The sequence below is a fragment of the Tachypleus tridentatus genome, chromosome 1 (genome assembly GCF_004210375.1).
Source record: "Tachypleus tridentatus isolate NWPU-2018 chromosome 1, ASM421037v1, whole genome shotgun sequence".
Lineage (NCBI taxonomy): Eukaryota > Metazoa > Arthropoda > Merostomata > Xiphosura > Limulidae > Tachypleus > Tachypleus tridentatus.
In genome coordinates this window covers 154,372,895-154,661,252 of record NC_134825.1, presented here as the reverse complement: position 1 = coordinate 154,661,252, position 288,358 = coordinate 154,372,895, and the positions used below count along the sequence as shown (strand labels likewise).

Below are 288,358 nucleotides of genomic sequence, written 5' to 3'. Positions count from 1 at the left end.
CGTAATCCGAGGATCGCGGGTTCGAATCCTGTCACACAACAAATGCTCGCCTTTTCAGCTGTGGGGATGTTATAATTTGACAGTGAATCCCACTGTCCGTTACTAAGAGAGTAGCCCAAGAGTTGGCGACGGATGGTGATGACTATCTGCTTTCCCTCTAGTTTTACACTGCTAAATTAGGGACGAATAGCGCAAATAGCCCTCGTGTAGCTTTGCGAGAAATTCCAAAACAAACAGAAGGCACCCAAAAGTTTGTTGGAATTGTTAGAGATAGTAACTGTTCACGTCTACCTGTATATCCCTAAAAAGATATGTGGTTTTACACATCTCAAATAATATATATAGAACTTTTATATCATTTGTTTGAGTTTCACTGTGGGAAAACGAATATATATTTTTTTAATTACATGCAATATCAAGATAACCATATCAGCTGATGACGTGCGATACCATGAGAGTTAAGAAGGGACTCCTGATGAAATTAACAGTTTCGGAGTTATGTTTAACTCCTTAAGGATAGGTTTAACTTTCAAATACGGTATAAATATGGCTTCCTGGCCTTTATTAAAACAAATATAGTCGTATCAATATTCTGCGAAACTAGTTTCATTCTATGGCGTAGACATATTCTTTGGTTGTGGATAACTGGATGTAAGACATAGCAATTGATCCGGTCTGTTTGAAGGTGTAAACGTACAGGTGGGCTTTGTATTTCTTGTTCTTAAAATGTTAAAACGCTAATGTTACAGCAATAACTGTTAATTATACCGTTCGCAAGTTATTGTAAATTATTAGCTAAGTTGCTGATAACGTATTTAATGGCTACGATATTAATTTTTCTCTTTTGAAGTAGGAGTGCACTGTAGACCTACGTTTACACAGTTGTCGATACCGTTGGCGCTCCTCAACGACCGAGCCACGCATATTACATTATCCACTGTAAAAGCTGACACAGGTTTCCAGATGACGGTTATAGGTGTGGTGTTTTCAACATGGACTGTGATTGAGATATCTCAAAGTTTCCCCGCACGCACGCAGAAGGGTCAAGCCCAAGAAACCCTATAATTATAGATGTTATTTAGGGTCACTACCCTGGGCATGGCACGTAATGAATGTAAAAATTTAAGCTAATCACGAAAACTTGCACTCATCGGCAAGCATGCCTACAACTTGCACGTTCTTGAACTGTAGGAAGCTCGTAAAAATGGGAGGGGGTCTCCCCCAGGAAGAGAAATCTTGTTTGTAATGTCTCCTATGATTAACTTGTCAAGATGGTTCTAGTAATGAACGCCTTGCTGGAAGGCCTTTGAAGTATATATATGTATATATATATATTTTTTTTTTTTTTTTTTGGAGCTGGCTGATCTAATATTCATATATTTCTTTCTCAAATGTGGGTAGGGAATATAAACTCTCCACCTTATTTTGCTTTTCTAGGCGTTCAAACTCACAAAGAGAAGATTTCAGATTTCTGTAATTCGCTGCTTAACCTGAATTTTTTTGCACCATAATTTAAAAGGTTCACATGCAGGCTATATACGTGTACATATTAAATACTTAAAATAATCATATTTTAAGACTGTAAAACGTTTGTTGTCTGTACGCATGAGTTCGTTTAACGTCCCAGTTTGGTTCAATGCATCCACCTCAAATTCAGCTTAGACTTTTAATATTTAACACCCAATGGCTCAGTGGTATATCTGCGGACTTATGCAACGCTACAACTCGGGTTTCGATACCCGCGGTGAGTACAACACAGATATCTCATTGTGAAGTTTGGTGCTTAACTACAAACAAACACTCAAGAAAATGCTGTACAACAAACACCTAGTCAGTCATCTAATACTGTTTGTTCTTATACGTTCAAGAAAGCGTTAGAGGAAGCCAGGTTTTGTTTGGCGAATAAAACTCGCACAGTCATAAATTTTTATCACAGTCTCGTATCGTTCTACTAACTTTAGCACTGAGTGAGTTCTCGGTAACAATTCTCTAAAATGTCACTAAATGTAAGACAAAACGTCATCAGTTTTGTAACATCTTTCTGCGCATGACACTAAACATGATCGTTTCCAACAGCCTTGTTACATCTTACTACATATTTAATTAAAAGATATTGTTCAATACATAGTGCTGCCATCTTTTCGACAATATTTCTAGTAACCTTGGTATTGAATGAAGACAGGTGTGTGAATGTATTTTTATAACAAAGCCACATTGGACTATCTGCTGAGTCCACCGATGGGAATCGAAACCCTGAGTTTAGCGTTGTAAGTTCGTAGACTTACCGCTGTACTAGCGAGAGACTGAATAAAGTTAGATTTTAGCAAATATAATAATGACTCCTCATGGCATTCCCAAGATCTAGTTATCCTGTATAATACCGTATTCATTTATTAATTGTGTGTTTTGACTTCAGAAACAATAAAGAGGAGAATTTTAGCTTTTTTGACTGAGTTTACCTCACCTATAACGGATAGAAAATCACTTCTATATCTGTGCTGTTAATATGTTTAAATCTGTTTATAAGCATAATAAATATGACAGCGATTCCCTTACAAGAGCTGTATCAATACGTCAGATTACAAGAGCTGTATCAATACGTCAGATTACAAGAGCTGTATCAATACGTCAGATTACAAGAGCTGTATCAATACGTCAGATTACAAGAGCTGTATCAATACGTCAGATTACAAGAGCTGTATCAATACGTCAGATTACAAGAGCTGTATCAATACGTCAGATTACAAGAGCTGTATCAATACGTCAGATTACAAGAGCTGTATCAATACGTCAGATTTGGTCACAAGTTTAGTCAAAGCCTTTTTTTCACTTTGCTAAAGCGCTGACGTGACTCTAAATTCCAAATAACACAGAATAGATAATTTATTCGGTTACGATTAAGATATTGTACAAAAATCTCATGTAAAATCAAAATACCATTATAAATCGCATGTACTATGTTTACGTCACATCACAAAATGTATACATAGAAAGTGGTATTCCTGAAAATTTATTTTGTTAAGACTGATTAAGAACGAACTGAAATTCGTATTTAGTTCCTGTTAGAGTTACAACAAGGAAGTGAGAACGAACTTTAAACCTTTCATTTTTCTTACATCCAAAACTTAAATCGTCACTTTCTTAATAAAGCCTTAAAGAATGTCGATTTTTAAAGTAACTAAATCAACCAGGTTAGATAAATAATCTTTCAATTTACTGTTTGTTTTTATTTGTTGTTTTTAATTTCGCGCAAAGCTACATGAGGGCTATCTGCGCTAGCCGTCCCTAATTTAGCAGTATAAGACAAGAGGGAAGGCAGCTAGTCATCACCACCCACCGCCAACTCTTGGGCTACTCTTTTAACAACGAATAGTGGAATTGGCCGTCACATTATATCGCCCCACGGCTAAAAGTGTGAGCATGTTTGGTGTGACGAGGATTCGAACCCGCGACCCTCGAATTATGAGTGGAGTACCTTAACCACCTGGTAGGTCGCTCAGCAAATTGAATAAATGTATATTATAAGGTGTATATAGAAAATAGTAAATTTCAAGTCACATCAATTAATAGCATTATACAACAGAAACAAAACGTCAGAAGTCAATTCTACTTTAATCGTGATGATCTGCGTAAAATCTGAGATAAGAGCAAAATTAAAACATTAAGCTAAAATAAATGAAGCAGTAGATTATCTGTATATAGTTCCTCACTGGTACAGCGGTAGATCTACAGAGTTACAATACTAAAAACACAAACACACACAGCTATAGATAACCATAAAGTTATAGGAAACAGTGACAGCAAGTCTGAACTTAAATTGGAAACTAGTCCTAGAGCTTTCGATAAATTTAGGTATTATAATCAAAACATTAACTTATGGTAATATGTTTATATTTTTGAGTTGAGTCCATAATTTCTTTAAATTTTTAGTTTTGTGTTTGTGCCAAAGTTTATAAGTATCCTCTAAATTAAGGTTAACTCTCAGACTTATGAATCCGTTAAAATCACCTCCAACTCGCCAAAGGTGAGTTTATGGATTTATTATGTTCAAATTCGGGGTTTGATTCCCGCAGTCGAAAGATCACAGAAAGGTCATTATGTAACTTTATTCAGAAAAAAGAAAACCGTTAAAATCACATTATCTCTACTACAATGATGTGTGTGTTATTGAAAGACTCTAACTAGGGATTTATCCATCAACTAATTTGAGTGAAATTCGAAACATAATGTAGCATACGATGAGACATGACGATTACAACTTGCAGTTTGTAAACAGGATATAAATTGCCCGAGTTGTAACGGGCCACAACGGTACCAGAAACTCCATAATTAATGACAGTATTTACTGTTGTGTACCCGACTGGTCAGCTAACTACTTCAGCACTCTTTTTTTTTTTTTCCTGTCGTTGCATATGTTTCTCTGACCAGAGTCCAACAACCTTCACCAGATAGCTAGCTCCAAGCATCGCTGACCGTGACTAGAACTTTGCTGCTACTTGGCATAGCATCATCAATCACCATTATTCCCTCGATTGCATGCATGTGCTCGATTCTGAAATGTTTGACTTGTAACTTGTACAGTCACTGTGAATGGAACGGCAATAGACTTTTTGACATTTCTTACTGAGACAAACCCGTCTGAAGATACTGCGGTAACAGTCAAAAAATAAGATTGGGTCTGACAAAGACGGTAGTGACAATAGTAATGGCTTTCCGCAAGATCGGAGAATCTAAAACACGTTCTCCAACCTCAAACAGGCAATGAAGAAAGGTCGCATAATATGATTAGAAAATCAAAATCGTATAATTATACCGTTCCTGGTAAGGTGATGCAATTACATCGAAACCCTGCTTTCCTTTGGTTGTTCATGAAATGTGTTATCGGTCACATCGAAACCATGCTTTCCTTTAGTTGTTCATGAAATGCGTTATCAGTTACATCGAAACCCTGCTTTTCTCTGGTTGTTCATAAAATGCGTTATCAGTTACATCGAAACCCTGCTATTCTCTGGTTGTTCATAAAATGCGTTGTCAGTTACATCAAAACCCTGCTTTCCTTTGGTTATTCATAAAATGCGTTATCAGTTACATCGAAATCCTGCTTTCCTCTGGTTGTTCATAAAATGCATTGTCAGTTACATCAAAACCCTGCTTTCCTTTGGTTATTCATAAAATGCGTTATCAGTTACATCGAAATCCTGCTTTCCTCTGGTTGTTCATAAAATGCGTTATGAGTTACATTAAAACACTGTTTTCCTTTGGTTGTTCATATATGATATATAAACTGAATTTTTGGATACAGTGGATTCCCAAGATTCCAACTGTTTCTTTGTTCGTTTAAAGATAACCACAAAACTACACAATGGAACTGACTATCTGTGCTCTGCCCATCACGGGTATCAAAATCCAGTTTTTAGCATTGTAAATCGCGAACATACCGCTGTGCCACTGAAGAGTGTTTACAATTGTAGAAGTAACTTCGCAATCTATAATCCAAAAATTTAGTTAATAAAATGGTGTAAGCCTTTTACGTGAAAAGATAAAAGTATATGGTTTTCTTCAATATGTCTCCCGTTAGCACAATGATACGTAATGGGGGACGTTTACAAATGCAGAAGATACTTCGCAATTTCTAATCCAAAAATTTCTTTAATAAAATGGTGTAAACCTTTTACATAAAAAGATACAAGTATATGGTTTTCTTAAATATATCACCCGTTAGCACAACGTGTCGTCTGCGGACTTACAATTTTAAAATCCAGGGTTCGGTTCCACTTGTTGGACACAACAGTTAGCCCGATGTATATTTGCTGTAAAAACAAATGAATATACTCTGGTACATCATTTTTATATCAAATTAAATTGTTGTCATGTGTAATAATACAAGGAAAATAAAACGTATTAAGTAACAAACCAGTGATATTAACAAGAGTTTTGCCTAATCTTATTCTGATCTACTTTAATTGGCCCGGAATAGCCAAGCGTGTTAAGGCGTTCGACTCGTAATCCGAGGGTCGCGGGTTCGAATCCCGGTGGCACCAAACATGCTCGCCCTATCAGACGTGGCGGCGTTATAATGTGACAGTCAATCCAACTATTCGTTGGTAAAAGAGTAGCCCAAGAGTTGGTGGTGGGTGGTGATGACTAGCTGCCTTTCCTCTAGTCTTACACTAGTAAATTAGGGACGGCTAGCGCAGATAGCCCTCGAGAAGCTTTGCGCGAAATTAAAAAAAAAACAACTCTACTTTAGTCGCGCGTCTCAGTATTCTAAGAAAACAAAATGGATCAGTTAAATGAAGGTAGTCCTCGTGCTTCAGTTTCTTCTGAGATTTTGTACGTTTCTCATGTTAGTAAAATGCAAAAAAAAGCTCAATTTATTTATTATTCAGGAAATATTCCAGCTCATTATTTTTTAAATTATCCCTGCATGGCCAGATGGTTAAGACGCTCGAATCATAATCTGAGGGTCGCGAGTTTGAATCCCCGTCATACCAAACATACTCGCCCTTTCATCCATGGGGGCGTTATAATGTAACGGTCAATCCCACTATTCATTGGTAAAAGAGTAACTCAAGAGTTGGCGGTGGGTGGTGATGACTAGCTGCCTTCCCTGTAGCCTTACACTGCTAAATTAGGTATAGCTAGCGCAGCTAGTGTAGTTTTGAGTGAAGTTCAAAAGAACAAAACAAACTTTATTTGTTAAATTATCCCTAACGTTTTCGTAAACACTATAAATGTTTTTTTTCCGCCTTCTCGAGCGCTTTATTTTTATTTACTGTGTTCTGTTCACATATATCTGTAAGTTTACGGACGTACTACACAAATACTCAGGGTTCGATTCCTCAGAGAGCCCATTGTGTTCATTCGCACTAATAATGAAAAAAAAACGACATATATTCCTTCCAGAATCAATTGTTCAAAACCATTGTTTATAATATACTGTTACCAATAGCTTTCATGTTATTTTTGTATACAGCTTATATACTAGATTACTTTTTATACGTTTTATTTTAATAATCTGGAGAAAAGATTCTTACGTCACGAAACCGATCGCCAATAGCGCGATAGCTCATTAATATACATCGAATAAGGGTCGATTACGTGCCTGGCAGGGCAATGTTGTTAAGGCGCTCGAATCATAATCTGAGGGTCGCGGGTTCGCATCTCCGTCGCACCAAACATGCTCGCCCTTCCAGCCGTGGGGGGTTATAATGTACGGTCAATCCCATTATTCGTTGGTATAAGAGTAACCTAAGAGTTGGCGGTGGGTCGTGATAACTACCTGCCTTTCCTCTAATCTTACACTACTAAATTAGGGACGGCTAGCACAGATAGCCCTTGAGTAGCTTTGCGCGAAATTCAGAAAACAAACAAAACGAACACGATTAATAACTAACAAAGAAAGTTTATGAAAACGAATTAGAATTTTCATCACTTATGGAAAGATGTCTTCATAAAACTTTTAATTTTAAAGGGCTGTAATTTTTTAAAGAGTGAGAAAAATCGAGCATTTGTTTGAATTTCGGGCAAAACTACACGATGGCTATCTGCAATAGCTGTTTCTAATCTAGCACCCACTCTCTACTCTTGGGCTACTCTTTTACCAACGAATGGTGGAATTGACCGTCACATTATAACAACCCCACGGTTGAAAGGGCGAGCATATTTAATGTGACGAGGATTTGAACCCTTGACCCTCAGATTACGAGTCACATGCTTTGCCCCACCTGACCATGCCGGACCGTTATTGATTCTATCTGCTCTACCTAAGGCAGCTTCGAACCTAAGAACTGGAGGTGCCGAGTATAAAAAAGAAAAAAAGGAAAATACGGTCGCAAACACTATCAAGCTATTCTATAAAATTTAAGAAATATGCTTAAAAATTTTGGTCTACGTCCTCGCCAAGAATGTGGCACAAAAACGCCACTGTTATTAGAGACGATAAAGATCTGGCGTGACATAGTAGTTGTGTTGGTCTGCGGTTCGCAAGGTCCAAGGTTCTGACGCGTCTAAACGCACTTCACATTTTCAGCTGTCAGTGCGTTGTGATAATGGTTGTTTACCTCATTATTCGGTCCAAGGAGCTAGATAAACTCCTTTCTGGCTGTGAATACAACTGATTAATTGGCTTCCCTCCGATTAGTAGTAGAAAATTAGAAATAGCTATGACTAAACTCCAGGTGGTTGGATCTGACCTTGTTGTTTAGCCCATATGTCGAATGAGATAACGTTCAGGTTGAAAATACTAGATACCCTATCACGCACATATAATAAGCGAATTAATGTTTCAGATTTATAAGCCCACATTAATGTATATACGTGCACACAAAAATTGAATTTATCTCGTAACTCTGTTCCTGTCCAAGTTAGGCAGGCAATCATGAGTCGTAGTCACCAAACGTACTCTTTCGGGTTCGTCCAACCGTCAAGTGGACAAACTCCAAATTAACGAACAAAGATAAACATGAACAAACTGAGACAAAACTTTGTTAGGATTGGATGCAATTAACACAAAGGAAATCATAGGATTTGAGACAAAATCATACCATTTCTCGAAGGAAATGTTAAAACCATGAGAAACAGAAAAAAAACAAACAGAGACACGCCTCTGAAGTGGAAATGACGGCTACTAACACCGTGACGTCAACTCATATAAGGCACACTTCATCAGTTCAATTAATCCCTAATTTGCAATTATTATGGGGTATAAAGTCTTATAAACTGAGAATCATTTCATACGCATAGGATCTCTTGAGAAGAAATATTAAAGTAAAAATACTTTCGTTAAGAGTATTAAAACCCAAATTAAAATTCCGACCTTCCTACGTGCGAATAGTTTCACAACTTAATCTTTATTAGTAGATTACCTCTTCTTTTTTCTTACTATTTAGTTTGTGTGATATTACACTTAAGTTAATAAACTGAAGCATTAATTTAAATCTAACGAAGGGTTCTAAGAAGAAAACAGAATATATCGTTAGGCTTCCCTGTGTTAATGGGATTATCTTATGAGATAACAATTTTCGTATCAGTAAATTTTTTCCTCATATTCTTCATTAATGATCTAGGCATGAATTTCAGCATAAACATTATGAAATCTGGACAGTGTAAAAACTGGAAATTATAATGTTAAGATGCTGGTAACGTTCTATTCTTTAACTTAATATAAGTTGACAATTTTAAAAGATTACAAAAATCAAGAAATGTTCTTCATTATCATTAGTATATAGGGTTCATTTCTTTGCTTCAGAATTTCGCGTAAAACTTACATAAACAAGGACTGTATACGCGTAATCTTCACTAATTCTGAAAAAAAAAAGAAATTTGAAATACTTGAATAGACGGTTTTATTTGGATATGTTTCGTTGCTTTTAAGTGCAAAGCTACACCTTAAATCATCTGTGCTCTACCCATCGCATTTATATAAATCCGATTTCTATCATTACAACCCATCATGCATATCCTAAGCCACTGGGGGCAAGAACAAATGGAAGGCAAATAATCAACAGCATCCAGCGACACCTTTTGGGTTATTGTTGTCTGGCCGTATAATGAAACTTTACCTTTAATGTTATAGAACGTCTGTGGCCCTAAAATGAGGAACACATTTTTTTTCGGAATTATAAACCATGAATCCTCTGGTTTACTGCCCGGGTTCACTAACCACCAGACCACACCACACCCGGATCCTCAACTTTGTTCGTTTCATAACTTTTATTTGACAGTACACTATTGATCCATGTATTTCTTGCAAGTAGTCGAATCTTATTTTTATACCAGTTTTAACAGAGCTTCTTTCCAAAACTAGATATTAGGCTTTCATTTTTACATAGGAGTCATGCTCTAATTTTTATAGAATAGTGTATTTTAATTTTAGTTACGAGCTTCTACTACGAAAAAAAGAATTTCACTTCTTAAAAGAAAAGGCTTTAAAATCTCGTATCTTATTGTAAAAGTTTTACAGCTTTACAGGAAAAGTCTGATCTTTAAAACTTCCTGTCTTATTGTAAAAGTATTACAGCTTTACAGGAAAGTCTGATCTTTAAAACATCGTATCTCATTGTAAAAGTATTACAGCTTTATAGGAAAGTCTGATCTTTAAAATCTCGTATATCATTGTAAAAGTATTACAGCTTTACAGGAAAGTCTGATTTTAAAATCTCGTATCTTATTGTAAAAGTTTTACAGCTTTACAGGAAAAGTCTGATCTTTAAAACTTCCTGTCTTATTGTAAACATATTACAGCTTTACAGAAAAAGTCTAATCTTTAAAACATCTTATCTTATTGTAAAAGTGTTACAAATTTACAGGAAAAAGTTTGATTACTTCCATATTTGCCTGCTTGTTCCTATGCCTCAAGAGACTCGAGACCTAATAAGCGCTTAGGAAAGGAAGTTAACAAGCTAGCCATGATAATAAATACTGACAGAACTGAGACAGGAGAGAACAAGCCGTGTCAAGATAAACGGCTTTATTAACGCACGGATGCACTTATGCAACTCTTGCTGGAGTACTTTAAACCTTTTGTCTCTGATCTATGTGTCGGAAGAGGCGACTCCAAACATGCAACCTCTTAAATTCTTGCATATTTATAAAAGTGGTGGAATTTCTCTAAAACATTTTACTAATTTTATGCGCAGATTACACAAGAAAGCTTATTCTAAGACCTCAGTTGTCAGTTTTTTATCACCCACTTCCTAATCTCACTACAGCATTGCGATATATGTTAAATAGTGTAACCTTTTTTTTTAAATTACGTTCACAGTTTTTACTTTCAACGTTTCTGTATGAATTAGAATAGGTTAATTATCCACTTCATCTTGAAAGTTATATGTAAAAACTATATTCAGTATAATCTTTAATATTAACACTAGACGTACATTTTTAATCTCGAAATTATTGAAATATCAATTACATATAAGCGATACATGTATATATATATAGAAAGAGAGAGAAAGCTATAATTTATTGGATATGAAGTCATCTGGTAATGTAAGTTAGGTTTGTTTTAACCGTCACATTATAACGCCCCCACTGCTGAAATGGCTAGCATGTTTGATATGGTAATGTAAGTTACTTAAATAATTAAGCCTGTTATGGCCATATGGGTTAAGGCGTTCGGCACGTAATCTGAGGGTCGCGGGTTCGAATCCCTGTCTCACCAAACATGCTCGCCCTTTCAGCCGTGGGTGCGTTATTATGTGAAGATCAATCCCACTATTCGTTGGTAAAAGCGTAGCCATGAGTTGGCAGTGGGTGATGATGACCAGCTGCCTTCCCTCTAGCCTTACACTGATAAATTAGGGACGGCTAGCGCAGATAGCCCTCGTGTAGCTTTGCGTGAAATTCCAAAACAAATACACAAAAACTTAACTAATTACTTAAAGTGGAGTCTTCAAATTGGGTTGCTTACTTTAAAAAAGTCAAGGCTATGTTTATTTAATGTGTTTTGTTGTCAATAACAATAATGAAATGTATCTAACAGCGTGCTTTTCCGAAAGAAACTTCCTTGTGCTAATTTGTTACTCAAACGTGCAAAGCTAGAGCAAACGATTTTTTTTATGAAGTAAAGAGAAAAGAAAAATCAATGAGTCGTTCAGATTAGTTCTCCTTCAAACTAACGTTATTTAAGCTGAGTCGTTGTAAAAACAATCGTTGTAGAGTTGTAGATTTTTCAGAAATATCCCACGTATTCTTGTTTTGCGAGCAGTATATGGCCCACAAAATTTGAAGTAGGGGAATAATGGTTGTTGACAAGAACGGTAAAACATTTCAAAATAGAAACAATCTTCCAGAGATTTGGTCCAGATATGCTGCTCCAGCTCTTCGTCCACCTCCAGAGAAACCTTGTCTTAGATTCCATTCTCTTGGGATAACTTTCCTCAGATACAGAGCTCGCTTTTCGCTCTGTTGGGTCCCTCGTGCCTGACCATCGAGCACCAGAGCATTACAGTATTCTTTCAGGACGGATTACACCCTCCACGAAGCCGGGCATTCTCGGAGAAGAAAAACGATTTTATTGTCATTTCTTTCTCGGCTACTGAAAACACTTTAGAAAATAGGGAGAGCACTGAAAACAAAGTAAAACTTATATATATAACCTCGTGTGCGATTGTTGATTCGTTTTTATTTTTTGCATTCAATGCTCCAATCGTGGATCGACGTTTACGACAAACGTTTGAAACAGCAGAAATATTCGCCAAACACATAACCTTAATCGAAGAGAATAATAATGATATAGAAATAAAATGATAGATTTTTTTAAACTTTTCCTCAATGAATAATAATTTGCAGTCCTTGTTATTGTTGATAAGTTGTATATAACACATGACTGACGTAAGGAGAATTAATACTATGTAGGCTATCAATTCATAAGCCACAAAATTTCACCCCAAACTCAAATAATAATACAATAAAAAATGAGAACGTTTGTCTGTTCATTGGCCCAGACTTGAACAAATGGCTCTTCCATCCACAGCGATCCAACTATGAATTTTGACATCATAATTCCTCAGCCTTACAACTCGGTTGAATTGAAGAAAGACAAGTTACTTAAGTCCTCATATTAAATCCAATATAGTATTAAGCTCGTCACAACCAAATCAGTACACGGGTAAATACCTTTAAATTTTGTTTAAATAAGTTGTAACTAATTCCAAATTAAGATATTAATCTCAAGTTATATAAATACGTAGCAGAAGACGTTTAGTGAAGGCCTCACAGTGTTTTTTTATGTGTTTTCTTATAGCTGAGTTCACCGAGGCTACTCGAACCCAAGATTTTAGCGTCGTAAATCCGAAAACTTACCGCTGTACTAGCGGGGGACTTCACAGTGTTATCTTGGCAGTAAGAACACATGTTAACCTATTGTGAACTTACAAATATGTAGCAAAAAACGTTTAGTTAACGCTTCACTATGTTAACCTGACAGTGAGAACACGTGTTAACCTGTTGTTAACCTCTCCTACCCCTCCAATGACTCAGTGATATGTCTGAAAGCTTATAATGTTAAAACCGAATTTCGATACCCCTGGTGGACGCAGTAAACGAGGCCCATTGAGTGGCTTTGTGATTAAGAACAAATAAACAAATAAGCTGTTCATGGCGCAGGTGTTGATTGTGTGTATGAGTTGACTATTGTGCATTTGATTCGTTAAACAATAACATACACTCGTCTGATTTTCACCTTACAAAAACATACTCCTTAAATCGAGTTAAAGGATCGCTTTATAGCACGTCTTATTAAGCCTTAAATGCACAATACTTTTGCCAGTCTTGCGTCCTTGGCGATGACTTAAACAAATATTATTGTGTTTATGTGGGTATATAGTTGTAAACTTGAACAAATATATAAACTGAAACTGATCTCGTACTCGCCGTTCTGAATTTCAACCACACATAATTTAGTAAACACGAAACGTTTATAAAACACCTTAATATCGAGTACGTATATTACAACGTACGATAATAGTAATATAATATAGAAAATAGCCGAGGTGAAAAAAGACAGTTCATAGATAAGCATTCAAAGCAATCAATAGGATATTACACGTGTTAAATCTCTTTGCAACAAAATCAGTTTTTACGATTTTACTTTTTAAGATATCGCTTGCTAAGACACGAGTAATGTGTCGTGCTCTCCAAACAACCTGCAGGACTCACTACAAGTGCAGAGATAGTTCTATTGTACATCGTATAACTTCGGTCTCTGTAAGGTAACTGAATCATCACATGAATTATTAACATGAGTGCTTGTTTTGTTTTTTTGGAATTTCGAGCAAAGATACCCGAGAGCTATCTGTAAGACTAGAGGGAAGGCAGCTAGTCATCACCACCTACCGCCAACTCTTGGGCTACTCTTTTACCAACGAATAGTGGGATTGACTGTCATGTAATAACGCCCCCAAGACTGAGAGGACGAGCGTGTTTGGTGTGACTGGGATTCGAATCTGCAACCCAAGACTACGCAGATAGAGAGGACATTCAATTAAATAAACAAATCAGTGTTAGAGCATGTTAGTGTTTAATATATTAATATAATACATATATAATGTATTTCACATTTAATAATAAGGTTTCTTTACGATAGTAATATGTCTGAAAAAAACAACTCCCTACCAGTAAAATGACTGTTCTACTTTTTTAAATTCGAAAATTCGAGACGGACCGTCGTGACAAATTATTGTTTTGTACAGTTCTTTTCAAATATTTCTTTTCATAATTTCATATGGTTCATATAACAATGTAATTAAGATTTAAATATGTTGCTACTTTAATTAGATATTATAGTCACTGTAAAGAAACCGTAAACCATCCTGATTTTTATAATATTTTGTTTAAGCCTCGAAAGATGGAATGAAATTTATCGTTTTTGTCTCTAGTAAACATTTTAGAAGATCTCAAATTTGTTTGTTTTGGAATTTCGCACAAAGCTACTCGAGGGCTATCTCTGATAGCCGTCCCTAATTTAGCAGTGTAAGACTAGAGGGAAGGCAGCTAGTCATCACCACCCACCGCCAACTCTTGGGCTACTCTTTTACTAACGAATAGTGGGATTGACCGTCACATTATAACACCCCACAGCTGAAAGAGCGAGCATGTTTGGCGCGACCGGGATACGAACCCGCGACCCTCAGATTACGAGTCGCACGCCTTAACACGCTTGACCATGCCGGGCCTAGAAGATCTCAAATAAATCCTAAAACTCAATCCGTCCAGACATTATCATTTAAAGGAAATAAATGCTCACCTGTCCATCATAGTAATCATCCCTTGCTATGTTTTTCTGAAACTGAAGTCAATTCTACAGTTTCGGAGACAGAAAGAAAACGTCTCCAAGCTGTATAATTTCCAAAAATTCTAAGTTATCGTAAGTCAGGAAACGTACTGTTCAAGCAAGCACAATATAAGTTATCCAATAATACTATAACCTAATGGCTCTTTACTATAGTATTACCACCTTATACCTAAGCTGTATATATACATATATATGTATAATGTCAGATAAACAGTTGTAATGTCACACAAACTACGAATTTTCTTCCTTTTTTTTATAATCCATACTGAATCGGCGACAGATATATGGCTTTACAACGTTGAAATCAACGGCCAGATTTCTCGCATTGGACAGATTGTCTGTTTATTGTAAATCATAAACCTACACAATGGGTAATTTGAAGTATCCTCCCTGCGGGTATCGAATCCCGATTTTTAGCGTTATAAGCTTTCTGACTTACGGCTGAGGCGATGAAAAAAAACGCAGATTACTTATTATGTGGCTTTGACTAAAGCGAACCAGTAATCCTTTACTTCATACGATCCTTTCTGTGTTTTTCTTTTATTATCAGAACACAGACACATGAAGTGTATTTTGATATGTTCAGTAAAAATGAAACATTTGTTTTGTGTACAACTTTGACACAAATGGAGTCCGGACCATCTGTAAAAACAACATCACTGATGCGTACACATCAGACAGTTTTATACCTTGTTTTCTTTGTTTGTTTATCACAGACAGCTCCTTACGCGTGACTTGGAGATGCGCATTTTTTACACAGCTGTTACTTCACTGTGTATTATGCAGGCATAACATACGTTTTCTTCCTGTTTTAGTGACACAGAACTTTAACATTTTTCGTTTATTTGGTTCGTATGCGATTTTAGCATAAATGCATAGTACAGGAAGTCGGTGAGATTGCCTTTTTCTAGTTGCTTTGTTTCTTTGTTCTCTGTAGAATTTACTGCCCGAAAAGATATTGTAGTAGCATATAGCATCCATGTTGAAAGGATTGGTACTGTAATATTCTTTGTTAGTCGAGTTAACATTGACTCAGTATAACAACCGACCTGTGTCTGTGAGAGAACAAAGGTCATGAACTCTCATTGCCAACTGTGCAAAGAAATGGAACTTACTAGTTTAATTCACATTCTTGGTTCATTTCCATTAGATGTCGAGAAAAGATTTACATAAAGATCAACGTGTTTATTTCAAAGATCAGTCCAGAAAAAAAAAAGACATATGTGGAACTAATCAGAGTCTACTATAATCAAATGTGTGACTTTGTCAAATAAAAAATATTTTCGTTTTCATCAACTTTATTAAGTCTCACTATTTTAAACACACAAAGTAGAAATACTTAGCTAAATTATCTCATCCTAATCAATCTCCTGATTTAACGAACGAATCTGTAGTTATTAGCAGGTCTATCTATCTGATATTTGTCAGAAAATCAGTAGTCCTTATTTGAAAATACCATAAATAGATATTTGATTGTTGATGCTATGTCATCAAAATTTATAGCGGGATTTCTGAATCAAAAGCATGTGCTTTAAGCTTTTGTTTGATCTCTTGAGTTAAGGATATCACCTTTTAGAATTACGAGTATTTACAACCAACAGAGAGAGTTTACCAGCAGAGGTTGTTGTACAGGAGGGATATCGCCCTAGGAAAAGTCCTCTTCTGGACGAAATAATTTCACGAATGTTGTGAAAGTATATTACATTCCACAGCCTGCAACTGCTAATTCGGGAATATTTCCTCACGTTTGGTGCAACTTGATAACATGAACAGATAGTACCACTAAATTCAATTTCAACAGTAATAACTAAGAGTTGCCAGAATGGTTTGGTTCCTGACGTGTTTGACAGTGCATGGGGAAGTTTTACCAAATCCTTAGACTGTAGTTAATCAAAGCACAGCAGCTCCGGCTATAGTCTAGATCATCAACAACTAACGCGCAGATCCTGTACATGCCACTTGTATATGGGTTACCCTGATCAGCGTTGTAACTCTACAGATAAGACTATAGACAGCCATGGATGAAAACCATGATCGTGTATGGTAAAGTACCTCTCAGGGCTAAAAGATTCCCTCTGATATTGACGGCAATTCACAACATCCAGTCATGCAGGGCAAAATGACGAGTCACCAGGAGTAGCTCATAATTCTATAGCTCTGGATCAGGGACAGATCACTCAAGTCCCAGTTAGTGTCTTCAATCCAGAACCAAAGATACAAGTAGCACCTCCCACTGGAAGCTGTTGGAGATATGAGAGAGAGAAAGAGATTCTGGTCTGGATGCCCCTGTGAGCCATGCCAAGTAAATCATGACTAAAAGTCCAAAGAAACTGTAGAAGAGGATTTAGACCAGTTTTTTAAATGTTTCAGGAAGGTTTCTGCCTTATCCTGAGCTTAGATGATCTGGAACTCAATGTAACCCAACATCTGAATGAGAAGCAGCAGGAAACAGTTGTGTAGAAGCTTTGTCCCCAGTTTAACCAAATGGATAATCATGTGATCTACCAGACTGACTTTCGGGCCCAGAAAAGGATCAGCTCCATGGAACTGTTCTTCTTTGTGGACATTTTTCGACAATTGCGAGGAAAACTATATTCACCATTGAGTACCAATATCTGCCATAAGATCCAACGCGCCTGCAATGACCAGAAACAAGTGATAGGCACTTTTACAAATGCCCCAAGAAACTAATGGATTCAAAGTCTGTATTCGGAGACCATAAATTATAGATTGCATCAAAGAGTTTAGTAGTTAGTGCAGCTCTCTCAAGATTGAGTGGAACTGGATGTATAACAATAAGGAAACAAGAGCAATCCTAGATAGATGTATTGTAGGATTTGTCCATTAGTTTTCTTGCGCAATAGGTTAGATGATGATCCATGGGTAAAGTTGTACAACTACCCCAACTTGAACTCAGGAACAGTAGACTGCAAGAATATATTTAATGAAGGTAATTTTTATTTTTATATCTCTGTGTTTACCAGTAATATTCTATAGTATAATCTGGATAAAGTATAATGCATTGGTGTCATATACTGCAATAAACAATGTTATGTATGAAATAAACTGTTTCTTGCCCATTAAAGCAGGAAGTATTGGCTTATACAGTGATTCATCCAACAGGGAATAAAGTTCCAAGGCAATTTTGTAATTATGGATATCTAGCTAATGCTCCAAGGAAGCTGGCCACGTTGTTGCTTTAGGAGATATGTGTCACCCGTGTTTATATTATGTTGAATATGAATCACCATTGTTTTACTCAATGAGCCATCTGGTCCCAAAGGCATTGCAATACCTACAAATAAGTAATTAAGATACTTCCACTGCATTAGGTTTAGATTGCTAACGTAATCACCAGCCAACAACCTCAAGTGTACCAGAAGCTTTACATTTGCTTTTGTAAGCACTGCGATGGACACAACCTTAGTATCACCACCAGAAACAGATACTTTTACTTTATTCATCATTCCTCCTGCGACTACTTTACATCAGATAAATCAAACATTTTGCTAGCTTTCTTGAAGTATTGTGAAGGTCATGAGTACTGAAATTCAGCAAATAGTACAGGATATTGTCAAACAACCCTTGTAAGATGCTTGGTCATCTCAAATAGTCATTGTGTGGAAAAACGAAAAGTACTCCAATATTCTGCACGGATTTTATATGACTGGACGTACTGGCACATTTCTTTAACTATGAACAGTCAGATAACAAGACTAAGATAGCTTTTAGCATGAGGAATGGTTTATATGATTTTTGTGCCTAGCTACTTTCGAGTGACTAATATGGTCTACAATCAAGACAGTGAAATGGAATATATACTTGACCTATGATAACAATGTTTTGGTGTTTGAGTGCACTTTCGAGTCAACCTCTGATATCCAAGAGATGGTACTCCATCACATATACAAGTCATTTACAGCCCTAGCTAAGATATCTCTAGTGAGATATTAGCTTCAAATCATAACAAAGCAAGAATTCCAAACTTTACTTGGTTTTATGTCATATTACTAACAATTAGTATTCAACTTATCGAAGCCAGCATCACCATTGTCTGTTCTCATGAAAGTGGAAGTGTATTTTGAACGGAATGAGAAATATAATCAGACATTCAGGTCCGTAAAGGTTGCGTTAGTAGATGCTATTGGCCTTTCTCATCAGTACTACAGATTTGTCCTGGACACTAATGCCAGTAGAAATAGAGTTGGAGCATTGTTATTGCAGTTATAGGATGGGATAGCATGCGTAATTTTATAGACTAGTTGAATACTGACAGTTCTCAAATGCAGGTATTACACAATCTAGAAAGAGCTGCTTGCAGTAATTGTTTTCATGAAACACTATTGTCATTATTTATATGACAATACTTCCAATATTTGAGTGGACTACACTTTGTTAAAGTTGTTAACAAACTTTAAAAAATCAGAGGTGACCATAGATCATTGTAGGAATATTTCTTTATCATAATACATAACCTGGACATACAACAATGAAACACTGATAGACCATCTCACAACCTAGTGTGATCTTGACCATTCGTGAAATACCTTGAACCTGGATGCTATGCAGAAGCTAAAACTGTTACCATTTCAGCAATTATGTAAGCATTTAAAAATGTTCCTCCTAGCCATAAGTGAGTCAAGATGTTAAGAAGTGGTAGTGTGAATGTTGTATGGAGTGTTCTGCTCAAAGGAAAACTGAATGAGAAAGGGTGAATTCCAAAAAGGAGTTGTTGAGTCTTCTCTGCAAAGGATAGCCATGGATACTGAAAAAGAATGTATGTGTTACATTCTAGAGTTATCAGTCGATATTTAAGACAGTCATGTAATTAAAAGAAGGTTGTGATCCTTTGCTTTCCGAACAAATGAGTGGAAATGGTTCGAAAAAACTCACTATGATAATATTCCCAGTTGTTCGAAACTCTTTAGAGTGTGTATTGAATACAGTAGGAAGATCACGAGTTTTAATCTTGATAAATGGGCTTTTAGTTCAAAGATCTCAATGAATTTGAATTTTTCCAGTAATTATTTGTTCTGCGAATCCTGAACTATAAAATAAGTTTAGTTTAATAGCTTGTAAATTACACTACTGTCTCTACCAAACGTATATTTTGCAGATAACTCGTCTCCTATATTTAGCTGACATCGTAAGTTCGTACTCAATATTCATTATTACTGTATATAACACTATTCATATAGCTATTGCTGTTTTTAAATACCCTAATGGCACAGTGATATGTCTGTAGACTTATAACGCTAGAAACTAGGTTTTGAAACTCGTGGTAGGCAAAGGATAGGTAGCCTATTGTGTAGCTTTATGCTTAATTGTAAATGGCCAAACAAACAAACTGTTTTAAATAGTTGGTATTAAGATAGCAGTTCTAAATGTTATCGATAATTGTCGACTTAAGCCAAGTGTGTCGCTGTTGTTTGTTTTGCAACGATTACTTGGGTTGTCTTATTATAACAAACATTTGTGCACAGCAGACTACTGATGAACATTTGTATGTTAATGTAAACCTAACAAGTTAATCATGCTACTGAGTCTGGTTACATTACATAAACATTCTGTTTTATATTATCTACATTATTCAGTTCTAATGAAACTGCTTTGTTGCTGCTCGTCTTTTGTTGCATTCACCAATGCTTCTCAACTGACCGAACGATTCGCCCCAGGGTTAATTATATCATTGTCAGGAGAAATGGCATTGTTCATGAATATTATCAATTATAGAACAAATTCAAGAGCAAAAAAAAAAACATATTGTTATTTATTTAGTTGTAGTTTCATAAATACAATTATTTTTGTTGTATTTATTTTAACTGTAGTTTGATAAATACAATTATTTTTGTTGTATTTATTTTAACTGTAGTTTGATAAATACAATTATTTTTGTTGTATTTATTTTAACTGTAGTTTGATAAATACAATTATTTTTGTTGTATTTATTTTAACTGTAGTTTGATAAATACAATTATTTTTGTTGTATTTATTTTAACTGTAGTTTGATAAATACAATTATTTTTATTGTATTTATTTTAACTGTAGTTTGATAAATACAATTATTTTTGTTATATTTATTTTAACTGTAGTTTGATAAATACAATTATTTTTGTTGTATTTATTTTAACTGTAGTTTGATAAATACAATTATTTTTCGTTTTTTATGCTCTGTTTATTGTAGACGTAGTTTAATATATATTTAAGTCATAATAAATAATTTTACATTTGATATATTATGTTTTTGTCTTTTATTTCGAACTGGAGTGAATGAACTATTGTGAAAAACTTATGTGGGTAATTATATTGGAAATGGTTGAGAAGCACTGCATTATATTGTAACACTATTTAATGCCAGACATTAAATTTGTGGTTATACAATATTTACCTTCAAGAATGCCCTTGAAGAACAAACTTATATTTTGTTTGTTGTAGTTGCCCATAAGCACATGTGTTTATGCTTCATAACACAATTGTTATTTGTTTTGAATAAGCTCAATGTGATGAATGGGTTGAAGAAAATGAACAATGCAGCACACAGTAAACTGTTGAAAAACATGTAACATTCAACGAACAACTATGTACGTATATAACTTAAATTTTATTATTCATAAGTGGACAGAAAATATAATGTAAGAAAGGAAACTAATAAAAATTGCTAATTTAAAAAGAGAGAACAGGAATCGTCAAAAATTACAGAAACGAGTCGAATCAAAATGCAAGTATTGTATTTTCAAGCCTACAACCAGAAACTCTAAAAAAGATAAACAAACAAGGCTGGAAATGTATACATTATTTTCTCAAGCTACAAGTCCCTATTTTTACTTCATTAAAATTGATAAGTACTGTTAAATATGAAAGTCCCTATTTTACTCTATTAAAATTAATACATACCGTTAAAATGATGTCAAAATAAGGATCTGTATATTTTTTGTTTACCTTTTCCAGAGTTTCTGTTTGTTGGCTTAAAATTATAATATTTACTATTTCATTCATTTGTTTATGTATTTTTGAAGATCCCTATTCATCCTTCTTAAATTAATAATTTTTACTAATCTTGTATATATATATCAGAGGTATCGGAACCGAAGTGTTGGGGATCTTCATGTTAGATATTAACAATTATTTTTTATTTGAAGTTCAATGTGACTGTTAAATCTAGTTACGTTTAGAAGTAAAACATTTATCACACTTATTTACGTAACTATGCGTGAATCATAATTTAACTGTTATGATTTGGCATTCGTTGTATTTTTGAGTCATGTCGTAAGAATCTTCTAAGTTTTCTCATTGTTTTAACTGAGTACTATTGCATCATAATGTCTCGTAGTGTGCGTGGAACGTTGTTTCTGTCAGAATATAAATACGCGTACAGAATGCACTTAGAATTAGTTAGTTTGATAGATTTGGACTGTGTTATTGTAAACTGTATTGCAATAACACGGTAGAGAAGAATAATTTGTATTCTCAATTGTGTTATGAAGTAACTGAACCAGACTGCGTGGACTTTGACGAAAATCAGACAATTAATTAAATCTCTGGATACAACAGTCATAATAGTATATATATATATATGACTTGTTTTAATATATTATTTTAAAATAAGTGAACAGCGTGGTATTTGTTTATTGTTTAAATTTGTCATCAACAAGTCACAGACACCTAATATAAATAAGACGACCCGTACTAAAAATCTGGTACTGCAATATCCTTACTTTTACGTATTTGACTTATATAGTTATTGTAATTTTCTTGAGCGCATGCTCACTGATCTCTCTCGATTGATCTACCTTTGATAGCACGAAAACTGCTTTTAGTAGCAACTTATACTTCCAGTCTCTCATTGGAAAATCTGTATGTTTTGCCAACCAACCCCACTTTGCAGCTTCTTCATACATCACTGTATACATGTGCACGTTCTCAGTAGCACAGCAGTATATCTACAAACTTACAAAGCTAGAAACCAGGTTTTGATACCTGTTGCTGACAGATTGCAGATAGAATATTGCGTAGGACTTGTGCTTAACTTCAAACTGTGAGGGACAATGTCCTCGTTCTTTCACGTATATGAACATGTGTGTGAAAAAGCAGTGATTTAAAAGGTTTATTTTTTTGTAGGATGTTATTTTCATTTTTAAATTAGATTTTTTTAAAATTTCATGTTCTGCTTCAGTTCGTCCACATGAACAAGATACAATTAGCTTTAGTAATATTGTTTTGATATTTTCGTAAGTTTAGTACGTATTTGTATTTTCTAAGTCAAAGGATTGATTTTTGTTTATTTTTTTATGAATTTCGCGCAAAGCTACACAAGAGCTATTTGCGCTATCCGTCCCGAACTTAGCAGTTTAAGACTACAGGAAAAGCAACTAGTCATCGCCACCCACCGCCAACTCTTGGGCTACTCTTTTACCAACGAATAGTGGGATTGATCGTCACATTATAACGTTCCCAACGCTGAAAGGGCGAGCATGTTTGGTGTGTCGGGCCCGATTTTTGTTTAAAGTTCAAGGATTTTTTTGTTTTAAATGTAGTAATCCTTGCTCTTGAGGCCCGGCATGGCCAGGTGGTTATGACACTCTAATTGTAACCCAAGGGTCGCGAGTTCGAATCCCTTTCACACCAAACATGCTCGCCATTAAAGCCGTGTGGGCGTTATAATGTTACAGTCAATCCCACTATTTGTTGGTAAAAGAGTAGCCCAAGAGTTGGCAGTGGGTGGTGATGACTAGCTGCCTTCCCTCCAATCTTGCGCTGCGTAATTAGGGACGGCTAGCGCAGATATTCCTCGTGTAGCTTTGCGCGAAAATCGAAACAAACCAACCTTGTTCTCGATTGTTTTATATAATAAAAGAATTTTGTATTTTAGTTTTAGTTTTTATTGTTAACAAATTTATATCCATTAAAATGAATATATATTTGCCATTGAAGGGTATTGCTTTTTACTTTAGTATTGATTACATTACATTAAGAGAGTAGTTTCTGTATGATACAAAGCTCTAAGTACATGTTAAAGTGAAAATTAATACGTGATCTATGTTAAAGAGTCTTGGTTTTTATTAACATCTGTCTCATTTTATTTGCATAATTCGTTTATTTTAATGTGTGTACTGTACTGTCCACCTTTGAGTTTTCTTTAATTAATTATTTTTCTTCTTTCTTTATATTTTTTGTAATTACGAGTACGTACTTGCAGATTGATTTATCTACGTTAGAGGGCGTTTCAGGTTTTTCACAATAAAATGCCTTTTTGCAGGGCCTGGCATGGTCAGGTGGGTTAAGGCGTTCGACTCGTAATTTGAGAGTCGTGGGTTCGAATCCCAATCGCACCAAACACGCTTACACTTTCAGCCATGAGGGCGTTTAATGGTCAATCCCACTATTCGTTGGTAAAAGAATAGCCCAAAAATTGGCGGTGGGTGGTCATGACTAGCTGCCTTCCCTCTAGTCTTACACTGCTAATTTAGAGATGGCTAGCGCAGATAGCCCTTGTGTAGCTTTGCGCGAAATTCAAAAGCAAGTAAACAAACAAACCTTTTTGTATTGCATCATATACTGCATTTAAAAAAAAAAAAGTTTAACGTTTGCTGTTATGAAGACTTTTCTTGCATTGCTAAAATAATAATTAAAGGGTTAATTTTTGTATTCTCTAGAGTTAGTGTTGAAAGGAATTTTAAATTATTTCACTATCTTATATCATGTATTATGTCAGTGTAAATCGTTGTCAAACAAGTTCATATTGTACTGTAACTATTATAATCCACTATTAAAAGGTTTGTAATATTCGTATGGTACATACGTGCTCTTAGGAACGAGATAAAGTTAACTTACTCTTTAACCATGTCACAGGACTAAAGAGTATTGATTTTAAAGTTAAGTTTAATTGTCGAATTGAGGACAAATAAGAAACGGAAAAGGAAGATAAAGTCGAAGGTCACAACAAGAATTTATGAACAGATTTAAAAAGGTATTTTGCTGCATTATTATAGTTTCTGGTGTGTGGAATTTCCCTTTGCTTTTATATATATATACAGTTCAGTCTCTAGTTTAATAGTTGTAAACCGAATTTCATCACCTATTCAGCTAGAAAATCCAAGCTGACAGGAGAGCGTGACAGGTATCAGTCCACATCAACCAGCCGTCTGTGATAAAGACTTTGTGATTCCATACGCGTCATCTAGTCATTGGAGTGGTAAGTCGAGACAACTGCTGCATCAGGAGAAATTTTGAAGAGCTAGAAAAACTTACGAAGTAATATTCTTTATTATGAAACTTGATGATTTTCACGAATTAGATTACACGTATGACGAAATATGAGAATTTTGGAGGTAGGTTGAATATTCATAATCAAGTTATTTTTAATTACTTAGAATGACATAATTCGTTAAACCTGCACACGTCAAAACTATTTCACTGAACTTCTTAATAAAACTATTATTCAAAATATATTCAGTCATTTTGATAAAGGTATATGATTGCAACTTAAAACGTTTTATAGACGTTCAAATACGTAATAGATTGAACGAAAGAGTCGATTTAAATCACGCCCTTCTATAAATGTTCAGTCTACAAGACAGCAGTGTTAAAATCTATATGTATATCTTAGCCTGACATGTTTAATCCCACCGTAAAATGATATATTCTTGAATGTCGTAATAACTGTAAACAAAGTAGTGCAGTAGTATAAAAATTAATTAGCTTAATAGCTTGTTTTCTGCATATAAATGTATTCTATTCATTTTTCTACTGAACTTTATTCAACATCACAAAAGTGATCAAATTTGTTCCTTTTTATTATGTCTGTTTCTTTTTTGATAAGTAATACTCTTGAGCATACCAAGAGTTATTACGTCTAAATTTTAAAATGGAAAATATACAAAATAATGAAAAAACTAAAAATTCAATTCTAAAAAAAAGTAGGCCACAAATTAATGACAAACTAATAATTACAAATAATTCTCGACCAAATTTGTATAGCAAATATTAATTTTTAACGTATTTATTAATCTTATTGAAAGACGAGATTTTTGTTTTTACGTGTTTTTTTACTGTTCCCATTAATTTCGAACTATTTGATATGAAAACTTTCACTTTACTCAAAAAATAGTAAATAAAAAGAGAAAACAACAGAAATGGGTTTCGTACATCAAAACACATCAAGCTGGCATTACTTAACTTTAAACCTTATTTTCAGTTCCTACTTGGCTGTTAAACAAAACGTATACACAGCAACTAATCTCTTCAGTGAAGTCAATATTCCCGAAGTGATAGTCAACGCAAAACTTCAGGTACCTTAAGGCAACCACATAGTTTCGGTTAGTGCCACTTTGCCTCCAAACAAACAGAAATTCGGTAACACTGTCTACGGAAATAATACTGTATATTGTTCCCACCTTTTTATTCATTACTATAGGGAAAGTCGTAAAGTTCTGCTGTAGGTGAAGTTACCTGAACTTCGTTGGCAATACGACGGTAATATAAGTTTGATGAAGTTGTATTTTATGTCCTCGTCTACGAGAAAACTCGATAAACTATAAGCATGGTGTGATGTTATTTTGTTTTGTTTTCGCAATTTACTAAACAAAGAACAATTACAAGTACATCTGTATACGTGTAATTAACGCTCTTTTTCCAAGACTTAAAATCAAGCTAACTTTTAAAATATTAAATTTTATGACACACAGATTTCGATAAAGGTGGTAGTCACATAAATTGACAACGAACTCTGAGCCCTTTTATCTAAATACTAGTCCGATGAAGCATTAGCAGATGGCAGCACAATCTATAGTTTCATGTCTGTTTTTGTAATATGTGTGTGCAGCTGTTACTGTTCGAAAGCTCATTTCAACAATGATTATGTATTTAAGCTTTTAAACACGCACTATATACCAAGATTAATATTACTATTTTATTTTTAAGTTTTAAAACAACTTTTCAAAGACAAAATTTTGTATTTCTCTTTTCCATTATTACCGATATTTTAAAAACACGAAAATTTCACTTTTAATTAAACTTGCATTAATTTGTTCGTTTGAGGATATTCACAGAGCAACGCAATAGGCTATCTGTCCTCCGTCCGCCGCGGGTGTTAAAACACAGATTCTAGCCTTGCAAGTCAATAAACATACCACTGTGCCACTGGAGAGCAACTTACGTTGAACTCTAATTATATGAATTACTTCTAGATAGGAGAACAATACAAATCTTATACTGTATGTTTTGTATTTAAAATATCTTTGTTGAGGTTCAGATCTTCCCACAAAGTTTTCAAGGACAGTCTGCAGTAGCCGTTCCTAATTTTGAAATGATAGACTAGAAGGAAGGCAGCTAATCAACATCACACACTGCCAACTTTTGGGCTACTGCTGTCTCGCTGAAGAGTGGGATTTGACCATCACCTTTTCAACGCATTTTTAGTCAAGACTTTTTTCTGTGTTTCTTTTGGCTTTAACATGAAACAAACACGATTGATTCCTCAAATCTACAATCGAGTGCACTAAAAACTGGGCCACACTTGTGCCATAATTCAAATAATTACAGCGCTACTTTTAATCTTAAACTCAGGTGTCCTGGCTTAATGATAAATGTATAAATTACAAAAACTGTTGGCCAAATTTATGCAAGAAGCTACTCGAGGGCTGTCGCTGATAGCCGTCCGTAATTTTGAAGTGATAAATTAGAGGGAAAAAAGCTAGTCAACATCACCTACCATCAACTCTTGAGATATTCTTTACCAATAAATAACTAAATTGGCAATCACTTTTCAAAAGCCCCACGGCTGAAAGGGTGAGCATATTTGGTGACAAATTTTGTTCTCACGATCTCGAAATTGCGAATCCTACGTCATAATCACAAAGATAATCCAAACTATTGATATAGTAACAGAAAAAATATATATTAAAATATTTATTTCAAAAAATTAAAAGTGCCTTCCAACTAAAGTTTTTGTAATCTAGATATTTAGTATTCATTTCTATATGTAAAAGGATTTAGTTGTTTGAGTCATTTCTTAAATTCAACAAAAATACTCAAAATTATCTTTATCGTTATAATGTTTTGTGGTTATTAAATCGGATTAACAGCTTGCACGGTTATAATGAGTATGAATTATTTTTAATGGAAGTTGCATTATATCTTCAAAATACTTTGAATCCTGATTTTAAGACAAAGGAGATTAAACTCAAAAGAGATAAACGTTGACTAGAAGTGAATAACTTATCTATCAACGTCTAGAGTTTTCAAGCTAGAAGTAAAACATCTTATGCTTTTTACTTTAATTATAAATAGCTTATTAACAAAGTCAGGTACCTAAACAGATAAGAACTAAAACAAAAACATGTGTGTGTTTCTTATAGCAAAGCCATAAAGGACTATCTGCTGAACCCACCGAGGGGAATCGAACAATACAAAAATAAAAGTAATCTTACTAAATAATTTAATTAATACTATGTTTTATACCCGTTAAACTAACTAGGTCTTAGTAACTATATGATCCTGTGACAAAATAAATGAGAAAGAAATTGTAACAATTAGATGACATTAATTTATTATTCGAGTGCTAATAAGATATTTATCCAGGATATATTATGTTAATACTTATGTGTAAACACCTACAGATAAAACATTCAATCTGAGTTCTATTACTTACAAACATATGGAATGGTTAAGAAACTTTCATTTTCCTGGTGATACGATTCATCTGTAACTAATGATAGGTATTTGATTGAAATGTTGACGACTTCATTTTTTACACTTTTTATAGTTTGATTTTCATGCTTTTAATCTTTTTTAAGAATTATACAATCTACTAAAATATCGACTTCATTCTTGTAATTTAATTTTTCGAGATTATAATAAACGATCCCTTCCTTTAAACAACGTAACACGTGAACTAGTATCAATAAACAAAGCTAGCAGATAATCACAGATATGGTATCTTTCTAGATACTTTTAATTTAAGAAGCTGGTTAAACTGTTAATTAATCGCACGAGAAAGTTTAATTTTCTACAATCTATCATCTCGTAAGTTGCTTGAATTATTTGAGTTGGAAAAAGGAAGAAGAGTTATCTGTTTGTGAAAGAAAGGCATAAACTGATACTGTGATAAAGGTATTTTAAATTTAATAAAATAAACAAAGCTAGCAGATAATCACAGATGTGGTATCTTTCTAGATACTTTTAATTTAAGAAGCTGGTTAAACTGTTAATTAATCGCACGAGAAAGTTTAATTTTCTACAATCTATCATCTCGTAAGTTGCTTGAATTATTTGAGTTGGAAAAAGGAAGAAGAGTTATCTGTTTGTGAAAGAAAGGCATAAACTGATACTGTGATAAAGGTATTTTAAATTTAATAAAATAAAATATTTATTTGTGATTAGAATGTAACTCTGACTCTAAGTTGTTATTTTCAAGTTTTAATTTTTTAAGTTTATTGCTCTAATGTTTTCTTCCTTTTTTAAATGACAGTTATAATTAAAATGTTTTTGATTATTGTAATACTACCACTAGGTCCAGTACTTGGCTGTAATATAGTTTTAATTATGTTAGTTTTGTGAAATTTAGCACTACTAACGTTTTGTTTTCAAGTACAGACTCTGCTGACAAATAATCATCCATAAATATCACGTATTGTCCCTCTCGATATCGTACATAACTCACAATCCAGGGGTTCAATTCCTCTCGGTGGGCTCAGCAGATAGCCCGATGTTGCTTTGTTATAAGAAAACGCACACAAACACAATTCAGGGGAGAAATGTTTAATCAATCTTGTTAATTTGCTTGCTACAAGTGTCTAATTGCCCTAATTCTTGTGTTCAGGTACAGTATAGGAAACTTGCCCAAAAGTTAGACTAACACTTCAATTTTAAAAACTGTAGTCATCTTCTTCCTACTTACTTGATGAAATAGCTTTGACTCGGTTATCTCCAACATGTGGTCATCTTCAAGTTCAATCATTTCCTCCATCTAGATATAACAATAGCTGTCATCTTTAACCTCATGCATACCCTTGAATTACTGCAGATTGATTATTTTCATCATTGGACTCCTTCATTCTGACAGATTGAATGTGTAGTTCATGTCAAAGGAACATTGTATATAACACAAGACATTTCATAAACTGAGCAAATGGCATACATTCTGAATGACAAAGATATTGTTCTAAAGTTCTACAGAATAAATTAATACAAATAACTTATCAGTACTACTAACAATACAGCCTATAGTATAGGTACTTGTAAAGTGCATGGTATGTAATTACATGAACAAATTGCCCTAATCCCATTATTTTTTTATTCCACTACATATATCTCTCTAGTTAAATATAATTACAGCTCAATGTGCATGTCACTTTGTACAGTACTTAACATATCATGTAGTGAAAACGTGATGTTTCTGAGAGTTAAACAGGATAGATTGATAGAAAGTTCAATTTCTCTTTAGGGGCTGACCATTAAATACAACTCTACTACTGTCACTATTACTTGTTAGTCATTTAAGCTTTTCATAAGTAACTTTAGCCCCTACATATTTTCTATTTTTAATATTGATATAATGCTGTAACTTTCTCAACTCATGTTGAACATATTCTTCCACTTTAAGTTTCTAGTGTAGTAAGTTAACTTTGACTTGTGTTACTAGATCCTAATTATATTTTTAGTTCAACTTACGAGTTATACTTGAGTTCTGTTCTGTAGTTTTTACAAATATTAATGAAAGCTATATAAACTGTGTAAGTAATTTTAATTTTGGTAAGTTATTGTAAACTAAATAAGTATGTAAGTCAGTACAACACATTTGGTACTAATGTATAGACATAATAATTTGATACATTAAGGTCAGACTTAAAAGCTACAGCAAAATGAGAGGTAGGGGTTTTTAATTGTACTTCTCCCATTTATCATTTAAAACTGATATAACTCAGTAACAAGTGGTAAATCAAATGATATACTGTGCTTTGTGTTTATTTCTTAGCATTCTAAACAGCACATGTGCTAACTAATTTAGAAGCTTAATTTGTAGCATCAGTGTTAGGTATTGTATAAATCACATCTCAACCATACTGTGAACTACACTGTCTCCCCTTTGAAAAGTTGTGCATGAAGCCAAAGCTCAGCATTCATTTTTGAAATGATGGGAGAAGAGGTAAAAATAATGTTAATGCCAAATTTCATGTCTCCAAGCCAGATATTCTACTGTTTAAATTGTGAATAAATAATCACTCTATCATTTACACTCCAAAATGTGAGTTGTAACTTAAAGAGTAAAAATGTAGATTTATCTTATATTATTATTGAGTGGCTCTTAGTATGATTGAAATGTTCAACAGTTACTTTTTGTAGCAGATAGTATAAGTAGTTCAGAGCTTTGGCTCCAGGTGAAGTCAGGATTACAACACAATTAACCTTTTTAAAGTCCATGAAGTAATTTAAATTGATAGATTAACTTGAACTCTTCCCATGACTCTGGATGGGTACTTTTGCTTGTTTAATTGTAAGTTCACCATGGTGAGCAAATCAAAAATAATACAATACATATTATACAGTACACCACTCTAAGAAGTCTCATCTTGTTTTGTTGATGAAGAGTGAAATTCCTAAAATCTGGCATAAATGACAGTTGGTAGATCAGATATTAGATTGGACTTCATATTTCTTTTTAGTACATAATACTACATTATGCTTTCTTAATTTGTTTCTTTTATAGTAAGAATGAACTGATCAGTGTGGGACCCACGAGGCTGTATCAAAAGAAGTTTATGTTAAAGTGAAAAAAAAATTAATAAAACAAAGTAATCAGAAATAAATGTTTTATTATGTATTATTTAAATAAAAACAATTAAATTATTATTATAAATATATATATATATAACTTTCTTTACCAATAAAAGATATATAGTTATAAGGCAGAAGCCATATTTGTAGAAAGTTCAGTGAGAATAATTGCCTATAAACAAGCACACCATGATGTTGCATGTACAGTGACTTTGTAGGAAAACCTTGCATTCAATAATTGTAAACAGATCAGTGACTGTAGACACAGAACCAGGCCCGGCATGGCTAAGTGTGTTAAGGCGTTTGACTCGTAGTCCAAGGGTCGCAGGTTTGAATCCAGGTCGCACCAAACATGCTCGCCCTTTCAGTCCCACTATTCATTGGTAAAGAGTAGCTCAAGAGTTGGTGGCGGGTGGTGGTGACTAGCCAACTCATCTCTAGTCTTACACTACTAAATTAGAGCTGCTAGCACAGATAACCCTCGAGTAGCTTTGTGCGAAATTCAAAACAAACAAAGAACCATCTGATTTTATTCTCGGTGATGCCTTAATTGTATGCACGGATTGCTATCAAAATCAAAATATCAAATGTTGACAAACCTAACCATCATACTGGACAAGTTATGTTGCAAAGTCCCTCTGTTTTAAAGAATGGATAGAGAGGTGACACATACTACTAGCCTGATTTGGGATTTGTAACATTTATTGTTATATAATTGAGAAACCTAGTGTATACATTTAGAGAGAAATGATGAAGGCATATAAATCACTGGAAGCATACATCATACTTTTATATATATATTACTTACTTGTATTGAAAATAATATGTAAAGATTATTTCTGTAGAGGATACACTGAACTATCATAGAATACTATTATGCAATTTTAGCTATTGCTGTATAATTAATCTATTTGGTGCATATGGAAGCATATGAAAAATGTGTGTTGGTTTATAAAATAACAAGTGTTAAAATTCAGTTCATTATTTCTTCTATGTACAGTCTGATCTTTTATTTTGAAGCCTCAGAAGTTTTAAGGACAAGATCCTGTGATTAATGATGATGATAAAACCCACTTGTAGAGAAATATATATGTAAAAACGGCTGGTTTGGGTTGAGAAAAGTTTTGTGTAGAGAAGCAAACAACGTTTCGACCTTCTTCAGTCATTGTCAGGTTCACCTGTTTTCAGTTAAATGAAACATATATAACATTTCAATTTATATTTATAGAATTTGTCTCACATTATGTTAAATATTGGCTGCTGTACCAAGAATATAAATTTTTCATGAACACTGTAGTCAATTATAGGTTATTATATATGCAACATTATAACCTGGGAGACTAGTGGCAGTTTAATACTACCAGCATTTAACTGTTTGGTTTTTGAGTGGGTGATGATTTTGAGTACATTATTAACATTAGGCCTAACTTTTTGTCATTTTACATATTATTATTGAAAGACATATCTGTAAAATAAATCTGAAGTAAAACTTGTCACTTCAGGTCTTATAGCATAAAAGAAAGAAAATTATGGTAAACTTTCCAAATATTGTTATAACTTATGATAAGCTTGACCATGTATTCTCTCGAATAAAACAATTTTAGTAAGAAAAAGGTTTAAATTTGTGACTAGTTTTATGTTGATGGAATACCTTTAATACTTGGCATTTGGTAAAATTTGTATTCTCCTTTCTTAATGAATGTTGGTATACAAGTGCTTGTGTCATTTTACTGTTTTATTTTGCAGAATAGCTTACAGTAATTTGTATATGTTATACAATTAATATATAGCTAATGTTGTTATAAACTGTTTTTGTTTTCTGATGTTATTAAATCTCGTGTGACTACATTTTGTTCATGGGTGCAGTGCAACAGTTTTTTTTAACTGCTATAAAATGCCAAACACAGACTTCATCATCTGTTTTTTTAATTGCCAATCTTGCCTGCTCATTTCTCTGATCTATTTTCTTTCACCAGTGTCTCATTCTGACGAAAATCTATGAAAAGAAATTCATCTCCCTGTTCTACACCTGTTTTAGCATCACACAACAACACAAGGTTGCAACATTGTTCAACAACTTGGGGAAAAAAGAACTGAAACAAAGATGCAGTCTTAACTTTTTAGTTACCCAACACTGTGATGTCATAGCAATTACTGCTGTATTTTGTGGTTACAAAGTTTATATTTGTATTGGTTAAACTGTCCAACTCAATTCTCAGGAGCTAAGTATTCCAGTTTTGATAGGCTTAAGTTTTATTCATTGTATCAGATTTTACCTTTTTTAGTGTTTTTGTAATTTGAACTCATACTTAAATTATAATTTTCTGATATTTTTTAGTGTCACAATGCAAGCAAACAGTGAATCAAGAGGGTCTTGTAGTCTTGGACCTTGTTTGTCTCCAGTTGTACGGCTCTATGTTTATGGAATCCATGGATATTTTACAGAAGTAATGTTTACAGCAGCCTGGGAGTTTATAGTTAATGCTAACTGGAAGTTTCCAGGTTGTACTAGTGTGTGGTCACTTTTTATTTATTCTTTTTGTGGGTATGCCATTGAACAAATGTATCTACGTCTTAAAGATCGTGTTCCCATCTTGCTTCGAGGACTAATCTACCTCATATTCACATATTCATGGGAGTTCAGCACTGGATACATTTTACGATACTTTAATGCATGTCCTTGGGACTATACTCCATTTGATTTTGATGTAGTAGGGCTGATAACACTGGAGTATGCACCTTTGTGGTATGTAGCAACCCTGATTCAGGAACAGTTACTGACAAAGAACATTCTACTGCTGCAGTGGAAAGTGTGCTCTGCTCCATTTCATGACAAGTGTAACTGCTGTCATTGTCGTGGTGATCTTGTGGGCTGTGGTGTCAGGAGTGGGAGCACAATGGCAAATGGGTTAAGAATAAAATCTGAGTAGCATTAACTTTTATATCATTACTGTTACAAATTTTTAAATAACATATATTGTATATCATATTTTCTGTTTAAAAATTGTTATCCCTTACTAGAATGAAATTATACCTTTAGCACTTGAATGCCCCATGTAAGTCACGAAATAGAATCCTTCTCCTATCCCAGAAAAAAAAATTCTGGAAGAAAATACCAGTAGATCAGTATTTCTATAAATAACATATTTTATAGGATTATCATTGAATATTTAATATGAGAGTTTAAATAAATACCATGTGTTACAATCAGATATTTGAACTTTGGAAACTTGCTTCTGGTATTCATTATATGTTTTGCAATAACATTTTTGTTTTTACAGCAAATGAAATACAGATTGGAAGAATTTTAGTTTTATAGGATATCCATAAGCTGTTATACTCTGCAGCTAAGTAAATAACTTTTAGTTTTATTAAGTACTTATTTATTTGTACATATAAATATTTGAAGCAATGAAATATGTCAGAAGTACAAAGCTTACAACAACAAAAAATCAGTGCAATTTCATTGCTATATAGAAAGATTTAAATACAGAAAGCTAACTATTATAATGATGGTAACAGTCAGAAGTTATTCTTGATGATGAAAAACCTACTTGAAATGAAAATGTATCTCAACAGCTGCTATGGGTGTTATCACTTTTACTGATAAGCAGAGAACAATGTTGATCAAGGTGGAAGCGTCGTTCTCTGCTTATCAGTAAAAGAAGTTAGTTTAAATTATACAAGAAGAGAAGATACACTATTTTTTTGTGTACAAAATAAAGAGGAATAGGAAAGTGTACATGTATTGTAATGGTATTTGTTCACAAATTCATTCAGAAGCTGTTAAAAGGAAACTAATTGCGACATGTTTTCCCATGAAAGTTTATACATGTAGATGTATAATTATTATGAGACTATTTAACAGTTTACCTTTTGTGCACAGGTAGACAAAACTATTTTGTGCAGATGTGATATATATGTCATACTTGCAACAGGAACCTGATCTCAGCTGTAGATAAAAAGCCTTTCACACAAATTGTTGTTTTTTTATTGAACTGTATGAAGTATCACAGTGTAAGTTCTGAGAATAACTCATTGCATATCAAAATGTATTTTAACTGTATTCAGAACAATTATATTCTCAATAATTAAATTAATTTTCTAAATTTAAAATAAGTTTAAAGTAAATTGTTAGACATAAATATATAATGCATATTTTTTTTTACTAGAACTAGTTCCGTTACTCGTAGATTTTTAACTGTTATTTTATTTCTTGATGGTGTTAATGTGTGTGTGTGTGTACTCACACCTACCCATTCCACTCAATTAAAAAACTGAAGGTATTTTCGTAACTTTGATTTGTCATTATTGTAGTGATGTGTTAATAATAATAAATCTCAAGTTAATTGTGGTTTAACTTATTTCAACATATATTTGAAACCTAAGTTAAATCTGTAAGATTTTTGTAAACAGTACTTTATTTTATAGATGATTTTTAAAAATTTAGTTTTGTAAATGTTGTGATGTTTTAAGTAATATTTCAAGTACACTTCCAAGTTTTTTGTTCATGTTATTTTCAATTGATATATCCTATTTTTACTAGTATGAAAACCTCTAGTTTCACATCCAAAATCTCTTGTTAACCATAATAATAATTTCCTGACAGTGATTTGGTTAATATCTAATTTAATCTTAGTTGCAGTGAAATTCTGTTTTTTTATTTTCAGTATTTGTTAGCTACAATATTTATGTACATAAGCAAGCACAAACTGCATAATCTTCAAACTCTGTCTAGGCCTAATTTTCACTCACAAATGCAATTTATCAAGTTCTTGACTTATCTGCTCCTTAATATAATGAGAAAAAGTGTAACAAGTTTAATAATTTTAACTTTTACCTCATTTGAATTCTACATTTGTTCAGTATAGCTCAACAAAGAAATGTTGTGTTGATATACTTTTGAAGAAATATACAGTATGGTTTTTAAATTGTTAAAATGTACTTTGCTTTTGTCTCTCCTCTTCTGATATATTGTATGTGTTCTTTAACAATGTTAGGTTCTCCTTTTCTCTCCCTCTCTCTCTCTGTCTCTGACCCAACCATGTTAAAATATGTGTGATATATGTACTTCTTAGGATTACTGTTAAAACTGCATCCTTTTGTTTATCCTAACAGATTTACATGGTAAATTCAGTAAGAAGTCTGAGTACTCTCTATTTGGATATTGCTTATCATAACAGCTTACATATTTTTCACAAAATTAGTTCATGACTGGTGTGTCTTTTTGTTTTCAGAAGGGTCTCCTTTAGCTAGATTTTTAAGATGAGAAGTTTGTATTAAGCATTCGGTCATTTAGTTTCAGATGCGATTTCTTGAATTAAATACATATGGTTATATGTATTTGATATGCTTGCTGGAAAGTGAAGTCTGATAAGGAATATAAGAGCCATAGCAACAGTCATAAACATATTTAATGAATGTTTCAGAACTACGTATATATCTTCAGGCTTACTGAAGATGGAACACTTGTAATGCTTTGGCTCTAATATTCATTACTTAGATGTATGATATTAAACAATTTCACACAAAACTAGTATTAATAGTCTGTTTTAGTGGTTATCTTTTCTGTAATAGAAATTTTAAAGTGTTATTACATGCCTGGCAGCTATGTTGTTTCCTGTGTTTGTTAACATAATGTTCTCAGAAGTAATTTGTCTTAAAAACCAAGAGAAAGAAAAAATTACTTATTTTTCTTTGAATAATGTTTCTTGTTAATGTACATGCACTACATGTATTTCATTTCCTTGGGTTTAAGCTGTTGTATTAATTTTGTTATTCTAACATTACATCCACTTATTCAGTAATTCTCAATAATAAAACTTAGTTTTTAGCCAAGTTTAAAAATTAGTTTCATGATGTGACTTTAGTTTTAAGAAACAGACTAAAGCTAGTCGTTGTAAGCTCATATAGACTATTTTTAGTGATTACAAGAAATGAACTTCAAATAACATGTATTTTCCAAATGGGACTTCATTTAGTCTCACATAATTAGTTTCTGTGATACATACTTGTGTCAATATATCCACCTGGAGATAGTATCATTTATTGTCTTATAGGTCAGTCATATTTCATATTTTCATTACATGTTGTCTAAGCTGGATAACCAGGTTGTTGTATGATGAACAGTTTTGTACAGATGTAAGGAACTGTGGTACCTAAAGGTCCTCTTTATTTCTTTTTGGAAAACCTTCCAACATTTGAGACCTCCATGCAGAGAAGGTGTTGGTGTTTGTCTAAAATAGGCATCTGTTGTTAAATTTGCAGGTATTACTATCTAGTAGAATTTGTGCATGTACATATAGGATTTTAAGCAATGAATGTTACCAGTTTTGACAACAATGAAAAATTCTTATACAAAAATTAGCAACTGATAATGTTCTTTTTATTCTGTGTCAGCTGTTCAGGTGGAAGGTATCTTCTTTCAAAGGAAGTTATTCCTTTTTTTACTTTATTTTCCATACAGATTTTATTACTATTTTGTCCCAACACATTTTTGTCCTCTTATAAATAGTTAACATATTTCAAAATAATACAAGTCAACAGAGATGGCTGTTCATTTGAACTTTCAAGTGGATCTTATAGAGAAACAGAACTTGAAAGGCAACTTTTTATGGAAAATGTAGAAATGTGAGTTTTCAAAGAAAATTATGATCAGCTGTTAGATAAAGTAGTTATCTTTAAAAAAAATTAGCATTAGGGCTGTTCATAATTTTAAGAAGATGAATAAAAGATGACGGTGAAAATAAAAGTAGATTTAGCATAGATTTCATTTCTCTGCACTGCTGGAATAACTTTGTTTGGAACAGACTCTGTTAACACCATCCTGTATTTGCATATGCAAAGGAGACTTAATATATGGTTAAGCCTGTTTTGTGTTGCTACTGTTGTGAATAATGGTCATTTTTCTGTAACATTGAAAAGATGTTAGTTATATAGTAGGCCTGACATGGCAATGTGCTCAACTCGTAATATGAGAGTAGTGTGCTCAAATCCCCATCACACAAAGCATGCTCATCCTTTCAGCTGCTGGATCAAGTAATGGTTAATCCCACTATTTGTTGGTAAATGAGTAGCTCAAGAGTTGGCTGTGGACAGTCTTACACTACAAAATTAGAGACAGCTATTGCAGATAGCCCTCATGTAGCTTTGCACAAAATTCAAGACAAACAGTTGCATACTATGTATCTATAATCAAGGTGTCAAGATAAGGTGCCAATAGAGATATAGTATACTTTCTTACACCATTTTCTTCTTTAAAAGCTAACAGTTTATCTACAAAGATTTTCCTATTTCAGGTTTCCTGTATGTAGATCATAAAATGTAACCCTAATGGATATTTTATTCTTTTATATCTTTCCTTCAAGTATTGTGTATAATAAATCACAGATTAGTCCAATCTTCTAATGTCTCCTCTCTACATTCATAAAGTTGTCCATAATATATCTTTTGGTGTTAAGAACTTCTTCCTTACTAACTTTTGTAAACTTATAATTGCTATCATACTCTTTAACAAAAGTACTTCCAATATTTATTAGTTTACTGTCACAATGTATGTCTCTGGGGAGATAACTAATTTCACTATAAACATTTTCATATATTAGTCTGATTCTGTGGATGGACTTAGAACCATAACACAGCCATTGCTTGACAATTTTTATAACCTGTAAGCTAAAACCTTTCATGAAACCAGATACAAAACGATAAAACTACTGTCATGACAGTTATATACTGTTATATCTATACATTTTCCAAAAGTTAAATATGTATTATATAATTTGAAGCTACTATTCTATGCTATTATTCCTCTTTACCAGATTCTTTGTTATTGGCTTTGTCAAGTTTTTGCTTAGTCAGATATACACTCTTCTTCTGAGTCAAAGATAAAATTGTTTTTGTCATGTATATTATACAGTGTGCATTTTTTTAAATCAGAGTTATAAGCTTTTCACATTTCAATTTACAGACTTTTTTTTTCCGTGTATGTATTTATAGCTTTGATGCTTATTTCTCACTTATAACATTTTACTGAATGTGTTAAATACAATAATGACACATTGATCTTTAGTACATTTGAAAGTACAATACCATCTTCTCCACATATAATTGTTTATGTTCCTTAGTTATTTTCATTTATTTGTGCCATTCCCTAGAAGATATTAAATGAACTTGAAGCATCTGTGATAATCATATCATGCTCATTGGTATAAAAAACTTAAGTACAGTAGCACAGGAGTTCTCAAATGTTTTAGCTTGAGACCTTCCCCAATACGCTTCAGCAAAGTGACTTAATGAAATTTTACAAATAGCCAATCATGAAGTACCTTCCTGTCACTGTAACTTGTTCATTGGAAGAAACAAAATCTCAAACAAAAACAATACTGTGTAGAGATATTTACTGTAGTGAATAAATTATCACTGAAAAATATTACTTTTTCCAATGTTGGGGAAGTTTTAAGCAGAATATCTTTACCACAAATAAGTTACCCCTAAGACAGCCTGATGAACATCTGTTTTGGAACTACTGGAGTAGTTCAGTTTATTACTCAATTACAAACTGTGTGAAAAAGACCAAAGAGTAAGATTACCAGTATTATTACTATATGCACAATGCAAGTTTAGTTAACAACTTGAGTTTTCTGAAACCAAGTTTTTATTTTAAAAGCTCAATTGTAGTGTTCCTTCATTAGTGAAAATTATTTTTCCGAACTGAATATATATTTAAACTTTATGTTACAGATATGCCTGTTTTTTTTTATTCTGTCTGTCCATTAGCAATGAAAGTTTTTCCTAGTTGAAAGAAAATTCTAAACACTTGTGTGATTTCATGTAAATATATTAACATGGACAAAATACTATGAATTTTTATTTCATTTTTTCATGCGTGTTATTTGCTGTGGTATACTTATAAATGCAATTGTACATTTTTTAATGAATATACGATGGGTTGTCGAAATAAAAATTAATACCAACTTCTAAAAATAAATAATTTTTCAGAATTGTTTTCCTGGATTGAAAACAATCATAAATTTTTATAAATATTAAAATAATTTAATCACACTGAAGAGTATCTTTCAATACCATACTTTATTTGTGTGCATGTGTGAATAAATATTTCATTATTAAGATAAATTTTACTTCCAGTCAGTTGAAAATAATATTATACCAATATTGTACTGTTGTTGACCAACATGTAATACATTTAGATATTCATGTAGTAGTGCAAAAATGGTTAGAGGTGAAAATATGCACATGTATTCGAAGTTTATACATGAACAGCAGTTCTAACATTTGTTGACTGTTAACATGCATTTCATGTTTTTTATATAAGAGTTATATTTACTATTCTCTATTTTGTGTTTTTTTTTAACTGTTTCATGTGTTTAAGACATACTGTTTAGGTCTAGTGTAATAACTTTACTGACTATTGTATTCTGAAAATCCATATTCATCATAAGAATCTCCATGGATGTATTTTAGATCTTTGGTTTTGCTTTTAAAGAACCTATAACTAAGTTGACAGAATTGCAGGGACTGAAAATTGTTTTATGTGTCAGAAAACTTGCACATCAGTATTCATACATATGATCTGTATGATTGTAGTGATCTGTATTTATCAATCTTTGTAATTTATTATTGTTAGCATCTCACTTTGTTTTGTTCTTTCAGTGAATTCTGAAAGTCCTACTGTCTTCTCAATATAAATGAGAGGAAGTTTGACTAGAAGGTTGGCTGGTACCTTGGATGAACTAATTTGTCATAAAAAATTTTTAAGTGACACTTTTCTTAACATGAAAAAATAAATTGTGTGATGAAATGTAACTGGCAAAAACATTTTTAACAAGATAAAATATCCCTTAATTCTTAAAGGATAAGAAACATGTTCTGCTTTAATTATATTTCATTAAAACATGTCAAACACAGAAAATTACTTTTTACCAAGATATCCTAATGATATATACTGAAATATGTTTAGACATTGTGACACGTAAATTACATGAACAAGTTTTCATTAAAAAAATGTTTTAAAAATATTTAGAAATTCATATTCTCTATTAAAATGTGCATTTGATGGTGTATTACAAATATGAACATGTGAAACAGTATCATGATTACACTTTTGATATTCCAAGTAATTGTATATGTACAGTATGCGTAGTTGAGATGTATTAGTTTCATTAATATAAATGCCAGTTAAATATTGCAGAGTATTAACAAACATGAAATAAGAAAACTAATATCACGTTTACATGTACCAGCTGATGCTGCAAAGCATTTTCGTGTCTTAGCTATAACGTTTCTTCAAATAGCTTTTGTAGCATTCTCCAAATTTTTCAAAACATTGCTTTACATTCCTGTAACGAGCTAAATTAGTGAACAAAAAGTTGAATAAAGGTCAGTTTCTTTAATAGATCAAACAAAATAAGTTTTTCTAATGACAGATTCTAGTACTGGTACTCAGTTGTTTTGATCAGACATAATCTTGATTGATAACAGCATATTGTGTGAATATAAGAAAAACAGCATAAACAGTGAGAACATATAAATATGTGGATATCTCACATCTTAATTTGTGGGCACTGTATCATTGTGTTCTGAATAACAATGAATCTTTGATACCCTATCTCAGTGAAGTATATACCCCCCATTGTAATTGATTGGTCTTCTAATAAGTGTTAGCTTCTAGGGACAAGTGCAAGGTTGAACAGTTTTCTTTATTCAGGGAATTATGGAAAATTTCATGAGAATTCTCCCTTGTAATTCAGCTCCTCTTTTTGTGTTTGGTAATCATTACATAAGCAAGCTGGAGAATAGGGGGAAGATGAAATATCTCTCAACTGTTCAATCATTTTCCCATAGCCTTGCAACTGCCCCTTTAAATTAGGAGGATGTTAAGAAACATGGATTTAATCATTTCTTATTTTTACATTAAATAATTGTAATTTTTCCAAACTAGGTGTTTTATTGTTTAACTTCTTCAAGCAATGAATTAATTACTAGTTGTTATTTTCTCAACCCAAACGAGCCATTTTTGCATATATATTTCTCTACAAGTGGGTTTTCTCGACATCACTAGTTGTAATGTATATTTACTGTATATACATGTGTGTGTGCGTACTTTTTGTCATTTTCATTAACTACCTTCCATAGTTGTTGTTGTGTTTTTGAATCATGATGGTGTCTCATCTGTTCATAGCCTTAGGGTTTTTTCTTAAATTAAAATTTGAATATTTCGAGAATTTTATGAGAAAGAGAAGCATAAATATTTAACACGTGAAGAAAAACAATTCTGATAAAAAGGAAAAATCCTGTGCCATATTCTGTTGGAAAAAAAATCCATATATGGACAGAGGAATGTAATCGCTGAAGTGGTAAATTCCGATATAAATTACGTTATAAAAGCCACTGTAAAATAAAAGTATATTAGCATTAGTTTGTTTTAGAAAGAATAAAATAATTTCAAAAAATGGTATTTGTGGTTACTCAATGGCACAAAAAGAAAAATTTCCTGGATTTGTTCTTTAAAAAAATAATAAATACAACAATTATGTATATATATATATATATCCATTAAGAAAGAAAAATGTTGTAAACTCACACTACAGTAAGAAAGGTAATAATTTTTATCACATCATGTAATTTGCAGTCCGTTAGAGGTCTCTTTGATAAAAGAGGATTATGATTTGCCAGTTAAGGCACCATACACCATTAGTTATAAGAACTTATGTTCAAATATTAATTCTTATGTAGTTGATGAAGTGCTTAAGTGATTTATAATTGCAAAGAAAAATTTCTATTTTACTCTTTTTGAAAAATTTGTAGAAAAAAAACGGATTTATATCATAATAATTTATCAGTGATATGCATTCCTACAATGGTACATATAAATTTAGTATTCTAATAATGGTTTTTGGTTTTCTATCCACTTAAAAAAAAACTCACTTTTTAATTGGTTTGTATGGTAGGGAATTCCTGGTGAAACCTATTTTTATAATATTGGTGATTTAGATATGATCTTGGGTCTGTTTCATTGGTGTGCTGACTATTCACTGGAGTTACCTTTATTAAGACATGAATAAGCTAACATTTCGAAATGCTTTCAAGAAGGCTGTCTACGTTTTGTTGACCTCTAGATTGATTATGTTATATTTTAGTTGAATATACTTCTGTCGTTCTGTCGCACTGATCCACCATCCTTACCAGTATGGTATTATAGCTGATCTTGTTAGAGAAGGTAAATACCGTATTTAAAATTATAATTTTCTTATATTGAAAATGTGTTTTCAATGGCTACTTACCTCCTTTTACACTTCCCACCTTCTCTTCCCATGTAGCCCGGCATGGCCAGGTGAGATAAGGCGTTCGACTCGTAATCTGAGGATCGCGGGTTTGAATCCCATTCACACCAAACATACAATCTTGTGCAAATTAATTGAAACAAGATGGAACATTACGATTTTTTCAGTTTTTTGCATTTTATTTCTGAGAATCCAAAGATTACTCACAAATTGATACATGATATGGCTGCCTTTATTTTTCAGAAGATCATTAATTCGCTTTGGCATCAAGTCCACGAGTTAACTGCCATCTTTACTAATTTTTGGATCGCGGTATCACACCTCAATTATGGCTTTAATTAGTTTATCTTTTGCAGTACAGTCTTATCCCCGAAGTCTTTCTTTACAAATCGCCCAAAGATTTTCAATAGGATTTAAGTCGGGAGAGTTTCCAGGTCAGTCCAGCACCTTTATTCGCATTTTGGTCATAAAATTCTTCACAAGCTTTGATATGTGGTACGGAGTCAGACCTTGCTGGAAAATGTCAGATCCATCTGGAAATCTCTTTTTTTCAATTCTGAAACGACTCTTCTCTGCACAACTTCAATGTACTGTGGCCCTCGCATCATACCATCTACGATATGTAAGCCTCCAATGCCATAGTAGCTGAAAAAGCCCCAAAACATCTTCTTCAAGGGATGTTTTACGAACTGATTGATGTGAGATTCTCGAAGTTTCTCACCTGGAGATCTGCGAACATGCAGACTTCTTTGGCCCTGTACGAAGAAATGAGTCTCATCACTGAATAACACCTTCCTCCATTGTTCTTGCGTCCAGTTCTTGTATTTCAAACCCCATTGATACCGTTTCTTCTTCATTGAGTTGATAAGAAGATGTTTTTTGATTGGTCTCCTTGCCCTTCAAACGCAATTTCGAATGACATAATATTCCTCAAACTTTCGTGATATATCCCAAAATAGATCGACCGTGCTGCAAAACACAGTTAATGACGTCGTGTGTGTGAAAAAATGACTATTAAAGGAAATCAGCGGGTTGAGCGAGCCTACACCGGCCGCCATGCTGAAAATATTGTGAAATGACCATTTGTTTCAATTAATTTGCGCATAGGTGTACTCGCCCTTTCAGCCGTGGGGGCGTTATAATGTCACACTCAATCCCACTATTCGTTAGTAAAAGAGTAGCCCAAGAGTTGGCGATGGGTGGTGATGACTAGCTGCCGTCCCTCTACTCTTGCACTGCTAAATTAGGGACGACTAGCGCAGATAGCTCTCGTGTAGCTTTGCGCGAAATTAAAAAAAAATCCCATGTCTCTGGTGCTGCCATCTTCTACCAAACTTTGAAGTGATAGTTTAGTACAGGGTGTCAGTTACACGCGCCATGTGAGGAGGTGACGCATGATGATTTGTGTGAAAGACGTTGGAAGGATGAAAAAAAGGTTTGTAGTATGCGTAAAGAAAAGGTTCGCCTATAGGGGGCAACACTGAATGAAAGTAGCTTGTCTTGAGAAAGTAAATACCTATCGGAAATACATTTTCAATATAGGAAAATTATAACTTTGAACATTTACTTCAGGTAAAAAACACTGTGCCGACATTATGGCGTGTGTTTTATTAGGACAAACAGCTCAGAATTTAAGACGAATAAGAAGTAGTGGTTGTCTGAAAACTTGTGTTAAGAGTTAAGGACTGGACAAGATATTTTCTTGAAAGGCGAAAGCGATAATATTTATAACAAAAGTACTACTCAGATGAATGTTAAAAAGTGAAGAAAGGATGTTTTTGAGTTGCAAGTCTAAGTTTCCTTTACCTCTGTAGATCCTCATCTATTGAACTTGTCTGAATGGTTTGGACAGCGGCTGTGGAAATCTAGCTGAAGTTTGGGACGGTCTCGTTTGCACTGACTTTGTTGGTTTTCTAGGTTTATTTACTCATATCATAATATCTTGTGAGCTGAAATTGAAGGCATGGTTAGTTTTGGGCTTGTGGCAGCTGTGGATACTGGAATCAACTGGGATATCCACTATAAGCAGCTGCATTCAGTTTGTAATGCTTGTCTCCAAATATTATGCAGTTTGGCGTAGTAATACACACGTCTCATGTTTGATCAGACTTCTATCATTTTATCAGGATAACAGTTTTCTTACTTCAGCAGTGTGATGGATGAACCACCGTAAAATTCCATTTTTTATGAACAGACCTACTTGTTTTGGATCGCGAAAGGAAACTAAGTAATGAAAGTAAAGGGCTTGAAAAGAGTTATATAACTATTTTGTAAGGTGGCAATCATTTGTGAATGTTATTGATGAAAATAAACTATATTTCTTCTTTAATTCCTGGCTATTTGTAGGAGATTGGGATACCTTTCACTTTTATGTTTGGTGTGGTTTGAGTGGCTGGTCGTTGCTGCCTAGGTAATGGTAGACTGGCTGTTGATGGTAGTATTCTTCAGATGTTAGATTCTAGCAGTATTGTTGGGACTGAATCGTACTAGATTTATGGCTTCTTTGTACCTCTTCACGTCAGAGCTAGGTTATTTTGCCATGAATATTACTAGTGAGTATGATGAATATCTGATTTCAGAGCTGCAATAGGAGTAGTTATGATCATTAGAGGTTACTGTAACAATAACCCAAAATGGTGAGTTGGTTTAAGGGTGAGCGTGGCGTGATTGTTAACCTTGTGCTGACATGGCTAGGGATTAGGGATCGCAAACTGTATGTTTCACTTTATGATGAGTTAAACATAATCACAACTTCTAGGAGTTTTTAAAAACGAGTGTTGATTATTCCGAAAGGTATATTAAAAAGTCTCTTATCTTGCCTATCAGGCCAAACTGTGGTCATACCTAATTGATATACTGTAATTAAACAAAATCGATATCTGGCAAAACTACATTTTGCCTAGTTCAACTAAAGTTATGCATACAGTTGTGTGGGTTCTTTATTTCTTATTGAATAGGTTAGTTTATTTGTTTTTTAATCCGTATATAAACAAATAAATGGTAGTTTGAGGCTTGTGTACTTTTACTCAGAGTAGTCAGAGCTGCTAAGTAGAGGTTCAAAAGGTACCAAGTTACAAAGCTTGTTCAAATTAGTCTCTACAATCTTTAGGTGAGGTAATTAGGAAGAAAGAGTCATAACCTACATTTACTGCATAAAACATAATCACAGTTTCCGTCAGTAGATAAAATGACTTTGTGGTAGATTTGTTGTAATGGCAGGAGAAAGAAATAAAGTGAAACCTTTGTGAACTTCCTCGCCAGTCTTGTGAAAATCATTCGCGTTAGGGAAAACCACAACAAAGTAATAAAATAAAAATAAATCCAGAATTAAAATGAGAGTTTAAAAAATAAAGAAATATATAACCTTTACTAAAGTTTGAAATAAAGCTCAGCAAAATCTAAACCTGAGCAAAAGAATTTGAATTTTAAAATTTTCAATCTTATCAAAAACTAGGTCTGCTAAAGGTTATATTGCAGAAAACTCATAGTAAAATCCAAACAAACAAAAAATTTGTTTTAATACTAAAACCACTAATAACTTAATTCAATTTTGCATACAACACAGTATAATGCATATGACTTTGAAAGTCTAAAATAATTGGTTTCATCACCAGAGTTCAATAACAACAAAAAAAGAACTTATTAAAATGTAAGAACATTTGGAGTAAAATTTAGAAGTTACAAAAAAACGGACCTTGACAGGACTTGATACTAATTATAGTGAAAACTAAAACATGAATATTAATTATTTCAAATAGTACAATCGAGAAAAGAACCAGAAGAAGAAAGAAAGTAATCCAAAAAAAATGTATATGTCAAATGCCCTTTCTATATTAATAACAATATCGAGTGATAAACAGCAATAATTCATCAATTATCTCTTGACTCAGCTTATGATGGAGTATTTATTCGCTACTTAGGTCACGAGAGTGATCATAAAATTTACATAGCCTTTTGCTACAACAATAACACTTGAATGTCACTGCTAAGGAATCTGGTGTTAATTTCATATCTACTCAGAGTAAATGCAATTAACAAGAAGGTAAACTAGCTGTTTGTTTTTTGATTTGAATTTCGCGCAAAGCTACACGAGGGCTATCTGCGCTAGCCGTCCCTAATTTAGAAGTGTAAGACCAGAGGGAAGGCAGCTAGTTATCACCACCCACCGCCAACTCGTGGGCTACTCTTTTACCAACGAATAATGGGATTGATCGTCACATTATAACGCCCCCACGGCTGAAAGGGCGTGCATGTTTGGTGCGACGGGGACAAAAAGTTTTAGAATGTAGCTTTTACCTTGGTAAAAGGAGTAGTACAATAACGGCCTCGAGACATCTAGTCAACAAAGATATGATTAACTGCATGTGCAGAAAGTGATGAAAGCTAAAACAAAAATTACATTTATATAACTGAAATAAAAATACAATCTATGCTAGTTTTTTATTTGTTTCTTGAATTTCATTCAGAGCAACCTACACTAACCATTTGTAATATAGAAGTGATAGGCTAGATGGAAGAGAGCTGGTCAACACCACCCACTACTGTAATCAAATGGTTGTAACAGCTGAAAGGACAAGATGATCAGTGATTGGACGCAAATCCATGACCCTCAAATTTCGAGTTGAACGGTCTAACCACCAGATATTTGCATAAGTTATGAAAGCATGAAATCCATTACACTTATGCCTAGCGATATAAACTGTAAAAAATTTAAAAAGCAAATCATTTATTTCCCGTATCATTCACATTATTAACTTGAAGAATACATTTGTAAGTCGGACATTGTAAGTGATTTGATTTGTCCAGCAACTTAAGTCGTATAAGAAAATATTTTTGATATAAAGTTGGGGTTTTACTGTGTCATTCACAGATAAGTGTTGTAAAGACACAACATGGAAAGAACTTTATGAATTTCTTATCTTTAATGCGTGTGTTTTCTTGTAACAAAGCCACATCGGTCTATCTGCTGAGCCCACCGAGGGGAATCGAACCCCTGATTTGAGCGTTGTAAATTTGTAGACTTACCACTGTACTAGCGGGGAGATGTTTTTAATGCATTTTATCACTAACGTTTTTGTTTTTGCCTTCAGTTGAACTACAATATATTTATGTGTTTTGTGATATTAGAAAATATAATTTAAAGTTATTATGTTATTTAATCCAGATAATTATAACTGTGATAACCATTAAAAAATTTCATTTACTTATTCGTAAATTAAATATATATATATATATATGTGTTTGTGTGTGTGTCTGTATAAATCTTTGTATAAAGACTCCAGAAATATTACATGTAATTTCAGTAAACTGTATATACTACAAAGTATCAGGTTTTGTTTTACCTATGCCGGAAGAAACAGGGTTAGTTTTAACTGTTTAGTCTACTAGTTGTGTAATTTTTTTTTAATTGGGAAATTACGTGTGGTTAGAAGTGGGTTGCAAGTGTTGTATTTCAGTGTATTATTATTTAGTTTATTTTTTCGATCCTGTTCAAAAAGCATAGATTAATCCCATGATGGCAACGTTTTTCGGAGAAGTTTTACCAGTTTTTTCTCGAGCAGTAGTTGATGATGAAGACGAAGATGTTCCAGTCCCAGAAGTTTTTATTGTCAGAGAAACTACAGAAGAAACCACACATGACCATCCTAGTTTTGACTGTCAGCTGCTCGTTGTTGCTGTAGGACCATCAGCATCTACATTTGTTGAAGCTTATATTCTTTCACGACCATTATTGCCTGTTGCGTCAGTTCAGGTACGTGGATCAGACAAAGATGATACTGATGATCAACTATCCGGGTTAAAATTTAGAAAGCAACCGACTACTTTGGGACATTTTTATCATACTCACTTACTTGATAAAGTGTTGTGCTGTGTTGTCCCAGAGAAACTACTACCAGAACAGTCTACTACTCTGGAGAGAAAATAATTTCATGTGTAAACAGGACATGCTTCACTAAGCCAGTAGTTATTATATTAACATCTTTACACATGTGTGAATACAAGACTCAGAAGAATTTTGATGAACATCAAAGTATTGTACTTCGAGCATTGCATTCTTCAACATACACAACAGGTAGACTTAATCAACCATATTTAGAACAACCCAATACACTCTCTGGATTAGCAGCTGCTGTTTTATCAGAATGTGAAGTTAGAGAAATTCCTGGTGTTTTGTTTGTTTGTTATACTGACATGTTAGATTCTGATCCTTCTCATGTTCAAGCTTTTGTCCCTTTATTAGAGCAGCATCCATTTAAGTCTTTCGTTACACCAAACGAAGAAGCTGAGGCAAATCTTAAAAACCTTCTCATGCAGCGGACAAGAGATTGGGGAAACCTCTACATGTAGAGTTAGCTATTGGATGAAGTTTTGATTATTACAATAATAACCTTAATAATAATAATAATAAATAATAATTACAATAACTTTGTGAGTGGTTATTGGTAATTTTGAATTCAGAGTAATAGCTTGATTTCCAGATTGTGGTTATTGCTTTATCATAAAATCTTTTTGCCCAACTTTCTCTATTAAACTTTATAACAGACTTTTTTGAGCTTTACTGAAACCATAATAAAATTGCTAAAAGGAATAACTTCGCTTTGGTATCCAACTTGATGAATATCATAACTTATGTCACCAAAAATATTATGTATCAGTAAATGTACGATGAAATATGGTGTGTTATGCTTTCAAGAAAGATTTGTGGCTAAGCTGAGTTAATAAAGAATGTTTTAATCATCTTATTTGTTTGTGAAAAACCTCACGTATTAAAACTTAAGATTTCACATAAGTGTAAGTTTGCTTTATACCTCATTTTGTAGAGTTTTCAAACAGTAAGGTTTAATATGTACAAAGGAAATAATTTCCATGTTTTCTGTGCAAGATATTTGAACATCAAAATCAGTTTTCTGTGTGTGGTGTTTGAAATATCTTTCTGTCACTTCAAGTAACCTAAGTTACTTAGTTAACTCCAAGTAATTTTTAAAGATGTTAATAAATAATGGTATAACATATATATATATATCAATTTAATTTCCAGATTCTAGACAGTTAACTCTCTTTGCTAGACATTTGGTTTGATCATTTATTAGCACTTATTTGGCAGCTTAATAATTGAAATTTTCCTTACATTATCGAGATTATAACCTGAAAACTATTATGACTACTAGGAAGCAATAAATAAACTAAGTAATTGACAGAAAATCAGTTAGTTTAACAACTTTATTGATGTAGCATTGTCAATACCACTTAGGTGTGATGTTTTTTATTGAAAATTACAAAATTTGTTAAATAAACCCAGTAACATACATATCTTATGCTTTTGATGTTTTCCAAATGATATGATCCCACTTTCTTATGTCAAGCAAAATAGCTGTATTAAGATTTAAATAATTTTGAAACATTAAGTGAATATTACAGATTTTTAATTAACAAGCATAAACTTTATCAATCAGTTTGAATCTAATTTAACCACTTACTAACAATCCTGTTGTTGTTTTTAATGTACTTACTAAAACCTTTAATATAAATGACAGTTTATTTTTAATACACATTGACATATATTAGTTGTCAAAAAAATTAGTTTGTTGGCATGTAAGAACAGTATATACTGTGCATTTTGTGATAGCAACTGGTTTATCTTTGGAATTAAATGTTGCCATTTTCTGAAAACTGGCATTCACTATACACGATGTTTAAATAATAGCATACATGTGTCTTGTTCAGTTTATGGTGTTCTACTACGTGATAGTTTGGATTATCTTTTTAAAAGATAGTTGTATATAAATTTATTTTTTTGATAATGGTAATTTCTTTATTTTTGGTCAAGTATAATTAATACCACTGGGTGCTACAGATATTTCACTATAATGACATCAAAATTATTTATGTTTCTCCTGGCATAAATTTTGAAAGGGATGTGGTATTGCTAATGGTGAGGAACCATCTCTGTCACTTCCACTATGTCTGTTTGCAACTGCATTTCATTGTGAAGTTGAAAGTGCCAGTACTTTCTCCATTAAAGTCTGTGCCACTGTTTTGATTACCCTTCAAAGTACTAGTAAAAATTTGAAAAAGCAGTTTAAAAAAAAAAGAAATTATTTTTTTATTTCAGTAAACCTAACTTCATGCCTTTATATCACGATTGCCTTCATTATACTTGATTTAAAGTGAAGTATATTATCCTTTGACAAATGGTTATAATTAGTTACATGTAAAATAATTTCCGAAGCTTTATATTTGTGTAGCCAATAGTTTTAGTAATTTCTTCCTGTGGTAGCAGCAATGTTAAATATGTCTTTGATAGGAAACACTGATCATTGTTGGCATTGGTGATGGTGTCAGCACACAGAAGGAGTATGTTTTCTTTTGTTCCAGTGTCTTTTCAATGAGACAGTTCATTGAATTCCAGCTTTCGTGTACATCTGGTACAAATTTCATTTGAGGCATACTTATATCATTCTGTATAGCTATTAAGTTTGAACATGTTAGAGTTGAATAATTAAAACGTATGAATACTTTTAATGACTTTTATTATATATATATGATAATGTGTGGAGAGTGAACATGATTCACTTGACAATCCAGGATTATTTAAACTTTTCATAACATTATTGTCTTTTATTAGGAGATGAATGTTTTTCCTTTTTGAATTTCAATATATTAATCAAGGGCTCCAAACTTTTCTGTATAGCATTACCAGTTTCATTTCAAGGAAAATACTATACATTAAAACTAGCATTTTTTAAATTCATATACTTTGATCTAGTGAAACTAAAAACTGTTGTTTGGTTCTGTTATGCATCACTAGATATTTGATGTTAGAAAAAATAGCAATGACATTTAAAATTTAAGCAGCAAATGCAGTGTGCTTCTTTCATGGATATGTCTGAAACAGTTTTGAGATAAAGAAATTTTGCTTAGAAATCCATATTGTGGTTATGTACTTTTCATAAAGCAAACAAATCCCTCATTAGGAACAACTGAATACAGCTGATTATGCAATACAATCAATTTACATGAGTAACTCCCAGTACAATAAACATTAATTTTCCATAGTTTCTTTGCTTAGTGACACTCCTGAATGTTTTGTTTGTTTGTTAAACACCCCACAAGTTAAGACCACCTTACGAGGGCTGTTCAAAAAATATGCGGACTGTTTGAATTGCGCTGCTCCAGTTGGTTCCAGGGGAATCCGCTTGGTGTCGCTAGGTTCGCACAGATCAGCTGATTACGACGCCATTTCCCGATTGCAGATATCTTCATTTGTGTATTAGCTACGCAGTTTTAAGTGAAGTGTGATTTTTTTGTTTGGCGTATTTCAGAATGAATGGCCTGAAGGAGCAACGACTTGCTGTGAAATTTTGTGTTAAACTTGGAAAATCTGCAACTGAAACTTTTGCTATGCTTAACACGGCTTACGGTGATGTTGCTATGAAGTGTACGGCATGCTTCAAGTGGCATGAACATTTTAAGGATGGTCAACAGTCCATTGAAGATGATGAGTGTCCTTGACGTCCTTCCCGTCAACTGGCGACCCTGCGTCGACAAAATCAACACCCTGGTGCGGGCAAATCGACGTCTGACTGTCAGTTAGCTTGCTGAAGAGTGTGGGATATCAGTTGGATCTTGTTTCGAGATTTTTACCGAAAAATTGAAGATGCACCGCGTTGCTGCAAAATTTGTGCCTCAGAACTCTTGCGTTTTTGGCCAAACACTCGATCACTGTTCTTCCCCACCCTCCCTACTCACCTGACCTTGCTCCTTGCGATTCTTTCTTGTTCCCCAAATTCAAAAGACCCTTGAAAGGAAGAAGATTTGAGACGATTCCCGAGATTAAGGCAAATGCGATGAAGGAGCTGGAGGACATTACAAAAAAGCGTACCAGGACTGTTTCAACAAGTGGAAACACTGTTGGGATAAGTGTGTGCATTGGGGAGGAGAGTACTTTGAAGGGGTCTCAGACCTGTAACTTCTAAATAAAGTACATTTTGTTTTATGACGTCAGTCTGCGTATTTTTTGAACAGACCTCGTATTACCTTCATTACTAGCTTCTGTACACTTTGAAGTCTGTTTTTTAATAGAAGGATCTGAATCATTTGATGAATTGACCAAGTAACTGGCTAATGGCTTGTAATTGTAATAAATGTGAGCTAATAAATGTGTTGTATAACTTGGATGGGAATCACTTTAACATTGTTATGAAAGAAAAAAGTCTTGGTATTTTGATTGATGAGTCTCTAAAGCCAATATTCCCAAACTTTTCCCAACTAAGAACAGGCTAATTCTCATACAAAGTGTTCACAGACTGTTTTATACAATATTGAATTTTAAAGTGTTTTTAAGATGCATTGTAAAACAATATACTAAAGTAGCTGTATTTTCAAATATGCATTTTTACTCAACTGGTGGACTGACATCTGTTCATGAATTGGCAATAGAGAACCACTGTCTTGAACCATCCTACCACTGTGCAGTGATATTAGTATGTAAAATAAAAGTTTAGGTTACTGACAGAAATATTGAATGTAAGTCTAAAAAAGGTGTATCATTTCATTTTTAGGTCACTTGTTAGGTCTTATTTCATATATTGTGTTTAGTGCTGCGCTCCTTAAGAACAACATTGAATTGTTGGAAAGGACTCAAAAAAGTGCTACAGTAATGATGCCTGTGGTAGAGGGGTTGTTATATAAAGACTTTTTAATATCTCTGAAATTGCTTTCTCTTGTGGGGGCACCAATAAAGTATAAAGGGGATTTTATTGCAATGTTAAAGATGAATTATTAATGATAATTCTTAGTATCAATGTGTTATGTATTTCTTTTTCATATTAAGATGAAACTGATATAGTCTTTGGCAGGGTAGGGCTCATCTTAATGTTAGAAAGTTTCACTCTTTTAACAAAGTGGTTAGCCTTTAGAATGGTTTGTTTTCAAATGTGGAAAATGCAATAACTTAAAATAATTTTAATAGAAGGCTTGATAAATTCTTAACTAATCAGGATTGAATTTGATTTGTTGTTTTTTGTTTGTTTTCTAAATCTGAAGGGGCAGCCTTCATGTGAACCAACATACCTCTTGTTGTCCCAGTAAATGTTGTGTTAAATTGAAGTTTTCCCAAGAAATACCTTTCAACAATAGTATTTTTCAAGCATGAAATACCACTTATGTGTTTAAAAAATTGTTAAATTTTGATAACCAAGACAAGGAAAGAGATGATATTGAATAGCAAAACATTTGACTATTACTTGCAAAAAGTGTTGAAATCTTAGTGTATTTTAATGTTGTATTACAGTAACAGTACTTATTAAGGTGGTTAAAGTAAACATTTCCAAGAAGAATAGAGATGATTAATTATAACAATTAATACTCATTTCTACAGTGTTTGTGCCTATGTTAAACTTCATTATGATAGTGGGTTGTTTGGTAAGGTGAGTAGTTTAGAGATATTTTCAGATGTATACTCTTGGAGACCTTATAGACTTTTACATTTCAGAAATCCTGTTTATGTGCTTGTAACACATGGTCAAAATATGTGTTCTAATTGGGTATTTTTAGATATTTTTAACAAATGATATTGGTATAGATTTGTTTAAGATTCTTCTAGCTGCTTCCTCAGGTAATACCACTGTGTTAAGTTTAGAAATGCCTAGAAGTTAAATATTTGTACTTGGAACAGCCAATAAGATAGATAGCCAGGTAGCTCCTGCACTCTGAGAGGGATGACAGTATTGTGCACATATAAATAATGTTCTACTCTATGATTATGGAACAGAGATCACAGTAATAGATTTAAAACTTGTTATCTAGCTAGAAGCTTCATCTAATAGTGCTATGAGCAATCATCACTTTTGACTTGTTATAATCAGTTATCTAAAGAATAAATTAGTGAACCCAAGCATGCCACAATTAGTTTGCAACTGTGTGTGAGTTGTTTATATGTTGTTGTTTTTTTCATTTCTGTATTTAAGGCCATTATTAAAGGCAGTTCTATTGAGGTGTTTTTGTTCTAATACCATAAAGATTGATTCCCAAACAAAGGTGTTTTGTAATATTTTCTTTTTCAATTGTTAATAGAGATGTGAACACTTTGCAATATCTGGAATCTGACTTTACCACCTACATGACCAAATTCACTCTGGTTTCTGGGGTATGAGGGAGTACAACCCATACCTCAATCCAAAACTGAACATGAAATATGGTTGTGACTGCACATGTTGTGCAATACTGTATTAGGTTCCTCTGCTCTGTAAAGTGCATCTCTTCATGGTTTTCATCAGTTCTGTCAATAAAGTGACCAAGAAAGGTTCAGTGAAGCTTATTTGCCTTTGTATGGTAGCTACGTGTGGTACTTGTCTAAATATGGACACTTTTATTATTTCATGTAAATGAAAGTCTGTAGACATTCTAAATCCACATCTTTATGGCCAAGCACTATTTAGGGGTAACTTCTTTTGGCAGTAAAATAGTTTTTTTTTGGTTAACAGACTTAGCTATTACTTGGAGCGCATTTGTTTTGGTTCTAACTTAATACTGGAAGTATGACATCCCTCTGTAGCTCACCCAATTACCTGAACTTAGTTCACTGAGTTGCAGACAGGATGTTAAAGCCATTCAAATTCAGCACAAATATTGTTTGGTTTGGAAATTTTATTCTTATTAAAATAACAAATTTGATAGTTTTTAGGCATGGTTGAATGGAATATGTTACTTAAAACATAAGGGTCAGAGATATCAAAATTCTGGTTAATACATAAGAGGATTTGAAAAAGTTATTTTTTAACTACATTAATGTAGTTTGTAGTTTCTGTTAAAAGTCAAAATGCTAAACTAAATAATACTTTGAAGTAAATGCTTTGGATAAATCATAATTGGAATAGTAAATATGAATACACATAATAAAATGAAACTTGTAATGTTTAAAAAAATGCATCCAAATAAATTTGAAAATCAGTTCCTTTTGTGGTCAGTGTATGAATTATTTAGAATTTTATCATTAAATATTATTTCTTATAATCAGATAAACATTTGGTGACATTTTGCATGTATTTAGTAATAACACAGTGTTATTCTCAGCATAATCAATTTGATAAATGTGGTTGGAAATAATCTTTTCAAATTTTAGGCTCATTTTAAAATACAGAACTGTGCAAGGCAAGAAAAAAAGAGGCTTATTGAATGTAGTTTTTATTTTGTCAGGAATTTTATGTAACCTTAACTTCTTCCATAACAGAAAAGGATTTCTTTTGTTTCTTTGTAATAAACAATCAGTTTACGTGTTATAACATTACTTCATTCTTTACTGGGATTGCTATTAGGTTAGTAAAAATGTGAAAATTAATAAAAACTGCTATTAAGGTAGATGGTTATGATATATTCTGTTATACCTGTCAACACTACAGTATTGAAAAATAATGATAAATCTTAAAAAATACTTTTTTCTCTTGTGAAGTGATACAATCATTAAAATAGCCCTTAATAGAAACTGAATGATTGAATTAACAGGAAAATCAAAAAGTCTTAAACCCATCGCCAGAATTTGTGTCAAGAAAAAAAAAAGATAATAAAATACACCTAATAATGTCAAAATATAGAGTACTTATTAAAATGTATCCATTATAGTTACAGTTTAAGCCAAACTGTAAAACAGAATAGTTATTGTAATTAGCTGGATTGACATGATTGGTTCTTTAATTTCTTCACTATTGCAGCATTCTTTATTTTTTGAGTGAATTTATGCTTTGTGTATGTTTGTTGCATCGTTGAGGTTTTTGTTGTATGATGTCAAAGCCACTAAAAACAGATTTTTTATGATGGAATCCTTTGTTTTATAATGGCATATTCATTCAATATTTGGTATTTATTCACACTATGCCTGCAAGAACATTTTTGGCCTGCTGCTTTCTGTTACATTCGTGAAACATACACTTTACAGGCATCCAGAATTCAAAAATAATTTGACATAAATCTCAAGAGCTTTGACGTTAACTGCTTTAATTCTCTTCTGATATTAGGGGAAGAAAACTTTCTTGAAGTGGAAGTACTGGTATCCTTTTTTTTGTCTCGGTTTATCATAGCTAAAGCAATAAACAACTAAGTGAATGTCAGAGAAGCCTCAGAATTTATCTAAAGACTTCTGTAAAAACATGTTATCCTGCTGAATACATGGTAGTTACATACCAAAGGTGGGTAGTTTTTTTAATATATATAACCAATAGAAAATTTGAGGATTCCCATGGGATGCATTATATGTTTAACCAAAGCAACTACATATACGTAGGTATAAAAAGAAATATATCGTAGATGATATAGGTTCTATAACATAATGCACACATGAAAACATATATCATACTGTACACCCAGGGTGACCAGATATCCCACTTTTGCTGGAGCACTCCAGTTTTTGGTAAATTGTCTAGATGTCCTGAAAAAGAGTTCTCAAGATGCACAAAACATCCCAATTTTATGACAAAGACATTAAACTGTCAGTCACATCAAAACACTAATGTAATAGGCCTACTTAACTTGCTTATTGTTGTAGTACATACTTTCATGAAAGTTCTGTGTAGGATAAGAAACTCAAGTCTGAATGTGATGATATTTAAGGCAGTGTTCATCATAAAAACACCAAACAGTCATTTACTGAATTTTATGACAACATAATAAAAAAGCAAAACTTCTGTTCCATTCATTCTTCATAAAATGTGTCTGAGATGTTCAAAGTAATGCCAAAACCTAAAAGTAGTATGTTTGAAAATATAATAGATTTTAAATAAATCCAGGTATTAAGAAGCCTATTTTAAAATTAATTTTGCTTGTTTATATCTTTCACCATAAAAATTGGTGAAGTTATTTCAAAAACTATGCCAATGTTAATATACTGAGGAATAAGTTCAATAAATTTAAAGTGAATTAAATAAAGGTTAAATCACTTTCAATTTAAAATGATTATTTTGAAAGGGCTGGGCTGTCTCAGTTTTTCAGTTTGGAAATGTGGTCACATGTATATTATACAATACAATGAAGCAAAAGGACTAGTAATATATCAAAGTTGTTATATATACTGTTCCAAAGTAATAAATATTTATTTTCATTTATGTTTATAAGCTGTAAAAAGACATTCTTTACATGAAGGTTTGTAAAGTTGTCGATATTTTTTACATAGGGTCATAAAATTGTTTATATGCAAATCAGTTAATGAACTCTGTTCATAGTTTTGTAAAGTTGTTTAACATCTTTTATTTTTGTATTCAAATTTTCTTTAGTAATTATTATGCATTGTTTTTTTTAGTCTCTACAGCTGTAACTTACTGATACACCTTCTTATTTAGTGAAATATCACTTTTCATATAAGTTCATCAAACTGCAGTAGTTTTTGAGACTTTATATCACAATTACTTTACTTAAATGTTTGTATAGATGCACTCAAATGCTCTCCCAAATTTTCAGAATTCCAGATTGGTATTCATAGCTTATAAGGATTTTTTTTGAAATATTTTAATTATAAGGTTGTAAAGATTATAATAGACATATTATGCTCATAAAGTAGATTTGCATTGGTAATTGTCATTCTTAATCAACACAGTTTTCTGAAGTTGATCAGAATTCTTTAACTGATTTAGATATAATTAGAATATAAATGTTACCCTAGCAGTTTTAATAAAATTTAACCAAGTTTCAGTAATGCTTTGAGCACGTGAACTTGTAATAAATTATTTAACTAAGATGGAACTGATAAAGGCCAGGAGCGTCAAGGGCCAACACAGACTATGGGATAAACATTCTCTCTGCATTCCTTTTCTTTCCTTTCAACACTTTTAAGAACTTGTTAAAAAGAGGATCCTAAATTAAGATAGCAATGAATTCACGAAAAAGTCAAAACTATAGAAACAGCTGTTATTAGCTCACAATATGTGCTTTATGGTATAACCAGATTTCATTTGACCAGGACCATGGGAAGTTGCCCCCATCCCATCAGCACTGGGCAAAAAAAATTCTTCAGAATATTTTGCAAGTGTACCCATGTTTGAACTTTTTTCTCTCACTCAGTTTTTTTTTTTTTTTTTTTTTGGTGTGATTGCAAAATGTTATTAATGTTCACACTGATATGTTATTTATTAGTATTATCACTAATGGATCTTGATATTGTTTTATTGAGGAGAATACACAAGTTTATTTTTTAAACATGTTTTACTTTGCCCTCGGTATATTCAAACATCTTACTCCACTTGACTAATAGTCACATGGTTTTCTCTTCATTGATCAACTAAAATTACAATAAACTTTAGTAAGATAAGTTAATCAAATGAATCCATTATTATAAATAGTAAAGAACTTTAAAATTTTAAAAAATAATTGCATATTCATAGTTAGTTTCTTTTGGCTTAAATGTAGAATTCATTACTTTGAAAAAAACGACAATTTGATAGTTGGCAGATATAATAATAAAACATGAGTGTGCAAAAGAATTAAACAGAACAAGTAACTTTTTGTAAAAGCGCTAGTGTCATTCATTCCTGATTTTCTTGTAAACAATACAAGTGTGGATTAAAAAAAGTTCAAAAGAATTACCTTCAAAGTTTCAGAAATATTCAATAAATAAATCTCACTTTACAAAACTGTATCACCACAAAGCTATTATCTACTCTAAAGAGGAATATTGTAAGTGATAAAGTACAGAAAATAACTGGTAATGAATTTTACTATTCTGTGAAACACAATTTTGCATTACATATAAAACTATCTAGAAAATTTAGGGAAACTTATAAATCATAAGATTTTTTTTTATAATTTTAGGGGAAATTTATTAAAAAGGTTTTCAGTTTTGTAAAAGCTAACTCTGTTTAAAGTGAGAATGTAAACTATTTTCTTAAGAAAAAAGGCTGTAAACATAAGCCAAAATGTCTTACAAAGGCTAAAATTTTTATATATTTTTGTACATTTTATCAAAGTACAATTCAAATTCAAAAACAAACAAACAAACAAGCCACACCGGTAAGCCTTAAAGCTAATGATGCTACAAACCGGATATCTATTCCATTTTCCAGAGTAATATTTATGTGGATTGAAAATAATAAATACATGTTACATTTTTTTATTTTAAAATAAAATCCATGTACATTAAGTATCTTTTGTTTTATGTGAGTTACAAATAGTTTTATATTCTTTTCAAAAAATTGTGTTTACAAATTCAATGTTTTGTGGAGTTTTCAGAATTTTGTTAAAAGTGCAAAAATATGAATGATTTGTTTTGTTTGTTTGTTTTGGAATTTCGCGCAAAGCTACATGAGGGTTATCTGCGCTAGCCGTCCCTAATTTTGCACCGTAAGATTAGAGGGAAGGCAACTAGTCGTCACCACCCATCGCCAACTCTTGGGCTACTCTTTTACCAACGAACAGTGGGATTGACTGTCACATTATAAAGCCCCAACGGCTGAAAGGGCGAACATGTTTGGTGTGACGAGGATTCGAACTCGCGACCCTCGTATTACTAGTCGAGTGCCTTAACCACCCAGCCATGTCGGACCGCATCAGTGTTTATCAAATGTCAAAGAGACGTAAGTAAGTGTTAATCCTTTGTACAGACAAAGTATACACATGTAGGCTACTAAGTAAATGTTTCTGTACAAACTGGCTGGGGATGTTTTAGAACTGTACATTGACTATTCTGTATATGGTGTTTTTCAATTCAGTTTCAGTTTACTCATCGCGGTGAACAAATATTGGTCTACTGAAGAGTGTTTGCTATTGACACTACTGACTTATGCTTCAAGATTATTCAGCAGACAAGCTGATTAAGAATTGAAGATAAGTATGAAATCTTTTCTATCATTTGATTCTCCTCGTTTCTTTGTGTTATACCTGTTTCGGGGAAGTTTACACTTTATTATAACAAATAAAAAATATGAGACTAAGACTGCAATAGTGACTGGTTAGCTGTATGTTATATGCAGACTTTGGTTAAAGTATTTAACCTAACTATTGGATATTACACTGAAACTCTGGATTGCTTATAATAGGATTTATTATATAATTAAATTTAATCTTTCATTTTAGTTTTCTATTCATATCTTAAGCATACCTTAGATCTCAGCAGCCAGATAGGATGTTTGTTTTATTTTGGAATTTTGCACGAAGCTACACAACGGCTATTTGTGTTTCCAAACAGTACAATCATACGAATGAGAAATCAAGAAATTTTGGTACCATAACACTATGATATGAACAAAGATTTCTTAAGTTCATTTATGTTTGTTTATTTTATTTTGCTCTCCGTGTTTGATTTTTCTTTGCATAAGAGTATAAACCTTTGTTTTATTGCTACTTTTAATTACATGCTGATGTTAGTTTAGCAAAAATTAACTCGTTTGTTGCTACATTCTCATTTTTTCCTCCCATATCTAATCTCCTGTCGAGACACTTAAGCAACTTTGTTTATTTCAAGCTGGTCAATCTGGCTACCTTGCATCAAATTGCTAAGTGATTAAATTTGTTAAATTTATTTTGTGACACAAATGTTTAATAAAAAAGTACTATTAAACGAGCCTACACTACTCTTATCTATGTATTATACATATTACATATATTAAGTGTCTATTGGCCGAGTAGTTAAGACACTCGACTCGTACTCTGACGGTCCTATGTTCGAATCCAAACATGCTCGCTCTTTCAGGCGTGGGGCGTTATAATGTTTCGATCAATTCCACTATTCGTTAGTAAAAGAGTAGCCCAAGAGTTAGTGGTGGGTGGTGACGACTAGCTGCCTTCCCTCTTGTCTTACACTGCTAAATTAGGGACGGCTAACGGAGATAGCCCTCGTGTTGCTTGGCGCGAAATTCAAACCGAACAATTAAAATATTGTATGATATTGTGTATGTTTTAAAAATAATAAATTGTATTGCATCTCCATTTAAATTTGATTCCAGTAATGTTGATGAATACACAAATGGTTTTATTCATTATGGCATGTGTTTATTTGAGTAATGCAAATTAATTAAATTGGAATTTGTATCTCTTTATGTGTTAGTAAAGATTTAAAATGATCTCTATAACAATGTTAAGTCTTTGTTGAAACAGTCTAAATAACTCCTATTTTTCTGTAAATAAATATGTATGAGCAAAGTAACAGAGCATAGTGTTGGGTGGTACGGATTTTATAAAGATGTTAGGATATTTAACGACGCAGATGAACCTTGCGTCGTTTTGATTGTAATAGTTACATTTGTAATAATAAATTCGTCGCATAAAATGTATTCGTAACGTGTGTTACTGTATTAGCTCCAACGGTATTTATATGTTCAAATATTTATGGCTGGTCTTTGTGGACATTATAATTATGCGTTGTTAATAATGTACCACAATCATTTATTCATGCTGTAAAACGAATTGTTTTGTCATCAGCTCACGAAACTATATGAATCGATAGACCTAGATGTAGAGTGTGGTTCTCAACCTAAAGTACGCTTTGGCAACTGCTTTCCCATTAAACAACTAAATGTTTTCCAAATATTTTATGACTGGAAATGTAATACATCATGCTAGTAATTTATTAAGTCATTTCGTATGCTTCCAATTGTTTCTGTTTAATGAAAAAAATGGAGTATAATTAGTTACGTTTAGAACATAGCGAGTATTATCTTACTATATATGTTTCTGAGTTCTAAAGGGAAAATTTCAAGGATTTGTATGCGTGGACATATTTTTTTTTTATTTATTCGGATTATTTATAATAAAATTCAAACTAAATAATCTGATCAAAAGTTCCCCCATGTAGTGCTATATCCCCTTCTTTGATGGGGAATCATATCATATGGAATTATGGGATAGAAAATAAGCACTGAAATTGATTTTGTGATGACGTGGTCAATGCCATGTTCATATTAATTGTGCAGGTGTGACGTGTATGGTAAGTATGTAAAGTGTATGAGAGGAATATTCAGTATTTATATCCATTTTAATCTAGACTTCGAAACTATTATTCAGTCACTTGATGCAAAAGAAAGTAACTTCATTTTTTTATAATAAAGGAAATGCCATTTTATTATACTTTAGGTGTACAGTTATGTTGGAAATATGAGAACTACCGTCATACTCACAGGGAATATAATAGAGCACAAATTAAAGTTTCAATGAGTAATCAAAATTTCTGTTGGAAGATACCTTTACCACTAAAGCAAATATTTTACAAAAGAAGTTATCATCAGGAAGAGTATGTGTTGTTTATATGATCAAACATCACTGTTGTTTTTTCTCAACATTTAGTTATGCTCTTTCCACCTGACCTAGGGCTACTGTTACATTACTAGAACCAAATATAATTAGAACATCTTAAATAATTTAACAGTTGGAAGATTCTGATTTTATATTTTGTTAGGAGAAGCCTTTTTTTTTTCAAAGGTATTTTAGCAAAATTATTTTTACAATTAGAACAAAAGGTAAATTTGAAGTTGGGAAGGTGGCCAACTCCTCTAAAACGTAAGACAAACACATGTTTTATGGAAACTAAACCAAAGCAGTGATTATATTAATATTGTAAAAGTGATGCATGCAGCTTTGATTTTAAATTATTATGTGATAGTGAAATTGTCATTTCTAAAGTGAAGTTTAGAAAATAAGTAATTTAATTTTAAAAGTTAATGCAAAGGCTAACAAAGATTAAAATTTGAGATTTAGATACTGGCCTAGTGAATAATGCACAAAATATTATAATTCATGATTATTTTTTGAAGTTAACAGGTCACTTCTTTATCATTTGCCATTTCATTTTCTGTATTTCTACATATTCATGTTGTGTAATGTATATGTCATTTAGAGTCCTGTGTAATATCAAAACAACAAATACTAAACCTTTAATCATCTTTAGTAGTTTTCCACATACCTGCTTAAGAAAAACTAAATGTGAAAAAGCAGTAATCACTATTTATTTATTTATCTGTTGAAATATTCAAACGTTTACTAACTTAAAGAGAAAAGAAATATGCCATAACAAATGTATATTTGTGTTTCTAAAACTTACTACCTTGTATTTTCAAATCATCATATCTGATTTCTCTGTTCAGACATAAAATAGCTTTAAGCCTTTTGAACAACTGAATTAAATCATTTCAAGTTTTCTGCTCTGGTGAAAACAAGTTAAATGTGTTGTTTTTTTTTTACACCAACTATCATTATAATATATGCAGTATGATAATAGCTTTAAGAACCAAAGTCAGTACTGTAGAATAAGGTGGGTCTTTTACCAAATAAGTGTAGATCTTCTACACAAAGAACTTAAATGATTCACTTGAAAGTCAAATGTTTCTGTTTGTTTTTAAATAAAGATATAGTGGACTTTCTTGACTTCAGAATGCTGGAGTGGTCATGTGACTCCCCATCTCTCTGTCTGTGACTCTGTCCCTTTGATATGACTAGAGTTTATCAATGCCATTTCTATGGTAAGAAAATCAAAATACATACTAAAATTATTACTAGTAGTATGAATGTTTTATAAGTTAGAGACCACATCCACCATCCCATCCTTTCAGTGGCTCACCAGTAAACATCAGGGTTAATAATGCTAAAAGTTGGATTTTGGCACCCACTGTGGGCAAAATACAGTCCATTACATAGTTTTACACTTAATAATAAAAGCAAATAAAATTTAAGTTAGCAATATTTTTGTAAATTATCTTGTGTTTTCTTTAGACACATTCCAGAATTCAGTTTCCACAATGTGCTGGAAACACATTGGTCAGGCTCACAAAAGATGATTTTTTCTCTCAGCATGAGTATAACATTTATTCTCCTTTTTTGTATATTGTCATTATTATTAAAAATTTACTGAAAGTGTACAGGGATGATCTAGTGAATCAATGATGTATAGAAGTAACGTTGAATATAATTTCAAATGTACTATGGGTACCTTTACAAAATGTGGAAAGCTTTTAATAAACAGTACAATTCTGTTGTACACAAAAAAATATGTAATAATAAAGTATTTGTATTCAAGAAGTATCTATGAACTGAGAAACCAGTCAAGATAGAATGCAAGATTGTTTTGTTTGGAAGAATTAAAATACTTTTGTCCATTGTACAGGGTGTATGATGCATTTGTATAACACCTGAAACCTCCAAAATGCATATCTACAGTTTTGTTAGTAGTCACATATATTGTTACTGGCATTTCTCACAAATTATCACTAAACCAGTAATGTAGGGTAATATGAATAGTTGATAACTACAGTCGAATACATAATACTGTGTTGAATGGTACTGTGTAAAAAGACATGGCACATACAGTTTACCCCCACCAGCAACATAGAGTTGAGTAATTTCTGAATTCTTTATCCCTAATATTGAAATATATTTCTGTATTATTGCCCAATTATTAAATACTGAGTTGATTTAGAATTTAAAACAAAGAAACAAATATCCCATGGTGTTGGACTCCTCAAGTACTTTTAGATTTAATTCAAAGAATATGACTGGTAATTCTGAAGAGCAATAGTAAGTCTTTTGATCAAGCAGGGAAGATAGTTGATGAGTTTTAATAACTCTGTGAAATTTGTATAATGTAGAACATTGAAAGAAATAAAGATTGCATGAGTTCCATAATAGAAAACTTTGTTTTAAAACTCTAGAATCACTCACAAAATAAAAGCTTTCAAGTTCAAACTAACACAACAGTAATATGTTTTTACAGCAATTCAAACAACTGCTGTATTTTCCTCTCCAAGATTAGAAAAAAACATCTTTATTCAAGAATATATGAATAAATTTTTGTGTATCAATTCTGTATGTTGTTTACATTTTTATAAATGGATATGAAAGGGCATAATACTATGCTAATCCTCTTGTTTGAATAGAAGTTAGGTGCAACAACAATTATTCACTAAGGCTTATACTTGCTTGGCCTGGTTTCTTTGCCATGTCCATCAAAAATGGTATATGAACTTGTATATTTAGTATGAGTTGGTGATTTGTGTTCCTTGTAAATGCATGATTAACTTAGGTATTTCCTGGTAGTGTAAGAAATCACATAAAGAACTTTTGTTGTAATATATAATTAATTTTACTGTTGTCTTTGTCTTATGTAGATGTGATCCTTGTCTGCTTCAGCAGCTAGCTGCAAATTTTGTTACAGAACATGGAAACTAAACAGTCCAGTGAAGCAGCAGTGTGTTTTGTTATTGTATAAGTAAAGACTATTTATTTGTACACCTGTGTTTGATTTTCGTGTCCAATGTATATTCTGTTTAATTTAGCCTAGAATCTGTTGTGTACATTGCAGATACGTGGTACTTACTTGTTTTAGTATCAGTGTTCCTTAATACCATGTTTTTACAGCACCTTCTTTTATCTTTAATTCAGAGGAGTCCCAGTGTACACAGGTGATGCTATCCTTTTCCTGGTGAGGAGCTGCACTGCACATCATGTGGAAACACGTACTGTAGTTTTTAGGAAGTGAACTAACTTTAACAGTAAGTATTGCTTGTTGAGTGCAGCAAATACAGGGAAGACTAGGGGACCTTTATTCCTTGCTCTATCTTACTTACCACAGCATCTGCTAAAACAGAACTCTTTGGTGTAATAGTAAGACAAGAAGAGGAAATTAAATCTTTTAACATTTATTTCTGCACAAATGCACCTAAGTAAAAGATATATTGAAAAATAAAGAAGCTCACTAAATGTTTCTGTTTTTTTTCTCATCTATTTTCTAATTGCATTCTCATTGTACTGTATAAGTAAAGAATTACAGTTGACTAGTTTTTGTTTGACAAAATATGTCAGAACCATAAAATCCAAAGAAAATATTTGTCGTTAGCATGCTCTTAGGTTAAACTTTTTTTTAAAATCTATTTTAATGAACTAAACTTCTGAAATAAAAAATGTAATACATTTTGATAGTCGTTAATATCAATGTATTTTAGAGAATTTTCACAGAGGAAAGCTCTTTTCATTAAATGTTTTTTAAATAGTGTCAAAATTGTGAACATTTTTTATAACACTGTACTGCATCTAATATATGTTTATTGTCTAGTTTCAAAAAATTTATAGATATGTTAATTATATGCTGTATTGAAGCTTTAAGCTAAATTTTGGGGTTTCATTCTTGTAGTTAGACAAATTAGACTATATATATTGTATAGTTTGCAGTTTTTGCTTAAATTTATGTTTTTTTTGTTAGAGTATGTGTATATCTATCTGTATGTTTAGATGTTTTATTTGTGTAATCTGTGATTAGGCTTAAAGTAAATGTTATAGTGTCACTTTAGAACATTTATCTTAAAAAATTGATAATAAAAGCTAAGCTTACAAACATTACGAGTCTAAGTAACTTCAAGTAACAAAATATACATTTATTTTGAATTACAAGAAAAGATTTAGATTTGTGAATAGTTAACATGATCAGATATTAATGTTTGTTTTACAGAATACTGATTTTTCAAAATGTTAGAAATTTGTGTAATTACACATATATGTATTATATATTTACTTGTACTTCAGTACAGCTTTTTTTGCATGTTTTTCTTTCTACACAAAGTATGATTAATGAATATAAAGAAGCTTAAAACTCATGAATTGGAAAGAGAATAACAGGGCAGGCTGTTAGAAGTCTGTGATTGTTGATTCTTTTGATCAGTGGCTGATACACAGTTTTCATTGTTTCTGCATGAGTGGATCATATAACTGCTCACTGATTATTATAGAAAAGTTCATATGATACTTTACCAATTTTGCAGTAATGTTAATGGGACAGTATTGATTCTTTTAGAAAGGATGTTGTACATGTTTGTGTGTTTACTGTTTCTTACAGAGAAGTTGAAATGACTGTAAACTGATTTTTACACAGAGAATGATGTAAAATTTTGTCCACAGATTTTTAACAGAGAAACTGATCTGAATCAGTTTGTTGTTTCTTACATTGATGCCTGTCAAAATTGTGATTACTGACACTTTTAACTGAAAAGTTGAGATGACCATTACTGCAAAGGTGACTGATTTTTTACAGCAAAACTTGTGTTAGGTACTTTATTTACTGATTGTTACAGAGAAACTGATGATATATATATATAAAATATCTATGTGTTTTTCTTTTTGGTATGATAAATATTGTGGAATTAGAAACAAAAGTATTTTGTAATTTACTTCACATGAAACATTAAAATTCATGTTAAAAGTGATGTACATGTTTAAATTTTTCTTGAAGGATCCAGAATTTGAAATGGAAGATAACGTTATTTAGCCTATTTTTACAAGTTTAATTTTCGTGGAAGACTGGACATATCATTGTTATGTTTCCAGATGAGAAAAAAAAAATGGTTTAGGCTAAAGAATCTTATTATTTACTCTTGATTTTTTTGTAAAACATTTTCAAGTAGGTTTATAATACTTTGTATTATTGTAAAGGATTCATTTTGCCACTTGACTGATAATAGATTAAAATTATATTAATTTTAATACTTTATGATTATGTAAGTTGCATGATAGTTATATTTTTGACGTCAGTATGAACCTATAACGTTTTAAATGTAGCATTTTATATGGTGATTATAAAGGAATATTCTGTAATGATAATATTTTTAAATCTTCTCTTTGAGGTGGATAAAACTTGACCAGAAGCATATTGAGAATTGTAAGCCTTATTTCAGAATGTTTTCACATTGTACAAGGTGTTTTGCAACCATCTTTTGCTGTATTATTATGCTTATATCACTTTCCAAGTTTGCAGTATGTCTCTTTTGACAGTATAATATTGACAATCAAAATAAAATGTTAGTCACTGTACAGAATATTGTGGGACCAAATAACACTGTCTAGAACTGATGATGTAGCATTATTTAGGAATAAGATTGATGTGCTGACAGAATGATGTAAGACATTAAACATCTCAGACTCTTTATTAAATACCATTCCAAGTCCATGCTTTCTTGAATAAAACTTGTGGGTCCTAGTGTCACTTTTGTAATTTTGATGTTATTGTTACATTTTGAATGTTGGGTTTTCTTTATAATCACTTTTTACATAACTGCTCTATTTAATGTACTTATATCATTAGAAACTTACCTCCTTTTACGGCATACTCAACACTTGTTGCTTTGTATGTAACCAACAGGAGGAAAATTATTGAGAGGCAGAGTGCTTAATTGTTGTGCGCTGTGTATAATATTATAAACACAACCAGTCACTCTTGTCCTACAAAAAGTAATTCAAAGATAAGATTTTGACATGTTTTAAATTCTTGCCAATATAACAAATTTAATCAAAATAAATGCAGTTTGGGGACTGAATTCAGGAACTTATTGTGGAGTTGTTTATGCCATTTTCTGATCCTTTTTTTATTTTGAAATACTTAATTGTCTATAAAGAAAAAGTTGCACAACATCTCTAATAGCATATTGAAATAAAAACTTTCATTTAATGTTTCTGTGAATTTTTATGAAAGATTTATAAAGTAGCAATTGTATGATGTGTATTTATAGCAGAGATCTCTGGTTTATACAGAGGCTTTGTCATTGTATGTTCCACATACAAGTTGTTGCTAATGTTTAAGAGCATTTTTCATCAACCTGTATTTCATGAGACTTTACAATAAATTACAGTAGTTGATATTACATAATGTGCTGAAAGCATAGAAAAAAATTTGTTTTACATTGTTTTGTTGTCACAGTGTTTCTCTTTTAAGTCTCCTTTGATAATACATTTCATTTTTGTTGTTTTCTGTTAAACGAATATTAATGTTCATGTGCAGTTTTGATGCATATTCTTTTCTCATGTAGTTGGAAAATATGGGGAAAAACCCCAGTGGGTCAAGCTTATATCTTACAGTGGATAAATTTTGTCAACTATGAAAATCTGCCAAGTGCCTACATGAATGCATTTCCTTACATGGATATCATGAAGTACAACAGACAAATGAATTATGGTCAAAGAAAAATGAGAAGTCCTGTAAAGGTCCTGAAGTCTTACCAACTTTATTAATGTAGTATTCAATTGGATTTGTAGCATTTGAGTATTCATCATGTAATTATGACTTATGATTATGGATGTATATTTACACATAATTTGGTTATTATATGAAAATTATCTTAACCTAATAATCATTATGAAAAAGTTTTAACTTATACTTTTAATTATTATTATCTATATTGATTACTAAACTATATTTTTGTCATTGAAAAATTATTCTTGGTAAATTATTGTAACTAATGTGCTTTATTACTTATGAAATTTAATATTCCTGTTACAACTCATTTTCAGAAATAGTTGCAAATATAAAGTGTTTTCAACACTGATAGGAGACAGTGGATTTAGTGTTATCAGGCTGTGCTGATTGAATTGATCAGAAAAATTTGCTTTATATCTTAACCTTCAGTAAGATATTACCAAACAGCTAAACATGGTGCACACATTAAGTGCCTAATAAATATGAAATACAATAATATTTTATATTGGTTTGCTCACTACAAAAATATCATGAAATAAATCATTACCAGCATTTTTCAGTGTGCTTGTATTGCTTTCTTTATCTTTCCACTTGCTTTTATGGTTAAATTAATCCTGGATGTTTACTGAACCATTTTAGGCAACTGACCATGCTAAGGACAGTGAAGATAACAAAAGTTTGAAATGTTTTAAAGAAGTTTACTAGTTGGAGAATGAAAAGGTGAAGTAGATGTTGCTATTTGCTCCACTCAGCACTTCCTTTATGAACATGTAAGCTTATGGATGGTGCTACAGTATTGATTTTGTATTTTGGAATGAAGTCTTGTATATTTATGGAAGTGATTCAGTGCTGTTAGATTTTTTAGATAAAAAAACAAACATTAGAAATGTAAACCTTCAAAGTACTTTAAACAAGTAAGTTCTTTATTTCTAATGTTAATAGCTCATCCTGTTTTTCATAGATGATACTCTGAAAGTGTCAACAGGGGGATTAAAATGTTTGTTAGTCTTTTCACTACAGGCTCGGTATGTATACAAGTTCATCCACACATTTGCACCCTAAATTTTGACACAGCATGTGTATCTTCACAAAATTTGGTTGACTTTTAGTAAAGGTTACATGTATTTTGTATACAAAAAAATCAGATTTTTAATGAAATATATTTATTAAAGATTTTTTTGTGAAAATAGTCTTTTTCATTACTACTCTGAGTGCAAAGTTATTTCATGTTATGATTAAAAAACTTTTTTGTCCCCCAAATCTCATATATTAGTTACGTAATTCCTAAAACCTCCTAAATATATTTCAAATGTTTGTGTTCAATAAAACGTTATATTTTATGTTATTTTCTATATTTTACCTACGTAGGATTTGTCACTTGTCTCTCCTTGTAATTGTTATAAAAAAATTAGGAAATAAATATAAATTATGGTTTCTTCATGTTAGAATGGCTACATATTATAACACAAAAATAAAAATGTTTAATCTAAGTAGCTTAAGTCTCATAATGCTATATATTTACATATATATTTATTTTTTTTTTATTATATTGACATTTCAGTCATTCCTAACTAATATTACATAACTTGTGTTGATGCAGTGCACATGTGCTCATTACGTATCCAGCAATATAAAACTTGTCTTTAGTTTCTTGTCTTGGCTATGTTTCAGTGGACTAATATTTTGTAATATACAGTCACACTTCAATTATTATATGTGATATATATGTATATAGATTACTGCTATTTAGAAATAAATTATTAAACTTATTTTTCTTGAAATATAGAACAATAAATTGAGAAGTAAAGCAACAATTATCTTTTCTGACTTCAACCTTTGTACTTGGTTGCTGCTAGACATAGGTTGCTAAGCCTTTTAAATTTTCACACATGGAGGATATCAAACAGAAATGTTTTTTAAGTTTTACATATATACAGTTGAATAACTCAAAAATTGTGAATAACTACACTGATACTGTAGAATTCCACTATAATTTATGAAACTTCAAGCACACTGAAGACACAACTTACCTCCTTGAAATATTGGATCAAAAGAACATGATAGACTTTTCACAGTTTAAAATGGCTAAAATAACCACTGAAGACATTTTAAGCTGTTGATTGGTTATTCACATGTCATGTATTGAAGTAAGTATATACAAAGGACCATTCTCAAAATGGAAAGAGGTTAATTGGGCCACTGTGCTTGATTCAGTACATACGCCAGATCTCAGCAAAATAAAAAAGATATGAGATTCATATTTTATATTTTGGCTTGATAATATTACTAATTTGAGTTTCTCATTTTTACAAACTTCAGACTTAGTGTTTTGACATCACAAACATCTGATTTTAATCAGTGCTGTATTTAACGTACCACATGACTCACTAAAATCTATATTTAGATGTTTTCTTTTAATATTTACTTTTAAATTAAGAAATTAACTCATATATAACATTAACATTTGGATTATAATCTACATTTTATCCTAGACTTATTGACATAAATTCATAAAATGGTAGTTCAATAAAATTTTGAGTGCAAGTCAACAAATGCAATGACATGACCTTTGACCTGTCATCCACAGCAAAAGGGTTAACTAACTTCAATAATATCATCGGAAATTTTAATCTAGGTGAAAAGGTAATTCAGTTTGATAGTAACCTTTAAAATTGCATAAAATATCTATAAAGAAAGAATGTTTTTGATCACCATGTATGATGTATGTGCTTTTGATTCGCATGGTATTGGAAAACATTTTAATATGTTAATCATATCTTAGAATAGCAAAATTTTAAAACTGTACAATGTGTAGTAGAATAGAAGCTAATTGTATTTAAATAATTAATTTTATAAAAGATCGTGTGATCTGTGTATTTTTAGTTGTTTCTTGTCTTATATATGATCTGTAGTAATGACACAAGTTGGTCTACATAGGCTTTACTGTTCTTCCATCCACCACCAGTATTGTTCTTTGTGGTGGGCTAAATTATGAACTTTTGCTCTGCAAGAGGCTTTTTTCTAGTACATTTAGATCCAGCCTGTTTCACTTCTTTATACATGATGTACAAGGTCCATCGATGAGTTCTGAGGTCCTATTTAAGAAACAGAAATCCATGTGAGATGCATTTGATGAATGAACTGCAAATAGCATTGCAAGAATATGTGTTTGTGTTTGCATATTTATCAAGAAATGGTGTGTTGACTTAAGCATGTGGTTGGACACTTTGTCTTGATGTAATCATATATTACTAGCATTCAGTCCAGATAAAGATGGATTCCTTTACTGTAAGCTTGTCAGCATGCAGAACTCATTTTGTTTTTTTTTCTCAATTCTTTAGTTATTTAAATCATTATTATAGCTGGAGCTTTTAGCAATCACGTATATATATTTCTGGAAAAACTTGGCATGCTTTACACTATTTTTGTTGTCTCAACAGAAGGACAATAATAATAAACTTTGTTGCATTCACTTAAGTAGATACATGCTTTGTTCCACATGATGACATAATTATCTTGCATGGCTTTTGATAGTTGATCTAGCATTTTATTGTGTATTTTGGGAGAAGTTGTGAGAAAGATCTTGTGTCCCATTTACAAACTTAAATACAGGTGAATTATATTTTGATATTTATAAGAGAGTTCACTTTAATTCCAATGGATAACTTGTATTCTTGGGTTTTCTTCTGATATCAAGCTGTTTTATTTTATTCACTACCTCCACTATGTCTGTGTTTAACTTAAGTCAGTTATGAACTGTTCTTTTTTTTTCAAGCTGAAATCACAATTCTCCATGATTTAATGATATGGTCCAGTACAATAGATACACTTGTCTTCAAGAAACTAAAAAATTGTGCTTTGAATTATTTTATAATTGCAGAATGGAGATTTTTACTACATGGCAAAATCTTGTAATATAAACCTCCCAGAAAAAAGTCTACCAATTGTCATATACATTTCTCACCACATTTAAAACTGAGTTGCACCAAGAATTTCAGGGTTTTTAGCCTGTGTAGTTACAGGCTATATGAATGGTGAGGAACAAGGTTAATGGATATGCAACTTATCATATATATAGATCATGAATAACTTTCTATAGTTACTATTCCCTTTCTGATCAAGTTATATTTTTGCCAGATATAGTTTTTGTAAATTTTGTTGATATATCTAAAAAGAATTACTGTATTTGTGGGAAAAGACAAGGGTAAAGAAGGTAGAAGTAGAATAAAATGAGGGAAATCACTCAGAAATGACAAGAAAAAGATCTAGATGAACCAGAGAAAGTCATGAAACAAGAACAAAAAAATGATCCTTTTATTGATTTATCAACAAAATGAGTTCAGAGTGTTGCTTGTTCATTAAAGGAATGTCTTAGAAAGTTCTGTTTGTGACTGACAAGTGGAAATATATTGTGGAGGTGATGTATATTCAACTTTGGTTATCTAGTTTTTTCATTAGAAGTAACATAAACATTATAGGAGATGACAGTAGCTGCATGTAATAAGTACACTCATATTTAAGTGTTTTAATTCCATCACAAGCATATACTATAAATCATAAAGTGGAATATTTGAAAAATAATAATTTTTTTTTTATCCTGATAGTTTGAAGATGAAACTAATATAAATCTTCAGGAATCAGAATATCCTAAGATCACTCTGGTATGATTAAATTAGACTTTTCCCTCTTGCACCATTTACTGGATTAACTCTAGCTTTTAAGATAGAAGAAAATAGAGAGTGCTCTCTGCAAAGATGGTTTGAAAATTGATATGTAACTACTAGGCTTAACACATGGATAATTCATAAGTTTTTCTAATGAGTTTTAACTTCAAAAGGTTTGAGTCATCAGAGGAGAAAGGAACTAAAAAATTACTGTTTATATTAGTAGGCCTAAAAATCAAAGCTGTTTCAAGTTATGGATAATTTTGTATAGAAAGTCTCCTTATGATGTCATGTAGCAGCTGGATAAGCATTCACTTAAGTGTTTATTTTATAAAAACACTTTCAATTTATTCATCTTTCAATATTAACTTAGAATTTTAGAAGTTAAAACAACTCCCAAGAGCAAATTTTGGAAACCCCTTAGCTGATTTCACAAGCTGTCCTCCTTACCCTTCCATAAATGAAAAAAAAATCACTGTGCAGGATATTTGGTACAATATTTTTAATTAAACAAAATGATAAAGAAATTAATAATATTTTGAATTATTGTAATTTAGATGCATAAGTAATTTTTTCTATGTTTAAGAAATTGTTACTTATCAGTAACTCTTCCATACAAGTGAATACTATCAGACATTGAATGCACACTTCTGTATTGAATTTCAAAATTTAAATGCATATTTTAATTATAATTCTGTAATTCTTTTTAACTCAATATGTTTTAGAATTGATATTTTATCATTTTGTGAGATTTATTGTAGTTTTCAAAGAAAAATGAGAAAAATATTTTTTAATTACTTCACAATTTTGAAGAGTTTTACCTGTAAACAAAGCATTTATTGTTAATTTATTTAGATTTTCTGTGCCCATCCTAAAGCATAGGTTTATATATGCTAAGAATTTATTATCTCTTAAGAACAGAATTATCCAGATTTTGTTTTGTACATGATTTTCCTTTTGTATTAGTGGTGTTATTACTACAGTCCTTCACTGCCACCCTTATAAAATGCCACAAAATATATTAACAACTACCAATTTAGTTCAGGTTTGAAAAAGCTATAGTTTACGATAAGAACTGTTGGATGGTGCAGATTATAAATGATTTACATCAGTGTAGAGTATATAAAGTGTTTATAGTAGTAATTTATTTTTTCTTGATAAAGTGACTAGCCAGAACACCTGTAGAGGTGAACAATAAAATCTAGTGGGAAGTCTAAAAAGCTTAGGAACATATCCAAGATCTGAGTTGTTGTTTTTATTGTTTTCTTCTTGAAAATATTTTCATGTTGATTTTTGTTTGAAAGCTACAGAAATTTTCTTCTACTACAGTACATCAAGTATGTTAGGCTTAGTAAGTAAAGTAGGTGATGGAAAAATATTATAATGACCAGTGTTAATTTTATCTAATTCAAAGAAATTATACAAATATAGTTTCTTTACAACATAAATGTATTTTATTTATTAGATGTATTTATCTCTACCAAAAATAATGTTTGCTTGCCTTACAAAGGTAAAGGTAAGGCCATTTTGAAAGGTTAGAACCTAAGTCACTGATAAATATTTTTTTCAGAATTTTGCCTTGTTCATTTATGGTTATATCCAGAAGTGATGACTGCTGCAAACATTAAAGTTTTAAAAGTAGGGATGGGACAAATATCAATATGACACTGCACTATCCAGTGTCCACTATCTGATTGGATGGTAATTTTGCAGTGAATAGGATAATCAGACAGCATTTCTATCAGTGGATTGTCTCATGATATTATTCCGGTATGTTACTATTTGCACATGCAGCATCACATCTAATAGGTATTGTGTCATTAGCATACTGGTGTTTCCTGTTTAATTCAGCATTTTCTCTGATAGCCATAATTTTATTATTATGAAGCTTGTGATTTATACCTCCAAAAATCAGATATTGGAAACTCTCGCAATTCATAACTGGGTAATATGTTTAAACTAGGCAGTATTTTTATAGTTGACCAGTAAATAAAACAGTTGAAATTTCCACAAAAATGGTATATTTCAGATTTAACAAATTAAAAGTACAAACAATTGAGGAGTAAATTCAAATATAAAACAATCAGAAAAAGAATTTTTTTAATTATTTGTTTTCTTCAGTGAAAAATCTCATGAGTGTTGCAATGGAAAAGTAAAGCAATTTCATTGAAATCTGTGACTACAAAGAAATACTTCAATAAAAACCTACTCTGTGATGTAATGATAACTCATTTTTAAACTAAAATTTTAATAAAATCCTTTTTTCTCATGGAGTGGTGAACATTATCAAATGTAAAGTATGAATACATTGTTGTAGGACTGTTAGAAAATTCCAGAAAAGGCCACAGACTCAGTAGCTTTATGCAGAAACTAGCAGTTAAACCTACTTGTAGGATGAGCATTTCTTCTAGATTATCTAATATGGGTAGTTTTTATTTAGTTTAAACATCATGCTTACCTTTTGTTTATTCATAAAAATCATAATCAAGATGTGTTTTTCATGTTAGGTTAATTAATTTGAAAAAAAAATTATAAAAGGATTATTATGACACATTTTTTTGCTAACATACTTTTTGTGTGTGTATTTCAAATGGTCAATATTGTTCTTGATTTGTAAATATAATAGAATCAAGCTAAATATGTGTCATTCAGCCTCATTTCAGATTAAATGAAAACTTATCACCTGTTTTATTCCCAAAATATGAAATGTAATCTGCTTTAAATTAGTTTAACTGCTGCTGATAATTAAATATCTTAAAAAAAACTGTGAAGAAAATATATTTATTGTAGTTAGTAAAATGTATGTTGTTTCTGTATGTAAATCTTCTGCAAAAGTTTGAAATAAAACTTTATATTTTCCCAGTATTTATTTCCTCATTTTAAAATGTCAGTTTTAATATAATTTAAATGTGAATTTTAACAACAAACATTGTGGTGCAGGTGTAATATTTTCCTGTTAGTTGTTTTACATCCATGATTCAATATTTTCTTAAAATTTTTCTCATTATCAGAACATTCAGTATGGATGTTTCAAGGAAGTTTATTCCATTGAAGATAAACAAAAGTCTATAGCAATTATCCTGAAAAACTAAATGCATTCTGCATTAAATGAAGCACTTTTAGTGGTAAAACTTCAAAAGAGATCATCCTTTGAATATAACACCATATTATTAAGAATGAAAACTACATTAAGTTACTAATATGATGTTTGTCCAGATTAAAAAAAACAACATATCAATCATAATCACATTAAATATATTGTCTTGAATCGAAATAACTCGTATCATGACATAAATATTATAATAATTCATGCCAAAATACTATTCACATATTGAGTGCTACAGTATATTGTGTGTGCTATTAAAGATTTAAAATAAGTTTATAATATTCATCAGGATAAATTTCAGTAAGAATGTCTGATGAAACCTTTGTTTTCAAGTAAATTATTTCAAGTAATCAAAGCTTTTAAAGTGCATTTATATGCACTAGATCATATTTATTACTTTACTGCTCCTAAGTTGCATTGAAAAATGTTGATTTTTAAAATTCTTAAAAAAAATGTATTCATCAATTCTGAAGTTAACTGCAAAGACAATTAGGTTTCTACTCTATACTGTTTCAATGTTTTTTTCTCCTTTTCTTGTGAAAAACAGCCATCATAAAAATGGTGATATAAAGAAATTAGTTTAGAGGTGCTTAAAATTAATTAAAATTAATTCTTAATTTCAAGTTTTCTTAGCATTTTTTTAAATATATTATTGTTATTTGGCTGTAGATATTAGACCATTATAGATGTTGAAGTTTTACAATGAAATATATCTTCATATAATTTTTTTCTTTACACTGCAGGTAATAGTCACTTTACCTAATAAATGTTTATAAACCATTTAAACTTAAAATTATTAATAAGAGTTCTAAAAAATTTAAATTTAATCACATTGCATTAAATAAAATTGTTCTTTCTATGGAAGATGAGACAAAATTCATTGATACCTCATAATACACATTGAGTTTTCTGTCAAGAAATTATAATTCTTCTTTTTAAGATTTGAACTTAAAATAATATGTATTAAGTGTTTTTTAAGTACAAGACTTTAGAATGACTATACTTGTTTTGAAAACTTATTGAAGATGAGGATTCAAGTTAAAATTTTAGAAATATATTTGCATGATATTAAAACTTTAAAAATGTGCACTTTAAAACACATGAAATTATCCTTATGTTAAAGCATTCTGTAAAATTCATTTAGGAAAAATTTTTTCATTAAAAATGTGTACTTTAAAATATCTGTAATGATCCTTATTTTATATTAAAGCATTCTTGAAAATTCATTTAGGGAAACTTTTTTCCATTAAAAACGTGTACTTTAAAACATCTGGAATGATCCTTATTTTATGTTAAAGCATTCTTGAAAATTCATTTAGGACCTTAATGCAGAACACACCAGGATACAAATGGAAGGATACCTTCCATAGGAAAATTATTTGAGCAAGAAATGCATTCAAGGCAGGATGTTTAAATGAATTGCACCTTTGCAGAGCATCAGAAACTGAATATTAAAACACTAGAATGTTGTTTAATTCAAGTTGAATATACATTATGTACATTAGAACTGTAGAAAGATGCTTATTTTGTATTGAAACTTTAAACATTTGTTTATGTTAAAACACTGGAATGTTGTTTATATTAAAACTTCTGAAAGACATCTACTTTATGGGAAACATTTTGGAATGATTTACATAATCTCACAGAAGATCCAGACACTAGCAGCTGTTTTACCAATATCTTATTGTGAACTTACAGTAAAACTTTCACCCAAGCTAATTAACTCAGAAAACTATTATTTTCATATTTTAAGACTTAGTTGCATTCATTTTCTCTTGTTTATTGAACTTATATGCTATTCTTATGTCAGACTTTCTGAAAAATCTCAATTGAGTTTTATCAGTTTTCACTTTTTTCATTAAATCTTTCTTTGTTGTAACTTTGTCATGACTTTTTCCTGGTATGCAGTTTTTCTTATGATATATTAAGGGATAATTTTATGCATGGTGGTAAATAGATCCTTGCCTGAATAGTCCCTTATCCTTAAATAAAGAAGCTCTTATTATCATATATCATAGACTGTTGCATTCATTTTGATTTAAGTAAGGAAATTGGTCATGTGTGATAGGCTGTAGATATGTTTTCAAAGCGTTTTTCATCAGTTCATATAGATTAAGGATTGTATATGTGGAAAATGTAGTAGATATGAAGCCATTTACAACCAAAATGTTTATTTGTAGACCAAAATTTACATTTGAAGCATTCATTATAAATCACATAGACAATCAAAATACATATATATCATTAAATTATAAGTTGTGGTGGTTGCTGTCTTTGGAAGCCAACTGGGGAACTAAATTGGAATGCTGTCTTCTCACCTGAGATTAAATAAATCCAGATGCCTGTTATTTCACTCTATACTTTAAAATATCGCTGTTTAACATCATGTATTAATACACTACAGCAAACTGTTAAGAAGTAGTGACAAGTTATGAAGTGTTTTGCTGGACTTGTGTTGGTAAACATGGTGGTACATGAAAAATAAACTTTCACATTTTACCTGTCTTCAGATACACGTTTATGGGTTCTCTAGTGAGATAATGGTAAGTCTATGGACCTGTAATGTGAAAATATGGAGTTTGTTTCCCCATGGTGGACACATCAGATAGCCCAATGTATATTTGTTTAAAAACAAACAAAAACACTTTTATGGATTATTTTTAAAGTGGTGTGCTGTCTTGGAAATGAAGGTCTATATTTGATCAAGTTTTATATGACAAATACAATTATTATTAATAAACCAAACATTTGCCCCCAGATAGGTGCTCACCACAATGACAAATTAAAGGAGATAGTAGAATAGTGTGAAACTAATTTTAGAAAAGATAAAATCAAACTAACAGGACAGACTGTCACTTTTGTAATTCACCCACAAGTAATTACAACATGGTTATGATCAGTTAGGTAGATTCCATACTGAAAAGAACGTTGAAAATCCCTTTGTTGTATCGCTTACCCACAGAAATGTGACATTACACGTAAATCGAAGGTATTTGTACTTCTTACAAATTTTACTAACCCCCTTATAAAAAATAATAAACATCTTTGACCTCAAAACGATGGGAAGGAAGCGAGAATAAGAAAACCGTTTTACCTGTAATGCATAATTCCCACAAAATAATGCCAAATAATTAAAAATATCTATTTATGCTATGTGAACAACACGTAACTTATGTTTTTTACCATTTTCAGGTTGCAGTACAAGGAGATAATTATGAAGATGAAAACATTTCTGGCAAAATATTGTAGAAAATGATGTCAGTCGTACAAATCATAAAGTTATATCCTAAATACAATGTTAAAGATATGGAGAAATGTCGTACAATATACAATTATAAATACATCGAACTCTGCGGTTTTCTTGGCTATATCATTTGTTACAATTTACTATTAACTAGGCTTACGCAACCGAGATTACTTGGTCCATAAGAAAGATCGCATCTCTTTGGTGACATTGTACAGGTTTATGGTCTTCAGCAAAAGGACTTTGCGTAGTGCCCTAGGGAAGGATTAGCGTGTGGGTCCTCCTTTCTAAGAAGTAGCGGCTCCCGGGGAAATTTTCCAAACCTCCCTGACCTTAACTAGTCTGAATATGAACTGTTGAAATGTGTATTTTTTCTTGTTACACTTATTACGAAAAAAAGATGATGGAGTGTAACTTCATAAGGTGTTATTATTTTAAACACTAAACAAACTTAAATGTAAATCACCTGTATACATTCTTTTTAAAGAAATTTGATCTGTTTAAGAGAATGGAAACAAAAGAAAATTTTGGTCGTGCATGATTAGTTGCGGGTGGGTTATAGAAGTGACATTCAATCCTGCTATTTGATTAAAAGTATCTGACTGGCAGCCTTTTTTCTTACTGCTCAGTTGAATAAATTATTTAACCTTTAAATAAAGGGGAAGATGAGATATATAATAGAAAGAATAAAAATTAAAAGTTTTATTAAACCTACAATAGGTAGCGCTATCGCATCATATATGGCGGTTAAAAACGTTAAAACTAGCAAGATTTTTATTTTAATGATGAGATTTTTTAAGTAAACGATTTACAGAAAAGAAAGCTCGTCCGTAAGATTAACAGACAAAACTATCAAACACTGTAACCAAGTTTAATGGTTTCTAAGAGTGTGTGAGATTTGAAGAGTTACTGAACTTTTAGAAATAGCATCAAAATCGGTCAGTCATACTCGTTTATAAGTTTATCCTGCACTTGAGCCCTCAAGATATCTTAATGTTTTACTTCTTTTAGTGATTTGTGATTTTCCTCTCGACATCTTTTAACCTCCTTTTAGACCTTCGTCTTGATCTCTTTCACTGCAAGGTCCAGCCAGGTGGTTAGGGTGCTCGACTCGTAAACTAAAGGTTGCGGGTTCGAATCCCCGTCTCATCCTACATGTTCGCCCTTTAAGCCAAGGGGGGCATTATAAAGTTACGGTCAATCCTACTATTTGTTGGTAAAAGAGTAGCACAAGAGTGGGTGGTAAGAAATTATGACTTCCATTTAGTCTTTCACTTTGTCCTTGACACACTTTCGACCTAAATTTTTCATTTTCATGATCAAACCTACTGAACTGAGTGGCTATCGCTGTGATAGGTTGTGCAAACAGTATTGTCACATCCGTATCTTCAACTCTTACACCTTACTGTTTTTTCTCCACCATTTACGGCACGTAGTAGAGATTTGTTTGTTTGTTTGTTTATTTTGGAATTTCGCACAAAGCTACTCGAGGGCTATCTGTGCTAGCCGTCCCTAATTTAGCAATGTAAGACTAGAGGGAAGGCAGTTAGTCATCACCACCCACCGCCAACTCTTGGGCTACTCTTTTACCAACGAATAGTGGGATTGACCGTCACATTATAACGCCCCCACGGCTGGGAAGGCGAGCATGTTTGGCGCGACTCGGGCGCGAACCCGCGACCCTCAGATTACGAAGCGCACGCCTTAACGCGCTAGGCCATGCCAGGCCCACGTAGTAGAGAACAACGTTGAACATACATAACGACTAAATACATCACTGTATCATACTATTTTTCCCTTCAAACCACTCTGACCTTTCCATTTTACCTTCACATATCATGCTTTTGATAAGTCGTACAATCTTAGCTGGTGTTCTTTAACGTCCGGATGCGAATGCCTGCTCGTAAAATCCTCTGTTGCAAAACAGTACTGGTTGTTTAGCATTTCCCTTATCTTGATGTCAGTTATTCTATTCAACATAACTCTAGGTCCGTCATGGTCAGTGGTTGGGGCGCTCGACTCGCAATCTGAGAGTCGTGGGTTTGGATTCTCATTCCACCAAACACGCTCACCCTTTCAGCCGTGTGGGTGTTATAATGTAACGACCAATGCCACTTTTCGTTGGTAAAAGAGTAACCCAAAAAGTTGGCAGTTAGTAGTAATGATTTCCCTTCAGTCTTTCACTACTAAATTAGGTAGCTTTGCGCGAACTTCCAAACAAACCAAAACAACAGACCTCTACTTTTAGTAAAGTCGTCTTTTGTTTTTTCATGTCATTAATTTCCGTTACGTTTTTTGTGTAATAGAACAACAATATTGGTCAAAACGTCGGGTTTCCTTCATATTTTCCTGTATCAAAATCCTCGGCCATTTTATTATTTTCTCTCCTTCAAACTTAAACAGTCCAGCAGGCGAATTACCAACTCCTAAGGTCTTCACATTCCTCATACGTGTTATGACTTTTAACTTCCACCTCACTCCCATCTCTCTCAAGGCTTACATCTTCTAAACTGAGGGTTTCTTCAATCCCTTGCAAGGTTATGTTTATGTGCTGACGCTCTTCACGGTTCAACAATGTGTAGAAGTGTCTTTTCCATATTTTCAACACTTTTCGTTTATCACTCAGAAATTTTGTCTTTATGATGTTTTTACAAATTTCTTGCAAGTATTCGAATGAAAGCCTTTCCCCCTCTCTCTCTCTCAGGCCTGGAATGGCCAAGCGCGTAAGGCGTGCGACTCGTAATCCGAGGGTCGCGGGTTCGCGCCCCCGTCGCGCTAAACATGCTCGCCCCTTTTAGCCGTGGGGGTGTATAATGTGACGATCAATCCCACTATTCGTTGGTAAAAGAGTAGCCCAAGAGTTGGCGGTTGGTGGTGATGACTAGCTGCCTTCCCTCTAGTCTTACACTGCTAAATTAGGGATGGCTAGCACAGATAGCCCTCGAGTAGCTTTGTGCGAAATTCCCAAACAAACAAACAAACTCTCTCTCTCTCTCTAATTAATGGATTGTGTTTGTTTACATTTCAAAACTTCTTTACTGTCAATTCATAAGCTCAGTTGTAAATAACTATGACTCTGGTTTCAGTTATATATAAACCAGTCGTTCCAATTTATCGACGATTTTGATGTAAAATAAAATATTGAATGACCGCTTTACATTCACAAAATATATCTCGAACACGTCTAAAACTTTTTTTTTTTTCGGGATGAAAAGAAAGATAAATATAGGATTTTCGCAGTTTAATATACCAATAAGCTTGAGGGTTTATATCTCTAAAATTCCAGGATCGATATCTGCAATTAGCACTGCCCAGCTTGGCACTTCAATAAGAAGGAAAAGAACAACAACAGTTTTCGAATAATAACCTCAAATTCTTGACGGCTATCTGCTGTGTCCATCGAGGGGAATCGAATTCTTTTCACACTGAGGGACTTTTTTGTTGTTGTTCACACATGCTCTTTCGAATGTATTTTGAACATAATCAAGTGAAAAAACTACAAGTTACATTGTTCTTTTGGTTAGTTCAGTTGAATCGCATCTTCAAGAAAAGTGAATCGTTGAAGTAAATCACACCAACATTCCTTTTAATACCAGCGTGTTTGTGTTGTAACACCACACAGACACACGCGTGTACATAAATATAAACATCAGGATGTATATACATAAATGTTTGTATACGTACCACGTTTCACGGAGCAATTATAGGTGCTTGTATATCCGTGGTTGCACTATGTTTTTTTCCTTGATAACTGTCAAGGACACGCGAAATTCTTGTGTTTGTTTTATTGTTGTTGATTGTAACTCGCAGGGTAGCTGTAAAGAATTCATTTATAAAGCACGTGACTGTTAGTTGAAGGCGTACTTATGCAAGTCGGTGAGAGATCAGGGAAAAATGTGTAAAATTTGTTTATGGCTAACATTCAGTAGTTTATTTCTACCTTCGTGTGCGTTATTTTTAAAAATGTTTAAAAATCATACAATTTTTGAAAGTTAAATATATTGCATTTTATTTGCTAAGTAGATTAATATATTTACTTCAATTCGCTGCTAGACGTGTGTTAAGGCGTTTGACTCGTAATCCGAGGGTCGTGGGTTCGAATCCCCGTCGTGCTAAACATGTTCGCCCTTTCAGCGGTGGGGGCATTATAATGTTACAGTCAATCCCACTATTCGTTGGTAAAAGACTAGCTCAAGAGTTGGCGGTGGGTGGTGATGACTAGCTGCCTTCCCTCTAGTCTCACACTGCTAAATTAGGGACGGCTAGCACAGATAGCCCTCGAGTAGCTTTGTGCGAAATTCCAAAACAAACAAACTAGACTGTATATAGGACTGGAAGTAGTGTAATATTTTATTATCTTTCTTGGCGTGTCCTTTTAGCTTATGATTTCCTCCCAGTAATACAGCAGTATGTCTACGGACTTAAACGCTAGAAACCGGGTATTGATACCCGTGGTGGGCAAAGCACTGATATCCCATTGTGTAGCTTCGTACTTAATTATAAACAAAGTATATTACTTTAATAAATAACAAAATAAAAGCTTCTACGCTTGACGACATATTTCTATCAACACGCTATTTTAAGTGTCAAAATAACAATTGTTTGTTCATCTTCTTATATTGATTCTTCTATACCTTTGCTTTTATTTCAAAATATTAATCAATAAAGTATACTGTTGGCCTTGAATTGTACAAGAAGTCGATCTAGTTGAAAATACATATTGTATGCTTTATATTTTGAACTTGATCGACATCTATTGCGATTGAAGGCCTACAGTATCCCTAATTGATTAATATTTTGTAATAAAATAGATCACAAGTTGAAGCAAATATGCAGGCGAATTTCTTAAAAAATAGCCAAAATAAAAAATATAACAATTTTTGTTATTGACACTTAAAAAACTTGCGTATGAATGAAACATATCGTTAAGCGTGGCATAGTTTTCAAAATTTACAAAAAAATATGTCTTACCAAAAAACGCTCACCAGTGATTGAGTAATGAGTCGTGGGTTTACAGCGCCAAGTATGCCCCCACTGGCTCAGCGGTGAAAAAACAACAACGCCAAATACTCTCGATAATCACAGCTCATAATGTATCTTTGCACTTAACAAAAAACAGCTAAATAAACATGCCATTCTCTTCGAAGTGTGCAAAAGTGAGAATCAATAAAAAATGATTCGCTTTTTTCGCTTAAATTAAAACATCAGATTTTTCAGCCTATGTATTTTCATTACCGGTGCATTTCACAACTTTTTTATCTATTAGTTGTTTCGGGCACAGTTCCACTAAATTTAGTATTTTCTTTGTCGATATTATATTTACAATAAACTTTGGCCTTTAGATACTTTCGTAGTACTTTATTATAACACGAAGAAAAATGTGCATTTCTCTACCTGGTTTGTGACTGCTTTAAACATTTACCACTATTGTCAACAAATAATGTGGAACAATTATACTTTGAAATAACTTACGCCTAAGAATATTTTGGCAAAGATAGACACTTAGAAACAAGTTTTTAAACTAGAACAAATATCAATAAATAATTGTACATTTTTTTTATGACCAATGCATGACGAACTCAACGTTAGAACAGTTGTTTAATTGACTAATTGAGTCATGCACTTTTCACAAGAATGTGAAAAGTTGAAAAGCAGTATTACAGCCGAATGAAAAACTTAGAACGTGTATAGTAATAAAATTATTAGCTGTTTTCTTTAAAATTTAAATATCGCATAAAGTAGACCATTTATTGTACATCCATACTTTATTTGTTCCATAAAATATCGCACCCTTTCCTTTATGCTTGATATCATGTGATTTTTTTTGTTTGGAATTTTGTATTTGTCTTTTAATGGTAATGGAATGCTTATGCAACAACACATTAGTCAATCGTAATTCGCAATTAAAGTAAAATTGCTGTGAAAAGAAGAACGTAAACAATTCTAAGTATCAGACATTGTTAGATAAGAAACATTTTTACAACGAGGAAATATTTTGTTTCAAAATTTGACAAGAAATTCATTTCACCAAATAAAAATAAGTAAACTTGTAAACATATACAGCTGGATCCATGAGGAGACGCAAATGTTTTATTATCTTGATGAATACGTAATCGAATTTAAACTATTTCGTTTCAAGTTAACCAACTCTACTTTAAGCCCATGCAAAGATATGTGGAATTTAATGATTATTCACGATAGACCGCTCATGTGTTTCATAATTATCTAGTTTCTATCAATCCTGCACTAGTTTTAGTGGAACATTGATAAAAGCCAACAGCAAGTGAAATATGTAGCAGCCCGTCTGTGCCGTCATCAAAGTTCCAAATTCCTACAATCTACTAAAGCATTAAGAAGGCGGTCATGTACTTGTAGTGAATATAGGCAATCAGCTTTCTGTATGTTCTCGTTAGAACGTTGCTTCTGTAAAATTGCAACGCTACAGAAGTACATGGAAATCGAGAGAGAAAAGGATACTTTTCCTGAACGTATGAAATAACTAAGTACTTGTATTTTATGTGACGACTAAGTAATTTAAATTTAAAATACCTGCAAATATGCCCTTAAAATATGTTAAATATATTTTCCAACCTAAATACCATTTGTATTTAGTGTTTTCAACTAGAAGATCACCTTATGTGGCATAAGAAATAAACGGCCAAGATAAATACCCCAATGTCAAGGCATAACCATCCCTAATTTAGATAAATTTGGATTGCTGATCAGAGGGAAGCCAACCAGGCAATAGCATCTGCTGAGTATGCTGTTATTGTTGACCAGATAGGAAAGTTAACTTTCACATTTATGTTGCCTCAACAACTAGGTGCATGGAGCCTGTTTGACAGCACATTACGACCCATGGCCTAGTAGTTATAAAGCGAAAGACTCGCAATCTGAGGGTCATGGGTTCGAATCCCTATCACCGAACTTGGTTGCCCTTTCAGCCGTGGGTATCTTATGATATTATGCTCAATCTCACTATTTGTCGAGAAAAGAGCAGCACAAAAGTTGGCGGAGGGTGGCGTTAATTAGCTGATTTCCCTCTTGTTCATCATTGCTAAGTGAACGATGCCTAGCCTAGATAGCCTTCGTGTAGTTTTGCGCGAAATTCATAATAAACCAAACCTGGACCTTTCGATCCGCAAGGTGGCATGCCAATCACTAACCCAATCTGTCACATAAAGATTGATGTACTTTTTTAAATAATAATAATAATAACGTTCAGCACTAAGTAAGCTACTCAGTGGGCTCAAACACGGAGATTATAACTCCAGATTTTAGCATTGTAGGTCCGAAAACTTACTGCTGATCCATCGGAAGACAGAACAAAAAGTGTCCACAAACTTTTAAGTTATGTTGTTCTTGTTAATTCTCGCCTTATGTACAGTTGAAGCGGTTAAAACTTTTGAATAGCATCTTTTTATAGAGAAAATCATAGAAATAGATTAACTTTGATGGAGAATTTTGGTAATAGAAAATTTCAGATTGTCCACATTTCTTGTGATATTGATAAACTGAAAAATAAAACGTGTAAGAATCTTTAGATTTTCAAAACTTTATTTACTTTTTTTTATACAATAAATACGCTATTTATTTAGTTATGGTTTGCTATTACCTATTGAATTGCATTTTTAAAAACATTTTAAAGCTAACTACAGTAACTTTATTCGAATGAATAGGTGGCTACACCAGTTCACTGCTTTCTTACGAAACAATAGATGATATTGAAAAGGAAACATGCCATGTTTCGCTACTGAGGCTTCATTTGGTGGAATCAAAAAAAAATTGTAGTTTGATTAAATACAGTATACATTAGCTCCAACCTCGTGTCATTACTTTTATACGATCCCTATTTGTGAGTTTTTATATTACTGTTTTTTTTACTTATCATTTTTCATTAGCTATTTATGTTTAACTATAGGCTAAACATTATTTGATATGGTAACTAACCTTATACATTGGAATTATAATGAACACAGCTCGTAGCTAACTGATACAGTTCATGATGATTCATTGTAGCTATTGACTATTTGTTATTTGGAGATTTAAAATGTTAAGTTGAAGCTGAAGATTGTCATAGAGATTTCTTTAGGAATATAGTGAGCAGTTATAGTTTCTGTGTAACTAAATTATATCTGTGTATTATATATAGTAACGGGCAAATACAAGCCTAAAATGAGACACCCCACACTAATCAGGAAAAACAATTTCCTAGTAGAAAGCCAGCCTTTTCAAACAAAACATATACGCTTAAAACATTGCTTTAAATAAAACTTCGTGTTTTCTAAAGTAAATATTTCATGATTTTTTAAGGGTCGAACCTCCGACTCTTAGATTACGAGTCAACTGCCTTAACCGTGTAACTAGGATGGCCCGATTGCAACTTCTTACACAAAACTCTAATAGAATATTCGCACAAATATTGCCTTAAACAGTAAAAGTTAAGTTCATACAACACTTTAAAACCTTTTCTAGTGACTGCTAAAGCTGTACGCATATGAAAATACACACCAGCTAGTCATCACCACCCACCTCTACCTCTTGGGCTACTCTTTTACCAACGAATAAAGTTGTTCAAGAATTTCGCATAAACGGTCCGCAATTATTTTACAGAAATGTTACATGATTAGATTCCACAGGCCGGCGAATTTAAACTTCATAAAAGTTATTTTGATTTTAATGACAAATATTCTAGCAGATTCAGAAAATAATGTTCATTGTTTTTTTTCTTTCCGTTAAAGTTTTTAACAAATCAGGAAGAAAAAATTACTTAGATCAAATTAGTAATTCCTTTACCACGATTAACATTTTTTACTTATTATGTTTGGGTTTTAGAACGATCAATAAGACTCTCACGTCGCGATTGGTCTAGAGAAATCTATAGCCAGTAGTTGGCAACATTTTAGGCATAACAAAATGTGACACGGTTTCAATTAAAATGATTCACTAATGTAAAAGTACATATGGCTTTTTGAGAAGAAACCTGTATACGATGGAGAAAAATGAATACTCTTTTCGTATCCAGCTTACAGGAGTTACTGTAGAATATGTAAATATTTTCAAACAATAAAACCATCACAGGCCTGTGTTATCAGTTGTAATCCTTTACTTATAGGACTTACAATTCACGTTACACAGCAAGCTATTCGAAATAATTTACTTTATTTACACTTTAACAAAAGCTGTATTTCCACCACTGAACCACCGTAAGTAATATCGTATTTTGATTATCACCCCTCGGAAAGTTATAAGTAAGTTTCCGGATTTATAATGCTAAAATCCTAGGATTGATTCCTCGCTATAGGCACAGTGAAGACACCCCGTTGTGCCGTTTTGTGTACAAAAAATAACTTGACCAACAATATGCCCAAACATACTTCTCACGATTATTACACAAAAGTCTCAGTATAACAGTTGTGACTTTACTTGAGGGGTAGAAACCGTTTGCTTACGAAGCTTGATTGCGTTTGATTAACATTTTATCATAAGTACGATAATATTTATATGGGCGGAATGATTACCTCGCATCACTTTGAAGTTGCGCCGTATTAAAAACCACCAGATGTAATGTTGTCCTGCCCATTCCTACTTTGTTTCCTTAAGTTTTTGGTGCTCCCATTCGTACTTCTAAATTTTTTTATTTCTAAATTTATTTTTTATACTTGCAAGATAATAGGGCTAGGCTTGTATTTTAAACTTTGGTTTGATTGTTATTAAGAGCATAGCTACAAAAAGGTATATCTGCACTCATTCCACCACGGGTATCGAAACTCAGTTTTTAGCGATGTAAGCCTGTGAACTTACCACTGAGCAACTGGTATATTTTAAGCACTAAGTTTTTATCCAGTCCATTAGGGTTTATCAAAAAGAAGAGTTTTTTTTTTATTTCAATAACTGTATATAGTATTTCAGCCACTATTATGACTGTTGTATCTCAGCCGGTTTGATGAGTTCTAATACTGAATGAAACGCGTCGTCGACAAAGGATATGGCGGACATGGTGTGGTTTAAATGCTGTTATACACTCTTTGTCTTTTAGGAATAATCCTAAAAAACTGAATAAATAATCTAGTGTTAGAAATACAATTAACCTCACACTGTTGTCTAATGACGAAAGTAATTTACTCTGGAACGCGTTGTTAGCCAAAGACTTGCACAGCATAACTGTTGTTATTCTAATATATAACTTTTATGGATAGTGTACTAATAATTATTGTACTTGTATACCAGCCGGCCTGATTAGCTCCGGTATTAAGAAAAACGCGTCGTCAGAAATAAAAATTGCGGTCATTATGTGGCTGAATTTATTATACATTATTCTGAAAAAAAACCTGACAGACCAAATAAAGATTATAATGTTAGCAAATGTAATAAGCGTATTACCGTTGTATTATAAAAATATAACGAGTTGTAATGTTAACTTTATGACAATATCTCATATTTTTCAATGTTTAATGGACTATCTACTCTCTGCCTACTGCGAGTAATCGAACCTTCGATGTTAGTGTTGTGAGTCCGTAAATTTAGATCTGACCCACCGAGGGAGTAAAGTGCTAGACTAAACATCTTAAAAAAAAGGCAAAAGGCGAAACATTGATAAAAGTAATAAGAATAGTTTAAATTCTAAAGTTAGGCCAATATTTATTTATTGGTTTGTTTTTAATTTCGCGCAAAGTTACTCGAGGGCTATCTGCGCTAGTTGTCCCTAATTTAGCAGTGTAGGACTGAAGGGAAGGCAGCTAGTCATCACCCCCCCACCGCCAACTCTTGGACTACTCTTTATCAACGAATAGTGGGATTGACCGTTACATTATAACGCCCCCACGGCTGAAAGGGCGAGCATGTTTGGTGTGACGGGGATTCAAACCTGCGACCCTCAGAATACGAGTCGAGTGCCTTAACCACCTGGTCATGCCGGGTCGTTTATTTATTTCTAATGTGTAAGACACACACACACACATATATATTTCTACAAAAAAGTGTAGCTTTTGTTTTTAGTTAAAACGTAAACTGCAAGTATATGATTTTCTAATTTTTATCTTGTACCATCCACCTAAATAAATAACATATTTTGCTTTTATCTAATTACCTTGTATTGTTTTCATGGAAGCTGATGAAATTCAGAGATCTGGAAATATATTGAATTCCGTAAAAAATCTGGGATCCTAGAATTGAGACGAAAAGCCCTAATGAAGAAGGATCATAAATCCCGGGGGTCTGGCATGGCCTAGCGCGTAAGGCGTGCGACTCGTAATCCGAGGGTCGCGGGTTCACGCCCGCATCGCGCCAAACATGCTCGCCCTCCCAGTCGTGGGGGCGTTATAATGTGACGGTCAATCCCACTATTCGTTGGTAAAAGAGTAGCCCAAGAGTTGGCGGTGGGTGGTGATGACTAGCTGCCTTCCCTCTAGTCTTACACTACTAAATTAGGGACGGCTAGCACAGATAGCCCTCGAGTAGCTTTGTGCGAAATTCCAAAACAAACAAACATAAATCCCGAAATCTCGGAATAAATCTTAGCGTAAACACTGATCTCCTTTAGCGTAAATCGCGTTTTCGTATCACTCAAACAATCACCCGAACTCCGAAAAAAGTTCGCGACGGTAGGTTACGTGCTTACAAGGTGATGCGTGAAACACCGTGTAGCCAACAGTGAAACAAATGTGTAATTCCAAATAAACCAACGAAACATATAACAATAACAATAATGCACTCATCACCACAAGTTCTGAATTCTAATTCTGAAGGGAAATAATTAAAACATTAGAGAACACAGTTTGTAAGCTGGAACTAGTTTCCACTGCGTGATGGTAGTTAGAAAATGAGTTTAACAAAAATATTTCTCATAATATTTTTATACTGATTAATAATAATTGAGTTATAAATAATTTCTATAATTATTAAGTGAATTTAAAGTAACGGATTAAATATCAATAAATCTGTATGTATTTAAAGTAACGGATTAAATATCAATAAATCTGTATAGCATAACATTACAACGCTAAAATCATTCGATTCCCCTCGGTGGGCTGAGCAGATAGCTCGATGTGGCTTTGCTGTAAGGAAAACACACACACACACATGTTATTGGAATAAATGTATGCTATTATGATATGCAAAACCAATTTAAATAATTTATCTCTACAAATTAGGCATCGAAAGTGTTTCTAATGTTTTTAATTTATCAAACTTATGTATAACATTGACAATCAAGTTTATTGGTTTCAGTTTATTTTTTTTGCTAGACTTTGGAGAGCAGTCGCCTTCCCACAGTTGTCTGCAGATTTTACCTACAACTGTCTGCAGGCGGTGAAGAGTGATATAGATGTGGGACGTTGTGGATTAGAGCACCCACATCACACTCTCCTAAATTATTCTTCTATATCTACTGCTACTCTTTTATTTCTTATGTGAGACTGGCGAATGGAGGTTTAAGACTGATAGACTGTGTATCCCCACCGCAGTGTGGTTCCTACTTCCGCAGTTACCTCCAAAACCTAAGGTACATTTCTGTAATTCCACATTATAGCTTGTACCATGGGATCTTCTCAATTATTGCAGCGTTTTTGTTTATTTTTGTTTCGGCTTGTTTTTCGAGTTATAACAAACTAATTAGTCAGAGGTTTGGATTTGCTGTTTCTAACGCAGTCTTTCCTTGTGATTTTGTTTACTTAACTTTATCACTGAAATATATATAATAGCGTTATACTAATATAAACTATTTATACCTGCCTTGTGACTATTACAAGCCCTTGGTGTTGCTTGTGTCTCTTTAAAAACATAAGAAATTTATATTATTGTGGAAAAAAAGTTCGTATTATACTTATTAATCTTGATTATTTTGAATTAATTAGTATTTTTGCTTTATTACCTTTTGTTATAAATTAACTATAACTATTTTCGAGATTATTGTGTGTGTGTGTTTTGTTTTATCGGGCTATTTGCTGAGTCCACAGAGGGTTATCGAACCACTGATTTCAGCGTTCTAAATCCGTAGACTTACCGCTAAAAGAGCGGGGTATTTCGATATCACCTCTATTGATAATTGTGAATAAATACTAGTCGTGCACAAACCATAATTTGAATATTTTACTTGCATTTTGCGATTTGATTTGGCCCCTGGTGGATTAGTGGTAAATTTATAAACCTATGACACAAAAATCCAGAGTTGGATTCTCGACAGTGAACAGAACGCAGACAGTCAAATTGAGCAGCTTTGCGCATCCCTCTCCCTCCCAAAAAATCGAAGAAAAATAGATTCATTTGTTTAACACAAAGTTTCGCTATGAAGTGTCTGCGCTCTGTCCACCACAAGGAATCGAACCTTAAATTTTATTTTTGTAAGATCGTAAACTTCCACATGACTCAGTGATGAATCTGTAGAGAAAGATCTAAACTGAATTAAGCCGGTTTGTTTGTCGACTCTATCTCACATACTGACTACTGATTAATATAAATATTTATAATCACATACGAAGGAATTTATTAATTATATTCATAAAAAAGAATTTGTTAGGCTTATCCACGACAGCTAAATTAATAAGAGCACAGGTTATACACGTATAACTTCTTCACCATTTAATCGTATTTGAGCCATTTATGACACAGTAGGAATAATACAACAAAATATTTTTAAGTAAATAAATAAAAAATATATAAAAAGATTTATAGGACACGTTGGTTCTCGTAGCTTGAAGCATGAGTGGCGGCCGCATACTAATTTTGGTCTCGCGACTTTTCAGAAACGTTGGCTGCTATCTCGCTAGAAATCCCGCAGGCAAATATTCGAACGCCACTGAATGATAATGCCTATGGCAACGTATTCGAGGGTAACGTACAGAGAGCATGCGCATTACCTGCAGGTTGTAATGGCTAAGAATCTCTTGCATTGAGGCCAAGTGCGCAGGTACACAAGCCAACACGTTATCAGAATGCTCAGCAGACACCTGTCGTCGATCGCTCAGTTTTAAAAATCTTACTTGCGATTACCAGGGAATTTTCTTCAGCTGTGAGAACTGGTATTTCTCTGGATGCTTCGCAGTCGCACGGTTACAGGAATTACCCTGAAGAAGTAACCATAGATCAATATTTTATATTTTGAAGCTCGAAATATAACATATTGTAGCGAAATTAGTTTTTGTTTCATCGTTTTGTCGGGTGAATTACCAAACGTTTCAACCTATAGGAAACACGTACTTTCGTTAACCACACTATAAGCCGTTGAATCGACTAGAAATCAGTTTATCAATGTAAAAGATTAATAAGATTTTCAAAGATAATTTGAAGTTAATTTTTCGTTGCTATTAATAAATAAATATTTCAGAAGGAACATGTGGTCGTCAAACATGAAATTAGCCCCTGCAACAGGAAAAAACTGTTTCAACCAGCAGTGTTAGTGATTCTCTGGATGGTTGTGCCCGGATGTACCGCCGACGAATTATGTTACTCCACTGGCGAAGTTGCTGGAATTGCAATTGCTACGTTTATTGTGACCCTAGTTTTAGGAGGCCTAGGTTTAGTAGTGACCTGGTACCTTTGGAAGAGACAAAAAAGTAGGCGTTCTTATTTTTTGGTTCAAAGTTATTAATATTCGTAATGTAATTTTTAAAATAATCATTATATTAGAAATATTTTGGTAGAGTTGTGATGTCTTTAATACGCCATCTTTATCATTTGTATTAGACTACAGTCACTCATATATATGTATACATATGGTAGAATTACGTAAAAAACACCCTAATTTTACATCACATTCATATATTTACGACAAAGTAGTTTCATAAAGCACTGTGTTTAAGTTGTTCAGAAATATGTAAAAGATGTGAACACTCGGTAATTGATCATATCATATTCGATAGTTAAAAAACAAAATACCTCGTTGTGGGCCTTTTCGCTTGGTTTTGAATTTCATAAAGCTACACGAGGGCTACCTGCGCTAGCCACTACTAATTTAGCCATGTAAACTAAAGGGAAGGTGCCTAGTCATCACCACCCACTGCTAATTCTTGGACTACTGTTTTACCAACGAATAGTAGGATTGATTGAACATTTTAACGCATTCATGGGTGAAAGGGTAAGCATGTTTGGTATGACGTGGATTCGAACCTGCGACGCTCAGATTAGGAATCGAGCGCCTTAACCACAATGTCATGCCGGGCCGACCTTTTCGCATGAAAAGTGGGCCATGACTCCTTGCGCTGGAATTTTATTAGCAACAGTTTACATTTATTATTACTTTGTTGTTTATTTGTTTCTGTAAAACACAATAAATTTGACTGATTAATTCTCTATAAAAGTTTGGCAATTTAAAACGATTAGAACATCGTTGAAGCCCTCGATTGTTAGCAACAATTGGCTTTCGATTACAGGCTCCAAACGGTGAATGGTAAATTTATACTTTAGAATAAGTGCAAACCATTGTTGTGATTAACCAACAATGTTTTTTAATCTTAATAATATATATGCATACCAAAAACAATAATCAAATTTATTGGTTTTACGGTAATAAATAAATAATGAAGTAATATTAAGTGGAAAATATAAATAAATAAGAGAACCCCCCAGTGATGACAAACGCACATAATGATATTATGAACCGCACCACGAAAGTGAAGACTTTACCTCCACTGAAAGAAATTAACCATTCTACGAATGTAATGTATCATTCAACGTCCTCATGACCAGTATACTATTCAACCAGCCACTTAGGTATATAAATAATCTTAAATAGCTTTGCATAATATCGAACACGCATGCGCTTGTCACATACACATCTGAGTTGACACATAGTGAGGGTCAAAAGGGGCTCTAAAGTAACCTTTAAAAAGAAAATATTTACTGTAACAATTTTTGACAGTGTTTTATACAACGTCTATAACTTGACTATTTTGAAATGTCAGTACAATTTTATAAACTGCTAAAAATGTATTTTTAAATTAATTATACTGTAAAACCAGCAACCATGATTGTTGTAAATAACAGCTTCGAAGTAATTATTACAAAATACATTACAATTTATCACAAATTATGCAATAACTTAAATAACTGTGAAATTATAACGTTTTGTGAAAAGCGGAGATGACTGTGTGACAAATATACTGTTTAATACAAAGGTACGCAAGGGGCTATCCGTGATCAGCTCACCACGGATATGAAACCCGGTTTCTAGCTTTATAAGTCCGCAGACATGCTGCTGTGCCACTAGGAGGCGAAAAATCTATCGATCTGAAGAGAAGATTCTCCACATGTATCAAAATATTTACATCAATTAAATTTTTACTTATTTTTGTGTTAAGGCACAAAAGTTTTGGTTTGTTATTTCGCGTTTTCTATTTCCAGTTCAGTAGGAAATGTAGCAATGCTATGGTTATTAATGTTTTGATTAGTGCGTCTTTGAAACTGTCGATGTATATTTGTATGTTAAAGTAGATTATATTAATACTTTGAACAGTAAGGCAGTCAAACTATCGATGTATATCTGTATGTTAAAGTAGATTATATTAATACTTTGAACAGTCAGGCAGTCAAACTATCGATGTATATTTGTATGTTAAAGTAGATTATATTAATACTTTAAACAGTCAGGCAGTTAAACTATCGATGTATATTTGTATGTTAAAGTAGATTATATTAATACTTTGAACAGTCAGGCAGTCAAACTATCGATGTATATTTGTATGTTAAAGTAGATTATATTAATACTTTGAACAGTCAGGCAGTCAAACTATCGATGTATATTTGTATGTTAAAGTAGATTATATTAATACTTTGAACAGTCAGGCAGTCAAACTATCGATGTATATTTGTATGTTAAAGTAGATTATATTAATACTTTGAACAGTCAGGCAGTCAAACTATCGATGTATATTTGTATGTTAAAGTAGATTATATTAATACTTTGAACAGTCAGGCAGTCAAACTATCGATGTATATTTGTATGTTAAAGTAGATTATATTAATACTTTGAATAGTCAGGCAGTCAAACTATCGATGTATATCTGTATGTTAAAGTAGATTATATTAATACTTTGAACAGTCAGGCAGTCAAACTATCGATGTATATCTGTATGTTAAAGTAGATTATATTAATACTTTGAATAGTCAGGCAGTCAAACTATCGATGTATATTTGTATGTTAAAGTAGATTATATTAATACTTTGAACAGTCAGGCAGTCAAACTATCGATGTATATATGTATGTTAAAGTAGATTATATTAATAATTTGAACAGTCAGGCAGTCAAACTATCGATGTATATATGTATGTTAAAGTAGATTATATTAATACTTTGAACAGTAAGGCTGTCAAACTATCGATGTATATTTGTATGTTAAAGTAGATTATATTAATACTTTGAATGGTCAGGCAGTCAAACTATCGATGTATATCTGTATGTTAAAGTAGATTATATTAATACATTGAATAGTCAGGCAGTCAAACTATCGATGTATATTTGTATGTTGAAGTAGATTATATTAATACTTTGAACAGTCAGGCAGTCAAACTATCGATGTATATATGTATGTTAAAGTAGATTATATTAATACTTTGAACAGTCAGGCAGTCAAACTATCGATGTATATTTGTATGTTAAAGTAGATTATATTAATACTTTGAACAGTCAGGCAGTCAAACTATCGATGTATATTTGTATGTTAAAGTAGATTATATTAATACTTTGAATGGTCAGGCAGTCAAACTATCGATGTATATCTGTATGTTAAAGTAGATTATATTAATACTTTGAATAGTCAGGCAGTCAAACTATCGATGTATATCTGTATGTTAAAGTAGATTATATTAATACTTTGAATAGTCAGGCAGTCAAACTATCGATGTATATATGTATGTTAAAGTAGATTATATTAATACTTTGAACAGTCAGGCAAACTATCGGTGTATATATGTATGTTAAAGTAGATTATATTAATACTTTGAACAGTCAGTCAGTCAAACTATCGATGTATATATGTATGTTAAAGTAGATTATATTAATACTTTGAACAGTCAGGCAGTCAAACTATCGATGTATATATGTATGTTAAAGTAGATTATATTAATACTTTGAACAGTCAGGCAGTCAAACTATCGATGTATATATGTATGTTAAAGTAGATTATATTAATACTTTGAATAGTCAGTCAGTCAAACTATTGGTGTATATATGTATGTTAAAGTAGATTATATTAATACTTTGAATAGTCAGTCAGTCAAACTATCGATGTATATATGTATGTTAAAGTAGATTATATTAATACTTTGAATAGTCAGGCAGTCAAACTATCGATGTATATTTGTATGTTAAAGTAGATTATATTAATACTTTGAACAGTCAGGCAGTCAAACTATCGATGTATATATGTATGTTAAAGTAGATTATATTAATACTTTGAATAGTCAGTCAGTCAAACTATTGGTGTATATATGTATGTTAAAGTAGATTATATTAATACTTTGAATAGTCAGTCAGTCAAACTATTGGTGTATATATGTATGTTAAAGTAGATTATATTAATACTTTGAATAGTCAGGCAGTCAAACTATCGATGTATATTTGTATGTTAAAGTAGATTATATTAATACTTTGAACAGTCAGGCAGTCAAACTATCGATGTATATTTGTATGTTAAAGTAGATTATATTAATACTTTGAATAGTCAGTCAGTCAAACTATTGGTGTATATATGTATGTTAAAGTAGATTATATTAATACTTTGAACAGTCAGGCAAACTATCGATGTATATATGTATGTTAAAGTAGATTATATTAATACTTTGAACAGTCAGGCTGTCAAACTATCGATGTATATTTGTATGTTAAAGTAGATTATATTAATACTTTGAACAGTCAGGCAAACTATCGATGTATATTTGTATGTTAAAGTAGATTATATTAATACTTTGAATAGTCAGTCAGTGAAACTATTGGTGTATATTTGTATGTTAAAGTAGATTATATTAATACTTTGAATACAGTCAGTCAAACTGTTGGTGTATATTTGTATGTTAAAGTAGATTAATCTGTTTTATTTTTCTTTCGTGATAAATTAACTTTAATAAAAATAGAGATTTTTATCTTAGAAACTCCAGGTGGTTAGTTAAAACCCACTTACGGGGATACAGACAACTTGTTTTCGTATTTTTTGTTAAGCACAAAGTTGCACGATGGGAGGCTTACGCAACAGGAATCGAATTACAGATTTTAATGTCGTAAGCTGTCACGTTTATTGCTGAATTACTGGGGCTAAAGCTGTATATAAAATTTTTGATCGTTAATAATAAAGCTGTAAAATTTACATAAACGAAAAATATATGTTTTATTATTAAAAGTATATTAAGGGATGAGAGAAATACTAGCCTACAAGATTTCATGTTTCAGTCTCGGCATGGCCAGGTTGGTTAAGGCACTCGACTCGTAATCTGAGGGTCGCGGGTTCGAATCCTCGTCACACCAAACATGCTCGCCCTTTAAGCCGTGGAGGCATTATAATGCAACGGTCAATCCAACTATTCGTTGGTAAATTAGTAGCCCAGGAATTGGCATTGGGTGGTAATGACTGGCTGCCTTCCCTCTAGTCTTACACAGCTAAGTTATGAACAGCTAGCGCAGATAGCCCTCGTGTCGCTTTGCGCGAAATTCAAAACAAACCAATTATATTATTATTCACCCCTGTCGAAAGGTTAAAACATTTGTTAAATTTAGCTGAGAATAAAGCGTTCAAATGTATACATGTGTGTGTGTTGATATTACATTATGACGGTCTTTTTATTTATATTTTGAGCTTTATATTTACTACAGAACACATGAGTAAATTTAGATTGATTTCGTACTTAAATCATAATAATTATTGTCGTTGTCTTTTGTTTCATTTCAGTATATAAGTTATTAAACATGAACATTAATGTAATCTACTGATAAAGGTTACAATGCGTTGTGTGATTAGTTACGTACCCTCGTTATTAACAATATTTTAGGCCGTAAAACTAAGAAAAGCTACCTGGTACCGTCTTATGTTGTCTTTACCTTGTAACAGCGGGTTATTCGATATAGTTCAGTTTTTAAATGTAGGTTGGATAAGTATACTGAATCGTTTTCGTCAGAGCAAACGCTTTTATTTGCAAAAAGTAACGTGAAAAATATAACAGAATATGCAAGAGAAAACCACCTCCAATATTATTATTTTATTCTAGGTGTGTATTCCATGAACGGAGAAACTAAAAGTTTTGCCTGTATGGTTTGTTGACTCTTTTAACACGCACTTTCTGTCCCCCACTGGTACAGTGGTAAGCTTACGGATTTATAAAGCTAAAATCAGGGGTTCGATTCCTCTCGGTGGACTCAGTAGATAGCTCCATGTAGCTTGGCTATAAGAAAAAAACGCACACTCACTTTCTTACTTGCTTTAACTCCTTTCCTACTCTTGTTTGTACAGCTGACCCTAGGTGTGCGAAAATTGGAACGTAGGCACATTGACTAAAGAGGTATACAGCAACAGCAAACCTGCGTGCTAGTTTCATAATGTTGTAAAACAGAACATGTGCTTTTTATGCTGAATGGAAATAGTTATTTATGTTAAAATACAGGTATAAATGTAACGTTTACTGTGACGCTGTGAAACGCTTTATCAGTTAACAAAACAACAGAGTACGCGGGATTACATACAGTTTAGAAGAAAAACACGAAGAAAGATCTCCGAACAACTGAAATGCCTAGGCACTGTAAAAAGGCCTGGACATTATGGAACGTCTTTCCAGCTATTAATACTACCAAATATCGATATATATGTATTGCTATATAGCCTATTAGCTACTCATAAACCAAGAAAAATGAAATAATCTACCAGCTTTTGAAGGTTTTTTTAAAATTGTTTAAAGACTTATTAATTACCTAAGAACTGTGCTCATTTCATAAAACCTAACAGCGACTGAAAAGTTCTTGTACTGTGAAATATTGACAGCTATTAGAGCGCATTAACCAACTGTATAAAGTTGTAGGCATCTTGAAACAATCTACGGGTATTGTAGGACAATCTACAAGTTGTTGAAAAGTTCGAGACAATGGAGAACGACATACCAGATAGTGAGGTTCTGGATATTGTGTAACAGTCTACTAACTGCTGAAAGTTTGTACACCGTCGACTTTCATATGACCTTTTTCTCACAGAAAGAAACAAGGCACAACTTAAGTTTAAACTTCATCCAAAGATACAAACGAAAAGAAAGGCTTCATTTAACTACTTACTTTTCTTCACGCCTTCCCAAATGATTTAGGGGTAAATCTGAAGGCTTATAATACTAAAACCTGACTTCAATACCCGTGGTAGGCACAACACAGATACCTCATTCTGTTGCTTTGTACTTAACATTGAACAGACAAACCTAACGACTCGTTTATTGTCAATAGGATTTACTTTATATTATTTATATCGATATTATATATTCAAACGTGTCGACAGTGCCTGATTTTTTATTAGTATAAAGTAGATTCTTATACACACGTATTCAATTTTCACAGTTTGTTTTAATTTCTAAGTACCATAAATAAAATGATTCAGTTATTCTAATAATAACATTTTATACACATTCGTAGACTGTATTATTATTGGTAAACAACAGGGAATCTTAACCACCAAACATGTTCGTCCTTTCAGCCGTGGGGGCGTTATAATGTTACAGTCAATCCCAATATTCGTTGATAAAAGAGTAGCCAAAGAATTGGCGGTGGGTGGTGATGACTAGCTGCCTTCCTTCTAGTCTTACACTGCTAAATTAGGGACAGCTAGCGCAGGTAGTCCTCGTGCAACTTTGCGCGAAATTCAAAACAAACAACCAAACTTAATCGCCCACTGATTTGTTGTTTATCAGTATATACGCATATATAAGCTGTACGTTCATACATTTACAATAAACTTGATAATAATTGTATCCTACGTATGTTATTTCTAAGTTCATTTAAAATAAATGTTTAAAGAAATTAAGGCACTTTTAGATTATAGTCTCAAGTTTCAATACCTGAATTTTAAAACCAGTGAGTTTTGTACGTAAGACCTAACTAAAATTTCTATTCACTCAAAAAAAACCAAAAACGAACTTGTTTTAGAGGCAATCTCTAAACATCAGGCATATAGTTACCCAGAAACATTGCCAGGAGGTGTGAAGGTAACAAGAACATTCTTAAATGCACAAAAACAAGTTAATTGACATGTGGTTCTAGAGTTTCTTTTTAACCACGTAGTCTTACTGAACGTATCTGTAGTGAATTAGTCTCCCGCCATTCACTTGTTCACATATTTGTTGTTGTTTCTCCACATAGATGCAAATATTTAAATTTGTCTCTCCCCTTTTTTATATTTTCGATTTGTTTGTTTTCTTATAAAGCACAAAACTAAACAATAGGCTATCTGTGCTTAGTCCACCACGGAGATCGAAAACAGTTTTTTCAGTGTTATAAGTCTTCAGACTTATCTCTGAACTAATAAGACTTTTTCTTTTCTTTGTAACAATTGTTGTTGATTTGAAAAATAACGGCTTTTTTATTGTCGTTGCTATAATGTCCATTCATTTTTATATATTTTCGATGTACAGCCGTTTTATAAGATGTACCTTGTTCACGGTAAATTGCTTCTTTTCATCTATGTACTTCCATCTACTCTGTTTACACAAGGAATATAAATTCAGGTACGTCACAGGGGTTATCTGAAATGACGTTAAGTACTGGTACGATTAGAAGAGTTTTGAACCATGGACTGTGTTTTCATTTGCTTCATTTGTTATGGTTAAATCTTAAAACGACGTTTTAGGTTTTCAAAGTACAATTCTTATCAAACCTAAACATTTTAGATCTGTGGTCCTCATGTGGAATGCCTCTTCTTTGCCCATCTAAGTGGTAGACTAGGAATTTTGGTAATGAATGCTACTAAGAGAGGGCTCTCGTCTAATATGTGTATGGTTAAATCTTAAAACGACGTTTTAGGTTCTCAAAGCACAGTTCTCAACAAACTTAAACATTTTAGATCTGTGGCCCTCATGTGGAATGCCTCTTCTTTGTCCATCTAAGTGGTAGACTAGGAATTTTAGTAATGAATGCTACTAAGAGAGGGCTCTCGTCTAATATGTGTAGTGTTTCTAGAAGAGTTTACATGAATGGTTTCAACAACCCCCCAAACCACAACTTTTTCACTCTCCCTCTATTATTACCACCAATCAGCGTAACAGACTCGTGTGTCAAACACTTGTTTCTTGAATCTATCGACCTTGAGAGAGACGAGAAACTGAACACACGCATGCCTGCTTTGGACTTATCAGTGCCTAAAACAAGAATTAAGTCATATTTCTTAATATTTTATAACTTGATTTTTTTTTTTTCTTGTTTTGGAATTTCGCACAAAGATGCTCGAGGGCTATCTGTGCTAGCCGTCCCTAATGTAGCAGTGTAAGACTAGAGGGAAGGCAGCTAGTCATCACCACCCACCGCCAACTCTTGGGCTACTCTTTTACCAACGAATAGTGGGATTGAGCGTCACATTATACACCCCCACGTATTAATTACGTATTAAGTTCACAAATTTTTACTGTTATGTTTTCCAAATATGATAAGCCTAAAATTTGTTTTAAACTATTGGTTTGTGTAATACAGCACCACCTTCGCATGCCTGAAAACTACATAAGAATATAACCAGTCCTTGGCTTTTTATAGAGCCATAGCTCTGCACGACGAAAAACAAATCAAACAAAAATATATTGATATTCGATTATATGACATATGCCATCTTCTAATTCAGTCGAGTGGAACAAACAGGACATGAAAGATCTGAGAAAAAAAACAACTGTTCAACATGTATAATGACCCAGCAAATAATAAACCTACCTAATGATTCTCGTTATTTCCCGCACAATGAACAAAAGTCATTATACTACACTGACGAAATCCGTAAATGCTTAACATTTCAACAGTCAAGCATGGCGAAGTATACAAAAAACAATCTTATGTGTGGTAGTAACATTTAGTAGGTGTTAGGGCTCAAGTGTTTATTTATCCTTTTAGTTTCCGCCCAGTTATCAGCACCTATTCATTACTGAAGTTATTGTTTTTAACATACATATTATCCAGGATTTTTCCCTTGTATCATGTCTCAGGTTTTAACACTTGTTCTCAGAACTCATTGCCCAAAGTCCATCTCTGTGTAGAAGCTTTTCCGCATAACTTCGAAGGAAATGCTTATAACTATGTGATGTCAGTTGTTGACTTCTTCTTCGACGTTTTTATTAATTACCGTAGTGTAATGTTGACCACATTACCTTTTTAAACACATTTTTATAAATCATTTATACACCAAACTGACCTGGGTTCATGGCTATTTGTTCGCTGCAGGGTTCCTTAATAACATGCAAGTTGCACAGACATACCACAAAATGTGTAATTATCCTACTAATTGCTGTGGGGATTCCTGCGTATTTCGCTTGCTCACTAATTTTGGTCAGTTCCTTTACAGCGGTCCGGCCTGGTCAGGTGGTTAAGGCACTCGACTCGTAATCCGAGGTCGCGGGTTCGAATCCCCGTCACACCAAATATGCTTGCCCTTTCAGCCGTGAAGGTATTATAATGTGCGGTCAATCCCACTCTCTATTGGTCAAGGAATAGTCCAAGAGTTGGCGGTGGGTGATGATGACTAGCTGCCTTTTCTCTAGCCTTACACTGCTAAATTACGGACGACTAACGCAGATGGCTCTCGTGCAGCTTTGCGCGAAATTCAAAAACAAACAAACATCCTTTACAGTGTGTGCCATAAGATGCAAAAATATAATAAAATAAATCACTATGATATAGTTTGTGGGCCACACAGGTAAAGAATATTATAAAACAAGTTGGTAACTTTTACTGTTAAATTACAATACTTGTAATATATTCACTGCAGTGGTTGTGGTTTCATTTGACCTTAAACTCATTTACTGTCGTTAAGCGACAGTATTAAAAAACCCCAGGTAAGAATACAGTGTCCGTAAAGTCTGGAACTATAAGTAATTCTCTTCTCTTAATTTCAGTTACGTGACCGATTATGGCATTGTTAAAGCATGAGAAGGTTGAGTTAATCCTGTTGTGCGGCAGAGAAGGTTGTTTCCAGGGAGAAGTAGTCGTCAAATTTAATGTTTATGCATACAAAGAGAAGTTCGGGAACAACTAATTAGCGACGAGTATCGGACCCTTGAAAATGGCTTGATTGTATTTCGCAGTGCTCAAAGAGAATAGAAATACCTACCATCTCCAAACTTGTTCGAATTAGGACAACATGTAAAATTGATTGAAGCCTATAGATGTAGGCTTTTTGGACACACTGTATACATCTTAATGATGAATATTTATGTGTGCTTTGAGAATGCGCATTCAACAGTACACATACAATTGTTTATTGCTAGCATGGAGTGTAATATACGATTATTATTGGGCATAACTTTGTAAATGATGTATCTTAACAAATGAAGGTCCTCTTGCAACGCGCGACATTTTTGTCGTTGTCTCTACAAGAATTGCATGTGCTCACTCGCTAAGCAAGTCTACAGAATATTAGCGGAAACGTTTCTAGCAATTCACCTCTTCTGTCCACCTCGTTAATAATGCAGTTATTTTCAACGTATATATGTTCTGGAGTATAGTAAATGAGTTTCTAGTACGCAATCGTTGACACAAGTTTCATATCATTTAATATAAAGAAAAATGTTCGTCCAAAAAAAACGTTGGGCATACAATCTTGTAACGTTCCCCCCCCCCCACACACACACTGTAGAACAATATTAAACATTTCTTCAACCAGGGCTGGCACTAGGGTGGGACATGTCTCCTTAAATGTCTTCCCCCAGCTAATGTTGTCCGTAAATCACGGTCTCACTTTTAGATTTGACTCCATTACATGTCTCATTATCTTCCTCCTGAAGTTAAGAATAGCTGAAGACGAAACTGCCTTCAACTGAATTCTGTGGTATTACTTGGATGATTGGGCAGCAGCAGAACTTACACAAAATTTTGATTTCGCAGCTAAAATTTAGGTTTATGCAACAGCCTTTGCAATGGTCAAATTTCAGTCTTCTGTGGCAAATCTCCTTATAAGGTTCAAGCATAACGAAGTATAAAAAGACCATGTGTGGTAAAACCACTCACAAGTAACTAGGGTTTAAGTTTTTCTTTTCATGCAGCTTTTAGTGTTTTTTTAATGATTATATTTCAACTGTTACTGTACACATTTCTGCAACTGACGTTTTAAGTGTCTTATACATATTAATAAAATTTCTGATAGTCATTCAGTTATATCAATGATATTAGAACATATCGTTCTATAATTTCTCTGTTACTTGCTTGCTGGTTTGTTTGTTGGTTTGGAATTAAGCACAAAGCTACGTAATGTGCTATCTCTGCTCTGCCCAACACGGGTATCAAAACCCGGTTTCTAGCTGTGTGAGTCTACAGACATTCCGCTGTATCACTAGGGGGCGACTTCCTCGCTAATGGACTTTTGTATCACGCTTTGTAGTGAAATCTTCGTCGTAATTACTGTAGTTTATTTTATAATCTTTATGATATCGTTCGTAAGTGTTTAATTGTTTAGGTACTATATATATATTTCACAACAATACACATAACTAAAGCTTTACGCACACACCCCAGTCAAGAGGTTAAATTTCTGTATGGAACGCCACTTTCTAGGAAGATTTAGGGCGCAGTCATCTTGTACTTTCAACCACCTAGTGGTTCAAACTTTGGAGTATTGAGTCATAAGATTCTTCTGGTTTACGATATATTGTTTCACGCTGCCGTTCCAAACTGATAATTCATTGAAAAAATAAATACATTTGCCGTCCGTTCCTCGTAGAGGGCGTTGTTTTGCATACTTCGCATACAATCTGTTAATCACACTTGTAGCAAACCCTCAAACAATTCAAAAAGTAAATATCGTGGCGTAGAAGAGAGTATAGTGCCGTCTATACGAAAAATTGTGTTTAAAAATCAGTTAAAAGTAAAAAAAAACAACAAACCACGTACCTAGTAATCTGATTAAGATAGCGTGCTCGATACTTTTTGACTTGTGTTATTTTAACAGAATTTTAAAAACTGTTTTCCAACTTCAAAGTATTTTTTTACAGCTTCTTCCTATAAACATCTGACGTTGTTGTTTTATGCTGGCTTGTTAGAGCTATCGCGAGAACTACGGTTGATGGTTGAGTTTCCAAACCTGATACGACTATAAAGTGATAAGTACTCAATGATAATGAGATGGTGTTTTTCAACATTATTGGAAACGCATGCAACAATGTACTCCCTTATTTAGACCTGCTGGTAATTCAAAGGAAAACTGGTTTGCATCACTCAGCGCCTACGTAGTAAATCTTAAGAGCAAACATCGCACTTGACTGTCACTTTTATCATGCACCCACAGTTGAAAGAGCGGAACCTGTTCAGTAGCAAACTGCGGGAGATCCCAGTCCCCCAGCCACGCCCGACCCTTTCAGTAGTTAGATAAGCAACAGATAAGGTTAAGGTAAACATCTTGGCACGTGAGTTGTTTGTCACATGCTTAGGAACTTTCACGCTTTTTAGAAAATATGTGAAGGAATAATTTCACTGCCAGTACTTTCATAAGATATGAATACAATACTTGAATAGAGATATATACCTAAAATATGATGCAAAATCATGCGATTATAGTGACTAAAAGTGTCTGTAAAGATTATTAATGTAAAATGGCAGTACCTTTTTAAATGTTTTTTTTTTTTAATTTCGCGCAAAGCTACATGAGGGCTATCTGCGCTAGCCATTCCTAATTTAGCAGCGTAAGACTAGGGGGAAGGCAGCTAGTTATCACCACCCACTGCCAACACTTGGGCTTTTCTTTTCCCAGCGAATAGTGGGATTGACTGTAACATTATAACGCACCCACGGTTGAAAGGGCAAGCATGTTTGGTGTGACGGGGATTCGAACCTGCGACCCTGAGATTGCAAATCGAATGGCTTAACTACCTGGCCATGCCGGGCTTTTTAAATATTCTAAGTTATGCATCCATATACATATCTTTTCTTCTTGTTTCCAACCATTAATTTCGTCTGTCAGAGCGCAGCTCAGTGGTGAGTGTATTGAACTGTAGATCTAATGTTTCGTAGTTCGTATCATGTTACTGCTTTTCGTGCCCTACCCTCTCACCCTTAGTGGCTCAGAGGCAAATCCTGGGGGCTCATGATGTTAAAACGCAAGCTCTGATAGTCGCTTTTGGCATAGCGTAGATAGCCAGTTGAGCAGCGCTGTGTTTAATTACACACAAACAGTGTTACTGTCCCTCCTCCATAAAAGTCGTGCCGTGCACTTGATGCTGTGGATGCGTTGTAAAAGGGACGGCCAAATTCCGCCTTTTGATCCAAAAAGCTCACCTCAAAAGTTGGAGATGGTGGTGCTAACTAGTTGCCTTCTCTCTAACCTATAATTTCAAAATTAGTATCAGCTCGCGCAGATACACGTCCTGTAGCTTAGCACGAAATTCAACAAACAAACAAGTCCTCTTGTGGACATTGTATTAAAAAAATTCAAAAGCAGATCAGATTTTGCCAAATTCTCTCAACTCAGCAAGTTTCCAAGTACTTCTCTGTTTCTCTATCTTCTTACACCCCAAACTAACAGAATCTATTTATCATTTCCTATCTTTTATGCAACAAAAAACGCTCAGCTCTTAAAGCCAGCTTTAGGACGGCTTATCTTCTTTTATTTAAGACTTCGTATTATAGAGACAGTAAAATCTTCGTAAAGCATTTAAGGGTTGCCGAATTTTCTTGTACATTGAACATTAATGTGGCATGAACCCAAAATTAAACACTTCCGAGATAATTATGGCGCTTTGGTTGTTGACATGAATGTCAGTTTATTTTGCGTGTTTCAGAATTTCGCATATCGCTACAGAAGAGCTAATCTTGAACTTAATATTGTTGAGGAAAGACAGATAGTAGTGAACACCCATCGCCAATTCGTGGGCTACTCTTGTCTGAATGTGTAATGGGATTTGACAGTCACTCTTATAGTGCATCCACAATCCCAAAATACGGAACACGATGTGTGTCATCAGGACTTAAACCACGAATCTTCAGACTTATAATCTAGGCCAGTCTCGGTCCATGCCAGAATTTAATAAAACATTAGTATTGTTTTAAGTTGGCGACTTAGGCAGAGTGAAAACTTAATTGTTATTTTACACCAGTTGTTTTGTGTACACTCATGCGTAAGAAACAATTCAAATAAAAACAAATATTTCTTGATATTCATTTCAGCTAGCGTCGTCGTTCTCTGACTTTGCTGTTAGCAGTGTATTCCATGAACTTCTCTGACCTCTTTCCACACACACAAAAAAGAAAATAAACGCATTAAAATTCCAAGGAGTCTGAAAACTCCCCAAAGCGTAACTACACACCTACCAAGCCTATGTAGATTTTTCAGGTGTCCCACTTTGATCACGTGACATCACCTGAACGTTCAGGATAAAAACTTTCTCGAACTCATGTTCTATTTTTTTCTCATATCCCGCTGTTAAGAGTGTGGCATACAATTCTAATTACCCTCGCTGCTAATAAATAAATATATAATATTACTAATTTTCTCTCCTGTAATGCGAGAACATTGCAGCTTGCGCATGGTTACACCGTTGTTATAAGATTATTTATCTTTTCAAATAACGAATTTCGATTCCCGCAGTTGGCAATTTAGATAGCCCATCATGTAGCATTTTGCTTAAGGAAAAACTGAAGCAAATGAATAAATAATGCATTTTTTAAGTATCTAAAATAATAACTGAATTCACCGCACCCATAATTACCTCAACATATTCTTGCATTTTTTTATGTATTTAGAATCATTATTTATACATATATGTAGATATAATGTTGATATTGTACGTCCGTAATAAATGTTTGGGTTTTTCATTCTTTGAGGTCGTGGGCATCTGATGAGACCATATTCGATATGACAATAGTAGAGCTTCTTTGTTCAATCAATTCAAAATTAGAGATGGTTATACGCAGGCAGCCTTTATGTAGCTGTGTGCGAAACTTCTGAAACGAAACCAAACAAAATATTAAATATTTAATACGCCACATCCAGTAATCTCAAAAGTCCTGAGTGTACACAGTTAAACTTTAATAGTTTTACTAAAATACTATAGAGTTCCAGTTAGCGGAAACATGACAGTGGAAGGCAGAGCGAGCAGAAATAACAAACAACAACAATAATCATAAATGTATTTGATGGTTTCTATATTACAGGCCATATTGTATCGTCTCCAAGATATATTCTGTTGTTCCCTCATAACATGTAAGTGTCCTGTACTAAACCAAAGCGTCTTTCAAGCAATTTATATATAGTTAAATTATGGTTATTTTCACAAAAGTTATTCTATTTATTATATACACAACTTTATATTCATTCAAAGTTGATACGAAATAGAAGCTAAATATGGCTAACACATTTTTTTTTTTTTTTGATCATTTTATAGTCTAGCATCTGCTTATTTTATAGTGAGCAAAGGACAAAACAGTATTTTTTTTTGCAGCAAAGAACATTTTGTTGTTTTTCTGTTTTGTTCAAATTAAAGAAACATGTACTGTTTTATCAATGTTACAACTTACAGCCAGAACAAGTCGCATTCAGATTTTTCAAAGTTGTTTCAGGCTCATTGTTTCAAATTTTGACCATTGTATTTCTTCATTTATTACTATGTATGAGAAGTGAAGGACTGTAATAATTTGATATATATAATTTTATAGATGAAAAATATTCCATTTTATTTCAGCAGAAGCCTTTCATGTACTTCCCAAGAGAACTAATGTCCTCACTCAACAGTAAACAAGTGTCAAGCAAGCCCTTAAGCCTTGAGTATATTATAGTATTCATGTCACGTGCTTATCCGGAAATACCTAATACACAAGTTTATAAAGTAACCTGTTTGCTATTAGTAGATTACATTTTTCAACTTATGATGTGGCAGCATCATAACCGCGTTTTATTCCATCTCAAGAAGGGAAGGATGTTAGGCTTAGCTAACGTCTTTTTTTCTTTCTGCTTGTAGGTTTATGATAGTTTGTTGTTTTGTTTTTTACTTTGATACTAGCCGCTGATGGTACCTGTATAGTTGTAGAAGGTTTACAAACATAACTTGTACGTGTAGGAATGCAAGGCCTAAACGGTATATATTTTTTAAGGCCGTTCAACTGGAAAATATTAGTGGAGTAAAAAAATAAAATAAAAACAATACAAATAAAAACAGAACAGTTGATAAATCACAAGGTCAAAACCACTATAGGGGTTTCATAAACACGAAATGTCTGTAATTAACCATTTTCTCTTTTTCTATTCACAAACTTCAAACATTTATGATTCCTAGCTATTTAGGTTTCATGAAACTTTAGACAAGTAGATGGCGACTCTTTCCCTCCTCAATGACGATTTCGGTTAAGTATTTGTTTTGTTTTTGAATTTCGCGCAAAGTAACACGAGGGCTATCTGCATTAGCCGTCCCTAATTTAGCAATGTAAGACTAGAGGGAAGACAACTAGTCATCACCACCCACCGCCAACTCTTGGACTACTCTTTTACCAACGAATTGTGGGATTGGCCGTAATTTAAACGCCCCCACAGCTGAAAGGGTGAGCACGTTTGGTGCGACCGTGATTTGAACCCGCGACCCTCAGATTACGAGTCGAACGCCTTAACCCACCTGTCCATGCCGGGCCTAGGTTAAGTATTTAGCCACCAACATCACTTCAAATGAACCTGTACTTTTATTTGATGGTTAGCTCATGACATGTTTTTTTTTTTTTCCTGCAAACTTGACCTTTGACTGTGAGCAATGAAAATTTGGTTACTTTGTACAAATATTGTATTTCGTTATTAAAGTCACTCGGTGGGTCAGAATAAGTTTATAAAGTTATAATGCTAAAATCCTGTGCCCGGTTCCTCGCAGTGGACAAAGCGCAGATTACCCATTCTGTAGCTTTGTATTAAAATCATCAACAAATGATTTTAAAAAATATCAAGAAAGGTCTTTTAATTCTTGCTTATGAAAGTTAAACCGGCTGTATGTAGGTAATAGGCAAAAAATCATAATAACAGTATCTGAAAATCGGAAGACCATTGTTACTCAAATAAATCATGTTTATATTTAAGCAAGAAAGAAGTAATCATACGACGGGAAGCAAAATTTTAATTTTTTTTCGTTTTTGTAATATTGTTGCCACTTGTCTGGTTAATTAACATTAACCAAGCTTCTGTTCACCGAAGTTCTAGGTTCGTAAAAGCAAAATGTGGTAAAACTTCAATTGCTTTAAGTATGGAATTAAATTCAACTATCGCTTTACCTCTAGAAGAATGGCTCCGGATATCTGTTAACAGGCGGAGGTGGAAATATTTTCAACTAGCTACTGTCTTCTCTGCATAAACGTATTCTTAAATTAATGTTTCTCAAAGCGGGGGCACGAAGGTTTTTTTTGTTTTTTTTTGGTGGTGGTGGAGTCTGAGAAGCGTCTACTAAACGTTTTGTTTTTTAACTGAGTTTATCGTTATTATCATTGATTATATATGTATATGTGTATGTTACGGGTTAAACGAGTTGAATGATTTGTTGTTGTTTTTCTAGGGGGCGGAATGAATTAGAGAGAGAAGAAAAGGGTAGCTTGACCTTAAAAACATTAAGAAACACTAATTTAAACGCTGTTATTTGGAGAGGGGCTAGAAAGAGTTATGCAGTTGACAACGCCAGTCATATATAATTTGACACTGCAAACGAAGTAGTCTTAAACCAAATATAGAGTTTGCGCCTTTTGATTAAAAAAAAGAGCAAAAAAAAATAACCATTCCAAATAGGTTCCGTATCTCAAAAATCGGCACAAACCAAATATTGAATTTTAATTATGGTTTTCAGGCTGTAAGGGTATTTGATCGAATTTTGTAAGTATTATGGGGAGAGCGTAATTGTTATTATTTGGTTATACATATGAAAGTTTCATTATATTTGTTATTGTTTGCTACAAAAAGTTCCATTCACAAATTACATAAACGCTATTTGCATATAACTGTCTTTTTTTTTTTTTAAACTAGAGGGAAGCTCGTAAAAATACAGCACCCATTCGAATAGTATGACTTCAGTATCACTTTAATATCATGCACCTGGTGCCAAAATGCTGAATGAGTTTTTGCAGCAATGGATGTGAACCTTGAACTCTAGAATTCATGATCCTTTCACGTTAATCCTCAGGCTAAGCCCGGCCTCATTAAATTATGAAATATTTTGCATGTAACTAATATATTACATATTAATTGCCTTGTTTAAAGAACTTCAGTTACTGATTGAAATTCACTGAATTGTATATTTCCTGAAACCACCTTAAATTTCTTGTGCCTTTAGTGTTTAAGAGAGATTGTTTAATTTGTTTGCTTTAAGAGAGATTGTTTAATTTGTTGTACAAACAAACGTGTGTGTGTTTTCTTATAGCAAAGCCACATCGGACTATCTGTTGTGTTCACCGAGGGGAATCGAACACCTGATTTTAGCGTTGTAAATCTGAAGACTTACCTCTGTCTCAGCGGGGAACTGTTGTATAAACAAGCACAGCTGACGTCACATTCTTTGTCAGGGAAGATTATTGTTAACATGTACGCCATTAGTGAGAAACACTATTTTTCACACTTAGGCAAGATTTTTATGTTAACATAATTATTGATATTGTTGTATTTTCAGGTGCGATAATTACCTTACAGATGAGGGTAATACAACAAGAACGAGATATGCTGTAGAAGATGTTAAATAGAGTTAATACTGAATTTCGGACATGATTGATTCGAGAAAAATAAATCAACTTGATTATGTAAAGCAAAGTAGTTTTGTTTTTTTTTAATTTCGCGCAAAGCTACACAGGAGCTATCTGCTCTAGTCGTCCCTAATTTAGCAATGTAAGACAAGAAGGAAAGCAGCTAGTCATCACTACCCACCGCAAAATCTTGGGGCTACTCTTTTACCAACGAATAGTGGTAAAAGCTGAAAGGGCGAACATGTTTCGTATGACTGAGATTCGAACCCGTGACCCTCGGATTGCGACTTGAGTGCCTTAACCAAATGGTTAAAGCCGGCCAAAGCAAAGTGAAAACCAAAGATGGGTGCACAGAGGCAGCGAATAGTACCCCTCTCTTAAAAGTCTGGAATGGCCATGTGGTTAGGGCGCTCGACTTGTAATCTGAGAGTTGCGGACTCGAATCACCGTCACACCAAACATGTTCGCCCTTTCAGTCATTTAGACGTTATTATGTGACGGTCAATCCCCCTATCTTTGGCAAAAGTGCAGTCTAAGAGATGGCGATAGGTGGCGATGACTAGCTGCCTTCACTCTAGCCTAACACTGCTAAATTAGGGACGGCTAGTGCAGGTAACCCTCGTGTAGCTCCACGCGAAACTCTAAAGCAAAACAAGCGTGTCTTTCATAATATTGAGAGCTTTTACTACGAGTTTGAAGATTGAGAGAGTAAAGAATTATATTTCTAAAGTAACTACGTCGCTCCTCTCAAAGTGCATGCGCTTCTCACGACCCTGGTTATTCCATAAGTTGAAGAGGACACAAGTTCGAAACAATTTGAATTCAAACACAGCGGCATCACTAGAGAAAGCACACATTAGTTTAGAAGTAAGTTTCCAACAACATCAAAAGCCCAGAACATCCAAGTGAGACACACTAATTAACCTCATATAACCAGCACACAAAATGTTCTTATTGTTGTAAATTGAGTTTCAGTTATAACTTAATATTAGAGCTTTCGAATAATTCAATTTTTTTGCGTTCATTCGCCTCTCACAGATAAATATTTATTTAAAAACGAATCCCCCTGTTTGTGTTACAACTTTGGTGAAAAACAGTTCCCTTTTGCAAAATCATTTATCCATAAAAGACCTGTTTTCAGTGCTAAACAACTCATACACCGGAATAATGCACGAAAGTCACTGAAGGACGGGAAGAACAGTCTTATTATTACTGTTAATCTATCTAAGCTTGATTCACTAGACTTTAACCGACAAAAGTTATAAAGAATAGTTGAGGGTGTGTGTGTTTTGTTATAGCAAAGCCACAATAGGCTACCTGCTGTGTCCAGCGAGTAGAATCGAACCCCTGATTTTAGCGTTGTAAATCTGAAGACTTACCGCTGTGCCAGTGGGTGACAGTAATTAAAGAACGTTTTTTGTTGTTTATGTTAAGTAAACGATTGTTCTGGATGTCATGAACGTGTTGGAAAAAAAATCATTCTTGCATTGCAAACAAACGCCAAAATACGGCCGTGGGTTCGAATCTCGTCACACCAGCCCTGTTTGATCTTTTACCCGTGGGAGAGTTATAATATGACAGTCAATTCCACTATTCATTGGTAAAAGAGTAGCTTACGTTGAGGTGGGTGGGTGGTTACTAGCTGCCTTCTTTCTAGCCTTACACTGTTAAATTAGAGACGGCTGGCGCAGATAGCCCTCGTATAGCTATGCGCGAAATTCAGGAAAACAAACAGAACAAAAATAATTAAACATCTCTTGTATCCAAGGGCATTCTTAGTCACTATGGAACCCCAAGCAGAATTCAGTAAATGGGGACACATAATGATAAGAAAACTCAGAAGTAGGCTTGTGGGATTTTGGGCAGATTCTTAGTCTGCCCAATAGGCAAGATCGCATTAGATGGAAAGAATGGATTAGTGAAAAAATTCGACCACGTGATATCCGCCAAGAAAGGTTTTGGTTAGAAGTTTTATTTGTATTTCATGAATGCCAAAGGGGCAATAAAATTGCCTTTAGCAGCGATTTATAAACATTAATTGTGATTCCCAAGCAATAACTCTTGCTTTTCTAAAACTCAAGCGAAACGCGCAATGTGATTAAAAATAACTAAACACTTTCAACTATGATATCTATGAACCTAAAATATTCAAAAGTTCCAAAACATCACAATACCACTCATAATATTTTTATCACATCAATCTTTACTGACGCCCCTAGTTGGCTCAGTGATAAATTTGACGGCTTATTACGTTAAAAAAAAAACACACGCACACAAACAGGTTTTTACACCAGCAGTTGGCAGAAGACAGATAGCTTATTATGTATTTTTGCGTCTGCCAGTAAAGAAACAAGTAAATATTTACTAGATTAATACAGAGTTCTAGTAAGAAGAGTGTATAAGTAAAATAAATTCGTTCTACCGTCTTGAATGGCACATATGGCATGGCTGGTTTTTAACCCTACTTTCCAGTGGCACAAGCAACCGTATTGGAATGGTAACATATCCCCTGAATGAAATTCCAGTTAATCGCCAGCAGCTCGCTTGTAACTGTGGTAAATTACTCAAGGACAAACCTTGAACGCAGAACCTTTCGTGTACGAATCCAAAGCACTGATCACGAGGTCATGTTGCCCCCAATATGAGTGCGTGCTAGTATTTAAAGAGCACTTATTTGTTACACCCCACAAAGCACAAGACTTTAGTTGAATGTCAGAGCTCAACAATAAAGACTGGTTGCAATTTATAGTGTCTTTGTTCCAACCAAATTTATGCTATTGACGTATTTATTTCTGGTATTGAAAATAAGCCTACTGGGCAGTAACGCATGACAAAAAATGTTTAAAATGTTGTTTCTGAAATCCGTTATGGGGTCATCAAAAATGACAGTGGAGAAACACCTGTAGTCTGGTGTGATTTGTTTCACTGACATTTATACCTCTTAGTTATGAGTCGAATAATGTTTAATCTGTTTGTACGTCCTTATACTCTAATGAATGATAAGTGCAATATTATATCACAGATTTTGTGATACGACGTCAGTACCAGACCTCATTAGGATGTTGCTTTGGTTCGTTGTTAAGCGTAATGTTACGCAGTGGGATATCTGTGCTCTACCACCGCAGATATCGAAACCCAATTTTTAGGGTTGTATGACCAGAGACTCACTGTGCCATCAGAGGTTCAGATCATAGGTAGCAGTATACAAAAAAAGAAAGAAGTTATAATTGAAACGTTATTACACTGTTTTTCTTTCTGGAAACCAGTGGAGGGCCAGTAAAAACAGCTGTGTAATGAAAAATTACATCTCTCTTATTTTGAGGTAATATCACATCTGTTATACAATAGGGTGTCATCCTTTGACATTTTATACATTAGACATCATATTCAACTTAGTTTCCAATTCTCTCGTAGCGTCTAATAAAATATCATATTATAACAATAATTAGGTATACTGTTGTAGGCTATCTTTTGAACATTTAAAGTTAAATGTTTGTATTGTTTGGAAAAATGACTTTTTTGAATTTCATGGATATAGATTTGACGTGACGCTTTGAATTTTTGTGAGATCTTCGGGAAGAAATATAAAATGTAATTTTGGCCCGGCGTGGCCAAGCGTGTTAAGGCGTGCGACTCGTAATCTAAGGGTCGCGGGTTCACATCCCCGTCGCGCCAAACATGCTCGCCCTTTCTGCCGTAGGGACGTTATAACGTGACGGTCAATCCCACTATTCGTTGGTAAAAGAGTAGCCCAAGAGTTGGCGGTGGGTGGTGATGACTAGCGGCTTTCCCTCTAATATTACACTACTAAATTAGGGACGGCTAGCACAGATAGGCCTCGAGTAGCTTTGTGCGAATTTCAAAAAACAACAAAAAACAACAACATTAAATGCATACAACGAGTGAGTCCCCCTAGTGACACAGTGGTATGTTTGCGGATTTATGCTAGAAGAAACCAGGTGTCTATAGTAGCACGGTGTCATGTCGGCGGACTTATACTACTAGAAACCGGATTTCGATACCCGTGGTGGGAAGAGTTCATTTAGCCCTTTGTGTAGCTTTGTGCTTAATAACAAACAACGACAACAAAGAGAAACCGGATTTCGATATCCGTGGTTGACAAGCACAGATATCCGTTTGTGTAGCTTAGTGCATAATAAAAGACAACAACAACAATAAGTGGGTGAGTTGCTAAGTCAGTTAATCAATCAGGGGATTAAGCAGTGAGTTTTATAGTCTGTAAATTTATCAGTTAGTCAGTTAGTGAGTGAGTGTTATCTATTGATTACTGAGAAAGCGAGTGTGTTAGTTATTCAGCTGAGTTTGTGCAGTAGATATGAGGGTAAATGTAACTAATTACAGTTTAGTTTTACTTGGAAGTTATGCCTATCAACGAATGTAACCACTAGAACTTGTACGTTTCGGTTGAAGAAATAAATCGCTTTCGATATTATTAAGTGGACTGGAATTTTTCAGTTTTTAAAAACCAAATAATAAAAACAAGTCGCGAACGATAGAAACCGTTATAAACAACACACCATCATCAACATCTTACATTCACAATAAGGATGTCCAATTTCACAAGGAATGCTGAAAACGTGCTGTGGAAAACAATAGCTTGCTTTTATCCAACCTTTTTTATACACGCAGGTGCCAGAGTTACCGCAGGAAAACTTGGAACTGAAGAGGAAAAGGCGGATGATAAAGGAAAATTCGCCATTGATAATCCACACTTCCGAAGCGATGAACCTGATGGAACCACACTTGATGCAGCTGAAAAAGGTATGCTACGATGATTGTAAAGTTAGAAAAAAATCATTATTTTCTCTCTTGAGGTTTAGGGGTAAAATGAATACGATTAGTTTCGTAAGTATTTGTTTGAAAAATAAGTTTAATATAAGTTAAAACACAAAACAAAACAAAAATTGACTAGCGGATTATGACACGTATTTTCAACGTGTAATTATGACACATTGTATTTTCAACGTGTAATTATGACACATATTGTATTTTCAACGTGTAATTATGACACATATTGTATTTTCAACGTGTAATTATGACACATATTGTATTTTCAACGTGTAATTATGATACATATTGTGTTTTCAACGTGTAATTATGACACATATTGTATTTTCAACGTGTAATTATGACACATATTGTATTTTCAACGTGTAATTATGACACATATTGTATTTTCAACGTGTAATTATGACACATTGTATTTTCAACGTGTAATTATGACACACATTGTATTTTCAACGTGTAATTATGACACATATTGTATTTTCAACGTGTAATTATGACACATTGTATTTTCAACGTGTAATTATGATACATATTGTGTTTTCAACGTGTAATTATGACACATATTGTATTTTCAACGTGTAATTATGACACATTGTATTTTCAACGTGTAATTATGACACATTGTATTTTCAACGTGTAATTATGATACATATTGTGTTTTCAACGTGTAATTATGACACATTGTATTTTCAACGTGTAAGTATGACACATATTGTATTTTCAACGTGTAATTATGACACATATTGTATTTTCAACGTGTAATTATGACACATTGTATTTTCAACGTGTAATTATGACACATATTGTATTTTCAACGTGTAATTATGACACATATTGTATTTTCAACGTGTAATTATGACACATTGTATTTTCAACGTGTAATTATGACACATATTGTATTTTCAACGTGTAATTATGACACATTGTATTTTCAACGTGTAATTATGACACATATTGTATTTTCAACGTGTAATTATGACACATATTGTATTTTCAACGTGTAATTATGACACATTGTATTTTCAACGTGTAATTATGACACATATTGTATTTTCAACGTGTAATTATGACACATTGTATTTTCAACGTGTAATTATGATACATATTGTGTTTTCAACGTGTAATTATGACACATGTTGTATTTTCAACGTGTAATTATGACACATATTGTATTTTCAACGTGTAATTATGACACATATTGTATTTTCAACGTGTAATTATGACACATTGTATTTTCAACGTGTAATTATGACACATATTGTATTTTCAACGTGTAATTATGACACATTGTATTTTCAACGTGTAATTATGATACATATTGTGTTTTCAACGTGTAATTATGACACATTGTATTTTCAACGTGTAATTATGACACATATTGTATTTTCAACGTGTAATTATGACACATATTGTATTTTCAACGTGTAATTATGACACATTGTATTTTCAACGTGTAATTATGACACATATTGTATTTTCAACGTGTAATTATGACACATTGTATTTTCAACGTGTAATTATGATACATATTGTGTTTTCAACGTGTAATTATGACACATTGTATTTTCAACGTGTAATTATGACACATATTGTATTTTCAACGTGTAATTATGACACATATTGTATTTTCAACGTGTAATTATGACACATTGTATTTTCAACGTGTAATTATGACACATATTGTATTTTCAACGTGTAATTATGACACATTGTATTTTCAACGTGTAATTATGATACATATTGTGTTTTCAACGTGTAATTATGACACATTGTATTTTCAACGTGTAATTATGACACATATTGTATTTTCAACGTGTAATTATGACACATGTTGTATTTTCAACGTGTAATTATGACACATTGTATTTTCAACGTGTAATTATGACACATATTGTATTTTCAACGTGTAATTATGACACATGTTGTATTTTCAACGTGTAATTATGACACATATTGTATTTTCAACGTGTAATTATGACATATTGTGTTTTCAACGTGTAATTATGACACATGTTGTATTTTCAACGTGTAATTATGACACATATTGTATTTTCAACGTGTAATTATGACACATTGTATTTTCAATGTGTAATTATGACACATATTGTATTTTCAACGTGTAATTATGACACATGTTGTATTTTCAACGTGTAATTATGACACATATTGTATTTTCAACGTGTAATTATGACATATTGTGTTTTCAACGTGTAATTATGACACATGTATTTTCAACGTGTAATTATGACACATATTGTATTTTCAACGTGTAATTATGACACATATTGTGTTTTCAACGTGTAAGTAATCCAGTAAAAACCTTGTTGTTACGCGTTTCCTTTCTACTTATTTTTGCCCTCCCTCCAGTGGCATAGTGATATGCTTGCAGACTTACAACACTAGAAAATAGGTTTCGATACCCACATTGGGCAAAGCACAGATATCCCATTGTGCAGCATTGTGCTTAATTACAAACAATTTATTATAATTATTATTATCATATTTTTGAACTACGAAGAATTTAGACTTTAAAATTATACAACGATTTATAAACATAATATTAAATAAACGTGCGCACGTGACGTGGACAATGAAGATTTGAATAGGTAACTTAAGGTTAACTAACAACAGCATATACAAGTTCACGTGAGGCGAGACCAACAGTACTAAATAAAAGTACCTAGAACAGTAAGTATAATGGCGTTATGATCTTTTAAACGTGAACTTGTATATAATAGTATAATACATGTTTCTCTTCTTTACGCGAAAAATAAATTGAAAATATAATTCATAAAGTGAAGGCCGAATATATTAGTTTCACTGTACCCTCCGCTGTGGACTGCAGTTTTGTCTGTAAAAGACTCGTAAACATAATTTGGATCAGAAAACCAGAGAAATAAAATAAGACCTCTAAACCATCTCTTATAATGGTGGGATGTGTATAACATTGAAATGCTCAAGCCCTTTTAACTCACTGTTTAGTAACCTAACTCAAGTCAAATATGTGAATAGTATTGTGGCATGATGTCAGATTTATTATCCAATAATATACAGTGGACCAACTGTCTGATTATTATAATTACAGACTTTGCAGTAGTCGTAGTATTATTCATATGTCTAAATTATTTTAGGTTACTAAATGGTAGGTTAAAAGGTCTTAGAAGCTCCATAAATATTATATACAATTCTTAAAGAAAGTTTAAGCTCTCATTAAATCTTTAATATTACAACTTTATCTATACCCATTTCTTAATATTTAATACTGTGTATCAACACCTATGTTCAATAAAATGCTAGTTTAAGATGTATAAACACAATAAAAGGATTTATTTTAAGATAAACGTTGTTTAAATTACATGTATCAGTTAGGATACGCTCTCAACATTGTCAGGATTTAATCAAGAAACAGTTGTTGCATTCCAAAAATGAATGATTATATAGATGCAGTTTGCATCTAATCTATATCTGATGTTTGAAATAACAAGAATAACAACAGTATGTGAAACGTCGTCTTTTTCTTTCGATTTGTTCTTGTCCGCGAAACTGGCATATCTCGGTGACAAGGGTTAAATCACTAAATAAGAAGCAGAATAAATTAGTAGCAACAAGCTAGATATTCTTGAAATTCCTAAAAAAAAGAAATTAGGGTCTCTGTGAAGAGACATCACAAAACACGGAATAGAATGGAGATTCGTATAAGACCATTTTTTAAATTTCTGTAAATCTTATTTGAGTATAGAAGAGATAGTAATCCTAAAAATAAACGGCATTATAACATCAAAATGTTTTTTTATTTAACTTGAATCTTTGTATTATCAGTTTTGGTTTATGTTTTAATAAACGCTTCTGAAGAGGCTGTAAAACCGAAATGTTGAGTATCCAATTAAACAAAGACAAGATTTTCTTGTTAAGGGATCGTTTATTTTTAGTGTTCATAAGATCATTTTTTTAAAATTAAGTTTCTTTATATCTCTTTCCTAGTTTTGGAATGGCATGCCCTAAGGGATAAAATTCTTTGAAACATTAATCTTCCTACTTTAACGGAGGAATTCTGTAATAGAATCAATTTCTCCAGCTACACCTTCACATTTACATAACTTTCGCATCAAATACGTTTTTCTCTAAAAATGGCATATTTTTCTCAGGAAAGTCTTGCCACGGTTGGTTATGTCTTAAACTTGTATGCTTTGCCATTTCCAGTGATAATCCTAATTATGTGAATATCCCAATACCCAATTTAATTAGTTATGTTCATCTGGATACCTGAATTTTTTTTTCTCGATCATTATCCAGTTGTTCTTAACGTCTAAATTAAAACATCATCAGGTACAGTTTGTACTGCATATCTTTATTGATATTAATGGTATCATGGCCCGACATGGCCAGGTAGTTAAGACACTCAACTCGTAATCCGAGAGTCGCGGGTTCGAATCCCCATGACACCAAACATGCTCGCCCTTTTAGCCGTGGGTGCGTTGTGACGGTCAATTCTACTATTAGTTGGTAAAAGAGTAGCTCAAGAATTGGCAGTAGGTGGTGATGACTAGGTGCCTTCCCTGTAGTCTTACACGGCTAAATTAGGGACGGCTAGCGCAGATAACCCTCGTGTAGCTTTGTGCGAAATTAAAAAACAAACAAACAATTAATGGTATCGGCGTTATGACAAATTGCCAATATAGAATCACGAGTGTTTGAAATTTGTTAATTGTATCTCGGTTATTCATGATGACGCTTGAAGTAAAAAACGTATTCTAAAGACAGTTGGTATGGGTACTAAAACTTAAAATAAAGTACAGAACAACGTCTTGACCTAAATATGACCTGAGAAGTTCGAAACTTTGTTCTATATTCTACTCTAAGTAGTTTTAATACACATACCAGCTGTCTTTAGAATACATTTTGTATCGTGGTTAACTTTTCACAAAGGTGAGAACATACTGTCATCGAAACATGCAGATTAAAGAATTCATACCTCCTAATAAATCATTTTATTATGCATATAAATCATTTTGTACTTTTTAAAGTTGTAATGAATTTATACAAGAACCTTTCAACAACATTTAATACCTAAAATACTTATGTTTACGTAGTAAAACCTGTATAATGCTGAATGAAACCTGTTATGAATTTCAGGTCTTCCTATTTCACATGTGTATTTATGTAACTCAATTACTCAGGCAGATTTAAGGTTGTTGTTTTGAATTAAGCACAAAGCTACACAATGGGCTATCTGTGCTCTGCCCACCACGGGTATCGAAACCCGGATTTTAGCGTGTAAGTCCGCAGACATACCGCTGAGCCACTGGAGGGCCAGATTTAAGGTCAAAAGAACAAAACTGCAGTACACTAATAAAAGATCAACAAACTAAAGCCAGAATACAAACTATAATGTCCTTAGTTTAATTGTAGTAATCTAAATCCAGATCTTGGTTTTGTTATTTTGTTCGTGTTAGTACGAGACCTTTTCATTCGACTGGTATAACAACTTCAAACGATTGCAGAGATCTGTTTGTACTAACCTGATTTTTATTTATTTTTTAATAATTATGCTTCAATAGGAACGACTAACTACCGTCGCACAATTCCACAAATGGTTGCAATCATCGAATGGTTAATTTTAGGTGTGGGTTGAAGGGGGTCTTAGCGCTCATATCTGATTTTAATTTATTTCCCCCTTTCATATGTGAAGCTCGCATATTAAGTTGTCTAAGTTATCTGCAAGGTAACATTTTCACTAAGTTATGTCATCCGTACACAGTTTCATAGGTCCGGCATGGCCAGGTGGGTTAAGGCGTGTGACTTGTAATCTAAGGGTCGCGGGTTCGCATCTCCGTCGCACCAAACATGCTCGCCCTTCCAGCCGTGGTGGCGTTATAATGTTACGGTCAATCCCATTATTCGTTTGTAAAAGAGTAGCCCAAGAGTTGGCGGTGGGTGGTGATGACTATCTGCCTTTCCTCTAGTCTTACACTGGTAAATTAGGAACGGCTAGCGCAGATAGCCCTCGAGTAGCTTTGCGCGAAATTCAAAACAAACAAACACAGTTTTATGTGTAGTGTATATTAGTGGTCTCATTTATCTGTTTTTGAATTTCGCGCGAAGCTACTCGAAAGCTATTTGCGCTAGTCATCCCTAATTTACTGTCACATTATAAGACCTCATGACTGAAAGAACGATCATGTTTGGTGACGGGGGTAGCGATCAGTTAGTATTACAACGTATTAGTTCTGGTTACACCCTAAAATAGACAGAATTCAGTAAACAGCCACTTAGAACGTTTTGAATTGTGTTTTGAGCAGTGTTACTAATATGGTAATTAAACGTTTAGCTAAATCGTGGTTTTTTACATTTTCTGTATGTGCATATCTGTACTAGTAAGTTTTAATCTAATTGGTAGCTGAGAACTACATTACTGACGAACATCGAGCATAGATACAAAGAACATTATTAGCATCATGAGATTCTGAAGATTTTTTATTTTTTTGTTTTTCGAAGGACTGATGTTGGACAATGTGTTAATCGGTTTGCTTCACGAATAAAGAAAATATCAGAGACAGAGCCTTCCTAATTTTGAAAGTTTTTCACATGTTTCTAAACGAACATATTTGTTATTTTATCAAATTGTAACACTAATAAGATACACATATATATATCTGTCTATTTTTTTCGTGTGTGTTTAGCCTTATTGACGTCATCTCTAAACCTGGCCAGTAACCTTGACACTAAGACTGAACATTAAATAAATTGCTGCACGTTATTAACACAAAGGTGGTTTTGCAACATCGTGCTCACAAGACAAAAACAAAACGTGAACATTTACATTCTGAGACGTCTCTTTGATTGCACGAACAGAGTGTATAAAATTACCATGACACCAGATGAAAAAGAGAAATAGATGGTTGCGTGAATTTCAAGGCATAAAAACAATTACAACTTAGTATTTAAAATGATTAGGTTCATAGTCCTGGTAACTTAATTTTTTTTTTGCTAGAACTGTAAATAAACAATGAAAATATATATAGATTTAAACTTCTGGCCACTTTAGACCCCATACTTTGGTGTGAAATAGCCTCCACTAAGCATACATTGCAGAAAATATCGGAAGGTGTCGTCTTTGGTTTGGTTTATTTTGAATTTCGCGCAAAGCTACACGAGGGCTATTTGCTCTAGCTGCCCCTAATTTAACAGTGTAAGATTAGAGGGAAGGCAGCTAGTCATCACCACCCACCGCCAACGTTTGGGCTACTCTTTTGCCAACGAATAGTGGGATTGACCGTACATTATAACGCCCCCACACCTGAAAGGGCGAGAATGTTTGGTGTGAAAGGGATTCGAGCTGAAAGAGATTACACCGTTAACTATCAAAGTATCGCCACTCGGTCTACGTAAGCTTTTAGGTTTAGTATCGCATTTTAGGTTTGGGACAACACATATTTGTGTGGTAGTACTGAATATGTTTGTTATTGCTATTTGATTTTGTTACTTATATATTTTGTGAAGATCTTATAATATGTTATTAATGTTATTCCTTTCTTTAGTGAGAAAGGTAATTCTTTCTCATTCAAGCATCAGTTCAACATGTTTTATAATCCCTCCCTCACAGTGCATCAGTATTTGTTTTAGAATTTATGGGTTTGGTTTTTAAATTTCGCGCAAAGCTACACGAGAGCTATCTGTGCTAGCCGTCTCCTAATTAGCAGAGGAAAGGCAACTAGTCATCATCATCCACCGCCAGCTCTTGGACTACTCTTTTACCAGCGAATAGTGGGATTGACCGTAACTTTATAACGCCCCACGGCTGAAAGGGCGAGCATGTTGGATGTGACGGGGATTCGAACCCGCGACCTTCGGATTACGAGTCGAATGCCTTAACCAGCTGTCCATGCCGGGCCGTCGTGTTTGAGTATGGTCTTTTTTTTTTTAAGTATGTTCACAACGTGACATGGGATTATGGTTGTGAGTTTCACGTATGTTTTCACCCTAAAAATGCTGTATCAAATTGAGATCAGATCATTTGACTGGCCAAGGATGATGACTAAAGTGACTTCTTGAAACCTGTAAATAATAAATCTAGGATGGTAGATTGTTGCATTATCGTGTTTGTAGTGTCGAAATTGTGAAGGAATTTAATAGAAAATAATAGAAAACAAATTGAGTATACTCTTGTTATAATTTTTCTTTACAAAGAAATAATCAAAGAATCCAGCTGATGCTACTATGTGCTTCCCACACTATTACACTACCACAAGTAGTTTTTACTAACAGATCAACAAGAAGGATAAGACGTCTCATGTAATTTTTGCTTTTATATTTAATTTGAGAGCAAGTTGCTTTCTAAGTATCAATGAAACTGTGCTTTGTGCCTGAGATAAGCGGTTCATAGACTGGTTGGTTGCTGGGTGCCTCATGAGTGTTTTGTAAGGTTCTTCACATGATTTGTTTCAACTTACAAAAATGTTTTGCAAAACCTCTATCTTTCAGCAAAGAGTGGCAGCCTCAGCTTTTCATGGTTGAAAATGTATAGCTTTTCGATTGTCGCTGAATATATACTGATTTCAGATAACTTTATTTTGCGAATTCGTATCTTTGAAATAGTTGTTTTAAGTCAATTTAAATTAAGTCTCTTACTCTTGCAGCATATGTATGATATGTTTACGAACTCGCAACTAAAAAAACAACAATAATAACTCATATACATGCTAACATTTTACCATGAAGTTTCGTCCCAACAAATTATGTTTTGTTCTCTGTGTGTGCCTTCAAACTTGAAATGGAACTGTTTGACTCTTTCTGATATGATTCGTATAAGCACGTTAGGTTTAAAAAGTATTTAACACCATTAAATTAAATCCTGTCTGCACACTAACCCCTATTAACATGTTGGTTATGTTTTTGGATGTGCTAATCTTTCGAAGAATATTTTGTGATAAATTGACTGTCTTAAACTCACAGCTGAAATAGATATACAAATATAAATACACAAAACATTAATTGAGTTGCAATCAGTGGTTATTGTGTAAACAATTACTCCTGTCATTCCCTTTGTTTGTGAGGTGTGTTTAAATCTAGCTATATGTATTCTAAGTGCAACAAAAGTGGCAAAGAGTGATCAAATCACGTGGCTAACACGTAAGTATGTATTTCTTTTTATGACAACACGTATGATTGATTATGACCAATTAATGTTATGGGTCTGAGACTTAAAATTATTCTTATTAATATATTGATTCTTATTTTAAACAAATTTGAAATCTTTATGAATTAGATGTGGAAAACAGCTATTCTTGGCCTAAACTCTAAAGCAACACTAAAGCTTTGTCTTTTTTTTGTACATAATGAAAATCTTCGAAGCTTGAAACAACTATAATATATATATTCAAGAAAAAAACAAACAAACAACGAATCATTCTAATTAAACTGGGAAAATATCGTATGTTTGAAACTGACAAAGTCTCACAAACCAAACGTGTACAAGCTTGTAGCCATTAAAATCAGTGGCTGTCAAGTGAGAAAAATGCACAAAAGAAGCTGAAATCACAGCAGTTCCATTCAACCTCACACACAGTGCAGCTTGAATGGACTTTTGTACCTTTGGTGTCTTAAACATGAACTTGAAATTCCCTGTTTACATATAGAGTAGAGCCAAAGAAAAGTTTTTCAAAGTAAATGCTTCAGAATTTACCTTATTATTTTTCGCAAGTTGCTGTGTTGGACAATAGTGCTATTCATTCAAAATGGGCCAAATTGATGGCGGAGGAAGTAGTTTCAGAACAGCAAAGGACTTGAAATATTGTCGTTTTAAAGTGCAATCAACCCTAACACAAGATCTGTTTACAGCATGTTTTTGTTAACTTTATTAAAACCCAGATGATCTATAGCAGCGCTTCTTAACCTTTTCGACACCAGGGACCGTCTCACTACTTTCCTGAACAGTCACCGACCACTCAGATGTTAAGTATAACGAAGAACTATTACGATTTATATAATAATATTCTGTTTTGTTTGTTTTTGTGAAATCCCACAGATCGGCTGCGGCAGTGAGTGAGAAACCTGATACATAGATATCGGTGCCCCGCGTGAGAAATACATATAATTTATTATTTCTATGGCGTTTTAATGAGCGGATAAGAGAACACTCTCACGACAGAAACAAGGATAGTTCCAGCACAGCCTAACATGCATGGAATAATTGTGCTTACAATAAAACAGCAGGTCAATTCTTTCTCATCGGTTCATCGATTATTAGCAACGAAACAAGGAAAGTTTGGTGATTAGAAACACTTCAACTGCAATTATATTTTTCTAGAAAATGTGTCAAGAAAAATAAGTCGGACAACAGACATGTTTTTGTCCACGTTTTTAAAGTCAATGTGATATAAAACAGTTTTCACGACTTAGAAACATCTGTGTTTCATCGTCTGAAATGAGTGAGCACGTTGGATAAAATATCATTACAATAGGATTTTCTAATTATTCCTTTAGTGGGGCATGTGATTAGTACTGTAACAAAGTTTTGAATTATTAGTTAGGGTTAATATTTATTTCTGCATGCCTTGATTGCACTATCATGTACGTTTTTCTATTTCCCAATTTTTTTGTTTTTTTACTTCGTAATTAAGCTTTAGTTGCCTAAGGTGCCCCTCCGCCGGTATGTTTTCGGATTTACAACCCTAAAATCAGGGGTTCGATTCCCATCTATGGGCTCCGCAGATAGCCCGATGTGGCTTTGATATAAGAAAACACACACAAATACGCGCCTCAGATTGCGCTGCTTCTCCCCTTCACGCATTAAACAAACAACGTGTTTAATTGGGCTAAATATAAATACCTCAGGCACACTAAACGAGCGCGCTGCAATTTTAAGCACACGACATTTCTGTGTTAATTCAACGTTTTCAGTAGGCACTGAACCTAATACCCTTTTGCGTACTAAACTTACTGATAGTAAAGCATTTTTTATAATAACTCGAACTGCCTGGATACCACATCTCTAATGAAACGTGGACCAATTATAAAATAAAAATCCAGGAAAAATGGATTTCGTAGCAAATCTGTTTGGGAAATCTATAATTTTGATCATAGTGACTTTGCCGATTTATCAAATTAAATGTTCCCACCGGTATATTTTCCCATTATTTTGTCCCACAACCTTAAAGTTGGGGTATTCATGTACTGCAGAGTAAGAAACGTCAGGAGTTAAACGTTCTTGAAAACTATATTTGGATTATTTTGTGGAAAACTCTTTATTTAAGAGTAAGTTTCGTTAGATTTAGAAGAAACATTTCTGTCCAACAGTGGCCGTAGAATTAAAATATATCAATGCATTAAGGTTGTCTAGAAAGATTATATCGAAGATTTACTTGAAGTCAAAACTACAGTTAATTTCATAACTACGTTTACCACACAACAGAGTATTTAAATCCAACTGATGAAAATTGTAGTACTAATACGATGGAAACACGAAGTTTAAAGAATAGTAATTTTAGGGATAAATTTGCTGAAACTGAAAGTGAGTAATGTACTTGTCAATCAGAGTCATAGGAGAAATTCTCATATCAGCGTTAATATATATATTTATATATACGTATGGAAATAATTACCTGAACTATTATCAGAAGAATAATTTTTATCATTAGGCAAACGGTCAAACCTTCTTATACTCTACTGATTTTAAAATGCATATATTGTGGTACTTGACTTTTCTACCTTACCATAATTGTCTGAATACAATCGGGTGATTGCGCTACTGGCTGTTGTTTTCTTCTCTATTTATTGTAGAACGAGGCCGTTCTAATTTCCTAGTTATTTTGATTTTTACTGGATCCTTTCTGAATTATATTTGTACTGTGGGCTCATACATTTTCCACCACCCAATAACGCAGTAGCATGTCTGTGAACTTACAACGCTACAAAGCAAGTTTTGATACTCGGGGTAGGCAGAGCACAGATAACTCAATGAGTAGCTTTATGCGTAATTACAAACAAACAAATAATCGTACCTTTTCCAGGGATTGCCACTTAGTAAGAATCATTGTTTTCATATATTATTATATAGTAATTTGTCTTTTTTGGAAACTTGTTAGTACTTAATTCAGTTAAGCAATAGCCCAGCGATGTCATGCTCCAGAACTGAAGACTGAGATGTCATTGCCCAAGATCATTCAATGGTCCTATTAATGCTGAAATCCAGGTATTCGATGGGCAATCATACTAAGTACTTACTGTTTTGGGATGTTATGTCTTTCGCGAGAAGTTAGGAATATAATATCATAAGCTGTAGAAAGCAGTTTGTAGATATCATTACTTATTGTCTCCAGGTGAGATAGCTCAAAGTTTTCGGATTCACAGTGCCAACAATCAAGGGTTCGATACCCGTCGATGTACACAATAGATAGCCAAATGAAGCTTTGCTGTAAGTAAATGCACACATTACTTTTTTTTTTTTTAAAGAAGTATCAGAAACCATGAGATACACGGGGAATCTGTACCAGCACTTGACAATTTCGAATCGTTTGCAGTGGAGGACCATATGATGTTGACAACATCTAAGAATGTAATTTGACTTAAAGCCTAAATTGTTTAATTATCAAGTGCATCACCAGATCCCAAACCAGAGCTGTCTCTCATATCAGGAATCCAATTTTCAGCAGTATAACTAGCGTCTATTTCTTCTGCAAGAACAAACAGAAAACTACTTTTAACGGTCTCGGAAGCAACTTCATACTTTTGAAAACGATTTCATGCACTGTTTTTTTCTTGCCAATAAATTTGCCATAACATTATCTGTGATAGCCCCGTGTCTGACCAAATTTGGTGTATTTTGTGTGTAAGTGATCATGATACACGTCACGTTCGGTCAGTAATTCTGTCGCTATTTTAGACTTCTCTGACTTCTATACACTCCCATATTTTGACTGAGTCTAGAATATTTCGATGAAATCCTATCAGAAGATGATTAAAACTTCCATTGTCTTCATATACCACATTAAGGCAGCATATGGTTGGAGCTGCCATGTTCGAATATGTAAAGCTTCTGATTGGCTACCACGGATACTCCTGAAGTGACATTTTTAATGAATCGAAATCCCTTTTAAAGATTTATGTTCCTTTTTAGGTCTGAAGGCATTCTAAACGTAAATGACTCTCGATAATAAGTGACGAGCACAATAATAAGATTAATGCATTCCAAAGCTAGCTTTCTGAACGTCATTCATTAACGTGTGCGCCACCTCGTGTAGCTGTGAAAAACGTCTGAAGTTTTAAGGAAAAAATCAAACTGAAACATAAGAAACATCTGGTATGTTTTACATAGAACACGATTATGGGCAGTTTAAAACTTTGTTATTTGCAATAAATACAAAATGCACAATTCTCCTCGGTGGACTCACCAGATAGCCTAATGTGGCTTTGCTATAAGAAAACACACCAAAAATACACTTTATAAGCTTTGCGTAGTTTGTTGTTGTTTTTTTTGCATTCTATAACATCATGTTATGTTGCTTAATTTTTAACACTTAATAACTGCAAGCGCATTTTCTGCAAATTTTAACAGGTAAAGCAGTTGTATCTTGTGATCGTCCCACACTTCCTGGAGAACTCAACTCTAAGGTGAGACATTTCTTACTACTTCATTGTGAAAGATAAATATGTAAACAATCTAGTATAGTCACGTAACTGAACAAAATATAGCATTCTGTCTTATTTTCGTAATTTGAAGTTTAAATGTCTGTTTCTGTACTTTAAGCAAAAACAATATAAATTATTATGCTTAATAATATGAGGTAAATATTAAATATGTTTAAAATTATATTATTAAAACTGTTCCATATGTGTCTTTATAATACAAAATAAACCATTTAAAGCAGAGCCTAAACAAAACATTATGGAAATTTTCTGATCAAAACAGCCGATTTTGTTAAAAGAACACCGTTAAAAATAGGCTGTTTTGAATTTAGAAATAACACGTTTCAAACCTATAACTTTTGTGTAATAACATTAGTAAATAGTAAGATTGCGTTTGCTTTAGGACTAACCGATAACACGTATAGGTTTCGTACGAATAAAAAAATATCTTAATGGTTTATCGACGATACGAAATAAAAAATACTTAAATACTCGAAACAATGCTATCACGTTCACAACCTGTTTTAATGTTTTTGTATTTTGTGATTATATAGTTCTCTTAACTAATTTCCTTCTTTCTTTATTATTAGTACCTGTTTACAGGCTAGCTTTTTAAAACTAAATAATGTATAAATACATTCGTCCCAAAACAATATACAGGGTGGCCCGTAAGTCCCTACTCATCCATATGTTATCATGTTATATTCAATTACGCATGCATTATAATTTTTTCTATTTTTTCAGAGAAATATGGTCCATTTAAGTCCATTTACACTTGAAAATGTCTCACAGAACATGGCGTCGCATAATATTATGCAGAGAGAATGAGGGACAGCACACAGATACACTGGATACATAAGATATATGGATGGGTAGGGACTTACGGGCCACCCTGTAGTGTAATAACGCATCGACATATAGAAGTAATTCAGACAACAATAATTTATTTTCTTATTATATAACAATCAAATATTTTCTCAATGCAGGAAACTTAAATTAGTGTTTTATATCTGTAATGCACATTAATAGCGCGTAACATTGTACGTGTTTATAAAATTAAACCAGTTACCAGATGAAGTAATGTTTGTTTCACCACCAGGTGGCCCCAGCACATACCAAACACAAGAAGAGCCGACTACCACTCACCAATCCATTTACATCAGTATTCTATCTGAATAAAAAACAAAGAACAATGGATGACACAGACTTGGCTATAGTGAGTATTTAGTGTTTATTTGAATGTGAAACTTATATAATATTTTAAATCTTTAAAAGGACCATGACGCTGTCTTCAGATGTGAAGGCATTACGTCAAATACTTTAACCAGTTTCGAAAGTCGTGAACGTAAAACTACTCTTTTGCAGATTTTGTAGAATTCATTAAATGTTCTACACTTCACTTTCCACTCTTGAAAATTTTTCTATTTGTTTAAATTTTTAGACATATTTGATCATATTACTGGTAAAAACATGTTCTGCTTTGTAGACGTGTATAAGTTAGCTCAAAAATATTTACAGCGCTATCTGAAATGTAAAGGCCTCTGACCTAGAAACATCTTTTTAGATGCTGTGTGTCGTTTTAGATGCTATCTTAAACGTAAGGGCTTCTGACTTAACCAATATACAGGGTGTTCGGGAAGTCACTGTGCAGTTTTGTCTGTTAATAAATATATAAGTGCACAGTGACTTTCCGAACACCCTGTATAAGGAACCATTTGAAACATAGGGCCTTTAACCTTGTCCTTGTGTTTTGTAAAGGATCATTCGGGTTGAAAGTACCAAAGCTGAAAATGTATTTGAAATTATTTATTTACGTTTCAGACACACGGCCCGGTATGCTCAGGTGGTTAAGGCACTCGACTCGTAATCTGAGGATCGCGGGTTCGAATCCTCATCACACCAAAGATGCTCACCCTTTCATCCGTAGGGGCGTTATAATGTTACAGTCAATCCCACTGTTTGTTGGTAAAAGGGTAGCCCAAGAGTTGGCGGTGGGTGGTGTTGACTAGCTGTCCTCCCTCTGGTCTTACACTGCTAAATAAGGGACGGCTAGTGCAGATAGCCTTCGAGTAGTTTTGCGCGAAATTCAAACCAAACGTTCCGGATAATTATCCAAGCTCCAGTGATATATATGGTATTTTATAGTTGTTCGAGTTCAGGAGTAGTAAACGAGCTTTTTAAGGGTCAAAACAAAAAAAAAACATTTTATTTTTCTCCTTATAAATTAATGAGGAAAACATCATTATAAGTTAAAAACTGTCTCTGCTGCTAATCGACTTCATTCAGGCATTTTACAAAAAACTTTGTTCTGAATGAAACGTCTGGCCTTTTGTGGTTTGAAACTGTTTATATTTTAAAAAATATTCATGTAAAACTACGATTCTTACTCATTGATACAAGAAATTTGTCTATTTACAGTTGAGAAGTTACAACAGCGCTAACAATACGTTTGTAGTTTGAAAGCGCTTTACACTAAGATATTATAGAATGGTCATAGTTAAAACAACACTATTTCATCTAGAATGCTTGTTTGTTAAAGTCACATAAGCTTAACCTATAGCTGTTCAGTTAGAAAAGTCAACTGGGGTATATAACTCATTGAATGAATCGCATTGAAGCGCAGAAAAGCCCCTTAAGGGTATCTCAAATCAAACAATACAGTTCAGGCATTTTAAATACAGTAATGAATTTTTAATGAAACCGAAAAATAAATCGAGAGAAAAAAAAAAATGATATGGTTTAGCACACAAAATATAAATAAAGTCTGAAAAGAAGACGAAAGGCGGAAGACCTTCGAAACGTCGTCCTCTACACTTGTGTCTACACAACAGGCAGTTATCGTCCATTATACAAAGTTTCATCGTGAATACTCTGCCAAAACAATCTATCAAAGAACAGATTAATTACTAGTTTAATTAAAGTTACCAACAATCTTTTGAAAATCAGTAATCTTTAGATGTTATCCTGATTATGCTGGCTGAGAATTGTTAATAAAAACTTCTTGGCCTTTAATTAATGATTAAAATCACATGGGTTATACACTGTTAAAATAAGGTAGTGTGTTTTGAAAGGATATCAGATGTCTTTGTAAACCTTTTGTTTCCTTTTATATTTTTAGTAATATTCTTTATACGAGACGCTGTCAGTTTTTTTTTTCTCAAGTAACTAATGTGAATAAAAACGTGAGGTGACGACAATAATTTTCTAACAGCTGTTCGACAACAGATAGTTTTAATTTATAGGTTTATCTGGAAGTAAATTAGCTTTTAAAAAATAGTGACGTCAGTAAATAAAAAGGTTTTTTAAACGAATTCAACAAAATTATTTACAATCTGAACAGTTGAACGTGCATTATATTAAAACAAAACGTGGTTTCATCATGAATGGAAACTTACCCTATTAATTAATGTGCACATTTCTAGGCTGATTCGACTAAATTTACGTTTTAGTTTCAGTGCACGTCAGTCATAATAATGCTATATATTAACGATCGGTTATTATTGGTCACTTTTATAAAAGCCAAACACTAAAGACCTTTTTGATTGGATTACATTTTTCACGTGTTTTGGTATGGAAAGAATATAAGAATGCTGCATGGTTCTATTTAGAGCGTCCGAAATTTATCAACCCTTTCCGTTTTTAAACGTGTCAATTTCCACAATGTTATTGTGAATTTAATCACCAAACTAGCAGCTTCATTGTAAATTATTCGGTTAATGGAAAAACGCATGAGTGGAAGCAAAGTAGAGTACGTTATACTTCATCTGTCATACCTAATATCGAGGAACCCTTTCTTCTACTATCAGGGCTTTTAGGTCGGCTGGAATATAGCAAACATAGGAGCTGTCTGGGTTTGGTTTGTTTTAAATTTCGCACAAAACTACACGAGGGCTATCTGCGCTAGTCGTCCCTAATTTATCAGTGTAAGACTAGAGGGAAGGCAGCTAGTCATCATCACCCACCGCCAACTCTTGGGCTACTCTTTTACAAAAGAATAGTGGGATTGACCGTCACTTTATAACGCCTCAATGACTGAAAGGGCGAGCATGTTTGGTGTGACGGTGATTCGAACCCGCGACCCTCTGATTACGAGTCGAGTGCCTTAACCACCTGGACAAGTTGTCTAGGTGTTACGTCTTCACAAATGTTTTCGACAAGTTGTCTAGGTGTTACGTCTTCAGAAATGTTTTCATCAGCTATTATGGTCTGTTATTAAGTAATTAAAGTATTATCATTTTAAAAATAGGTTCTTCTGTGGTACAGTTTAATAACATAATTTATTTTATTTTGTTATTCATTTATTCTTATACCAGTCTCATTTTTACAAGAATTTTTCTCATTTTCCCACAGAATCAACGGCAGAATATTACATTAGTAACAAAAACTGATGAGTCAAAGCAAGGGGCAGTTTTTTTTATCTTTAAGTTATTTCATATATCTCGTGTTTTATTTTATTTTCTCTGTAGAACCTGAAGTTATTTCTGCAGGTTTCGCAAAGTTGTATAGTTTTATCCTAACTTAATCTGTCTATTAAACGTTAATTTATCATATATATTGGAGAAACTCAATCAAAACTGTAGAATTACTTTATTATATCAGTTTCCTTCTTGTCTTTAATGAGAATTTTCACGTGTTCCTTTAATTGGACTTATATTTCCTTAACTTGAGTACAAATTCTCTGTGGTACAATTAATTATAACTTCTTTTTCTCGCCATATGCTCAGTGTTTTGTGTTTCCCTGCATGTGCCCGGAATGAATATTCGTAAGTTGCTATGGGTTTTGAGGTGATTTTCACTTCACTTGCTGAATTCACTAACATTAAAGTAATTGCATGATTTACAGGAACCGGAGAGAGTGATGGTGCCGTTGCGGGGTCATGATTTCTCCGGTCTGGGCTTCAACATCTTCGGAAATATGAGGGACGGCATCTTTGTAAAGGATGTGTTACACCGTGGTCCCGCCAGTGAATCGGGAAGAATAAAAGCAGGTAAAGATTTTACACAATTGCGTATTCATTCAAACGTTCATCAACGCATTTCGCTTTTTAAGTGTTGACATTCCAGAACAAAAGTACTGTTGTTACCAACAGAGTTTGTTTTTGAATTTCGCGCAAAGCTACTTGAGAGCCATCTGCGCTAGCCGTCCCTCATTTAGCAGTATGAGAGTAGAGAAAAGGCAGCCAGTCATCACCACCCACCGACAACTCTTGGGCTACTCTTTTACCAACGAATAGTGGGATTGACCATAACATTATAACGCCCCCACGGCTGAAAGGGCAGGCATGCTTGGTGCGACCTGGATTCGAACCCGCGACCTTCAGATTACAAGTCGAACGCCTTAACACACTTGGCCATGCCGGGCATTGTTATCAGGAATGTAAAACATTTATTTGTTCGTATATAGACAGGAGTTCATTCCAAAAAAACAACAAAAAATCATACAGTTATTTGTTATACAGTAATGGAGTTGTTTGGGACAAAGTTCCTACCTTTTTTATTTACTTAAAATTCTCAGTTCGGGCATTATTTATGTATTGGTTATTTCAGTATGAAATTATTTATAAAACATTCTACGCTAAATAAACTAGATTATCTCTAATTATCCGAAAATAACATTATCAGCGGATCTGATGGGTTCAGTTCTCGCCTAATGAAGGCGCTTCAGTAAGTGCGTTTGTCATTTCAGTGACGGTATAATAGTTTCTATAATAATTATTGTTTTACCATTTCATTAGTAGGCGGGTGGGAACAAGTGAGGTTCTGAGATACCCTTCTTCTTGAATATTTACAATTACAAAGTCAGTTTTGGCCTGTTTTGATACAGTGGAAGTCAGTATATGATGAAAGTTAGAGATAAACGTGAAAATAAGAATATTAATAACCAACTAAAATGGCAGTTTTTATCTTTTTATTTTTGTCTTTTTGATCTTTTTACCACATATATCAAGTTAATTTTGGAGATTTTATATGTTTAGGGTGATCCATTATTTTGAACAAAAAATTCAACTAAAATTTGATAAAATTGTAAACCAACCGAAATTTATACGGGGGCGGGGAGACAAAGTCTCATTATGGTGAGAATTTCTCATAGTTTAAAAATGTGAATTGCGATATCTTACAAAGCATTACGATTGTACAATATAATAGAGTTCCTTAAGTCTTTATTAATACACTTAAGCAACGTTAAAGAAATAGAAGGGACTTAAGTAATAATGTATTTCCTCTGCGGGCTTATACGACTATAAACCAGACTTCGATACCCTTTGTGTAGCTTTGTGCTTAAAAACAAACATACAGTATTTCCATACAGTAACAGGAGCCACTACTCAAAATATTGTAACTTACCAACACCTCTTTGCACTTACACACACATTTTGTCGTTGGATTACGTGTATGAAGTATTAGTAGAATTCCATTTTTTTCATCTGTGTTATCAGATATTAGATGTTTCCTACCTTTCTGAACACAAGCATATATATACGTATATGTATATGGAGAGAGTGACATTGCAAAACCTTTTGTTCCATAGTTTATTATCCTTGGATCAACAGCTTTATTTCTTTAAAACTTAGGATCCAAAACACATCTTTTTTTATACACTTACAATTGTTTTTTTTCATCTGTTGAAAGCATATAAGTAACAAACGAAAATGCAGAGGCTTGAAAATAAAGAGCATGTCTTGAATACGCGAAACAAACCAGTGGAGTTTTATGGAAAGTCAATACATATTATTTTTATGTTGATGTTGGCCTTCTCTTATGTCAACAAGCTGGGTATTTTGTTTCGAACGGACAAAGCCTGATATAAATTGAATTTGCTCCTGGTCAGTTGTGTTGCATTATGCCACCGATAAGATGTAACATTATCAATGATACATTAATTGTAGGCTTAGATCATCATACAATAACTGTTTCATTGTTTAGCAACGAAAATACCTGTGGAACGTTGGTTATGGCTTACACTTGTTCATGTATTTCCAAGAAGATCGCGTTTTAGTCATATATCAGTCAAAACGCCATTTTTACACAAATATACGAAACTATCATTTTCGATTAATAAATTATGCTGTTATGTTCTGTTTTAGTAATTTAAAGACATAACCTGGCACGTGACGTGCATTTTTTAAAAGTTTCTAGATTTCTGTTTTTTTACAGTATTTTATCACTAGAGTTAGAAACATTTTAGTCACTCAACAGAAGTAGTTTTAAGTAGTCAAATTATTGAATTAAATCCTGGCTTAAGTTTTTATTTTGTTTTTAGGTGATCGTATCCTGAGCGTTAACGTCTCTTTTTCGAACATGGTATACGAGGACGCACTAACAATATTAAGCTATGCTTCTCCATATGATGTTCAACTTGAACTAGAAAAGGTCTCTGAAAGCAATCAAGGTATGTCATCGCCCTCTGAGAGCAAACGTCTAGGTTCTTCTAGTTTCAGTGGCGGAGGTCAACGACTTTTCCATCCTTTGTATAGAAGTCAGTCTATTGATGACTTAACACAAATTGGTAAAGATGTTATTCCTTCTCATGCAATATCGCCTAAACGGTCAAAAAGTATCGGACTTGCAGCCCAAAGGTTGAGATCACATTTGGATTATAAAAATGGGGAGACAATTTCAGAAAGCGTTGAAAGACCATCAACAAAGATAACAGGCTCACTGAATGAGCGCATGTTGGCTTCTGCTATGGGAGAGGACGAAATTTCCAAGAAAATGTCGACAAGATCGTACCAAGAAAGGAAAACAGAAGATATATCTTTCCAAATGGGGAATAATGGAAAGGATAACATTTCTGATCTTAAGTCTCGTTTTCCAAAACCAGTTGAAAAGGAGGAAACTGACAACATCATCACTTCTGCCAATATTCCTAAAGCAGAGCAATCTCCTGATGTTCACGCTTCGTCAGTAGAAAATTACGTTAAAACAGAGGAGAAGGTTTTTATATGTCAAGTGGAAAATCAGAACAGAGATAAAGAGCTCCTTAAAGAGACGGAAGTAGAATCATCAAGTGATATGTCAGAAGAGAAGACTCTCTCTCTCCCTCGAAAAACTGCTACCCCAGGAAAAAGAAAGGCCCCAGCTCCACCAAAACCACCTCATGGCGTAGCGATGGAAACAAAAGCTCTGGTGCATTGTTTTGAAGAAGAAAATAGCACGAGAAATATTCCAGAAGTTAATAATTTGTTGTTTTCAACAAAAAAAATTGAGAACGGAAAAAATCCTATTGAAGAATCAAACCTGGTAACAAATGGTACAGCTAGTTCTGTCGAAATAGTTAGTTTAAAAAACCTTGCCTTGCCTAAAATAACGAATCATAATCAATATGGTGACTCTGACAGTTTCAGAGAGTTTACGAAAACTGATGACAGAGAAGAAAAAGTTCGAAGAAGGTCTTCTTCTTTGGGCGATATTAATAAACTTGAAGAAGTCGTGAGCCAGTCTCCAACTTTGTTAGAGAGAGCTATGTCTTTAGACTTTCAGAAACAACTTCTTCCAGAAGAGAACTTAGAAGAACAGAACAAGATTTTAAGGCCTTCAAATTTTGATCCAACAGAAAACGAAGACGTTTTTCTCTCAATTCAAGAAGTTAGGAAACTTGTAGAGAATACAGAGGTTCCAACTCGTGAGATAGAAGCAAAACAACTAAAGAAACCAGATATCACGCAGACTCCACATGTGAGCAACAGCAACGACGACGTGCTAGCTACAGACGATACGGTAATGATGCACAGCGTAAAACCCGATATAACTTTAAGTTTAGATTCCATATCTAACGCATCTACAATAAGTAAATCAAGTTCCATATCTAGTGTATCGAGTCACAGTGACTATGAAAAAGAAGAAAATATTTCCACCCCAACTAGAAGAGTAATCAAAGTAGATGCCATTCATTTGACATCAGATCTTTCTTTCGATGACAAAACCTCGAAACAAGATCATGTTTTTCCTCAGACAGACAGTAGTCCAGATTTTTCTTTTAAAAATCCCAAGGTCGTGAACGCTAGTACTGTTCATTCCGGAAGAAAGGACAACTCCGCTTTCACTGTAGATATACCCATTATACTACCGGTCATTCGTCATCAAGAAAAAAATGAAACACATTCTGCTTCTTCTCCCCCAACTCTGTCTCCCATACCCAGACTTGAAAACAAAGAAGTTATCGAAATCAGCAAACACGGGCTAGATGGGGTCGTGACTTCTCGCAATGATAATTTGCTTAAACAGGCAAACACATCAAGCATCTACACAAATCTGAGTACAGAAGCAACTACTAAATATCCTACCGAAAGCAATGATTTCGAGTCTTGGAGCTTCGAAGATGGAAGTGAAAATAAAGAGTACACCGATACCAATTATGACAACTGTAGTGAAACATCTTCGAGCTTATTCAAAACAGCTGTGGAAATTCCATTCACTAGCTCTGGAAATGTTATCGAATATTCCAGAAAAGGATTTACTCCAGAGATTTCTGGTTACACAGTACGAAGTGCTGAAGGAGATGTAACCAAAACAGTCATCATAACTACCAATGAAAACTCAAATATCAATTATACTGGTAGCAGCCACGGTTCAGATTCTCCACCGCCACGGCTGGAGCTTCCTTACTAAACATATTTCTGTGGGTTTTCGAGACAGTGCACATTACAATTGTGCCAAGAATCTCAAAGCTAAGTTGAGAAAATAGCTAGGAAACAAAATGTTCATAATAAAGTGGGGTGACATTTGTTATGTTTGGAGAGAAAGAACTCTTCTGTAATGCAGAGATGGGCAACGCATAGTTAGATTGAAAAACTGTAACCCAGCTTTAAGACTCGAGGCAAAACCAGCATTCCTGAGAACAAGGTAGACATCAAGGACAACCGGTGCTCAAGGCTGCCAGAAGTAAAAAAAAAAATAAAAAAAATATATTATTTACGTGCATGTGTTTCCCACTCAGAACTCTGAGACGTTGTTAAAAGTAGTAGAAAACAAGCTTTAATTATAACGATTACATGTGCTTCTAGATCATGGTTTTGAGGTTTAACCACATTAACTAACATTTATTTAAACAGAAAAACTTAATAAGGTCATTATTCATAAAATAATTAAGTTTTAGAATTCAAAAGATAAAATCCGTATGAAAATATAAAGGTATCGATCATTATTTTTTGTGTACTACTTTTAAGTTTATTTAGATATATTTACAAAGGAGAATCGATTCTCGAACTTTCTACATCTAGAAATAATTGTATTTGGAAATGTTTTGATCCAGTGAATTTTGAATCAAGCATTTTATAATTTAATAGAAATATCACATTGCAAATTTGTAATTCTAGAAGAAAATTAGTAGAATCCTACTGAACATACGAAAATAAATCCATCAAAAACATGAAATGACATGTTACAAGTTCACATCTGTAAAAGTAAATAATTGCTTGTGTAATGTACGCATTTATGTAAATATTTCATTTAACTTCTTGACAAACACGTTATCAAACATTTTTTTCTTCTGAAATTCACTATTTGTAAATATTATGCTTCGTTTTATTTTTTAAATCGGAACAATGAAATAATTTACTTCTAATAAATATAATGTGTTTAACTTTTGTTTATACTTAACACACTTTTTTAAAGTGATAATTATCATAATCCGAACAACGTATGGATGAACTTTTACCTCACTTGCAGTTTCAGGGCGTTTTATAGAAGCTAAAAAAAAATTAGGGTTAAAATTTTTATACAGATGTATCTGTTTTTCATGGAAATTATAAGATGTAAGTATTTTGTTTTTGCCGTAATCCAATTACGTTTTGTTTGTGACAGTATGATTAAGTGATAACGTATATTTTTGGGTGTTAATTTTACAGACGTTCCATTGTTTTATTGTTTTAACAGCGTAGCAATGTAAATAAATACCACAGTTAAAAACAACAACATTTTGTTCACACATTATGTGGGACTGGTATACATTCACCATTACACTCGACATCTTTTGACGCTCTAATGTGTCATCTTCTTTGTGTCATAGAGGTATTAAAATTATACATTTTTTTTAAAATTATGTTTAATTATTGCATAATTATCTAGATACCATTGAAATACACTATGCAATGAATTACATTTTGTTCTTATGACTATTTGCCGTCGTCACTAGTTTTGAACTACTAACCATACTTAAAGCAGCACCCTACCACTAATTACTCATGTTAAAGGATTGATTGTCAGTCTCGTAATGCGCACCTACAGCTTAAAATTGGGGAATGTTTTCAGGTGTCACACGGATTTGAACATGACTTATTAGCTCTAAAATTCAAACAATACCACAAGGTCAACAAAAAAACAAGAAGAAAATATTGTTAAAAAAATAAACCCATACGATTAGCCGAAATTAGTCTTAAACCCAGAATCATATAATCATAGCTATTTTTAGATATAGCTTTTATTTTTACGTGCATTAGTACTAATAATTAATTGTACTGTTTTATCAAACCGAGTCTTATTGAGGTTTCAACCCGATAAGCTACCCGCTAATACAGCGGTGAGTCTACGGATTTACAACGCTAAAATCAGGGGTTCGATTCCCCTCGGTAGACTCAGCAGATAGCCCGATGTGGCTTTGCTGTAACAAAACACACACTTACAGATGTCAGTGGCATTATGTTATTTATGTTCACATGTAAAATAATGAAATACAAGGTTCTTCTCAAACATCCGTTATTCATCTTTACACTATTACAACATTTAAACTATTTGCAAGACGAAATAAAAATATTCTCAATTTATCAATGAAAATCAGTTCATATACGCAATAGAAAATAAAAAATGTTTTACAAATATGTTAAACAATAAACACGTTTGAAATCAACCCTTCATAAAACGACAAGTTTGTATACATTATAACTTGACCAAGACAAATTGAACACAAACTCAAATATTCAAGTTATTTATAAACAATTACACATTTTTTTTCGTCAACGTTAAATAGCAATTTAAAAATCAAATATATATCTTTTGTTTTCTCGTAACATAGGTGTATGATACGTTTAACCATCTAACATAGTAACAAAACAGATTTAGTATTATAGTTCACTAATTTGGTAGTGTAAATATATTTTTACGAGAGCTGTTAATGGTGATATGAAGTTGGCATGTATGTTTTGTTCTGGATGTGCTGTAACATCCTCAGAAGTACCCAACTAATGCTCAATGTGTACTTATATTTTTGTATTTATCTTTTTCGTAAAAAAAATTGATTAAATAAAAATCTGTTTATCAACTTTCTTAGTGTGTTATATCAGTGGAACTAATTATTATCTAAACGTTAATTATTTATGTATATAGGAGTAATTTGCAGAAGGAGATGGAGACAAAGAGATATGTTCCTCTCCTTTACTTGAGGAGTATCAACAACACATTTCAACAGTAATAGCATCAATGGATTCCTGCACAGCAACCACTTTCCATCCTTCCTTCCCTTTTTTGGAACCAGTGTTTTGACCCAGTATGAAACTTTGTTCAAAATATTTTGATTAAAGAAAAAAAAACTGCAAGCAATTATTGGTTTCACATCATAATATGTACGCGTGCACAGAAGAAATTTGGCCACATGCGAGAAAAACCGTTCTTTAAAAGTAGTTAATGAAATTAATCAATTTTAACAACGTTATTACTTAATTTAATACCCACTTTGTTTATTAAAAATATAATTTAACAGAAATATCTAAATATATTACTGAAGTAGTTCTTGTATGAACTTTAGAATGCTCTTACGTCAAGATGGAGTATGATAGTAAATATAATACAGTAATAAAAACGAGGGACATATACATATATAAAAGGACACCCAACAACAATGAGTCATCTATGAAAAGATTCAGAAGCAAGTTACTGCTTGTAGGCAAACATAAAAAATAACGACTGCCTTTATTACAAAATATATGTTCCCTTTTGTTGAAACCCTTTTTTTAGGCCTAGAAAGAATAATAGCAAGACGAAGACTAACATGTTATAAAAATATCTCTTGGATAAAGATTATATACTAAATGTCGATCTCTGACAAACTTAAGATGCTGGAATTATTAATACAAGATCGGAAGGAATGAGACAGAAATTTAAAGAATGGCAAGAAAACGTAATAGGAAATTAAAAAAAAGGTCAGAAGATTAGAAGAAAGAAAAGAAAAATTAAGAAGACCAAGAAACAATTTGTAGAAAATTGAAATGTGTTCAAGAAGAACATGACAGGAATTTAGAGAATAATGAAGAGAAAGAGACATAATATTAAAAGAAATATTGATGAAACTATGAAGAATGATCATACTTTCTCCAAGTCTATTGATCATTATTATGCCTATCATCTATCTGGAAAGTCTTGAGAGGTTATGAAAGTAGATGTTCATATAACAGACAAAGAAACGTTCAGTTCCAGTCAACTATCACTAGGTTAGTAGTGCAACCCATAGAATTATTAAACAATAAAATACTTACCATGGTCAGTTTTCCGAGTCTCGAAAGGTCTTTCTTTTGAGTAACTGTCAGAGTTGAGTGAACTGACCATTGACCAAATCCAGTGCTAATGCATGGCATGTACTCTGGATAGTCTGTATTTCATTGACTTTTATACGAGCCATAATATTCCTTGTTTTGTGGAGATAACACATTAAAGCAAAATACTGCTATGTTGATGACCCTTCAAGAAAAGAGCTCCTTCCATACTCTCAGAAACATTTGAAGGTCCTAAGTACATTTTCGTCTTAGTCTATCAGTTTAGAGGACATATAGCTAAATTACACCCTGATGGTGATCATGAATTTTCTTGAGAATATCAGACAACCAAACAAGCCACTGGTCTTAATTTGTCATTTTATCTTTCCAGATAACTGAAAACAAGAACAAAAACAGAGATGTTAAAATTGTTGCCTATGGCCACAATCACATTGTATTAAAACGTTTTTGTGGATAGACGAGATTTTCTAATTATATCAATACCAACTATACAGATGGTTATGAAAAACGCCATTAGCCTGAATTGGCACTGAAGAACCACTCCCTTCAAGATTTGAAAACTATTAGTATATGATTTGAGAACAGCGAGCTTACAACATAGTAATAATTGCCAACTTCGTAGAAGAGGGGCTTAAAAGTATGACATTTGTTGGCTAAAACAAGGAATTAAAGAATACGACATCTTTCAAATAAAGATAATCAGTGAGCTTACCGTGGCAACCTAAACACTTTGTACATTTACCATCCGAAACGTCAAAGATAAATATAAATGGTCAGCTGAGAGGACGGTGTACAAGTATTACAATGCCAACTGGTTCGACTATTATGTGCTTGATAACCCTCTGCCTCTATAAAAGTTTGTACACAAATCTTCTGCTGCTAATTCTGCAAATGTAGGTCCATTCACTAAAATATTGATGTTAAAAGAATTGGGATGTACATAGATGATTATGCCATATCAAAGCAGATCAACAACCTATGCGACTGCATAGGAATTTTTTGTTCAGACACAGGATCAATATATGTTTATGAATGGTACTTTGCTCAAAGCTGTTGTGGGTTGAGATACTGAAGTTTCAAGGAATAGTTTCTTTGTTGCATCTAAATGCTACAAGCAGCTGAGAGTGAGTGAAGAAAAGGATCGCTGGCCTTTGTTGAAAAATAAACAATTTAACTTCATGGCAGCATTCAAATTCAGAAACTTCAGACTAACTTTTGCCATTGAGTCTTGCAATAAGTACAATAAAAGATTTCTAGATTTATTACCCTTGGTATCATACAGAGTTCACAAGTTCACATAACTCCAAACCAGGAACAGATGGCTTAGATCACATAGATACTACTTTCCTTCCAAATTTCAATATGATGTAGGAGTTTATTGTGATGCAACATCTATCTTATGATAACAACATCACAAATTTTTGACAGATGGTATACAACCATAACTCTAAGAAAACTGTTCTGTTATAACCAGCGAATGAAAACTAATATCCATTTTCCGGCCAGAAAAGGATGATAAGAATGATTATAGGACATTTATTGTGAAGCTGGCTGAAGAGTATTCTCTAGAAGACTACATTACAAAGGACTATACTCTCCAAGTTGCTGAAAATGAATACGAAGTGAGGTACCAGTTCGTATAATGTACTGGTTGGCCAGAATCTTGTTCTCCACTCAGTATCATGTTTTACTTGATCAAAGTAGCTCACGACTAGCACCAAGAGTACTACAAGGCCCATATTCATTGATATATTTGGCGCCACAACATCTGCACTTTTTTGTTATCTGTCAACATTCTTCAAGCAATTCAAGTACGAACACCAAACCGATATGTGTATACGTATGCCAAACACTACCACCCCTGTAGGTCTGGTTTACATAATACATAGGATAATTATTTTATACTTTATCATACTTTGATTAGTAAGACAGAAAATAACACCCAGATCTCTGATTGAAACTAATTCTTGTGTAAGCAACCCAATAAACCCAGTTAAATGGCATATTAATAGTAGTGGATATGTGTTATGTCGAATACCAGTTTACGAAAGAGTGATATCTCAGCTTTATAGTTCTAAAGCAAAAAATACTAACATTTTGTTTTGTACGGTGTGTAGAATTTGCGAAGAAAATACTAGCAATTTTGCATAAAGTTTGTAGCATATCTTTCCTTTATGGAAAACGTGAAAACAACCACATGCACAAAAAACGTACCATTAAATGTGATTGAATAACATGGCAATACTAGCTATTTATTATGTATGTGATAAAGTGTATTCAGTCGAAATGAAGTACCAGTAAACCTTTTTAACTATGGCAAAATACTATGATCGTTATTAATAAATTATGACACTTATATAGCTTATAACAAGCACAATAATTGACATAGATAAGTTACGCTTGTGATATTTTCAGATGAACTGATCGGGAAATAAGAAGAATAATTGTTTCATAACTCGACTAAGTTTCAAGTAGCATGAGGAATAAACAGACTGGACGCGTTTGATGGACAATGAAAACCATCTCCGTTTAGACACTACAAAAAAAACAAACAATGTGCATTTTTGCGTAGACGAGGGGACAGTTGTTCCTGCCAAATCAGTGAATATCCTCACAGCTTTCCGGCATTCAAGTCGAATCTCTGCTGGACTAGTCACGACGAAAACCGAGTAGGATTCAACCGAAAAAAGCGTACTTGAGTTCAACAGGTACACTTGATTTCTTTGTCCAACTGATGGCATCACTCTGTGAACCTTCGTTATTTCACGACATTGGTTGTTTCTTGGATTCAGAAGTTATCATTTCCGCCAGCAAAGAATATTACTTAGTGGATAACTGATTATACGTAATACTAAAGCAATGATTTTTTAAAAAGATTATATCACTACATGTGTACTTGATCTCAGCCTGAACATAAACATAAGTTTTAATGGATACTAACTCGTAGTTGGTCGATGACATCAAGTCCTATATAGTATCCCCTTATTTAAGAGGATATTAAAAGTTTTTATCAGCTCCATAGGCTTGCCAGTCACCATCACATAAGGTTCAAGCACTGAAGAACTTATCAGAATGAGCAATGTCAAATGCTCCAAAAAAGTTCATATCTTATAAAACTATAAAAACTTGATATTCACTTTTTGACTTGCATTAACTTCATTTGTTTTCACAGGTGCAGTTTACGCAATGGTATTAAAATGCACCTTTATTCATCATGTTGTATAATATTCAAAAGTTACAAATGCACTATCTTATTAGATTATCATACAAACTTACTTCATTTATACAAACGCGAACAGGATCGTTTCATTAAATACTTATATGTAACTTGGTTCATAGTACTAAATCATCAAAGACTAGGGTTTTCAAATTAATTTCAGAAATATAAATAACATCATAGTTTACCTATGCGCAAAATTAAAAAAAATTGTTGCTGAATGGCTTTTGTTTGTTTAAAGTTAGACACAAAGTTACACAATGGGTTATCTGTGCTCTGCTCACAACGGGTAACTAAACCCGGTTTCGAGCATTGTAAGCCCGCAGACATACCCCTGTGCCACAGAATTGTTATATACTATTAACGTAAAATGTCTTTATTTTTTAAGCATGACCATTTTGTTTTATTTATTTGTTTAGAATTAAGCACAAAGCTACACAATGAGTTATCTTGGCTCTGTGGCCCAACATGGCCAGGTGGTTAAGGCACTAGACTCGTAATCCCAGGGTCACGGGTTCAGATTCCCGTCACATCAAACATGCTTGCCATTACAGCCGCGATGGCGTTATAATGTTACGGTCAATCGCACTATTCGTTGGTAAAAGAGTAGCCAAGAGTTGGCGGTTGGTGGTGATGACTAGCGGCCTTCCCTCTAATCTTCCACTGCTAAATTAGGGATGGCTAGTGTAGATAGCCCGCGTGAAACTTTGCGTGACATTTAAAAACAAACAACTGTGTTCTACTCACCAAGGGTATCAAAATCAGGTTTTAGCTATGTGAGTCCTCAGACATACAGCTGTGCCACTGGGAGTTAAGCGTGATTATAATAATTATAATTGTCATAAATGTCAGTATTTGTTCTAAAACAATGGTAGAATACTTTTTACATCAGTCATTGGCTACAACAATAATTATTATGGTGAGACCTACTACTGAAGTATTTGTTGCATCATAGCTAACCTAAGAAACTACGTATTGCGTTAAACGCCTCATCGATCATGGATGTTGCAACATAGTGTGGTTGAAATACTATTATACTCTACTTCTTAAAAAATAAACCATAAGAAACTAAAAAAAGAATTGAGTGTTAAAATATAATAGTCATAATTGTAATATCTTATGACAAGTATAAATAATGTTGTGTATTCCAAAATGTAAACACGGTAAAATTGCTTTATGAACATGATGAACACAGTTGTGACGTGGTTCTTTATTTATTCATTTAACGTCGTTGGAAGATTAAAAAATGTTGCAACTTGTAGGATTAAGTTTTTAAATACTTTTAACTATATTGTACAGTGTAAAATTCAAGTTATTTCTGGAAAGTAGAGAAATATCTAAAGATTCGCTCTTAAAATAATTTTCTATTATTTAACTCAAACTCAACTAAATGACGATTTACGGACCGTCGTGTTTTAGTTTTTTAAGTCGCTTATACTAGAATTTTAGGTCACATTCCTAGAACAATACTTTTGTAACATATCCTTTGAGATTTATAGAACAGTACTTCTAAGCCTTTTCCAATGTCACTCACCCCTGTAAGTTTTTCACTACAGTTCAGTTAATCCAGTTAAAAAAAAAACAAAAAAGTCCTAAATTAAAATGCAAAATTATTTATTATGCATTAAAAATAGACCAAATTACAATGACTATAATATAAAATAAAGAAAAATAAGTGTTTTATAAAAATTACTGACTCAAAACACTCACAGTTTACGTGATTGTCATCACAATTTTAAGCCTATTTCTTTCCAATTCCTAGCTAGCTTTCGGCATTTTAACCGTAACAATTTTTGCACATTTTTAAAATATTTCAAAACAATTATAGAGGTCGCTAAGAAATGGCAACTTCGATAAGCGGCATTAGTTTACGTTGTTTATCATACTTTATTAATAACTTTCAGCAAAGGTGAAGTAGTAACATACTTTTAAAGAAATTTAAAAGATAGATGAGCAGAAGTGATGTGTAAATATAAGTATAAATTTCTTTATATATATTTTCAGAGTTTTTATGATTCTAATTTCGGTGACTGATTCAGTCATACACAGCAGAACATACTTTTTGTACTTGCGTATGCTATACTTGTAAATTGTAATACTGATGAAAAATTATAATGTTATAGGAGGATTTTCTCATAAATTTACAACTAAATTTTGGTATTTTTTTCTTTTTTATATTTCTGTTAACAAATTGCACGGAAATCATCTTTCATTTTAACAGCTTTAGAAATGGTTCTATACATGTTATCATTAAATTTCTTAATATTTAAATAATGTACTCGAAATGTAGCTGGAATGGCATTCGTGCATTTCTTTGGGAACCTTTTTTGTCAATGAATAAAATATATATATAACAAGTTACAACAAAGTGTGTTCAAATTTGACCACAGATAAAGGTTTTAAAACAAAAGTCTAAAACTCAGGCAACCCTGGCTTTTAAAGCTAGAAAACATTTTGTTTCTTTTAATTTATAAAAAACAACAAAGGGTGTTTCAACTGAAACTCTTACTTGTTCCCCTTGTGATTTTACTGAACGAAGTTAACCCTGTTACACTGTTTGAGTTCCTTTCATGTGAAGTAGTATTTTGAAATGGATATATATATGATTTTTAAAGCAAATATTTACATCTGTTTCCTATGAAATTTTGCTTTAGAAAATACAGAAAATTAGTGTACTTTAAATAACAGTCATATATTCATTGCAGTATATTTTCTCAATAGTATATAGAGTATTAAAAGTGATATGGTATTATGCTTAATTGTTTTAGGTGGGGAATAAAAAAGTTAGTAAGAATTCACTATATTAAGCTCATTCCTGACATTAACATTAAATAATCCTTCTCATTTAATTTGATGATTCATTTAATAAATTTTGAAAAATAATTTTAAAAAATTGCCTAAAGAAATGAGGTTGTCAGAATACTCTTCAAAATGCAGTTGTCATGGTGCTCAGAGTGATTTTTACTTGATTTACAAGGAAATCAAGTTTTCTCAGTTTTCACTAGTTTTGTCAGTTGAATCTTCTTATATGTCACTGACTATATTTTTATTTATGTCTGCATTTCATGGAAGTGGCCATGTTTTTTGACACTTTTCAAAGTTCAAGATGTAATTTATAACAAAAGCTGAGTCCTGTGTTATCTGTGAGTGAATTACAGAACTAATAATTCACATGCAGTGTGATGTATAAATGAAAGATATATACATGTATGTCGTGTAATGCAGGAGTATTACCTTGTGATATATATATTTATCCTAATGTGTTTCCCATTTAAAGGATTAACATGGGTTAATGTATACTGTCATTGAACGAATGACTGAATAATCTCAGTGAGATGTATCATCTTTCCCATATTGTATATTTTTATATTATTATTATTGGTGCTAGATGAAGCTTGGTGATATTAACCAAAATTATAATTAAATTGGTTAATGGCACATAAACAGTGAACTAATCAAAATTTAGTGTTTACAGATTTTATTGTTTCTGATTAACTATCCAAGTAATCAAACTAAAATATCTCAAAGGTGTCAACTGACTTTTTTATTTGTTGATTGAGTAATTTCACTTCTGTACTTTCTGTAATAGTGTTAGAGTGAATAATAATACATCCTGTTGCTTAAGCATTAACATGTTATATTTTCTTAACAATGCACTTTAAAGGTTTGTTTCTATCATCTGCCCCAAGCTAACTAATACAAACATAGTTGTAATTAGCTTAGGGTCCACCAGTAAAGAATTACTGCTGCCTGAGTATGATATTCTTTGCTGTTTCTGTGTATAGCTAAATTGAAAAACAGATAAACTAAACCATGATAATAAGATGTGTTATTTTAAGTTGTATTGTATTTGTCATGCACAGTGTAGCAATTTAAAATGATTTTCTATCCTCTGTCAATCTACTCATACCAATCAAAATTCATTGTAATTTGAATTGTTTGGGTGCTGATTTTTGAAATAATTTTAAGTTGTATGGAGATATAGTTTTTGAGATTAGGCAGGTATTTATTTACAGTATGAATATTTCGTTTATATACAACTGATTTTTACTTGAAAATTTACATAGAAAGTGAAAAGGCCTTGTGTCTGCCTCTTTGATATGCATCTTCATTGTGAAACAAATAGTAATATACTAGATATTTTATTCATCTGCTGTTTGTATTAGTTTTAGCAATGTAACTACACATGACTGAATCTAACAAAAACTTCTCATTTAAGTATTTGGGGAGTTGTATTGCTCTGTAATAAACAATAATGTTCAATTCTGGTTTTCATTATTTCACTTGTTCCAGTTATTGTTTACATTTTAATAAACTCTCAATCATCTAACAAAAATTATAATAGGAAATGAAACATTAAACTTAGAAATAATAGAACTGCAATATTAAAGTTCAAGGAAATAAAAATGTTTATTCCAAATGATTAAAGAACGACCATAATTAGGCTACCTTTTAGAATTTTGTGGTTTGTTTTGCTTTAATATCATTCTTTTTATGACTTCAATCTTTTCAAACACTTATAATGAAAGGTGTATATGTAAATATCTTGCAAAATAGCAAAAATGTCAAAAAGAATAGATAAATAGAAGCATTATATGCAATGCCAGAGTCAATAATCTGAGAGTTAATCATACTTTTTAATAACAATATTCTAGGTCCTGTTCTGGCCTTGGAAATATGATTGTCATTCTCAGTTATGTTCAATCTGATGACTGTGGATAATAATGCATTAGTTTTTCCCTACACTACAATTTCAATTAAACTTCTGCAGAGTGTTCTGTGGGGTCAATCTATAGACAACATATTTTGACAAACTTTCCACATTTTGGCATCCTAAACCATATTTAAGCTAATCAAAGACACAAAGGTTCAATGGAGCTGTATAGGGAAAATTAATAAGTACCTAGCTATGGGGATTGCTGTATTCCAGCTTCTTTGGCCATTTTTCTCATGAAATCATCCATTAATCTGAAAGTTTGTATGAGTCTTTATTATATTTAAATCTGTGTTTATTCTCTTTTTAACAGTACCGGATGACAGACAATGGCTTTTGAACTGGAATGCTTTGGTTTTGTAACCACAGCCTTCATTGTTGATGATGATGGTTTGGGATGTGGCTTCAGAGCCCGTTACTAACTTAAGTGTTTTATTGTGTGATCTTTTTTCTTTGGTTCTTTGAAAAATATTGATGGTCCCCTTCATCAAAATTCACCATTCATCCTTTGAATCTTTATTTTTTTGTTTGTCTTCTTTTCCTCTAAATTACTATGACATATACATTCCAAGCATAAGTTTAACAGTGGAAGCATGAAACTGTTGAATAATTGGAGAATAACTGAACCATATGTATAGTTACTGAATATGGTACCATGTTTTGTATTTGAGGTAATACCATTATGTTAATGAAGTAGGCCTGACATGGCCTGGTGGTGACTCACAAAGAGTGGGTCACAAGTTCAAATCCTGTCATATAACATGTTCACTGTTTTAGTCATGGAGACATTATAATTTGATGGACAATTCTACTGTTTGGTTGATAAAGAATAGCCTTGGAGTTGGCAGTGAATAGTATTGACTAGCTGCCTTCCCACTAGGGGTGGTTAGCACAGATAACCTTTTAGTAGTTTTGTAAAAAAATTCAATGAAATAAGCATTAGTATATTCACAGTGTCGTTATCACATGTAGTAAGCCCTTCTGTATTTGATTCTTTGGTAATAGACCTCAATTCATTTTTGAAAAGTATAATAAATCAGGACTCGCTACTACTTTCCATTAAATTACCTGTGCAGTACCTTACTTATCAGTTCCATTCTTCAGGTATGCATTATTAACTTTGTAGTGTGATTGTAATAATTGAAATGCATCCTTAGGTATTTATGTTTGAGTTGATAATTATGAAATCAAGATGAATTTCACACTTTAATGTGCACAATATCAGTTGAATAATAAATTTATATCTGTTAAGTAGTTCTCTAGACATTCTTTTTTTTATCTCAATATTTTCTCCAAATCCTTATTCTGTAGCTGGCCAATAGCAGAGGTAAACCTTGATGTGTGAATTCTTACTTATAATGTTAATTCTGTTCTTATTCTCCCTTCACACTTTTTTTTATAGAATGCTAAGAATGTGTCTTAGAAGTTTCCCAAGACATACAGAATCCATGAAATTTACAAAGTGTGGTACAGTAAATGTGTGTCTTGTAGCCTTTTGTAGCAACATTTCTGAAGAACAAAAGGTAAGTAATCTAGCTCGTATGTAGTAAAATAATGTTAAGTAACAGTGGATGGTTTTATATGAATAAAGCAATCAGGTTTGAAAGAAAATTTTTATTATTAATTTATTCCACATGAAGTGCATCAGTGAATGTTCTCAGATCATGTTTTAAAGAAATTGTGATGTTATAGTATAAGACCATAAGTATTAGTTTGTGTAAAATGGATTTGCTCATGAATAATTTACATATATCAGAGTTCATACAGTTGGAAATAATTTGCCCTTCTGTAATCATTATAGTTATATTTATTAATATGTTTTACTGATTTCAGTTTAAAGTTGATTTAAGATAATGTCGAACAAGATTGTTTTGAAGTATAAATTATATATTTTCTAAGAGTTTTCAGCTGGATTTTATTGTGGTACAGTATTCTATGAGAAGAACATTTAAGAGTGTAGAACTTTAAGTCATTGCACATAAAAGTATTCTAAGACTAAAACATAGTTCATAGTGCCACCATTAGGTCATGGTTGAGTCAGTTTTACTTGTTTGATAAAAGTTTTCACTCCTTTTGGAAAAAGTAAAATTACTTTTTAAAACATCTTATAAGATATTTATCTATTGGATTCAAAGTGCAGGTATTTCAATAATTATGAAGAAAATATTATTTTTACCAAGTACATTTGTTACACTCTCAATAAAAACCATAACATTGTGGATGAAATAAGTACATGCACAACATGATGTTGTGAATGAAATATTCTTGTTGCAGTTTTTTGTCATTCTGAAAGTTTGCTCATATCATTATATTTATTAAGTAAGGATGAAAAAGATGTTTCTGGAAGCAGTTTGAACCCTCTTTCTCATGAATTTCTTATTAAACAAGCATGTGTGTGTATGGTAGAGTCAGCAACCCGTGTGGTTACACACGTGACACAAGCCATTCTCGATGGTCAAGAAGAATATATACAGGTAGGCATAAACAATGTGACTAGAAGATCAAGCTGCTTGTAGTATGGACATTTTATTTTATGATAAGTCTCCTTTTCTGTATAAGAATTAAAATATTTAATTTTCCTATTGATAACTTAAATTTATGAAAGTAGTTTAAACATTTTTTTATAACAACCTTTCCCTGACTGTGTATATTGTTTTATTTCAAAGTTGAGTGTGTCTGTTTAGTGTTAGATGGAGTAAACACTCATTCTTTTATGTTTTGTTATCAAAGAATGTTTGTGTTATCGATGTTTTGTGTTTTTAAGAAAGTAAGCATGTTTCAACCATTTCTAACTGGTTTTTGTAACATTTGACTATTAGTTACCACTCTGTAGGAACTCAAGGAGATAGTTTTATTTCAATAAAACACTCAGATATTAAGTTCATTACTTTGTGCACAGGAACTATTAAGAGACTGAAATTTCACTGTTAAACAACATTTTCACATAATAATTGCAAAATGCAATGTTTTTTCCATAACATCTTCTAGTGCTAAAAACTGTTTAGCAAAAATATGTTTATGCCAAAATCCAAGTAAAAGTTTCCTTTTATATGTCATAGTAGTGCCTCAGATATTATGGAATCACACAACTATTAAATTAGCAACTGATAAAACCTGTTATGCTTCTAATTAATATTATGTTGTGAATTTTGCCATTGTATTAAGATAACAGGCCTGAAATTCAAATGTAATGTCTGATGAGTAAAAATTACCGGTATACTTATACATCAAAATATGAGAACAAATTAGCAGAAAAGTTACATTACATTCAGGCTTTTAATTAAGAGCATTAGGTTAGGAATAGCCTAATGATTTAGTGCTTTAAACTGTGAGTTGAATGAAGAGTGTTTGTTTTGAGATGTCATTGAACACACACAGCTTCTAGCTGTAAGTCAGTCATGAAAATTACAGTTAATCTTATTATTTGATTCAAAGAACTAGACAAAGCCTTTGTGGTGACACTTTTTTGTAGGTGGATTGTTACTGGCTAAATGCTTCTCTCTGGTCAATAGTTTAAGCACATTTGTACCAGAACTGAGGGGATTTCTGATCTGGCTTGTTAGCTCATATGTGCATAAAATGCTAGTCAGGTTGTAAAATTCCACTTCCAGTTTTAAGACAATAAGCTATTTAAATAGTATGCCGAGACTTGTTAGATATGCACAAAATATTCACCCCTGCTTAATGTTGTATTAAGACTGAGGTTTATCATCTTATTAAATATTAACTGTTACAAATGTTTTGTAAACTTTTGATTTTAGATACATTTGTTACATAGAGTTGGTTTTGGAATGATCTCTGAAGGTATAGACTGTCATAGACATCAAGTGGGCAAAGCAATTGAATACAGGATATTGCTTGTTGTTCCTTTTTTTTTTTTAAAGTCCTTTAGAATTAATTATACACATGAGATCTCTATCTCACTGTAACATCATGTTGCTGTACAGCTGGGGAATAATTCCACAATACATCTTTTGAATTATGAAATCATAGCTAATTAAGTGCTTCTCTTTAAAAGTATCATGAAATTAATAGAAATAAGTATTTATAGTCAATTGTCTTGCTTTTCATATTATTCCAGCTATCACAATATTGTGAACTCATACATATGCAGCTGATAAACAGTTTTTTTTTACCATCAGTATGAGCACAGAATTGCTTGTATAACAATTCATTAAGAAATCATAGAATTATTCTCTAATACTGTAGACACTTGTAGGAATAAAGGTATATTTACAGTACAATTTACAGTAGTAAACTTTGAAACTTAACACTGAAAACAAGTAAACATTGCAGGAAATGAGCTGTAAGTTATGCAAAGTAACTGTAAAAGTGAATGTTGACGATATCATTTAGTTTTAGGGTTTTCATTTTCTAAAAGTAAGACAAATAATTATCTATTGATTGAAAAGTTTAAATTTTACTGCCACCACATTCTGGTCAAAATTGAATTAATAAAATTTTTAATACCCATACCAGCTGTTTTGAGATACACATAACAGTTTTGTTATATATAGCATTATGAGCTGTGCTCTACTTATTAAGTATAGTAAGATAATGTATTTAGTGACAGAATCTAAAGAAAGTGATATCATGAAATGTTGCTTGTACTAAACTTATTATATAAAATCTATTTCTCAGTTTTGGGTTAAGGCTTAATGAAGCATATTATTTGTTTACCACACACACATTTATCATAAAATAAATCACTGAGACTGTTCTGAAATACAAAACTGATGTTTAACTAATAGTAGTTTGTGTGAACATAATGAGTGACTTGCATCCTAAAAAAACCTGTTTCATGGTATTTTAACCAAGACTTTTTTTTTTTTAAATGGTTCTTTTGTTGGTAAATCCAGAAATATAAATTTTGAAATTATCCACTCTCCTTTGCACATGGTAGCTCTTTCTGACACTCTACCATTCACAATTAGGCATGCTATTAACTTTGAACAATCTTCCATCTAAATCATATATTTTGATTGATTTGCACTGGTACATTATGTGGCAGTTGCCCTCCACCAATAAGTTAATGTCATCTACTAAAGACTCTCTTCTTTTTTCTCATTCTCCTTGCTCTATCCCTTCATTAATGTTTTTCTTTTTATTTCTTGACTGAAACATTCCACTGTGATCCATGTAGTTTTCTGGGATATCTTTGATCAATCTTTTCTCTTAATTAGACCAGGTTCTTTCACTTATGGTTTTCATGCTAGTTAAGAATTATTCTGAAGTGGTCCTTTTTTCCCCATCTTCCATATTTTTCAGTCCTCCTTTGTTGTTTGCATCTCACTACACTTATTTGCACAAGCTCTTTGGGGTGTTCTTTCATGTTAGGGTCACAGACAGAAGCTACTTGCCATAACTTTTCTCTCACTTCTTTACTCTTCCATCTTGCCCATTTCCATGCATCCTGTCATGTCCCTTGACCCGTGTACCTTAATTCTCTCTCACATTGTGTCTTTCCTCCTCTATACCTATTCTTGCCATCTTCCTTCTGAAAGGACTTTGCCCATCTGGTGAATACCTCCCTTTCTACCTGCTCAGCTTAGGTCCTATGGGGGCACTTCTTGTTGGCAAATATAATAAATTTCATAAATATCAACATTCAATTAACTTCTAAGTTAAAAATAAAATTTCTAGGTATTTGAAATTGTATTAGGTTGTTCAGAAGTAAATGTTGAAATTATCATGATAACATTTAGAAGCTGAATATTAAGTAACTTGTTGTTTGTTGTTTGGTTTAATCCATCATTTGTCGCTTACAAGGTATTTTAATTATCTGCTGTTTCAACTTTACTCAGAGTAAATTTTGCAACCTCCAAGGCAGCATGGACATGAAGGACTTTCATCTGATCTTCCTCTATGACTTCAAAATTAGATTAAAAGCTACCAAAACAACACGGAACATCATCCAGGCATTGGCCATGGATCTGTTACTGAACGTACAATTCAGTGTTGGTTCCAAATGTTTCGACAAGGAGATAGAAGTCTTGAAGACCCTGAAGGTCGTGGAAGGTAGCAATCCTTAGATGAAAACATATTAAGGAAAGCAGTTGATACAGACCCTTGCACAATAGTATGTGAACTTGCAGAAAAACTAGACACAAGCAAATCAAGCATTACCAACCACCTGAGTGCAATTTAGAAAGAGGCAAAAGTTAGCTAAGTGGGTTCCGCATAAGCTGACTAAAGATCAACAAAATTAGTGTTATGAGACCTGCTCTATGCTTCTATTGCAGAACCGAAATGATTCATTTCTTGATTGGATAGTGACATGCAGTGAAAAGTGGATTCTGTACAACAGTTGGAAACCATCTGCACAATGGCTTGGTCACAAAACAGCCCCAAAGCATTTCCCAAAGCCCAAGTTTCACCAAAGAAAGGTCATGGTGGCTGTATGGTGGACTGCATCCAGCATCATTCACTACAACATTTTGAATCCAGGAGAAGCAATTGTAGCGGACAAATGCTGTCAAGAATTGGTTGAAACCCATCAAAGTTGCACAAGAAACAACCAGTTCTGGTCAATTGAAGGGGCTCTATTCTTCATGACAATGCTTGTCCCCACGTGCCAAGTATGATGCTTCAAATATTGAACAGATTGAGAATTGAGGTTCTGCCTCATCCACCTTATTTTTGAGACCTTTCCCTTACATATTTTCAATTTTTTCAAGCACTTTGACAAATTTTTAAACAATAAATGCTTTCAAAACCAGGCAGCTGCAGAAGAAGATTTCAGGGTGTTCATTGACCATAGAAACTCTGATTTCTACAGCAGGAACATAAACAGCATCATTACACATTGGCAAAGGTGTGTTGAAGCAAATGGTGCTTACTTTGATTAAAGCATGTTTTACAACACTGGTTTATACTTTTCCAAACTTTGCTGTTCAAAAACAACATTTGTTTCTGGACAGCCTAATAATACATAATGTGTGTAACAAAATAAATTGGAAACTCATTCAGGATAAATTTTAATATATAACAGTAATTCCTGCTTAGATCTTCTACATTATCTTTCATTCTTTTGTTCCCACTATAGAGATGAAGTTTTCTGGTACATATATCCATGCCCATTTCAGGTTCTACTTTCCATAGACTATCATGATAAAAATAAATACCAGGGGAGTGCCTGCCCACTTACCTGATTCATGCATATTGGTTTTTCAAAATAAGTCTTGTGGTAGGCCATTTTATTTTCTCCAGTAAAAGATAAATGCAGTGGATAGATCTGACTTGGTCTGAGTACCCTACTGTAGTTTTTGCAGTGCAAATACCCCTTCCTGTTATTAAGTGGAACATGGAAAATTTTTTGCATCTAGTTTCTAGATGTTGAGCTGGTCAACTTGAAGAGTTCCTCACCAGTTATGCAATTCATCCAGAAATAATCTAAACAGGCAGCTGAGTGCATTGTGTGAAGAAGGACAGATTTATCCATGTCATTGTTGTGCAGGTTACTCCTATTCTATTGTGTGTTAATTTCCCAGTGTTTTTGACCAGGTGAGTGGGGCAAAATGTTCTTTTCAGGAGACAGGAAGGAACCTAACCTTCATTCCTGTATATAAAATGAGAAACTTGTACAGCACCTACCAAACCAGTCTGATTATTATCGCAGCCATACTACTCTTCATGTCGATCCTGTGTGTTTTATGCAAAAGTTTGGTTAGTTACATGTTTTTTCTGCACATCACTGCAACACAATGGATTATTTTTGTCTTCCTCCTTTCATGCTTTCACATGGGTGAAAAATATACCTTACCTGAGAAGGATGCCATGTCCTACAAATGTTGCCTATCTAGTAAGCCCTTGCTGTCAAGCATGATGTTCCATTGGCTTTCTCCATTTGAATGGAGGCTCTTGTAGGTTTCATGTTTGTACAAGCCCCTCCACCACGTCACTATGAAATTTTAATTACAATGTGCAGAGAAGCAAGTAAATAGTTTCTGAAGTTCATATATTCCTCACTTAAAAATGTATTTCTGATAGGTACTTCTTCTGCCACCTTCCCATCTTATTATCAGTTCACATTATTCTTGCCTTATCTTAGAATGAAGCTAATTTTAAGTGTAAGTGCTTATAGGGATTAACTGCACATGGAGGATTGATCTGTTGTAGAGGGCTATTGTCACATGTTGATTACATCATGTACTAGTGCAGTTCATTTGAAAAATGTGTTTTATGTAGGAGATAATTTTAGGCTTTTGGTGTGTGCAAAATCTCAACTGCAAGTGTATGAGAAATAACTGTTGAGTGTAGAGAGTAGGTGTCTGTTGGAAATGTATGTTCAGAAAATGTAAACTTTAAGACACAAGGGAAAAAATAGTTTCAATGATGCTTGAATTATTTTGCCTCACAATTGAATTTATTTTAACTTCAGATATGTAACCTCAGTTGAGTTTATGGAGATTTAAAAAAATTTCAATGTGCAATATGCTAAACTTCAAGTAAGAAGCCAAAACCAATAAAAGCTAGTACTTAATGTAAAGGGTGTATATCAGTATTAAAATATTTAAACAACAAAAATAATTTGAAGACTATTTTCTTTGAATTTATAAGACAAACAACAATTTGCAAGTTCAGCTAATCTGATTGAATTCTGTCCTTGGTTTTTGAATGGGTGATTACATCAGTGATGTCAAGAAAACCCACTTGTAGAGAAATATATACGCAAAAAATGGCTCATTTGGGTTGAGAGAATATTTTACATATGGGTGATTATATGAGTCACCTGAATTCTCTCCAATACACTTCAGTTATTTGATATTTGTAAAATTTAGTTTCCCTAGCAAGTTAAGATTTAATAACTATTTTTCATACTTTGAGCAGTTTTTGTAGTTGTTGTTTTAACAAAAATTTTGTTCTGTCAGTAATACTAGAACTCAGGTTCAGTGGAGTCAGTAATACTAGAACTCAGGTTCAGTGGAGTCAGTAATACCAGAACTCAGGTTCAGTGGAGTCAGTAATACTAGAACTCAGGATCAGTGGAGTCAGTAATACTAGAACTCAGGTTCAGTGGAGTCAGTAATACTAGAACTCAGGTTCAGTGGAGTCAGTAATACTAGAACTCAGGATCAGTGGAGTCAGTAATACTAGAACTCAGGTTCAGTGGAGTCAGTAATACTAGAACTCAGGTTCAGTGGAGTCAGTAATACTAGAACTCAGGTTCAGTGGAGTCAGTAATACTAGAACTCAGGATCAGTGGAGTCAGTAATACTAGAACTCAGGATCAGTGGAGTAACTTTAATGTCTTTCAATACTTGTAACTGTTTTCTAACTTTTAAATATGGCTAATGAAGTTTTAACAGCTTTGTAAAAACTACATGGTGATTATTAAATCAAGTAAAGGTAATGTGTAGTTATTCTGGGTAAAACAGAATATTTATGTAAAGTTGATGATATCTGGGATGTGAACAATGTCTCACCAGGATTTTTTTTAAAAAAAGGACAATGTTTCACCCAAATATTATGTAGTTTACTTTTTTATTAATTTTTTGAAGACATCTTGAGACTTTGTTTGTAAACTTAGGTTTGTTTCAAAAGTGAGAACTGAATTATATAAGGAAAATTATTTTAAAAAATTGTTTGTTTCTAGGTGATAATCTAATTAGATAGGTAATTTGGTAATTACAGCTTGTATGTTTCAAGATGAGAAAATACACATTGTTGTAATAAATTTGGTACTTGGTTGCATAAAATTACCATCTCATTAGAAAGAAATATCTCTAATTCAATAAAACAATTGTCAAACAAATTTTTCAGTTAAATACAAGAGACTAGAAATTTAAAAAAAATATTGGAAAGTACAATAGGCATCCAAAAAAAAACAGTTTTGTTTGAAACAAAACAAAAATATGACAATTCAATTCACATAAAGAAAAACTTGGAGTGATTAACCACATTGAACCATCATTCAAAACACTTCTTGAATATTTATAAAAAATTAGAGAAATGTTGGTGGTCGACTTTATTTGATTACCACAATCAAGTCTTATAGTTCTAACTGTTCACAAAGTATAGTATTTCCTGTAATATTACATAATAATTATTTTTGTAATGTAAAATATAAGAAATAAATAAAATAATAAAACCATCTAATTTATTTCTGTAATTTTTTGCTCTGATGAGACACTTTATTGGATTGAGTAACATCTATAATTATTTAACTGGATTTATAAAGCTCGATTAAGATCATACTAACTTTGAATAAATAAGATTATAAAGATATCTATTGAACTGAAAGAATGATTTGCTGAGGCACAATATTCAGAAATTAGACTATATGGTAGTCAGTTATCAGTACTTTTTATTTGCAGACTTCCCTAAAAATACACAAAGGACAATTCCCAATAAGATTTATATTTTCATTTAATGCAATTGATAATTATTTTGCAGAAGGTTTTCTTTCAGCTGTTCTCCTGAAAATATGTACTTCTAATTAATAAATGTTGAAAGACAGTTTTGAATTTTTTAATGAAATTAAAAATGCAAGGTTTATTGTGCTAATCTTTATATTTAGTACTTGGCCTTTATTTTCAATGACAATTTTAATGAATTTTGCATCTAAAAATCACACTTTTAGTTCAATAGGTAAGTTCTAATGATAAAACTGATCGTGTAGCTTTGGGTTATGTCTAAAGTGGCTCTTTCTATAGTTAATATTTTTTCCTTTTTTCCTGGAATATAAGGCATGGCATGGCCTAATGGTTAGGATGCTTGATTCATGATGTACAAGTCCTGAAATCTAAACATGATAATTTGCATGCTTACCCTTTTAACTGTGTGGGGCATTATACTGTGACATTCAAACTTGCTATTCATTAATAGAGAGTACCCAAAAAATTAGTGATGGATGATGTTGACTAGCTGCCTTCCTTCTTGTTCATTACTTCAAATTAGGAATGGTTAGGAGCAAGACCTTCAGTAAATTTTATGAAACCAACAACAAAGACATGATAAACAATGGTTGGATAATTTTTCATAGTTGTTTTAAACCATAATATATTTGGTGTAAGTTAATTGTACATCTGTTATTAAGAACCTGAGCCACATTACTCAGTTTTTGGACTAGTTGAACATTAAATATTAAAGTATTAGATTTACTTTTTAACATCATAAAGACCACATACTTGCACTTTGAGATACAGTGATTCATATTTATGATGATAATGTTGAATGAGAAGTTTATCATAAAAAAACGTTACTGGCACAGTTATATACCAACCATCTAAGAAAATCAGGCTAATATTTCAGTTCATCTTGTTTATAATATCTCAGTTGCTTATGACTTTTTGCATAAATAACTTTGTAACATTAGATATTTTCTGTGCAAAAATGACTTTCTTATTTACTCGATTAGTTGAATAATTTGGATGTTTTTTTTAACAAATAAAACTAGTAAACTATTGATTCAAGAAGTTCATGAGTGTCCAGCTTATGTAATCTCATCATATATTTAAAAGTATTTTTTGTATATTAAAAAAATCCAGCTCCTTACGTTGTACATTTACAATGTATCTTTTAAATCTGGATATTGTTTGCAGTATTTCTTCACTGAATACATAAAATCTAGTTTATCAGTTTCTTTGTTCTTGTTGCAAGCAAGGCTACATTGGTTTTTCTGTAAGAAATCTGTTGATGTGGATGAAATAACATTTAAGAACAACAGATATATCAAGTGCATTGGAAGATACCCTAAGTGAATGTGAGATGTTCATCCATTCAAATTATTTAAGATCTGAACAGGACCTAATGAAAAACAAAATTTCTGCATAAAAGAGAGTTTGTTCAATCATAAACTGAATCCAAAACTCAAGAAGGGTAGTTCAGCTTATAAACTGTGGCTTGCTTTATGAGTAAAATATTTAGACAAAAACAATGTTTTACACTAGTATAACATGTTTTTACATATAATTTTCATATTTAGTTTTATGACTTTTATTAAAAAATATTTTGGTTTCTCAGCTATTTTTAATAGACACGAAACACCCAGTTTACTTTTGAAATCCAAATGAGGTTACAGAAAAAACAAACGAACTTACTTAACAATGACTTTAATACCTATGTTGTTGGACCTACTTAACTTTTCAAAATGCTAAATTATAAACAAGAATATTATTAATATTAATTATTGGGATATCTACGAGGTTGGTGTTACTTACACATTTGTTTGAACTTGTAGTTTTAGACATTAAAACGAGAAAATATGTACAGTTCATATGTATTATCAAGACTTTTTAAATTTTGTATTATACAACAGTGTCATATGAAAACAGCTACTAGAAAATAAAAGGTTGAATCTGTTATCAGAGAAGAGTTTTGAACTAAAGATACTGCTATAATATGTTCTGTCTTTGGGTGGGTTTTTTTGCATTATTTGGAAATAGTAATAAGTTTAGTTTGTGTAACAATAACACGTCAATTTTTTTCTTCAATAAGCAATTGCACAGCCACATTTACTAATTGGCCTAATTTTGTCAATAATTTGTTTTACATAAACTTCAAAACTAATGTAAGTTTATCTGAATTATAGGTTTGATCAATAAACATACTAGTTCAATTAATTTAATCATCATTTATTACTCACATCTTTCCTGAATATCAACATACAGTCCTGTGCAAAATTTAGAACACCCTATGAAAGCCTGTGTATTTTTGTAACATTTCTGAATATATAGATATTTTATCTCAATTTTAACAATACTGAGAAATTATAGGAATATAACTAAACAATTAAAACTGAAGAAAAGACTTTTCAAGATCTTCTGTAAATGTAATTTGACAAAAATGCATATTCTAACTGAGGAAATAGTTATGACACCCCAACATTTATACCCACATAAAATGGCTCAACTCATACACAGGTGTATCACACCAGGTGCACGTGATTAGAAGATTGTTACTCAGCATTGTAAATGAGGCTTGCCATTTTTAAACCTCAGACATTTAGTTTGGTGTGCTCCTGACTGTTGAAGTGTGAGTGTGCACCATGGTGAGAGCAAAAGAGCTGTCTGAGGCCTTCAGAAAGAAAATTGTAGTAACTTATGAGTTTGGTAAGGGATTTAAAAAGATCTCAAAAGAGTTTGAAATCAGCCATTCCACTGTCTGGAAAATAGTCAACAAGTGGAGGGCTTTCAAAACAACTGCCAACATGCCCAGATCTGGTCGTCAAAGCAAGTTCACCCTGAGAGCAGACTGCAAGATGCTAAAAGAGGTCTCCAAAAACCCTAACATGTCATCACAGACCTACAACAGGCTCTGGCTACTATTGATGTGAAAGTGCATGCCTCTACAATCAGAAAGAGACTGCACAAGTTTAACTTGCATGGGAGGTGTGCAAGGAGGAAACCTTTGCTCTCTAAGAGAAACATCAAGGCCAGACTGAAGTTTGCCAGAGAGAATGTAGACAAAGACCAGGACTTCTGCAATAATATTCTTTGGACAGATGAGTCCAAAATTGAATTATTTGGACATCAGAACAGAGGACATGTTTGGCATAAACCAAATACAGCATTCCAGGAAAAGAACCTCATACCAACTGTGAAGCATGGAGGTGGAAGTGTCATGGTTTGGGGCTGCTTTGCTGCAGCAGAACCTGGACAGCTCACAATCATAAAATCTACCATGAATTCTACTGTGTTTGAAGGTGCTTAAGGATCATGTGAGACCATCTGTAAGAAAATTAAAGCTGAAGTGGAACTGGACCCTGCAACACGACAATGACCTAAAACATACCAGTAAATCCACCAAGGACTGGCTGAAAACTAAGAAATGTAGACTCCTGGAATGGCTGAGTCAAAGCCCAAATCTTAATCCCATTGAGATGCTGTGGGGTGACTTGAAATGGGCTGTACATGCAAGAAACCCCTCAAACATCTCACAGCTGACAAAATTCTGCATTGAGGAGTGGGGCAAATTTTCTTCAGACCGATGTCAGAGCCTGGTTGATGGCTACAAGAAGCATCTCACTGCAGATATTTCAGCCAAATGGGGTAACACTATCTATTAGGGAGTAGGGTGTCCTAACTTTTCTCCTCAGTGCGAATATGCATTTTTGTAACATGACATTTACAGAAGATCTTGAAAAGTCGTTTCTTCAGTTTTAGTTGTTTAGTTATATTTCTATAATCTCTCAGTTTTGTTAAAATTGAGATTATATATCTATATATTCAAAAATGTTACAAAAACACACAGGCTTTCATAGGGTGTCCTAATTTTTTCACATGACTGTATATCATAAATCTTCTTTTTAACTTATATTATCTTAATGTCATGCACCCTTTAACAAAGACACAAGTTAAAACATATATCATAAATCTTCTTTTTAACTTATATTATCTTAATGTCATGCACCCTTTAACAAAGACATAAGTTAAAACATATATCATAGATTTTCTTTTTAACTTGTATCATCTTAATGTCATGCACCCTTTAACAAAGACACAAGTTAAAACATTGAAAATATAGCTTGCAAAATAGAATTAAATAGACGTTCTTGTACTTTGGGGGTCTTATTTGTGTCTAATAATACACAGATTAATAGAACATTCATAAAATATATGAAATGGTGTGGAAAAAAATTACCAAAATACCCATAATGGTGGTTATAGCTCATATTCAAAGGAAGCACAATTTTTCAGATGAATTATTGGAGCTGTTAGTTTGCAGTAAACTCTTTTTTATAATAATTTTGAGGTAAAGTGAATTATGATTATTTTTTTTATGAAGTATTAATTGGAATAGCTATTGTTTCTATTCTAAAAACTCCCTCTTTTGTGTGTGTAACTAATTTTGTGTCAGGCATTTGACATATTGTATACATTGTATATAGAAGAAATATACAATTGTACTACTAAAGTAAATAAAATTGAGTACATGTGATTCTGTACGGTTTTTCAAACAAACATTTCTGGGAAATAATTAGGTTTATCAAGGAAAGAAAACATTTTTTAATAAAGTATAATACATACATATATATATTGCTGTGTGTTTTAATACTGATTAAATCTACAGTATGTTGCATAGTTTTAATATTAATGTTGCATTGTAATGTGTCTAATTGTGATGTGTAAGACATATTAATAAGTGCTATTACAGACAGATTTGAGTTTCATGCACTGTTTAATGTTAGTTACTATCATATGTAAGTCACTCTTAGATATTTTGTTCACAAAAACTTGCAGGCATTGGAGAAGCTGTTATCTTTGATGGAATACAATATTGGTGTTCCTGTTAATCCAATAAAAGAAGATGATATTTGGCAGGATATTATTGCAGCTAGATCAGAAGTTCAGGAGAAGAACAAAAAACTTGTTGTAAGAAAAAAAAGGGGTAGTCATGGCTTCTTAACCAAATGTTTCTTATGCTCATTGTTATTGAATTCTTTTGATTGATACTGTAAAATGTAATTGTTATAAAGTAGAATATAAATGATACTTTTATGAAAACCTTCAGAATGTTACCAGTGCTTTTACAATAGAACATTTTGGTTAATTTCTGATAGATTTTTAGAATGTATTTTCATAAGAAATTACTACTCATGCAAGACCTAATAAACCGTCATAAATTAACAAGTGAAGTGGTGCAGACTACATTTTGTTTCATCATCTACTGGAAGTGTTATGGCAGTTTTAGTTCTATAGCATGCAGTAAATCTTCATTGTTTTTAATATTTAATTTTGCGTAAAGCTCTTACTACACTTCTCAGTAACAGTACAAACTGTTCTGATTCATCTTTTATTAATTAATTTCAAGTCTAGTAATTGCTTTACCAGTTTTGTATATGCCATTAATTCAGGGCTTCACACTGATAAAACTAGCCTAATAGATTGGGACAAGTAAAAAACATGTTCACACTAATTGCCAATATGACACACTAGACCAATGACTTAATATTTGTTTTATTTTTTTACTTTCTTATTTACTTGTATATTTATTTTCTAACTTTTTCATAACAAAATGGTGATAATTACTTTCTCAAACTCAGCATGCTCAAATTTTATTTCTGAAAGTAGAAAAGGACATAACTTAATGGCAAATAAGAACAATTTTTTTTCTTTGAATCAGTGTAGGTATACTCTTCACTATATTATTTCAAAGATACTATAACACAGTATCATACCAATCCCCAGCATATTTGAAACCTTGTATACTGTGTGCAACTACCAAGTATTCTTCCTTTGTTAAATGAGACCATAGAAAATATTTAGGTTTTCCAGTACAGAGGAAGTAGAACTGTATAACACTATAGTGGAATGTTTCAGTTAAAATAACTTGGGTTAATTTTGGTATGTTCTTCATGAAGATTTATTAACATAACCCTATTCATTCATCTTGACTGTTCCACCACATAAACTAAACTAAATCTATTAAATAAATTAAAAGAAAACATCTTAAATTCAGATTTTATCATTTGTATACTTACCAAGCTTTCTCTTAAATTCAGTTAAATTTACTGCCTCCACAACATTTGAAGGCAACCCCTTCCAAAGCTGACCACTTTGTTACAAAAATAAAACTGTCTTAGCTGAAGATGGTTTCTATTCTGTCAAAATTTGTACTTGTGTCCCTTAGTCCCACTATTCTTACTGTTAAGTCTGAAAAAAGTATGATGCATCAACATTATCAGTTCTTTTTACAATTTTAAACACCTCAATCAGATCCCCCCTCCAAAAACTAATTTTTTTCAAGAGAAAACAATTTGAGAGATTTCAGGCTTTCCTCATATGGCAACCTTTCCATCCCAGGTATGATTCTATTAACCCTTCTCTAAACCATATCCAACAATTCATTGTCTTTTCTAAGGTAAAGAGGCCTGAGAGGGTCGCAGGTTTGAATCCCCACCACACCAAACATGCTCGCCCTTTCAGCCATGGGGGAATTATAATGAGATGGTCAATCCCACTATTTGTTGATAAAAGAGTAGCCCAATAGTTGGCAGTAGTTGGTGATGACTAACTGCCTTCCCTCTAGTCTTATACTGCTAAATTAGGGACAGCTAGCACAGATAGCCCTTGTATAGCTTTGCGTGAAATTTAAACCAAAAATAAACCTTAAGATAAGGAGCCTAAGACTGAATACAATATTCCAAATGTGGCCTAACCAGTGGCATATGTAATGAAATTATAACCTCTTTAGACTTGTATTCAATATTTCTGTAGTTACATTGCTTGGATGACTTTACAGACTGATCAACTATTATGCCAAGATCCCTTTCTTTTTTGTGACACTGTTATTGTTAATCCCATCCTAATTATACTTATTATTTAAATTATGATAGCCTTCATGCATTATCTTGCATTTATTATAATTAAAATCCATTTGCCATTTATTTACCCAACCCACAAAATGATCTAAATCCTTTTGTAAATCAGCAGTATTCTCTTCACAGCTAGCAACATCTAATACCTTATTGTCATCTGTAAATGTAAATAATTTATTGACCATGTATGTCACTGATGTAAATCAAAAAAGGGCAAAGGTTTAAGGCTGATCCATGAGGTACCACACTTGTGATATTAATCCAGTTTGATTGAACACCATTTGTAACAACCCTCTGCTGTTTCCCATCAAGCCACTCTTTTGTTCAATTTGTTAACTTATTCCACACAACTACAGAAATAGTTTTTACAAACTTTGTGTGGCACCTTGTCAAATGCTTTCTAAAAATCCAGATACACTAAATATACACTCTTATTTTCATCTACACAAGCAGTATTCTTTTCAAAGAATGTCAAAAGAATTGTAAAGCAAAATTTTCTATTAATGAAACTATGTTGACTATCCAATAAAATTCTAAACTTTGTTAAATGAGTTTGTAAAACATCTTTTATCAGACTCTGCAACTTTTCCTACAAATATTGTAAGATCTATAATTACTGGGACAATTTTTATCACCTCCAGTGAAAAGAGGAGTTACATTAACTAACTTTCATTCCTCTGGTACCTGCTCACTATTCAAGGACCAATAATAAATAGTTGCAAGTGACTCACATAATCTCTTCTGTGAGGAAATAATTTTTGGCCTAGGTGCTTTATCATTTCTGAAACTTTCTAATTTTTCCTTAATCAGCTCATAATTAATGCAGTATAGTTCGATCTAGCTTCTATCTGTCAACTGTTCAAGATGTGGAATACTTCTTAAATCTTCATTAGTAAAACCAAAAAAAATAAAAGCAAAATTTAATAGCCTAAACAGCTAATAATAATCAGATATGAACCATCCTTTATCATCCCTTTAGGGTTATACCATCATTCTACATTTTGTTTACCCTTAATGTATGTAAATAAATCCTTACTGTTAATTTGTGCATTTTCAACCAAACTTTTCTCATACATTCTTTTTGATCTTCTAAGTCCCTCTATCAACAATTTTCCTAATCTTCTATTATATTTTAAATCCATTGTCATACAGACTGACAACCTCTTGTTCTTATTAATCATCTCCTTTGACCTAGTTTTCTCTACATCATTAGCTCCTACATGCACCACAACAACTTTATCTCTGCTAGCCCTCTTTATTATATCTCTTTTTTTTTTCTGTTAGTCATATTCTTCACTTGTGTCCATATGATCTGATTCTTTATTCCTTATTTGTCCCACAGACTATCCTATTCACATACATTGTCAAGGAATCACCTGTAACTCTATCACCCACATCCTTCTATGACTCTTTTGTTTTCCTTTTTTCTAATAGTTCCTTATCTGCATAAGCCAAGTAGAATAAACTCATTACAATTAAATTCTTTAGTTTTTACTCCAGTAGTACTATTTTTAGCTTCCCAAAAGTCACTGTTTGCTTATGTATCCCTTGCATGTAAAAGCTTAAACTGCTCCTGTCCTCCTGCTATCACTTCCCACAGTCTGCACTTCTCTTTGTCTATTGCTTCTACTCTCATTATAATAGCCTCCAACTCCTCCTCTAACCAATAAATTTGACATACAAAATGCACATCTTTGTTACCAGCTTCCTCAAAAGTATATGCCAGTCCAGAATCAGCTTGAAGGTTGATCAACGTTGCCTAACACACTTGGGCAAAAGAGATAATATGGATGTCATCTCTAAGTTTGGTGGTTCAGAGTGAAGATATACATTTTAAAGGACTGTTGCACTGCATAGTGGTCTATAAGTATGTAACCTAACATGTACCAAATGCAGAAAGTTGAAACTTGTAATAAGGATTGCCTGTTCAGCTTTATTTTGCAATTGGAAATTTTTGTAATTTTATTTTTAATAACTTCCATGGAAACAGTTTTAGAGTTTTTGCAAATTAATTTTTGAAAGTAAACATATAAGAAAAACAGATTTTCATTGTTTGTGTACAGGTAGTTGTTTTAGCAGACAATTCCTTGTCTAGTGGTCTATTCTGTTTTTACCTTTTTTAATGCTGTCTTTTTCATAAACACTTATGTTTTACTACAAAGACTAAAGTTTGACAAATTTGAAATACAATTATTTTTAGTAAAATAAATGTAAGAAACTTTGTATTTCTTATTAACTTGAGTTTTAATTTTACTGAATATATTCAAAGCATTTAAATTGTAAGATATTTTATATGTTACTAGTAACAGTATTAAAGCTATTGAGTTTTTGATGAGCCTATTAGACCATTTGTCCAAAGATCTTATAATTTTGATATTTTCTTTTTAAAATTCCATACATTACTTAAATAGCATATTCCATTGAATATTTATACACATCAAACATATGTCACCTTAATAATTTGAACTTACACATTACATTCCCCCTAGCAGCTCAGCAGTAAGTCTGAGGGCTTATAATGCTAAAATTAGGTTTTAATTTCCCTGGTGGGTAAAGTACAGATATTCTACTGTGTTTCTGATGTAAAACTAGTACTCACTAAATAATAATAGTTATTTCTTAAATGCTAATCTTTGTTTCACTTTAATCCAAATCTCTGTGATATGTTTTTAGGACCTTCAGAGCAAGATGATGTCTGTGGAAAATCTAATCAACTCCAGCTGCAGAGACTGCCTTTAATGCTGGTGCAGAGTATGCTGGCATCGTAGCCAATGAGCATCTACTTTCTGCCAAACAACAAATCAGATTATCAGAGTCAAAACTCAGGGATCTTGAAGCTGAAGTATTGCGACTTCAAAAACAGGCTGTTAGTGAAACTTCTAGTGCTTACCAAACAGAAAGTGACAATAATGTGAATGAACCACAGACAGATCTTAAGGGAAATAATAATTTAAAGGAATGAAAAACTACGTTCACAAAATCTTTTAAGCAAATGTTCTGGCTTAGATCATACTTTTGTCAAATAATAATAATTTTTGGTTTTACAAACTAGCCATATAAAAAGAGAATTCTGTGTAAAATTAACAAAAGAACTTTGTATAATAAACATTGGAATTTCCATTATTTTCAAGTGTAGCAAAATATTGTTTAATTATTTTGGCTTAAAAGGATTACAATACATCACTAATTCTATGTGAAAAGCTAAAGCTTTTTTTTTTTTTTTTTCAAAGTCACTTAAGCATTTGTTTTGTTCCCGATATCATTGTTAACAGACACTAAGTAGAAAATTAATACAGTTATTAATAGGCTCTTTTTTCAATGTATTTTCTTTCTGATTAACAAAATGTTACACAAACGTTTTTCTGAGTCCCAACATCTCACATAAATATGTTTTTAAAATTTTTCGAATGTGGTTTTTTTAAAATCTATTTAGCAATACACACACATCCTGTAATTCCACAATCAGATAACTTGAAAGTAAATAATAAAACTATTTTACAAAAAGAGGATTATTTCAAAAATTTCAAGAACAATTTCAAAGAAGTGCAAATATATATTTTCCTTGTAGGTCAGTGGTAAGTTTATACACTTACGATATTTCAATTTCTCAATGTGAGCAGAGTACAAATAGCCCTTGGCCCGGCATGGCCAAGCGTGTTAAGGCATGCGACTCGTAATCTGAGGGTCGCGGGTTCGCATCCCCGTAGCGCCAAATATGCTCGCCCTTTCAGCCGTGGGGGCGTTATAATGTGACGGTCAATCCCACTATTCGTTGGTAAAAGAGTAGCCCAAGAGTTGGCGGTGGGTGATGATGACTAGCTGCCTTCCCTCTTGTCTTACACTGCTAAATTAGGGACGGCTAGCACAGATAGCCCTCGAGTAGCTTTGTGCAAAATTAAAAAAAACAAACAAATAGCTCATTGCATAGCTGTGAGGTTAAACAACCCAGACAGTCTATAAGGTATTGTAGAAAAAAAAAATATTGCTAATAAAATCATAATGTAGGATTATGTGGATTTACTTATCCATAAAAGATAGGGAGAATATATGGATTTAAAACAAATTTTCCCGAGAAGGGCTTATCTACATACAATTTTATAAAGGTAAATTTTAAAACTTATTATATATTTAATAATGGCTACTCTTTAAAAAATAAACAGTTTCCTGTTAACTTTTTTGACTACATTTTAATAAAATGTTATTAAAGGGAACGAAAGTATGCGATAGAACACAAATATTACTGTTATCAAGGTTTTATAAGTATGAAATAATTGACCCTGTTTACCGCCTTTATCATGTCTGCCTGAACGTATCACCCTATTTTTTTACAACTACAAAAGAGTTATCATGAAAGATTAGTCAATATAATTGTTTTATAGGAGTTTATATACTTAACCACATTCGTCGGCTCAGGTGACAATTAAAAAATGTATACAGCATAATGAACGCAAGAATTTGTTCAACATGGTTTTCATACGAATGCCCTAATCCTAATTAATGCATGATTTCTTTAAAAAAAAACAACATTAAATGATACTCCGTACAGCCAATATTACTGTTATTGTAAGGCATAAACGCATGCTTAGGGTCAAGGATCAACACAATTTAGGGAATACAAATATGACCACCAGTTAGAACTTCAACCACCGTTATAACTACAAAAGTAACCTTTGTAGAGAAAACAGAGAGAATTGGTAAACGAGGGCAGGTAACCTTTACAGAAGTATTTCGAAACGTCTGTTTAAGCAACAACGGAAAAAACGCAAAATATTTTTCCTCTTACAGTCTATTTGTAACTAATAAAGTGGTTTAACGATTGCAAATTTCCAGGTGATAATTGCAAAATATCTCAATGAAATCGGTTTCCATGTATACATTTACTTACTGATAAAGGTCGTTTTTGGTTACATGAAATAAGTTTAATTACTGTGAATAAAAAAATGATTTTATCACTAAGAACAGTTATTTTAGAAGAATCTCTGAGTCACTGTATGCCTGTAATCTTACCCCTGTTATCGTGAGGAAGTCATGTTCTCTCAGCTGACAACAGGAAGTGTCTATTCCACACCTATTTGTAGACCATGTTTCACTTCAGCAAACAGGAATGTGTGGGTTAAAACATCCCACGCCTTCCCATTTATATATTCCTGGAAACCTTGTGTTTATAAGCAAAGAAATATCGTAGTAATAAAATATAAGAAAGAAACTCTTCAGGGTTGACGTTTGATGAACATGATGAACTCAGTGTTTCTGTGTTTTGTTACGTTCTTACTACCCACATGGTGAGGACTAGTGTAATTGTTACAGTACATATACTAATTAGTTAATTAACATACTTTCGTTCGTGATGATTAGTTTGTTATTACAGATAACTTAAACGATACAGTTTTCATATAAATTAGTTTAGATTAATCAGCTGTCTTGATCGTTTTTAGCGAGTTATTTGGTTTAACCAAATGGATATTTTTTGAGACTAAGATATAAAGATGTCATGTCTTTGTTGTTGTTAAGTGGTTAGGAGCTTGAACCAAACTGTTTGAAAAACTTTGTACGAGACAAAGATTTAGTGATGTCATGTCGTCATCGTTATTGGTTGGTTTGGAGTTTTAGCGAAACTGCTTTAATGATTTTGGATAAAACTATTTATTGATGCCATGGAATCGCATTATTGGTTTGATTTTTGCGGTACTTGTTACGGAACTAATATTGTCTAGAAACAGTTTTCATTATACGGAAGTCGTTAAGTCTGTTTATAGGAGCTATTGTTAAGAATGCAATCTTATCACTATACCAGTTAATCTACTGTGTGTATATAACAGTTGTTATTCGTTCAATTCGGTAATATGAATAGTGTCCAAACCACTAATGTGTCTATCATATCGCAGCCAAGGCCCGCCATGGCCAGGTGGTTAAGGAACTCGACTTGTGATCCCCGTGATACCACACATATTCACCCTTTCAGCCGTGAGGGCGTTATTAATGACGGTCAATCCCAATATTCGTTAGTAAAGAGTAGCTCAACAGTTGGCGGTGATTAATGATGACTAGCTGTCTACTAAATTAGGGACGGCTAGCGCATATAGCTCCCGTGTAGCTTTAGGCGAAATTAAAAAAACAAACATATTGCAGCCAACCCAATGATCTCTGGTATTGAGAGAAAGGCCTTATGGACAGTGGATGATAAAGATTTAGTGATTAAAGTATTGTTATACATAGCCCTCATTTTCACTCGTAAGTTCGAGAATCATATTTTCCAGATGTTTCAACTTCTGAGTTTAATTCAAAGTTTTTATCATTCCAGTTAAATCGATCATGATAACTTTGTTTTGCTTTTTTTTTTAAAAAAAATTATACATTTATCTTTTTCCTTTGGTAGCTCTGCAGTAAGTTTTAGAACTACTAAATCTAAAAGTAGGTTTACAGTCCCGCAATGACCGGAGCACGTCTCATTGTGGTGTAGTTTTGCGCATAACGATAAAAATTCACTATTATGTTATTTTATTGCTACACTGTTATTCCAAATTTTGAGAGTTTTATGTGTGTGTATATATACCGAGAAGAAACGTATAGGGAAAATGTGTTTTAGATATACCTTAACAGTACAGTAACAACAATAAGTGAATTCCCTCGTTTATTTAGTTTTTCCTATAACAAGGAAGTAACGGTGAAATCCTTGAAGGTATTTTCTCGAAATAATTAATATGAAACTTGTAATCTGTAAATTATAAGCTACTACCTTCTAGGAATACATAAATTTCTCACTTTGTGGCTCGTGTTGATGCCGAATTCTGTCTCATCGGCGAAAACCAATTTTACTGGCCACTTTCATGTTTAGTATCCTGTACGATTATTAATTAATATTAATTTAATATGTATATACTGTATATCTCTTTATCTGTATTCTATACGTTTCCGGTGCTAATCTATTTCCTGTCCCCAGTGACACAACGGTATATCTGCAGAGTTACAACGTTAGAAACCGGGTTGGGAAGAGCACAGGTAGCCCATTGTGTAGCCTTGTGCTTAATTATGAACAAACCAAATATCTTTCATTCTCAGGGAGAATCCAGAGAATTTTTTTTGTGTGGTGGTAGATGTTAGAAGATCCAGGGTCGAATACATGAACTCACAAAGACAGAAGTAACCAATTAATAATTAAACTTGGCGATTGTGTAGGTGCGTAGTCGTCACTCTATACTGATATTTGTTCGTCACGACCTTACTGTAAGTTTACACGTTTCACTGATCATAGCAAATAAAGTATGTGCCCCCCCCCATAGTTTCACAGCGGCATGTCTGCGGACTTACAGCTCGAGAAACCGGGTTTTGATATCCGTGTTGAGCAGAGCACAGGTTTTTTTCAGGTAACTTTGTGCTACAAACAAACATAATTTATGCTCGGTAAGAGTGAATTATCATTAGGAAATGAAGAATGGTAATGATGGTGTGGAAAATTTTTTTTGTTTACCGAATTTCGCGCAAAGCTACTCGAGGACTGTCTGGCCTAGCCGTTTCTAATTTGTGTTGGTCGATACCACGTACCGCAAACTCTTGGCCTATTATTTACCAAAAAAAAAGTTAGATTGACCATCACATTATAACGCCTCCACAACTGAAATGGCGCGCATGTGTGGTGACTGGATTCGAACCTGCTACCTGTAGAGTGTAAGTCGACCTCCCTAATCATCAGAACATAGATAGATACGATGAGATCCAATAAACAGTTTAGTGCTGGAATGTTCAATTAATAGTAAGGACCTTGATGTAACCACAACGTCTCTTTAAAAAATAAAGGTGCTTGTCTATTTATCTTCGTTCGAAATATAAAGTTCGTGGTCTTATAATGTTTACATTCGGCTTAGATTATATATATTTTCTTTATTAATCTCCAAGTATGGTATGCACTTAATGGTTTAACGAAGATGAGTCAGCTGTTCTTGTTTCATGTACTCCATACCACAGTAATGTTTACACTTGATTCAACTTACGGTATTTAACACATACTTATATTTGTAACTACTTTACAGTTTAACAGTGTCCACGCTTGACATATATATACTATGCTTAACTCGTATTATATTTGTTGTGCACTTCGTAATTTAGTAATGTTTATACTTGATTTACACTGTACTTTAATATGACTTATCGCTATATGTATTTTCTAGTTCACAAACTCTGTAATATTTTCACTTGACGTATCCCGTACTTTATCTGACTCATTTCTATATGTGTTTTCTAGTTCATAGTTCAGTTGTATTTAAACTTGACGTAGTTCCGCTTTATGTATTCAGGACATCAGCTATATTGCAACAGTGCACGTGCACTGCTTACATGCTGAAAGGAAAAGGCGTTCTTGAAGAAAACTTTGTGACCAGTCGTGATTACGTTCTGCCAGAGCAGTCATGTAATAAGGAGGGGGATGAGCATTGCAGAATGTTTTGTTTGAAAAAGGTACGTTCAGAAAACCGTAATAATTAACGTGACTCCGATATTATTTCATGCACAAATATAGTCTTAAAAGTAACTTCATTTTGGATTGGAAATAGAAGATGTACCCTTAAAACAGAAACTCCTGCTTAAAGCATCAGCCTTTCGTTTCCAGATATCAGATGGACTAGGTCTTCTCCTGACTAATTTGCTACCCCCTTCCCCAGTGGTACAGCGGCTACTTGCGGTGTGTAGAAACCGGGTTTCGATACCCGTGGTGGGCAGAGCACAGATAGCTCATTGTGTAGCTTTGTGCTCAATTCCAAACAGACAAGCAATCAATCAATCAAAACCTGACTAACTTATTTTTGTTCTAGTGATTTTTTTAAACAGGTGATCCGTATTATTTAGACATAAGTAAGCTGTACTCCATGTTACCTCTCAAGCAATCCCTAAAGATAAATCTGTCTTAACCGACTTTCAGAGACGTTAGATTGTGAAAAGTCTGATTAACAGGGGATTTAATGATCTAAACTGCGTAACTTCTTGGCTTTGTAATAGGAATAATATCAAAGTTTGTTACAGCATGGGTATTATCCTGTAAGTCTCAGCAGGTAAATGTAAGAGTAGTTAGAAGATCATAAAGAATGCACGAGACCATATTGCTTTATATCTAATTGAGCCCTCGAGGAATGGAATCTAATTCCTCAGCAACCTTGGAGGGTGGGGGGGGGGATTTCCTAGTGCCATATTGTAAAAAGAATCTGAAGGAGTGTGAACATTAAACCTAACTTTATTAAGTCCTTTCTAATGTCTATTTTTGATGTGTTTGTCCATCTTCTGAACCTTATCCAAAGATATACATTACAAATTTATAAAAAAATAAAATAAGCCATATTTAAAAGTATTTTTTTTCACCACGAGGCTCGGCATGGCCAGGTGGGTTAAGGCGTTCGATTCGTAATCTGAGGGTCGAGGGTTCGAATCCCCGTCGCACAAACATGCTCGTCCTTTCAGCCGTAGAGGCATTATAATGTTACGATCAATCCCATTATTCGTTGGTAACAGAGTAGCCCAAGAGTTGGCGGTGGGTGGTGATGACTATCTGCCTTCCCTCTAGTCTTACACTGGTAAATTAGAAACGGCTAGCGCAGATAGCCCTCGAGCAGCCTTGCGCGAAATTAAAAACAAACAAACAAACATAGCGTATGAAAAGCAACACCCGAGGCCATAAAAATGTATGTAAACAGGTGCAATACAGTAATATTGCTCCTGTCTGGTATTTACCGAAGTAGTTGAAGATATTTTGAAAAGGTAGGCTCTGTAATTATCTCTGAATGTTTTGACTAATATTTTAATGACATAAAACATTCAAAGATTACACCTGAATATAATAAATTTCATTAAAAATTATGTCTATATAAACTTGATAAATGATGTTTAGACCAAACGGTTCTATATCCATATTTTCATGTAAAATTATAGTTCTACAGAAAAACTGGTGGAGGAAATCTTGATTTTGTGCCACCTGGATATAAAGGAAGGAGTATCGGTGACTTATCCTGCTTAGGGATTGGCCGAGATGTGACCAATGAAAAAATGGGAGTCTTTAGTAGAGCTTGCAAGAAGGGAGATTTCTTAGACACAGGTTTTCTCTCAAAGCAAACTTTATGTTGTAAAGGCAAAAAGTACGTTAATTGTTAATAGATATAACTTCCAAAACGATAAACACATTGTGCTCCCTTCTATTCAGTTAGAACTGGTAGTGCTAAATCATAATATAACTTTTGTAATCCATGTTGTTGTAAGGTGTGTTATTTTAAAACTGTGTATACAATGCCTAGAATTTCAGTGAAATGTTGTGTCTCTGAATTAATTTTTATTTTATTTTATTCTGTATGTTACGTGCTTGAATAAAACAATTTCATTGTGTTGTTTCAAAATGTGAAATCATTACCCAAGTCAGTAAATGGTTTCAAATTTGTTATTATTATGTTGATCACTTCGGTGTGCACTGTATGAGGCGCTACTACAGAACGTATGAGGCCCGGTTTGGCTAGGTGGTTAAAGCACTCGACTCGTAATCCGAGGATCGCGAGTTCGAATCCCCGTCACACCAAATATGCTCTCCCTTTCAGTCGTAAGGGCGTTATAATGTTACGGTCATTCCCACTATTCATTGGTAAAAGAGTATCCCAAAAATTGGTGGTGGGTGGTGATGACTAGCTGCCTTCCCTCTCGTCTTACTCTACTAAATTAGGGGCGGCTAGCGCAGAAAGCCCTTATGTAGCTTTGTGCGAAATTAAAAACAAACAAACAAACAAACAAACATAACGTATTAAAAGCAACACCCGAGGCCATAAAAATGTATGTAAACAGGTGCAATACAGTAATATTGCTCCTGTCTGGTATTTACCGAAGTAATTGAAGATATTTTGAAAAGTTTTGTTTCCTGAAAAGTTTTTGCTGATTGTGACAGGAACCTGCTGGGTATGCACAAATATAGTTTTGGTTTTGTTTCATCACGTAGGAACTCTGAGAAATAGACAGTTGACTGTTTACCGGCAATAACGTATTTAATTGCGTTTATGTTTCTAATACGCTATTAAGTTCAACATAATTAAAAGTGTTTTGCTCCTGATTTTTGTTTGCATTCAGTGTCCGGTGCATCACGTTGCAGTGGCCGTCAGCAAGCATTGACGGATTTCACTTGCCCTGATATCGTTTTTCTATGGTAGCAATGTTCTGATGAAACCTTTCACCGTGTTCGTCACTGACAGCACCGAGATTTGCGGGGAAGAAGTTCAAGTGTGAGTGGAGGAAATGAATCTTGAGTGATATGTTGCACTTCATTGTTTTGTATGTTTTCAGAAGTTTGTCTACCAGCTGTATGTAACGTGGGGCTCTGTAATTGCCAAGAAAATTGTCAACACCGTCTTTGAAGGCTTTCCGGGCAATCTTTTCCGGCCCAACTAACAGATTTTCGAACAGCTTGTCACTCATAACATGTCTGATCTGAGGGCCAACAAAAATGCCCTCTTTGTTCTTGGTCTCAGTTATTCTTGGGAACATCTGTCTTAAATAACGAAAACTTTCGCCTTCTTTGTTCATTGCTTTCACGAAATTCTTCATAAGTCCCAATTTTATGTGAAGAGGAGGCAAAAAAATCTTTGCTGGGTCAACAAGCAGTTCATGCGCCACATTTCTTTGTCCTGGAACTAACCTTTTACGGAGTGGCCAGCTCTGTCTAGAATAATGTGATTCTTTGGCACGACTGTCCCATTCACAGATGAAACAATAGTACTTTGTATAGCCGAGCTGCAATCCCAGTAACAAGAGCAACGACTTTCAGATCTCCACAGATATTCCAGTTGTACTTGCTGTACTGGATGTGCTTCAGCAACATTTTCATGTTGTCGTAGGTGTCTTTCATGTGTGCTGTATAGCCAACAGGTATTGAAGGGTGACCGTTGTCATTGTGTAACAGAACAGCTTTGAGGCTTAACATTGATGAATCTATAAAGAGACGCCACTCTTGCGGGTCATGGTCACAACTTAAAGCAGAAAACAATCCTTCGATGTCAACACAGAAACAGAAACTGTCAACTTGTGCAAAGAATTTGGTTATATCATCTTGGCGGCTTCGAAAAATAGAAATTTTCGTACCTGGTGACAGAAAACACCATTCCTGCAGTCTCGAACCCAGCAATTCGGCTTTTGCTTTTGACAGACTTAAATCACTGACCAGATCGTTTAATTCTGACTGTGTTATGAGATGTGAATCGCCTGAGGAGCACGGTTCAAAATCCGGATCAATGCCACCGCCAGTTCCCTGCATTACAGTTTCTTCATCTGGTTCGTCTAAGGTCCATTCCTCTGGTGGTTTCAGAATTGGAAGACTGTCGTCATGTGACACGGGTCTCATTGCTGAAGGCAAATTAGGGTATTCAATTGGCTTCTTGTTTTTGGCAGAGAAACCAGACACATTAGTCAAACAGAAGTAACAGTCCGTCATGGTCTTTCTGTTCTCGCCATATCATCGGGACAGCAAACGGCATTATCTTTCAAGTGCCTCTAAGCCAAGCTTTCAGACAGACAGCACATGTTGCATAACAAATGGGAGGTACCCATTCCTGGTCTTGATCACCAATTTTACAGCCGAAGTACAGATGATACGAGGGCTGTTCAAAAAATACGCGGACTGACGTCATAAAACAAAATGTACTTTATTTAGAAGTTACAGGTCTGGGACCCCTTCAAAGTACTTTCCTCCCCAACGCACACACTTATCCCAACGGTGTTTCCACTTGTTGAAACAGTCCTGGTACGCTTTTTTGTAATGTCCTCCAGCTCCTTCGTCGCATTTGCCTTAATCTCGGGAATCGTCTCAAATCTTCTTCCTTTCAAGGGTCTTTTGAGTTTGGGGAACAAGAAAATATCTCAAGGAGCAAGGTCAGGTGAGTAGGGGGGTGGGGAAGAACAGTGATCGGGTGTTTGGCCAAAAACTTACGAGTTCTGAGGCACAAATTTCGCAGCAATGCGGTGCATCTTCAATTTTTCGGTCAAAATCTCGTAACAAGGTCCAACTGATATCCCAAACTCTTCAGCAAGCTCCCTAACAGTCAGACGTCGATTTGCCCGCACCAGGGTGTTGATTTTGTCGACGTGTGGGTCGTAAGTTGACGTAGAAGGACGTCTAGGACGCTCATCATCTTCAATGGACTGTCGACCATCCTTAAAACGTTCATGCCACTTGAAACATGCAGTACGCTTCATAGCAACATCACCGTAAGCCGTGTTAAGCATAGCAAAAGTTTCAGTCGCAGAGTTTCCAAGTTTAACACAAAATTTCACAGTGAGTCGTTGCTCATTCAGGTCATTCATTCTGAAATCCGCCAAACGAAAAAATCGCACTTCACTTAAAACCGCGTAGCTAATACACAAATGAAGATATCTGCAATCGAGAAATGGCGTCGTAATCAGCTGATCTGTGCGAACCTAGCGACATTAAGCGGATTTCCCTGGAACCAACTGGAGCCGCGCAATTCAAACAGTCCGCGTATTTTTTGAACAGTCCTCGTATGCTTTCTTCACAAGAACAATCATTGAGCGTCTCTGATAAACATGCGTATACTTGCCACAAATATAACAGAATGTATCGCGGCTGTTACGACATTGACGAGACATATTGACCGACACCACTCGTCCTGTAAAACGTCTACATCAACTTACTTGTTACAGTGCTACTGAGGCAACGCTATATTCTGAAACAATACGTACACATTATAAGGTCTATATTAATCCAATGAGCAGCATTTTTATATGCAAGCCACTTTTATAACCTGCTGAGACAGTGTCAAGCTGGCTCCGGCCTGTCCAGGCATGCCCGGGCTGCATACTTCCACAGAACAGCTTCCAACCTGGCCTGATTTCATGCCTGGACATGCCCAGAGTGCACAAAACATTGTTCATAGGTCTCTTACAGAAACGAAAATTTTTGGACACAAATATAAGAAAAAAACATGACAAAACTGAAGATTTCGATGAAATGTTACGTCATGGGCAAATTTGGTTGTGATTTTTGTGATCAGAAGCCAAAAATTTATAAGGAACACCCAACAGTGTTCAAGAAGCAAAAACTTTGTTGTGCAGTGTTATTTGTGAAGAAAACGAATGATTGCAAGTACATAGTTATAACTTCAGCTACAATCACACAAGCTGACGTGTTTGGTTGTAATTTCTTGCAAAGATACACAAGGTTTATCTACACTAGCCGTCCCTAATTTAGCAGTGTAAGACTAGAGGGAAGGCAGCTAGTCATCACCATCCACCGCCAACTCTTGGGCTACTCTTTAACCAACGAACAGTGGGATTAAACGTCCCATTATAACGCCCTCGCGGCTGAAAGGGCGAGCATGTTTGGTGCGATGGGGATTCGAACCCGCGATCCTCAGATTACTAGTTGAACACCTTAACCCACGTGGCCATGCTGGGTCACGAGGACGTGTGAAACGTAAAACGTATCGACTCATGATATTTCTTTAGATTTTTTTCAGTATGTTGTCAAAAATGTATAACGAAATAAAAATACGTATTAAATATTCAACAATTAAGAGGTAACAGCAGTTGTATACAATGTAATAAAATATAGTAAGAATCTTTATCGTTTTGGCTTTCATTTAAATGATTTGAGTTTTCTAGAAATTTCTTTAGATAACAAATTGGATTTTATAATCTAGCTAGATTGACATCTCCACGTTATCGGTGGAAAATATACACATTATTTGTTTAAATAAATGAAAAACTCTCCAATGTTAAAAAAAAATATATTCTAAAACGGCTTGTCCAAGCTTGTTGGACAACTTTATGTGTTGTATTAGACGAAGCCGATAGGTGGCACTACAAGAAAAGCTTGTATACTTCCATTCACATATAGATACGTTGATTAAAACACAGTATAAATTATCACACAAAATTTCACCACATGTGGTGCCACTAAAATAACAAGATTCATTGGAAAAAACGACCACAAAAAAACTTCCTTAATGCGTGGACTACTGTCTTGATTCATAATTACAATATCTAATGACTCTATAATATTATAATTTATTTTTAAAATCGCCCTGATTAAACTCTTTAAGATTTTTCAAACCAACAAGTGAACTTAGTTTTCCGTATGTTCCACTTTTGCAAATTCATTATTAGTTGTTTTTGTGTTGGAGTTTTATGGTCCTTTAATTTACATTTTAAATTTTTACACGTTTGTCCAATACAAACTGTGACACATCTGCCCAAATCTTTACAAAACTTACATCCATTTACCTGTTTTAAAGTATTTTTAACACACTAATAAGAATACTTAATTTAAAATGACGATAAAATTTACTTTTAAAAACTTCACCTGTTTTTTAATAGTAGTTGCTCTTTGTATAGCAAAATACTGAACATAATATGGCAAACATATCATCATCCTATTAGAATTATTATTTACTTTTAATTTTGTAAACTGAGACACATTTAATTTATTGCAACATTTATCATACTGGTAACTTGTGGCTTCGCCTGAAGATGGCAAAGTATTACCAACCACCAAAAACGTAAAGTTATTCAACGAGCCTTGTGCCGTTGTAATAAATTATTCTGTACTTTTACGTTATGATGTTTTTCGTTTATTTAATTTACAACAAGTACCGTATTTTACCATATTTACTATTTGTCTGTTCTGGTTTAGCAGAACTGAATATAGCGGCTGTCAGTTGAAACATGAATGTTTTTTGTTTTTTTAGTTTACTGAACTAAATACATTTTGTTTTACGCAAAGCTACACGAGGGCTATCTGCGCTTTGTGTTTTTCTTATAGCAAAGCCAGATCTGGCTATCTGCTAAGCCCATGGAGGGGAATCGAACCCCAAATTTTAGCGTTGTAAATCCGTAGACTTACCGCTGTACTAGCGGGGAGCTCTGCGCTAACCGTCCCTAATTTAGCAGTGTAAGACTAGAGGGAAGGCAGCTAGTTATCACCACCCACCGCCAACTCTTGGGCTACTCTTTTCCAACGAATATTGGGGTTAACCGTCACATTATAACGCCCACACTGCCAAACTCAATATATTATTTAGAGTTTAGTAAAACTAAATATGGTAGATATCAGTGGAAAATGAAATTTTATTTGTGTGATATAATTTGATAAAACTGAATACAATGCACGAGATCTTCGAACTATAACGTATAGTTGGTGGCTAGCGTAGATTGCCCTTGTGCAGCTTTGTGCGAAACTAAAAAAACAAACAAACCCTTTTGCCTATTAGCTCAAAATGAGTGAACGTTGGTGCAGATATCTCTCATGTCGCTTTGTGCGAATATCTCAAACAATAAACCAATCTGAATAAAACAATAAATGTTGTGTGGATCCCAAAAAAATAAACGTTTTAGTAGTATATTTCTAAAGTAAAATTTGTGTTTTGTATTAACTGTGCAAAAATATTATAACACTCACTGAGTGTTCTACAAATTATGTTCTGACGCCTACGGTCTGCTACCGAGAATATGAATATGCTCTTGTTTCGAGAGTGGAACCTTTAGTAGATGCACTTTCCACCCACGAGAGACTATTGAACGTGTTCTTCTGTTACTCTCGTATGTTGCAGGAAAACTGTCGTCTTACGCCATTATGTTGACTTTGTCGTTATTTTTTCAAGGTAAGCTAAATACGTTCTATAAATCTTTCTTACATTTGTAAAATTGACTGTACTCATATGCTAAAAGATTAAACAATATACAAACGAAGTGAGTTTTCCGTTTTCTCCTTTTTTTTTAAGGGATACGCATCACATTGACTTGGTTGTTAACACGCCGCTTCTTGTTTCAGTCCTTGTATCGATCGGATGAGAGCCGACACAAATAACAGTAGGAGAAATCTGGAACGTTTTTTTAAGTTATTGTTATTGCCTATTTCGAGAGTCAACGGAAATTAGTTTTTGTGTTCATTTACACAAACGTTTTTTACCTCATCGTATTTGATTTATTAAAGTTTAGTTTAAAAGCTAGCAAAAGACTCAGAACTGTGTATCGAAAATCTCTTGTTTCGAAATAACATTTAGAATTTTCCCAATCCGTAGAATGTAACAATATTGTTACGTTTAGAGAAAGGTCTTCCAAGTTGTTGAGTATTTTGCCAGTGAGTTAATTTTACCAGATTGTTTATGTGTTTTAAGTTGTTATTAATGTAATATTTAAATAAATTCATCAAGTGACCTTTACACTAAGGAGAAATTGTTTTTATTTCATCTGCATATGGAGATCGTAAAAAAGGAGTAATTATGATAATTCGTTCAGTAATATTCGTAAATCGTCACTGTTGACAACATACGTATTTCAACTGTTGAACATATTAGACTTAAGGTTTAGAGACATTATGAGACCTATTGATCCATCTTGGCTGTTACACGTCCTAAACTATCTTAAAAAAAACATTTCAGCCTCTCATCATCCAAGGTATAATTTTATTAACCCTTTTATTACCCTTTCCAGCATTTCAATTTCTTTTCTAAGGTAAGGAGCCCAAGACTGACACAATATTTCAAATGGCCTAGCCAATTACCTGTATATTGAAATTACAACATCTTTAGACTTGTATTCAGTATTACTGAAGACACAAAATTCATATTTACCCTACCACTAGCAACACCAACACTGTTTGGATGACTTTAGAGACTGATCAACCATTACACCAAGATTCCTTTTATTTTCTTTTGTGACCCTGTTAAGGTTAATCCCATCCAAATTATACTTATAATTCAAATTATGATAACCCAGATGCATTATCTTGCATTTATAATAATGAAATCCCATCTATCATTTATTTGACCAAAATCACTAATTGGTCTAAATCCTTTCATAAATCATTAGCGTCCTCCTTACAGCTAACAACATCCAAGACCTTAATACTGTTTGTAAGTGTAATTTATTGACCATTGTTTTTTCTGTGTCATTGATGTAAACGAAAAAAGAGCAAAGGTTGAAAAACTGAACCCTGAGGTACCTCACTTGTGACATTAACCCAATTTGACAGAACTCCATTTGTTACAATCCTCTGCTTTTCTCCATCTATCCAATTTGATAACTTACCTCCCACATCTCTAGAGATAAGTTTCGTTACAAGCCTTTTATGTAGCACCTTTTGAAATGCTTTTAGAAAATTCAGATTAATCAAATCTACGCATTTACCCTCGTCTACATAGGCAGTAACCTTTTTTTGTTTCAATGCCAATCGGGATTGTTAGTGGTGGAGCGGTCTTTTGTTGGCTAATAACCCTAAAACCCGGGTGTTGATACCCATGGTGGGCATAGCACAAATATGATAGTCCATCGTGTAGCTTTATACCACACAAACAAACAATGACAATCAATTAATCCTTAATGGCGAACTAGAAAATAATTATCCTGTAAATGATAAATGTCAAAATGCATTTTGACAATAATACTATTTAGGTATGAAATATATTGAGAAATATAACTAGTAATATATAGAGAAGAGCAACATTCATATCACCGCTCATCAAAAACATCAGAACAATTATTAAATTTATTATTTTCTCATAAATCATAATGATTGAATAAAATTTATATTAAGTTCTTAAAAAAATGGGAATGTTTGGTTTGTTTGGATTTAACCACAAAGCTACACAAAGAGCTATTTGCACTCTGCTCACCACGGATATCGAAACGGGGTGGGGGCGGGGGCAAAAAGAAAATGTAAACCCTTCTTCTCGACCAAGAGGAATTGGAATATTGGAACGTTTCATATTTTTCTTTCCAAGATGAAAATTGTATGTCAAGGTTATGATGTCTTTGAAAAATTCATTTTCACTATTGTATTTGTCAAGAATGTATTTCGTAGAAAGTCGAGACGAGTATTGTGGTGATAATACGATACAGTGAAATATTCCAAGGGATTTTTTAACGATTTTTGGACGACAAATTAATTTTTATTTTACGTACGTAAAATAACTCTTTCAACTCACCTCCCTCTGACGTCAATCTTTTGGCATTGACGTCAGTGATTTGATGGACAGTAAGTCTGTAATTGATTACACTCAGTGACATGTGCATAAGTTGTCTCCGAAACGAGAGACCCTGCAAGAACAATAACCACCATGCTTTTTTAACACAAATAATTATGCACTCTTCAATGAGCAATCACAGGTGTGTATTTCCTCAGAAAACATGTGAACAGGTAATTTTCGTAGCTACTTTTCAGGGATGTAGCCAGCTTAACAGAATGTGTATGTGTGTATTTCCTCAGAAAACATGTGAACAGGTAATTTTCGTAGCTACTTTTCAGGGATGTAGCCAGCTTAACAGAATGTGTATGTGTGTATTTCCTCAGAAAACATGTGAACAGGTAATTTTCGTAGCTACTTTTCAGGGATGTAGCCAGCTTAACAGAATGTGTATGTGTGTGTTCCCTCAAAAATCAACATGTGAACCTGTTCTTCTGAACAAAGAAGTTAAGTGATTTACATGAACGTGTTTTTTGTAAACAAATAAGTTTTCTAAACGTTTTTAAAATACTAGAGTGATCGTTCGAATTAACGACCCCTCAATTACGCGGCTACGACCCTGTTCTATTCAAGAACATTTATTAACTCCATCGTCTCACTATTGATTTAGGGAAAATGTTCGTGAAATCCCAAATATTTAGAACTTTTGACAAAATTTCAAGTTTTCAGAGTTTTTTTTTTTTTGAAGTATGCGACAATCTTTTCCTTATGTTCAGCACAACATGTACGTAAAATTATTCTATGTCCAACAACCAAACTAGGTTAACCTTCCTTTTTTGATAATTATTTTAAACCTTAACATGAGCACAGAAGTTATAAAAATGTATCAAATTCTCATTTCTGATTCTGTTTTTTTTTTTTTTATTCATTTAGTTGCAACTGCGTCAACCTTTGTGTACCATGAACTAGAGCAGCCACTTCGGTTACATGGAGGGGTTGATAACCAGTTGTTTGCTACTGATAGTATTGGAGGACCAGATTTGTTAGTAAGTCTCTTTAGGTTTTCTTGATATAATAAAAGTAAACATTTACAACCGTGGTGAAATGGAATGAAGAAAATTCTTACAATTGATAATCCAATGCAGTTCTATAGAAAAGAACAACAAAAAATGTAACAATAAAACAGACATAAAGCCGAGCAAATAATTTACAATAAAACAATTAAACACTTATTGGTCAGTAAAGTATAGGGAAATACTGCAGGTTACTCTTTAACTCCGTACATTCATTTTGACCAGTCACATTGACTGGGTCCCACTGTGATAGCGATAAGTTTACGGCCTTACAACGAAAAAAAATCCGGTATTCGATTTCCCATGATGAAGATAGCAGATAATGGAATTTGGCTTTGCTTTAAAACAAACAAAAATTTCGTTGATAAAGCCGATGTGAGAAATTACTGTATTACTAAGCGAAACAAATCTTTGGCTTTTCTAATTTCCAGCTTTATGTGTAGTAATAATTTGGACCCCCAATGGCACAGCGGGATGCCTGCAGACCCACAATGTTAGAAATCGGGTTTTGATATCCATGGTGAGCAGAGCACAGATAGCCCATTGTGTAGCTTCATGTTTAATTACAAATAAATAAGTAATAATTTGGGCTATTTAAAATTAGATATCTCCATTTAGTACATAAACTAATTAATCTTGCAAGTGCTAATATGAATGTTAGCTTTATATCCTAATTCTTCGGTTAATCAATGAGACATTGTTATTTGTGATATATACCAACTATAAATAATAATGGTAGTGTAAAAGCCAGATAGTGTAAGATAATGTTATTTAACATTGAATAAATAATGTTTAGAATGAAATGAATGTAGTAGTATTGTATTTAGTGTTTCGCTCAGTGGTTCCGTGGTAAGCTTGATATCTTGCTAATATGATGCCAATATTTGTGGTTTAATTGGTACACTATAGATAGCCTATTGCGCAACTTTCCTATATCTCTGTGAGGTACTATTATTTTATTTCATGTCCACTCATTCTCTATTTGAGGGCAGTGTATCCTGACTGCACCTAGTTTTTGTCACTTTTCCAGACAGAGATCCTTCTTGATTACTTTACGTACTGTTACCTGGGCCACGAGAAAAGCTTTTGTAATTACGTTTTGTGTTCGTGAGTCCTTACAAAATGACGCATTTTGCTTATAACGGCTGTATCACGACTTGTTGAAGGTCTCTTTCTGGATAGACCTGGAACCCAAGTTGATTCAAATTCCTTTGTTTTTCTACGACATGAAGTCTTGAAATTTATAAATTCAAGATATGAACACACCTTCTTCATCTAAGTGAAAAATATTTTGTATTGTGTTCTATGTCAACGACACTGAAACAAACAAACATAATACCTGGTGTGTATCTATAAAGTTTTGGGTATAAAAGTGATTTGGATGATGAAATGATTTTCAGCTGCTAAGGTTTGAGATATGTTTAAAAATAATACAAAGTGCTATAATACATTTATATAGACATCAATGAAACTTTCTTGAAGGCCTGGCATGGCCAGGTGGTTAAGGCAGTCGACTCGTAATCTGATAATCGCGGATTCGAATCTCCGTCACACAAAACATGCTCACCAGCCTTTTCAGTCGTAGGGGTGTATAATATGACTGTCAATCCCACTATCCTTTGGTAAAAGAGTTGGCAGTGGGTGGTGATGACTAGCTGCCTTCTTACAATGCTAAATTAGGGACGGTTAGTGCAGATAGCTCTCGTGTAGCTTTGCGCGAAATTCAAAACAAACGTTTTTGAAAATTATTTAAACCTTCAACCTGCTTACAGTCATGTAATTCAGACTGTTCATTTTCATTGATTTTATATGAAATGCTGTGGTTTATCTATCAGCAAATTCTCGCAATATTTTAGCCTTCAGTGGCTCAGCGATAAGTTTGTAAAATTATAATGTAAATTATCGGGTTTTGCTACCCGTGGTGGGCACAGTACAGCCAGACTGTGATATATATGTATCTTTGCGCTTAAAAAGTGACTCATTATTTTTACGCAGCGTTTTATTGAAATCAAAATCCATCATGAACACTTATCTTATGTGACGTGCTTTTTAAAACTCACTATTAACAATTGTGTGTGCGTTTTGAATTTCACGCAAAGCTACACGAGGGCTATCTGCGCTAGCTAGTCATCACCACCCACTGTCAACTCTTGGGCTACTCTTTTACCAACGAATTGTGGGATTGACAGTAAATTATAACGCTTCTACGTCTGAAAAGCTTTCGAACCCGCGACCCTCAGATTATGAATGAGCTTCCCTTACCATCTGCTCATACTGGGACTTCTTGAATGTAAATAACAAGAGATAATTAGCAATTCATAGTTACAATTTAACATCTGGTTTCTTCTTCAAGAAGCGAAAAAATTGTCTAGCATGTTTTTTATTTTATTTTCATGTTCTGAATTTCGCGCAAAGCTACACGAGGGCTATCTGCGCTAGCTGTCCCTAATTTAGCAGTGTAAGACTAAAGGGAAAGCAACTAGTCATCACTACCCTACCGCCAACTCTTAGACTACTCTTTTACCAACGAATAGTGGGATTGACCGCGACATTATAACGCCCCCACGGCTGAAAGGGCGAGTATGTTTGGTGCGACAGAAATTCAAATCCGTGACCCTCAGAATACGAATCGAGCACCCTATCTATCAGGCTATGCCGGACCCACACGTTCTGTTCAAAATCAAACGCAGTTTGGGATGATAACGATTATAATGAATAATGACGTAAATGGAAAAAAAATACATCTGCGTAAACTGTGAGTTTATAAAGGTAAATACCGAATGTATGTGTGACATATCACAGTGAATTGATTGGAATAGTAGTTATCGTACCCGAACTGCGAATCCGAGGATTCGTGGCTCGCGACCCATTGCTCCAAAAGTTACTTTGGTACATTAAGAGCACCACATGAGCTACGATTAAATCCCTTTATTTTATGAGAGAATAGTAACGTAAGAAATGGTGGTGGGTACTGTTTACTAATTGCCTTCCTTCTAGTGATTAGTCTATCAGTTTACAATTGGGGAAGGAAATGCGAAGATAGCCCGCGTGTAGCTTTGCGTAAAATTATAAAAGAAAACAGCCAACAGAAATACTGTTTACAAATGATGTCTTTATATTCAAGGAAGATGATGTTGCTTTGACAACCAAGGACACCGTATCACCACCATCACGAAGCACCCCTCCAGGTAAGTAAACTCCAGGTTCTCGTTAGTGTTATTTTCAATTTGAGATTGGTGCGGTTGTTTACCAGTTAGCATTTATGTTTGTTTAGGTTGTGTTTTACTTCCAACCAGACAACTAAATGATTTGAAGGTCTTCGGTCAAGTGCATATTATTAACAGTTGCTAGATTAAATATACCTAATAAAATGTTTCGTGCGCGTGCGTTAAATTGTTCATTTAGCAATAAAAACTTTGGACGAAAGCAATTGATTATACCAACGTTCGTTTACTTTATTGTAAATCACTTATCAGAAAGAAAAGACCTAACAAGACTGCTTTACTATGAAAAAAAAAGCAAAAAAGATACAGAAATTCATTAAACTAACATATGCAGACTCTGATTCATAATCATAAACTGCTTTGAAATATATTCTAGATCTCCATTCACCAGCAGCAACCCTTCTTTGAGCTTAATAACTCAAGGTGAAGGAAAATGCAGTAAAAATATAGGAAACAATACTCTTAAAGATGTCAGGGTAGCCATAAACTTCTGAAGTAATGAAGAATCAACAAAACTTCTCGTGTCAAATCTTGAGAACCTCCTTCAGTATGGTGCTTAGTGGTATAAGGAGACATTCAATTGTATTAAACAGCAACTATCTGGTCCATCTGAGGCTGATTCAAGTGGACATGCTTCATACAAACTGCTGCTAGATCTAAACTACTGATTAAATATATTCAGGTATGTGATCCAGAATGGTTCAACTTTTTGATCTGTAGAAAAGTTGGGAAGACATTTTATCAGATACCAACCACTCAGGTAAAGAAAAACTAAGAAAAGTGGTGAAGCTGTAAAGTTTCATCTTCGTAATTAACCAACTGACAGCTAATTTGTCGTATAGAGTACACTCCGCCACTGACAGTTCAATGCAAACTTGCCGTATACAGTGTACAACTTGAAAAAATTCCATGCGCATTTAGATCAGCCGCAGTCAATGAGATAAGATATAATAACTTATGAAAGAAAGTGCTTTATATTTACTTATTAGACCTTTATCTCTCGAGATAATCTTTCTCGTTTTTAACATTCTGTGAAAGCTGGCAGTGAAACAAAATATAGCTATGGAAAGCTTTCTCACATGCAACCACTTGAAATTTATATTGGGTTATTCCACCAGTACTATATCTGTGAACTGACAAATATCAGAGCTAAGTGTCTCGAAATTCTATCTTCATTGAAGTTGACAGTTAGAACTACAAATCCAGATGAGTGAAATAACGTCTTTCGAAGCATCAGAATAGTTGTAAAGGATGCTTAGATTCACTACAGGGACTTTTAATGCGGAGTTTTGTCAGTGTATGGTTGCGATGCTGTAACTATTGTGGATACACAGTAGTAGACTTATTAAGATATTTTAACTATCAGACGAATAGTTGGTCCGTGGTACAGGGTGTCAGAGTGATGATTTGCTCTAGACAGCTTACCCTGAAGGTGGACAAAAAAAACCAGGATTCCTCGTGATCCATGCTTGTCCTGGTAGGATGGATATCTTCTGGTACAGAGAAGCTTACCATTTCCCCCATGGTTCACATTTTTGCTCGTTACTATTGGCTATTTCCCTTTCTAGGGTAACAGCTCTGATTGGCAGAGTTTGCTCATCAGTAACACACCTAGTCATTTTTTGTTTTTTTTGAGTGGACTTGACCAAAGGTGGGGTTTTGTTACTCTGACTGGCAACAGCCTGGAAGTTATATAGAGATCATCCCATGTTGTCTCAAACTCGCCAGATGTCATTCTACTTTGGCAAATCTCAGTCATCCTTTCTTCCCTTGGAATGAGATTGATTCTCAGGAGTAACACTCAATTTGCTATTTTGAGAACATTAAACATCATCTGATCTTCTGAATCTTCATTTACAGAAACAAATTAAAAACAAGGGCTTTTGCCAAATTAGAAAAAAAAATGTCCTGTATCCAGGAAAGAATTCTGTACTCGGTGGCATCTCTCTCGTGCAATCATCTCTCTTCAATGACAAACCTCCTTTTCGTTCTTAAGTACTTCTATTTGCAGAAAATATTATTATTTAACGGAGGAGAATTTCTTTAAACTCATATGATACAAGTCTAAGTCATGATAGTATACAAGTTAGTAAAAATAAATCTTCCACAGTAAAATCCTTTTGCCGCAGCACCAAAATTTACCCTTTCTACCTAGTTTATGGGATTGTTAGGTATTAAGTTTTCTTTTTTTCAAAAAATACAACATAAGCTTACTTCCTAACAGGAGTATCAGCGTCATAAATTATGAAGCAATACATAATTTAATTAAACTGACCGAGTTTAAGCTAATAAATTGACAGATTGACAATATGTCATACATAATGAAAACAATATTTATTTACAAAGACAAGAACACACTATACTTACTTGTATTAGGCACTGGATGGTTACCTTTTACTGTGAGTATACTAACAAATTTTCTTCCCACGACATGTGTCCGGCATGGCCAGGTGGGTTAAGGCGTTTGACTCGTAATCTGAGGGTCGCGGGTTCGAATCCCAGTCGCACTAAACATGCTCGCCCTTTCAGCCGTGGGGGCGTTATAATGTTACGGTCAATCCCACTATTCGTCAATAAAAGAGTAGCCTAAGAGTTGGCGGTGGGGGTGATGACGAGCTGCCTTTTCGCTAGTCTTACACTGCTAAATTGGGGATGGTTAGCGCAGATAGCCCTCGAGTAGAACAGTCTACAGTTACCTGGACCAAGTGTTATGCAAAGACTATATAGCTTCAGAATAAATGATTTTTTTCCAAATTTCTCTACATATGGACGTTCAACAGAGTACACATATTTTGACAATGAAGATGATTTTTACCAAAATTATGAAGATCAACGGGTTCCCGGTGTTGGTAGATACTGATCGTGTCCTGCATCGTTCCAACCTGTACCTTGTGTCCAATAATGATGACATATTATTAAGCATACTATATAATTTAATGGTGTTAATCTTCTATCATTTATTTACTTTTACTTTAAAACATTTAATTGTACTCTGATTTTAAAGACAAAAAACGTTATTTTTACGAATTGCAGCTTTATTTTATCATTATGAATAGAAATATAAACAACCATTTTGTTTTATTACGCAAAGCATAGTTGAAATATTACAGTAATAATAGAAAATTAGAAATAAGTAATTTTGAAAGATTTTACCCATTTCATTCTTAAGTTCACAACTGTAACATTAAAATCAATCCAAAATATACAAGTTTTCACAACAAAGTATTTGAAAATATTCCTGCTTCTAAAAAAGATCCCCTATATTTCTTTTCAGTTTCCATTCCGTTACTTTTTAACTTGAAAGCACTTAATTTTAAAAAAAATGAATTTACCTAAATAATTATATGAATATTTTTTGAGGGAATGTGCCAAAAATGGTGAAAATATGGAATGTATTTTGTGAAATCATTGTCAAACTAAAGTTGTTTGTGCTAGACCACACTTCCAAGAAAAATTGTACTTGGCTACTAAACTAGGCTACTGAATCTGCTTTATTTTGAAGCAATCACAGGTCATGATACCAAGATCAGTTTGAAACAGTTATTAGAAACTAATTAAACAGCAAAGTATTATTACAATGAACAAAATAAGATGATTAAATTGAAGAATCTTCATTAGTCTGTATCGATAATCAAAGGCTGTTCCTCAAAAGATAAGTTATAGTAAACCGTTTAATGGAGATGAATATTCTAAGCTAAAGGCAAAGTAAAACGTTGTGCTGATGTTGACTTATGTGTAGTATATACTATGTATATATTTTAAACTTACTTTACCAGATTATTGTTCCTTTGACATATTTAAAAAAGCAAAATTAATGTACCTCAATTACTTATTTAAAGTCAAAATTTATTTTTAAGACGTTATGAAAACGTTTGGCAACTTCTCATTGCTAATAGGCCTTTTTTATAATTTTTATTGTTTCAATTTTATGTATATACATCTCACTTTCACGAGCTAAAATTTTAAGTTGAGTGGGTTGCGATACTTTTAAATATATTGTTGTAACACTGTTCATTCTTTGGCAAGTTCTTTTTAAGTTACCTGACGAATACACATCAATGTTCAGTTAACGGTAAGAAAATAAATTACTGTATTTCATCCTTTAACGTTTCTACAAGATTGAAATATTGTAAATTGCCATCATCAGGTGTAGGCCTATGCTAGAAATGGTGTTTAAAACTCCTATACCAAGTAACTCAACAAGTACGAGAGCAAATACATTTCAAATACTTCACGACAACACATCGATTGATTCAACTCTATATCTTGATATAACTGTCTATATTCAACTGATTATGCATTTTCTTAATTATATAATTTATTTATTATCTAGCTTTGGAACAACTTGGCATCAAGCTAGAACTTCCTAAGCCTATCATTATGATCCGCAGCTACTTAATATATAGCTTGTAATAATATCTACAATTTCATTTTTATTCCTTAACTTATAGTTTATGTTTTAAACCTGTTGTATAATTCATATTTTAAATATACCTAAATTCCAACAGTAGACTGTTAGGATTACAATATCCGGTTATTTTAAAATATCACAGTGTAGTTCGTTTAGTTTTGGCTAATAATTTAAATAATGATGTCTTTTTTTATGAGAAAATAATTTGCAGTATTTGAAAACTGACTGACTAACATATGCCGAGTAACGACCCCACACAGAAGTGATACTGGTGATTATGTTGAAAGCGTCATCGAAGGTTGGGGTAAAAAATGTATAATTTTCACAACCTTACGGGCTGTATTCGAAGAAATTTAGTAAGATGTAGAATGAAACTAGATTAAACAGGTACTCATTTGAAAGTTGTTGTTTTTTGTCATTAATTGCATTTCTTATTTTGCCCACAATTCTTTACAGGTCTTCCCAAACAGCCAGCACCAGAATTCGCTTTCCCCGTGTGGGATTCAGATGGAAACCTTTGTCTCTTGGGCAAATTTTCGGCAACTTTTGCTATCACTTATACAAGTCAAGGAGGAGATCAGGTACGGTTGATTATGAAGAAAAAAGTGCCACTAGAGCTTATTTCTTAAAGCGAAATGTCCTTTTTCTATGTTTCCCTTCTGGTACATCCTCAAACAAAACAATTATACAAGAACTTAAAACTGTCACATTATAACGTTCCCATGGTTAGAAGGGTGAGCATGTTTGGTATGACGGGGATTCGAGCCCTCGACCATCAGATTACGAGTAGAGTGCTCTAACCACCTGGGTAGGCCGGGCCTTAAGACAAAGCATCAGACCAAATTATATCAGCTATATCAAATGTCTTATGAGTCCAAAACTTACTCATCTAATCATTGTAGGACTTAAGTTTGTGCTCAACTTAAGTCAGGTGAATAATTCAAGGATAAAAAACCAAAACCAAAAACAATTTAAATAAAACTGATGTGGTTGATCTGTCAGAGAACATACATGTAGCAGCACAAACAATCAGATGAAATAGACTTTCACCGTTCTCATAATACTTTAATCTGCCTAGACTGACTAAGTATCAGTTTGATGACTTATCTTTGAGAGATAATGATGTAAGATTTGGGGTTTCTCCTCATCCGACTTCTTACAAAGTACAGTTATGTTTCTGTGGGGAAAAATAAGCTCTAAATTTAACTACGATTTAGTTAACATGTAACTACATTCACAACATTGTGATTGTTAAAAGATTAACACTTCTACGAAAAGACGTTTCTAGTCCTGATTTCTCCAAGCCCGTTCCCCTGGCTGTGGTTTCGCTAGATAGTAGATAGGGACAGTGGGAATCTCGTTAATCCATTCATTAATGGATTTAAATGGCAATTTCATTTAAATACAAATTATTAGCCTAATATTAATAACCTTTCAAGTTGCTCTGGGGCCTATTAGGTCCACTTTTCGTAGGAGTGTTAATCTACAGATCTTGACTACTTGCTTAGTTTCTGTTTTGTGGGCAAAAACCGCTCCTCACCCTTGGTTCCTCTAAAGTACCCTAGGGGGCAAGTGGGTAAATCTACCTGTGTGAGAGATGGCCAAACTTCTGGCCTTCCAAGTTTAAAGTTTATGTACGAAACATTTATTTCTGGTTAATAATCTTACAGAGTTTGTTGTTAGATCTTCTCTTCAGAGTGGGTTGTAAAATACACGCGTTAAAACAATGTTAAGACTATTGACTCAACATCAGATAGGCCCGGCATGGCCAGGTGGGTTAAGGCGTTCGACTCGTAATCTGAGGGTCGCGGGTTCGAATCCCTGTCGCGTCAAACATGCTCGCCCTTTCAGTCATGGGGGCGTTATAATGTTATGGCCAATTCCACTATTCGTTAGTAAAAGAGTAAACCATCAAGGTGGGTGGTGATGACTAGCTGCTTTCCCACTAGTTGCTAAATTAGGGACGGCTAGCGCAGATAGCTCTCGTGTAGCTTTGCGCGAAATTCAAAACAAATAAACAAATAGCATCAGATAATTTCACGGAGATAAACTCTAGAGCGGTTGTTTTCGTTCTAAATTATTACACTTAGCTTTGCGTGACTTTACTTTTGTTACAACCCTCAAGATAAACTTACGGAATCGTTTCACTAGGTTTTTAATATTAGTCGAAACTAACCTTCCCAGATAGATGTTTTCATAATTTGAATTTCCCCCCTCTTATGGAAACAGTTATAGGAGGAAAACGTTTAAGAGTGACATCGAGATTGAATGATTGATTTTATCATTGGTGGGTAGTCGCTTCATTATACAGTGAAAAGCACAGAACAAGCTCATAATCGTAAACACCACCAGAATTCACACTTTATCAGGATTGAGGCTTCCAGAGTCATTTCATTCAGCCTCTCTACTTAGAATACAAGTTTGTTAGCAGGAAGACGAAGACTTGTAGTAAGTAGAAGTGCTGATATTAAAACATGAGTTCCAAGGTTTCACCAACGATCTGTGATTCTTCATGAACCAAGCTCTTGAAGAAAGCATCTTGGTTGAGTCGTTGTTTGTCAGCTCTTACACGTAGGCGGACGGCTCGGCTTATCTTTGTCAAGATATCGTATATGCTTTTGCGCGTGCGCTAGAAAATCTCAAATTTGGCGGCTCAGGTCTGTAGTTTAAATTTTTCTAATAAGTACATAAAAACTTGATGTTTAGGGTGTGCGTGTGATTTCCTATAGCAAAGCCACATTGGGCTATATGCTGAGTCCACCGAGGGAAATCGAACCCCTGAATTTAGCGTTGTAAATCCGTAGACATACTGCTGTTCTAGCGGGGGACTGATATTTAGGGACAGGAACAGGATTATAGAAAAGTCAAGTTAAAACGTGAAATATTTGAGGTTGAAAAATACAAGTGAATGATCTAGGTATATAATTTCAATATTGAGTCAGAATATTTCTTAAGTGATTTTAAATCTGTTTAGTCTTATTCGTACAGGGATGGTTTCATAGGCGACCTTCCAGGTGAGACCGTGTTTAGACACTTTAAAACGCCTGATTTCAGATAGCATTTGGATTGTTGCTATTTTATGGTGCTATAGACATCCTGCGTTTTTATTTTTCGTACTTTTAATATCTTTAACTGCGTGAATGATATTCTTTTGAATGTAGTCAAACGTAGCTAGAGTAGTTGCTGCATTGGTATTATGTCGTATAACTTTAAAAGTATTCACTATTGTGACCTTGTAGGTCATCAAATGAGCACTAGAACGATCAGAGTTTAATAAGGAGCATGTGAAGCGTATCCAGGCTGCTGTTAGATAAACTCCTAAATCCTGTACGTCCAGTTTACCGTTTTCGGGAGAGGCTACATTTTTCTCTTTTTAAGATGTTTATTAGATCATATGAAACTATATACATTTCTTATTTATAATCTTGACACTTCGGAGTGGGAGTGGATGCACTTTTCTATTGTATAATAACTTTGCTAAGGATATTTGTTTTATGTCTTGTGTCTTCTGGAGGACCCTTTCTCAACTTTTAATCTGCCCTGTTTTCTAAATTACTTATTACTATTTTCCAGTTGTGGATTATTGTATCTTGTGAGCTGTACTGTATAGTCAATGTTTTTTGCAGATCCTTGGGTCCAATTCAAACCATAGAGCTTGTCTTATTTTATATTTCATGGCCAAAAATAACTTTTGTTTTATTCAAATTGGTTTGATCATGTTGTTTCATTGTATTCATTGCTTATACATAAGGTCTTCTGAATGGCTTAAGATGAATTTAGGCTGTTCTGAGTGGTCCGGGGTGAACTCACGTTCAGTATGACATCGACTACAGGAACTGTTATTATCTGCTCTTTTTTTTTTTTTTTTTGAGTTCCCTGGGATAGAGATACCGTCAATGTAAGGCAGCCCTGTCTTACATCAGAACTAGTGGGAGACGGAGGGCAGTCATGAGTTGTCCCCAACAATTTGTGGGAGACAAAGGGCACCTCTTTCTTGTCTCATAACTGGTGGGGGACACAGGAAAGTTGTTTTTTTCCCCAGAACATGTGGGATGCAGCAGATAGCTCTGTCTTATCCCCACAGCTGGTAAGGGGACAGAGGGCAGCCATGCATTATTCAAGAATTAACAAGTATCTTCCTGGATAAATGCTTGATAATATTAACTTGCGCTGTAACATCTGAACATGCGGTTTTTATCCATTTGATTATACTTTCTGGGAAACTGTACCATTGCAGCACGGACAAGAGAAAGTCATGACTGATACCGTCAAACGCCTTCTATTAATCGATAGTAATTAAATACGTGTATAATATTTCTAAGTAGAGTTGTACCATTGTGTATATTAAGGTTTGGGACAACACATACTTGTGTGGTAGTACTGAATGTTTGTTATTGCTATTTGATTTCGTTACCTATATATTTTGTGAAGATCTTATAATATGTTATTAATGTTATTCGTTTTTTTACTGAGAAAGGTAATTCTTTCTCATTCAAGCACCAGTTCAACATGTTTTATAATCCCTCCCTCACAGTGCATCAGTATTTGTTTTAGAATTTATGGGTTTGGTTTTTGAATTTCGCGCAAAGCTACACGAGAGCTATCTGTGCTAGCCGTCTCCTAATTAGCAGAGGAAAGGTAGCTAGTCATCACCACCCACCGCCAACTCTTGAGCTACTCTTTTACCAACGAATAGTGGGATTGACCGTAATATTATAACGCTCCCACGGCTGAAAGGACAAGCATGCTTGGTGCGACGGGGATTCGAACCCGCGATTCTCAGATTACGAGTCGAGTGCTTTAACCACCTAGCTGTTTTGTAATTTGTGTCATTTTTGTTCATTTGCTTTCGCAAATCTGTTTCAGAGAGTATAAACTTATGCAGTGTTCTACTGAGGTATTTAGCCAATTTTATACGCCTATACGTATAATCTCGTCATTGTTAATTAAGTTGTTCACCTGTAATTTCTAACTGTGTTTCTTTAAACTGCTGATAGAAAAAAGCTTGAGAATTTTTCTTCACTTCCTACTTTTCAGGTTATTGTAATGATCCTAATTCACTCAACTTTCAGGTTGGATTAATTTGTTTAATTACTCTTTAACTATCTGGATTGATTATTTAACTCTCAGGTTGTTTTCAGTTCGTCTTGCTATTGCAGTTAACGTGCGTTTTAAGAAACTTGTTTGTTTTATTTCTTGCTTTCACATATCAGTACATTTCTTACTTCTATTTGTAGCTTATCTCATGTTTTTATCATTACATATAATACAGTACTTACTTTTTGACCGATGTTTTCTCTATATGTGTTTTCAAGGAGAGAAACATTAAGTTCTTAATGGCTCTGATCTCTGTCCACTGTATTTGATAGCCTTAATTATGAAAATAATCAATAGTAATCATTAACATAATTGTCTGTGGTGCTAATTGGAATTATTCAGTTTTTGTTTTCGATGATTGTAATGTATCCTTAGTGGTGTAGAACCCGTTTAGTGAGACCACTACTTCCAGGGTTGAATGCTTGATTGTGATACCATACAATATTTAAGTGAAAATTGTATATTACATGTTCAAGTAGGCTTACCGTTTTGTTGCTGTTTATTCTGTCATTAATTTAATGCACGATAATATCATAGGTACAGAGAAGGTATGTTGAAGAACCCGATAGAGATGTCTTCTTCAAGGTGTCACTGATACATATACGTCTACTATTCTAATTATTCAAACATTTATCTCGATATCTAAAGAACCTAGTTCGACATACTCGTCAAGTTAGGCTTTCCTGTGGACTTACAATACTAGAAACCCGGTTTCAGTACCTGTGGTGGACAGAACACAAATAACCCTTTGTTTAGTTTAGTGCTTAACTACAAACAAATGAAACATCAAGCTAGAAATACTTTATTTTTCCTGTGAATTTTGGATGTATAATTACACTCGTTCCTGCTTTTCGGGGATCACTTAATTCTCATATGATTTTGTATAGTTGAATTTGTATCTAAGGATTTTGATACCATCTTGACTATTCAAATATGTCTTGTAAGAATGAGGCGTTTACATTATATCTATTTATGTAATCAATTAGGGATTCTTGTTCACTTTATCTTGTAAGCCCTTTGATATTGAGGGTTAGGATGTTTAATATTATTCATATTGTAGGTTTAATTCTGAAGGTGTATTCTTAAATCGAAGTAAAATAAGAACTAATTTTGTAGCTAAACAAATGTTAGCTGGTGACATTTCTTCTTTTTGTTTAGTTTCTTCGATGTTGACTTCGTACTTGATGTTGTTGACGTAGCCTTCGGGGTTTTCTGTCTCTCTCTCTCTCTCTCTTTTTTTGTTCACCTTCTTCGGAGAAGCTGTTGTTTACATTGAGATATTCCATAAGGTCGATTGTCTTGGCTCCGGTGGTGGTGTCATCTTTGCTTTTTTCACTTTTTAATGTTTCTTTAACGTTTTCAGGTAATTTCTTCTATTCAACGAGTTCTCTACTTTCATGTATTCGTAGATAATAACTTTTATCACTATTTTCTTCATTACATTTTCAAACACTTTCTTCCTTGATTAACTTTTTACACATCTGGAGAAGTCTTCTCGGTAGAAAGTCATTCGGTGATCAAACCAAATATCGTAGCCAAGCAATATCCGAAAAGTAGTTTCCTTTACACCTATTACATCCTATTTGGCACTCGGTGTACTCATAAAACATTTTTTTTTTATCCAAGACAATTTAACTTTAACCACGTCTGCCATCTTTGCAGAAGGAAACAACGAATTTTGATTGCAGATTTGGATAATCAGTTATGCATTCTAAGTTGTAGTATGAACAAAATTTCCCAACCACATCTCAAACAGTAATAGTTGTATTTTCTGATGGGTATTTTGTGTTGATCCTTGTTCTATATCTTGTTGATGAGTAGTTCAGCAATTAATCAGTCATCACATATTCGAAAATGATTTTGAGAACATTGACATCAGGATATAATCACGTGGTCCCTCAGTGGCACAGCAAGATGTCTGCAGAATTACAACGTTAAAAACCGGGTTTCAACAGATAGCTAACTGTATAGCTTTTTGTTTAACTTCAAAAACAACAACATTACCACATGATGTAACTGCTATTGTTAGAGGAGTTAAAAATGCAATCGATTTCCTTCACAAACTAGGTGTGAAAACCTATAAGCCATTCTCTCTGAAAAAAGGTTGTAACAGCATTCTACAGAAAATTATAAGATTTCCATTGAGGTTGAAGAAATCAAATAGCGGAAGTCTCTGGGTATGGTACCTAACGATCTACTGATTCCTTGTATACAAGAAAGTTTTGTGACAGTTGTTAGCACCTTTAGTAAATATTATTGTTTGTTCTCATACAAAATATGAATTCTCGAGCTGATGATGTAACCCAACACACTCTGACAGAATGCAAATATTAATTGTGAAAAGAAATCGATGGAGGGAGGAAGAAAATTATTTGTTTGTTTAAAGTTAAGCACAAAGCTACACAAAGAGCTATCTATGCTCTACCACAGGTATCGAAACCTGGTTTCTAGTGTTTTTAGTGCGCAGACATGCTGCTATGCTGCTCTGAGACAAAAGAAATTGAAAGAAAGGATTTGTCTTTGGATTTTCTACAAGTGCTTGAAGAATGTTTGTGATCATTGACACTAGGTCACACCAGCTAAAGTAAGGTGTGTCGTATACTCAAGAACGTTTCTGGAGGATGAATTGTGTGATATTTTGGTCAGTAATGAAATGGGTGGTCTTTGCCACGCAAAAATTCTATCTCACCGTTCTACAAGTAAGACGCACACTCTTTGGTTTTAGTGTGGCAGAGTGACCCATTTTTACCAGCCTGGTTTGCCTTTGTACCATAGAACTAGGAACTAGACTTACTAGAGGAAGGAGTTGCTGTACGCTTAAAGCGTAAATAATATGGTTCCATGGACTCAAACAGAAAAAGGAACACATATTAAAAAAAAAACACACCAACTTCCACATGTGAAGGTGTTAAAGATTCTGTTACAGTTGATGGTGATATTTTAAATAAATTAGGTAACGAACGAGAGTGCAATGGAAACAGTTTATAAAATATGCAGCATGTGAAATGTGTCGTTTTTGTAGGTGAGTTATGGACAGTATTAAAATCGACTTGTTGTGTATATTTTTGAGTTTTCAATATTTATGGAATAAGAATAAGGAATTTAAAAGAGCGGACACAGTTTCTGTCTTTATATACCCGTGCTCTTTTCTGTATATTGTTTTATTATATTTACTACTCGTAGTTTGACCTAAATTGACCTTTTTTTACAAAGGTCAAATCTTACACCGAATCATTTAACATTTCTTTGTAAATTAATCAAGCAATCAAGTATAAACTAATTAGTTAGTATTAATTTTTACTGTATTATGGTTGTTTAAATCCACTGTCCATCTCTTCGGACTTTGGTTACCCCGTGAGAAACTAGTGGATTAAGAGAGAATGCACTATTTTGTGAGAGTTTATGTCCCTGTATACTATCCATAGGACATTTAGAATGAACCATACGCCTTAGTATGTGGGATTGAAAATGCTTGGTTTTATTGTTTCACGTACAGATGTATCTAACAGGATAAAACTGAAGCACACCTATGTATGTACTCTTTGTAAAGTCTTCAGTGTTTGATGGATATATTAATTTACGTCATAATATTATCCTACAATTACAGACAATTTCCGTGAAACTACCAGAACAACCTACTACTAAGGGACGATGTGGAACCTCGGAGCAGGATCCTGTTTTGGAGCTCTCATGGCCAGGTTTTCGTTTCAGTATGATATTTACTAAGGTAAGCTTGTTGGTGGGTGAGGAAAGATTGTTGAAAAAACAATTCCTGATAAACTTCTGCCTATGGTAAAACAATAAAAACACTGTCTTATCGATAATTATACAGGCTTACAATGCTCAGAATCAAGTTTCGATAGCCTGTTGTTCTGTCATTTTTGCTTAAGTACCACCAACGTCACACTTTTTGTTTCGAATTACCCCATGCGATGGAACACAGTTCTAAAATAAATATCAAGATATAAATATTGGTAATTTGCCTAAACAGAGTTCAAGATAACTGTTTAGCACTAGGACTTTGTGGATACATCACTTTCGACGCTTTTATGGCTATGAGTCATGAATTGTGTCATTTCTACAGTATAAATACAACATACAAATATTGTACGAGATACTCGTAAAATGTGTTTGCCATTGACTTTGCAGTGAAAAATACATTTTCTTATGTCAAGATTACGAGGAACTCGTCACTGATTGAATAGTCAGCTGTGATTTTTCGGGTTTCGTTAAGTTGGTAGCTCGATAACTACCTATGGTAATCAGTTTATCATCTCCATGGATAATTATGATAAACGCTAATATCCGTACATGATGCTAGTGGATGTTTTTCTTAGTATTTTCTTTAATACGATTGTTGGGTAAGATAATGTTGAGTTATAACTCTAAAATTCGATACCCATAGAGGCTATGCCATTGTGTATCTTTGTGCTTAACTACAAACAAACACAATTTAAGTCCATGAATGTGTTGGATTTTAGTGTTATAATGAAAGTGAGGTAGGGGATGGGTAGGCACAAGACCCTGCCTTTCTCCCCTTAAGTCCCGAATGTGCCCCTTTTTTTCTGTTATAAAAAGCGTAAATAATTGAAAATACACACCTAGTTATTAAGAGAGAGAAAAAAGGATTTTAGTCTTTATATAAATGTAACACTGGGTCATGTTGATCTTTGCAGTAAAAAAGTAATTGTAATATATGTGTTAACACACAAAATTTCACCCGTTCAGTTTTTAAACACAAGTGTTTAAAACACCAGTTACATAAGATCTGTTTGCTTCTTATGGATTTTTAGCCTTTGTCAACCAAAACTACCCACCCTCCTAAAAACATGGAGGTTAAGTTAATCTTAACCCTCCTAACTTAAGATACTTGAAAAATGCCCCTTTGATGTTTTCTGGACGTTACTGGTTGCGTTTTTGTAATGATTCAAATACAATAACGCTTTTCAATTTGTTGGAAAAATCGAAGATAAATATTATTTTTTTAATATAACATTGTAACTAATATTACAAAACCATGTGAATTCCGTGTACTTTACTAACTTTCATGTCACCTAAGTCATGAATTGAGTTGCATGAAATAAATACAAACTGGAAGAATTGGGCCATCTTCGTAGCGCTGAGTAAATGTTATCTTTCTGTAGAATCAACCGACGGAGAAAAATGGTATACCATCATGGTCGGTAATATCCCTGGAACTTTTATACAACACAGCAGGACCACTCTTTCCTGGAAGCACTAATGGTAAGGTAGATTAATAGTTTGAATATTATGGAATGGGTGTTTATTTTGGGTTCGGTGTATTATCAAAAATTTGGATTGTAATGCATTATTTTAGTACCACGATTTGGATGGTAGTAAATTATTTCATTTTGTGATTTTCACTCTGTATTTGCCTACTTTTAAAGCTTGCGCTCCCTGTGGCTGACCGGTAATGTTGAGGGCTTAAAACACTGAAAAACAGGGTTCAATACTCACAGTGGGTAGAGTGTAGGCAGTTTTTTGTGTAGCTTAGTTTTTTTAACAGACCTATCCAAAGCTTGAAATTAATTTGCAATTTTGTGAAATATATTTGGGTAAGTTATAAATTACCTTGAAGTAACTGTTCAATTGAAGAATCAACAAAACTAAATATGTGGGTTATTTAGTCTGGAAATAGGAGCATTCTGCTTTTATATGTATACTAACACCTTAAATAAATTTGTTATCTGTAAGTTGCAATGTGTAATAGAAGATATCGGATGTTAATTCACTGACGTCCACCACAAAAACGGCGGTCTGTTGAGTTATACCGCTAAAATTCGAGTTTTGATACCCATATTGGGTATAGCATAGATACTCTATTATGTAGCTTTGTGCTTAACTACAAACAAACACAAGGTAAGTCTATGAATGTGTCAGATTTTGGTGTTATAATAACAGTATTTCAAAATACAAATATCTCACGATCAGGTCATTTTAACAGGTGGCAAGAAGACAGCACGAAGTGCAGACAACACAACACTATTTGAAACACCCTTTGGGAAGTCCTACTTCTGCCCATCTCCAGAGGTCATTCCATTGTATGACTCCAAAAGAAACAAAGTAACTATTGTGAGGCTTCACGATGTACAACTGCAACCGTATGACGTGAAAAATGGAGTATTTTCTGCCGGTAGGTGTTGTTTCTTTTTAAACTTTATAAGCGCTTGTCTTGAAAAGTGCTGGGTGTTAAAAAGTAAGGCTGAAAAGTCCATCAATCGGTCTGCGATACACCGCTGAACTCCGTACTTTCGGTCATGTAGGTGTAATACGTGTAACAACCAGTCCCCCTAATCTGTTAAAGAGTAGCCGTAGTGGCGGTGAATGCTGCTTATTTTTGCCCTCACTCTGGTCAGCATGTGTGACAAGAATGGCTAGGGTTGAATCTTGTGTACTTACCTTTCTTACATGGTTGTTAACTCATGTTCCTGATGACCAGAAACCCACTTGAAATAAAAAAATGTATCTTAGAACAGCTGGTATGGGTATTAACACTTTTATTGATAAGCAGAGAACAACGTTTCAACCTTCCTAGGCCATCTGTTAACTCATATGTAACACGAGGTGTTTAAGATTACGAATTACAAGCGACAATATTCATTATTACTTTACGTTTTCACACGGAACCTCTGTTTTCTAGGTTTATTAGTCTATAATATGTATTTTCAAGTTCTTTCTGCAATAACATTTTTATAATTTTCCAAGAGAGAAGATAACACACCAAATATATTGGTACTAGTGATTCTCGAAATCCATAATCGATTATCCTATAGAGACTCGTTCTCCACACTAATCTATGTATGTGTTATTTTATAGCAAAGCCACATTGGGCTATCTGCTGAGCCCACCGAGGGGAATCGAACCCCTGATTTTAGCGTTGTAAATCCGTAGACTTACCGCTGTACTAGCGGGGGGCACCCACACTAATCTATGCTGTTTACTCGACAACTGCTTTTCAACATTATTTATTAAGAATTTATTTCATGGATTTGAACGTAAAATATCACTCAATGTATATTTCCTTACTGGTAAGTTTGTTGTTTTGAATTTCGCTCACGAGAGCTATCAGCGCTAACCGTCCCTAATTTAGCATTGTAAGCCTAGAGGGAAGGTAGCTGGTCATCACCACTCACCGCTAACTCTCGGGCTACTCTTTTAATAAAGAATAGTGGGATTGACCGTAATATTATTATGTCCTACGGCTGAAAGGGCGAGCACATTTGGTAAAGTGGCCATGTGTTATTAAATATTATCGTTAGAAACTGAACAACGTATTATTAGATATTATCGTTAGAAACTGAACAACGTATTATTAAATATTATCGTCAGAAACTAAACAACGTATTATTAGATATTATCGTTAGAAACTGAACAACGTATTATTAGACATTATCGTTAGAAACTGAACAACGTCTTATTAAATATTATCGTTAGAAACTGAACAACGTATTATTAGATATTATCGTTAGAAACTGAACAACGTATTATTAGATATTATCGTTAGAAACTGAACGTCTTATTAAATATTATCGTTAGAAACTGAACAACGTATTATTAAATATTATCGTCAGAAACTAAACAACGTATTATTAGATATTATCGTTAGAAACTGAACAACGTATTATTAGATATTATCGTTATAAACTGAACAACGTGTTATTAAATATTATCGTTATAAACTGAACAACGTATTATTAAATATTATCGTTAGAAACTGAACAACGTATTATTAGATATTATCGTTAGAAACTGAACTACGTATTATTAGATATTATCGTTAGAAACTGAACAACGTATTATTAGATATTATCGTTATAAACTGAACAACGTATAATTAAATATCGTTATAAACTGAACAACGTATTATTAAATATTATCGTTAGAAACTGAACAACGTATTATTAAATATTATCGTTAGAAACTGAACAACGTATTATTAAATATTATCGTTAAAAACTGAACAACGTATAATTAAATATTATCGTTATAAACTGAACAACGTATTATTAAATATTATCGTTAGAAACTGAACAACGTTTTATTAAATATTATCGTTAGAAACTGAACAACGTCTTATTAAATATTATCGTTAGAAACTGAACAACGTATTATTAGATATTATCGTTAGAAACTGAACAACGTATTATTAGATATTATCGTTAGAAACTGAACGTCTTATTAAATATTATCGTTAGAAACTGAACAACGTATTATTAAATATTATCGTCAGAAACTAAACAACGTATTATTAGATATTATCGTTAGAAACTGAACAACGTATTATTAGATATTATCGTTATAAACTGAACAACGTCTTATTAAATATTATCGTTATAAACTGAACAACGTATTATTAAATATTATCGTTAGAAACTGAACAACGTATTATTAGATATTATCGTTAGAAACTGAACTACGTATTATTAGATATTATCGTTAGAAACTGAACAACGTATTATTAGATATTATCGTTAGAAACTGAACAACGTATAATTAAATATCGTTATAAACTGAACAACGTATTATTAAATATTATCGTTAGAAACTGAACAACGTATTATTAAATATTATCGTTAGAAACTGAACAACGTATTATTAAATATTATCGTTAAAAACTGAACAACGTATAATTAAATATTATCGTTATAAACTGAACAACGTATTATTAAATATTATCGTTAGAAACTGAACAACGTTTTATTAAATATTATCGTTAGAAACTGAACAACGTATAATTAAATATTATCGTTATAAACTGAACAACGTATTATTAAATATTATCGTTAGAAACTGAACAACGTATTATTAAATATTATCGTTAAAAACTGAACAACGTATTATTAAATATTATCGTTAGAAACTGAACAACGTTTTATTAAATATTATCGTTAGAAACTGAACAACGTATTATTACATATTATCGTTAGAAACTGAACAACGTATTATTAAATATTATCGTTAGAAACTGAACAACGTATTATTAGATATTATCGTTAGAAACTGAACAACGTATTATTAAATATTATCGTTAGAAACTGAACAACGTATTATTAAATATTATCGTTAGAAACTGAACAACGTATTATTAGATATTATCGTTAGAAACTGAACAACGTATAATTAAATATTATCGTTAGAAACTGAACAACGTATTATTAAATATTATCGTTAGAAATGAACAACGTATAATTAAATATTATCGTTAGAAACTGAACAACGTATTATTAGATATTATCGTTAGAAACTGGGCAGTTTGTTATTAAATTAAATGATCGAGATTAATCTGCAACTAAACAAAAGCTATATCATTTTAAGTGTTCCATTAATGAAGTTTTTTTGGTGTTTTTTTCCGGATACTACTTCAGCAATTGAATGAGGTGAAGCCACCACATGGGTGTTTGGAAGAAGAGTAAAATAACAAAACGAAGGATCTACACTCTGTTTAAAAAACCACCTTACAACAAACTCAATTCACTCTTGAAACAACTAAAAAATAGTGTAGTGGTAGATGTGATATTTCATCATGGTTGAGCACGGCCTAGAACTAACGTACCAAACTATGGATCAAGAATTCTACAAATTACTTCAGTGGTTAATGAAATAAAAGTTGAGAATTACGGTAGTTAGTTTAAGCATGCGTCTCCAAATAGAGTCGTGGGTTTGAGTCTCACATGTTCTAACTTTTCATTCCTCCAAACAAATTCTAATTTCATAGAAGAATATGCTTTCCCTTAAAACTTCTAGGGTCAGGATCACTGTCTGAAGACACAAAGATGAGATTTGACAGGACCACTATCTTGAAGACACAAAGAAGAGATTTGACAGGATCATCGTGTTGAAGACAAATATAATATCTGACTGAATCACATTCAGGAAGACACAAAGATGAGACCTAACAGGATGACTGTTTTGATATAGCATCTGAATGGATCACTATCTTGAAAGCAAAAATATAATATTTGATAGGGTCACTGTCTTGAAGAAACAAAGACAGTATCTGACAAAGTATTCCAAAAAACAAACTTTTAAGAACAAAGTGAAACAATTTTATTTTACTACTCGTATACAACTGTTAGAAAATCAGTACAACATTATTTTTTATCTTTCAGTTCAACGATGCAGCCAGGTAAAGATTGGTGGAATGGTAGAGCCATTTCCACAAGATGAGACTGTACCCATTGCAGTGGGAAGCACCTTAGCAGTAATGGCTATTCTGACGGTACTTGGTTATGCCATCTACAGGTCGGTGATGGTGAGAAGAGTAGATTATACCACAATGGAGTAAATGAATTATCCTGTAACGTAATAGGTTTTCATTTATATTGCGTAATAGTTAACAATTTAAGTGTTTTATCTATTATATAGAGGCTACTAATATTGTAATACTCTATTAATGTAAAACTGTCTGACCTCTTTAACCTAATTCTGTAATGATTTAATGAGGCAAAGTTCATCGGTCAGGTATCACTGTAAACTATCTGAATTCTTTCACACCACAATGCTACATTTTTCAACAGAACATTGGTCTATTTTCTTCAGGTATGATCATTACTACATAGTACAAGGTTTATATATATCATTAGTCCTTATAATGATATATAAACCTTGTATTGCTTAGCAATGATCATGCCTGAAGAAGACAAAGCAATGCTCTGTTGAAACACATAGTACGTTCCAACATTATTAAAACTTTTCCTCATGCTTATAACTCCTTGTTTGCTTACCTATTGTTAAGATATTACTTTAAGCCTGTATCAAGACAACCTGTTTGATTTCATTGTTAAAATAATTGCAACGTTTCAGAGAGAATGGTCTTTCAATCTTATTGTTCAAGAAACACTAAGAGATTTCTTGGGCATGGAAACACTATTATAATCTGTATGGATAAAATGGTTATTTAGCATAACTGTTAAAATAAGAACATAATGTTTTCAAGAGATAAAGCAGTCTTGTTTTGTTATTCAGATGCTACAGATGATTCTGTACCTTCTTAATAACACAGTTTACACACACTGCCAGATTAGAGTTTTTAGAGCCTTGTGCACAATAAATTTTCTCTAACCTTAAGTTTGACATCTTTCTGTATAAATAACTTTCTCAGCAGAAAACACTGAAGCACCACTTACAGTGCAAATACTTGCTCCTTACTCAGATAAAGTAATATTAATTTTATAAAATACTTCTACCTATCTTATTTTAGCAAATATACAAGCTGAAGAAACATGCTCTTAACCCAGGCTAGTTCTGGCTATCACATGTACCTACTTCTTGAATATCTTTTATAAGTAAAATATTGGGCTCCCACTTATTAAAGGGAGGGATAAAACAATCACTTGATTAAAGAAAACCCATTTGATTTTACATGCAACAGAACATAAATGGCATAGAATGTTACAACAGTGAGAAAAGGAAATGTGTTTCAGTTGTTAAACTTCTATTGGGTGAATAACTATTTTTCAGTTACTGCATATATATCTCACTTATAAACTTTTAGGCTATCTGCCGACCAGTTTGTTAGTGTATACAACCAGTATTATTTGTACATGTATCTTACATTCTCTGCTGGCGTACGACTGATGATAAATGCCACCTCGATATTATGTTGAGTCACCAAAATATGACTCTTATTATTGTATATTAATTCTTACCTGTTCAAAATATTAATCAATTCTTATATCACATTGATTTCATGTGCTGGTCATTATGGGGCTGGGAAGTAAAATTAAATGAATTAGCTTCTTTTCAGAAATGATTTTCACAAATGGAATAAAAAGACAGCTGCTAGATGGTAGTATTGGTTGAGATTACAGTGATAGTACCTTGTGGCAATCTATTATTATTGTGTTTCAAACTATTGTATATTATTTACTTAAAATCTCTTAAAGATAAGGGTGACTACACTATTTTAACATTTGGTCAGGGTTAGTTAAAATATGGTATACTGCTACATTAAGAAAAATTTGTACTGTAGCTTGTGCAGTTATGATTATATGATATTCAATTTTGATAGGTTAAGAGTTAACTGAAGTTGAAGATTTCCCAAATTTTTCTTTACTACGTTAACTTAATATTAAGTGACGTTATAGTAAAAATATCTTAGAACAAATAGTAGAAATATGTACTTAATGTAAACTACTGTGGCATTGTTAAAACACATTTGCATTTCACCAAAAACCTACCTAGAATCCCAAGTATATAACCTCTTATATTAAATGCAGTAATTATAAAGGGAACCATGACAATACCAATAATACGACCTATATAACTCAGATAACAATAGTTTTGTACTGTACTAAAATCAGCAGTTTAACCGAATAATTTTGGTCACAATTTTTTGGAGTAGCCTCCTGGAAAGATGAATATTTTTATTACAGATCAGGTAGGAGTTTATATAATGGGGCAAAAAATTCAAGTAGAAGCATCTTATTTTAATTATTCTCTTTAAGGCATTAAGAAATGAAGGTAGAAGTCTTGTATTTTAGTGATTATTTAAATTGCTAAATACTTTGTAAAACTTACTGTGGCACTTAGGTCAGTGGTGTTTACAATCTTGGTCACTGACTAGTCCTGGACATTACACTTGACTGCCAACATCATTCTGTGTCAGTGGCACCGTCACAAAATATATTTTTTAGGCTGAGAGTAAAATTATGATACTTGCAAGTTCAATGGATTTATGAACACAAAAAAATTCAAGCAACTACTCTCCTTCATGCTTAAAGGTTTATTTGACATATTATTGTTACAATCCTTTGTACTTGGGTTATAACAGTAAAGCTGTAAACCCTCAGAAAGAGCTTTGTGAATGAAGTTCCTGAAAGAACAAGTTAACAGTTTTGTAAGATGAATCATTTCAGGGTCTGAATCTGTAAATTCCCCAACTAATTCAAAGACTTTTTCAGAGAAATCTGAAATGCACTAATTCCTCCACTACAGAACTCTTTCATTTATATGATTATTTTCACTCTAAATGAATAACTTCACTAGAGGTACAATGATGTGATTACTGAACATAAGTGTTGTTCCATTACTGAATTGGTAAATTCAATCAACTGAAAGTGTTATTTTATATGGTGACAATTTTGTGACTATAGATATAAGTATATATATCAATCTTACAAAAATGTTAGATGTTTCTCTCTCCTCGTAACCATGTTCTTCAGGCTTACGAGTCTACTCTGCTGTCACGTCTTCCACCTACAAGTGTGATAATAAAGTTGTGAACTGTATTAAATTCTGCCTCTGGTGAAAAAACTGCAGTTTTTTTGTAACTCCATTACCTTAACACATGTTGACTCTCACAAGATGGTCTTTATAAGAATTGTGAATATCAAGTGTCAAAACAAAAATTATTTATTAGGGACATTAATTACTAAAAAGAGTGTACTCTTATAACAACATACTTGAGTGTAAAACTGAACTTTATATAGTGCTATTTCTTGATGATATCCATCCTTACACTACCAGATGAAGGTGCACATGATACTAAGACATGATGACCGAAGAAGGTCGAAACGTTGTGCACTCCTCTATGTAAAAGATTTTCTCAACCCAAACAAGCCGTTTTTACATATATAAGAGACACCCAGTAAAAACTATTGTTATGAGACTTTGGTATGAGGTTATGATAAAAGGTGCCCCAAACCAGAACACACGATATTTTTAATTTAAAACAAATTGTAAAAGCTAAAATTTAAATGTAAAATCAAATGTCTTTTGTAACTGAAAACTCTGCTTTGTGAAGTTTTAATTAGTGTCATTTCTTTTTTAGTCCACAGGATATTAATTATTTTTACAGGGTTATTAGCAAAAAAAAAAAAACAAATATGTCAGATTGTGAGTAGTCTAGTGGGAAGCAATTTATACCACAACCCCAAGAAAACTTAGTATGCATACCTGTTGTTTTAAAATATTGTTAGGAACATATGGGTCATTAGTGAATTATAAGAGTGACAATCAAATCCAAACGTATGATGATGTAGTGTCCAAGAGTTGGTGCTGAGTGCTGTTTTCCCTTTAACCTACCAGTAAGAAATTAGTGAAGGCTAGCCCTTGTGTAGCTGTGTATAAATAACTGAAACAAATAAACAAACAAACAAATGTTGTAAAATCATTTACTTTAAACAAAAATTTTTACATACACGCCTTAAAGTGCAAGGGTAATGACGATATCATATGTGGTTATTAGTTTAGTAAAAATACAAGCATGGGTAACTATCATTCAGAATTAAAATTATTTTTGCTCATGGCAAGCAAAACAAACCTAACAAACACTTTTAAAATGTGGATATTTAAATGTGAAGACACAGAAGAATATCTTCACTTATGTTTTAATGTTACAAGACTTTTAGAGTTCTGAGGATGGATTAATGTCAATCAACATTACATGAGCACATTGTAACCAATAGAAGAGGTCAAGACATAACTCTTCACATAATTGTTTTAACTCAATTTAAAAAAATATTACTTGTTCATTTAAAGCCCTTTGCACTTTACATTGGTTGCTGTCACTGATAAAACATTTTTCGAATCTGTGTTACAATTATAGTAAGTACTTCTACATTTGGTGAGTTAGATAAATAAATAGTGAAATGTACTTTCTGTTATGAATACCATATATCGGTTAATTAATTATTGATAAATGCCACAAGTAATGTCTCATGTGAAACAGTATCCTTCTGGATCACATTATATTACTCTATAAACATGCACAATATTAAAGTATATGAGCATGTCCATCTACACAAGTTAAACTATTTATATATTTTAAAGTATATAAGAACCTGTACTACCTAAACTGATGTAGGAACACAATGATAAATTAACTCTATGATACTGTAACAGTTGTTTTCAGTTACAATCAAGAACTGCAGTAATGAACAATCTGAGCTGTTCAAGCGAAGTTAAACAGTCAACCTGTTTTAAAGGAAAATCACATCAGAATTAACACAAACTGTTCAGTATTCAAAGGATTGAAGAGAAACTTGTGATAAAAGAACTGAAGCATTAAGGTAATATTGATTCATAGAACTGAATCATTGAAGTTTGAATTTCAAAACATAGTAAAAAGGTAGTGTTGATAACTATTAAAATACAGAGAATTTGAGTATAAATTTAGGAGTTACAGAAAGCAATTCAACAAGCATAACTCAGAATCTAGATCTATATACATTGGTAACTTAAGATATATTGAAAAAATAAAAATAATATTTAAAAAGTAATACAAGTTATAGTGTTCTCCTCACAATCTCATTTTACACAATTATGGAGTTGCATTATTCATTTTATTAAAGTAGTGAAACACAAGTAGTGTACTTTGAGGGAGAGCTTCAAAAATAAAGTTCCCAAAAGAACAAGTTAACAGTTTTATAACCTGAACTATTACAGTCTGTAAATACACAAACAAATCCAAACACTTTTTCAAAGAAATTTAAAAGGCACTAAATTCTTCACTGAAATGCTTTTGGATTGCTTTCATTTAACATCAGAGATGAACAGCAGACACAAAACAAGCTAATAAAGTAGTTTTTTTTGGGTTTTTTTTACAGACTCGATGCTAAGTTAACTGATATGTTTATAAGTAGACGTTTAAATTTTTACACAGTAATTATTTTGATATTAATGAACTAGTGTATTTATATAAACAATATGAACTTGTATATTATGAACTGGATGCCTAGTTTCCTGGCAATATTTACTATACACAGAGCAATTTTTGGTTTCATGCCATGGTGATAATCAAATATGGTATCAAGGTTACAAAGAACCTGCTTTTGAAGTTATTTATTTATTTATACATGTTAAATCACTACTTTCCTTTAAAGTTACATATTTTCATTCTAATTCTCAATACTAAAACATCATAAAATCCATTAAATAAATGCATTCTAATTTATATTAAATGTCACAGTTATAACAATAGCCTATATAAATTTAAGTGGTATGTTTAAGACCAAAAGTAATTTTTCTTATATTATTCACTTTTTTAGAAAATGCATTGTATTTCTTATAAATTTTAAATATCTATTCTCAGTAAAAAAAAACAAACAAAACAAACGTTCCTCACAAAATAGGCAGACTCTTGGAAAACAAATAATTATATTACAATATTAACAAAAATGAAATTACTGTTTCCATTAATATACAAAATGGACGGAAGGAAATCAACTATTATGTTTAACAAATATATTTATAGGCAATGTCCTTTGAACACAATTTCTCTCAGTGCTTTTATACCTACTAGTATTCAGCAATTATTATTATCTGATTAAAGTAAGTTCATTTTGAAAACAACATTTCTTGATAAGTGTCCTCATAATAAAAAATTAATAGGATCAAAACAACCAGGGCTCAATTAAGATTTCTTGATCCATTACGTATAAAAGGTCTTGTCTTCCTTAGTACTTTCATTACATTTATATACATTCTCACATGCGTGCACACACATTTTTGTATTTCTGGACAGAACAGTGCCACCATTTATCAGCATTTCTTCATCATTAAAGTGCATAGTTAAATTTTCAGTTGGTTCTCAAACAGTGTTAATTATTTACTAAAGAATAAAATTTACAATTTGATCTCTTTGTAGTACTCTTTAATTATCAAAATCCACTCTTGAAGTATGCATGCATGGTACTAAGGTGGGAAATTCCAGAAGTACTTTGCTTGTCACAGTACAAGGAAAAGTTGTGACACCATGGAGTAAACTTGTTTGTTGCACCAAATGGTTATAAACATCAAGTCAGATAAATCTGATCATAGCATCCATTGGGTTAACAAACAAGTGTCTATAATTGCTGTAACAACACTGTAAACCATAAGGAAACATGCCTTTATTGAAATATTGATTATATTTCTGGAAGCATCTGTAAGTGTGTGTTTGTGTCAATCTTGTTCAGAGAATGCAATGCTCGATAATATGGATATCTTTTCTAAAAGGACATTGTTTTATGATTACTTCAATAATAGAATTATGCCTGGTGCCATATTAGTTTTAAGTTTATGAAAATAGTTAGTGTCAGTAAATAAAATTTAGTTCAGTATAAAAACAATAACATATATGGCCTATAATAAGCAAGATCTAGTGATTACACTAACTACTAATAATTGATGGGTCGACGTTAGGCTAGTCTTTTATAAACATTTTTCTTTTGTAATTGGAGCTAATGTTTACAACTTGATATGTTACAAATTAAGAAAGTTGAAACATCTCTGTTGATTCTTATCATTATGGATTGTCTCAGGATTCCAGTAACTTGAATGTTTAACAAGATAAATTGACAATAAAGAGACAACCATATTACTTTAATTTGCTACTACTGTGATGCTCAAAATGCCATTGACTCTAATTAAAAAACAAAACAAAAACTTCTGAGAAGTGTACAGCTCTCTCAGAATACCACCACCTCTTCCACTACACACACTGTAGCCATGTAATAACAATTTATCAGATCACAGATTCTTACCCATCTTTTCCCTATATTGTAACAGATATTGCACCCATTTCTACCCACTACTGAACCTACTCATCATATCACACATTCTTCTCCACATACTGTAACCACGTACACCATAAAGCAGCTTCTTAGCCTGTCCACTTATTCTTGCCATGTGTATCATGAAACAGCTTGTTGTTCCCTCCATTCTTCTACATACATTATAACCATGTATATCATAAATCAGCTTGTTTTCCCCATCTACTCTTCTCTACTGATTCTTACCATGAAACAGCTCGTTACTCCCTCCATTCTTCTACATACATTATAACCATGTATATCATAAAGCAGCTTGTTATCCCATCTACTCTTCTCTACTGATTCTTACCATGAAACAGCTTGTTACTCCCTCCACTCTTCTCTACTGATTCTTACCATGAAACAGCTCGTTACTCCCTCCACTCTTCACATATGTATATCATAAAGCAGCTTGTTATCCCATCTACTCTTCTCTACTGATTCTTACTATGAAACAGCTCGTTACTCCCTCCACTCTTCACATATGTATATCATAAAGCAGTTTGTTATCCCATCTACTCTTTTCTGCATCCACTGCAACTTCATATCAGATAAAGTAATGTCTTTCTGACTAAACCTGATAACATAATTTATCTCAAGATACTTTCTTTTTCACAACATATTTTTGACATAATAAAACATTTAAAAGTAATTCTTTGAATAAACTCCTTTAGTAAAATGATTTCATACAACATATTTCAGTAGAGAAATTTTTACTTTTTTTTTTTTTAAATAAATCACACATTCAGCTACTGTTTAGAGACAAAATTTACCGAAGAGTATTTAGAATGCCAGTTTAATTTTGCAAATACTATCCACTGGTCTCAGATTCTTGACTTTGTGCATATGTTCAGAGCTTTGACAAATTATAAATCTGCACATGCTGTCAAAGAGCAAAACACAGGCCTCCTGAAACTTGAAAACACAGGATAGATGCATGTTACAAACATTAAGAAAACATTAAACTTGTTATATGATAATAGTGTAGTATCAAAATAAAGTCAACATGGTCACCAGTATTAGCATAAAAATAATAATAAAAGTATAAGATTATATGCTTTTAATGAACTACACCTAAGGCACTAGGCACAAAATATATAATAACCAAAACTGAAATTGTACTAACTCACTCTTTTTCATACTATAATGACTAAATTCTTACACATTGTAAATATATACATATGTGTATATATTCTTTGCAACAATCTTTTCCACAGTATAACAAAACTAAAAAGTAATATAATTTATTACAGCACGTGTGTTGCATAGCTGTGAAATTTAGGGGCTGGTTAACCAGGGTATATGTGCAACAGACTAATGAATTGAAAATAATTTAATTCAAAATATATAAAAACATAAAATTCCTGTGTACGTCTTTCAGTCTAGACATATAATGAAATCAAAACAATCACATGTTGATTTGACACTCAAAACACATTACTTTTTCTGCTGCACCTAGGAAAGAGGCTGTGGAGTTCGAATCATTTCTCCCAAACACAGGTTTCATCCTTTCAATAAAACTTTACATTAAAAATTCATTATTCAAATCCCTTTGAATAAATAAAAATTAATCATGTAAATTAGAAAGTGCTATGAATGCAAAACTAAAGAATTTAACATTTGAACTTATAAATTGGTAATTGAGGCATGCAAGTATTTGATACCATGCTTATCAATGGTAAAAAAGTTACCAGTCTTACATATGTCTCACTGATAAAAGTTGTATAATGAGTTTAATGGTAACATTTTTGAAAACTTTAATAGTTAAATGTAGGGTTTGATTTTAGTCATACTTCATGCAAGTATAACTGACTTAGTCCTAGGCTAGCATGTGGAGAATTCACAGTAGCCCAAACTTAAAGTTTGGTAGTCCTTTACATTCATCTGACAACATTACGATAAAGCAATAATTAATACACTAATTAAAATTTCAGACAGGATTAATGCTGTTATGTATTTTGTAACACACTTTTTTGTTGGAGCTTTTCAGTAAATACAACAGTAACATTAACAAACGTTTTAGTTAATAAGTATGGTTAATAAGAATGTTTAATTAGTAAATCTTTATTAACTTCATATGACTTATTCACACATTATCTATTTATTGTTTTACTCCCGATTAGGTACTTCAAGGGCAGTATTTTGCTTCGTAACTCTTGAGTAATCTTTGTTTATCCAATTGGAACCACAAATAGAGAAAGAATAAACTGTGTCTAACTTAACATTTTTACTATCTGTCCAGCTTTCAGATCATATATTTTGGAAACCATCAAATATTTTCTTAAAATTTTAAAATTAAATTAGAACAGTGGAGTCTAATCCAGCTACCAAATATCTGTCTAGTTATACCCAAGAACTACAGTTTTAGGTGTGAATATTTTGTGTGTAAACCCATTGAAATTTTGCTTTCCCAAACCTGATGGTAGGTTTTAAGGTTTGCAGGTGCAACAAAAGAAATGTGCACACCCAAACAGTTACTCATATTTTCAAATTCCTAATTGCATTTAGAAAACTTGGATTTAATCATTTTCTAAACTATTCATGATTTAGCCATGAATATATTAATGAAAAAAAAAAGTACTTAAGGACAACTAGTGACAACACAACTTTAAACACCAAATGTAGGGCATTTAACATTTACTTAGCTGTAATATAGCATGATTTATTAAACATGTTTTAATGTCCTTTTCTCATTGCTATATATATATGTACATGTTAATAAATATACACACACACACACACACACACACACACACATATATATATATATTTCATTCCAGTCTTCTAGGTGAGGTGGGTTTCATGTAACAAACTAAATTAGGCAAAAGCAAAACATCAATCAACTACTATCTCAATTAAGAGACTACATGAACCTTAAGTGTGTTATATGAAATTGAAAAGAAATACATTAAAAACCTCATGCTTTGTTATCTACCTTAAGGTTGAGTTGCATAGGATTTGTATACTTGTATGACATCAATAAATGAGATCCATCTGATGTCATATGTAGCTTATAATGCATGCTTTACAAAATCTCAGATACATACAACTACAATAACAGAGAAAAAAGTTGTGTCAGTATAAATGATTTTCTTATAGATGAACTAAATAATTTTATAAATTGAACACTGCCTGTAGGAAACCAAGTCTTAGTGCAAAAACAAATGACGCTTCACATAAAATCAAGTAGATGCATCTCATCTCACTATTAGACGTATCCAATATTGTATATTTTGATTTTTGTGATACAACATACAACTTAATTTAGTGTATTAAAAACTTGCACACAATGTTTTGTGTTTCTCAACTGTTCTAACATAAAGCTTTATACAACAGATTAAGGTTATTTACATTTATTCAGGATGACAAATTAAAAAATAACAAGGGTGTAACAGTTTAAATAAAGCAAAAACTTAACAACTGGGAGTACCTTTTACAGTATTTCAATAACAACTCAGAATAATTACACTGACAAACAGATTAAAATTATTACACATATATACTACTTTTTAAATAAAAACTTAGGTCATTATCAGTTTTCTCAAACCCTTTGTGAAAATATTACTGGTAAATGAATGGTATAACCTGTTTTGATCACATAATTAACCACTGGGTCAGTCTTAGCCTTCAACTTCTCACGTCCCCATAAAAAACAAAATCAGTAGATTTTCCACAAATAACAGACAATAAAAACTCTACCCCACAACTATTTCAAGTGTTTACAATATACCTCAAATATGCAATTCAGATCAAGTATTTGCTGGTTTCAGAAAACAACGGTATTTAAACATTCTTTCAATTGTCAAGATCTCAAATTCAAATAAATGGAATGTTTCTTATTTAGAAACAAAGTTAATTCTTTTTCTATTTAAATCTAACTTAAAACAGAAATGAATAACTCTTACCCTTTAGTAATAAATATCAACTGAATATATTTTCATGTAATGTGATAAGAAAGTATATATTTCACTAATACTAGAAGCTGATACATTTTAATGTTAATTTTACAGTAGAAAGAATATTCTTACTGGCATGAAAGATTGCAAAACTTTCCCCCACAAGGTGCCCTCTGACCAACTACTATGTTTTTATATCTATAAAATTAAACCTTCCAGCTAAGGAACACTTATTTTTCTTAGCTTTAAAGTTTTACTCATCCTTCAGGTGACAAAACTGTATACAGACACATACCCATAAAAGTATTAAATTTTTAAAGATTAAAGGTACTAACATTAAATTTGAATTAGAACACAGAGTCAACTATATTTTAGAGTCACCACCAGCATCTATTGACAAAAAACTAGCTAATAAATTAAGTATTGATTTTAACAACTAGGAATTCACCAAGGATAATATACAGCAGTATACTGGCTCAAAGTGTATGTTCATCCTCTGTTGTTCTTTTTGGTTTGAATTAGAATTTGAAAGTTAGAAGCATTCTGTATTAAAAATTGAAAACAGTGGAAGGTGCATACACAACTTTTGTATCAGCTGCCAATAGTCATAAATTCAGCAAATAATAAATTCTTCCTTGCAACCAACCCAACCATGAAAACATAAACACTTATTTTATACACACAAAATTTTCAGGTGGCTGATAAACAAAAGTGAAATTTCATACATTTTTAACTGTTGTAACTTCTAGTTTTATAGACTGTTTGAAGCTTCCCAGCAAGGTCTTACAAAAACATTCTCTTTTGAAATTGTCTCTCGATTTAGTTGATTTATTCATAAATTATGTTTATATTACTTGTATTTCTTCAAGCAGGCTATGTAGTAAGAGGTAAATTAACAAGGATATTACACAAATATTTCTATCAAGTATGCTGAAATATTGTAAGACCTAACAAAGAATATGATGATTCTTAGGTCTGATGTATTCATACTGTACATTCACTACTAAACTGTAAACAGTATAATCATATAAATATGATTTAAAAAAAAAAAATGCTCAAGAATACACCCATATAATCACAAGTTATTTGCATTAGCTGGAATTGGAGTTTTAGTCTTTTGTGAGAACAATTTAATAGCAGTTCAGACAGTACTAACAGATGCAGACACATGGGTTCATCCCTAAAGACTTTCAAGTGGGACATTGCAAAACATTAATCCACAGAAGCACATAAAATTATTTTTAGTTCTGAAGAACAGTGTCGATAATACATATCTTATAAAACACTTTTAGTCGGAAACTTGGCACATAATGCCTTGTAGACCACACCAGAAAATAACAAAGCACAAAGAAGTATTTACATTTTAATAGTCTACTGAAGTTAGCAGCCAATTCCTACCTTCTTTCTTTCTGAATCTACTCATGATGGGTGAATAGATTCGTGTTCAGTGAATCTTACAAGACTTACACAACCTTAGCAAGGACTATGACGAAAGCTCCTCATTAAGGGAACTAGCAAACTAGGTGGTCCAGCCTGCCTCAGAAATGGATGTTGAAGTAATTCATAAGCTGTTGCTCTCTGAGAAGGATCTCTGATGAGCATTTTCTCCAGGAACCCTTGCAACCTAGGAGACACCTAGGAGAATATTTGTTTTTTTTTCAGGCAACACAGTTTTTCTTAAGTCATTTCATAATAAATTAACTATTTAAACCACTTTTCAGAAACCTTGAAACCACAAACTTACAACTCTTTTGAATTGTTTTACACACACATCAGAATGATGTTCCACAATATTATCAGCTTGAAAAACATTCAATTGAACAGCGTAGATATGTTAATATTACTCACCAGCGGTTTATACACGTAGTGTTTTACAGACTTGCACATACATAAATAAAAAACTTTGTATTTCATGTTTGAGAAAAAATTAAGATCAGGTTACCTTAACTCTGAAATACTGAAAGCCAGATACTCATACTGTGAAGGAGATGGGAAACAATGAACATAAAAAAAAAATGAAAACAAAACTACTACAAGATACAGGTTAGGAAGATAATAACCTAAAGTAAGAGAAACATTTAATTAAGATTGATTGAAATTCAGAACCAGAAAATAATTTAAAGAATTGGGTTAAAGAGAGAATAAGTTGGGAAAATACCAGTCTCATAAGAATATTAGACCTAAAGGACACTCTGAAGTTATAATTTTCATATACTGAAAATGTATTTCATATAGATACTTCCCTCCTCCCACAAGATAGCTATTATTGCTCATTACTGTCATCTATATGCAAATTTTTTATTATGCATGCTCCCACACCCCTATTGGAATCAAATGCTTCAACTGTGTGCCTCTCATGAAAATCATCAGGCACCACTACTCCACCAAGAGGAACATAATACACTCATGTAACATTGAACTCCCTCTATACACATCTACTGAACTATCACTTCAAAGTTTGGCAGGCCCTAGTAGTTTGAAACTGTTAAGTGTTAAGGACTCCCATACTCCACTAGAAAAAAAAGGGGGTTGAAAACACATTGGAGAGTCTGGAGGAATGTCGACACCTGAGACAGTGCAATGGGTGATCACAAAACCCTATTTTAAAATGCACACAATACCAATTTATTTAATCAAATCTTGGAAGGGCAGATATCTTTTTCTGTTTATCCATGAAGCTCATGGGTGGTATAGCTTAAGACAGGCCAATTTTTGAAGCAAATATCATGAGAGTATTCACTTACCAGCAATCTTGTGAAAACCCCATTTCAAAGGTAAGTGTGCAAAGCCATGAAAAAGAAAGTGCTATTCAACATGGTGTACAATACTAATTGTTAAAGAATATCTGGTCAGGCATCAAATGCTACAGAGTGTGACCAATTTGTTGAAGATAAGGAGAATGGGCACCTGAAAAAAAAAAAAAGCATTAACAAAGACTTAGCCAGTACAGTCACAGGTGGAAGGAGAAAACCAGATGAAGCCAAAAGTGCAATAGGGCAACAGCCTGGTGCCAGGCATCAGTATAAACATTCTCCTGCCAGATCCGGTTAAAAACAGTCAGAAGAATGGCAAGAGAAGCAGAAGATTGATGGCACAGCATTTCATAGTGTACATCATCAGGTCTGAATGATGTACTGCCAGACCAATGAAGGGCCAGTTTGAGTTCCACCAGTGTAAAGGGACGATTACAGTCAAAGAGACAATCAACTTGAAAGGAAAGAGGTGAGTGCGCTGCCCGAGTCTTGATGGCTAAGAAGGTAGAGGAAGAAGCAGAAGTACTAGATACTCAGCAAAAGCTTTCATCTAGAGTACCAGGTATCAGCTACTTTCTCACCATCAGAGAGCAAGATCGAGAGTGGGACAGAATTACACTGCCCACTGATTTTCGAATCTTGTCCGATATGACTTTGAACTGGTGGTAGAAGATATGCTGGTTGTGAACTTAATCCAAGATTCCTTCTGGTTTTGACGTCTTACCCACTGAGCATGTGGGTAATACTACAAAAAGTATCCCAGGCCCATTTTTGAGCCTTCCGTGCCATGTGGCAGGCAGAATTCCACCACAGATGAGGTTATCATGGAAAACATGTCAAGGTTTTAGGAATACACTGAGCAACTGCCTGTGTTATATTGTCAGTTACTGCTGCCACACAGTCGTCTATTGATGGCTTATAGACGATGGCAGGATCAAGTTCTGCAAAAGCAGTGAAATAGAGCCAGTTTGCTTGATCCAATTTCCACTGGGGCACTCAGGTCGAGTCACCACAGCCAGTCTCTCTCAAAATTATAGGAAAATGATCACTGCCATATGAATTATTTTCAAACCTCCACGAAAAGTGAGAGAATAGTGAAGAGGAGCAAATTCAGAGATTAATAACAGTAAAAAACTGACTAAGTGCATGAAAATAAGTATAAGAACACTATTAAAAAGAGAAAGGTTGTGATCACAGAGCATACACTCTACGGAACAACTCCTCCCATCAATATCAGCAGTTCTCCAGAAGGGATGATGTCCATTAAAGTCCCCCAGGATTAAAAAGGGAGACAACAATTGTTCAATCAGATCATCAAGGTCTCTTCAGGCAACAGGTAGAGAGAACAAACAGTGATGCACTTGTCCATAACACAGCCTGTCATTTCTGTACAAAGAAAACTGCAAAAAGGTGACTGTATCAGCAGGTTTCAGAGATGTTTCCTGTTAGGACAGACATACAGGATGGTAGGAAGTAAACAGTACTTTGATGGCATCCAGATTAGAACATAAACCTTGACAGTTTCATTGCATCAAGGTGGCCATTTTTATTTATGTGTAGGCGAACTGGGTAGAGAGCCCTTCTGTTTATGACCACATCTTTTTTCTTTACTGTCTTTATTCGAGGGAGGTCAATCAACCTCCATGTATCCTAGCCTGAGTCAATTGGGCAGGTCTTTGCTGTTGGAAAAGAATTACAGCTTCTGAGAACATGAACGAATGAAGGTATTTGCATCTTTGGGTGGGAGAAGAAGATGCACCCTAGGAAATGCCTATACCTGGAACCAAAAGATAGTAGATCTTGGGATTTGTTGGAATGTATGTTAGGGACAGAGATGGGTATTAAAGTTGATTCATCAACCTTTTTAACCATGAAGGTCAAAAGACTTCTCATTTGGTTTGAGAACAATTCTTTTGGAGGCATAGAGATATTCATTTGCACTCCCACTGTAGTAGAGGAACGAAGTGCAGCAGCATACATCCCAGACATAGTGGTGGACAGCGACTTTCAAGCCTCAGGGAAAGTAATGTCATGAATTGTTTTCAAACACTGCAATTCTTTTTCTTCCAACCATTTAGGGCAAGAACGAAAGGAGGAAGGGTGAGAGCCATTGCAATTGATGCAATGAGAGTCTGTTTCACACTCATAGGCATCATGGTCCTTGCCACTACAACGAACACACAACATGACGTCTTTGAATGACTGAAATGCTGACAATGGAGAGCCAGCAAGTCCCTCTAGTCCCTTCTGAATGAAAAAGGGAGACATCTGCCCTAAAGGTTTGTCTCAAAGAGAATGAAGTGTAAGAAAATGAGGTACAACAGGTGTTACAGATGTTGAAGATTGCTGCTCAGAATCTTCAAGATGTGGTCATTTACCTATGGACTGTTTTTCACTATTTTATTTAAGTTTTTATTTGGAGGATCCATAATCAAAAAGGGAATATTTCAGTGCTCACAGACCCCAACCACCATGGATCCCTATGAGGGGATGCACTACAATGCCAAACAAGGACACTGCAGCAATTCCAGGGTTTTGGGATCACTATACCCAAACACTAGCATCAGATACAATGTCCACAACACCTCTTGAGAACATCCAACACTGGTACTTGGTTGACCCTAGCCCAAGTGGACCAGACAACTGACCCAATGGGGGCCACACCAAGGCTGCCTGTTTACAGGAATTCAAAGCCAAAGTGGTGTGTTAGGGTTGGACCCCTCAACCACCAGGATCCTCTCCTCCCTTTCACAGGTCACTACTCACGGAAAATACGTGGGTGGATGTTTATATCCCAGAGGAGGTAAACTGAAAGAACAGAATCTTCCCTGGGAGGTCTCCTCACAACATACATAAATCCACACCGGAGCTGGACAAAGAAGGTGCCATGGGATAAGAGAGACAAGATCAGGAACCATGAAGGAAAGCTGTGCAGACAATATAACAAAGAAGGATACACACAAGACATAAAAGTCTATCTGAATCAGGACAGGGGTATAAATGAGAAATGAAAGGAAGAGAAATAGGCAAAAAGGAGAAGTTACCCTCACGAGCTGCCAAGGTTTAGGGAATAAAGGAACAATTTGGATAAAGGAGAAAGATAGATATGGTAGTAAAGTGTGCACGTAACATTGATGGTAAAAAGACAGAATGCCAGTGTCAACAGGCAAAAAGGAGGAGGAAATATTTCTTAAAAGACAGATGAAATATAGAACACAAGGAAATAGGATTGAATGAAAGTAAGGTAAGTGAATGGAGGACCACTTAAAAATCCCCATCTGGAAGCACAGGTCTAGAAGGAGTGATTAATAATGGTGAGGACAGTGAGAGAAAAACCCTGCAGTAATGAGAAAGATAAATGGTATGAGACAAAACTGCCTAATAATCTGAAATCAAGGAGACCAAAGACACCCAGTTGAAAAACCATGTGAAAAACTTGGAAACCCCAGCAACTTTAGAATGAGCAACAAAAAACCTTGAACTTGGGCCTATATGCAAAAATAACCTTCCACTTTAGCTGGTACAAATCTATGGAGAAAGGCCAAATTAAAAGCTTCATGGCAGGAGAAACCACATCTCCTGGCCTAAGACCAGATAAAAACAGAGCATGAAGTGGGTGATGTAAAACAGGTGAATGCAGTTGACAAAGGAGATCAGGTAATAAGGAAAGAGGCACAGTATGGAAGAATTATAGTTGAGAAACCATGATTGAGTTGGCCAGTTAGAAGCAATCAGAAGAACCCTGCACAGTGTTGCACAGATAAAGGAAACTATCTAATGAAGCATCTGTGTTGGAGGATAAACACAAAAGAATTTGTGTGACTCATCCTGACTGAAGGCATCTATAGTAAAAGCCTCAGGATTAGATACCAGGGACCAAAAATGGGGTAACTGATGATTTTGGGCAGTAACAAAAGCACTGATAGGATAAAAACCCTACAGACTGTAAAGCCACTGGAAACAAGAGGATGGAAGGGCTGCTCTGTTGAAGTGGGAAAGACAATACACCACAAGGTTGAAAGCACCAAGACCAAGGCACACAATAAAACAAGTATATTGCAAGTGGGCCCAATACAGGAGAACCAGAGTATGAAAACAGAGAGATCTTGACAGGGAACCTCTTGATTATTGATACAAGTCACCACCATTGAATTATCAGAATGGATCATTACCAGACAATGTCTGACTATGAAAAGAAAGTGATCCAAAGCTCAACAAATGACTAAAAGCTCTAGGACATTGATACATAATGACAATTTTTCAGCAAACCAATGATGTGAAACCTCCTGGTGATTGACCTGTGCACCAGAGCAAGAAGGAAGGATGGGAAAAACAGGAAACTAAATTTATACCACACTTGGCTCTCACTGAAATAAATGGGCTACCAGCTGAGAAAGGATAGATTGTTGCTGAACAGATGTCACCTGAGACATCAAGGACTGTAGGACCATATTAAAGACATAAAAACAGAGGCACACGCAAATCCTGAAAATAAGGAGCAGGTAATTGGGTTATAAATAAAACAGTATCCCAACCATAAAGGTACCAACAACATGGTTTTAAAGCCAGAGCTGAAGACAAATAAGCCTATGTGGAGGTAATGAGGGAGAGAATGCTCCCAGAAAATCCCTCAGTAATTCTATAAAAAGCCTCAGACAGGAAATAGATTGTAGAAAAATACCACAAAAGAGTTGTGACAATAAGACAGAGGTTGGAAAATTAGGCATGGGTGAGGCTAATTGAAGATTTGGGGCCCATCCCTCAAAGAGGTAAAACCAAACCCAACCCAACAGTTGTTCAAGATATTGGCAGTCAGCTCTATGATATGGAAGGTCAGATTTATCCAAAGCCCATGGGGAATGAGGCATACTAACATCAGCATGCAACTGATAGGTGAATAATTTAGCATGAACCCAAATGTTGGGGGAAAAACAAATGACAAAGTAATGAAGGACACGTGTCAGAAGATATGGGAAAAAAAACAACAAAAAAACATCATATACTTGAAAAATCATGGATGGCTTACCAGAATCCTCAGGAAAGTTATGGGAAAGTAGAGCAAATTCACAACGTGGAAACAGGTGATCAAAGTTCTCATCAACTTGCTCAGGTTCCACATGTTCAGGAGGAAGTGGGAAAATGTATGGAGATAAAGTTTGACCCATATAATGTTCAATTTTCCTGCAAGTAAATGTAGACAAATCTCCTGATGGGTCATCAGCACTTGAAGTGGTGACATTAACTTCTGAATTTGTGTTGTAATAGCAAAAAAAAACATGTGAAGTAAGTAAGAAATGTAACTAGAATAAGGGTAATGAGCTGGAATGCTTTCAAAACAAAAATAAGTATGTTAAATTAAACCACTTCAAGAAGGGATTCAATCTAAAACATCACTCAAGACAAAAAATAGAGAAATCTGAGTGTAAACACTATAACACAAGATGTGATAGTTCAGTAGAGGTACATAAAATGAGTCACATGCATCACATGAGTGTACTATATTCCCACTGGTGGAATAGTGATGCAAGATGATTTGAATGAGAGATGTGGGAATCATGTGATTCCAACAGGGGGTCGCAGAAGGCTTGTGGCATGAGTTATAAACAAGTTTATATATAAAGCACAGTTATGAATGAGAATAGCTATTCTTGTGAGAAGACAGAAGTACTGTATCGGAAAGAAGATATTTTTTAACCAAGGTAATTCATCACCCATGACAGCCTTTAATTTAGCCAAAGAGATTAGTTTTGTAAGCAGTAACATTGTATTGAACCTGTATAGCCAACAACGTGACATAGATGTTGACACAAACAGATAAGAGGAATAATATGTCCTGCTCTTGCAGTAAATGGCTCTCAGTGGAGCAACCCAGATATGTATTATAAAAAATTTACTCCTAGTACATTAACTCTTACATCCATAACTAAAATAGCAAATGAGTGAAATAGTTGATTAGCTTAGTGGTGCTCAAGTGAAACAGAAAAAAAGGTCCAAGTAGTTCCTGAGGATGGACTCAGTGTTAGGATGGTGTGATGCGTCACATCAAAACATAAATTAAAATCAAAAGCAGATGATCCAAATTCTGGTTGAAGTTCAGTCATTTAATGATAACAGTAGTCTCATTTTTGACATTTCATATATCGTGTAATGATGTGCATCCAACAAGTGGGGAAATACTCACTGTGGCAACATAAGCTCCAAATGGCACATTCTATTCAGGCAACACCAACTTGTGGAGCTTCAACATGAAGGTTGAAAATTTGTTCACGTTAAGCCAAAATTTATCACAATCCTAGACTGCCTAGAAATAATTAATAATAGGTGTTGTGAAAAATATACAAAAACACACAAGAGACAGATTCTATCAAGCCTGAAGAAAAGCCATGAGGGTATATGGAATACTGACATTGAAAATGTGATGAAAATAAAATAGCACAACAAATAGAAAGAAACCAAGGTCACCCTGAATAATAAGCACAATAGAAGAAAAAAACAGTGATGACCATCTCTTGCAGCCCAAGTTTCTATCAGAATACAAGTACAAAGCCTAACTGGAAAAATGAAATACCAATAGCATCAAACACTGAAGATCTCTTCCATAGTAAAACAAACTTTTGGAACAGATGGTAGATAGATTTAAATCCCACTGAGGAATATGCCTAAACACTTATGGGAGACACACAAAAAAAAGGAGAAAGTAGCTGAGTGTAGCTCTGTAGTCTGCAAGAGAAACAGATAAGCCTTGACCATGAAAGAAGTACATTTAAAAAAAATGAGACAAGCCATTAATGAGCTGGAAAAAGACAAGAAATTGAATTCCAAAGGAACCAACACTGTAAAAACAATTGAGCTACCTAAGAGAAGTTAGTTTCATTAACAAAAGACCATATAACAACCAGTTATGAAGCTGTAGAAGACAAATGTAATTGTGGAAGATGTAACAAAATAGTAATGGAATATGATCACTGTGAGATATTGGCCTGCTCCACCTCGTTGAAGTAGTAATTAGAACTGGACAATAGGACTATCTGATCTTGACCAATACTTAATAAAGATGATGAAGAAGAGGGTAGGCAAACAGAATAAACTTCCATGAGGTGCTTAAAGCATCAAAGTTACAGAAGCTGGACCTAAAACTAGAAAAAGAAAAACATCAGAAGAAAGGCACTGCTGTTGAAAATGCATGAAATAACAACCAAGTCATCAGCAAAATCAATGAAATATCAGATCAGATAAAGATATGATGTGAATGTAAGCAAATAAGTAGAGAAACCAAACAAAAGAAAGGTAATGAGAACAAGTTCCACTCTTCCTGTTGATATACATCACCACAATGAAACTGAGCATTAAAACAGTGCTGGTGTAATAAGAGCAGGAACTCCTGACATTAAAGTAGAACTCAAATTTCTAACAATGTAAGAATGGAATATATCCTTGTACATTTTCCCTATTAAATGCTAAAAAAGTTTTTTAGTTTTATTTTCCCTTTTCTTATTTTCATCTTTCGAAGCTCTACTCAAATACGTGGTTGAGTCTAACAATGCAAAATGCATACTTTTTCTTTATGTTCATTGGCCTTCAGATTTTGGCCAGCAGTATGCACGCACACACACACATGACCTCTATAGTAAATGACTTACCTTGTGAGTGTTTTTCAGTTTTGGAGGAGGCATATCACGTATCCTTCTCATAGCTTGGAGAGGAGGCTCATTAAAAAATGGTGGCTCTCCATCAACCATCTCAATCACCATGATCCCCAAAGACCATATGTCCACCTAATAAGGCATTAAAATTAATTCATGCAAGACAATGTCTTCCATCATTTTATAACATATTCCATAAATGTCAGTTTTCATTACCTGATAAAAAAAGAACCTAAAGGCAGTTTACATTTCATAAAGCATTACTTATTCCAAACCCATACATGTTATCACTTGTGTGTTTAATTTATTATTCAATAACTTCAAACTGAAATTCTACACTTAGTTTTATGCCTACACTTTATATTTACACCTAGGGGAATATCCAGGGAGAATTTGGAGGATGTGAAAACTACTCTTTTAAACAACAAATAAATATGAATTCCATGAGATTTCTTATCCACTTGTAGGTTACAGAAAAACTGATACATCCTTATACAATCAAAATTAATTCAAATGGCCTAAATGGCCAGCAGTCTTTTACTCAGCACAATGCAAATGGACAACTCCCATACTATTCTATATTGCACTAATTATATAAATGTCATACTGTATCATCACAGTCATGCCTGGATATAAATATATCTAACAAAGATGCCTCACAAACAAAGTGCCCATCCTCTAACAAATACAGATCACTTCTAGGACTATTCTTATGGTACCCAAAATACCATTTGTTTTTTTGACTGTGGTTTGACTTGATACCGTTTCACAAATACAAAGATAATTCAGGTATCAATTTTGGCACCATATAATGGAAAAAGAGTGTGGATTGATACCTTTGGATTTTGAAATCTCACCTCAACTGGGACAATACAATATTTAATACTAAATGAAGATATCAGTTATATATTCAATGTTTTACCTAAGCCATACAATCTTTAATATCAAGTGAGAACATTCAAATGTTTCAAATTTTCACATCTGCCCTCAGGCTAGCATGTATATAAGCAAAATACAGGTTTATCGGCTAAAGTTATATGTTATAGGGCACCGATTGACAAAACCAGTTCTATGCATTTTCACGTTTTCCCTAAAGCTTGCATGTATACAAGAAAAAATATAAATTTATAAGCTATTCACACATTATGTAAAATTGATTAAAAATATCAGATATATTTTGATATGACATCTTATATTACAACATTGAAGACATCTAATATAAGCTACTGCCAATGGATAACATTTCAATACTTTGACTTCTTACCTCAGGCCCATATGGCAACCTAGATATCACCTCTGGAGCCATCCAGTATGGAGTACCAACTAAAGATTTCCTCTTAAGAAGATCAGAGGAAACTTGAGCACAAAACCCAAAGTCTGAGAGCTTTACCTAAAACAAAAGAAAATATGAAAGTTGCAATAACAGTTGTATAATTTGTATTTAAAGACCCAAGTATACTGGTGTTCTTACAACTATCAATAAATAAAAAAGTATTGAGCCAATTCCTTGCACAAATACTGTGTAATACTTCTACACACAATGTTTCTATGATGAATTAATAAGCATTATACAAATTTAAAATAATCATGGAAACACTGAGTAAAATGGGGATAAAGTGTACATATTGTAGAAAATTTAACAGCATCAAAAATACAGTTGTATCTTGTTTAAGATACAGCCACAGGAAAGTCAATCATACTATTTCTGGCAAGTGTGGTAAATGCAGTCATGTTTTTCAAGACAAAAATTCCATATGAAAAACTTAAAGAAATCAATTTTTTTTTTCCAAGTAAAGGTTACTTCAGGAGAAAAACGTAAAAAATTTTAGGTTCAGTAGGAGCTTTATAGAAATTACGAAAAGGATACATAAAACTGTTTCTGCTAAAACTTGTTATGGTACATATAACAGTTAGACAAAGTTCAGAGGGCAATATAATTCAATTTTAAATGAAGTATATAGTTGGCTTAAAGAATTTGAAGAAATTCTAGAAAGTGAAAAGGGGTAATTAAAATTTGTCAGTTTTTATTATGGTGGTTGCTACGTTTTTCAAATGAATCAATCCTGTTTTAAGATATAGAGAAAATAACAGATGAAATATGAAGTTTTCCTGGAAAAATATTTGAAATGTATTAGGAGATCTTAGGGATTACACAAAAGAAATCTGAGATTTTTGATATGAGAAAAGGTAGTTTTAGTCTTAACATGAAAATTACATTACACACAGACTGTTCAAAACAAATAGTTTATTCCTGGACAAATCTTTTATTTTAAATACTTCACTAAAATATGATTTTTTTTGTACTTGAAAGGCTTATAATATTAACTGAAAACCTGCCTAATTTTGTGAATATGTACACACTATATTAAAAATTAGGAGTATCATATTTATAGACTTTAAATGAGTGCAAAGTAGATGGTTGGTCATATCGATTAAGACCATGTTAAGAGAGTTAATAAAATTTCAAAAATTGTAAACCTGCTAGCAACTGTGACTAAAAGTATCTTATTTTCACTTGAATGTTATAGTTTTAACTGTTTCAATCTGTAGAAAAATAAGTATTTTAATATCTGTAACTATCATGTTAACTTTTTTGAAAAGATTTATTAGAAGTAAATTGGCAATTTGTGTTTCACAAGCTCTGATAAATCAATAAATATTCACAATAAAATTCACTATGATTTATTTTGTAGAATGAACTTACTCTTCCATCACTAGCAAGTAAAATAGAATCACTCTTGATGTCTCGATGGATAACACCTTGAGAGTGAAGAAAGGTTAGTGCCTTCAAGCACTGCTTACAAACTGTTGCAATCTGTTCTTCATCCATTCTGAAAGATGAAAAATATAAAGCTCAATATTTATCCCTTTAAATTTTTCCAAATAATTTTAAGTACAAAATTGTGATAGTTTCTCCCCCCCCCCCAACATCAACTTAGCAAATAAGTAAGAATTTTATTAGAAAATGTTACAAATAGAGCCTATCAATAATTTTTATAAATAGTACGTTCTAGGTATGTACACATTATTCTTAATCAGTAGTGTTTAAATTTAATGAAGACAGAGCACGTGCAAAAATAAAACACAAGCTTGTAGTATTCAAAAATCAAGAAGTATAATAAATCAGATTATAAAAAAAAGTGTATTTTTACATTATAAATAAAATTTTTAAGTGTTATACACAGTGTATTTACAAATTTAATTTCTTACCTTGCATGGGTTACAATATCTGTCAGAGCTCCCCCCTTCTAGAAACTCCATAACAACCCAGAGTTCGTCACCCACCAAAAAACTGTCATGCATTTCTACTATGTTGGGGTGATGGTAGTCCCTCATTATCACCACCTGAGTTTTAGCATATTAGAAGTTAAACAGCTGATATGTATAGTCATTGAATTTCAACCTTGACATAAGAATAGGGATAAACATAAGCAATTATAAAATGAAATTATACCACAATGAACCATTTTAATTGCAAGATCTTGGTTCTGTTCTAACTGAAGACAATCATAAGAATAGGACCAAAAGATCAAAATAGTTTTAATGACCATAAGCCCATTTTTATATGTTTTTATAAAAAATATCTAAGTCTAGAACGTATTACAAAATCATTTTAACAATATTTTTGTTTTCTGCATGGACGTATGCAAGCATGTTAAATGAGATAATGCTAAGATTATTATCCATGAGTTAATTTGGAAAATTATCACTGTTTTTGTTGCAGTAAAAACATTACTGTTAACTTATTTATGTGCACATTACACAAAGCTGATACAAGTCTTTAAGGGTAAGAACTAACACAGGACTGATCTCACACAGACTTTCCTATTTCACATCCAAATCTAAATTTCTTTAAAAATCTTTATCTTTTTCTCTTTATATGCAAATAAACAATAAACCTGTTTACTGAAAGTCATTTACTGTGAAACCTGAATTTAGTTAACTAGATCTTCCTTCAACATAAATTATGAGAAATTTCTCAGTTTATTCATTTTATGCAGTTTTTCTGTTTCATTTTTATTTTGCAGCAAAACTTTTGAATGCCTTCAAATCAAACCTAAAATTAGACTTGACTGGTAACACATAATGTGCCTGAAATCTTGAGAACAATCCATTATTGATGCTTTATTAAATTTTGAGAACTGAACATTCTACCTCATTAAACAAGAGTTCTCTTCTTTGCTGTTTGCGAAGATCCATCTTCTTTACTGCTACCTGTCTGTTACTGGATTTCTCTGTAGCAATACAAACAATTCCAGTTGAGCCCTCTCCTATCTTGATAAACTTCTCCAAGTTTTCTCTTGGATCTCCTGGACTTACAACCATTTGTAATGCAGCTCGAAACTGTCCAGAAATAGTAATAATAAAGAAAATGACAATTTCATATTTTCTAAGTTAGCATGTAATATGAATGAAACTGGTTATCAAATAATTTCTTCATGTGATTTGCAGAAATAAATGTTTAGTTTGAAAGATTAAGCAAGTTAAGAATAGAGAACTTCAAGATTTGTGTATTTTTAAAATCTTTAAATAAAAAGCAGCAAATATAACCTAATTTACAAACGTTTTACTCTGATAAGAAAATGACTTGCTTTAAGCACAGTAAGTGTTGTGACAAGACTAAAATATCAAGATAGATGTATACATACCTGGGACTGATCATTTAAAGGTCTGCAAGGCATTGTTGCTTGTTTGGAAATAGTATTTATCTTTTGGTATAACACTGCTAAGTGCAATGGAGTAGGTTTCAAACTACAAAATATCATTATTATGAAAAAAATACTTTATTTACAACATGTGGTAAATTTGTGAAAATACCAATGATTGGCATAAAACCTCAGATTTAAAATTATTTCTTCAATTCTAAGAATATTTCTATCTAAAATAAACTTTTTTTTCGAAAGATTAATATTTAAATAAAGTAAGATTCACCTGTTCATGAGATAATCTCTGCTGTTCTGGATGATGTCCATGGCTAGTAACAGGTGACTTGGGTCCCAATAGTTTATTTTCTGATGATGAGGCAACTGGTTTTGGAGGAAGATCCTGTAGACAAATAACATTTTGGTTCATTACCTACATTTAAGCAAATAACATTAACCCTTTTGGTGCTGTTGGCAACTGCAGATGACTTGAAGGCTCAGCGCAGCAGGCGACCTTCCTTTATTCCTGTTACTCTTATGTATTGAATTTAACATATATAGTATTGGGTACAATCACTGAATATTTCAGGGACTTTTGTTGAGTTATTGCTGAGATATCATGCTTTTAGTACTGATACTATAATTAGTTGAATTATCAAGCATATATATTCAGCACCATGCCAAACATTAAAAGTTGTTATTCAGTGCCAAAAGGGTTAAAATCATAATTACTACCAAAATGTCTGTTTATTTTCCTGCCCTTTAACATATAACAATAATTTCGAAAGTATGAATGTTAATCCATATTTAAGAGCCTAGATGTACACAATTAAATATATTTAGATTCAAATCAGCTATATAATGGACAGTTATAATTTTAAGAAGATTCTTTCATGCTTTCTGAGTACATAAAATTAGTACAAGTACTTTAGATTATTGTCTCTGATAATGAAACTTTCTGGGGTTAATAATGTTTCATGTTAAGTATTCTGTTTTATAGACACATTTACACTGATGCCTCAATGTATAAAGAAGACAAACTCACTTTTACCTCTTCCTTCTGTCCATTTTGAGGAAGTATGTCTTTTGGCTGTTGTTGTGGTGGTTGTAAATTGTTCTGTGATTTGCTGCTTTTTACAGGAAAAGGGTAAGAACCACTATGACTTCCAGAATGTTGTGTTGAGCCAGATGATGAGTGAGAATTTCTGTACTGTCGGTCTATGACAGGAGGCTCAAGTTGATTTGGTGCTGGTGCACCATTGGAGATATGTGATGGAAAAGTAGATCCATGATGGCTACCTGCTTGAAAACTAGGGTTCATTGATAATTGATATTGCTGATGTGGTTGTGAATGACCTTGGTTACCTATCCTGGGTCCTGCTTTAGGTGTATACCCTGGAGAGTTTTCTTGTTCCCAGGATGGATCTCTTGCTACCTGACCACTAGGAGGAATGTTACCCACACCATCTGTTCTTTCCAAGAAGGGCATACTACCCTGAGAAGTAGCATTATCTTGTGAGCTCTGTGGGTAAGAGTGGTTTCCATCTGTGAGATCTTGCTGATTATCTGGATAAAAATGAGCAGAATGGCCATGTCCCCACTGAAGTTGGCTAGGGTGATGTTGAAGATGCCAGTGTGGGTGGATATGATCATGATGTGCCTGATGGCCATGAGGAAGGACTCCATAGGGTTGCATAGGTGGTTGGATTTCATCCTCTGGAACAGGAGGAGGGAGACGACTCAAGTAGTCTCGTCGAGGTTGAGGTGGACTTTCTTTTCTTAATGAGTTGGATCGTGTAATAGAAACTGGTACATTCCTAACCTGAGAAGAGCTTCCACCTCGAACAATGGTCTGAAAAGAGAAAAATGTTACTGAACAGTGGAAAATTCTTTATAACCTATTATATTTTTTTAAAAAAATACACAAAACCAGTACTTACAATTCCATTTTTTTAGGTTTCCCAAACATATCAGAAATGATACACAGAGAGCATTACCATAAAAGATTCACTTCATTTTAATAGTACTGTTAAAAATCATCCTTTGTCATCAAAAATTGCAAAGCAATTAGATTTATTACATAGTTCAGTAACACTAAGTTCATAAAAATGAAAAGAAATTATTATATAATTTTCCCAATGATGTTAACTGATAACAAACACAATAAATGGTAGCAGCTTCTAGAGAACCTCAAAAACAGGATATATGGATACCAAATAATTTAACAATAAAGAAAATCACCTTGGAATATTGGAAAGGCATTGATGTTTGTACTGATAATACACAAAGAGAACCAAACACTTGTGCATCAAATAATACTGGATAAACAGTTTTACTTTATTTGGAAATGAAGTATTTTGTTAATATATCTACTACAGTGTTCCTCAGGATGATTTCAATCAGCTAACTGTATCATATACAAAGAAGCAAAACCAAATTAACTTGATACCTAAAGACTGAATATTGATATTTCCTGTTGAAAGTGTTAACTTCAACTGATTTTAACTGTAACCACTAAGTGAAAGTTTAAGATGAATTTAACAGCTTTGACAACTGAAAACACTAGTACACTAATGAATAGTAAAGGACAGTTATAAGCTTGAATAATAGAAATAATTTAAAAGTTAAGGTACTGAATCCTATAAATATTATACACTGTAAATAATTCAGTTATAGCTAAAACGTGTTACAAATCTATGTTTAAGAGTATGCTTTTATAAAACTAAACTTGCATGAGATTTCATGTTGATCATTTCAGTTGGCGTTATAGTTGACGGGTCCACAATTGGCTTTGGCCTATCTTGTTGAGCCTGGATTAAACTGGTCCATTGTGGTGGAAGGCCTACATATTTTCCTTCGTGTCTATCAAAGCCTGTGTGAAACCTATGCTCAAAGTTCGTAGGGGCAGAGATGATGGGCTTTTTCTTCTTCTTTTTAAACATCTTCTACCTCCTAACACAGGTGTACCTAAACATTTGATTATTCCATACGTTGAAGTCATGCAAACACATAAAACCTTGCAATGTACGTTTATATATCATGAGTAAAAATGTGTTTCACTTCAACACAAATAGTTTTGTTAAAATAAAACAATAACTTCAATGAAATAACTGTGCTTCAACAGTAAACTAAACAAATCTCATACATGCTGATTTACAGTAGGTTGAAATCAGGTCACATTTGTAATAGTCTTATTTCATTGATTGATTGATTTAGTGTTTTATGGCACAAAGCAGCGAGGCTATCTGCGCCAGACATTTGGTAAAAATGTAAAAAAAAATAAAAAATAAATGTAGTAATAGACATAAATGGAAATGAAGGTAAAACAAAAAAGAATAAAACCAATGTTGACACCTAGTCTACAATGTTAAGATAGAAGGCAGAGTATAAGAAGTTGTAAGGTATTTACTCTAGCAAAAAGGTAATGATCATAACCCGCCAGGAAGACTAACAGGTAAGTTCAAGATCCACCGTCAGTCACCTGAAGTTGGTCTTTCCAGTCCTGGTTCCGGGTTATGTGTCATAGCAACCAGTATCAAAATGTAAAAGAATAGAAGTTTTAAAAGATACATAGCAAAATTGTAACAATGAGTAGCCAAATGTCCAGTAAAAAGATAAAGTAAATGGAGTAAAATTTGTAAGAGTAAATGAAGGTAAAAACAAAACAGCAATTAAAACAGAAAATGGTGTAAAAACCAATGGTGACATCCAGTCTTCAAAGTTGTAAAATATTTACTCTAGCAAAATGGTAATGATCATAACCCGCCAGGAAGATTAACAGGTAAGTTCAAGAACCACCGTCAATCACCTGAAGTTGGCCTTTCCAGTCCTGGTTCTGGGTTATGTGTCATAGCAGCTATTATCAAAATGTAAAAGAATAAAAGTTTTAAAAGACACTCCGCAAAATCGTAATAATGAGTAGCCAAATGTCCAGTAAAAAGATAAAAGTCAAGTAAATGGAGTAAAATTTGTAAAAGTAATTGAAGATAAAAGCAAAATGGCAATTAAAACAGAAAATGGCATAAAAACCAATGTTGACATCCAGTCAACAAAGTTGTTAAGAATTACCTGTAGCAGAATGGTAATGATCATAACCTGCCAGGAAGACTAACAGGTAAGTATAAAAACCACCGTCAGTCACTTGAAGTTGGTCTTTCCAGTCCTGGTTCCGGGTTATGAGTCAATATGGCCAGTACGAAAAAGTTAAGTAGTAAAAGTGTGAAATGATATGCAGCAAAAGTATAATAACAACTCGCCAGGACGACTAACGAGTAGTTCAAACAGTAGCGTTAGTCACCTGAAGTTGGCCTTTCCAGTCCTGGTGTCGAGTTATTTAATGTTCTGGCCATTGTCCAATGTCAAATTGAAGGAGAGAGATTAAAACTGTAAAAAAGGAACCACAATTAAAAAGATGTAATGAATAAATATGCAACACTTAAATGAGATTAAAAGATTAATGGCCATTAAAAATTAAAACATTATCAAGGTGGACAGAGTCACCATCACCAATAACTCTGTCCAATGTTACAGACTGACCCTGGGAAAAAATATGTTTAAAATATTGCCGTCGTTGAGAATTGTAACGATGGCAAGAAAGTAAAATGTGGCTGATAGTGATTTGAGTGTTACACAAACTACACATTGGTGCATCAGTTCCAGATAAAAGAAAATGATGAGTTAAAAAGCTGTGACCAATGCGTAGCCTAGTGAGAACAACTTCCTCCTTCAGAACTTTACGGAAGCTAGATGGCCAAAGTCCAATTTTGAGTTTGATTTGAAAAAGTTTGTTGTCATGTTGCTCACTCCAAGTGGACTGCCAGCTGGCACAGAGCCGAGCCTTGAAGACAACACCATAGTCCATGTACGGAATAGGCATAGGAGTGATGGTGCTGAAGCAGAAATATTTAGCTGCCATGTCTGCAAGCTCATTCCCACGAATACCAACATGGCCTGGTATCCAGAAAAACTGGATTGAAGTAGCTGCTAATGAGAAATGGGCAGTCGGTTTCGAATATTAGCAAGAATAGGATGTGAGCTAATGTGTAGCGATTCCAAGGCAAGTATAGAACTAAGCGAATCAGTATAAATAGTGCAGTTGGGGTACTGCTCAGCTGCAATATGATCCAGGGCAAGAGACATGGCATACAGTTCAGCAGTGAACACAGAAGCTGTAGAAGGGATTCTGCGTGCAACTACTGACCCATAGCAAACCATAGCAGAGCCCACTGAATTACCTGATTTGGAACCATCTGTATAAATGGGAACTGAATGATTGTTTGAAAGATATTCATTGAATAAAAGACGGTACTTCCAATCTGGAGTATCTGCCTTTTTTAGGTGACTGAAAGAAAGGTCACATTTGGGGGCTGTAATAAGCCATGGTGGGATGGGCCAACCTGTGGAATCTGCAATGTTATCCAAGGACAGACCCAATTCATCCAATTGCGCCCAGATGCGAAGGCCAAACGGAGCAATGACAGATCGTCTGTTCTGAAAAAGTACTGCCCACCGAGGAAGGAAAACACATTTCCAGGTGGGATGCTTTGGTAAGGAATGAAGTTTCAAAGTATATTGTAAAGATAGTTGCAAACGGCGAAGGTGTAGAGAAGGTTCATGAGATTCAATGTATATACTTTGAACTGGAAAGGTGCACGGAAAGCCCGGTGCAGAGTCAAGTCCTTGGTGATGAATGGGGTCCAGCATCTTTAAGGCGAGGGTCTGGCAGAGCCATAGACCATTGATCCATAATCGAGTTTCGATCTAATAAGAGCACGATATACCTTTAACATTGAACAGCGATCTGCCCCCAAACTGGTAGAACAGAGAACACGGAGGATGTTTAGTGCTCTTGTGCATTTGACCAGAAGCTGCTTTAAGTGTGGTATAAAGGTCAGTTTATGATCAAAGATAAGCCCCAAGAACTTGGTCTCCGGGACCACTGGCAGCAAAATTTCACCGATATGAAGTTCAGGATCAGGGTGAATAACCCGTCGACAGCAAAAGTGCATGCATACAGTTTTGGAGAGAGAGAAATTAAAGCCGTTCGGCAGAGTCCACTTCCGTACACAATTGAGGGCGGTTTGTAGTTGCCGCTCAATATATCTCATGTTTGACGACTGACACGAGATGTGAAAGTTGTCGACATACAGCCCATTCGCAACAGTGAGAGGGAGTTGTTCAGTGATGGCATTTATCTTTATACTGAAGACTGTAACACTCAATACACAGCCTTGAAGGACTCCAAGTTCCTGTACATAAGAACGGGAAAGTATTGAACCCACACGAACTTGGATTCTCCTGTCCATTAAAAATTTTTTAATAAACATGGGTAGATGGCCACGTAACCCATACGTATGGAGGTCCATAAAGCGCCATACCTCCATGTTGTGTCGTAAGCCTTCTCTATGTCAAAGAATATTGATACAAGATGTTGGTGGTTGAGAAAGGCTTCTCTGATAGATGTTTCAAGACGAATTAGGTGGTCTGTGGTGGAATGCTGTCAACAGAACCCACACTAGGTGGGCGAAAGGAGGTTGTTTGATTCAAGGAACCAAACAAGACGAGCATTAACCATCCTTTCTAATGTCTTACAGAGACAGCTCGTCAAAGCAATTGGACGGTAGTTTGAAGGAATCTTGGGATCTTTCCCTGGCTTAGAGAAAGGTAAAATAATAGCCTGGCGCGCCAGGCATCAGGAAAAATATTCTCCTGCCAGATCCGGTTGAAAACAATCAGAAGGACATCAAGAGAAGCAGGAGATAGATGGTGCAGTATGTCATAATGAATATCATCAGGTCCAACAGATGTACTGGCAGACCGATGAAGGGCCATTTTTAGTTCCACCAGGGTAAAGGGACAATTATAGTCAAAGAAACAGTCAGTTTGAAAGGAAAGAGGTGATCGCTCTGCCCGAGTCTTGATGGCCAGGAAGGTGGAGGAACAAGCAGAAGTGCTAGATACCCGGCAAAAGCTTTCACCTAGAGTGTTAGCGATGTTCCGAACATCAGTCACCTCCTGACCATCAGAGAGTAAGATCGAGAGGGGGATAGAATTGTAGTGTCCATTAACCTTTCGAATCCTGTCCCATATGATCTTGGAACTGGTGGTAGAAGATATGCTGGTTGTGAACTTAATCCAAGATTCCTTCTGGCTTTGACGTCTTACCCACCTAGCATGTGCATGGGCCCGTTGGAAAGCAACCCGGTTTGAAAGTGTGGGATATCTACGAAAAGTATCCCAGGCCCGCTTTTGAGCCTTCTGTGCTAAGTGGCAAGCAGGATTCCACCACAGACGAGGATATCGTGGAAAACGTGTCGAGGTTTTAGGAATACACTGAGCAGCTGCATGTGTAATACAGTCAGTTTCCGCTGCTACACAGTCGTCTATTGATGGCTGATTTACAATGGCAGGATCAAGTTCTGCGAGAGCAGTGAAAGTGGACCAGTCTGCCTGATCCAGCTTCCACCTGGGCACGCGGGTAGGGTGGCATCGACCATGGCCAGTCTCTTTCAAAAGGATCGGAAAATGATCACTGCCTAGTGGATTACTGTGAACCCTCCATGAAAAAATGGGAGAATAATGAAGGGGAGCAAACTGAGAGATCAATAGCGGTAAAGGACTGACTAGGTGCATGAAAGTAAGTGGAGGAACCAGTATTGAAAAGAGAAAGATTGTGATCAGAGAGCATCTCTCTACAGATCCGCCCCTCCCATCAATAATAGCACTTCCCCAGAGGGGATGATGTCCATTAAAATCCCCTTGGATTAGAAATGGAGATGGCAATTGTTCAACGAGAGCATCAAGATCTGATTGATCATATGTCACTCCAGGGGACAGGTACAGAGAACAAACAGTGATGGTATGACCCAAGGAAACACGGATGGCTACAGCCTCCAAGGGTGTGTTGAGTGACGAAGACAGGGTGGGCACGTGTTGATCAACCAACAGTGCCACCCCTCCATGTACTCGACCATCACACAACCTGTCATTTCTGTACAGAGAAAACTGCCGAATGGAGACAGTATCAGCAGTTTTGAGAAGTCTTTCTTGTAAAGAAAGACAAACAGGATGGTAGGAAGCAATCAGCGTTTTGATATCATCCAGATTAGAACGTAAACCTCGACAGTTCCATTGTATCAAGGTGGCCATTTTTTAAAACAGGTAGGTGAAGTGGCTGGAGAACCCTTCGGTTTACGACCACGTCTTTTTTCTTTACTGTCTTTAGTTGGAGGAGGTCTATCAACCTCCATGGATCCTGCTCTGGGTCGGGTGGGCAGGTTTTTGTTATTGGAAGGGGAATCCAGTGACTGAAGACGCGAACGAATAATTGTTTTGTCTCTTGTGGTGGGAGAAAAAGATGTATCGGAAGAAATGCCTGTATTTGAAACTGAAGGACGTGGATCTTGAGGTTTGTTGGAAGGTATGGGAGGCACAGAGATGGGTGTGGAAGTCGATTCATCAACCTTTTTAACCACGGAGGTCAAAAGGCTTTTCATTTGTTTTGAAAACGATTCTCTTGGAGGCACAGAGAGATCTGTCTGCACTCCCACTGTAGTTGTGGAATGAAGTGCAGCAGCATATGTCGAGATGGAGTTGTGGACAGCAATTTCCGAGCCTCAGGATAACTAATGTTATGTGTCGTTTTCAAAAGCTGCACCTCTTTTTTCCTCCAACCATTTTGGGCAAGAATGAAAGTAAGAGGGGTGAGAACCATTGCAGTTTATGCAATGTGGGTTCATGTCACAGTCATAGGCATCGGGGTCCTTGCCTCCACAACGAGCACGTGTCAGGGAACCACGACAAGATGTCTTTGAGTGGCTGAATCTCTGACATTGGAAACATCGAAGAGGGTTTGGTATGTATGGCCGAACCCTGCAAATGAGATAACCTGCCTTGATGGTGGCAGGTGCACGTGGTGAAGTAAATGTTAAAATGAGGGTATTTGTTGGCAGTGTAACTCCATCTTTGCGAGTGGAGATGCGCCTAACTGCAGGGACTCCTTGAGTGGAGAGACCAGCGAGAATCTCTGACTCGGGATCGTTCTTCAAATCCCTTTCAACAATAACTCCTCGTGAATAATTCAAGGTAGCATGGGGTGTAACCTCAATAGGTATATTCCCAATTGCCTTTGAATTCAAAGGAGTTCACTGTGTTGGGATGTGGATGTTTCAACCAATATGTCACCAGATCGAAGTTTCTTTACTGATTTTGGAGAGCCAGCAAGTCCCTCTAGTCCCTTTTGAATAAAAAAAGGGGACATTTGCCCTAAAGGCTTTCCGAAAGAGAATGTAATATAAGAAAATGAGGTACGTGTGTTACTGATGTTGAAGATTGCTGTTCTGAGTATTCAAGACGTGGTCGCTTACCCATTGACTGTTTTTTTACAATTTTATTTAAATTTTTTAGAGGATCCATAGGAAAAAAGAAAAAAATTTCGGTACCCACTGACCCCACCCACCATGGAGCCCTACAAGGGGACACACTACAAAGTCACGCAAGGACAATGCAGCAACGCCAGGGTTTCGTGAGCACTATACCCAAACACCAGCATCAGGCACAATGTCCGCAACACCCGTTGAGAATTTCCAACACTGGTACTTGGTTGACTCTAGCCCAAGTGGATCAGACGACTGACCCAAGGGAGGCCACCCAAAGGCCGCCCGTCTACAGGAATTCGAGGCCAAAGTGGTGTGTTAGGGTTGGACCCCTCAACCACCAGGATCCTCTCCTCCCCTTCACGGGTCGCCACGCACGGCAAACACGTGGGTGGATGTTTAGATCCCAGAGAAGGTAACCAGATAGAACAGAACCTTCCCTGGGAGGTCCTCTCACCACATACAGGAATCCACACCGGGGGTCTTATTTCAAACAAAATGTACATGTATATGACAAAATAATGTCTCACATCTGGGAAAAAAAAAAATCATTCTTCTATTCTTAGGTCTTTTTTGCTGACAATTTTAATAGACAAAAACACATTAAGCCTGATTAAAGATAAAAACATAGCCCTATTCTTAACAAAGGTGTTCATTTATATCTATTTTAATCATTACCTTTTCTTATGTAGAACAATCTTCAATATTTAAGTTTTATTTAGTATACCTAAGTTTCATAGTTCATTGATAAAATACTTTATTATTTCAAATTCATTAGACATATTTGTAGATTACTAATGTTAGAGATTCTGACATGATTCCTTTTTATAATGATTTTTATTAGCTTCAATTCCAGTATCCCACCTGATGATGACAGGTAAACCTAGTAAAATGAAAATCAAGTAAACAAAATTTCACTACACGGTATGAATAAAAACTTGTGTGAACTGTAAAAACAGTTCTAATATTTAATTAATGCTCCTCTTAGGTTCATAAAGTAAAAAAACAAATACAAAAAAGTACAAGAGCAAAGCAAAAAGCTAGATACAGATGGTTTTCATTACTGAACTGTGAAAAACATAAAGCAGTTTATTGTTGTGTTAGCTGTAAACAAATCTATTTCTTGAAGGCATACAGAAAACATGAAGCCACCTGGACTAGAGATATCTTAATGCTATAACCACAACTTTATGCGACATAAAATATTGAATAAAAAATAAATATTGGGCTTCTAACAATAAACACGTGTATCACACACAAAGAAAGTATTATAAAAACTTCAAAACTCTACTCTTTTTCAATTGTAATTTATATATAAGATTGAATTGAAACATTTTTTGTGAAGTAGAAACAGGCGAGTTTCGACTACACATATGCGACTATCTTTACTGAATAGCTGCTTTAGCTACACTAAGCAACCACATTTCCAATACCATAAATTCCAGTTTTTACTCTATTTTTGCTCTTAAGAATACAACTCAGATTTCTGAGTCATGCATATTGACTTGTAAAAATCAGTATGCTTACTTTCAGTGCTTTTTCTGTTGAAAGTGTTCAGTAGTTCTTCATTGTACAAATTTTAAGTAAAAAAAATATTTGAAGTAAAAACTCAGTTTCGTAGCATTAAAGACTTGGTAATTTACCTGGTTAAAAAACAACATGGACTTTTAAAGGTTTCATTACATACGGAGGATTTAGAGCACTGTCAAATACAACTGGGATATGGGGTCTGTGTGCCAACACCTAGCAATGCCTCTGTGTATTTACACCTTGTTTGGTTTCTGTTTACCCTTTTTCAGAGACATAACTTTATAATAGAAAATGCTATTTTAATATTTACTATCATTATCACAGGAAGATTCACTCTTTAGAAAATTCAAAGTTTAATCAGTTGTTTCTCAGGAAATTAAAGATTCCCATCTTAAACTCTTGTAAAGTGCAGGCCTTTACTATTGCCAATTTTAACTTATTTCATCAGTGAATCATCTTGTTAGAAATGAAAACTGTTAAGAAGAATCTTTCTTTTTCCAAAACTTAAACCTGTGTCTTTTTGTTTTCACAATACAACAAAAATTAACTAGTGGCTTTTATTACATCGATTACCAAGATGATTATTTAAATTACAATAACATCTATTCTTTATTACCTATTATAAATTGAAGATAAAAGATTCTATCTCCATAAAATAACCCTTCCATTCCAATAATCACCCTAGAAGCCCTGCTCTTGACCCTTTCCATCAAGTTAACATTATTTAGAAAATGAGGTCAAGGCTGTACACTGTAATTGAAGTGAGGCTTCACAAGGTTTCATAAAGAGCAGTGGTTCTCAAACCATTATGAAACAGGAATGAGGCAAGGAATGCACAAGAGGAGGCTGGTTTTGTTTTAAAGAAAAGTGTGGTGATTAAAAACAAAGTGCTGAAAGACAGTCAAAATAAAAAACAAATGAAAAATAGTGCAAATAACTTTTGTTTACTTTGCTATGTGGCATCTCCAAACAACCATGACAAGTATAACTTACGCCGAGTAATTTTTTCCAGATAATTTAAGTCATAAACTGTGGGTAGATGCAACTGTTTTATCCTTCTTGCCTTAAGGAGGCTCATAATGACAATATTTGATAACTATTGGTAATCTATGTATTTTTAAGTTATATTAGTGTACTTCCTTCATGATGTGTGTTTCTTATCTACCACTACGTCAAGTTTCCTTTCTTCAGTTATGCAACTGAAAGAGTTCCCATCTGTATTAAATATGTAATCCAAATTATGATAATCCAAATGCATTACCTTGCACATAATATAAAATAATGGTCATTTGTAGAATACTTGTCAACCTTACTAAATGATCAAAGCCATTCTATAGTAGATCAACATTTCAAATATACATACACCAGAGTTTAATCTATTAAACAAGCTTTACTAATTATACCCTCTTTATTATTATTAACCTAAAAAAGCAAAAGCATATACACTATCACCTGGAGCACTCCATTAGTAACAAGGGTCCTGACAAGCTGTACTCTATTAAATATAAACTTTTGTGTTCCCTCATCCAACCATTCTAGTATTTCTATAATCCAGTTCACTAGCCATTTCCAATCTCTTACTGATGTGGTTTTCTTAGATAATTTTCATTGTAGCAAATTATACAAAATCTTCTTGAAAATGAAGGTACGCTAAGACCATAATCATTTCGTCATCTAGATAACAAGCAACATTCCTTAAAATTTTTAACATATTCATGAAGAAAAATTTCCCTTCAATGAATTAACATCAGTTATTTCTTTTTTATTATATATTTCACAAATTCTCAGCCACTTCCTGTCCACTCTTTATTGGCCTGTCACAAATCTAAGAGGCCTTTTTATATGATCTGATTGATTTTCTTGTTTCAAATCTGGCTTATATTAATTTAATTGAAAGGATAGCTTCAATGCACCAACAGGTAATTTTGTTGTCCTTCAATACTACATCTAATCTCTGACCTGTACTATTCTGCATATGAAACTGGTGTGATTATTCTTCCCAAACCTACCTTCACCAGTGCAAGTATAACAATTAATATACAAAAAGGGTTGTAGAAACTAAAGTTCTATATTGCAATTACACTTTAGCAAGAATATTGTTTCAAAGCTAATACAAATTCAATGATCACTGTGGCAATTTATTATTTCTAATTAAAATAATATACATTGAATATGATAAAGGTTTCAACAAGCAAGTACTTTTATTGAAGTTAGATATTATAAATAAGCCCACTGCTACTGTGATAATGTAATACATACATGTATACATGAATATTACATAGTGACGTTGAAAAGTCTAGTTAGTTCAGAAATTACTTGCAGTGGCATGGCATGACAAATGTGATTAAAAACATTAATGTAGAGGCAATTTATTAAGCTATTTTCATATTGTCAAAGGAATAAATTCTAGCTCAATTCATTCAAAACTGTCGGTAGCACACATGCTGTTTTGGTGGTATACGTGTTCGTGTATGAACAAGTTCCACTCCGTGAAAACAACATTTAAAACCATTTTGGTGAATCAGAATTCTGTGCAGAAGTCATACAGATCATGTGAAATGTCACAGCTTATAACTATTAAAATAAGATAAACATTTAGAAAGATACACATCAGAAACACCTGAGTTTTTATAGTTGTATTGAGGAACAAGGATGTTGATATACTACAGGACGAGTTGGAACAATCAGCATTTTGAACAACTAATTGATAAACGATCTTTAATTATAATACATGCAATGACAAAACATATGGAACATTACAATTTATTGCATTAGTAACATAAATGGAAACCTACTTAAAGTTTTCTTGGAAAAAAATGAATCTTGACATATTGGTAGAGAAGCCACTCAAGCCATCAAGGGATGGCTAACTACTCTGTTGTTAGTAGTAAAACTAACAAAATTTCAAGATACATTTGCAGATATACTACTTACAAGCAAAATGGTAAATTATAAAGACAACAAGAGAGGAGGACAAAAGTTTAAGAAAAAAAAAACATGATAGGTTCCAATTAATACTACATTTTCATACAGAATGATTAGTTTCTGGAATAAACTATCACCAACAGCAGTGGAAGCTAACATTTTGCAAGAGATTAAGAAGAGAATCAATCATTTCATGAGAAGTAAAGACAATTTAATTTAATATATTTTTATGTGGTGGGTGTGTAGGGCAGCTTTGAAGGAGCAAATGGTCCCTTTACTGTCTGAATCTTTTATCTTTAATAATGCATTTGAAAAAGTAATATTTGATAATTCTTTTCAACATGTTGAATTGTAAATAAAATATTGGCCATAAAAAAAATATTTGTTTTGAATTTCACACAAAGCTACATGAGGGCTACATGCACTAGCCATCCAAAATTTAGAACTAAGACTAAAGGGAAGTCAACTGAAGCATTTTTACCAAGATCCTTTTAAGGAGATGGATTTAAATATATATATTCTTTGTATTTCACTCAACTTGCACAATGGCTTCTACTTTATACAAAAGTAATTAACTCTATCATTTCAAGTAAGTTTCCAGCATTTAATATGTAGAGCTGGAGAAACTAGTAAACAAAAATATGGAGTGTAATTAATTATGATTAATTACAGATATCAACTTCAATTTCTCTCTTCTTTTTTACATTTTAATTTTCATCTGGTTTGATTTTTACCCACAACTTTCATTCCTATTTAATTAAACTAGACTACTAAACAAATTTTAGTATATCATTATTCTAATTTTATGATTAAAATGTATAGCAACTGCAACTAGTGACCTGATGGCTGTTATGAATTTTCCTCACTAGGTTAAATATCTTCCCAATTCGATTTTTAGAAAATCCTATCAGAGCTAATCATCCCTCAGTTTCCCAAGGGATTAAAGTAAGTCACCTACTTTTGCCAGCTAAGTCAGAAAAATCTTGGTTTCCATGTAAGTCAATGCCTGTGACTTGTCTTGTAAATGCCAAATTCTCTACATTCAAAACACATCACTGGTCTATGTTTATTCTTAACTAGCAACCTTCTTGTACGAACTGGCGAGTCTTAAAGAATTTGTGATAAGAAGAGTAAGATATTAGTAGATGTTAGTTGAGTTGTAATACTTAAAAACAATATAGCTTTATTTAACCTTTAGATAGTATAATGGATTAAAAACTGATGCACCATCAAAAATTAACTACATCGTTACTGTCAAACTTTTGTAAAACATTATATCCTCTGAAATTTAAGCAACATACTGAAGAGATTTTCCAGATAGTTGACAGAGATCTTTAATTTATTACTCAAACACTTCAGTCAAAGTTAGCAAATCATATGTAAACAACATTTTAATAAATACTCTATTTCTATAACTACTTATAAAAAGGGGGGAAATTAACATCAAAGAAAAGTGAGCCAAAGACATATTATCAAATGGTATATATGTATGTTTTGCTAAATTATTTTGGAAATATCTTGTGCCAAATTAAAAACCCACCAGTTGTGGAAATTGAAATATTGCACATTGACATTAGATTTATAAAAACTTGCATGTGATTTGTAATTCCTATTTAATCATGTAAATTGTGTAAGACACAACTGGGGCTGACTAATTTTTTCAGAACAGATTAAATACATCATATAACATTTAAATAATGCTGAGGTTTCCTCCCGAACTCTATATAACGTTCTCAAACTGTAGTTAAACTTATACTTTAGTAGTTTATATTGTTATTAATTATAGTTAAATACCAAATTACATTTTACACAACTTACTTATCACTAGTTGCAACTTAAAAGATACACATACAGTACTGAGTAAAGCGATACAGATGTTTAACTTCATGGATTATACAAATTTTAACGTTTAGTTGTTAATAATAAAATTACCTTCGCAACAATCACCTATGTTCTATTACAACTACTACTACTACTGTAAACAATTTGTACTTGGATCACAATGTACAACATCCAACCTCTACCAACGTTAATTATAACACTTTCTTTCCGTCAAGTACACATCTCAAGGAGCGCCATCTTGTGAGAAGCGATTAGAATAATATTACATCCGGGATCTTTCGAATTCCAGAAATTCCTTTTCCACGTTTCAACCACCCAAAATGAAGTTTTAGTTGTAGAAAGATAAAGGAAATACGTGTGATAATATAATGAAATCTCAATATTTTTGACATAAACAAGAAAAACTTTGTTTCCGTGAACTTCTTAAAAGAGAAAAGTAAATTTATAGAAAGTATTTTTTATAAGTTAATAAATAAAACACTTATTTAAAACTAACTTTTCAAAATACATAAAATTCCAAATGTTTACAGGGTAAAAGTTGTAAATTTTCACAAACATATTATATATAATAACTTATATTTCATAGACAAATATAAATTGAGAAAAAAAAACAGGAATCAAATAAACTGTCAATTATATGTTGAACTAATAAATACAGTTATAAGATATATGTTAATTAAAGCATTTATAAACTAAGAAACTAAGTAAAATCTCAAACACAAAACTTGAGATTTTTTTTTTAAATTTTGCTCAAGGGTTTGTTTGTTTTTGAATTTCGCACAAAGCTACTCGAGGGCTATCTGTGCTAACCGTCCCTAATTTAGCAGTGTAAGACTAGAGGGAAGGCAGCTAGTCATCACCACCCACCGCCAACCCTTGGGCTACTCTTTTACCAACGAATAGTGGGATTGACCGTCACATTATAACGCCCCCACGGCTGAAAGGGCGAGCATGTTTGGCGCGACCGGGATGCGAACCAGCGACCCTCAGATTGCGAGTTGAACGCCTTAACCAACCTGGCCATGCCGGGCCCGAAACTTGAAATGATATAGATTTATATGAAAATTAAAAATAATAGAATTATTATGTAGGAAAGTTAGAGCGCTCGACTCACAATCTATAGACGAGTTGCAGTTACATCACGCAATCACGTGATATAAACTTATGCCGCCATGATAGTAGGTTAGACGCCGCATCAGTGCGTCTGAGTTAGCTGGTTAGCAGTTCGTTTCTCATAACAGTTCTGAATTATTTTGACAATGGTGATTACATGCGTAGCTGTTGGTTGTCAGAACAGACAAGACCAAGATCCAGGAAAGAGCTTTCACCGTTTTCCGACGGATCCTGAGCGTAGATTTCGATGGATCGCTGCAGTAAAGCGAGATGGTTGGCAGCCCACCAGCGCGAGTCGTGTCTGCAGCGATCATTTCATTCTGAGTAAGTAACCACTATTTCTGCAGGAGATAATAAATATATAGTTTGGATTACAAATATAGGAGGGCTCTGAAACCAGAAACGAAATACAATCGTTCTATAGTTGTGTTGAGGCTGTACAAATATAATATTATATTATTTTACTTTTATAAAGAAGGGGAAAAAGGGGCTGCATAAACAGTCATAAACAAAATAGTTCATGACAGGTCACAAAACGCGATTATAAAATTCTATCCCTGTATTATACTTTAGCTTAACATGCATCACGACTGTGTATTGTATAAAAGTTACTTTTCATTTAAAAGAACGATACATAAACAACTCGGTTGCTCTTGCCTCTTAGATTACAGTCTTCTTGTTTAATCAATAACTGTTAATGATTCACTTTTATTTAAATAAAAAAAATTCAGACTGCAAGTTATTTACATATATTATAATATACTGGTACTTGTGTATTTTTCAATTTATATGTATGAAAAGAGTAGTTTTCATTTTGTTTCAGTGGTGTCCCAGAGTGAAACTGACCAGTCCCTGCTGTTCATGTCTGCTTCTGCTGAGTACTGTGTGGAAACTGCTGATGAACAGAAAGGTGGGCCTCAAATTCCAGACATAGCCAGAGAGATCTCCGTACAGACTGATCTTAGTATGACTGATATTAAAGCTTTACAGACAGAGTGTCAGTAATTGAGAACTGAAAATATTGCTCTCCGTGAAAAACTTGTCAGTATTTCTTTGATCACATATCTTTAGAAAAAGATGACAAAAACGTAAATGTTCTTACAGGTCTAAACTCATATACAACTCTGATGTGTTTGTATAATATCCTGAGTACTGTATTAAGGCCAATGGAATCTCTGAGTGTGTTTCAACAAATACTAATCACACTGTTCAGATTGAGATTCAACATGAATATGCAATACTTAGGTTTTCTGTACGGTGTGCATTCTGCAACAATATCCAGGTTGTTTCAGACAGTTATTGATGTGATGTATGCTCGTTTAGTTCCAGCAATCATTTTCTGGCCAGATGGTGATCTTCGTAAAACTCTCCCCACCTGTTTCCAGATAACATTTCCAAAGTGTGCATGTATCATTGATTGTTTTGAAATTTGTATTGAGAGACCCTCTGATTTTAAAGCAAGAGCTCAGACATATTCCGATTACAAGTCACATAATACAGCAAAATATTTGATTGGTATTTCACCACAAGGAGCAATAAGTTTTATATCCAAAGGCTATGGAGGCAGAGCAAGTGACAAATTCATAACAGAAGATTCTGGGTTTCTTAACAACATCCATCCAGGTGACACAATATTGGCCGACAGAGGGTTTGATCTAAAAGATACATTTGGCTACTATGGCGCTAAAATGGAAATTCCAGCATTTACAAAAGGTAAAAAGCAACTGTATGCTGTGGATATTGAAAAAACTAGACAAATAGCATCAGTTAGAATACATATAGAACGCGTCATAGGTGTTACCAGACAAAAATACACAATGTTGGAATAAATTATTCCATTTACTGCTGTACATGGTGTTGATGTTGACAACATAAATAATCTTGATAAAATTGTGCATATTTCATGTGCTTTGATGAATATGTGTTCTTCTGTTATCCCTAAAGATTAGTAAATTAAGTTTTATGTCCCGGTAATATGTTGTGCCTTCACTAGTTATGTTTGTGCCAAGTAAATGTTTGGAGGTATTTGACTTTTATTTTTTCAAGTGAAAAGGAAAACTTTAAACCTGTATACAAAAATAAAAATAAATATTACAATATATCATATGTATTTATTTATACTCATAAAAGTACAATTGTCATACTCAGCCAGGTCACAAAAGATTACAATTTCCACATTTATCACTTAATATTTAAATATTCAACAAGAGCAGTCTGTGCAGTAAACTGAAGTACCGTACAATGGTAATTAACATAACATGAAACACAAAACATTTCAAACTGATGTCACTATAACGATCCTGATGATTATGACTCAATCCTTTTGAATAATCAGATAAACATATAGGTCCATTCATATTGAAGATCGATCTGATATGACCAATGACAACATTTACACCACGCGGTAACAGTTCACAATGTGAACTGCGCTGCCTGGTGATGATACCTACCAATATGGCGTCAGCATTGAAATCACGTGATCAGTGACGCCACATGCAAAACTTCTTCGCATGCTGTAATCTAACGTGCTGGCCTTTTCAATTACGGGACATAATAATGTTTTAGTAAATTCTATTATTCGATAATAATAGCGTAAGAGTTGACATTCCCTCTGGTCAGTTACATTTAAAGTATCCAACGCTAGTACAGCGGTAAGTCTACGGACTTACAACGCTAAAACCAGGTGTTCGATTCCCCTTGGTGGACTCAGCAGATAGTCTGATGTGGCTTTACTATAATAAAACACACACATACCTATAAAGTAGCTTTGCGCGAAATTCAGCAAACAAACAAAATAATGTAAATCAGCAAATAAGTTATGGAAGTCGACAGGTTTGAAATAATTAATGTTTAATTACAGAGACAAAATATAAACTAAAAGCTTAACTCAAAGTAACGTAGTTTATAAAGTAAAACGTTGACAAAACACTAACACTTGTGAAATTGATCACAAGAGAATAAAAGATCTCATACCTCAATTAAAATTATATTTTTCATCCATTTGAATAATAAATCAAAAACTGTTTTAATCACTTTTCTATCGAAAAGTAGTAGGAAAAATATCTGAAAATCCGTAAGTACGACTTCTTTGATGAATGTGAGTTTATGCCATGCCATTCTAAAAGTTTGGAACACACTTAAGATATTGTTTTACACATTTGGATACACAGTATTAAAACTATGTAACTTGTGAATCTATACTACAAAGTGTCTTGAATTTGTATCCTAGTCTGTCCATAAGGGATATTTCCCAACTTAAACGTGAAACTTTCAAGGGTTTTTAAGGGATTCTGAAATCTTTTTATCATTTTTTTGATTTACTTGAGTTTGTCAACTATTTCGCTTTCACCCTTCGGCCGCACCTAATTGCAGTATCTTTGCTAATGACAGCTACATGCACAAGATAATTATGTACGAAAATACTTTTGTAAATAAAATTCCAGGATTTCTGTTTTTTTTTACTAAATTCTACTTCAGCAAAACAGAAGAAATCTAAATATTCCTCAACAGATACAAATAAAATGCCACTCGTCTTTATCAGGCACTCTATAACATTTATTCCTGATGAAGAAAAGCCCACTTTCCTTAATTGATAAGGTTTCTGGATTTGTTTTCTATTACTAACTTTATTCTGTTAATTTTACGTTCTTTTGAATATTAAGACTAAAATGCCACCGTTGGACATTTGAATCATATGTTATTATTCTAGCATCTGCATAACGATTTTTACGTTGTCATTACTTATATATAGTAAAAGTTAGCCTTGTTATAACATCAGATTGGTGAAATTCTCATAAGGCTTATTTCCATTTCAAAATTCATTGAAATCTTTCATCTCAAGGAGATCTAACTCGTACAGACTAGTCCGTGTACATCGAAACCGGATATAATGAATTTGGTATATATCTAAGTAATTTTGCTGGTTCCGTAAAAAGTCAATGGAAAATTTTACAAAAATTAGGTTATAAAAATACTTTTATAATGAAATACATTTTCTACCTTTTTTTGCTGCATTTGTTTTTTTACACAATTATTGTTGACAAGTAAAGGATCACAGCCCTGCTAAAGCTTTTCGACGTATTCAATGCCGACGAAGCTGGATTGTTCTGGAAAGTTCTTCCAAACAAGGCGTTATATTTCAAAGGCAAAAAATGATATGGAGGTAAGCATAGCGAGTACAGAGTCACTCTCATGGTTATGGTAAACGCAGATGGAACTAAAAACTATCCAGAGATCATTATTGGTAAGTTCCAGAGACCACGCTGCTTCAAAAACGCAAAAAAGCTCTCAAGGGAATTTGACTTCAGTTGGAAGGCTTGAATGACGATTGTGGCTATCAGTAGATGGGTTTGAAAGCTTGATGCTCTGACGGCACGTCAAGAGAGGAAGGTGCTGCTGTTTGTCGAAAATTGCATCGCTCATCCTCTAGTGACGTATCTTAGAACTGCCACTTTCCAATTTCTGCTACCCAACATTATGTCCCACCTTTAGCCTCGTGATGCTGGATTAATAATCTGAAACACTACTATAGGAAATGTTTTATGTAAATGATGCTCATCTGGTACGATACAGGAAAGAACATGGAAGAGTTCAAAATTATATAACGATAATGTTTAAGTTTGTGTGGTATTTTGTGAGAAAAGAAACAATAAAGAACCGTTTTTGGCACTGCGAATTCATCTGGTCAATTCATGCAGCAGAAGAAGAGGTGGAAGAGGAAGACACTGGTACCAATGATGAGGTCACCCACTTGCAACAGCTGAACATTATTGACTTCGATCTCGATCCCGAAGCGATCATCAACGTGGTTCGTAATCTTCCAACTCACAAGGTGTAAAGAGAACCAGAAAATTAAGTTGAGGTCAAACAGGAGATAAAACAATTGTGATGACTGAGGACAGGAGTAACCAACTGAAACTACAACAAAAGCAGAACGTGCCATCGAAGTGTTTCTGACTTATGCTCTGCAGAAAGGTTTAGACAACCGCTTCCTCATTAAATTTGAACAAATATCAACAATAGAATGCTCAAAAACGAAGAAGGAAACAACACTTTACACTTATTTATCCGTAGCTGTAAACCTTTATACAAATGAAGATCAATCTTTTGAAAAATATTACAATTATTCGTGATAAAATATCTTTTGTACAGTTATAACATTTAGATACATTTTTTTGATAAATATTACACAATCTACGTACATTTATTACCTTTACTTTACTTAAAAAAAATCTCTTCAATCTTACTCGACTACGGATACCTCGAATTTTTTTACTGGGTCTTCTGAAATTCATTATATTTGGAATTGTCTGTGTGTCATAAAACTTATAGCCAAATTTTCCGGAACACAATAGAGCTACATTTCTTTCCTTCTATAATTAAAATCCTATTATTTTTAGAATAACTATTATGCTTTCACTATTAAATATTTATTAAATGCCAATAAAAGTACCATAAATGTAACGAAAGTTTTTGATGATATTCTAAAATCGTATAATGAAATCATAATTAAACTCAGTGAAGTGATAACTTTCTCTGAAAATTTTTAATATGTATACATATATATTTTACTACTCTATTCGTGTGCATAAACATTTAACACAGTAGTTCAACACAATTTCGTCAACAATCATTGTTACAAGATATAATTCAACTATATCGAATTCATACAAAATACTTAACACAAAGACCTGTTATTTAACAGTTTGTTATCTAAATTTTATTAACGATTAAAATATTCTGATATTTTGTAAAATAATTTTATCTTTGTATTATATTAAATATATAATTAAATTATTTGTTTTGTATATTCATTGATAGCAAAATAACGATGTTTTTTCAAAATGTTGTTGAAAGGAAATATATCTAGTATCATAGCGAAAACTTCATTTTCTTTGTTAAAAAAATAACTCCGTACAAACTGATTGCAGAATTTGTGGCTAATGTTAAAAGAAAAGTAAAATTTCGGGTTACAAGTTTATTTCTTTGTTTGCTTGATAAATCTCTTAGAATTAAAACAGCACATGGACGTAAAATTGGCTTTTAAAGCTTATTTTATTTACGTGTCTTTACAAATAACTGATTTTAGATAAAACGCTAAGAGCTATGATTAATTACATCATTGCACTGCTCCTGTGTTGCTTCAATTAATCATTATACATGGTACCACAAAAATTATTTAATGAAGCAGAGAAACACTTTTGCAGCAAACACGACCCAATAGATGGCAGCACAAAAAATAAAACCAACTCGTGTGCAGGTTCGATTTTGCACAATATATATATATATATATTTATAGTATATTTTATACCTTAGTTTCATTTCAGTAATTATGTACAACTTTTTCACATATATAATATAAGCCATATCAACAATACTTTTATGAAATTAGTATTGTGTTCGTGATATTATAGACATTAAGTAAAACCATAAACAGCTATCAGGTAAAGTGGAGTTACTTATTTTGCTCAGTGTATTGCGAATGTAATAGACATACGTTGAGTTAAAAGCAATTAGCTACTCTACTTGCATAAGAGAAAACAATGATTCATTTTATGCATACGTAAATATAGTACACAAACGAATCACAGAGCGCTATGTAATAACTCGTGGAACATATAGAACGCAGACTTCTAAAAACTTTATATCAATACAAAGTTCAAACATGATACTGTAAAATAATAAAAATAAAAGGCGAACAGAAAACTTTAATGGGTTGATATTTCTCATTCTGATTTATTAGTGAATTGCTAGTTGATAGATAAACAAGGGTATCTTTCACTCACTGATTTAAATTTGGGTCATGTTAGCGAACTGAAGCTCCGTTGTACAGCATGTTTTAAGTTTTAAAATATCCAGCTTTAAAACACATTTTTCTTAATATCGTGAGGTCTGGTCGTGCGTTATAGGACTACAGCACAAGTAATTCACTGAGAATTTATTTGTTTAAGTGATACAAACTGATTTTAATGTATTTTTCAGAAATAATATTGTTTCTTACGCTTATACATCGCAGTACAGTCCCAAGGGAACAAGAATTAGAATGTGGTATCTAAAAAGAGAATACTAACAAGTTAATTAGTGTGTGTTTGTGTTTTTCTTATAAGAAAGCCACATTGGGCTATCTGCTCAGCCTACGAAGGAGAATAGAACTCCTGATTTTAGCGTTGTAAATCCGGAGACATACCGCTGTACTAGCAGGGGCCGTTAATTAGGCCTAGAAACATTCACTGAATTACCATTCGTACATGTCAAAATTAAACATAACGCAGACTTACACTCGAAGACGTGTCCTAATGTTACGTCTTCTGCGTAAATATGATTAGTTCAAGTTTTTGCTACCGCAAAGAAATAAAAACAAATTGAAAAATGAACCAATAAACCATAACTCTTTTTTGACTTCATAATCACCAAGATGTCCCATGACCGTGGATATTTTATTCGATTAATGAAAAGGGATAATTGTACATTTACAAGTGTTTTGAATTTTGTTGCATGAGTTGTGTATTAGCGAAGAACAACAGTATTTTTGTATTGACTCCCATTATATAAATTTCGTCATAACTTAGTCGATCTACGCATAGGTCTAGCCAGAAAAGCTAGTAGACTCCCCGTTAGTACAGCGGTATGTCCACGGACTTACAACGCTAAAATCAGGGGTCGATTCCTCGCCGTGGGCTCCGCAGATAGCTTTGCAATAAGAAAACACAGAAGCCAGTAAAATATTATCTTAATTTGTAACTCAATCTTAACAAAACGATAAAGTTTTATATATGTATTTGCGAGAGGGTGATAAACGTTTGAACTCCTATAGCAATTAAATAGCTGAGGAAAATTGTTCTGCAGTTCGAGGTATAAAAGTGATGAGTTTAAGTACAAATTTTTATAGATACTTTAGTAATTATTTGAGTAAACTACCTATTTTTAGTATACTTCTTTTATAAGTTATTTAAAACTATATCCAAAAACAATCGTTTTACATGTTCACTTAATAATTTTGATTCTAAAAGTCGTCAGACAGAAATTAAATGAATCGATAATTAATGTTATTACTTTTTTCAGTAATTATTATATCTAATTTCATAGAATAAGAACGGATGTAATTACAGAAAATATACTACGCTGTTTTGCGTTAAAATGTAAATATCTGGAATATTCTATATTGTTATCAGGTTTCATTTGAGTTTAATTACTGACTGTAACTGTTATGTTATTACAAGTTACAGTTTTTACACTGAGAACGAATATCTTTGAGACTAGTGTGAACATTCTCAACTGCGCAAGACGTCTATATGTCGTTGATCGTTGTTTACCCTAACCGGCCCTGCATGGCCAGGTTGTTAAGGCGTTCGACTCCTCCTCACACCAAAGATGCTCGCCTTTTCAGCCGTGGGGGCGTTATAATGTGACGGTCAATCCCACGTGTAGCTTTGCGCGAAATTCAAACAAACATTCCAAATCTTATGCAAATATTTCGCAACACATTTCCATATTTTTGCTTTCATATACCTTTGTTTGTTTTCCTTGTTCAGCCACAAATAAATAAACTGCAAATTCATTCGTATAAGTAATAACTATTAATTCTAAAATTTAAATACATTGTTAGACTGGCGAATGTTGGTTTAAATAGTAAATATTTTTCACCGTTATAATCAGAAGCTATTATTTGCGCTATAATTGGGTTTGATTCTTTTGAGTTAACGTTTACAAAGGACTAACCTCACTTCTCATGAACGATTTCCATATGTTCACTCGGCAATGACGTGTCACCACAGATGCGAGCTTTGGTACTGCGGGTAGACATACGGTTGAATGAAATTTACAACTCTTTCCGAAGAAGGACATTTATGTAGCGAGATGACCTCAGATAGTTAGATTAGTTGAGCCAAAGCAGCGTTCCGTAGCGTTCCACTGTTCTCCAAGAAAGAAGAGAACTCTCAGAACAGAGCATGTAGGACAGCAGCCAAACTGTAGCAATCTCATCTGTAAAGTAAAAGCTATGTTTAGGAAAGAAAATCCTCTGCCCCCAAAGTTATGGTCGTGAAGCTGGGCATACATTACATTACAGTTAACGGTATAACGAACAAGGTTTGTTTGTTTGTTTTTGAATTTCGCGCAAAGCTAGACGAGGGCTATCTGCGCTAGCCGTCCCTAATTTAGCAGTGTAATACAAGATGGAAGGCAACTAGTTATCACCACCCACCGCCAACTCTTGGACTACTCTTTTACCAACGAATAATGGAATTGACCGTTACATTATGACGCCCCCACAGCTGAAAGAACGAGCATGTTTGGTGTTATGGGGATTCGAACCCGCGACCCTCAGGTTATGAGTCGAGTGCCTTAACCACCTGGCCATGCCGGGCCTAACTAAAAGGGTACAAGTCGAGAGTTGTGAACTTCTTGTTCTTCTTCGTCTTCATAAAATATTGATTATCTTTCTTTAAAGATAATAATATTTACATACCAAGTTCGAATTTGAAATTATATTTTTATGATTTGTTCTCTTTATTTATTTCTCACTGCGTAATTTTTATATTGAGATCTGAAGTAGATAATTACTAAATCCTGTATTAAACTTCCCTGTGTCAGTTTTTTTTTTTATTGTTGGATTTTAGTAAAATGTTCCTTGTAGAGAATTCTAAAGTAATAAACTTGAACTAATGACTTTGTTCTGGTTTTGTCTTGTCTACACTTGGACAAAGTATGTGTGTTTGGTTCATTTAACAGCAGGCTTACATGTCATAAAACGTCATTGTGTATTTAATATCCAGCTTGAAACATTAATTATAAATTTTCGAGAAAAAACTGTGTGCATCATCTGACACAGTTGGGAAGCTGAATAATGTATAACCTTTCTCAACCATGATTATCGTTAATTTGTATTATGTCTGTTAAATCTCTACTTTAGAAAAAAAATCCCAAACAGTAACTAATACATATAGGGCTGAAGTCGTATGGAATATGAGCTAATAAGCTTATAAAGTGACGTGTTAAAGAAATGCGGGAAAAATGAAGTACTTAAGATTACCAACATCCAAAAGCTTGAATAATTAGCAGGTGAATTTGAATATTTCATATGGTTTTATTAATATAAGTCCAATTGAGAACGAAATATTCAGTTGAATCCTATTTGTATGCGTTTTTTTTATTAAGCTATATTACCACTGGCTGAGAGGTAAGTCTAAAGGTTTATAAGACTTACAACGCAAAATCAGGGGTTCGATTCCCCTCGGTGGGCTCAGCAGATAGCCCGACGTGGCTTTGCTATAAGAAAAGACACACACATACCTAGCTTTTTCTTAAACTCACTTAAGTTTACTGCCTCTACAACATCTTAAGGCAACCCATTCCAAAGGCTAACCACCCTGTTAGAAAAATGAAACTGTCTTAGCTGAAGATGACTCTTACCCTGCCAAAATGTATATTTTTGTCTCCTGTTTCAACAATTCTCACTGTTAAGTGTGAAAAGAGATGATATGCCAACATTATTATTTTTCTTCACAATCTTAAACACCTCAATCAGATCCTTCATAATTCTTCCTTTTTTTAGGTATCCAGATGTTTTTTACAGAGAAGAAAATGACAAAAAAAACAATCAAATTTGTCTGGAAATAGAATTGAAGTGTAGTGAAAATCAATACTAAACACAGAGACGATGGGGCTGAAGTTTTTATATCTCCAACAAAGATACGTATACAGTGAACGAAGTTATTGGGTTTAGTTCTGTTGCTAAAGTAAGCCTTGCGGTTTTGTGTTTACAGAAAAACCTAATGGCATTACCAAAATGTATATATTTTGTTAGACCGATAACAAAATTTTTGACTTCTGAATAGAGACAAGAAACCTATACAAATCTGTTGGAAGATATCTGTCAGTTAAAGAGAAGACAGCGTTAGAAAGAATCGTAATGAAATATAGAGATAAAAAAAATAAAAAAATGACTTTTTCGACGGAAAGATATCAATGATAGAGTAACGTATATAAGCTTATACAATGGAATATAATATCAATACATGTAAACCTAAAAAAGGAGTATTATATAGATGTATATAAACTATGAAGAAGGTATGACATCAATATATATAAACCAATACCAGGGTGCTCGACGCATCAGTACTAGTTTTACAATGAATAAATCTAACTAACATCGAAGTAAACTTTTTCTTTCTTTGAGATTTATTTTTACGAAAGTCTGTTGGAATATCTATTGTACCACTTGCTGAGAAAAATGTAGTTTAACAAGAAAATTATGTATGACAAATTATTGATGATAACCCTCATGTAAAAATAAAAACAGATTTCTTTAATAGTTTCTGTTCAAAGCAAGCTACCTATGTTGATCAGGATTAAAAACAAAATTAGCAGGCTTAACGGATTAATCTAATTAGCAATATACAGTACAGTAAAAAAATAACTTATGATGAATAGAATGCATCGATTCATAACTATAAAGTATCTCAATGTCATCGATATTTTCGAATGTAACTCTTAAATAATGTCCTGTTATTTCTCATCTGTCGACTAAATATCTATAGGAAAACTACGGCAAGGCGTATTGCTGTGTCTGCTTTACATTGTTTAATGTCCTGTTATTTCTTATTTGTCGACTAAATATCCATGGGAAAACTACGGCAAGGCGTATTGCTGTGCCTGCTTTACATTGTTTAATGTCCTGTTATTTCTTATTTGTCGACTAATTATCTATGGGGAAACTACGGCAAGGCGTATTGCTGTGCCTGCTTTACATTGTTTAATGTCCTGTTATTTCTTATTTGTCGACTAATTATCTATAGGGAAACTACGGCAAGGCGTATTGCTGTGCCTGCTTTACATTGTTTAATATCCTGTTTAATGTCCATCCTATAGCTGTGTCTCAATTTATATAATGTGCTGTTATATCTGTCTGTTGATTAGCTATATATAGAAGGGTTGTGGTGGAGCGCATTATGTCACACGTTGTAGACAATGTGCTGTTATTAGTCGGCCAGTTCTCTAGAGAAAAGCTCTGACATTGCGCATTGGTGTGTCACACACTATAGTTAATGCGCTGTTATTATTAGCTGGCTGTATTAAAAAAAACAACTGTGATCTATTACTGCATCTCATGCTTTAGGTGAGGCACTGTTATTTCTATCCACTGATCAGTCGTAAAGAGCTGTGTATACAATTTCAGAGTATGTTGAAAAAAACGCAGGTCGGTGATGTTGGTCTTCCTTTTGGCTATTTCAGAAATTTTACGAAGCTTAGTCACAAGAAAAATAAAAATAAATATTCGTCGAACTTGAGAAATTCGTAATTTTTTTATGAGTCTGTTTGTATGAAAAACCAATCCACACCGCTTGACAATGAAACAGTAGACGTCAGTAGTGCAGTTTCTAATCGTTTGCAAAACCGATAACACTTTATATTACTTTAACAATGGAAACATTTTCTAAAAACCAAGAATTTCACACATTACCATACAGTTTTATTTTATTTGATAGATTGTTTGAGCAGAAAAGCATGCGTAGCAAAAACATATCAACTCATAGTTCTTATTTGTCATAAAAATATATAAAAAGAACAGAAGTAGAAGTGAAAACAGTGTTTTCCTCTTTTAGAAGGTGATGATGTAGCAAAAATAAAACCAGTATAGTGTCAAACTACTAGGATACAATGTTTTCGGATGAGGGTTAAAAAACAGGTCACTTTTTCAACCTTAAGTTCTCAAACTTGATCTGAAATGTTAAATTAAATAGTACGTAAAAATAACGAAACAGAAAACACATGGAAATAATAAAAAAAGAAACAAACAAGGTTTTCTAGGAAACTCTTTCTTTTCTATGTCAGAACTAGAATGCACGTCAACAAACCGTTTGTATATCAAACCAAAGCAAATTTCTAATTACAGGAATAAAACAAGTATATGAGAATGATGAATACAACGTATACATATATTGTTTCTTTATCACTTTTAATGAGTTTAACTATTTAGTATTAAATGTATTTTGTTTGTTGTTCGGTTTTTGAATTTCGCGCAAAACTACACGAGGGCTATCTGCATTAGCCACACCTAATTTAGCAGTGTAAGACGAGGGTGAAGGTACCTAGTCATCACCATCCGCCTCCAACTCTTGGATTACCAATGAATAGTGGGATTGACGGTAACATTATAACGACTTCAAGGCTGAAAGGACGAGCATGTTTGGTGTGACGACAATTCAAACCTGCAGCCCTCAGATTGCGCGTCCAACTCCCTAACCACCTGGCCATGCCGGATCATATGAAATGAACTTTTAAAGTTGTATATGTTAAAGTACACAACTGTAACTACAGTTGATATGGTAACACAACGAGCTACCTGTGCTTTGCCAGCACGGGTATCGAAAGAAGATTTTTTAGTGTCGTAATTCTACAGACGTGAGTTTGAACTTCTGGGGAGCGTATAATGAGTGAGCAGAGGTTACTATTATATATCTATCTTAATATGAAGTTTTATTTAATTTAAATTTATATTTAGAAATATAAATAATTTATACTGTTAAATCTGTATTGCGAAATTCCCACCTATTCACTAAAGTTGTAGAAGATTTTCAAGTGTATCATTCAACAATATATGTGTCTATGTAAAAACTAATGTAACGTTAGTATTATTGTGCAGGCTAAAATTTCTAGAAACTATCTCACCCCTATAAATCTAACGAAAGCGACGCGCCAAGAGAAGTGTATATGTATTAATGGTTTGCTACAGTTGGTATATTATAAACCTCGAAAGCTATAGTTGTGATTAAGACTTATTAATAGAAAACTTCATATATACGACGAGAAACGTTTATAAATTTCGAAGATTACAAACCATTTAACTTCAGCTGATTGCACATCAGACAACAATATTTTTTACAAAACTACATAACTTCATTGGTGGAAAAACTCGACGTGTAACCGATGAAGAAAAACGAATACAGAGCTAGCTAGCACCCTGGTTAAGTGAATTGAATCTACACCAACTCGAAATTAATTCACTTGTCGTGGACCCTCGATAAGATATCAAGAACATTTTGGATCATATAGAAGATTCAATATTTTTTTGTAAGTTTGTGAAACTTCTGTATATAAACCATTATTTGTAATAACTGTTATTATAAATTGTGTTATTGTTTGTATATTAAAATATGTTTGTATTAAAAAAGAGATAGTGTTTGTATCAATCTCGTTAGCAAGTATCATAAATCAGATACATACCGATATTTAGTTAACTTCTAAATCTTAATTATAATTTAACTCAGGTTTTGTTTGTTTTTGAATTTCGTGCAAAGCTACTCAAGGGCTATCTGCGCTAGCCGTCTCTAATTTAGCAGTATAAGACTAGAGGGAAGGTAGCTAGTCATCACTACCCACCGCCAGCTCTTGGACTACTCTTTTACCAACGAGCAATGAGAAAAACCGTCACATTATACCGCCCCCACAGCTGAAGGGGTGAGCATGTTTGGTGTGACGGGGATTCAGCTCCTCGACCCTCAGATTACGAGTCGAACGCCTTAATTCACCTGGCCATGTCAGGCCTTCAGTTTTTGGCTACTTAAAATTGTAACATGTAACGCGGGGAAAACAATGTTTTATAATAATCAGTGCAATAAATCGGGTGACATTTCCAAATTATTTTTTTTAAGAAATGAAATGTATTTTTTATATTAAGAGTTTGTTACGAAAAATAAACTGCATTTATGCATTAGGTGTATACTGCAAGTAATTGTTTGTTTTATTAACCATGATGGTAGTTTTGCGTGTTTGTGTTTTCTTACAGCAAAGACACATCGGGTTAGCTGCTGAGTCCACTGACGAGAATCGAACGCATGATTTTAACACTGTAAATCCGTTAACTTAGGTAGTTTTCTAATCAGTTTGTTTTTGTATTTCGCGCAAAGCTACTCGATGGCTATCTACCATAGCCGTCCCTAATTTAGTAGTGTGAGACTAGAGGGAAGGCAGCTAGTCATCATCACCCACCGACAACTCTTGGGATTGATCGTAACATTATAATACCCCCTCGATTAAAAAGGGCGAGCATCTTTGGTGAGACCGGGATTCGAACCCGCGACATTCGGATTACGAGTCGCACGCTTGGCCATGCCGGGCCAACGTTTTGTAACATTAGGCGTTACCAAACTATATTTTTTGTAAGCTTTGTTTACTTTTGATTCTGGAGCCTTGTGAAGCTCTCAGAAAATTTCAAAAGTGTCACTTACCAAATCTTGGTCCAGCAACACAATAAATTATACAAGTATTATTTTTCTTAGTGTCATGTTTGTGAAGACCAAAGTTCAGAAAGAATACTTTTGAAAAGCTTGTTTTTTACAGACCTTCTTGACATTTTCCTAATAAAAAGTAACACACTTCTCAAACATATATAACCTTCTTGACACTGTGTAATTTTAACAATATCCTGATCTGTGTATTAATTTCTTAGTATGAGTTCCTTCCTTAAGGCACGGATTAGCCAGGTATTTAAGGCGCTCGACTCGTAGTCTGAGGATCACGGGTTCGAATTCCGTTCGCATCAAACATGCTCACCCTTTCAGCTAAGGGGCGTTATAATGTGACGATTAATCCCACTATTCGTTGGTAAAAGAATAGCCCAAGAGCTGGCGGCGGGTGGTGATGATTAGTTGCCTTCCTTCCAGCCTTACATTGCAAAATTAGGGACGGCTAGCGCAGATAGCCCTCGTGTAGCTTCGCGCGAAATTAAAAACAAACCACAACCCATGGCAAATTTTTATTTGTGCACGAATTTTATTAATGCGTATGTAAATGTTTTCTATCAGGTATTTTTGTGTAAAGTGTAGCTTAATAATTGAAGCACTAATGTCGTTCTGTTTTTGTTCTTGGATCTAAAATTCAAACGATTTCTCATTAACAGAAAAACAATCCGCATACATGACTGTAAACTAAAAACTGTCTACAAATGCTGCACAGCTGTTAATGTCAAAATCGTTAAGCTCTTGTAGTTATATGGTATACATAATAAAATATAGATAACAGGCGATGTAATAAAAATGTGGAAAAAAGAACACGGAATATACGTATACTGGTAATGAGAAATGGAAGAGCTTGATGTCTCTTTCTGATCATTTTTTTTTTCCATTCGACACCTACACTAATACAGGAATAACTCATTCTCTTGAAAGTATTTCACGATAGAAACTGTGGTACAATAACATAAGCATTTAACAAGATTACACGTAGTTTTTTGTGCTACGTTAAACATGCTAGTTTGGAGAACAGCTTATATATACAAAGGTGAAGGATAACATTAACACTTAACAAGATTACATATAGTTACTTTTGTGATAGGTTAAACATGCTAGCTAGGAGAACAGTTTATATATGCAAGGGCGACGTTGTTATTAGCACTTAATAAGATTACTGTAGTTTTTTTGTTATATGTTAAACATGCTAGTTAGGAAAACAGTTTATATATACAACTGTGAAGGATAACTTCTGTTATTTAATCGATTTATTCTTTAGCTGAATAAGTTACATAACTTTTAATACATAATTTATGAGGCGAACTACTGTCGAGCAACGATTTGATATCAGCTGTCGTAAATTCTGGGAAGGGAATGCATGAGGTATTCTGTTAAATAGTTTTAAGATTGTTGTTCGTATTTATCAGTGTCGTTCGTTGTAATAGATAAATATTTTTTCGGCTTATGAGGACGTTGCTTACATCAAACAGGAAGCCTTAAAAAAGTTATTTTTTTATTTTAATTCTTTTTCACCAATTGCATTAAACAGAACACATTTTCACGTAATTTATGCCACTATAACCTACTGTTTCTCTAGCTATATCTTTTCTTGAAAGATACCTCGCAACAGATTTGAAACTTACATAGATGTCGCGACAATCGCCCCACACCAACAATGTCCGGAATAGTATTGTGCAGGTGTATTTTTTATGCGTTAAATCCGAATCCGAAAACCGTTTTTCGACACTTGTGTTTCAGCAGGGAAATAGGACATTAAAGTATAATAATCACGTACAAGGTATTCGCAACCATTCTAAAAAGCGAATAAAAATTTGCCATGGGTTGTGGTTTGTTTTTAATTTCGCACAAAGCTACTCGAGGGCTATCTGTGCTAGCCGTCCCAAATTTAGCAGTGTAAGACTAGAGGGAAGGCAGCTAGTCATCACCACCCACCGCCAACTCTTGGGCCACTCTTTTACCAACGAATAGTGGGATTGTCCGTCACATTATACACCCCCACGGCTGGGAGGGCGGGCATGTTTAGCGCGACGCGGGCGCGAACCCGCGACCCTCGGATTACGAGTCGCACGCCTTACGCGCTAGGCCATGCCAGGCCCTATAATACGCAAGCTTGAAGTATAAGTTTCTATGAGCGTTAAGATCAAAGTTTGGTGGCGTCTTTTTCGCTAGCTAGTTAGACTAAACTTGATTTTTGAATGTCTAGTGAACATAAAATCGCGTTTCTTTGTTGTAAAGTATGTTTTTGTATTAATAAACAAAGAACATGAAATACGATATAGAGATATAAAAACTGTGCGCTAACTCGACACTAACCCTTTATACACCACGTTAAAGTTTCATGATTTACATACATAAGGAACCGAAATATTTAGGCGTACTTGAAGTATTGTTATGCAAGGAGATAGTAGTGTAAGACAGAGTTTATATTCCCTGTCCTCACAACTCCAGAAATGAACCGCAAGTTCTCCACTGTAATATATGTGATTCATCTAGCGTCAATTAAAGATGGTTTGAGTATACTGATAGTCTAGTAAAAAGGCTGTGCTTTATACTTATATAAGTAAATTGAAAATCATAAAAACTGTGAAGTCTTGTCGGGTGCTCTGACAAAACATAAAACTACTATTTATTTTCCTTAGTTTGTATGAAAGAAAATTCGAAAAGTTTTGATGTGTGAATGCATTTCATGTACCTTAAAGTCATTTGTTTAAAAGACAGTGAGAAAGATATTATTAGTGCCACTATATTTAGATGGAGCAAAATAATTTCCCATAGATTTTAATAAGGGGAGTGGAGCCCCACAGTGGTACAGTTATATGTCTGCGGACTCATAACTCTAGAATCCAGGTTTCAATACTCGTGGTGAGCAGAGCACAGCAAGCCTATTTTGTTGTTTTGTGCTTAACTAAAAAGAATAAAACTGTAGGGTAAAATCAGACGTAACAATGAAAACAGGGTTACATGGGCTACACGATAAATTGAACGTTGCATTAGTGCTTATTTTACATTTGGACACGAATCTAAAGGTTAAATGTCTTACGTCAACACAAAAACAGTGCTATTCAGGATTATGTATTTTGAAGATAATCCAACGTACATATGAACCATAAAGTCAAATATACTACATTACAGTTAGGTAATGTTATGTATATAACACCTCTTTATGGTTTGAGCACTTTACTTATGAAGTGACAAGGAAAAATTCATTTTATGACTACATAGTATGGAAAACTAGGATTTCGAACATTTTTGTGTAGATAGGAAATGTGTTTTTTCCGGACTATATTATAATCAAACTATCATATCATAACAAAATGTGAAACAATTTGTCCATTGTTCCTGAAACATTCAATCTAATTTGATTTTGTGTCATGCTGCAGAAGCCAACGCTCAATGTATCTTTAGAAAACTGTTTGAAAAAAACAACTAATATTAATGTTACTATATTTAGTTGTAGCATACCTTTTCAGAACCACGTAAAATTTAAATTAAACTACTGTATGTAATAGGGGTGCATCGTATCGTGAAGCCGTGATATGACCGTATTGATGCATCGTCCGATACGATACATATTATATGAAACTTGGCTAGCCTTCAGTAAACATTATAAGTCTTTAATGCAGAAAAAATCAGAATTTCTAATAAAGTATTCTTCCTAAAATTAATGTTTTAATGCTCCGAGTATAAAGTGCTGTTCATGCTATGATTAAAATACTTTCTTTCATTTAAATATCAAATATTTTTGTGTGTAATCTCTAACACTTCCGAAATTTCCAACTTTTCTGATAAATCTTCATATTTTATCTGTTATTTTCACTACCCTTATTTTATGTGAAGTCGGTCAATTTGACCAGCCTCTTAACCACCATAAAACGCCTCCCAGTGGCTCAGCAATATGTCTGCGGACTTACAACGCTAAAATCCAGGTTTCGATACCCGTGGTGGGCAGAGCACAGATAGCCTATTGTGTAGCTTTGTGCTTAATTTAAAACAGCAACAACCACCATAAAAATATAAAATAAATTGAAATTACTATTTTTTATTTCTAGAATTACTTCAAATTGTAGCAGAAAATTACATTTGCTTACAGTAAATAAGTTAAAGCTCTAAACATTATACATCCGTTTCTAATTGAATTTTATTTTCATTACTGTCAAACTTTGTAACAAACCGTTGTTAAAACTTTTGTGTCTAGGTATGTATCGCATTGCATCAGTTCTAGTACGTACCATCACATGAGTTGATCATGAAATACGCTAAGCAATTAGTCAAACTATGATGGTACACGATGAAATACATTAATAACTTTATTAGATCAAACATCTTAATTATTACTTCAAATAGAATAAAACTGTCCATTTTCTTTTGGACATACAAGTTTTTATTGTTAATATGAATACCAGTCATCTAAAAAGATTGAAAGTTAAACTAATATAAGTATCAAGTAGTATACAATATGCTGAACTGAATTAAATGAAATGTTTGTTGTTTGTTTGGTTTTGAATTTCGCGCAAACTACACGAGTACCACCTATGCCAGTCGTACTTAATTTAGCAGTGTAAGACTAGAGGAAACGCAGCTAGTCATCGCCACCCACCGCCAATTCTTGGGTTATTCTTTTACTAACGAATAATGGGATTGACCGTCACATTATGACGCTTCCACGACTGAAAGGACGAGCATGTTTGGTGTGATGGGGATTCGAACTCACGACCCTCGGATTACTAGTCGAGTGCCTTAATCACCTGGCCATGCTGGGCCTAAATGAAATGTTAATTTTGTCTAATTAGGACGAAAACAGGGTTACTTATGACATATATATACATATGACATAGTAAATTTAAGATCCCTGGTCACAAAAAAAACGACTCTAATTTAGGAAAAAAATGTCAGAATCGAAAAACGGGTTGGAAGCATCAGACTACGAAATCGTAATCCAATAATGTTATCTGAAAAGCTTGTTCTTCTGATTGAAAAAAATATGCCTATAAGTAAATCTGTAAAATATCTTACCAGGAACATAAACAAAGAAAGAATAGAAACTGCTTCATTTGCAGTGTTTGTAGATGTTGATTACATTTGGATTTACATACAACTCTATATTTTTTCTTACTTCATGGGTTTCAAATCTGAAAAAAGATTGTGAATAGTAGAGCCCAGTAGTTTATTTCACAGCGCTTTCTGTGACATAACATTTCAAAATTTGGGGCGCTCCCAGAGGGATCAGTTCTTCCTTGATCGTGGTTCTTCATACTGGCCCGGCATGGCCAAATGTGTTGAGGCGTTCGACTCGTAATCCGAGGGTCGCGAGTTCGAATCCCCGTCGCACTAAACATGCTCGCCCTTTCAGTCGTGGGGGCGTTATAATGTGACTGTCAATCCCACTATTCGTTGGTAAAAAAGTAGCCCAAGAGTTGGCGGTGGGTGGTGATGACAAGCTGCCTTCCCTCTAGTCTTACACTGCTAAATTAAGGACGGCTAGCGCAGATAGCCCTCGAGAAGTTTTGCGCGATATTCAAAACAAACAGATCTTCATACTGCTTGTTTTCTCGTTTGTATTAGTTTGAGGATATATCATTCATACAGAAATATCTTGAGTTTGAATGTTTTACGTATAAAGAAACACACTAGGTTAGTCGTTTTGGAGATCGTTGTTTAGTCACGTGACCCGAGAGGGTGAGGTACACCCTGGACATTTACATTTCTTCTTGACAGTTGGTTTGGTTCATGAGTGTCGTGAAAGAAGCCCATGCTAATTCTTTAGTAGAATTCGACCAGTAGTTACGAAATTGTTGTATTATATCATGGAGCTACTGCGTGCAGTTTAAAATAGTTCGTTCGCATACGAGAGTCGCTCTTTCACTCCATATCCATGAATGTACAACGTATATTTGTGTATCTAGGAGCTCTGTTTTTATGATTATCTTGTTGTCTGTAATTTTTGTATGTGTGATTTGGTTATAGCTAACCATGCTGGACAGGCATAATCTACCACTAGCGTCCTCCAGTAACACAGCGGTATGTCTGCGGACTCACATCGCTAGAAACTGGGTTTCGATACCTGTGGCGGACAGAGCACAGATAGACCATTGTATAGCTACGTGTTTAAATTCCAAACAATCAATCAAAGTACCACTAGAGTGTGTAAGTTTTATAGATTTAGGCTTTAGGTTGTTGCGTACTTATTGTGCAAACCACGAATCATCGATTTTACAATATAATAGGGAGTCGGGCATTGCCTAACTAACTATTAGGCAGTGTCACGCTCCCTAATATATAGTATTTAATGTTTTGTATACATTGTTTTTTTTGGCATCCGAAAATTTGTGACATTAAAATTTAGATGCAAACATATGTAGTTTTAAAGTCTGTACGACATCAGGTCAGAAAATCTCCTGGATTATTAATTCGAAACTGTTTACAGGTAATAAACAATATCTGAGCTTAACATCCATCATCATAGCTGATGACAGACATACAAATATTTTATTAAGTCTTTCTCTATGAAGTTGATTGGCATGAAATACGTCAAAACTGTTTAAACAGCTAGCATTTTAGCACTTCACAAATCTAGTACAAAAAGTTACGTTATATTATTCTTGGAATTTTATATTTATTAGTGTGTGTGTGTGTGTTTTCGTATAGCAAAACCACATCGGGCAATCTATGTGTTATTTATCAGTTGCTTTACATGCCATTATATATACATACGTAATGTGTTAATCACATACCAAGCACCCATTTTCTTCAATAAAGAACAATTTCTCAGTAATGAAAGAACTATACAAATGAATATTAGAACACTTAAAGATAAAACTACATTTCACGACATTTTGAGGTTGAATAGAATCTATTAAAATGATCTTGGAATGTCATCATGTCATCCACGCTCTATCTGAAGACCGTGCATCTTGGCAATAAATCTGTACTATAGTTTTAATAAAAAAAAACACACACGTTATTTTCAAACCATATTCCTTTTCCATTAATTCTTTTTATTAGTCAACTATTATGAGGACGATGGTTTCCCAGTATTTGCACAGAAATCCATAGGGAACTTGATATGCATGCCTTCATATGGAATAGTATGGATATCCATTTCATTGTGCAGTGGCCCAGCATGGCCAGGTGGTTAGGGCGTTCGACTCGTAATCTGACAGTCGCAGGTTCGAATTATCGTCGCACCAAACATGCTCGTCCTTTCAGCCGTGGAAGCGTTATAACGTGACGGTTAATCTCACCATTAATTGTTAAGAGTACTCTAAGAGGTGGCAGTGGGTGGTGATGACTAATTGCCTTTTCTCTAGTCTTACACTGCTATATTAGAGACGGCTGGCGCAGATAGTCCTCGTGCAGCTTTGCACAAAATTCAAAACAAGGAAACAAACTCTCTAGCAAGGTCCTCATTGGAATCCAACATCATCATTGGCACCCACGCTGAAGACAATATAGGTTTTATTATAGTAAAAAGAAGAAAAAAGTGAAAGGGAACAGATAAACGAAGGTCATGACCTCCCAAAACTCCCAACCCACAAATCACGTTAGACGAAACAAATCATTAGAAACCAATAGTGAGCCCACAAACATGCATAAAAAGCGCAATCAGCCATAGTGTTCCCCCACATCCTGCAAACCATGTATACCAGCCATTATTTTCAAAGGTGTACCTAGTACACTTAGACTACGAAAAATCGCTGGTGAGTTTTGAAAAAAAATATTCCCTTGCAAAGGTTTTAAATAAATCAGGCGTCTGCTCAAAAGAGGTTTGGTACTTAAATGCAATGAGCCCAAGAATGAGCCTACCTTCTGGCTCATTGGCCCTAAAAGTGGTATCTCTCTGTAGAACACCATAATAACATGCCCCAGCTCAACACACTAACAATTAGAAACATCTAACTCAATATCAAAGAGAAATAAATTCTGGATGAGCTGGTAGCTACAGGATTCACATTAAGAGGGTAGAGAGATTCATGTCCTTTGAAACTAAAACAAGAAACACCAATGTGAGAGTCAGTCGTGAGTCTAATGATGAATATGAATCTCTACTCTCTTATGGCTGTACACTGTTCTTTTGAACATACATAGCCGAACCTGCTAAATCCCCATAGGCTAGTGTTGGAGTGTTTCAAGTACCAGAAGGTTGGATATTCATAACCTAACTGCAAAGCAAAAGAACGTTGGGTAAGATGCTCTGAACTCGTAGTGTAGAGAATTGTCCCAAAGAATGAGAAGAAGTAAAATGTGCTAATTGCCAGGATCCTCACGCTGTTAGTTATAAGACATACATGCCATCAGATTCGTAATCACAACAATAAAACTCAACCAACAAACATTGAACCAATTACCTTCTTATTTACACCAACACTCACCATGAATACTACACGATTATTACAACCTAACTAACTTTACATCTAACAGTTCCCGCCATTTAACAACCCATCCATAGAAACAAAAAAATAGACAACTTGTCCATGTGAAACCCATATTCAACAACCTTTTAACCTAAAAAAATCGTGAATATAACAAATAAAATTACTGCACAGTAGATAATAATAATATCCCTGACCAACCCTGCACAGTGGATAATAATAATATCCCTGACCAACCCTGCACAGTGGATAATAATAATATCCCTGACCACCCCTGCACAGTAGATAATTATAATATCCCTGACCACCCCTGCACAGTGGATAATAATATCCCTGACCACCCCTGCACAGTGGATAATAATAATATCTCTGACCACCCCAAATGAGGAAAGTTTCTTTCAATTAAAAACTAAATTCCTGTCGCGATTTAAAAACAAAACAAATTGCGCCTACATGTGACTTATGTTATTTTTTTCCAGATTGAGATCCTTCTTGATTATAATGGATATTATTGCCTGGGGCATATGGATAGCTTTTTCCACTGATTTTTATATCCATGGATTTTCACCTGTTATTAGATGTCTCACATGGCTTACCACAGGCTGGGATACAACTTGTTACAGGGCTCTTTCTGGATAATCTTGGTACTCCAAGTTGATCCAGTTGGTTTTTCTAATGCCATTAAGTATATGGAGTATCTATAACTTGTAAATTCTAAATCCCTATTCTGAACACGTCTTTATGATATAAAATTTGTAAATGGAAAGAGATGTTGCACGCTATTTCGTAAATTGGCCAGTTTTCATGGCCATAATGTAGTTTTGCTATATGTAGTTCATCTGCAGCTTTATATCCGATATGGTTGTCACGTGACTTACTGATTTGCTTACTCAAACTGTTCTAATATAATATAATCTCTCCTTTCTAATTAAATATGCCATAGGATGTCCATAAGTATTACTTACTGCTCATGTAATTGTTAAAAGAGTACTCTAAGAGGTGGCAGTGGGTGGTGACGACTAATTGTTAATAACAACAGTTGTTCATTAAAACGCACTGTTTTTGATTATTAAGTTATTTAAAAAATAAATATCAGTAATGTATATTCTACACTAAATTGCTTTAGTTGTTTCACATTAGTTCAATGAGTTAATTTTGCTTTGTGATTTAAAACAAAACAGGTGTATGATCACACCACACGTGTATTATACATATCAAATGAATAAGTAAGGTTAATGTTCACGATAATTCCATAAAAAAACCTATTGATTGATATACATGAGTGTACCGACACTTTTTAACTACTTAAAATACTACCATATTCAGATTAAATTTATATATAATTTTAAGAAATGTCATTATCCTCTTGAAAAAAAACCCTGAAAAAGCAGACTTTAAAACAATACACTAATAACAAGACAAATCGAAATAAGATTTTTAATATTTAGGTATGTTTGATAAGTATAATAGTATAGAAATAGAGTTTGTTTTTGTGTGTTTTTTAATTTCGCACAGAGCTACACGAGAGCTATCTGCGCTAGTCGTCCATAATTTAACAGTGTAAGACTAGAGGGAAGGCAGCTAGTCATCACAACTCACCGTCAACTCTTGGGCTACTCTTTTACCAACGAATAGTGGGATTGACTGCAACATTATAACGCCCCAACAGCTGAAAGAGCGAGCATGTTTGGTGTTATGGGGATTCGAACTTGAGACCCTCAGGTCACGAGTTGAGCGCCCTAACTACCTGGCTGTGCCGGGTTTTGAAATACAGTTATTTGAAACGCACATCTTTGAGCGTTGTTCTTACCAATCTCAGAAAGAGAAAGTTTTTTCGCTATTAAATCAAAATTTTGAATTACTGTATCAAGCTAAAAAAAGGAACAAAATCTGTAAATAATAGACCTTTATTGTTTGGTCATAGTTACGCATTTGTTTGTAATTAAGCAGAAAGCTAAACAATGGGCTATCTGTGTTCTGCCCCCTACGGGTATGGAAACCCGGATTATAGGGGTATGAGTTTGCAGATATACAGTTGTGCCACCGAGGGCCGTTTTTATTTGCGTTATAAGCCATCAGAATTGCCACTGAGCCACCAGGGTGCTCGGGAGAGGGAAAATTAGTTACATATCTTGGTAAAGACAAAAACGTTAATGGAAGTCATACAATGGTAACTGTTGCTACGGTTGAAGTTATGTTTAAACTTCCAAAGCAACTTGTCTGCCGCAATCAGTAATGTGAATTTCGATTGTTTTTTAACAATTGTCTTTTTTTCTTAATGATAGTATTTGAAACCACGCTTTTAACCCCTTGTATCATGGAGAATTAAAATCCTGTTTTTTAAGTAAAACTCGATGAAATTTTGTATGTTTTTTTCGAAGTTATCTTTTTTTTAAATAAAACTTTCGCAGAAATCCTATTTGTTCTAATTATTTTGTGGTGATTATTTATTGTTTCTTCCAAGATGGAGATACTACAAATGCGTTAGTTCTCCACTAAGTTATTGTATGCTCATCATGACGCGACGTGAGTAGCTTCACTGTTTTTATCAAGAATTTTTGCTATTCTTGGCGGTGGTGACAACAACAAAGGGGAAGGAATATGATACAAGAGGTTAGATTTAAACTGTTAACTTTCATGTTTAATTCCAGCTTTCCAGTGGTTGAGCAGTAATGGTTAAGGGTTTATAACGCTTAATTTTGGAGTTCGATCTCTGCGACAAACATGATGTAGATAGGTCATTATATAGTTTTGCACTAAATCAGACAATGTATAACCTTGTTTCTACCTCGATGTTCAGTCATAAGCTCGATAATGTATAAGATTCAGAATTTGATACCTGCGGTGAACACCGCGTAAATAGTCCACTTTGCGGTTAATAACAAACAAGCATTTATTTTTAGCTAACAAAGGTTATTCCGTTGCCAGCACACTGCACTGAAAGTAATAAGTTGTATTTTGGTTTAACAAGTGACTAAAATTACAAAGTACCTTGAAGTTGTCGTTGTTCCTTAGAAAAACTGTTATCTAGAATCATTATGACTGTTATTGCTACATATATTTATATGCACGAGAACAATTATTACGGAAAATAAAACAAAAATATATGGTAGATGTTTTCTTTGAAAGTTAACAGAAGTAAAGAGTCGACCTTTTCAACCATTTGAATTGTGTTTACATATGTTTTCAATCCTTTGTTTTCCATATTTCGTTAAACTGTTTGTTATCTAAAGAAGTGGGCGGTGCGTTGCCTAGCAAAATTAGTGTGTCGGGCTGCTGCTCGATTTTTGAGACTTAAAGCTGTTGAACATGCTCAGCATTTTCAGCTGTGTAAAAAGTGACAACGAACCTCGTTATTCGTTTCAAATACCTAATGGCTGCGAATACTGCTTGCTAACTGCCTTCCTTATATAGCTATAGTTCAACATTAGGGACTGCTATATTTGACCCTATGATATATCTTACCTTGTTGTTTAGTCCATTTGTGTATAAGATATTGTTTAGTCAATTTGTGTATAAGATATTGTTTAGTCCATTTGTGTATAAGATATTGTTTAGTCCATTTGTGTATAAGATATTGTTTAGTCCATTTGTGTATAAGATATTGTTTAGTCCATTTGTGTATAAGATATTGTTTAGTCCATTTGTGTATAAGATATTGTTTAGTCCATTTGTGTATAAGGTATTGTTTAGTCCATTTGTGTATAAGGTATTGTTTGGTCCATTTGTGTATAAGATATTCTTTAGTCCATTTGTGTATAAGATACTTCCCATTCAGATTAGCTTGTTGTTTAGCCCATTTTTGTAAAGGATCCCGTTTAGGATGTTCAGGTCATTTTTGTAAAAGATAATATTCAGATTTAAAGTCCCAATTCTAAATCATTTTAAGTGAGCTTCCTATGTATTTGATACCCCTATAGTATAATTTATTTCAAAAAGAATTAAGAAATTTAGTTTTATTTATTCATCAAACTAATTCATATCTTGGAACCCACATAAAAAAAATTCAATGAGACTAAAAACACGAAACTGAAAATTTAATGGCCTCGACAGAGCTTAATGATGCACTAATTACTTTTTAAAACGTGTCCTGTTAAATAATTTTCACAAAATTACAAAGTTTTTCTAACTTCCTTTGATGGTAGAAATATGTAGAGCATCAGATAGTTTAATAAAAAAAAAAAAATTAAACTTGTTATAAAAAGATGAAAAAGTTCTACTTTAATCAACCTTCGTTAATGGCCAAGCGCGTCCTCGTGTTACTCGTGATTCAGTAGGGTCGCGAGTTCGAATCCCTGTCCCAGCCGTGGAGGCGTTATAATGTGACGGTCAATCCTATTGTTCGTTGGTAAAAGAGTAGCTCAAGAGTCGGCGGTGGGTGGTGATGACTAGCTGCTTTCCCTCTAGTCTTACATTGTTAAATTAGGGACTGCTAGCGCAAATAGCCTTCGTGTAGCTTTGCGCAAAATTCAAAAACAAGATACCTGTATTACTTATTTGGAATTATCTGTTAAATATGGAGCGTTGGAATAGGATATATTGGAATTATAGCGATTTTCTGAGCTTTGGCGGGAAATGGTAATTATTTTTTCCTATGTGGACGTGTCTAGAGAGACTCACCTCAACCCCAATGGTCATTATAGTTGCAACAAAGCAATTAGGATGGCCAGTAAGATGAGCAAGAACTTTACAAACTACATAAACAAAAGAATTGTTTTTATTTGTTCGTTCGTACCTGTGTTTTTATACTATGTGGGTTTGAAATTATTTATAATTATCTGTTAAACGTCAGTGGATTTGAATAGCACAAAGGTATCGATAATTTGGTGATCCATGCGATATTGTTTGTTTGGTTTTAATTTCGTGCAAAGCTACACGAGGGCTATCTATGCTAGCCGTCCCTAATTTAGCAGTGTAAGACTAAAGGGAAGGCAGCTAGTTATCACCACCCATCGCCAACCCTTAGGCTACTCTTTTACCAAGGAATAGTGGGATTGATCGTCACATTATAACGCCCCCACGGCTGAAAGGGCGTGCATGTTTGGTGCGACGGGGACAAAAGTTTTAGAATGTAGCTTTTACCTTGGTTAAAGGATTAGTACAATAACGGCCTCGAGACATCTAGTCAACAAAGATATGATTAACTGCATGTGCAGAAAGTGATGAAAGCTAAAACAAAAATTATGACTTTATGACGCCCCCACGGCTGAAAGGGCGAGCATGTTTAGTGTGAGGGGGATTCGAACCGGCGACTCTTAGGTTACGATTCAAACGCCTTAACCCCCATGGTCATGCCAGGCCGTCTTTTTTTTTTTTGTAATTAAGTATAGAAACCCGGTTACTAATGTTGTAAGCTCACAGACATGCCGCTGTGTCACTAGGGGCGGTTGTCTCTCTTTCCTGTAAATATATATACATATATATTTTATGTTTGCCGGTTCTCAGTGGCTGAACAGTAAGTCTGAAGGTTTGTTACGGTAAAATTGGGTTGTGATACCCATGGTAGGAATAACAAAGACATCTCTTTGTGGAGCTTTGTTTGCCATATTTTACATTATCATAGAAATTGTTTTGAAAAAAAAAAAAAATTAGCCACTTACATAAGGAACGTGTTTTTCTGTATTTTCCACAAACGACGTAGTTTGTCCGGTAAAAATGAAGAAAACAAAGTTGTTCTTAGGACACAAGTAGTGTTCACAGACAACGATTTATTACACCATCTTTTCGGTAATAGACAGAGTGTTGCAATTTAGATACCGTTACATCTCAAGAAAGATATCGGTTTGTTCTGTTGATAAAGAATGTCTCATAATTATCATTAATTATACATACAAACTAACCAGTGCACGTCTCATAGTTATCATTAATTATACATACAAACTCACCAGTGCACGTCTCACAGTTATCATTAATTATACATACAAACTAACCAGTGCACGTCTCATAGTTATCATTAATTATACATACAAACTAACCAGTGCACGTCTCATAGTTATCATTAATTATACATACAAA

The 288,358-nt window shown here is 33.6% G+C and overlaps 7 protein-coding genes, 1 long non-coding RNA gene and 1 pseudogene across 15 annotated transcripts; 8 read left to right on the top strand and 1 right to left on the bottom strand.

The window, feature by feature from the left end:
- The first annotated feature begins 28,684 nt into the window (after window positions 1–28,684).
- Window positions 28,685–43,367, top strand: LOC143228048 (transmembrane protein 229B-like). 3 transcript variants are annotated; one of them, XM_076459402.1, is made up of 2 exons: window positions 28,685–29,047; window positions 33,547–43,367. In XM_076459402.1, exon 2 carries the CDS (start codon window positions 33,916–33,918, stop codon window positions 34,498–34,500), a length of 585 nt encoding a protein of 194 aa, XP_076315517.1. In that variant the 5' UTR covers window positions 28,685–29,047; window positions 33,547–33,915; the 3' UTR covers window positions 34,501–43,367. The 3 variants fall into 3 exon arrangements, with proteins under 3 accessions (XP_076315517.1, XP_076315507.1, XP_076315512.1); XM_076459392.1 differs by having other exon boundaries at window positions 28,685–29,134; XM_076459397.1 differs by having other exon boundaries at window positions 28,686–29,134; window positions 33,909–43,367.
- Window positions 43,368–49,152: 5,785 nt separating this feature from the next.
- On the top strand, window positions 49,153–57,686 carry LOC143228039 (proteasome assembly chaperone 1-like; annotated as a pseudogene). Its single transcript, XR_013015156.1, has one exon. The product of XR_013015156.1 is annotated as a proteasome assembly chaperone 1-like (transcript).
- Window positions 57,687–63,641: 5,955 nt separating this feature from the next.
- LOC143227999 (uncharacterized) lies at window positions 63,642–71,240 on the top strand. Its single transcript, XR_013015143.1, has 4 exons — window positions 63,642–63,772; window positions 65,187–65,300; window positions 67,216–67,325; window positions 70,626–71,240. It is a non-coding gene; the product is annotated as an uncharacterized LOC143227999 (long non-coding RNA).
- Window positions 71,241–95,708: 24,468 nt separating this feature from the next.
- On the top strand, window positions 95,709–146,321 carry LOC143227989 (uncharacterized). The gene is made up of 6 exons (XM_076459343.1): window positions 95,709–96,358; window positions 120,283–120,414; window positions 133,994–134,049; window positions 135,164–135,280; window positions 138,908–139,052; window positions 141,326–146,321. The coding sequence occupies exons 1-6, from the start codon at window positions 96,214–96,216 to the stop codon at window positions 143,671–143,673; spliced, it is 2,943 nt and encodes a 980-aa protein (XP_076315458.1). The 5' UTR covers window positions 95,709–96,213; the 3' UTR covers window positions 143,674–146,321.
- A 6,195-nt stretch (window positions 146,322–152,516) lies between these two features.
- On the top strand, window positions 152,517–175,880 carry LOC143227951 (diablo IAP-binding mitochondrial protein-like). 5 transcript variants are annotated; one of them, XM_076459304.1, is made up of 5 exons: window positions 152,517–152,674; window positions 156,882–157,002; window positions 157,804–157,953; window positions 170,662–170,809; window positions 175,413–175,880. In XM_076459304.1, exons 1-5 carry the CDS (start codon window positions 152,607–152,609, stop codon window positions 175,505–175,507), a joined length of 582 nt encoding a protein of 193 aa, XP_076315419.1. In that variant the 5' UTR covers window positions 152,517–152,606; the 3' UTR covers window positions 175,508–175,880. The 5 variants fall into 5 exon arrangements, with proteins under 5 accessions (XP_076315419.1, XP_076315448.1, XP_076315427.1 ...); XM_076459312.1 differs by having other exon boundaries at window positions 152,518–152,674; window positions 170,662–170,793; XM_076459319.1 differs by having other exon boundaries at window positions 152,596–152,731.
- Window positions 175,881–177,863: 1,983 nt separating this feature from the next.
- LOC143228028 (uncharacterized) lies at window positions 177,864–183,109 on the top strand. Its single transcript, XM_076459377.1, has 3 exons — window positions 177,864–178,021; window positions 181,031–181,190; window positions 182,652–183,109. The coding sequence occupies exons 1-3, from the start codon at window positions 177,966–177,968 to the stop codon at window positions 182,868–182,870; spliced, it is 435 nt and encodes a 144-aa protein (XP_076315492.1). The 5' UTR covers window positions 177,864–177,965; the 3' UTR covers window positions 182,871–183,109.
- Window positions 183,110–188,828: 5,719 nt separating this feature from the next.
- On the top strand, window positions 188,829–218,748 carry LOC143228019 (lysosome-associated membrane glycoprotein 5-like). Its single transcript, XM_076459366.1, has 8 exons — window positions 188,829–189,364; window positions 192,602–192,714; window positions 195,866–195,929; window positions 200,833–200,957; window positions 209,081–209,200; window positions 210,618–210,717; window positions 211,439–211,627; window positions 215,604–218,748. The coding sequence occupies exons 1-8, from the start codon at window positions 189,337–189,339 to the stop codon at window positions 215,777–215,779; spliced, it is 915 nt and encodes a 304-aa protein (XP_076315481.1). The 5' UTR covers window positions 188,829–189,336; the 3' UTR covers window positions 215,780–218,748.
- Window positions 218,749–219,592: 844 nt separating this feature from the next.
- LOC143228007 (serine/threonine-protein kinase PAK 4-like) lies at window positions 219,593–257,846 on the bottom strand. The gene is given in 12 exon segments (XM_076459357.1): window positions 219,593–228,538; window positions 237,297–237,431; window positions 238,564–238,689; window positions 240,004–240,130; window positions 240,510–240,544; window positions 240,546–240,644; window positions 241,455–241,643; window positions 242,232–242,345; window positions 242,988–243,794; window positions 244,675–244,894; window positions 256,730–256,877; window positions 257,704–257,846. Coding segments are annotated over 10 exon segments (2,004 nt in total). The 5' UTR covers window positions 244,885–244,894; window positions 256,730–256,877; window positions 257,704–257,846; the 3' UTR covers window positions 219,593–228,376.
- Window positions 257,847–258,793: 947 nt separating this feature from the next.
- On the top strand, window positions 258,794–260,786 carry LOC143256005 (uncharacterized). The gene is made up of 2 exons (XM_076512577.1): window positions 258,794–259,050; window positions 259,550–260,786. Exon 2 carries the CDS (start codon window positions 259,854–259,856, stop codon window positions 260,553–260,555), a length of 702 nt encoding a protein of 233 aa, XP_076368692.1. The 5' UTR covers window positions 258,794–259,050; window positions 259,550–259,853; the 3' UTR covers window positions 260,556–260,786.
- Window positions 260,787–288,358: the final 27,572 nt, after the last annotated feature.

What these genes read in the sequence shown, in the direction of transcription:
- LOC143228048 (XM_076459402.1), top strand. Translation starts at nt 33,916, where the DNA reads ATGCAAGCAAACAGTGAATCAAGAGGGTCTTGTAGTCTTGGACCTTGT.
- LOC143227989 (XM_076459343.1), top strand. Translation starts at nt 96,214, where the DNA reads ATGGTTGTGCCCGGATGTACCGCCGACGAATTATGTTACTCCACTGGC. An exon ending in ACTTGATGCAGCTGAAAAAG is followed by an intron (nt 120,415 to 133,993) that starts GTATGCTACGAT and finishes AAATTTTAACAG; the next exon opens with GTAAAGCAGTTGTATCTTGT. An exon ending in ATCGGGAAGAATAAAAGCAG is followed by an intron (nt 139,053 to 141,325) that starts GTAAAGATTTTA and finishes TTTTGTTTTTAG; the next exon opens with GTGATCGTATCCTGAGCGTT.
- LOC143227951 (XM_076459304.1), top strand. Translation starts at nt 152,607, where the DNA reads ATGGCAACTTCGATAAGCGGCATTAGTTTACGTTGTTTATCATACTTT. An exon ending in ACATTTCTGAAGAACAAAAG is followed by an intron (nt 157,003 to 157,803) that starts GTAAGTAATCTA and finishes TTATTAAGTAAG; the next exon opens with GATGAAAAAGATGTTTCTGG. An exon ending in GTCAAGAAGAATATATACAG is followed by an intron (nt 157,954 to 170,661) that starts GTAGGCATAAAC and finishes AAAAACTTGCAG; the next exon opens with GCATTGGAGAAGCTGTTATC.
- LOC143228028 (XM_076459377.1), top strand. Translation starts at nt 177,966, where the DNA reads ATGAACATGATGAACTCAGTGTTTCTGTGTTTTGTTACGTTCTTACTA. An exon ending in ACGTTCTTACTACCCACATG is followed by an intron (nt 178,022 to 181,030) that starts GTGAGGACTAGT and finishes TTATGTATTCAG; the next exon opens with GACATCAGCTATATTGCAAC. An exon ending in GAATGTTTTGTTTGAAAAAG is followed by an intron (nt 181,191 to 182,651) that starts GTACGTTCAGAA and finishes GTAAAATTATAG; the next exon opens with TTCTACAGAAAAACTGGTGG.
- LOC143228019 (XM_076459366.1), top strand. Translation starts at nt 189,337, where the DNA reads ATGTTGACTTTGTCGTTATTTTTTCAAG. An exon ending in ATCACGAAGCACCCCTCCAG is followed by an intron (nt 195,930 to 200,832) that starts GTAAGTAAACTC and finishes AATTCTTTACAG; the next exon opens with GTCTTCCCAAACAGCCAGCA. An exon ending in TCAGTATGATATTTACTAAG is followed by an intron (nt 209,201 to 210,617) that starts GTAAGCTTGTTG and finishes ATCTTTCTGTAG; the next exon opens with AATCAACCGACGGAGAAAAA.
- LOC143256005 (XM_076512577.1), top strand. Translation starts at nt 259,854, where the DNA reads ATGTGTTTGTATAATATCCTGAGTACTGTATTAAGGCCAATGGAATCT.